We start from the raw sequence: 261,901 nt of genomic DNA, 5'->3' as shown, positions 1-261,901 counted from the left end.
AAAATTATTGTTTGTCTGCCACGTTGATCAGTTTATAATATTCTAATGAAGAACCATGGGAGATTTGCTGAATAACCTGCTAAAGAAGTACTGTAAGAGCTATTTCGCTAAACTAGAATAACTTTTAAGAAACAAATCTCCCCTAATGTTTTCACATTCAAGTCATATATTGTTCTGTATAATTGTTGAACTGTACAAAGCTGTGAAATCCTGTTAACTCTTAATAAAGTATTTTTGTATATATGAAATAAACATTTAATACTGGAAAAATTGCCTCTCACAAGTTGCCCTAAGTACTTGTGAATGTTGCTTACTCGATGATGGCAAATACATTTTTTCTGACAGATTGGGACAGAAGGGTGTGAAGGGGCCAGATGGAAAAGTATTATAAAGATCTACAGCAAGTATGTGAAACTTGTGGCCCTCAAGCTGTTTTGGCCTGCAACACTCCTCAGCCCTAGCCAGCATAGGCAATGGTGAGGGGTTGTAGGCCAAAGCATCTGGAAGGCCAAACATTGCTCACCTCTGATGCAGAGGAAGAAGAAGTGAACATGCAAATGAACTTTGGAGGGATGAAGGCATTTTTACCGAGGAAGAGCTGCTGGTTTTGACTGTTAACCATTCTATTTTCATCCTTTATTTAAAATACTTAATATCACATTCCACTTTAAAACCTCCAGGGCAGCTTACATACTATATTTAAAGTTAAAAAAACAGAACACAAATTGGTGTAGCATAGAGATGCAAAGGCCTGGAAATATTTTTAGAATTTAAAGCAAGGTGTTTATATATTGTTACCAAGCCTTTACTCCTGCCCAGATGATTTCTAAAAACTATGTAATAAGAATTTCATAGAAAGACTAGAGATGTAAAATGTCTGGAAATAATGAAGCCATAGGGGAAAATGTTATTTAATCCTCTCTAAGATTCCCAGCATTGTTGTTTCTTGTTAAAATTATTGATCCAATGTATCTTTTACTGATAGACATTTGGGATGCACCAAGGCATGCTCAGTTTCCTAACGTGTGAATATAGTCACCATATCACAACATGGAAGAAAATGTACATTCTTAACAGTTTGCGTTTTCTTCTACGGGGTCCTGTGTTTCTGGACCTGTCTTCCTGTGCCTGCGGTTCTTCCTGCTTCTTCTTGTTTCTAGGATGATTCAGTTGTTTCAGGGGCTACTTGCTGAAGTTCCCTCCCGTCAGACATAAATTAGGAATGTAAAATATGTTACATATAACTTGGTTTGCTCATAAAATTAATCATGTTTGATATATTAAATTCTAAAAGTATAGTTCATTCAGACAATAATTACAAATTTACTAAAAGTTATTTTTAAAGTTTTTAAAAATAATGATAATTTTATGAGCAAACCATGTTATACATAATATAACTTTAGGAACATAAAGGTTCCTTTACATTTCTAAAGCAGCCTTCCTCAACCTGGTGCCCTACAGATGTTTCGGATTACAATAGCCAACATTCCTGACCATTGGCCATCCTGCCTGAGGCTGATAGGAGCTGAAGTCCAAAATATCTGGAGGGCACCAGGTTGGGGAAGGCTGTCATAAAGCAACAGATGTGTAAAGACTGCTTAAAAAATAAGTATTGCTTATTTTTCAATTTTCCCCCAAATTCCCATTTTTTTCTGAAACAGGAAAAAATGGCTTCAAAATTTCTGGAAATTTTACATCTCTAGTGTGGCATAATACAACTTTAATAAGGTAGGGCATGTAAAACGACCTTTACCTAGCACCAGAAAGATACAAAACTTGACACCAGCTATGTCATTCTGGGCAGATGCTTTATAAGTAGGATGCCACAACTGCCAGGGCTCTTTTCCGTGTTTCTCTCACTTTGGAAGGTGGAGCACTTGGGAAACAGGTTCAGATTAGTTTAATGTTTGGGCAGGTTCAGTGGACCTTACAAGGACTGTAAAGATAAGCACCATCATTTTGAATTGTGCTCAAAAATGGACCAGGAAAGTTGTTTCATGAGCTGGTGAGATCTTCATACACCCTCTCCTCAGCAGCCTAGCTTAGGGAAGGGGGTAGGGACCCTGTGGCCTTCCAGCTATTGTCTAACATCAGCTATTATCCCTGACCAATAGCTATGCTGGTTGGGGCTGATGGGAGTTTGAGTCTAACAATACCAAGGTCCATAGGTTCTTCCCCCTCCCCTCCCCCCAGCTCAGGATGGTTGCAATGGGATGAATACTACCTCTCAGGGTAGATGAACTACTGACCAACAGTTTTGTCTAGAGTGAGCTTCAGGTTGTTGGCCCTCATCTAGTATGCTACTGATACAGCATGTATGCAGCCTCACACATGACTGATGAAAAAGAAATAGCTGTTCGGTGTTAGTATACTGATGGCACCTCAGTGGTTTTGTAAGGGTGTTTAAAAAGCATGGGGACCTGGGCTATGTCCATGACACAAGAGCCATAGCTCAGATCAGTGGTCTCCTAGTACTATGACCTGGAACCCTCCACCCAGAGATCACAGTTGTCGACAGCTCAAGAACTAGCAGACTGATCTGCACAACTAATGACAAGTCAAGGCAGCTGTAAAAGGTTTTACTCTAAAATGTGCTTAGTAAATAAGTCAGTAGGCTGCCAGAGCATCATTAGAATCATTTTATGGTCCAAGTCAGAAGAGGTCTCCTTGAACCACTTAGAAAAACTACATGTGCTGGTAGCATGTAGGTGTGAGATTGGCAGAAAAGTACTGCTGCTTTCACTGCTATTACTGCTGCATCTTATGGTCTAAAATGGGCACTCGCATTCAGTTGGAATTAGTTTGAGTCTTGCACCACTTGCATTATTCTCTCATGCCATCTGCTCCATTGCATCCAGCTCCCTCCTAAACCAAGGACCTGTGTGAACTCTGTTTGTGGGGGGAGGGGGGTGTTTTTAAGAACAATCATGTCATACAGGGCAAAGCTTCACCCTATTCCATAAGGTAACTATGGCTTCAGCAGGAAATCCTCTAAAAGGTCTTGGGAATGTTCCATCTGGCTGTGGTGACAGGCCAGTCTAATAGGCTCTCAGTGCAGTGGAATGGCCACTGCAAGCTTACACTTGGCTTTAGGTCTCTATTCGACAAATTTTGGTTCCTATTATGGGGCACAGGTTCATATTCAGCTCACAGTGCCTATGCAGACCATTCTGGTAGCAATTCATTCAGCGATATAGGAGGCCAGGGTTAAATATTGAGGGTAGATTGCTGCCCATAAATCTGTCCAGATTATGTTTGGCTACCCTGCTGACGATTAGTTTTATTGCCAATTTTATATTCCTAAGAGTCTATAACTCTTTTAGGCAACACTTAAGATAGAAAGCTGGGTTTCCCATAATCAAGAACGGAAGAGAGGTTGGCATATAAAATAGTCTCAGAAAGTAACAAAGCAAAGGTATTCTACAGAATGTCTTTATTCAAAAGGATGTCTCAAGTAATAAGAATGAACCAAGTTCTGAAGCATCAGAAACATTCTTGTAATTCAATACCAGAAGAATGGTAGCAAAGATGTAAGTAGTTTGCAGAATTTGTGTACTATCAACAGTTGATGAATTTGCTCAGTTTATTGCAGAATGTTTGAAAAGCTTATTGCTGCTAACAGCTAACAGTGACTAAAGGCGAGACAGGGACGTCATTAAAGTGGTAAGGATGCAACCCTAAAAAAGACAAGGTTAATGACAAACAGCGTAAACATGTTACATGCTGCTTAGACAGGCTGCAATGGAGGGGATATATTTTGGCCTGACTATGAGGCATGTCATATGGTAGGCTGAATCCAGACTTAGCCCTCCACAAATGGAAAGGCTCCTGTATCTAGCAGAAATCTAGCAGAAATCCCCCTCACCCTCTGGAATAGCATGGGGAGTGGTGCCAGGGACTGCAGCATGAGCTGGAGAAAATTACCATCCTGCTGCCTCCTCCTGGTGCCTGTGAATTGAGTGCATCAGCTTACTCAACTTGAGCTTTAGTGATTGCCAATTTTTGCCCACTATAAACCAATACAAATGGAAAGAATTAGAAGCTATCCCAATTTAGTTACCTAGATTACAAATGTGTACTAACAGCACTGCAGCCTCCAGCATGTATTTGCTCAGATGACTGTCGTGGAATGTCTGCTTAGGAACGCCATTCATGGAATGGTTACAATGGTCCAGCTTTGCGAATTTGGAAGGAAAGGGTGCTTTTGCTAAGAAAAAACCTTAAGGCAAGAAGGTCCAGTGCTGATAAGGGGAACTTGGGAAGGGGAGACGATATGAGCTCTAGTCCACCACAGCTGGAGAGCACCAGGCTGGGAAGGCTGCTCTAGTACATACAAATACTAGTGAACAGTGCAAGCAAAATAAGGGCTGCTTACAGCAGGAGTGAATGTTTTGGGCTCACAGAGACCAGTAATGTTTGAGGACAGTAAAAGGATATGTATGTATGTATGCATGTTGTTATATACTGCTGATAAAGTATCCTTCCGCAGCTTTTTTAGATTTGTTCATTTATGCAGTCAGTTTTAACTCTTGCCATGCTCCAATGACACAGCCTATTTGCTGATGTTCCAGTTTCACTGATGCTAATCAGCCAGATTCAATTCTATTCTAAAGACAGGTATTAAATAATGTGGCTGGTTCTGCTATTAAACCATTCAAGCCGTTACTTCAAACCTGAGCTGTTTTACACCCTAACAGCCAAAGTCCATACAATGCTATATAGAGAATGATTGGAAAAAATCTGGATTTCTTCATGGTTACAGCTCTTACAGAAGACTCCGTCATTTCAAGGTTAATGTTTGATAAAGCAAACAGTCTTTGCACTATCCAAAATCTTCCTGTGTCAGCAAGCGGAGCAAGCATTGGATCAGCAAGTGTCAACGTGCCATCCGTTGAGGTCGCATTAGGCTGTTCAGAGAGAGAAAGGAAAGAGGCTTTGACATAGCAACACAGCTCCTCCAGTAGTGAAGGCAAATGCAGTTACAGAGCCAGTGTAGTGTGTAATCGTTAGACCCATGTTCAAATCCCCACTCAGCCATGAAGCTCACTGGGTGACCTTGTAAGTCACCATCTCTCCACCTAAACCTACTTCACAAGGTTGTTGCGAGGATAAAATTGGGGGGAGTGGAAGCAGACCCTTATATGCCGAGTTCCTCAGAGGAAGGATAGCATACAAATGAAATAAATAAAGATATTTAAACTGCCTTTCCATGAAGTGCTCTGCAAGGCAGCATTTTCAGTGGTAGAACTCTCTTCCATAATATGCATGTTTCGCCCCTCCTTTAAGGCACAGTCCTATGCATGTGGCTGGCTGGGGCATTCTGGGAGTTGTAGGCCTTTTTTCTGTCTAAAACTACATAAAATTGTGCCGTAAGTTTTTAAATGGGGCCTTTCAATTCTAGTCTGCTTTTAATTGCTGATGCTGAAACCTTTTATCTTTGCTGGTCTGGACTGAGATGCTTTAAATGCTGTCTTAAGTTTAATGTATTTCAAATCAGCTTTTCACACCTGTTGTTGTTGTTCAGTCGTTCAATCGTGTCCGACTCTTCGTGACCCCATGGACCATAGCACGCCAGGCCTTCCTGTCCTGCGCTCTCTCCCGGAGCGTGCTCAAGTTCATATTCATTGCATCCGTGCTATCTACCCCACTACTTTTTGTAACATTTTGCCAGATGAGATGTGGAGATCTCAAAAGCTTGCACATTTTTGTGACCTTTGAGATGGCCTAATAAAGGTATTGGCCTAATATGGATTTTGAAACGTTTGAAATAGTTTTCAGTGATGGTTGTTTATGACATTGTTTTAAAATGTATCTATGAAAAGTAGAATATACCTACTTAAATAAATCCATCAACATAAAAAATAGGCTAAGTGCAAACCAGCACAAGAACATAATTACAACACAGAACTAACTATCAAATATTAGAACTAATACAAAATCCCCCAGGAACAGCAGTTACCTATTTACTTCCCCAAAGGCCCCTACTAAAAAGCATCTGCACAGAGATGGTGTGGAATAAATTCATGCCAATCTTCATCATACAAAGTTTTTTCAGTGCCAAGGAAAGGCCTTTTTATTCTCTTGGGTTTCTCAATCTGCTGCATTTTATTGATGGTTTTTTATTGTCTCGTTTTTAATCTGATTTCGTGTTTTTTTAAGTTGAAGTGCCTTGGAAATGAACTGGTTGAAAGGTTGCATATCAATGCATTACTAAAAAAAGGCCTTCCTTGACACTGCATAGTTTCCAAAGCTGAATGGAATGCATATCCCACCGTAAGTCGGAGCAGGCTAAAACGGGCATGTGGTGCTCACAACCAGCTGCCGCAGCCTGTGGGGCCTTGCTGCTCACGACTGCACTTTCAGGACTTACCAAGCAACATAGAGTGGGGACAACCTGGAGGTCACAGCAGGCACGCAGCAGGACGAGTGCATAATCTGACAATTCTGTGGAAAGGAAATAAGAGGGATCAAAAGCGTTCGGAAGTATGAAATGGATCATTCCTACTTATTAGTGGAGCAAACATGTTTGGAAACCTTAATGAAGTAAACTCATGGAATGTAGAACTGTGCATGCATGGAGGGAGTCCCTCAAGGCAGTTTAAAAGCAATCACAAACACACAACGAAAGAACGTAAGAAGAGCCATGCGGGATCAAACCAAGAGCCCATCTCGTCCTGCTTTCTGCTCACAGTGGCCAACCAGCTGCCCATGGGGAAACCCACAAGTAGGACACGAGTGCTATACCACCCTCCCGTTCATGTTCCTAAGCAACTGGTGCCTCTGATACAGGAAGTACCATATAACTACCAGGACTAGTAGCCATTGATAGCCTTTTCCTCCATGAATTTGTGCAATCCCCTTTTAAAGCCATCCAAATTGGTGGCCATCACTACATCTTGTGGAAGGGAATTCCATAGTTTTAACTATGTGCTGTGTGAAGAAGCACTTTTATCTGTCCTGAATCTCCCACTAATCAGCTTCATGGGATGACCCCGGTTTCTAGTATTATGAAAGAGGGAGAAAAATGTCTCCCTACCCACATTCTCCACACCATGCACAATTTTGTACACCTCTATCATGTCTCCACTTGCCTCTTTTCTTCACTTCCCTCTTTTTCTGAGCTAAACAGTCCCAGGTGTTGTAGCCTTTCCGCATAGGGGAGTTGCTCCAGCCCCTTGATCATTTTCATTGCCCTTTTCCGCACTTTTTCCAACTCTATGCAGAACAGACTTTGCTATTCCAAAGGAACCAGCCACAGTTTAAGAAGATTTCCATGGGAAGAGAACATCTCCCGAGAACCTTTCTACTGTCAACTTATGACAGCAAACTCTAGCACTGTGAAACACAACTGGGTCTTGGCCTCAAATTGCTATCATTCACATCTACTGGGAGAAAGCAATTTTGATGTATTTGAAAACAGTCCCCAAATCTCTGTACCTGGGGCAACAGTACAGTTTGGCTGCACCCAAACTTTATTCCCAGCTATACAGGGGTGATGAGGGACAGGAATTCTTGGGGGATGGTTCTGGACAGTAATGAACTGAGATGTGACAGCAGAAAGTCATAGTGAGAAAGTGCAGTAGTCAAGTCAGGAAATGACTAGGATATGAGACAGTTTTCACTCAGGAAGCAGGAGATATGCTGTATTTTCACAATGTTGTACAAGGAGAAGCAGCATGAGTTGGAGACTTGGACAGAGTGAATTTGGGAAGGTAATCCAAGCAGAAATATCAGACAAATACGTTGGATTGGAGGAAGAGGGAAGATGGTTTGGCTAAAGGGAGAGAGTTAAGTGTCATCATGTACAGATCAGCCTTCCCCAACCTGGTGCCCTCCAGATGTGTCAAACTACAGATCTCATAACTGGCTGGGAGTGATGTGTCCAACACATTTGGAGGGCACCAGGTTAGTGAGGAAGGCTGGTATAGGCGATATGGGAAAGCACAGAATTTGACATGAACAGCATAGAGCAAAAGTAGCAGAGGGCCAAAAACAGAGCTGAGGGACCCCAGTGGGGAAACCAGAGGAAGTTTCCCTCCGTGGGAATGAGCAATAAGACAGGCAGGAAGAGAACTAGCTCAGCACAGAAACCTACAGCAGGAAAGGAGTCAACAGCGTTACCAACTGTATCAAAGGCAAAGGGGGTGAAGACAGAAGAGAGAATTCTGAATTTGGCAAGGAAGATCAGTGATCATAGCAAAGGCCGTTTTAGTGGTGAGCAGAGGGCAAAAGCCAGATTCTAAGAAGTCAAGAGACGAAAGCAAGTTAAGGCAGCAGGAGCTGGTAGCATGCTCCAGGTCCAAAGGCAAACTAGTGAGAGTGGAGGGTGGGTCAAGACTTTCTGAGAATGGACGACACAGTGGCATGCTTGAATGCAGCAGGGAAAGAGCCAAAGGATAAAGGTAACTTGATGATGTTGTGGAAGGGAAGAGATGGCAACAAGGATGGATATGAGTCTAGGAAGCCATCTTATACCAAGTTAAACCATTGGTCCCATCTAGCCCACTAAGGTCTACAAGTGGGTGACTCTCCAAGGCCTTGGGGGGGGGGAGAGAGAAGGGTCTTTCCCAGCCTACTGCCCAAGGGCCCTTTAAAATGGTGGTGTCGGGGACTGACTCTATGCCCTTCTGCATGCAAAATATGTGCTCTAGCATGGAACTATGGCTCCCTACTCAAGTACGGGTGGATAGAAGCATGACAAGTGGGGTTACACAAGGACAACAATATAATCTCATCAATTGAAATTGGGGGTGGGTGGGAGAGGAAGAGCTTGAGGGAGGTGTTGGAAGATGGGCAGCTGGAGAAGACAGAGAGATCCAAGCACGCAGTTTCTATTTAATCACAGAAGCAGGAGGCAAAGTCCTGAGAGAGAGAGAGAGAGAGAGAGAGAGAGAGAGAGAGAGAGAAGGTGATGAGACAGATCTTAGTATGATATCAAAAGGTAGAGAAGGAGCGCTGAGGTTTTGTAAAGTTGTTGTGGATCGGGGGGCGCAAGAGCTGCTTAGCTAGGAAGATGTGGTAGGGAAAGAAAGGTCATTTTGCCCAGTGAAAGCTTTTTTGCTTCCTACAGTGAGAGACCTGGGTTTCTAGGTAGCATTTAATTAATGCTTTGGGGACAACTTCACAAGGAGATAGTGTGTACTTGACATTTCTAACCTACAGCCTTTTCCTTTGGTGGTTCAGTGACCTTCCAACTTCAATGCTGTCATGTCACACTTATTTTTGAAGACACATTTTGCACTCAAAAATAATATGTCACACCACCAGCATGATATGAAAGCTGGAAACTTTCACATGCCATTTTAGGATCTGTGAATGAGCTTGGCATACAATGAGAATAGTAATCACCTTGTAAAGCTGAATGAATAAGCCTGCATTCAGTGCTAGTTGGGTCGAGTGATTTGTAGCACAATGCCCGGTTCTATGCTTAAACTACGCAATGCCTTGTGCGTGCACTGAAATCTCAGCCAGATTCATAAATTGCTCCATAGCCTACCCATCTCTGCACCATGAAAGTGAGGCATTCTGCTTCTGCCCTTCTAGAACAGAACAAGCTGTGTGCAAAACTGATCTTAGTAAGAAAGCTGCTAATTTCTCTTTTCTGTACCTGCCACAGCACTGAGGAGGATGTGAGCAGCTAAGAGGAGCTCCTTATTGTGAACTGGATCCTTCTGTACCAACTGCTTATTTTGTAAATGGACTCCTAAAAGATGTAAGAACTCCTCTATATTTTGCTCCTCTGGTGGCTTTAAATCCTTCATTACTTGGAATCCTGGATTGTCTTTGTTACATATATTGTCCAGCTGTAAAACAAAAAGAAATAGATGCTAAATACTGAACCAGAAGCACACCAGCACCTGGAACAATCAAAAGCAGTCTTCCTTGCTTATAAAGAGCCAGATTTAAATGCCTGGTTCACACATAACGCTAAACCATGGTTTATATAACCCATGGCTAGCTCATGGTTTGTTGCCCTACTTAGGATTTGTCTGGCAACCAATTGAACAAACCACAGTTTGTTTTCTAAGTCCCTAGGTTGTTTCTCCTCCTCCTTTGCCCGCTCCCTCCCTGAATCCCCAAAGTAGTAGGTGCGGGTTTCTCATGAGACCTGGGTGAGTTCTCATGAGAGCCGGCCAGCCAAGCTTTATCAAGAACCCCACATCCAGAAGAGCCAACGTGGTGGCAAAGGGGAAGGGGCATGCAGGATGTGGTGGTGGCAAGGGGGGGGGCATGCAGCAGACAGTGACAGAACTTGGGCTGCGGCTGCCTCAGAGATGTATCCTGTAGAGGGGTTTCTCTCTCTCCAGTTCTACCCAGTTGCTATAGCCTGAATTAGGAAGGCATTTGCCAGAGACACGTTGGCCTGGTTCACACATAAGGCTAACTCATGGTTTATTAAACTCATGGTTTGTTGCCTTAGGATTTGTCTGGCAAACAAACAAACAAACGATGGTTTGTTTTCTCAACCCCTGGTTTGTTTGCTTCCCTCCTCCTTCACCCCCTCCCTCCCTGTATCCCAAATGCCTTTGTGGCCCTGTAATAATGGCACATAGAGTTAAAAAATTTGTAGATCTCTCTTGCCCATTGCCACTGTAGCCTGGCAAAACAACCCATGGTTCTGGGTTCACATGCAATGACAACCCATGGTTTAGACAACCCAGATTTCATAACCTAATTACAAACTATGGGTTCTCTTTCTGGTTTGTTTGTGGTTACCAAATCATGGTTTGCTAGCACAGCTGCTTTCACACATCATGACAACCTAGAATTCAACAACCCATGGGTTAAATAAACCACGGGTTAGCATTATGTGCAAACCAGGTCACTGCGTGACCCAGTTTGCATGTCATGGTGGCAAATTGTGGGTTAGTTAACCCATGATTTGCAGTGATGCATGCCACTTGCAAGCTGCTTCTGGGTACTGTAAACAAAATCCAACTGATGGACTGTCTAGAGGCTAAACAACCTAGCCTTTTACCCATGATTTGTTGTTCACACATCATGCTCCACAACCTACGAAGGAGCTAATCAGAGGTTGTTTCCAGTATGTGGAAGCAGGTCGCCATGATGTGTGAACAGGCCACATTTGTGTTTCAGAAACAAAGATTACCACATCCTCCAGTTGAGCCACAATTTCTTCATGAGGCAGAAGTTCGCAAAGTATTTTGTATAATGCTCCCCGCTTTCCATCCGATAGCCTCACAAACGGCTGGAACTGGGTCTTGAGTTGTAGGACATCTTTCAAAGTCAAGGACATATTAAACATGCATTATTACTTGATAGAAACTATACAAAGAGATATTGGGGGTGGGGGACTTTCAAGAAGTGTAATAAGTCATATTATTCAGCTTTGACTATTGGGCGTTATAGAAATGTAATTAATAAATTGCTTCATAAATATATTTATTTTATTTAGACTATTAATAAATAAACTTTCAAGCCACAGTGACACAGGTGTAACATTTGCTAGAAAGCAAATCTTGGTGCAGTGCAAAGTTCTCATAGCAATCCATAATTCGTTACTATTTAGCACCCCACTCCTGTGAGCTTTCTTGCAGGAAAGCTTCCATTGCATTCAAGAGGTACAATTCTTTTTGCCAATGGCTTAGGCAGATGTCTCGGGGTGTCTCTGTTCCCTGTTATCATCCTGCTTCATTAATGAAACCATTTTTTAAAAAATCGTGTATATGCACTATTTCACCCATGTACAACTGGCTGATTTCTTCTAGCAGATGCTAAACCTAGCTATTTTTGGTATATTGCAAATTGAATGGGGTGTATTGGGTGGTGGGGGGGAGGATTTAACAAATTCAGCATCTATTCTGAAAGCAAATTTAAAAAGCAAACCGCAACAACAACCCTAAAATTCCAGGGAGGAGGAAAGTAGCATGTACAGAAAACTCATGAACAGTACTAGCATAGTGAATGCCAAAATTCAAATGTAGAGCATTTGATGGAAAGGCAGGTTAAATATTTGTATTTATCATTGGATGGATCTAGGATCTGCCCTGCGCAAGAGGTTGGGACAGTCTGCAAGAGAAAGGGTTCCGTTCACGGAACATCCTTCCACCCAATTTGGGGGGATTCCTGCCCCCTCTCACTCCATTCAGCAGGGCCTCCTGACTTCACTGGAGTATTTTCAGGGGGCTGGAGGGGCTGCCATGGGAAGGAGGGGGTGGGGAAGTTCAGCTCCACCAGTGCAGTTGGTCCAGCAAAAAATCTGGATCCAACCCAGTATAAGCCATTTTAAAAATCCATGCAAAATTTGTGTACTATTCATGTACAGGGCAAAACACTACTGCATGAGGTTGAACAGCAAAAACGAACCTCCAGTTTGGTTCAATTGCAAATAATTTGAAGCACTGCTTGAATGGGTAGAGTAGGCAAACTGCAATAAGGCAAGCTGCTTCCCTGCCCCCCCGGTTCTTCAAACTGTCATTTTTCCTTGTCCCAACTTTTTTTCATCTAGAGTCTTTAATAGTGCAGGATACAGGTAGCTAGCTAGCTGCCTGCTATACTAGCACCCAGTTTTCACCACCCTGGATTATGGCCTCTACCCTTGGATATGGGCTCCAAGATTTAGGCGTGTGCAGCTGGGTTGGCGGAAGTGGACTTCTCCCCACAGAAGCCCCTCCAGCCCACTGAAAATATTACACAGAATGTCCAGAGACTCTGCTGAATGGAATGAGCTGTGGTGTGTGGGGGGGGGGGGAGGGATCCTTGACAATTGGGCAAAAGCACCTTTTGTGAGCACACCCCTTCTGTCAACGGAAGGCAAATCCTGGATCCAGCCCTCTGTACAGTTTCTCAGAAGAAAGTGGTGCTCACTGAGTAAAATAAAATTCTGTAGGTCAAGATGCTAAGTAAGCCTCTGCTGAAGAATTTAATTAAGAAAATGTATCCATGCTGTGTAACAAATGCTCTCAAGAATTGCTATGCCATGCATGCATCCTCAAAACATTATTAATTTGGTGCAGTTTGGAAGGGACACGGTATATCCAAAATAGTTCATAATTAAGTTCACGGCAACGGACAACGTACTGTCCAAGGAGAACAAAAGGTATGTATTCCAAAAGCACCACATTTTGCCATTAGGTACTTTCACAGGTTTTTTACTGTTTTCCAAGAAGGGTCTCCAGGACAGTAGCATTCCATGTAAAAACAGTCACTGCTTGAGCAAACATGCACACAGGCAAACACCCCAGAAACTTGGAGGTGGATAACAAAGAGGGGAAAGAGAACTAGCTCCACCTTCCAAGTTTTGGGGAGTCCAAAGCCAACACATATTCACATGTATGACATAACTGGAAAGCTAGGGAAGAAGAAAATGGAGCGGTGTACATAGAAAGATGGTGGATTTTTCTTTAATGGACTAGCAGGTGACGCCAGTGTTTGGCCCCCCGCCCCTCAAACACCATTTTATAGTAAGCTACATGGCACTGTTCCAACAAGTCAGAAGTTATCACCTTTGCCCAACTGTAGTTGCCCCCCATTTTTTTTCATCAACTGCTATCTCGCGTAACAAAAACAGCTCTCCTTGGGCCAACTGAAACAGTATTATTCTCTCCAGTAGCACGCTTGGGGCCCTGCACCAGCCAGTAGGGCCATGAAGCAGGGCCATCAACAGACAGTGGAGGGCTTCTCTGAAAACTTGAGGGGCTCCCAGGACAGGGAGGAAAAACTAAATATAGAGTGTGTGTTTTTAAAAAATGGAGGCAAAATATCCTCCTGATGAGGACTGCATATGCGCAAAGCCCTCCTGTAAGAACAGAACATTGGTAATAATTAAAGGAATCCAGCTTCCTCCTCCTGTAAATGCCATCACAGGTCTACATAAGAACCATCTGGTCAGGAAGGGAGCAGAGAAAAGAGCCCATCAGATAACCTGACTGAAAAGAACAGCATGAAAAGAGCAGGTGGGAGCCTTTCCTTAAGCCGCCAATTTGAAATGTCAGTGTTTTTATCACACATCAGCTTGGGCACTTTGAAGAAGTGGACAGGCGAGATAGATACATTCAGTAAGGGGAACAGGAGAAAAAAGCAGACTTCCAGACAGCACAGAGAAGCGGGAGAAGAAGCTGCCCTTTGATTGGACTATTCAGGTTGCGGACTGGGCGTGACGTTCGCTGCTCAGGCAGTACCAAACCCTCCCCATCTCTACAGTGCTGCAGCTCTCAGGTTTAGGGCTGGTTGTACAGCCTGGGTGGGGAGCTTTACACCCCACTCTCCATGTTGCACCACTCAGGTCGGGAGCTGTTCGGGAGTAATGGTACTCCCATTACTTCAGCCCCCCCCCCCCCTTGTGCACCCTCATCTCTAAGGGCTTTTCAAAATTCACATTAAACCGAGAACAGGTTCATTCCTAACCTGGTTATTATCAGGAACAAATCTTTGTTCAGTTTTCCTTACCACTTTTCCAGCCCTACCTTTGCTCAAAATGCTTAATGGAGCACCACTGGGGATCGGGCTTTCAGGGCCAGGTTGCTTCTCATTATCCACAGCATCCAGAATATGGGGGAAGAGAGAATCTCTGAAGGCTAAAGAGTGGTAAGATGGCCTCTCTGTGCTCTCTCTTTCAAAACCACCTTGTTGCTCATGAAGCAGGCAGAATTCTGTCAATGAGAATGGTTTTGATTAAGCTATCCAGAAAGACTCTGAAACCAAGAATACTGATCAACTGAGTTACTGGTCCACACAAATTGCTGCCCAATATACATTTATATTTACAATACATACGCTACTTTGAACATTTTTACCAGCTGGAGAGGAAGGCTATAAATTGTAGACAGAATTATATCTTCTTAGCCTACACTTTCCCAAAGATACAAGTGAGAACTGGGCCCAAGTATCAGTTAATTGTTTTCCTTGATAAACTTTGTCATGACAGAATTTTCCCTGTCATGTTGTGGTAAACACCCAGTCTCATCACAAGACCCACAGATGTGAGAAAGGACCACAGCTATACCTATCTATTTATTTTGCTATGCATTCATGGAATCATACTATCAGTCCCAAGCTACAATCTAAGATATTCTGCTGCCTCCAGGGAAATCACAGCTAGTATCTGTTCAGGATTCACAGCCCTTTTTGTTTCATCTCTATGGAAAGATAATGGAATGAGATCCTGAATACTGTGTTGCTCAGTACAAGTACCATTTCTACAGGATGGGTTACTTGACTACACACCTTCAGGATGGATGGGTTATTTGACTAACACCTTCAGGTTAGACTTGCTCTGCATGGCACCCTCTGCCTGCCCACCAAGAAATATGTGACTTCATTTTTATGAAGGATCAAGCTAGTTGGATTTGGGCCTGGCTCCACTACCACCCCTTGTGTATGGCAGGCAATGCATACAACCTAGCTTGGAAAAGACTTTGCATCAAGGGTTTTTTTCCCCTTGACTTTCAGAGAACTGTGGAATCTTGAAGAGGCAGACACTAAATGATCCATCCTCTCAGTAAAGGGTGTTATCTTGAGGAACCACAGAGACATTTCAAAAGAGAGAGAAGGACTGTTCAGCATCATCATTAATTCAGTGTGTGGTTGACAAGCTTTTAGAAATCACTAACAGCAGCCAGGCTGTAGCACTCTCATTTTGCAGAAGGAAATACTGAAACAACGATTAGATGCTTTGTCTTTATCACAGGACCGGAAGGGTTGTTGTAAACCATCTAGTCCAACCCCTTGCTCGACGCTGGCAATCCAGGGCGCCAATGCCCTGCCTCATTCACGAAACGTTACAGTGGTCCAGACAATATCATCTCCCATTTGTGTTTCCCCCCCACGTCTACCTTTCTTCATTCCACAAAAAATCAACTAAAGGATGAAAGGATGGAATAGCAGCACACAATGTATTTTGTTTTGCAGCACTTGGAGCCCTCCATCTGGAAGCATCCTAGGCAGAGCCAGAACATATCAGACAGATGGCTGTCCAGCCTCTGTTTGAAGTCCTCCAAGTGAGGGAGAGCTCACCAGCCCTCCAGGCAATGGGTTCCAGTAAAACTTGTAAGAAAACAGACAAATTGCTAGAGCCAGCTTGACAATGCTGGTGTTTGCAACTCCTAAAATGTTCGAACTATGAGGAGAAAGATTTCAGTCCCTTTTTATACACTGTCCACAGGACTCTTGCCACACTGTGATGAAGTCCACATGAAGAGGAGAGAAAACAGAGAACAGCAGATTATTTAAGGATAAGTGTGAGAGGGAAAGAGAAATCTTTATGACCAAGTGTACTGTTCACAACTCATGTTCAGAATTTAAATATAACTGCTCCACATTCATATCAATTCTCACTGAATTGAGGGCATCTATAAAAGGGAAGGGGAAGCACAAACAGCAACAGGAAAGAAGCATTTCAAGAAGAGAAAAAGGCTGCAAACACACACACATTTCTCGGTGCTACAGAATGCAAATGAAGAAAGCAATTGTTTATGAAGCTGTTAGCATATTAATACCCCTTAGAGACCAAGGCAAGCTACACAGAAAGAGAAAAAGAGTTATACAAATTAAAGCTTTCTCCCCCAAGAGAAATGAGACTGTGCCGGAGTGCTTCTTCTGCCTCTGCGTTCAAGCTAATAAGAGCTGTGTGTGAACACTGGAAAGAAAATATATTGGTGACACTAATAAATTAACTCCTGTTCCCAGGGCAATCTGATCTAATCATGTTCTGAGTTAGTAAGTCTGCCTGCATGCCTGCATTCTCCTTCTGAACTCCTGTGTCAGTCTAAGCAGGAGAGGTATCTTCAGGAGGCAGAGAGGAAAGGATGAGTAATAAACTGCAACATTTCATTTAGGGCTTTTCTACACTGAGGCTTTTTGTCCCACAATTTTACCAGGGCTTTGGCTTCTGGATTTTTTCCAGGATTAAAATTGCCTTTCACGTACGCTTCCCTCCCCCACTTCTCCCCACTTTATCCATGGGTTTTATATGTTTCATTTATACAGCCACTAGATGGCACTGTGCTCTAGTTCCTCTTATTGAGCAATTTCCTCTTCTCACGGAGAAATGTAAAATGGATGTTTTTGTTATTACATTATTTTTGTTTAAAATCATGCTGCAAAAATGCATGGAAAGTACAAGAGAGGTGCTGGAGGTTGCTGACGTCATGTACAGGCCCCACAAACTTCCATGAGTGACCAATCTCAATCACAGGATAAAAGCCCCATGTGGAGAAGCCCTTACAACTGTGACTTTCATCTGGGAGAAAGCTCCGCCCCCCACAAGCACCCCTCCCACTGGAAAAGTCAATGGAGGTAAACCACAGCATGGCTGGCCAAGTATGCCTTTGTGACATCAGCCACCAATTGACCATTCCCCTCACTTTCCCTGTATCTATTTGCATGTTTACAATTCCCTGGTTCTAACTGGCAGAAAGGCACCGTGCATTCCACGCTGTTAAGTTAATAGGTCGTATGGACTGTGGTTTTCAAAGAATTATAAAGCATTCAGGGAGCCACACGTCCTGTGCCTCCAATACAGAAGGGGAGGCATAATCAGAAAGCACACAGGAAACTGATTAAACAAAGCCCATGCCAAGCATAGGCATGCCCCCTCCCCCCACTAGCAAACATGCTACCAAGAGATTAGAAGTACACTGTGAATGCAAGATATGTAAGATGTGAGCAGACAACTGAAAGTGAGCATCAGAGACACTTTCCATATGCGTTACGACCATTTGGAGGATGCCTTACAAGGGAGACTATAGCAAGCAAGCTACTACGAAATTTAAAATAGTGAATTCACAGCAGTAGCAAGGAGATGATACATCATGCTACAGACAGCCTAAATCCAGAATTTAGGTTTGGATTTATTTTTTTTTATCCAATAAGAAAATAAAACAGCTGAATAAGGGAAAAACTTGATCAAGCATCATAAACAAATTAAGCCCTTGTGATTTGCTGTCATAAAACATTACTGCACAAGACAATAAAACTTTTATGAGCACAATGTAGGGGCAGTTATTTTAGACGCAAGATCTTGGGCACTGAGCAAAGGCCCTTCCGCTACAGCCAATTCTCTCTGAATGGAGGAAACAGCCAGGCTTCCAACATGCGTATTTCCATGCTGACCTTATGTTTATTCTGCTAGCTGCTGTGGGAGGGCTGGCCACCTGAAGAATGGGGAAAATATGGTTTGTTTGGAGTTGCGCTCCGTCCGTCAACCATTTGCAAGAGATGGGTTATACATCACAGGCCCCAACAGATGGCTGCCACCACCACATTATAGCAACAAAGAGGGGCAAACTGAGCTAGCTGAGACATTCATCTTCTATGAGGTTTGCAATTTAAGATAACCAAATATTACACAGGGCAGGGCAAAAAAAGCAAAAACATCCCCTTCCTGTGCAAGGTACTTGAGTGGCTGGTTGTGGGACAACTCCAGGCACTCTTGAATGAAACGGATTATCTAGATCCTTTTCAATCGGGCTTCAGGCTTATCAGGTTATGGAACGGAAACTGCCTTGGTCACTCTTGGGGATGACCTTTGCCAGGAGAAGGCCAAGGGGCGTGTGGCCCTGTTGATTATCTTGGACCTCTCAATGGCTTTTGATACCATTCGCCATGGTATCCTTCAAAATAGTTGTCTGGGCTAGGAGTTGGAGGTCCTGCGCTGCAGTGGTTCCACTCCTACTTGGACGGCCGATTCCAGAGGGTGTTGCTCGGGGGTTACTGCTCTGTACCTTGGCAATTATGCTATGGGGTTCCACAGGGCTCTATTTTATCCCCTATGCTGTTCAACATTTACATGAAACCGCTGAGGGAGATTATCTGGAGGGGTGGGCTGAGGTGTCATCAATACATGGTTGACACCCAGCTCTACCTCTCTTTCTCATCAAATCCAGGTGAGGCAGTGGCTGTTCTGAATCAGTGCTTGGGCACGGTAATGGACTGGATGAGGGCAAATAAACTGAAACTTGGGCCCCATCTACATGAGCCATTTACTCCAGGGCTGCTGCGATCCAAGGACCTTCAGGACATATGATGCAGTCATAACTCTGCTGCCAAACCCTGGTTTTCACAGGGAAAATGCGGATTTCCACAGAGGCGTTTTGCTGCGATTTTTTTTAGCTTGCTGCAGGTTTACCGCAGTTGCTGAGCTGTCTGTCCCTTCCTCGAACTGACTTCGCAGTTTGCAGTGGGTGTGGGGTAGGCATGCTTAGTGATTGTGTCACTCTGTGACGCCTTTTGACTCCTCTCTGTTCCTCCCTGTTCCTTTGCAGCTGCACAGTAACAGAGAGGTACACCCGAAGCTCAGAGGGATCCATTTTGGAATGATGGGTAGGAACGTTACTCTCACGTGGGCATGCTCCTTCACATGTGCAAACCATCGCGAGAGTGTGGGGTTGGAGGACAGCCGCTGCGCCTGCGTACAAATAGTTGGCATGGTAATGAAGGAGCAGAATACCCATGCCTTACCAAAGAGGAACGGACAGACACAAAAGATCCTCTAAAATACAAAACAGCCACCCAAATCCCGAAGTGTCGCACCCCCATCCTCGTATGGATGCACAGCTACACATTTAAATATAATGGTAAAAAAAAAGAGCAGTGCAACTGCCGCAGTTTACTTTGCTTTAATGGCCATGTGTCAGGGTACAGCAGAGTTTTCCGTTGCAGAAGTCCGCAGTAAATCGCGTGTGAACCGCAGCGGAAGCTAATTCACAGCTGCAATGCTGCACAGTTACAACAGAGTGAACGATGAAAGCTGTGCCGTGTAGATGGCCCCTTAATCCAGACAAGATGGAAGTACCGTTAGTGGGTGGTTCATCTGCCCGGCTAGGTGATGTTCAACCTGTTCTGGAAGGAGTTGCACTCCCTCTAAAGGATCACATAAGTAGTTTGGGGGTGCTCTTGGACCCTGAACAGTCACTTGAGGCACAGGTGGATTCAGTGGCATGGAGAACCTTTTATCAGCTTTGGCTGATATACCAACTATGCCCTTATCTGGGAAGAGGTAGCCTAGCTACAGTTATTCATGCTCTGATAACCTCTCATCTGGATTACTGCAATGCGTTATATGTGGGGCTGCCTTTGAAAATGGTCCAGAAACTTCAGCTGGTCCAAAACAGGGCAGTGAGACTGTTAATGGGCACTGGCCAACATGATCATATCATGCCAGTACTTTTCCAGCTGCACTGGCTGTCAGTCCATGTCCAGGCACAGTTCAAAGTGCTGGTATTAACATTCAAAGCCCTGAACGGCTTGAAGCCAAGTTACCTGAAGGATCATCTCTTCTCATATGTACCTGCCCAGACCCTAAGATCATCTTCAGGAGTTCTTCTCTGGGAGCCCCTGTCAAAGGAAGTGAGGCGGGTGGCTACCAGGAAGAGGGCCTTTTCTGTTGTGGCACCCCAGCTGTGGAATAAGCTCCCTAGAGCGGTTCACCTGGCGCCTACAGTGTGCTCGTTCCAGTGCCAGGTGAAGGCTTTTTAATTTTTCCCAGTATTTTAGTGTTATAGTCCTTTAGCTCTGCTATTTTGAATCTGTTACTGTATTTTAAATCTCTGCATTGCTGCTAGGTTTTGGGGGGTTGTATTTTTATACTGTCATTTTTAAGCTTTTATATTTTAAATCATTTTTATGCTGTACTCTGTGGTTTTAATTTTTGTGAACTGCCCTGGCAGCTTTGGCTATTTGGCAGTATAGAAATATAATTAATTAATTAATTAATTAATGACAGAAGTTGATGAACTCAGGCATGCTGCAGTCATTATCTAGTTCAAACAAAACATTCCAATAGCGAGAAGCCATAAGATGGGAAAACTTATCAACTAATGTGAATGCACAGAATACATACTTTTAATGCATAATTTTAGAGCTATGCATATGGACAAGCCTTCAATAGTATCACATTATATCCAAGTTTTTAAAAAATGATGTGTGGGAGGTAATACATCAGCCTTCCCCTATCTGATCCCCTTCAGATGTGTTGGACTACAGGTCCCATCATCCCCAGTCAGCCAATACTGTAGTCCAACACATCTGGAGAATTCCAAGTTGGGGAAGGCCATTATACATGATATTTTGGCAACTACAGGCAACAATATCTCCTCTCCTCTTTCTCATCAGCCAAATAAAACTCCTATAGAGTTTTTCATGAGACAAGCCAAGGCGACTCCTCCAGGTATGCTGCCATCCATCACTTGTAACTGAAACGGATGCTTGAAGGCTTTGTATTTAACTTGCACCTCACCCATACCTTTTCGTGAGTTACACTTGGCTTGGGCCTATGTCATTTTGAATTACTGACTCTGAACATCGGTATGCTTTTTCTTCAAATGAGTTCCAAGAAAACCAATGTGATGCTGCTGTGTTCCCGAGGATAACATCCAAGCAGAAAAGAATCACAAACCGTGGGAAAAGCAATGACAAGTTTTATCTGTAATCAGTGCATACTGGATCCCTGACAGCCAAAGGCCAGTTCAGGTATCATATCCTCCAAAAACTAATGTCCATATCTACACAGACAAGTAAGAGTTGTGCGTGCAATCCAGAGGCACTGCAGGCTACTAGCTCTGAAGGTTGCTATGATGAAGCAACCTTTACTCTTTGTCATGAGCCATTTCCTCCTCTGCCTTTATAGATCAAGTCAGGTAACCTTCACAGGCAGATGCACACACCACAGGTCTACGGTAGACAGGATCTTTCCCCCCATCTGCAAATTTCCCTTTCTAATTTTCCTTCCATTGAACTCCCAAACTCTGTTTAAGCTCTCTGGAGCCTGAAACAACTCAATAGGGTTTTTTTGTGGGGAGGCTGTAGAGAGCTAAAAAAAATCTATGTGAGGAGTGAACGCAGAAGAGAAAACTTTCCTTTCTGCAGCTTTTGTGCTGAGCTTCCAAACTGCTAAAACTGTTTTTACAGAAACACATTACACAACTTGCAGGGTGTTCAAAAAGTACTTTAGAGGTTCAGCAGGAGGGGAACTACTGAAAAGATAACTCTAGTGTGCAAGCAGATGGTGTATGAGCAAGAATGGATTACAGCCACTGAATGAATGAGTAAAGAACTAGACTGACTCTGACAGATGGATCTGTTGGGGAGTAAGACTCTTGTGTCACTAATATGTTTGCTCATTTACAATGATACAGAGATGCTTTTGTAACACACAAGCAATGTGAGCACAAAACAGACAACAGAGCTGATAGAATCACCTTTAAATGCAAAAGTACATTTTCAAACTCTGTCAAAGGATAGCTTTAAGTAGTCATGCACACCTGCCATGCCCTTTATTTATCCTTCCCCCCCCCCCCACACACACACTAACTTTATTTAAAAGTTAGCAGACAGTGTACTGGATGGAATTGATGGAATATATCACATTCAAATCCTAGTAAAAAAAAGCATTGCTCAGTGGGTAACAGTGCTTTGGAATGCTGCTTGGGAAAATGGGGGAAAATGGGCATATTACTTACCAAACTGACCATCACGCTTTATATACAGTTCTATTACACCATAAGCAATAGCTGTGGGAGCAGGGATCTCTAGGATCACATTTGAATCCTTTATCACATTCCCATCTTCACTCACTGATACCTAAGGGAGATATTCATCTGCTCTTTAGTTTATGGTAGCTTAATCCAATACTGCAAAGTAACTTACACACAAAATGAATGTCAAGGTAAAAAAAATAAATTTAATTCTCTAGAGGGGCAGTCATGTTAGTCTGTTGCAACAAAGAACAAAGAGTCTTGTGGTACTTAAAGAACATTTATTCTGGCATAAGCTTTTGTGGACACTGTCCACAAAAGCTTATGCCAGAATAAATGTGTTAGTCTTTAAAGTGCCACAAAACTCTTTGTTATATTTAAGTCTGTAGTGCAAAAATAATAATAATTTGAAATGATTTTTAAGCCAACTATTGCAAGTTGATGAAACAGGAATAGAAACTGTCCAATGCTTAGGACTACAGAACTCAGCAAAGTTTCCCATATTATATTTCCCTAGTCCAATACTTAAAAAGCATGTAGGGAAGCAGCCAAAAACGAGTATCTCTGTAATGTGTGCACACAGCTTTGGGCCAGAGAAAACAAAGCATTTTCCTCAAAGAGTGTAGATAACAGATTTGTTTCCACAAGGTTGGCTAAGGCCAACAGCTTAGGCGGCTTTCAAAAAAGAATTAGGGAAATTCATGAATGACAAGTCTACCACTAGAAACCATCCTCAACAGCTACAAACGGACCCTCTGTCTACAAAGGCATGAATTACCAGTTCCAAGAGACACAGCAGCAGGGAGTGGTTGCCTTCATAACACACTGCTAGGGAGCTTCTTGATTACTGACAGGACTGGTGGACTCAATGGGCTGGTTTGCACGATCAAAATAAGCCACCGAGGCAGAGGGTCCATTTAAGCCACAGTGGCTTATTTAACTTGTGGTGTGTGCCGGCTGCAATTTCCCTAAGTGCCCAGGCAAAACTTGTCGTGTTGTCCCAAACTGGGCAGAATAGCTTGTTGGAGGGGGAAATAACCCTCCAATAAACCACAGGCTGTTGTAGGATTATTGGAGGGTTGTTTCCCCCTGCAACAAGCCAAGCCGTCCAGGTTCGGAGGACATGACAAAATGCGCCCAGGCAGTGATTATGGAAATTGCATCCCTAACATGCCTGGCATGCGCCATGATTTAAATAAGCCACTGTGGCTTAAATAATTTAAATAAGCCACGGTGGCTGATTTTGATCATGCAAACTAGGTCAATGGCTCTTCACCCAGATCCAGCAAAGTTCTTACATCCATGTTCACATCATGAATCTGGCTAAGGCCCTCTAAGCTGATTTGAGCGGTAAGAGGCTTCTCGCATAGATCTGAATATTTTCACATTTGAAGATGCTGCCCTTTTTCTGCTGTTTTAAGATTACAATTAGGAAAAGCATCACGACAACAGCCCTCAAATTGCACAGAACATGTATTTACCAGGAGCAATCTTAACACCCTAGAGCAGGGTCGGTGCCAGAGGTCAGCATGAACAGGCACCTGCCAAGGACCACAAGCCTGCAGAGGGCCCGCGGCTGACCTCCAGAGCCTCTGGGCCCTGCTGCTCCTCTTCGCTGCCTGTTCACTTGCCCTCTCCAAAAATGCAAGCAGTGACATGAAAGAGGAGATGGAGCAGTATCCCTCTGGGTGACTGCATGGATTGGACCCAGGCCAGAGCCACACCTTGTGTCCTATCCTTAAGATCCTATCATGGTAATGCTATATCCCTCTTGAGCATTTATACCTTGTAGGACACACAGTGACAGTTGTGGTATTTTGGATAATGTGAAATAAAAAGCAGGAAATAACACTACAAAAGCGGTATATCAAATGTGTAATGTGGCCCAACAGTTATCAGTGCACTTCAATACCACTATAAAGCGGTAGTGCAGATCTAGCCCTGGAGCGGCCTTCCCCAACTTGATGCCCCCCAGATGTTTTGGACCACAAGTCCCAGCATTGCCTGCCATTGGCCAGGCTAGCTAGGGCTGATATGAGCTGAAGTCCAAAATATCTGGACAGCATGAAGTTGGATAAGGCTGGCCTACAGGGAAAGGGCAAGCAGATGGGGAGCAGTGAGGCGGAAGAAGCCCCACTCCCCACCCCCAGAGCCAACATGGTATAGTGGTTAAAGTGTTGGACTGGGGCTCAGGAGATCCAGGTCCTAGTCCCCACTCAGCCATGAAGCTCACTGGGTGACTTCGTGCCAGTCATTGACTCTCGGCCTAACCTACCTCTCAGGGTTGTTGTGAGGAAAAAATGGAGAGGAGGAGGACCATGTGAGCCACCTTGGGTTCCTTGCAAGAAGATAAAGTCAGGATATAAATGCAGGATTTCTCCTGTGCCTTGCTCAAATTAAACAAAGTTGCACGTTATCAGGGGTTTGTATTCTTGCTCAGCTTTCAGTTATTTCACTGGGGATTGCATAGGAGAATGTCCCAGAGAAGTTGCACCTCAGTATGCAATGTGGCTCAGACAGGAATCACTGCATACTTGCAGAGGACTGTTCAGCAGCAGGGAAGCTAGAGGGGGCTATAGCAACAAGTTACGTTAATCTTAAAACATTAATGGAACATTCCACAGTTACTTTTGGAAGTTGGATATCTACAAAGAACAGTATTCTTCCTTTTATATTCTTACCTTTATAATTTTTGTATGGATTCCCACTATACTAGCCACTTTCTCCTCCGTCTGAATATGTTCAGATATTAAACATTTCTGAGTTGTGACTATTCTTTCGGTCAGGATACAAAGAACTTCATGCTTTCTTTCAAGCATTTGTTGCAGCAACACATCATGTAGATTTATTGTCCTGAAGAAGAAAGGAGGACAAAACACATTAAGGGCACAATCCTATGCATGTTTAGGCAGAAAAAAGTCCCACAACACCCAGCATCCTTCAGGCAGCATGGCTGGCTGGAGCATGCTTGGAGTTGTAGGGACTTTTTCCTGTCTTAATATGCATAGGATTGCACTTTAAACTTGCTACTATGAAAAATACATCTTTTACTAATGACACGCAGAGTACTGTTCTATATGAAGTTTATTTATTTATTTAAAACATCTGTATCCCGCCCTATATCATTAGGATCTCAGGGTGGCATACAGATAAAATCAATTTAAACAGTGTAAAACAATAAATAATTTAAATAGCTAAAAACATATGAAATCATTAAGCTAGCTAATACCAATTTAAAATCTTAAATAATAAAACGGTTAGAACAGTGTACAAACTCAGGGAATCTAAGTAGGCCTCAAAGCTTTGGTAAAAAAAACACCATGTTCTAACGTGGTGCTGAAATGAAACCAGTGTCTGAAGTTGATAAACTATCGATTCTTCAGTGGCAAATTCCAAGAGGTCAGACTCCAGTCAAAAACAAACAGAACCAACCTTCCCTAAACTGGTGTCCCCTCAGATGTGTTGAACTGCAACTTCCATAATCTCTAGCCAGCACGCCCAATGGTCCAACACATCTGAGGAGCATCCAGTTGGGAGAGACTGTGTTAGGTCACTGCATTGGGATACTTACATCGTATTAAAAAACATGATGCCAGCCTAGTCTTGCAAGCAGATACCCTTTGCTAGCATCAGCTGCTTCAGACACATTAACGTGAGATCCACACCTTAAATAAAGATGGAAATCAGACCTTTCAGCACTCCCTGAGCATCCCTCCCAAATGCCCAGTATTTATGTCTCCATCACAAACCTGCGTGCCCTTCAAAATTCAAATCACAGTTTAACCGATATGTTAAATGCTAAAATAGGCAACTGAACCACTGAGCAGGCTGCAGGGGTCAGCTAAAAGCGACTCCAATTTCCCCAACGGGTAGGTGGCTTTATTTTGACTATTCAATAAAGTACTCGCACCGCAGCATGATGTTATTTTAGTAAGATGTCATTTTTTAAACTTAAAATATTTCTGTTCTGCATTGCAATAATATAATCTCCAAGGTCTTGCAAATCTACCAGTTGGGCAGGTCTGCTTGGGAGCAGGCAGTCCTATCTGTTATATATAATAGTGGTGTTATCATGTCCCACAGTATCAAAAGAATGAAAAAAAAATCTTTCTAAAAGAAGACTGTGGACTTAATTGTTGATCTCCAGAGAGAAGGATTCATTATAGTCAAAGAAACCTATTAATGGCACTGTGTTAGATAATCATGGCAATTACAGCAGACTTTTTGAACTTAACTAATACTGTGTCTAGAAAATGCAACATATCTTCAATTTACAGGCAAATCTAAAAAGGTGGCTAGACAACTAAAAAGAAATCCTTTAACAGTTCAGTAATTCGGTCCTTGTTCCTTCCATTGTTTAAAGGAATCTCATGTCTGAACTATACGCTATACTCAAAGGTTCAAAGGAAAACCCAGATGGCCTTTTCTTCCAAGGAAAGGCAGCTTCAGGAGGTGGCATTTGAAGCAGAGGAGCAGCAGGGTGGCGGTGTGTGTGCGTGAGTGTATGCATTACCCTTTCCCTACTCACTTTTCTGCTGCTATCTACTTCCTTCTCTGTGAGGTTTCAACTATGCATTCGCTAAACAGGAATTCACATGCATTGATGTTCTCTCTTTTAAAAGATATGTACATGGCCCTACCTGGCCTCTTTCTACTTCATCCTTTAACATATCTGTATCTATATCTGTATATCAGCAAACATATATACTCTTAAGAACATACACAGTATATGCTAATACTTCGTATTTTATGTATGTATGTATTTATTACAGCATTTTTATCCTGCTCCTCAATCAAAAAGGCTCCTGGAGTGGCTTATGTGTAATCAGTCCCTGTCTGACTGTAAGCAGGGCTTGTCTGACATGCAATCTAAAAGAAAAACCAACAGGAGAAGGTTCCAGGAGACGAAGGGAAAGCAAACAAGTGCATAAAGCACAAGGAACTGTAAAAGATATTGTTGAAGTGTTTCACCAAAATATTGATAAGGATGAATTTTTTTTATATTTAAACAAGTATACCGGTTAATAACTTGTTTCTAAACTTCTTCAGAAGAACATTCCTCAAACACTTCTTCAAATTTGAATGTTTTTCTGAAGAAGTTTTGAAACAAGTTAGTAACCAGTATACTTGTTTAAATATAAAAAAATATATTCATCCTTATCAATATTTTGGTGAAACTCTTCAATAATATCTTTTAAGGTTCCTTGTGCTTTATGCACTTGTTTGCTTTCCCTTACAATCTAAACAGATACAACATACAAGGAAAATGGATGGGAAGGGAAGGAAAAAGGGGGGAAAATCAAGCAGTCTTTCAGCAGGGCTGATGGAATGGCCTCGCTCCCCCTCTCATTTCCCTCTGTACAGCCTAGTGGAATGGCTATTGGTGGTACCAGCTGAGGGAGGAGGAGCTGATATACAATATACCATACAATTAATTCACACCAAAACTACCCCTAATCCATTGCATAGGATAGGGTAGGTTGCTAGAAGTGCTGGATCAGAGGTAGCACAAATATACAAGAAGTGGAAACAGGAGAGCTCCTATGTTGGTGTCCAAATCCCCCGGGGCTGATGTTCATAGTAATGAAATTGTAAAGCGGGTTTGAGCCCCAAATCTTGTCTTTTGGCTTCCTCCCAGGGTACTGGAGCAACAAACAACCGCCCAGTTTCTTCTATCCCAAAGGCTGGCTGCAATTCTGTAATGCCAGGCTTTATTTCCCCAGAAAGAAGCTAGCTAGACTGGAGAGCACAAGTCTAATCCTCTGTCACATTCCACCAAACAGAACCCCATGTTAGTTCACCTATTAATCCTATTCAAAATACAGTTTTCCAGTGGATTAATTTCAGACACTCTCTCTCTCTCTCTCTCGCGCGCACACATGCTATAAAGCTAGTAACTTTCCAGGCTGTGACAGTACTTCATTCTGCATCTACCTCAAATAAAAAGCCTTACAAATCCACACACCTAAGGTGGATTCACACAACCTCTTCATCACAACTATACTGTTTGATGGTGACTTACCTCATGGCAGAGATTCACAGGTATCACGATACAGTTCAAGTATTTGACAAACTTTAAAGTTTAACTCTTAAGTGAGCACCCAGTACATGCATTCACATGAGTCACAAAAGAGCAAGCACATCTATCCCCACCATGATGCTGAAGCAGTAATCCAAGTTCCAATGTATGCCTGCATTATAACCTTCCCTTGTCCCAACATATCCCCCCGCCACACTTACTCCTGAGGGAGTCAGGCACAAGTGTCAGCCATAGAGATTCAGGTGGCCAATGGCCACTTCCTATTAGCAAAAAGTGCAGCTTTGCTTTAAAGGCTGTGGCATCAACTTAACGGCAGCGTTTTTGACAGTGTCAATGAGACAGAGGCTATGTAAAAATGATGAACAACTATTTTACTTTGAACCTGTCACAATTAACAAAACATTGTAATCTCTGGTGTGAAAACAACTGGGTTGGATCCAGATTTAAGCATGTAAAATTGGGCTTCACTGCCCCCTCTTCCCCACAGCAGCTCCTCCAGCCCTGTGAAAATGCTCCACAGAGGGTCAAGGGATCCTGCTGAATGGTGTGAGCTGTGGAGCAGAAGAGATATCTCCAAAAATCAGGCAGAGGCACTTTCTGTGAGTGGAGCCCTTCCGTCCACTGAAGGCGGATTCTGGATCCAATCCAAATTCCAATAAGAGTATCCCAGCATATATAAACACGCACACAAATATTTGTAGAGCTGGAGCCTACATCCCATTATGTGGATGCCATGTTGAGATTTAAACCATTGTTGTAGCTCTGACTTGGAGGAGGAGGTGCAGGGAATGCTGATCAAATTTGCAGATGACACAAAATTGGGTGGGATAGCTAATACTTTGGAAGACAGAAACAAAATTCAAAGTGATCTGGATAGACTGGAGTGCTGGGCAGAAAACAACAGAATGACATTGAATAGGGATAAATGCCAAGTTCTGCACCTAGGAAAAAGAAACCAAATGCACAGTTACAAGATGGGGGATACGTGGCTCAACCACACTACAAGCGAGAAGGATCTTGGAATTGTTGTCGATCACAAGCTGAAGATGAGCCAACAATGTGATGTGGCTGCAAAAAAGGCAAATGCTATTTTGGGCTGCATTAATAGAAGCATAGCTTCCAAATCCAGGGAAGTACTAGTTCCCCTCTACTCAGCACTGGTTAGGGCTCATCTGGAGTACTGTGTCCATTTCTGGGCACCACACTTTAAGAAGGATGCAGACAAACTGGAGAGGATTCAGAGGAGGGCAACAAAGATGATCAGGGGACTGGAAACAAAGCCCTATGAAGAGAGACTGAAAAAACTGGGCATGTTTAGCCTTGAGAAGACAAGACTGAGGGGAGAGATGATAGCGCTCTTCAAGTACTTGAAAGGTTGTCACAAAGAGGAAGGCCAGGATCTCTTCTTGATCATCCCAGAGTGCAGGACACGGAATAATGGGCTCAAGTTACAGGAAGCCAGATTCCGGCTGAACATCAGGAAAAACTTCCTGATTGTTAGAGCAATACAACAATGGAACCAATTACCTAAGGAGGTGGTGGGCTCTCCCACACTGGAGGCGTTCAAAACGAGGCTGGGCAACCATCTGTCAGGGATGCTCTGACTTGGATTCCTGCATTGAGCAGGGGGTTGGACTCGATGGCCTTGTAGGCCCCTTCCAACCCTACTATTCTATGATTCTTCAGTGCTTGGGAAGAGGAGGCTTGTCTGCACCCATGATTGGCTGGCAACTACTGCATTAGCGCCATTAAAAACAACAACTAAGGTATTTCTGGCCATTGCAATATCTGCACATAGCCAAGTCTGACTATTTCCTGAGGCCAAACAACGCCAATTCAGAGTGAGAGCAATGCCTCCATTACTTTGCCCTCACTTTGGGCTTCCCCACAGGGGGCTTTTATTTTGCTAATGAATCTGGTTACTCATGGAAGTTTTCAGGTCCTTTACATGATGTCATCAACCTCCAGGGTACCTCCAACACTAAACGACCTTTATCCCTTTTTTTACAGACTGGAGATAATGAGCTATTAAATTTCAGCACACTGAGTTCCCCCATGAGAAGAGGAAATCTTACAATAAGAGAAGCTAGACCACAGTGCCATCTAGTGGCTGTATAATGAAACATATTGAATGCAGATAAGGGAGGAAAGGGGGAGAAGGGAAGCACATGTAAAGGGACCCCATCATGATCCTGCATTTAAAATGGAAGCAGGAAGCCCCAGTAAAGTTGCGGGATTTTAGCCTGGTGCAGAAATGCTCTCTGAACAGGCAAACATTTCTACATCCTTTTTAACCACACTCTTTTCTAAAAGAAAAAAAATTGCCAAGGAGGATACCAATTCTAAAGCTGAAAACCTACCTTCCCTTGACATCTTTCATAAGCTTCTGCAAGTCAGCTTCTTGCTTTTTTAGATTTCCAAAAGATGACTGGCTTTCTACGACACCTCTTCCTCCAGCTCCTAGATTAATCTTCCCAAACGAAGTTTCAATGCTTCCCCCGACATAGTCTTCAAACTTCCCCTCATACTTCACAAAATCAGATTCTACCACAACTTGAAAAATAAGCAAAAATAAAAAACTAGCTCAGGTCTTAGAATATCAGATCTGAAGCACAGTTTATGAAATCAAATAAAAGAAGAGGAATGGCCAAATAAATTCAGATTGAAGCACCTACAAATCTACAACAGCCTGCTTAAGTTGTTCCATCCTGTCTCTGTGCTTGTGAACTCTTCAGATCCAGTGAACAAAGGAACAGATGACCTATGCTACAAAGTCTTATAGGTACATTGGAAATGTTTGTGTACAGTGTGTGTGTGTATTATTTTTGTCATAATGGAAGCTTCTTTAGATGCGCAGTTTTCTGAATTGGAGCAGAGGGTGAAGATCATCCACCGACTCAGAACTGCTTTAGAGAAATCACTCTCTCCATTGCACACACGGAGCAGTTACCGGCATAAAAAAGAAAGCAGTTGACTGGGTTCGCCCAACATGCTAACCCACACTCGGTGGTTGGTTGGGTTTACACGTCACTTTAAGCCATGGTGGTTTATAAGCTACTCATGGTCATTTATATGCTCCTGTATCCCCACACATGATGGGACAAATAAGCTACTGTGCTTAGCTTATTCTCCCCGCCCTCTCCCCTCCTCCCTCTACAGTCCTCCCACTTGGCCAGGATGGTATCCCAGCTTCCATTGCACTGGATACCACTCCTACCCTCACACCACAGTTCCTCTCTGAGCCACCCAACGGAGCGAAAACCCAATTTCCACCAAGAAGGGGGTGGCGTCTATAAACCCTTGGAAGTTTGCAGGATTGGGACAACACTTCATACACAGCTTCCCCTAGTTGGGAGGCGCCCAATGCGCCATCAAAACCCTGCTCTTCCCCCACCCCCAACATTCCTTTTGTTTCTCCCACTGGCAGCAGTGCACTTTTGACAGCTCCTTATTTTTGCTTTGCGGTATGTTGCTAGGTAGTGCTATTTCGCTGTTTCACACTTGGGAGGTAGGGCGATTGGAGCTATAGAGAACAGCTGTCTTTTTAATTCCCACTATGTTGTTGTGGTAGCATTATTTCGTTGTTTCAAGGGTGGCTTAGAGCTTTTGTCAGTGGCTATCTGTACCTGGCTGCTAGGCCGTTCTCAGAAACAGTGATCTGCCAGCTGGAGCAGAGTAGCAGCAGATGTTTTGATTGCTCGTGTCCAGTGACTCTGTAGGCAATATTTAAACCACTCTTTAAGCCACAGTGGAGCGCCAGATGACACGATAAGGAATGATGGTTTAAATAAACCTCACTGCAGACCATGACTTATCAGAGTGGCTTATTTTGGCTTAATAAGCCACCCCGGCAGGGGAAAACCCCTTGCAGATGACACGATAAGCCACGGTGGCTTATAAGCGACTATGAGTAGCTTATAAACCCCCATGGCTTATCGTGACGTGCAGACCAAGTCATTGAGTGTGGACTGTTCTTGAACCTTGGGTTTTTGCTGAACTATGGGTTAGCATGTTGTCTGAACCCAGGACATTTTCTGCAGGGTGGATTGTTAACCATGCAGTGTGGCTTAATTTTCTCAAATAAGCCACCTTGAGAACCCATGGTTTGTTGTTGAGTTGTCCAGGGTGGTTAACAGCCATGCTGCATGGTTAACAAGCCATCCTGGAGAAAATGTCACACTAATTCACACTAATCCACAATTCAACAAACAACCCATGGTTCAACAACAACCCACACTCAATCACTAAGTGTGGGTTAGCATGTTGTGTGAACAGCCCCAAAGTGTTGTGGTGTTTTGGTTCCTCTGTAAGCCAGTAGATCAAAGCTCTAGATAGAATTACTATCTAGAGGGGACAGTACACAACCCAGTCTCTGATATTTTGAAGGATGGATGGATGTGGCTTCTGGGCATCAGTTTGCCAACCCTGTGCTTTACAATGCATCCATTCTGAAGCCAATCTTTAGTTCTTTGAGGCTGCCATATACATTCAATATTAATTTTGCCTAGAAGTTAAATGAACCATACCTAAAACGAATCACACAATCAAATAAATGCTTGGGAGGGGATCAACCCAACACCAAAAATCATTACGTTAGACTAGCATTGCAGGGGTATTTCACATATGTTGAAAGCAAAAAGACTGGTGAGAAGTATAGGATCAATACATGAAACATAAAGCTTGGTTTGTTTACCTGGGGTGGGGCAAGAGAAGAGGATTTATCCACAGAAAGGTTCCTCTCCTCTTCGGTCCAAGGACAATGATTGGAAACCAGAGACCATTCTGGGGCCAACCCCTCACACTTCATGGAGAAACACTCTGAAGAGTCCTCCAGCCTTTGAAAGTGACTTTCAGGAGTCCGTGGAGATAGAAAGTCCCTATTTGCACATGTCAGTGACATGGTGCCCTCAGGAACCTCCAAGGGTGCCCACAAATCTCTCCACTTCTTGCCCCCTTCAAAAACATTTTTTTAAATAAAACCTTGGAAAATGTTAGGGCAGTCTTCTTTCTCTCCCTTTCTAGCCTCGCTTTTTCTATCTCAACATGTCTTTAGCTCACTGTTTCTCCCCATTCCCAGCCTTGCTCTTTCTCTCCCCTCTACTCCTTTGCCTTTCTATTTCTTCCACCCACCCAGCCTCTAGCCTCACTATTTCTCTCCCCACACCATTTATTTAGCTCATTTTTGACTAGCCAGGACCCCATAAGAGCTATTATGTGACCAGCCACTTTCTCCATGGGAGCCATTTTGTGGTGATACCCTCAGCAGTTTTTCAAATTCTCAAATGTGCCCATGGATTCAAAAAGGCTGGGGACCCCATTGTAGAGCATGCATGGAGCTTTTGGATCTTAGCCTATGATATGCTTTTTAGGGTACTTGAAGGGGCAACATGGAGTGCCAACTATATTCCACTGAATGGAGCACACTATCAGCTCAGGAAAAAAAAAAAGGGTCATGTGACACCTTAAAGATTAACAAATGATGGACAGAATCAATTTTCTTGATAGAATCAACTTTCCTGTCTTTCTAACTGATCAAGACATTTGATTCTATCCATTATTTGTTAACCTTTAAGGTGCCACAAGACTCTTTGTTTTATCAACACTGCTTGATAGAATCTAATTTTGAATCTAATCTGTTTGGTCATGAATAAAGACAGTAGTGTTCAATATCCTACTTCAGGTGTTAATTAACTTAGCAATGCTAGGATGATTATGTTATCACAGATTACTGCTGTTGTGAATAGTCAAAGTGCTTATTTTGCAAACATTTATACATTAATTGAATTGTCACAGACTGCACCTCTTGCAGTTCAAGGCCATTCAACTGCACTGTTTACTACTTTTTCTCTATATATGTGTGCATGCATACACACACAACAGATGGGTGGGAAATTTGTTGCTTTCACATTTTAATGTAAACTTATCAAATTTGCATTTCCATGAGCCAGAAGACAGTTTGCTGTCAAAATCTGTACATTTCTGAAGTTTGTAATGCAGCTCACAATTTTTTTTAAAAAAAATCTGCCCACAAAATGCATACATTTGAAAAAATACACACACAAAATGTGTACATTTGAAAAAACGCGCACAAAATGTATACATTTGAAAAAATGCACCCCCAAATCTTTATTCATTGTGAAATTGCTTAACAGTGCATATGTTTGCAAAAGTGCATACAAAATTATGTGTATTTTTCAAAAAGGCAGACAAAAATCCATACAAATTTTTAATGTGGATGAAAAAAATCACAATCCTATGCAGAAACAAGACAGAATGAACTTAAAAGTGAAAAAGTAAGAACCTGAGTGAAACCAAGCTCGATGGATTCGCTGATCCCTCGTGTGTTCACTCACACACACACCTGCCAGATGAGGATAACACTTCATAAACTAATGAAATGGATTCTAGTCCACCAAAGTTTATGCCACATAGAATCTGTTAGGGCACAATCCTATGCATGCATAGACAGAAAAAGGCCTACAACTCCCAGCATGCCCCAGCTAGCCATACTGGCTGGGACATGCTGGGAGTTGTAGGCCTTGTTTCTGTCTATGCATGCATAGGATTGTGCCCTTAGTCTTTAAAGATGCCACAAGACTCTTCCTTTCCCCCCTGAAACATATTATCGTGGCCCTCTGAAAGTTATCCGTCTGAGCATCTGAAATTCAAAAAAACCTGACAGCCACTCCAAGTAAGCACTTCAGAACATCAAACCTATAAAACAGTACCATTTAAGTCAGCAGCATCATTCAGGTTCACCAGCATTCTTTTCACTGCTTTCTTTGGAGAAACAATTTCACCATTTAAATGAATGTCTTGTATATGCTTTAAAATGAAAAGAAAGGCAAGATGACACAATACATGTAATTACATGGCAGCATCTGACTTTTTGAAAAGTGTTGAATATTCAAAGATTTTTTAAAAAAACAAAGCTGACAAATCCGCAGCAGTCTGATTAGGAATACTTTTTATTAACAGTTGCACTTTGCACTTTTTCTTATCTCCTCTAACATGGTGTAGCTGTAATTATACCTGGTTTTATGGGTTCACCTTTAGCAAGCACATCATTCAGCGAGACTGACAAGAGATGGTACTTTGGCTTCTGCCAGCACCAGGTTTTCTTCTTCTTTGTCACTAAACTCAGAAACTGTAATTTATCCAAGTTATTCAGGCGAGATACAGGGATCAAGTCTCCTCCGCAGTCAACCTCTCTCACAAAGTTCTTTGTTGCCTTTGCAAACATCCTGGGGGCGTGGGGAATTCTTTTTTTTAAAAAACCTAGGGAAATAAAATCAAGATATGACAAATACAAATGTTGTGAACAAGGCATACATTTGCACTTTTAATTAGGATACTGGTTTAGACAGTTGTCTCCAGTGGGTTGGAGCAATGCTTTTCCAAACCCAAATCAGAGAGGTCTATGTTTCCAATGATGTTATTGGCCATTCTGACTGGGAATTCTGGGAGTTGCATTCCAACAGATCTGGAGGGCAACAGGTTGAGGAAGGCTGATTTAGAACCTGTAGTTAGACTGGGTCTACTTGGGAGTTGGGGTGAGAGCAGGTTTTTGAGAAAGCTCCTTCAAACATTACACAGAAGCAAATGCTGATTTCCCACTAAGCAGATCTCAATAAGGAGATGCAACCAAACCCAGCTCACTGACACAATGTAGCCGCACAATATCCATTTTTGCAAATAAGTTGTTGCATTCACATTTTAGATACACACTTAGAACATCTTGGCAAGATTTAACACGCTAATGCATGCACATGCACGCATGTGCCACGTGTGAGTAGAAAGCCTTTCTGCTCATGCTCACAGTGGATGGGGAAATGATCCTTCCGGTAGCAGCTCGTCATGCCTCATGGGCTAATGCTCCGAGGGCTTCCCTGATGTTGGCCAGAGCTGCTTGAACCAGAGAGCTGAGCTCCCACACACGAATGGAGCACCTTTAACATGTACACCTAAAAGTAATGTGTGAAACTCCACATACTGTCAGGCAACACTGCAGTAATGTCTAGAGTTCTCCATATACGTAGCTCACAGTAACTTTGCCACTGCCAATGAGTTAGGCCAAGTCAGACATTTTCCTATACTTTATCAAACTCACAACTCTGAGAACTGTACAGTGAATAATAATTATTCATAATATTTAGAATAATGTTTCCCCCAAATATTGGAAGGAATGTTTTTCCTTGGAAACATATTGCCACATGTGGGGGGCATGTAATGTTATTGACAGGTTCTGGAGGCAAGTCTATGGTGAAATTAATAAAGGTACATCCTCTAGCACTGAACCTACACCTAAACCAGTGTGATTAAGTATTTGTTCACAGGAACTTCAGGACACTTCACGCAAAACTCTTGTCTCTCCCTTGCTCGTAGCAAGACTGGAAATACACACCAGTGAAACACTCAGAAATCCCCTAGATATAACTAGCTGGGTAGTATCCTCAGTTAATGCAGTTTGATTGATAGGATATACGGACTCTGTACCCTTTCCAATGTGCTTCACTTGTTATTTTGTGTTGTTTCTTTTCTTACAAATATTTTAAGATTTTCTTTTCAATAAAAACATAATTTTCATTTTTAATACATGAGCACAGTGAGTGGGAAAGTATTGGACCCCTGCGTTCATGTATTTTAAAGAAAAAACAACAATTTTACACTTTTGCACTCTTCATATCTGATGGGATATGAATCCATTTATGTCAGCAACTTCAGGAGGTCTGGGGGACATTTTTACCCCCTGGAACTCCCCCCCTCTGATGGGCTGGAACCCAAAATTAAATTATCTATCTATCTAAAAAACAATGGCACCCAGAGCACTATAGAGCATCAAAAAGGTCAAATTTAGCTTGTTGGCAAGCTTAATTTAACCTCTGTGGGCACTCTGTAGCACTCCAGACACCATTTTTTCATACAAATCTTGTTTTTCTAGGAGGCAGGGAGCAGTGGAGGCTGCATGCAGCTCAAGAGCCGCATGCTGCCCACCCTTAATTTATGTACTTGGTATAGGCACCCAAGTATCAACCTTCACATAAGATGCAGCCTTTAGATCAGTCTTCCCCAATCTAGTCCCCTCCAGATGTGTTGGACTGCAAATTCCAGGATCCCTCAGCCAGCATGGGGGATGCTGGGAGTTATAATCCAACAGGAGGACACCAAGTTGGGAAAGGCTGCCTTAACCTTAGTATGTAGGAAGGCGAACAAATGCACAAAGGACAACATGAGTGAGAAGCCAGGCCATATGGAAAAGATTTTGCAAAATTCCATGGAAAGAACAGAGGGACACCAAACCACCAACATCTGCAAAGCATTTGCAAATACAGTTCTGAAGGCTACAGCTGAGATAATATTACATTATGTAGTAGTTAGAATTTTGTGGGACATGTAATATTTTTCAGATATAGAAACAAGAAATGTCTACAAACAAGCAACTTGCAACTGCCTAGTATGTAAACATTTATTAACTTTTCTGCTGAAAATTTATGTGCAAAACTCTGAGTTTAATTGACGAATTTAGTTTTTGTACAAACAGGGTTTGAACTGAACATGTAACTAAATACTGAACTAACAGAGCCACAGCAATGTGGTATGTATTGGCAGAACAGTTATCAAAATAAGCCATGTTCAAGCATCACGTTGGAATGAATTAGTCTTTCTCAGTGTGGTAAGAACCAGGTGGAAAACTGTTCCGGTAAACACCCTGCCAAAGACAAGATGCAATAACTTCTTGCAACAACTGTCAGATGCACGTGGCAGATCTCTTGAGACTAGCAGTCCAGCTTCAATTCTGTTGCTACGGCCTCACCTGGGCAGGAATAGCTTGGCCATAGTGGTACAGGCACTAGTAACCTCAAGACTGGATTACTGCAATGTGCTCTATGTGGGGCTGCCCTTAAGGCTGCTCCAGAGCTGGAGCTAGTGCAGAAGGCAGCAGCTTGGCAGTTGCTGGGAGCTGCCCCTTTTCAGCATGCAACGCCTTTGCTGAGGGAACTGCACTGGCTGCCTATTTGCTGCTGGGCTTAAGGTTTAAGGTTTTGTACTAGCCTACAAAGCCCTAAACAACTTGGGATCAAGATACCTGAGTGCCTCCTCCCTTACCAACCTCATGGAGGTCATCAGAGGGCATGATCCTGATGGTTCCACATGGACCTATGGCCTGACTGGAGTCCACCAGGAAAAGAGCCTTCAGTGTGGTGGCCCCCTTCCTATGGAACTCCCTGCCTCTGGAGGTCAGGTAGGCACCAACACTGGGTTGTTTTTGGCACCTCCTGAAAACAGCTCTTTTCCAGGAAGCCTTCCTTGGTTGTTGACCAACCTCGTTTTTATTTGCACTCTGTTTTTTAAAGAATAATTTGAATATCATGTTTCATTCTTCTTTTTATCTTTTGTTAATTTTATCTCTTCTTGTTCACTGATCCAGAATCTGTCTAGATGTGGAGCAGTACAAATGTTGTAAATAAATATTATAAGCCTGCAGGGCTGGGGGAGGCTAAAAAGAGTTTTCTAAGTTTACTCAAGGCATCAGAACTGGAAATGTGATCCAACTATCACTCATTCTTTGTTATACTAGAAGTGATATCAGAGTTGACTCATACATAAATTGCTTGGGAGTTCCCCCTCCAGATACTGGCAAAGGATAAGGAGTTCAAATTACAGATCATTAGAATTGCCATGAACATGTTGCTGGTTGCCGCTGGCTAGAAAGAATTGCCCCCAGGCGGCTTGGATAACTGCCAGTTATCTTTCCTAGATATCTTTTCTCCCCTGCACCCCTCTGTGTCCCCCCAAATCTGCTCCATAGGGTCCCCCAACCCACTGAAGCAGATTTGGGGCACTTGGGGGGGGGGGGCTGCAGGGTAGAGGGGAAGTACATTCTGGCAGCGGTTTCCCTTCCATTGGTAGAAGGGATCTTTAAAAATCCTTTATATCATCTTTACAAATAGACACACACACTTAACACACTCAGCACAGTGCTGACTGAACTCTCACTAGCCATCCTCTCAGCAGAAACCTCCTCAGCAGAAAGCACCTTGGATAGCCGCTTTAGAGTTTTGATTGTTTCTGACTGAACCACAGAGTGGATTAACTGCCCCACTGACATCGGAGCCACCAGTCTCCACTGTTCCTTTTCTACTGCTGTTTGTAGCCTTCTTGTACCGCAGACCTAGTAAATCAACTAAACAACTTCCACATGGAGGTGGTAAAACTGTATCTGGATTGGTTACTAAATATTGCCCCCAGGTGACCTGTATCCACTTCAGATGCTAGAGCTCATCCAAGCACCTCTCAAGGTTAAAGACACACACACACCCCGACCCACCCAGCCTGATTTATACATGAACAGGACAGACACACGATCCCATAAATGTGACTACTACCATCACATCTTGTTTAGCCCGAGGACAGAGTCAGCCAACGGTCTGTGTTCTGATCCCCCTTCTATTTACCCTTTTCTTGCCCCCAAGTCATAGAGAAACATTTGGAGTGAAGTCTAATTAGTTGAGCTGATAAAAGATTTAAAGAAATCTTATTTGATTCTATGAATTTTAATTACACTAATCAATCACATTTTGTTATGCACAGTTTCGTGCATAAGAAAAAAACACATTTGTAGATGATACCCACATACGTCATGGCAGGCACCCTCAGAGGACGCATTCCTTCCTGGGCATGAGAGAAGGAAGAGGAAAAGCGTCTTCTAAGGCAGTACCTGCTACTTGTGGGTTTGTAATAGGGGTAGACAACATGGGGCCCTCCACATTTTTAGGACTACAACTCCCAGCACCTTCAACCAGCATGGTCAATGGTCAGGGATTATGGCAGTTGTAGTCCAAAACAGCAGAAGGGTGCCAGGTTGCCTACTCCTGGTTTGTAATTACTTACATTTTTTAAATCAAAGAATTGACTAAACTGGGCCTCCCCTCTAATTAGCTGGGTCCCTTTGCTGCAGAGGCTGTCCTTTCCTTAAGAACAGGGCCAGCATCAAGGATAAGCATGATCCTTGATACCGCCAAGCAGAGCTACGAAGAGATCACGTCAGACTTTGAAGCTTTGGGAAGGAAACTCAAGAACTTTGGGGCCCAGATAGTTTTCTCATCCATCCTTCCAGTAGTTAGAAGAGGGATAGAAAGAGAACGAAAAATACTCCGGGTGAATGACTGGCTACGAAGGTGGTGCCGACGAGAGAGATTTGGATTCTGGGACCACGGGCTATACTTCCTGGAAGATGGGCTGTTGGCTGGGGATGGGTTGCACCTCACAAAGGCTGGGAAGACTGTGTTTGGCCACAGCATGAAGAACTTCATCAGGAGGGCTCTAAACTGAATCCTACGGGGAAGGGAGATGTAATGTTGGGGGTAACAATGGACATAGGCGCATGCACTGCAATGGAGAGAACAGCTCTGATAGCGCCCAATAATAGTCTTCAGACACATGTAGGAAGAAAGCCAGACTATGAACCACATGGTCTTCGATGTCTATATACTAATGCCCAGAGTATGGGAAACAAACAGAACGAACTTGAACTCTTAATACAAGAGGGAAATTATGACCTGATAGGTATAACTGAGACTTGGTGGGATGACTCTCATGACTGGAATACAGCAATTGAAGGATATAACTTGTTCAAAAAGAACAGGAGGAACAGAAAGGGAGGTGGGGTTGCACTGTATGTGAAAAATACATATCTCTGCACAGAAATACAGGAGGAGGAGCTTGGTAGCCCCATCGAGAGCATCTGGGTTGAAATAAATGGAGCAAAGAATAAAAGGAACCTGGTGGTCGGAGTCTACTACCGGCCACCCAATCAAGGAGAAGACAAGGATGAAACTTTTGAAAAGCAAATAGCCAATGTTTTAAGGAAGCATGATGTAGTAGTAATGGAGGACTTCAATTTCCCCGATATTTGTTGGGAGACAAATTCAGCAAAACATGGCCCCTCCAGGAAATTCCTGACTTGTGTGGCGGATAACTTCCTCCTACAGAAAGTAGAGGAAGGAACTAGAGGATCGGCTATCCTTGACTTGATCCGAACCAACAGAGATGACTTAGTGGATAAAGTAGCAGTTACAGGAACTCTGGGGGAAAGCGACCATGTTGTACTTGAGTTCTTGGTTCTAAGGGAAGCAAAAGCCGAGTGTAGTCAAACGCGTACCCTGGATTTTAGGAAAGCTGATTTTCATAAACTCAGAATAATGATCAGTAAGGTCCCATGGCAAGCGATGCTAGCGAGAAAAGGAGTCCAAGATGGGTGGGAGCTTTTAAAAAAGGAAATTCTCAAGGAACAATCACAAGCAATTCCAACAAGAAGAAAAGGTGGAAGACAACAGAAGAAGCCAATGTGGCTTCACAAAAAGCTTAGGGATGACCTGAAAACAAAAAAGGACACATATAGGAAGTGGAAAGAAGGCCAAGTAACAAAGGAAGAGTACAGGCAGGTAGCACAGAATTGCAGGGATGGCGTCAGGAAGGCTAAAGCTGAGAATGAGCTGAGGTTAGCAAGGGATATTAAAAACAACAAAAAGGCTTTCTTCAGCTACGTGCATAGTAAAAGGCAGAGGAAAGAAATGGTGGTTCAGCTATTAAATAAGGATGGCAAAACGATAACAGATGACAAAGAAAAGGCAGAGGTGCTCAATTCCTACTTTGGCTCAGTCTTCTCCCCAAAGAGGGTCTATGACCCCCCTGGCAAAAGCGAAGTACAGGCTGAAGGGGCAGGATTGCAGCTTGAGATCGACAGGCATATGGTCAAGGAACACCTCATTACTTTGAATGAGTTCAAATCTCCAGGGCCAGATGAACTGCATCCTACAGTCATAAAGGAACTGGCAGAAGAACTCTCAGAACCGCTGTCTATTCTCTTTGAGAAATCATGGAGGACAGGGGAAGTGCCAGATGACTGGAGGAGGGCTAACGTTGTCCCTATCTTCAAAAAGGGTAAAAAGGAGGAACCTGGGAACTACAGACCAGTCAGTCTGACATCAATCCCTGGGAAAATTCTGGAGCAGATCATAAAGCAATCCATCTGGAAGCACCTTGACAACAATGCCGTGATTACTCGAAGCCAACATGGATTTGTCAAAAACAAGTCCTGCCAGACAAATCTGATCTCATTTTTGATCAAGTAACCTCCCTTGTAGACCGTGGGAATGCTGCAGACATCATATACCTCGACTTCAGCAGAGCTTTCGACGAAGTGCCCCATGATATCCTGATGAGCAAACTAGCTCAAAGTGGGCTAGATGAAACAACGATCCAGTGGATCCACAGTTGGCTACAGAATCGGACTCAAAGAGTGCTTATCAATGGGACCTTCTCAAACTGGGGAGAGGTAACGAGTGGGGTACCGCAGGGCTCAGTCCTGGGCCCAGTGCTCTTCAACATTTTTATTAATGACTTGGAGGAGGAGGTGCAGGGAATGCTGATCAAATTTGCAGATGACACAAAATTGGGCGGGATAGCTAATACTTTGGAAGACAGAAACAAAATTCAAAGTGATCTGGATAGACTGGAGCGCTGGGCAGAAAACAACAGAATGACATTGAATAGGGACAAATGCCAAGTTCTGCACCTAGGAAAAAGAAACCAAATGCACAGTTACAAGATGGGGGATACGTGGCTCAACCACACTACAAGCGAGAAGGATCTTGGAATTGTTGTCGATCACAAGCTGAAGATGAGCCAACAATGTGATGTGGCTGCAAAAAAGGCAAATGCTATTTTGGGCTGCATTAATAGAAGCATCACTTCCAAATCCCGGGAAGTACTAGTTCCCCTCTACTCAGCACTGGTTAGGCCTCATCTGGAGTACTGTGTCCAGTGCTGGGCACCGCACTTTCAGAAGAATGCAGACAAGCTGGAGAGGGTTCAGAGGAGGGCAACAAAGATGATCAGGGGACTGGAAACAAAGCCCTATGAAGAGAGACTGAAAAAACTGGGCATGTTTAGCCTTGAGAAGAGAAGACTGAGGGGAGATATGATAGCACTCTTCAAGTATTTGAAAGGTTGTCACAGAGAAGAAGGCCAGGATCTCTTCTTGATCATCCTAGAGTGCAGGACACGTAATAATGGGCTCAAGTTACAGGAAGCCAGATTCCGGCTGAACATCAGGAAAAACTTCCTGACTGTAAGAGCAATACGACAATGGAACCGATTACCTGGGGAGGTGGTGGGCTCTCCCACACTGGAGGCCTTCAAGACGAGGCTGGACAGCCATTTGTCAGGGATGCTCTGACTTGGATTCCTGCATTGAGCAGGGGGTTGGACTCGATGGCCTTGTAGGCCCCTTCCAACCCTACTATTCTATGATTCTATGATCAGGCACCTGCTGAGGGCCCACATCCCAATGGGGGCCCACTGAGACGAGCCTCCTGGAGCCCCCTCCTCTTCAGCACTGCAACCTGCTTGTTCACCTGCCTCTCAGCCTGGCTCAGGCAACAGTGGTGGAGAGAAGGAGGAGCAGACGATGCACTGCCTGCTTGCTCCCTGGCTCTCTGCCTGTCAAGCAAGCAAGTGGTAGCGACGGTGAGAAAGAGGAGAAGCAACAGCAGCTGGTGACAATGGTGGCAAGAAGGTACACTCACTGAGGGAGGGGGCCCATTGTGGAAGGTTTGCCCAACAGCCCTCAAAAACCTGGAGCAGGCACAGCTGAAAAGAATACAACCTAGAATCTGTTTTTATATGGAGCATAGTTGAGGGCTCTGCCAGACTGCGGATTAATTACAGAAACATTTATATGCCACCTTTTGGTGCACATAAAGGCCTCACAACAATAAAAACACAGTATTAAAAACAAAATAAAAACATTAACTTAAAATCCATAAAAGCCTGGGAAATAAGAATATCTTAACTATCCCTTTAAAAATAAAGGGGCTAGCTGAGCCTCTCTTGGGAGAGAGTTCCACAAGGGGTGCTGCCAATGAGAAGACCCTATCTCATGTTACTGCTGACAGCACCTCCCTTGGTGGCAGAATACAGAGCAGGACCCGATAGTGACTCTAACTGGTTCATGTGGGAGTAGGCGGTTCTTTAGATATCCTGGTCCCGAGCCATTCTTACTTAGGGAGTTAAGAAGGCACTTTACCAGTGCTTAGAGATCACCTGCTCCTTCAGATGTTCTTGGGATGAGTCCCCTGGCAATGAAGGAACACATCCTAGCCCAAACTGTCTCAAATTAAAGTGTGGGCAGGGGGTGGGAGGGGCAGGAAGGAGACACAGGGGCTGTTCAGACAACACACTATGCCACACTCACTAGCTAAGCGTGGGTTGCTGTTGAACCATGGGTTATTTGTTGAACTGTGGGTTAGCATGTTGTCTGAACCCAGGACATTTTCCACAGGGTGGCTTGTTACCATGCAGTACGGCTTATTTTTCTCGAACAAGCCACCTTGAGAATGCATGGTTTGTTGTTGGGCTGTTCAGGGTGGTTAACAAGCCACCCTGCATAGTTAACAAGCCACCCTGCAGACATTCAGACAACATGTTAACCCACAGTTCAACAACCAATCCACACTCAGCCACTGAGTGTGGCTTAGCATGTTGTCTGAACATAGATGTTTACAGAAAAAGTATGTAGGGCTGCGGGCAAAGCTGCCTTACACGAAGTCAGATCATTTGTCCATTTAGCTCAGTATATTCTGTGCTGACTGGCAGCAGTCTCAGACAGGAGTCCTTCCCAGCCTTACCTGGAGATGGCAGGGACTGAACCTAGAACCTTTTGCATGCAAAACAGGTGCTTTACCACCGAGCTACAAAACATTCCACACTGACAGTCTGGGCAAAAAGATTGTTTTGCATCGCTCAGTTAGAATCCCCAAAGAGCAGGGATGGGCAACTTGTGGCCCTCCAGATGCTGTTGGATTGCAACTCCCCTTCATTGGCTATATTAGCTAGAGTTGATAGGACTTGCAGTCCAACAACATCTGAAGAGAATGAAGTTGCTCTCCCTTGATGGAAGAGGTATGAGCAATGAAAGGCTCCCTCTCAAACAGCAGACATTACTTTTCTATCTGTTCCTTTGAAGAGATGTCAAAGTTGGTTTGGTTGTTTCAATTTCCCAAGTATTCGCCACCCCTTTGGGTCCCCCCCCCTTCTTCTTAAACATTTTGTAATCCAGAACAGCTGGCTTTTTAACCAGTGTTTCTAAAGTTTGAGATTATAGATTCCCATCACCACCAGCCAAAGCATGCAGACATCAGTGGGCAGGCTTTTAGTTTTTGTTATTGTAGGCTAGTAACTTTTGTGAAGTTAACTGAAAGAATGGAGCATATTGACTGAGAACTAAAACAAGGCTCCTACCTGAAGTAGGGCTTTGACAGGTGAGATTTATTAAAACATATGACATATTATGGGCAGAACATTTATAGCATGGTTGTTAATTAAATCGTAATAAACCAAACCAAAATAGGACACAACTCCTCTGAATTTCAATGAGGTGTGAACCAGCTATTCTTTAGGAGCCAGTGTGGTGTAGTGGCAAGAGTGTTGGACTAGGAGCTGGGAGATCCGGGTTCTAGTCCCCACTCAGCCATGGAAGCTCACTGGGTGACTTTGGGTCAGTCACAGACTCTCAGCCCAACCCACCTCACAGGGTTGTTGTTGTGAGGATAAAATGGAGAGGAGGAGGATAATGTAAGCCGCCTTGGGTTCCTTGCAAGAGGAAAAAAGGCGGGGTATAAATGCAATAAATAAATAAATAAATAAATAAATAGGGAAGAATGTGAGATTGATTGTCTGTCTAAGCCACATTTTGAAACCAATTCAATCATTTCTCAAACAAAACCTTCAAATAAGATGGAAGTAAATATCATCAACCTCATTCAGGCACAGGAACAGACCAGTAGACGGATCACCTTTCTAGAACATGCCCTGTGTGTACAAGACAGTCTTAGGAAGGGGCGGGGCGTGGGGATAAAAAAATCCTACATTTAGACTACAGCCGTCAGCATAGCACCTCTTGTGGAGTGAGGACACTTTTGCACCAGATGGCTGGCAGTCTCTGCTCCAATCATCTGTTTTGGGTGGGAGACCAATTCCAAATACGCCCTCGCCCAAATGTCTGATCAGGGCTGCCAAAGCCAGCCGTGCCAACCATCCGTTTGGCAGAGTAAACTCTTGTGAGCAGGAAGGAAAATGCAAGCTGCTAATCTAGAATGCCTCTGGATCAGAACCATACTGGGAGGGAAAATACAATGAAAGTTGTGAAACTCTATCCCTCCCTCAACAAGCATTTGGCTTTTTATATCATTCCAATATGCGCTTGACAAACTAGCAAAACAACAACAGCAATGGGCTGGATATCCAATTTTCATTTAAAAAATGTTTTTCTCTCCCCATTTACACATATTGAGTTGGATCCAGATCTAGGTGTGTGTAACTGGGCTGGTGGAAGTGGACTTCCCCACTCTCTTCTCCCATGCTACACAGAGGCTACACAGAGGCCCAGATGAATGGTGTAAGCTGTGGTGCCGGGGGCGAGGGGGAGCTGAAAATTGGGCAGAGGAACCTTCTGCGAACAGAGCCCTTCTGTCAGTGGAAGGCAGATCCTGATTCCAACTCATAATAATTTAAAATAGATTCTGCCTAAAATGAACTATTTGTTCATCTTGCTAAGACTAGTTTACTCCGATTGGAAGTGGGTCCCCAGGGTCTCAGGCAGAGAGTCTTTCACACCATCTGCTACCTGGAGGTACTTGGAGGGACCACAGCTCACCAGCAGAGCATGTGTTTTGCATGCAGAAGCTCCCAGGTTCAAACCCTGGCATCTCCAAGTAGGGAAGGAAGAACTCTTGCCTGAAACTCTGGAGAGCCACTGCACATCAGCATCAACAATACTGGATGGACCAATGGTCTGACTCAGTATAAGGCAGCTTCCTATGTACTTGCTCCTTTCTTTAACCAGAGATGTGGAGCATTTCTCCACAAGGCTTTTATTGCAAGCTTGTGATTGGTCACTCACAGAAGTTTATGGGTCCTTTACATAGAATCATAGAATAGTAGGGTTGGAAGGGGCCTATAAGACCATTGAGTCCAACATGACGTCATCAACCTCCAAGTCATCTCCTGCACTTTCTGACCTTTATCACGGTTTTTAAAAGATTGGGGATAATGCACTAATAAATGTTAATCTGCTTTAATGGCCATGTGAAATTGCACAGTTCTGCTATAACACAGCTCCATCTAGTGACTGTATAATGAAACATGTAGAACTTGCAGACAAAGACATTTCCCAGAAAAAAAGCACATGTCAGCCCATGTAAGGAGCTGATCTTAATCTCACAAAGAATCTGGAAGCAGAACCTTGGTAAGTTGTGAGATAAAAAGCCTGGTGTAGAAAAGCCCGTGGGATCTTTGTGCTCTTATCACTGAGGTATTGTCATTGCAGTTCACACATTTTGAAGTTGCACTGTCTTTATGGGATGACAATCTCACAGCCTCATTTTCATATGGGTACCATTTGTGTATAATTCCTTCCAGTTTTTCCATCAGGTTTTTGTTTTGTTTTTAAAAGAACCTGTCAAAAGCAGGGGCTCTTTGTAGAGTAGCTGTTTTTATTGATACGGTAGCTTTTCAGTTTCGCACCCTGGGGCTCTTTTACAGAAACTGCTCCTTATTTTCAGCATAAAAATAAAGCAGGCAAGACATCACACAAACTTTATCACTTCAAAAAGAAAGATATGAAGAACTGGTTCCAAAATTTGCAGACCTGCAATTCAAATAATTTGCATAGCTTAGGCAGGGATACAACAGATTTAAATGATGGGGCCTGACCTAACGGAGCTGAGGAAGAGATGATAATATGCACTTACACAGGCCTGGTAATGCCAATCAAACTGCCCCACATAACTGCCATGTGATAATGAGAGCTTGAAACATGTTTGAAAGATTCAGTGTGGTTAAAACAAAACCATAAAAAGTATATACACAAATGGGAGGGGATAGGGTGGCAGAAGAAGGGGATTAACAGAATGGGGGAGGGGGAGAGACAAGTGTATTGTGCAATTGTTATGAAAAATGGTGTACTCTAATGGTTAGAGTACTGGGCTCTTAGGACTGGGGAGATCCATGTCCAAATCTCCACTCAGCCATGAGCTGAGACAGTCACCAGTTCTCAGCCCTAACCTACCTCAAAGGGTTATTGTGAAGAAAAAATGGTGGTGTGGGGGAGAGTAATCATGTACTTTCTATTTCTTGGAAGAAAGATAGGATAATATATACAGAACTGCTATGTCATTGGAAGAGAGTGGGAAGGAAGAGAAAGAGGAAGCAACCTCTTTCATATTCATATATGGAATAATATATGAAATACTGCGAGGGCACAGGCAACAACCACAAAACAACAGGCTAAAGCATTTAATTTTTAAAGGTTAGCTTAAACCAAGATTTATAACCAAACAAAATGCTTTTTAGTTTAATTTTAAGTGACATGACATAGCTCTAGAATTATGTATGGTGCAGAGAAAGTGGAGATCCCCCCCCCCGCCTCCATTTCTCAGTATTGAGGGCCAAACAATAAAACTGATCAGCAAAAGATTCAGAAAGGAAAGCAGTTCTTCAGTTCATTCATAATTCACATTTGGAATTCGCTTCCACACGATGTGGCAGTGGGCACTGGCTTTGATGTCTTTAGACAAGGATGGGACAAATTCATGGTCTCTCAATAGTATTAGCCATTAGCGTTCAGCAGAACCCCCAATTGTTGGGGAGCAGCAACAGAGGAGGGCTTTGGCCTTCATGTCCTGCTTGCAGCCTTCCCAAAGAGGAGACATTTGACTGGCCACTCTGGGATAGGGAACGCTGAACTGATTCACCAGAGCCGGTACGTTCTGGGCCTGGGGAAGGGCCCAGGCGTGGGTGAAACTGATTTTTGTGCGCGTTATAAACCAATGGGAAGGGTCACGGCCCTGTGAGAATCTGTCTTTATCTGAAATGTATGCCGAATGCGAGGCGTTGGGATACAACTCCCAGCATCCTTGACCACTGACTTTGTTGGCTGGGGCTGATGGGAGCTGGAGTCCCAAACGTCTGCAGAGGAACCAGGCTAGGGAAGGCCGCTAACGTCTCACAGCCCTTCGGCATACGAGATCTTCGAAAGCAGCCTCCCCCAACGCGGTGCCTGCCAGATGTGCTGGGCTACAGCTCCCAGCATCCCCAGCCGGCCTGACCGGGGCGTGTGCTGGGACGGGGGCGCAGTCCAAGACATCTGGCAGGCACCAGGCTGGGGTGGGCCGCTCCAGAGCCCGAAACGTCGACAAAGACAGGTTCCCACAGGAGGATCTAGCCACGGAAGGAGGACCCGTTAGAGAGCGCAGGACACGCGCGGCACGCCATGAGCCAAGGGAGGACCAGACGAAAGCGCGCCCCCCGGGCAGGAAGGGGGCGCCCCGGAACGACCTTCGCCCTCCCTCAGGCTTGGCTCCCGTTACTCACAACTCCTCACGGGGGGCTGAGCGGCGCCGCCGCCGCTCGCGAGCCCGACGTCCTCGCCGCCTCTCCCGCCCAGCCGCGCGGGGGCCCATTGTTCGCGCCGGCCTATCACCGCCGGCCGTAAGGCTCGCCAGCGCTGCGGCCCCGCCTTCCCTGGGTCCCCTCTCCTCTCCTCTCCTCTCCTCCCCCCTCCCCTTCCTCGTCCCCCTCGCCTTCTCCCTCCTCCGCTCCTTTGCGGCCGGCGCGGGAGGGGCGCGCTCCAGGCCGTGGGCGTGGCTCGCTGCGGCCCCGCCTGCCGCGCTAGGGACGGGAAGCGCGTGGCGTCCCCGCTCGCCGCCCGAGCTGGGGCCCGCCGGCGACAGCGCTGAGGCGGCAAGCGCGGCGCGTGGCCCCGAGCGAGGCCCGCAGCCCCGTTTTCCGGGTGCGCCCGCAGGCAGCGGGGCCCTGGCTGCTCTGGGCTGCCGCCTGTGTGATCTTGGGGGCCGGCTGTTGCCGCCCTTGCGAGGCGGTCTTGGCGCGCACAGAGAAGGTTCGCCGGAAACAGCTGGACCCCGCGTAATGGTTTCCATCTTGGTCATACCTGCGCGGTGTATGGCGACGCAGGGCAGGGCTGTGTCTCTGCGTGCGATGTGCTGCATTTCGCCAGTAAAGATGGCAGTTCTCCTTAAAAGTTCGCGTTATTGAAAGGCGCTATCGAACTCGCCCCCCTTTTGAAGCAGCATCGTAGAGCAGCGGTGGGCAACTTGCAGCCCTTGGCAAGCCATCCGTTCAGACCTCTGGCAAGAGCAATCTGCCCCTCCCCACCAACAGCCTGCTGGAGGGGAGGAGGAGGCACACACAGAGAGGGAGAAAAGGGGGCAGGCGGCTATGGGTTTTTGCTCTGGTCCCAGCCACCATCAGCATGCAGCCTCTAACAAGTTACCCCTCCTCATGGAATGCAGCCCTCTACAGGAGAACAAAAGCTCCCCCCACCTTCACAGACTGCACTTATGCCTATTACAACCTACAATATGGAGGCTAATAATACTGCATTTCAGTGCACTGTTGTAAATCACACTCGGTCTGCAATCCTAAACATACTTACCTGGGAGTATGTTATAGTGCAGTTGCATTCAGTGGCCTATTTTGAGTACACACGAATAGGATTGCACTGTCGACCTCTTACACATCCCAACCTGTGATGTGGGAATAACAGTGCTGGGCTACATTGCTGGGTTGCTGCAATCCATTATCTTTCAGCCTCAAAATCTCTTCCTCCCGCCCTGCAATATGAGAATAATAACTCTAGACTTTGGCCAACGTGCAACATAAGCAGGTTGGCCACATCTCTCAGCCTTCCTGCTCCACTACCCCTGCCCCTCACTAGCTGTTGGGGGAAAATATTGTACAGTTTATTTCCTCCCTTCTTGTGCTGGAAACAGATGCCTTTATGTTGTGCTTATTTTGCATGCATTTAAAATTAATTGTCACAGACAATACATCTTGCATTGCATGCTTTCAGTGTAGCTTTCAGGCACGCTGCTGAAAAGTTGCCATGCACATGTGGCAGATCACACATGGCTCTTTTGGGTCATAGTCTATGAGATGCTACTTAGGATATTCCACAGTGAATGGAGTGCATTATCAGTGTAGAAAAGAACCAAGTGTCTTGTAGCACAAAGATTCTATCCATTATTTGTTAATCTTGAAGGTGCCATAAAGGTCTTTTTTTCTAAGCTGATAGAATTTATCAAGAAATTTGACTGTCAGGGTCTAAAGACAATGGTTTTCTGTCCCATTACAGGTGTTGATTAACTTAGGAATGCTAGGTTGATTGTGTGATCACCAATGACTGCAGTTGTGAATGATAACTGTGCTTGTTTTGCATACATTTAAGCATTAACGTAATCGTCACAGACTGTACTTTTCTCCATTTCATTGCCATTCAACCATACTTTTTACCAGTTTTTCCTCTACAACCATGTCTCTATATACCTCCCAACTGAGGATAACACTTCATGCATCTGATAAAGTTGATTCTAGTCCACAAAGGCTTATGACATAATACATTTGTTAGTCTTTTAAGGTGCCACCAGGCTCGATATTGTTTTTCCTAGTACAGATTAACATGGCAACCCCATTTGAAATTGGATTACGTTACCCCCCCCCCCACTATGTTAGCTGCAGCTGCTCTAGTTTTACCATATGGTTTTTAAGACCTCTGAGGTGGCAGGAAAATGTAAAGAGACTAAATGTAGGAGATAACTTCATTTGCAATGTCCACATTTGCATGGGAGTTGAATAGATGAGTGAACAATTAGAAGAGGTGATGTGCATGAGGAGAGGTGGATGGTAATGCCTGTTACCAAAGTAATATGTGCTAGATGCCCAGATATGCTGGGATAGTGCCCAACTGTTTATCCTGGGAGGGAGAGCAAGGAGGGTAGCAAGGACCAGCCTCACCTAGAAGAGAACAAGAACAAACCAAGAGCCACAAGCACAGAGTTAAATTGTTGTTCAAACAAGAGCTGGAAGGTATTTGAAGTAGCCAAGGTGAATAGGAACGCGTAGAGAGGGGAGGGGAACTCAATGGAAGGAAGAAGAGAGGATGTGGTACAGTGGCAAGGAAAATAGTCTCCCGTGACAGGATAGCCAGTTCATGTTCTAATGTTCTGTTGGCATATATATATATATATATGGTATAGCACTACTGAATTTATTCACTATTACCTCTAGCTGTGGTGCAGACACTGGGTTGCACTTTATCAGGAAGACCTCAAAAGAAAATTGGAGCACAGCTGGGCTGACGGAGATGCCACTCACTCCAAAACATCTCCAGGACATCTCCCTGCTTTGGACTGTTTCTAACCAGGCAGCTCTGAGTTTCTGAGTACCAGTGACCACTGGGAGAAAGGCGCTGGAAAGGGAACCGGAAGACTGTTGCAATGGGAGGTTAAAGTTTTGATATAGTCTGCTCTGTGGTCTGCAAGTTAAGGACTTAATTATATTTCATCTCTAAAGGACATCCTCTACAAAGGTGTTGCCCATCTTACAGCTCAGATCAGACACAAGACCAGATGTGATACACTGGAATGGATTGAGTGCCACACATTATCCACCCTTGGGCCTAAAGGCATGTTGCTTAGCACAGGTATTTACCACTCTGTGATTACAGATACCACAGCATTGCACAGGATGCTTTGCCTAATGCTCTGTGTAAGAGAGAGAGAATATTGGTCCTATTAGCACAGCTAGTGATGAATGGGATGTCAGATGGATTTGTTAGTGGCCAAAACTCCAACTGGGAAGAGTGCAAGGAGAAGATGAGGCAAGGCCTTTTGTTGAGGCTGGCGTGGTGGTTGTCCGTGCCTCATGTAGGGACAATTTATGCCTCAACATTTCAGGATAAAAATAAAGGGGGTTGGCGTAGAATGTCCATTCAGCTAACCTCATATGGCTAAAGGTCCACAATACTGGGTCTCATTTTTGGAGGCACCTCTGAAGAGTGATTTTGTAATATGTCAGGATTCTTGGCCAAAGGCTGTTCATGGAGGAAGAGACCATTTCCTTGTCTTAAAACACAGTGGAACGCAGAAACAGAATGCGGAGAGGCTGATTCTGAATAGAGAAATATATCCGGCTTCCAAACTGAATTGGCTGAAATGCAATACTGGCCAAGGGGATACAGTTACCTTTGATAGTTGCGTGCTTTTCAAATATCAACAGTATCAATAATAAATGTACTCATTCTTACTGTGGCAGCATTAAAATATCTTTATTTGTCGTACACATATAAATATTTCAATAAGTTCAAAAAAATTTAAATGTCAAATATAAAAGCTCTCCAGCACTCAGGTTATTATTATATCTTCTGCTATTCAAACTCATCCTGTAAAGAGAACATTAGATAGATAAGCTTTTAAAAAACATTCTAAGTATCTCCACAAATGTTTCTCTGTACTACTCTAAAAAGAACTTTGAGCAAATGTTCACTCAGATTTAAAAACAGATTGATGTGTTGTGGTTTTAACAAAAACTGTATTTGTCTTTAGTACCAGATTTTAATACTCAGATGAACAGCTATTCAGCGTGGAATAAAGAAATGAAATAATGCATCAGCATGACTGTAGGATGTTGGATGCAGGTAGAGCTCAGTAGCTGCAGTAGCTGCATAGCAGCTGCTTGTTGTACAGAGCCACACACTTGCTTACCTGTGATAATGACTCTTCAACAACAAAGCTAAATTGGAAAGAAGAAAAAGAAGAACAGATCAGGTTAATGAACTAAGATATAATCCACTACTTTATCTAAACTTTAGGTGCAATTCAATGAATACCTACTGGAAAGGAAATCCCATTGAATTCAGTGTGACTACTTTTGAGTAAATGTGTTTAGGATTGCGTTGCATGGCGCTTGCATCTGTGAGCTACAGTCCACTAATCCCTGCAAGGGTGTCAGGGTTCCCCTTATTACCTGGGCCCCCTGAGCAACTCCTTAAGGATCTCTTGCCTGCATAAGAGTCCCACCTTCCTTCTTTTAAAATCCCCTTTCCAATAATGTGGGGTTTAAGCTGTAGGCGTGGGGTGGTTGGCACTCCAGACACCTGGGTGCTAACCACAACAGTTTACTGATAAATTAAAGCAAGCAAATTACAACTAAAAGGTATTTACAGAATAGAGCTGAGCGATACAAAAAGCATTAAGAGAAAATAAAGGTTGTGAAAATGTGAGTTCCTCCAGCTTAGCTGCACTTAAGACTTCTCCAGGCTGCTTCTCCCTGCTCCCTGCTCTGGTCTCTCTTGACTGTAGTCTGACTGGTTCTCTCTCTGTTTTTTATCCCCTTCTTCCCCAAGCCCAAAAGTACTGTTTCAAACCTGAAGAAAGGAAACTTAACTTAGGAAAATGAAACTTAACCAAGGAAACAAAACTACTCTCAGGATGACCCCCTCCCAAGAAAACCCCCCAGGCCTCTAGGTCTGAACTTTTTACCTTGCCTCTGTAGGCCTCAAACCTTTACAAAGGGTATAGAGGTTTTCAAGACAGTGGGGTAAACAAGGATGGCAGAAGAAATGGGAGATGCCCCATATTCCCATTTAGGTCAGGACAAATCCCAAACAGAGTAAGGCCTCAACATTTAGATAATTTTGGATGCCCCCCCCCTCAATATCTACACCATATTTTCATTAGTGTTGCCTGTCTTCTGCCAACCTGGATCAATGGTTAACAACTTGCCCTTAAGTGCACAAAGGAGAATCCTTTTCATCCTACTGGAAAATCCTAAGTGAGGGCAGTTACTTGTCCCAGAGCTTGGGCTTTCTTTAGTGCCCCTCTCACTTCATTAATTATATGTACACAGAGAGTCAAATTATTTTTGTAAAGTGCCCAGAAGCTTTACAGTGTGTTGTTTTAAATAATGGGTGCTTTTTTTTTTTCACTGTATGATACCTCGAGCCATCTTCTCCAGTCTGAGTTTCAACTGTTCTGTGTGGGGTGGAAAAATACCAACATTAATTATGAGTAGCGACAGGGGAATGATTTTCATCATGATTTGGATCCCCCTGCCTGCGCCCCTACCAGCCGAATGTATCTGGTATTCAGTAATGAGAAGGGAAAAAAGGCACGCATGTGCCCATCACACAATTAATGTGATGTCTAGTTTGGTCCTAAGTATGTTCCTGTGGAGTCTTACTGCAGATTCCACACAAACACCAAATAAAAGAGGCAGTTCTCTGAGCTCTTACTGTCACCACCCTCACATTTGCACTCTAAAGAATCAGAGTACCAGATAGGAATATTTTAGGTCAGTGTGGGAAACCTTTTGTGGCCTAACATTAAAATGTATGTGCTTTAAGGACCTGGCATCAGGACCTGTAATGTTGTTTATACAGCAGCTGAGTAATTTCAAAGTTCCTCAGCCATTCCTTCTTATTTAATAAAAAATTCAGTCGAAGTAAATTAGGTATCACAGTAGGTTGGTTGAAGTATATAATGTACACTTTGTGCTACATGCGAGTGGCAAAGGTAGAGCTTGCTAATAAATGGGGTTCATTCCATAGTAGACTGCCTGATGCTTCTTGGTTGTAATAGCCTTAATTCCTTGTGGAAATGCCACCAGGAATATAAATTGAGTTTCTCTCTTAAAAGCAATTTCAGAACAAATTACACAGTTGCCCTTACCTCTTCTCCAGTCCAAAAGAGCCTTCTGTCTGAGTACTGTGGATATTCAAATGATTTTAAAAGTTAGGACTATTGATTTATATATCTATCTATCATCTATCAATGGCAGCTAGTTTATCCAGTTATATAGCCCAAAGGGGAAAGGTTAGTTCTTCCTCCGGAACCTTAGTGTTCTAATAAGACACACAGGAAAACAATGCCCATGAACAAACGCAAAGCCACTGAAGTCTTTTTTGTGAGTTGAACAATGATTCTGTCCATTGGTGAATGGGACAAGGTCTAGCCCTCACCTGACATGTTTTCTTTGTTCAGTTGGTGTTCTTTTATCTGTAAAATTAAAAATGACATTGTACCCATTTGGGAATCTTTCTGTTATCTGCTTGATCTAAGCCTGATCTTAAAATTTGCTGTATACTCACCAAATAAGCAAAGTGTGGAGAACCAGCTTCCTGTGGGAAACCCACAACAGGACATGAGTGGAATTGCACCCTCCTGCTCATGTTCCCCAGCAACTGGTATACAAAGGCATACTGTCTCTGTTATTGGAGGTAGCATATACCAATGACTAGTAGCCATTGATAGCCTTATCCTCCATGAATTCTCCAAGTGTCTAAGATAGACATCAAAACTGAAGGACATAGAATTGCAGGAATATTATCTGGATCACAGACTTAATATTGACAATCATGTTCCCAATCAAGATGTTAGTCTTCATGCTACACAAATGTTAAGTTTGAACAGCACCATTTGTTGCTGTTTAGGATAGTAGGGGTGCAATTTATTTATTACATTTCTATACCGCCCAATAGCCAAAGCTCTCTTGCTCTCAAATATCTGAAGCAATCCCATTGAGATAGTCAGTCTCCGAAGTCGGAGGCTGACAACTAGCCAGTGCAGGGCGACTGTCCTGCATTCTTGGCTAGATGGGCGATTTTGCCTGTCTAGCTGCAGCTTGGGGGAGGGGGAGGAGGCCACGTGGTGCATAGGAAACTGCATAACATAGCTTCCACAGTCTCCTCCCCTCCCTGCCCCAGGATCACCCCCTTTCCCCTGTCTGTGCTCTGTTTCTGAGAGAACTGCGCAGGCTATGAGGGAGCAGGGGAGGGGAGTGCGGTTTCTAGGATCTGGCTCTGTCCTCAGTTCCCAGAAAATGAAAAATCCTATGGCCCTCTAGACAATGACTAGTGGCCATGGGATTGCTTCCTTCTTCAATTTTTAGTACAGTAATATGAAACTGTGACACTGTACACAGTAGGATAACCATGACATAAATGCAAGTGCAATGATGATGATGACAATTTCTTTGCAGTCACTTAAACAACATACCTTGGCCATTGAGAAGCTCGGACTCTTCATACTAAAAGAAAAGAAACAATCTTAACTTGCATTTAGCCAGACAAACCAAATATCTCTATAAGACCAAAAGGTATTTGGGGTGTAACTGGAAGGGATATATGACAATGTCTCTCTCCCCATCCCCATCTTGACCCTAGGTTTATTTATTTAGAAGATGTTTAGGCCATCCTTCAGTAAAACAATTAGGATGGCATACAAGAAAATAAAAAACACCATCAATATAAAATTGCAAGGAAATATACACAAAGTAGAACAACAGCATAGAAAAATTCAGCAGACATGACAAAATAAGCTATTTTGGGAGTTCCACAAGTGGGCCGCTACCGAGAAGGCTCTATCCCTTGTGTCTGCCATCCTATTTCGTCTTACAAGTGAGTACACCAATATGGCCTCTGATGCTGATCTTGGAGTGTGAGCAGTTTGGTATGGGTGAAGGTAGTCCTTCAAGTAACCCGGACTCAAACTGTTCAGGGCTTTAAAGGCTAATACCAGCACTTGAAACTGGGCCCATAAATGCACTGGCAATCAGTGCACCTGGTATAATATAGGTGTCACATGATCTGACTACCCAGCACCTGCCAGTACTTGAATAGCTGCATTTTGTATCAGCTGAAGTTTCCAAACCATCTTCAATGTCAGCCCTAGATACAGCACATTACAGTAATCCAGCCCAGATGTCACTGGAGTACAGATAACTAAAGCAAGGTCTGTCTTCTCCAGGTAAGGTTGCAGTTGGTGTACCAGCATAAGCTGGTAAAGAGCACTCCTGGCTGCCACATTCTGAGCTTCCCAAGTTAGTGCTGAGTCCAGGAGGACTCCCAGATTGCATACTTGATCCCTCAGGGGGTATGCAACCCCATCTAGGACCAGTTGCAATTCCAGAGTAGCCTGTTTCCCTACTCACAGTATGTTCATCTTGTCTGGATTAAGCTTCAGCTTGTTCACCCTCATCCAGGCCTAGCCCAAGGCATTTTGCTGCTTGAGGCAAAGGATTAAATGGTCCTCTCTCCCACATACAGAAGCCAATTAGAGTGATAGTTGAGTCTTGCTTCAACACTGCCAATGGGACACTTCCCTACAACACCTGAGGACACCCAGTTAGCTTACAGGGTGCAGGACACACTGCAAAGCACCCATGACTCTATTCTCCAATATCTCATTGCTCTCTCTCTCCCCGCCCCCCACCCCCAGCATTTGCCATCTGAAGCAGCCACCTCACTTTATCTAACAGTAGTGCTATCCCTCCCCCCTTCCTCCCCAAAAGACCTGTAGCCACCAGTGGAAGAGTTCCACAACCTTCCTGGGATGAGTAAATGGCAATTAGAGGTGCAGTGTTATTCGGGTGCTGATGACACCTTGGCCCAAACCTCAGAATGACTACGGTATTATTTCATTGTAATTTATTGATTGATTTAATTTGATCTGTGCCCTGCCTTTCTACCAAGAAAAATGGCACTCAAAGCGGTTTACAATCATAAATAAAATTTGATTAAAACAATAAAGCAAATGCACTAAAACACAATTAAAAATACAACAATAACAGAATTAAAACAGCATCCAACCCAACAGACCCACTTACATGCCAAAGGTCTGCTTGAATAAAAAGGTATTTCCTGCTGGCAGGAAGGTAACACAGAAGGAGCAAACCTTGCCTCCTTCAGCAGGGAGTTTCACAGCCTGGGAGTGACCACAGAGAAGGCCCTCCTGTGCGTTGCCACCAAATGCGCCTCCGAAGGCAGCAGTCTCGAAAGAAGGGCCTCTCCTAAATATCTTAAGACCCAGGCAGGCTCATATGGGAGAAGGTGGCCCTTTCAGATATTTTATATATACCTTAGCTTATTATATAAGCTAAGGTAATAGCAGCTTCCTTAAAGTAACAGTGCTATTCTAAGCAAGAAACATAACATATTTTGAATATCTAACTCACTATGTAATTGAACATATTAAAGTGTAAATAAACTTTAAATAAATATTTGTTTTAACTTTAAAATAACTCTCCTTGTCTATCTTATGCCTCTAATCCTATTACTGGTTGTGAGATGAAGGAAATAAGTGTCATTAAGAAGGTAATCGTGGTGGAAATTAGGGGATAATGAAAGCAGGTACATTTATTACATAGTACTATTGGAGGGATCAAAAAGATCCCTATTTCTTCATCATTCCTCCTTAAGGAACCCAAAGTGGCGTACATAATCCTCCTCCTCCATTTTATCCTCACAACAACCCTGTGAAGTGGGTTGAGCTGAGAGTCAGTGACTGGCCCAAAGTCACCCAGTGAGCTTCCATGGCCGAGTGGGGACTAGAACCCGGATCTCCCGACTCCCAGTCCAACACTAGCTACTACACCACACTGGTTCTCAAAAGGATTGCAGCTTTTGGAGTAAGGGATCCATATGGCTTAATTCTTAGTAGACATGTATAGGATCATGCTGCTCAACACAGGTAACTTTAGCCGGGTTGGGCCGATAATGTTTCTTCAGTCATAATGTACCAGATAGCACATGTCTTTAGAAAGCCTATGTTCCACCCCTAAAATAATTAAATTATACTCACCCAGAAATTGGTGACATTCAAGTAATTTGATATTTCACCCGAAAGTCTCTCAATCTCACTTTGAAAATAACAGAATACAAGTCCATATTCATAAGTTTAAATTTAAAAACTATTGTTTATCATGTTGAAAATGCTGATAAAAATGGTTAATAACTATAAAAAAGATTGTGACAAGCCTAACAGTGTCCAATTTATTTCATTCTATCATGTGTAACAGGTTCCATTCCTTTTTATTCCTAAGAAGATAAAAGGAAAGCAGGGGGTGGGGTGGGGTGGGGGGCATTTAAAGAGCATATGGAACATAACTGACTAAAAAGCATATGCAACTGAACCAGTATACACAATGTCATTAAACATCAGTAACCTGTGAGCAAGGCAAAAAGTATGCAGAATCAATACAATTGCACCTGGAAAACATGAAGGCACTTGCATTGGTGTAGCAACTCAGAAGGGTGAAACTGCATTGCACAAGGCCTTTCAGAAATGTATTTATTTTATTTACTTTATTTCAGTTCTATACCGTCCAATAGCCCAAGTTAGATGTAGATGAAGAATGAGCATAGTAGAGGGAGGACATGGGAGTGTGACATTGTGCGCAGCCCTCTCCATGCTGTTGTGCTCAGAGACACCACTCCTCCTGTGCAACATTGTGACCATAAAATGGTATTAACCCAAATTCAGCAGTATCAAGTAGGAACAGTGGAAACATCTGCAACAGATTCAAATAAGTTCAAGTTTCTATGAATACAACCTGTGGATTCTGCAATGAACTGGCTTTTTCTGTGCCATGCGGACTGGTTTTCACTTTTGAGGGGGATTAGTACTAATGTGCATTAGCGCAAGAATAAAATCTGGTTTAAAAAAATCTGATTCTGTCAATGACTGGATGACGGAACGAAAGACTCCTGACAATCCATGAAACACAGATGGAACAGATTTAACAACATCCTTGCATCCCTAGTATCATGTGCTAATGCATATAACTCAAGCAGGACCCTCACAGCACAGACAGATCCACAAGTGACAGCGCTAAGCCACACACTGACATGACCAGGCATTACCCAACACCCTCTTTTACTGTTACTGCGTATCAACAGACCTGAGAGGAAAAGCACTGAGAAAGCACTGCTTGTGGAGTACACTAAACAAAGCATCTACACCATGGGTTCCAGGCCTGTCTGGCCCCACCTGTTCAGCATAGGGTGCTAATTAGCATTCTCCAGGTACAGCCTTCTGCAGGCACCCCAAGGTTTGGCCTGTTGGAAATTTCCCAACACATGTTTCTAAAATGTCACTGTAACATCGTGTCTTACTTTTCATATTCTTCTTTCTTTAGGGCCCAGTCTAAGAAGAAAGAAAATGATTGTTTTGCCCCTTGAAAGTGGAACATCAGTTCTTATTTAAGATACATATAAAGATTTTTCTCCCCCTTTACACAGTATTACAACAATCACTACAAATGCTACCTGTACTACACACACCCCATCTACACTTTAAAAACCAATGTCTTGAGAATGGTCTGAAGACATCGTTTGATGTAGTTTCTTAGCTAAGCAAGTCTAACTGGATAGAAAGCCTCCTGGGAACCTCACATGACCATAGATCTATGCAGGCTATGCAAGATAGACGGCATGCTTTGGGACTGGGGCAGTGGGCTCACTACTTTTGGCCTCCCCATCAGCCTCTGTATATTCTGCACAGAACCTACATACATCCAAGCTGTACACACACAGACGCTACAAAAATGATTCAGCCTGCACAGTCATCTACATAGGGCTACTGAGCTCTTGGAAAGAATGACAGTGCAGGATAGAACATCATAAAATATAATAAATTGCTTCCGCAGTCAATACAACCTCCTCCATTGTTTTGTTTTGTTAATACATACCTTTTGTTTTATAACGCAGCCTTGAGTTCTAATTGTAAAAAGAATGAGAATGGCATTAGGCCCTATGAATGAATGAATCCTATATTCTGAAAAGAGTAACAGTGCCCCCTAGAGGAACTGCAATCAGACCACTTCTCTGGAAGTCTGTGACATGTACAGTCAGGGCCAGAAATATTGGAGCAAGGATAACTATTTTGGCAGTTGGCCTCTGTACACCACCACATTGAAGTTGAAAGGAAACACACCCAGATGGGAGCGACGTCAGGACTTTCAGCTGTAATTCAAAGGGTTTGACAAAAGTGGGGCACCGTCTTCAGTCCCAGCTTCTGCCAACCTAGCAGTTCGAAAGCAAGAAATTGCAAGTAGATAAATAGGCACCACCTCGGCGGGAAAGGTAACAGCGTTCCGTGCACCTCGGTGTTCAGTCATCCCGGCCACATGACCACGGAAGCATCTTTGGACAGCGCTGGCTCTTCGGCTTAGAAACGGGGATGAGCACCGCACCCTAGAGTCGGACACGACTGGTTGGGGACACTTTTACCTTTTTAACCATTCAGGAAGGACAGCCAGTGGCATACACCCCCCCCCATCGTTGGTGGCTCATAGGTAATGGAATGAATGGCTGACAAGCAGCTGCATGGCCAGGTGTGGCCTGTTTCCTGGGTACCCCATGACCAATCAAGAAGACAAAAGGCCTGGGGTGGTTCTGAGTGTTACATTTGCATTTGGAAGCTGTTCACTGGAACCCCCAACATGAGGTCCAAAGAGGTGTCTATGTGAGTGAAGGAGGCCATCGTTAGACTGAGGAAACAAAATAAACCCATCAGAGAGAAAGCAATAACATTGGGAGTGGCCAACACAACAGTTTGGAACATCCTGAAAAAGAAGGAATTAACTGGCAAGCTCAGCAACAGCAAAAGGCCTGGAAGACCACGGAAGACAACTAAAGTGGATGACCGCAGAATTCTGCTCATGGTGAAGAGGAACCCTTTCACAACATCTAGCCAGGTCAAGAATGCTCTTGAGGAGGTAGGCATGTCACTGTCAACATCTACTGTCAAGAGACGGCTTTATGAATGTAAATACACAGGCTTCACAACAGGCCAGATTAGCAAACACCTAAAAAAAGCTTGCCTAGTTCTGGAATAAGATTCTTTGGACTGATGAAAGCAAGATTAACTTGTACCAGAATGATGGGAAAAGAAAAGTATGGAGAAGGAAAGGAACAGCTCATGATCCAAAGCATACCACATCATCTGTCAGACATGGTGGAGGCAGTGTCATGGCATGGGCATGTATGGCTGCCAATGGAACCGGGTCACTGGTGTTTCTTGATGACCTGACTGCTGATAAACGCAGCAGGATGAATTCTGAAGTATATAGGGCTATACTTTCTGCTCAGATTCAGCCGAATGCTGCCAAACTGATAGGACGCCGCTTCATATTGCAGATGGATAATGACCCAAAACATACAGCAAAAGCTAGCCAAGAGTTTCTCCAGGCAAAAAAGTGGGATGTTCTTCAATGGCCAAGTCAGTCACCTGATCTCAACCCAACAGAGCATGCTTTTCACTTACTGAAGACAAGACTGAAGGCAGAAAGACCCACAAACAAGCAGCAGCTGAAGGCAGCTGCAGTAAAGGCCTGGCAAAGCATCTCGAGGGAGGAAACTCCGCATTTGGTCATGTCCATGGGTTCCAGACTTCAGGCAGTCATTGACTGCAAAGGATTTTCATCCAGGTATTAAAGGCGATCCTTAAGTTTGAAATGATGTTGGTTTGTTCCATTACTTACGAGCCACCAACAATGGGTGTGTGTGTATGCCACTGGCTGCACTTCCTGAATGGTTAGTGCCCCGCTTTTGTCAAACCCCTTGAATTACAGCTAAAAGTGCTGACTTCGCTCCCATCTGGGTGTGTTCCCTTTCAACTTCAATGTGGTGGTGTGCAGAGGCCAACTGCCAAAATAGTTATCCTTGCTCCAATATTTCTGGTCCTGACTGTATTCTCAAATATATGTCCTGTAAATTAATCCCTCCACTTTTTTTTTTTTTTTACAGTGACCCATCTGGTTGAACATGGGTAAGTCTTTTGCATATCTGAGTATAAAGTAAGTCAAGAATTTGTAAGGAGGCGGAAACAAACTTTTAAGTAAATCTCTGAGTAGCAAGCTAGCTGACTTACATGAGAGATGCAGGTGCTCTCATCACTGGACAAAACAGTCTGTCTCTGCCAAGAGGCTGGCTTGTCCTTGTCTAAAATTCTTATAAATAGATGAATATCACCTCACTATTTTGTCTTCCTAGAAAAATCTAATCAGAAGACTAAAGATGCTTTCCCTCAGCCTGTACTCTGCAAGGAACTCTTCACATGTTCTGAAACCAAGACTCTTCTCAAGCAGGTAAAATATATCTAAGTTAGATTGACTTTACTGTTTGTATTTGTGTGTGCGTGTGTGTTTTGTTGACTTCCCCTTTTCCAAATAAATTCCTTTATACACATGGACATTTGGCTTCCTTGTTTTTCTAAGGTATTTCTCAGTAAGATCTTCCTTGCTTGCTAAGGCTGCAAGGCTGTTATCTTGTGTTCCATAGTTTTTAAGTTTCTGTAAGATATGGGAAATTAAATCCAAATAATGTTTTTATTTATTCTAGAGCTGGGCTGAAGGGAGGAGTCCTTGGAAATAAAGTTTAGAAACTCCTTAAGCAGCTGGACAGCCTACAGGGTTCAGGGTAGGATCAGCCTGTCACAATTATTTTGGGGAAAACCTTACAAAAATGGGGGTCTGCTAGTAAGGAAAGTCATTTCCTCCTCCCAGTTCGGAAAGTGTTTTCCTTCTCCCAGTTCTGTCACAGGTCCGAATATAGATCCATATCTATCGGTTCATAGCATGCACATACCTTTTGGATCCTATGAATCAGCATAAGGTGCCTCTTTAGCTAACTTTGGATTCAGAACTCAGGCTTACGTAGGGCCAGCAAACCAATACTATCAGTTGGGGTGATGTTCTGATTGAAAGAGCAGCCCTTAAGCTCAATCCTATGCACTCAAGCATTCAACTGATTGTAAGCCAGCCACAAAGATATATAAAACATCAAACTCATACCGCATTTTTTAGCTTCCTGTTTTCTGTTCTGAGAGCATCAATCTCCTGGACCTAAACAAAACACACACACACACGAAACTGATTATTGTTGCTGTCCAAGTTGTATATCTTAAAGCTAAGCTGAGGTGTTATCAGATTTCTAAAGGCTTTAATGATCGCTCTTTTTAAAAGTATGCATTAGGCACTTTTGCACTCAGTTCCAGCGTGTCACAGTTCTTAGAGATCTGCTGCTAGGCTTTTGTGTGATATACAGACGCATATGGCCAAGCAGGCAGGCTGGACTTCTCTTCCTCTCTCTCTCTCTCTCTCTCTCTTTGCAGGCTGGTGAATCTTTTATTTTCTTTTTGTATTTATCAGTTATGTCATGTAATTTGGCTAGTGCTAGCATTTGCCACAGCACCCTAGAAAGTCCCTACTTATTTTTCCTAAGGCCTGATTTTATAATGTCCTTAAAATGTAGGCAATATTCACTCTGAATCTACCACGTTCTCGACTTCAAGGATATCTCGGCAGCACCACCAAGGGGTCATGAAGACACATCCCTGGAACACATGCAGCAACAATAGCATCTCAGAGCATATGCAGAATGCATTTCCCCCATCATGGAGTAATTACAACCAAATAGTACACCTCCAGTTAAGTAATGACACTGGCCCAGAGGGTAAAAGTGCATAGCAGAACCTAAATTATGAAAACAGAAGTAAGTGGGCTTAAGAAGCTGTTCTCCAGTTGTTTGGAAGATCCCCCCTGTCACCTTCTGCACACACACATACACACAAAGAAAATGAAGAGAAACCCATGGAATTAAGCATGATCCTCCCTCACCAGCATACAAAACATCCATTTGCATATACAGTACACTTAGGATGCAATCCTATGCATGTTTAGACAGAGAAAAGGCCTATAACTCCCAGCATTCCCCAGCCAGCCATGCTGTAGGCCTTTTCTCTGTCTAAACATGCATAGGATTGCGCCCTTACAAGGTTTGTTTCATCAGTTACTTACAGACTGACTACTGTCCAAAAAGGTGCAGATCTCATGTACAAGCCTCTTTCGCTGATCTTTATTTTTCCTTAAATAAAAAAAATCCCAATTTTTACAACCAATGTTTTAAAAATAAGTAGTATGTAAACTAAAAGGTCACATCTGTCTTTCAAGAAGTAATGATAAAGGAGTACTTACAAAATCTGCAGATAGCTTTCATTTTTCACCAGCACCTGCTCACCATTTTCTGTGGTGAAACATGTACAGATGGTGAGTGATACTTGCACAAATAGGTAGGTTGGAACAAAGATTCTTGCGTCTTTACTGCTTGCTTACACAGGTTTGCATCGCTTGTGAGTTCATCACTGCATCTGTGTTGAATTTATTGAATATATCTATGTCCACCCTGATCTATGGAATGGAGCAGACTTTTAAAACAAAAGATTTAAGGATATCGAAGAGGACAATGTGCTAGAAAGGAATTATATTTTGTGGAGATAGTTGCAAAATATAGCAAAAGAAGGCCTGAATGTTGAAAAATACTGCTGACAGAAACAGAAATTACCAACATGCCTGGTCCATTTAGTGCCAAATAAAGTTAAAATCCAGAAACTATGATTGCATAAAATTGCAAAGGGAAACTGTCATCTTGATATGCAATACTGTAGGGGAAATATGCTACGTACTTGCTTATATCTGTTCTGCCATGTACTTCAGTTTATTACCTTGCATGTTGTTTTATTGGTTGCCAGCTGCTTTAACTTTTTCCAAAGATAAAGTCGGATATAAAACTTTAAAATGAGTAAGTCAAATCAGGGGTTTTACAAAGTGCAGTGCCAGCTACATCAGATTGCACCGAACACTGGTGCAGTTCCTTTGGAATTTGGTGATAATGTTGTACTCTACCGGTTTCATCTTTCAGTGTCACATATATTTATTTGAACAATTTATAGACTGCTCTTCAGCAGAGCTTCCAGGGCAGGTTATGGATAGAGGATCCCTTTCTCAAAATTACAACCTCTGGCAGAATTAACACTTGGAAGTCATTGGCACTTTGGATATTGTGACCATCTGGATCAATAGATTTTTAAATGGGAAAGACGGATTAGATGACTATGAGCTGCAATACTGAAAAAATCAGCCTGTGCCTGAGATGATCACATCTAATTATAATTTGCAGAAGTAGAATGTAGCACAGATGTTTTTTGACAGTACCACTTCAAAGTGCATGAGGAGGACAGGGATGTCCGTCGCTGGAAAATCAGGTCCTTTCTTGGCCCAACAGAATTCTGCAGCATGCATGACTTGCTTGGTGTCTGCGAGCCGAGCCACAGGTTGTTCCCTGAACTCCAGGAACATTTTTTGGTGCATTTTTAAGGTTTCACAATTTATGCAAATGTCTGAGAGATTTGTGCAAATGATGGCAAAATTTGTGCAAGTCACACAGATTTGCAACTTACGCAAATTGTGTAATCTATTTGTGCAAAGGGCTCAGAAATTTGCACAAATTGTGGAACTTTAAAAAAATGCACAAAGATTTACCAGAAAATCTGCAAACTGACCCGACTCACCGTGGATCAAGTTGGGCACTGCAGCGGGAACCAAAATGAAGTCCAGGGGGATGAGCCTAGAAAAACCTGTCCAACTCCACCCCCCAAACAGATTTCTCTGACATCCTTAGAGGAGGAGGATCACATGTTTGAGTTTTCCCCCACGTAAAGCACTCTCTGTACAATGGGGCAGCCAGGGCTGGCTCTTGGGGCCAAAATCCAGGGCCCCACAGCCAATGGGCCCCCAAATGACCACCCACAGAGTAGCAGGTGTTGGGGGGAACAGCAAACAGGCCCAGCATCTGGGCTAGCATGTTGTGGCCCACCAGGGCTAATACTAGTCACCACAGCATCCTTTCTTCTTATTTTTAAAAATATCTAATAGTGAGGGGGCAGCTGGACGGGCATATACATGGTTACATATGCACATTTTATTTTACTTTTAAAATATATTACCCTTTTCTACAACAAAATGGTGCTTATTCCTAAGTCAATGCATTTAGCATCACAGCAGCAGAAGCAAACTCCAGTTTATTCCTGTAGGCATGATGGTGCTATGTTATGTGAAATGTGAAATGCAAAACTGCACATGCTCAGAGTATTCTTTTATTAGAGTTGGGAAATGGTTTTGGTTCTTTAATATATCATGAATGTAGAAGCAGTCATAAAGAATGGCGGTGCAGAGGAGAAAAATGTTAATTGTGTGCTTTTGCAGCTGAAGTAATATACGTGGCTGTCTAATGGGGGAGCGGGAGGCCTGTAAGGCCATTAAGTCCAAGGTCTAAAATTACCTAGCCGCACTACTGTCTCTGTAAGTGGAGAGTTAGCACGTCAGGGAGAAAGCTGGGCTAAACCTTTTGTGCCTAACACACTGGGTTTCCATATGCAATGAGCTGTTAATACAGGGGCCCATTCAGAAAATGCACTATGGAATGGTCCCATTCAGGAAGGGCTGTATCAGCTGCAGTTTCTGCATATTTGCTTTGTTTCAGGTGATGCGAGTGGCTTGAGGAGTTAGATATTACTATCAAGCTCCCATTGTAAATAATCTTGAAGCACCACAAGCCAGCGTGTTCTTTGAGCTAAGCAGATCATTGGCAATACCATTCACTTGATGTACGATCTCTTATCAAAAGGGCAGCATGCAGTGGGCCTTTCAAAACTACTCCCTTCAACTGATGCCCCTCACAGTGCATGGCAAACAGGGTTAAGAGCTCCACACTGTTGGGAATACTGCAACCTCATCTGCAAGTTACAGGAAGGGGGTAGTGTTTCAGTTAAGAGAGCTTCGGCTATTGGGCTATATAGAAATGAAATAAATAAATAAGTAAATAAATAAATGCATGGGAGTTTAGACCACAGTTAGCCCTAGGATCTCTATAGCCTACGGTGTGGTTTCCTCCCCCTGCCCCTGCTGGGAGCATGTGGTGTGCTGTCTCCTGCTGGTGTTATCAAACACAAAGAAATGGCTTGATCAAACTCTGTTTGAAACTATATGCTGTACCTGCATTTTTATGCAAGAATATTGTGAGTAAACCATTTTACCATTTCTTCACCAACGAAGGGTGTGGTCTCTTTATTTAGTCTTGTGTGCATGTGTAACACTCATTCTGTTCTGCCTTTTGTTTTTCCTCTGCTAACTGCCTTCCTAACAGGCAGCAGAAGTACCAAATAATTCCCATCACACACAGGATGTTTATAAAGTGGCCTCCAAAGAAGAGGGCTAGATTCACACATGCAGCCCTTCCAACATGAATTAAGTAGCAGTCTGGAGTGCGGCCACAGTTTTTAATCAACCAGCAAAACATACACATGCACGCCCACACACCACAGTACAATTCTGTATCTATAAACAAAATTTGATTGTATCAGAGTGACTCTGTGTATACTGAAGCATGTATCTGCATGTAACAACAGATATCTTCTTGTAGGATCACATTTTGCCTGTAATAAATCCCATTTAATTCCAGCAGGACAGAGCTAGATTGGGGAGGTCAACCAGTTTAACAGATTCACAGTTCATACTGCAGGTCAGATCACTTTGGTATACATCATACCTAAAAAGGCAATATTAAATATATTTGAATAAGTCTTTCTTACCTTGTTTCTCAAGTAAGGGCATTTCTAAAGCAAAACCTGGAACCAGGAATGAACATGGATTTAGCAGTGACTTATCCTTTATGTTAATATTTTCTCCCATTAGGTCAAATCTAAGAAAACACAATCCACAGATAAAGACCACTATCTTTTACAAATATACAATCTTTAAGATGCTTGCAAAAGGTATGGGAGCAGCAATAGCCTAATTTATCATAAGTGATTAATTGGACATTGGGAGAGGGAGGAATGCCACCTCTGTAATTAATCTGAGCAATTGGTGGTGGGCAGCAACAGAGACATTGTCTCCATGTCCAGATGAGATACCGGATACATTGCATCTATAGATGGTGATACAATTACACATGGTCACACCCTAATACGCTCTGCTAATTCATCTGGAATAATTGCCTCCTCCCCGTGCCTATATTTACAATCACTAATGTGGTTCGAATGCTAATTTCACCCATTAACCATGCATCAAAGGTTTTGGTGGAAGAATAATGCAGTGAGAGTGTGTATGCGTGTGCGTGTGGGAAATTGCTAGTAATAACTCCCTCCAGCACACCTATGCCACCGTTTCATCATGTCTGTAAACATAAATCTCTCCCTCTACACACACACACACACACACACACTAAAGGGGTACATAGTGGCGGAAGAAAGTTTTTAACAGTAACTTTCTCCCACCCTCCATACATCTCATCATCTGTCTTCGTGGTCACTGAGTCTAATACCCTTATGAGGCCAACTCAAAAGGTCACAAAAACTGTGCAAGCTTTGTAATCTTTGGGTAGCATCCAACGTTAGTCCTACACGGAGTTGACCTAGAGAAATGAATGAGATCTAAGTGAGTCACAACTAAAGCCCCATTCATTTCAATGGGTCTACTCTATGTAGGATTCAAATTGGAAACTACCCTCAGAGTTGGCCTTATAAACACATAACACCATATGTATCTTGTGTATATATATTCTCCTTACGGCCAGCATACATACTCCCCTACCCCCGCACGCGCGTGCGCACAGATCCATATCTAGAAAGGGGTATGTGGGGGGTGAATAGAAATTGCTCTTCGCACGCGCGCACACGACCCCCCCCCCCTCACTCTCTCGGGCCTTTTCCTGCTTTTCAAGCCCGAAGGTGGGCAGCAGAGACGGGGAACCGGCGACTCTGCAATGGCCGTTTCAGGCCGGCGGGCGGAGAACGAGCGAAGGGCTCCAACCGCCGCCTGGCGGAGCGGGCGCTGGAATGCAGCTCCGAGGAGACCGCGCCCTCCCTCCCTCCCTGCCTGCTCATCGCGTTCCGCAGTCCTGCCTGTCACTGAATCAATATCCGATTGGTTTTTTGGGTAGTTTCACTCTATGTCTTTTTTACTGCTGCTGCTGCTGCTGCTGCTGCTGCTGATTATTATTATTATTAATTATAGCAGAGCATGTTTGCAATCAGAAGAAGCCGCTGAACCGCTGGTAAACGAACACATCCCACTGCTGCTGGCCCTTTTTGGCCTCCAAGCCAGCTCCACGGAGCGACCCGGTGCACGTTTGCTCGGGAAGTCAGCTCGGTCTAGTGAGTTCAAATGCGGGTTTCTCCCAAGGAAGTGCATGTAATACTTTAGCCTTTTTTTATTATTATTTTTTAAACGGGGGAGAGCAGAATTTCTGCGTGTTCTATCTGCCACTATGTCCTTGTTTATTGTTATAAACACAGCACCTCCCATTTATATATTGGTTTTACTTACAATATACCCCGCACCCCGCCGGTGGCCTACACAGGATGAAACAACGTTCAGTAAAAGACAGTAATATAGCGGCGCTGTTCAGGCTGCAATCCTTAAACACCCTTAGGAGGGAATAGGTCCTATTGAGCACTGTGGGACTTACTTCTGAGTAAATATGTATGGGATTGCATTGCAGGAGAGTTACTCGCAGGCAGGCAGAGAGTGCTCTACAAATCTTCCTGAAGTGGACGCCTAATTTTCACATTGCAGGCTGAAAGATAGTAGATTACCACAACCCTCTAATGAAGTCCGTTATTGGTATTGGAGGTGGAGCTGAGACTTGAGGGTGCATTCAGATGAGGCTTTTATTGTGCAATTTCTCAGACTCATTCATGGAATTTTACAGAGGGTCCAGATGATTTCAATTTATGACTCCCAAGTTTTCCCACTTCCTCTTCTATTTTTTTCCTTAGCAGAAAAAAAAAACCTGTAAAGGAAGAAAAGACAGAATAGCTGCACAATGCCTTTTGACTGGTAGTGCTAATCTGGAAACACCCTGAAAGTAGTTTACAACGGCCCTGCAGTATAGTCCAGTGTTATTATTCCCAAATTGCAGGGGTGGGGGCTGCAGCTGAGAGGGAGGATAGCTTATGAAAACCTTACAGCATAATACATTTTTTAAAAATGCAGAGCATGTGGTTTGGAATAGTTATAAACACTGTCTGTCATACAACAGAGTCAGTCTGGTACAATAATCAAAGCAGTTAAATCGTGCTTTAAAGTGCTGTCGTGGAAATTAGACTCCCCCCCCAAAACCCTAGATTTCTAGTGTGCACACATACATGTTCACACATATCTCCTCTACAAACCAATCCTTGATTTGCAGCAACGTTCCAAGTTAAATTTCCTCCTCTCAGTCAAAAGCCAGAGATCCACTAACATCAGAAGCAGCTTGTGCTTAATTCACATGCTTACAGAGCTGCCATATCTCTTAGCAAATATCTTGGAAGGTGATAAGGGTTGAGTCAGAAGGGTTATTACAGCAAATCATTTGATATACCTTGAACTCATCCTTGTAACAAACTGGGAAAATCAAAAGTGGGCTTCATATTTAATTGAAAGTAAGCCCTGTTGAAATCAAAGAGATGGAAGGAGCAATCCTATGGCTGCTGGTCAGCTATGGCTAGATGACCATAGGATATCTTGTTTTCTGGGAACCGACCTCGGAGCCCGAGCTCCTAGGTTGGTTCCCAGGGAACCAACCTTCCCTCCGTTCTGCACTGCCTCACAAGCAGTGCGGAGAAGGCCTGTCCTCCGCAATCGCAAGAGGAGCATGGAGCGGCCAAAACGAGGTGTGCCAGGGGGTGTTCCGGGGTGGGGAAGGTGGGAATGCTGGTATGACACATCCAGTGTGTCATCTGGCAGCCTCATCCCCCGCTCGGCCCTCCCGTGGCTAGACAGCTGAAATTGGCTGTCTAGCTGAAAATGCCAGGCAGGAGGAGCGTGGAAGGAATGATCCCCTCCGTGCTTCTCCTGCCCTGCATTGGATAGGGAGTTGCCTCCGAGTTCGGAGGCGGCTGTCTATCTGCATAGGATTGTGCCCTTAAGGCGTAATCTAATGCATATGTTTAGATAGAAAAAAGTCCTACAATTCCCAGCATCCCCAGCCAGCATGGCAGGCTGGGGAATGCTGAGAGTTGTAGGACTTTTGTCTGTCTAAACATATGTAGGACTGTGACTTTACTTCCAATTACACTTCGTTGGGCTCTGTCTGTTCATGATGTGTAGACAACATGTACCCTCTTACCACTTTTATTATCCTGTTATTTCTGAATGTTTGAAAAGTGCCTATGTGGAAATGTTCTCAATCATTTATAAATGCATAATCACAAATGAGTTCCTTTGACTTGTTCTGTGCATTGCATCTCAGAGATACAACCCAATTGGCTCTATTATTGCAGCATTCAGTACAACCCACAAAAAAGATTCACTCCAAGAAATAACATAAATGGAATACAATGTAATGATAATTTGAAATTTGGCAGAAGGGTGGCTACAAGATACCCTCACAGAGTCTTTGTACAATGAATTCAGAATTTTTTCTAAAGGTCCTCTTATCTCAGTTAATAATTTCAGCCACCAGGTGTCATAGTCCAAAAGGGAGTATAATGGTTTACTGAGGCAATAGGAATGTATTAGAATTTAGTTTCAGTTAATAAATAATCTGAACAGGCCCCAATTGCGAACCCCACATGTGAACACAAGTGCATTTTTTAAAAAAATGTTCACACATTCCTGAACTTGTGATTGCAGTTGAAAAGTGCACACTTTTGAAAAATGCACACAGAAATGCACACTTTTCCCATTCAAAATGCAAACACTTCGAACAAACCAAAAAAGGTTGCAAACAAAAGCGGGAGCGAGCCCACCTGAGCTTCCAAGTGATGTTCAAAAATTTTTGACGAGCTCAAACATCCCTACAAGGCAACATTTTCCAGCTATCAATAGAAAGGCTTTTGTTCGCATATACAAGAAGTGTGAATCTTGATCAACTAGCGCACATTAGGCTGTAGAGAACCCTCATCCCCAAGAACTCCAAAGATCTGTTTGGTTTATATAATAAAGTACATAGTTCAAAAATAAATGAATGCAGTTTTCTGTAGAAAAGTGTCCAGACGCATCCTTCCCTATAACCAAAGGATTGTTACTGGACAGGCGGCCTGAGGGGGCGAGACGGATTTCTTGCACACCAGGGTGATCCCTCAGCTATGCAGGGAAATGCTAGAGGGGGATCTCCTCTCAAAGCCAACTCAAACTGCTGGGTGGTGTGCGCTGTACTACCCTCATGCTGCCAGTGGAATTTATATACAAGTAGTATAAAAGTAGCTTGAAGGCACAAGCCTTCATTTGTTCTGTCATATGGAACCAGAGAAGATTGGTAGTGTAATTTTCTTAAGTAGTCCCTGAGTGTGTGTAGAAAGCACATGGGAAGCTAGGGCTTGCTGGAAAAATACTAAGGAAAGATTCAAGGAGATATCTGTGGTCTCTCAAAACAACATTCTTGACAGAACTACTGGGGCTTTGGATTAGATAAGATTGTGGGATAATCCAGTTTAAAGTCAGAAGACCTTTCTAACTCAGATTCAGGGAGATTATAGCTTGTCATTTCTAGGGGTTAGGTAAAATCAGTTCACTGATTTACAAGATTCACAACTGCCTAATTAAATGCACCACAGTATATGCCAGAAATTATACTGAAATGGCTTCCCTTTGGCCTGGGGCCAAAAGAGAGTGGTGACATTAGACAGGAAGATGAAAGGGTACTTGGCAAAGGAAGGTTGGCTGTGCTCACCTCTTCTTGTCCCAGTGACTTTCTGACCGAGCAAGGGGGAGATTTTTCACCTACCTCTTGCAGCATTATGCCACATCCCAGGAGTAAGGGCAGTGGAGGCTTGTGGCTCCGATCCCCAAAATGGGTTCAGCACCGTGGATAGCTCTGTTAGAGTTCTGGATAGTTCTGACTGAAACCCAGAATGGAATCACTGCCCCACCGAAATCAGAGCCACCATCCTCCACTGAGTGAGGGTGTACTCTACTACCCTTTGTTTGGAAATGTAAGTATCAGTGTAAAGGTCACCGGAAGCATTACTGTGAAATACGACCTTGTCTGCTGACCGAGATCATTAATAAAGGAGCAGAATGCAATGCCATCCATCATATAACTCTTTCTAAGTGGCATACATAGGTTGTGGTAGCATGTTCCAAAGTGTATGTCAACCCTGGTAAGACAAGAGGCATGGTTAGCACAACCCCTTGAGGATAGGCCTAATCTTCTAGAGCAGGGGTGGGCAACAGATGACCCTCGGAGGGTGTTCTGGCTTCCCAGTTTCCCCCTGGCAGAATCATTTCTACTGGGAAACAGAGTGGGGAGAGCGATCACCACATGCCCTGGTTCCCCGCTCTCAACAGCGATCTAGAGGAGCTCTGCTGGGCAGGAGAGAGAAAAATGGGGGACTGTAGGAAAAAGGATCTGAATTAAATTTGATATCTGATGCTTGTAGCACCTCTCCACCTCGCTCTTTAACCCCCCCTTCCCCCTTTGACCGTCCTCAGCTGCAAATGTCTAGTTTGCCGAAAGGCTTACAGGATGCCGAAATTTTCAGCCAAAGTCTAATGCCTTCAGCAAAGTTGGAGTTTGCATCACACAGACAAGCTTTTCCTGTCTGCCAAAGAGAGATTGTTTGAGGTGTTCTAAGTTACTGCTGATAAGATTAACCACGGTCGGAGATAAGTAGTTTTTGTTTTTTAACTTTGGAACTGTGATTGAATTGAAAGTTTGGCCAACACTGTGTACGTTCCTTGCTTACGAAAACACTCCCCAAAGGTGCAAATAAATTGTGAAAGAGATCGTGAAAGAGTATAGAAGGAATTCAGCAGGTAGGCAGATTGAGTTGATTTGCCCAGGATTGGCCCAAGACATTTTACTGCCTGAGGTGGAGCAACAAATCCCACTCCCACCTATGAAAGTGCGTAGTAACCAAGGCCAGCTAGTTATTTTGTCACCTGAGGCAGAAACTCCCACATGCGCCTCTTCCCTTCCCTGGTAGTAAAAATGCAATAAAAATAAATTAAGCAGCTAACAATTTGCTGCCCTTTCATAACGCTCCAAATCATCTGCTTGAGTTGGCCCCTTCACTCTGCCTAATGGCACAACATTTCCTGGAGCATGACATTTCATCCCAGATACAATGACCAGTCATTGTGAACTCATCCCTGAACTGGCTCCCCTCAACTGCTTGAGCTTGCTTAACTACCTCAAGAAACCTAAAGCTGATTTTATCTGTGGAAAATTGCCTGAACATACCTGTTCTCCTTCATAAGCTACTCAGTTGCATCACAAAAACGCAGTTCTTGAACTTCCCCCATGTTGGATTAGGGACAGCAGCTTGGGAGTGCTAGTGCAGTTAGGGAAGCCATGCTACCCCTCTATTCCTGATACCCTTGGGATTCAGCGAGGGATAGGTTTTTCTCCCTCCCTCCCAATGCAACAGGGACTGTAGGCTTTCCCTGGCTAGATTATGGGAAAATCATCATGAGAATTGGGATGTGGGGTGTGCCAGTGTTGGCACATACTGGAAACCCAGGCAGCAATTGCCTCCCCAGGAGTGTAGTTGCCCCTGCAAGCATAAAGGATCATATAAGGCAAAGGTGCCAAACCACTTTTGGCCCAAGGGCCAAACTGAATTTCAGAGAAACTCTCGGGGGCCGACTTCCAGTGATGGGCAGGGCCAAAGGCAAGAGGAATGGGTCCCCAAGATAGTTTAGCGTAAATCTCTTACTGCCAGAAACTAAGCCTTGGGAGAGGAATGGTCACTTTGAGCGCCATTATTTTGGTGGAAAGATGGCGCATCCGGCAAATAAAGAAATACGTTTCAGCCTTTTAGAATGGGGGAGGGCAGAATGCACTAAAACCAGAAAGCCACCAAGTGATAAGTGGTCAGGGGAAGGAGGTGTGGCTATCTAGGGAACCCTGGCAGCCCAGATCGGGGCCCCAGATGGGCCGGGTTCAGTCCATGGGCCTGAAGTTCAGTGCCCCTACTATAGGGTGGAATGGGCTAGGGGGACGCACACTTAACAGGGTACAAGGGGGCAGTAGCCCTCACAGCTTAAAAGGAATGCTTTGTGATGGTGGCAGTGGTGGTGTGGAATTGGGCTTTGGGAACGTGACTAAGTTGTCCCATAGATTTCAATGGGACAAAAATATAACTGAATTTTCAGTGCAACCCTGTACATGTTTACTCAGAAGTAAGCTGCACTGAGTTCAGTGAGACTTACTCCCAGGTAAGTATGTACAGTCTGGCTCCAACCCCATTACTTTGGTTCCATGGGACCATAGGTGGAATGGGTTGGCTGGTCAGCCAAAGTGAAAACGTAGTGCGTGATTCACTGGCTGTGTTAATGAGTGTAACTTTGTAATCAGAGTAAGTGATCAATGAATGACAGAAAACTCTCTGTCCTATTGGTATATGTAGCGGTTACAATTCTGGCTGGCACTGACATAGGCACAGCCTGTGTAAATGGGTAAAGTCCATCTTGTTATGAGCTATGCAGTTTGCAAGGTCCTTTTAGAAGGTCACGACAACCAGGTACAGCCATTGCACTGAAGTAATCATAATGCCTTCAGGATGGTGTGATCTATTGCACAACTACAATTGGTGATTTGAACATTAAGTGAACCTGGGAGAAAAGTTTAAGAATTTGAAATCTTTGCTCCACATGTCAGGGCAGTATTGCTTTTCAGTTGTTGCACACAGTGTGGTGATGTTTAGATACCACTAAATGAACAGGAACGCATTGAAACAGATCCATATTTTTGGACAATTCACATTTCTGTAAAAGATGACACATGGCCACCTCAGATTTGTAGGGTGGCCACGTGTCATCTTTTGCAGTCCCCTACTTGAAGGGCTGCCAGAGGACCATCCTCTATTGTGAAGGCGTCTTCTGTTCAAAGGGCTGCCCAGTCCAAGTCTGATATTAAGATAAAGAACCGTCATCAGAAGAGAGAGCAGGGCCCTGAAGTTGCCCATCAGCATTTAGCATCTGGAGTGCAGCTTGAGCTCACAGGTCAGCTGGTCATCGTCTTCCACACTATGGTGAGATGTACTGTATTTCAATTTCAGTTATAACATTTCTAAGTTTGCATCTATGCATATAAATTAGTGCATGCAAATGTTATGCAAATTGGTGTCACCTTTTGTGGGTGATGTGTGTCATCCTTTTTGTCGATTCACAAGTGGCCACCATAGCAGATCAGCATAAGAAGATCTCTTCTTTCTTGGGCATTCACTTTTATTATGTGAATTTAGGTAAGATGTGAATAATATTTCTGATATGCCTTAAAAGATTTGCCTCAGCAGCACTTTGTTAAGGGCCATCTGGCCTCATTCATGTTTTATTAAGGACCAGCTGGCTTTTGTATTGTTCAAGTGCTTCAACCCTTAGGGTTTAGTCATAAATAAGATTAAAAAACCATCAGATAAAGCATCGCTTATACATGAATAAACGTCATATCATGTGACTTTACTTTCAGTTTAAATATTTGGTTTGGATGACAGCGAATGTCAAACACACCGGTGCTTTTCCCCCTTTTTCTTTTCCCAAGTTTTCTTCCCTTAAAAACCAAAACCAAAATAATTCAGCACTATTTTCTCGCAAAGTTAGGGTCCTTCAGTGGGTTGTGCTCTCTAGACCAGGGGTGTTCAACCTCCTTCAGCATGCGGAGAAGCTCTCAGGGGCCACATTCCTGTGGTGGGTGGGGCCGGAGGCAAAAGTGAGTGAGCCAAAGGCAAAAGAGGCAGGGCCAAACTAGCAAAAATACCAGCATATTGTAGCTGAAAGCTCTCACTGCCAGTCACTAAGCCTCAGGAGAGGCAGTTCAATCTTTTAGACTGGGGGAGAAATGTGCAAAGGCTGGGAAACCACCAAATGATGGTTGGAGGAAAGGGGGTGGAGCCAGGAGAATCCCAAAGGCAGTGGAGGCTGGTGGCCCTGATGTCAGTGGGGCGGTGAATCCGCTCTGGGTTTCAGTCAGAACCAGTCAGAACTCTAAACTGCTTCACACCTTAGAATTCTGACTGGTTCTGACTGAAACGTGGAGTGGATTTACTGCCCCACTAACGTGAGGACCACCAGCCTTCACTGCAGAAAAGGCTGGATTGGAACCCCAAGCAGACCAGATTCTGCCCTCCTGCTGTAGACAGAGAATCCATTTGTTGTTAATTAAGCTTTCACTGACTTCAGTTCCCTCTTAGTTCCTCCCTGCTGTATTAACTCCATGCGACTCTGCAGCTGCAATCCTATGCATAATTGTGAGGTACCAAGCTCCATTAACTTGACAGGGACTTCTGAGTACCCATGTTAATATGTACGATCCAGGTGTGTGGCTTACTCGAGCGTAAGCAGTTTTTCTGAGGGGGACATGTATGACAGTGGATTCTCACTTTAGAAGCTCTGGGGTCGGTTGGGAAACCGTAGAAGTGCGAGCAATGGATAACGCTACTCTTTACGTGTGGTCTGGTGACATCTAGTGGCCACATATGGACATAAAAAAGTAATGTTTCAGTACTTTATGGTTCTATATTATGTTTTACTGTGTTATTGAATTTTATGCTTTCAAGCTTTGTCTTGTAAACTGCCCAGAAAGCTTTGGCTAATGGTGCGGTATAGAAGTGAAATTTTTTTTTAAAAAAATTGTGTCACAGGCTGGGAATAGGCCATTGAATCTGGAAGTAACCTGCAAACGTCTAATCTTTGTTGCCTTTCATAACGGCCTGGCTCTGCAGTATCCCAGTACCTTTCTCCTGCACATATGCCATAATTTATTCTTTCAGCATTCACTGGAGCTGCATTATTCAGTACCTTGATGTTCACCGGTGAGGTATACCCCTGTTGGATATGATGGCCGTCTACTGTAATACAGGGTTACACCGTTGTTATAAAGGTTGCAAGAAAAGAATGTGTATGAAACACTTTACACATTGTAAAGGGCTAAATAGATGCCAAGTGTTTTCCCCCCAACAGTGATGAATGAATAAGGAGAACTGCAGTAGCATGATGTCTTGACTTTGTTCCAACTTCAGCTTGGCAGCAGCTCTGACATGCTGCCAGAATCCAAAGTAAGCAAAAATAATAAATCCTCTTTCAGCTTTTAGACAAGACTTTGAAGAGAAGCTTTGCAAAAACAAAACAAAAAAAGAAAGGAGGTTTCAGGCAACACTTTAATCACTGTTTTTCAAACCATGTTCCAGTTCATGTCGCTTGTACTAGGGCTGTGCAGGGACCCCCCGATCCGATTTGGAAGCCGCTTTGCGGCTCCGGAGGTGGGCCTGATTCGGCCCAGGCAGATTCAGGGCCCCCCGATCCAATTTGGCCCCGAACCCAAAGCAGGACTCGGATACCAAACTCTGCTTCGGGTCCCCCCCTGATGCCCCCGTGCAACCCCCCAGCTCCTTACCTGTGCCACCTTCTCCGCTGCTGCCTTCTCCGTTGCCGCCACCTTCTCTGTTGCTGCCACCGCTGCCTTCTCCGTTGCTGCCCGCTGCTGCAGCCACCATCTCCTGAGGCCTGGATATGCGGTGACTCTTCTTGCAGGTAAGGATGTCGGAGAAATCCTCCATGGACCCCAATGAGGCCGGATTCTATTGAATCCAGCCCCCCAAAGTCCATGGAGGATTGGATCTCCTACCTCTGCCTCCCCGGCGAAGTCCTCTCCAGCGGATTCTGCCTGCCGCCAGCTCCGAAGCCCCAGCGATACGACCGCCATTGCCATATCACTGGCTGGACTGACAAACTGCGGATGCAAATGGCATCTGGCGTAGCAGACGCCATTTGCGTCCGCAGTTTATCAGTCCAGCCAGCGATATGGCAGTGGCAGCAGTATCGCTGGGGCTTTGGAGCTGGCTAATGGCTCTGTGGAATCGCCGCGGCTCGGAGCTGGCCGGTGAGGATTCCGGGGGGAGGGGTGGATTGCCTCCCCCCCCTGCAGAACCCCCCACTGCGGGAACGGAAGGCAAGTAATTCGTACATCCCTACTTGCAGGGAGTCGCCATTTTTAAAATGGCGACTCCCTGCAAGAAGAGTTGCCGCGCATCCAGGCCTCAGGAGAAGGTGGCAGCGGTGATGGAGAAGGTGCCAGCGACGCAGAAGGCAGCAGTGGCAAAAGTGGGAGTGATGTGCCGTCACTGTCCACCACCAGCTCCTGAGGCCTGGACATGCGGCGACTCTTCTTGCAGGGAGTTGCCATTTTAAAAATGGCAACTCCCTGCAAGAAGATGAGTTGCTGCATGTCCAGGCCTCAGGAGATGGCAGCAGAGGTGGGCAGCAACAGAGAAGGCAGCAGCGGCAGAGAAGGCAGCTCAGGTAAGGACCTGGAAGCACCGGGGGGGGGGGGCTGGGCCCGGGGGCCGAAGCTCCAAAGCGCACAGAGTGCTTTGGAGAGCCCCCGACCGGCTCTGGGTCACTTCGCGCCCCCTCCGCTTTGCCTTGAAAGGGGTCAAAGTGACCCGAAGCAGCCCGCTTCTACTTGGGGTTCAGGCCTCAGGCTGAAGCGGTACACAGCCCTAGTTTTTACATCACACAAATAACATTTTTACAGTGCAGTAAACTCTGTTGACACACAAATGGCCATCACTTAATGGATGCAGTGGATGACGTCGCTCTGTAAAACAGGCAACCCACTCCAGTATTCTTGCCAAGAAAACCCCATGGAACGTATCACAAGGCTAAAAGAGATGACGCCGGAAGATGAGCCCCTCAGGTCGGAAGGTGGCCAATATACTACTGGGGAAGAGCAGAGGGTATTTCCAAGTAGTGCCAGAAAGAGTGAAGTGGCTGGGCCAAAGCCGAAAGGACACTCAGCTGTGGATGTGTCTGGTGGTGAAAAGAAAATCTGATGCTGTAAAGAACAATATTGTTTAGGAACCTGGAATGTAAGATCAATGAATCAAGGTAAGCTGGAGGTGGTCAAACATGAGATGGCAAGATTGAACATCGACATCTTGGGAATCAGCGAACTAAAATGGACAAGCATGGGCGAATTTAATTCAGGTGACCATCATATCTACTACTGTGGGCAAGAAATGGAGTGGCACTCATAGTCAACAAAAGGGTGGGAAAAGCAGTACTGGGGTACAATCTCAAAAACAATAGAATGATTTCAGTACGAATCCAAGGCAAACCATTCAACATCACAGTAATTCAAGTCTGTGCCCCAACCACTGATGCCGAAGAAGCTGAGGTTGATCGGTTCTATGAAGACCTACAACATCTTCTAGAACTAACACCAAAAAAAGATGTCCTCTTCATCATAGGGGATTGGAATGCTAAAGTAGGAAGTCAAGAAATCACTGGGATAACAGGCAAGCATGGCCTTGGTGTACAAAATGAAGCAGGACAAAGGCTAATAGAGTTTTGCCAAGAGAACACGCTGATCATAGCAAACACTCTTTTCCAACAGCACAGGAGGCGACTCTACACATGGACATCACCAGGTGGTCAGTATCGAAATCAGATTGATTATGTCCTTTGCAGCCAAAGATGGAGAAGCTCTGTACAGTCAGTCAAAACAAGACCTGGAGCTGACTGTGGCTCAGATCATGAGCTGCTTCTTGCAAAATTTCGGCTTAAATTGAAGAACGTAGGGAAAACCACTAAACCATTCAGGTATGACCTAAATAATATCCCTTATGAATACACAGTGGAGGTGAGGAATAGATTTCAGGGATTAGACCTGATAGACAGAGTGCCTGAGGAACTATGGACGGAGGTCCGTAACATTGTTCAGGAGGCAGCAACTCAATCCATCCCAAAGAAAAAGAAATGCAAGAAAGCCAAGTGGCTGTCTGATGTGGCTTTACAAGTAGCTGAGGAAAGAAGGGAAGCGAAAAGCAAGGGAGAAAGGGGAAGATATACCCAACTGAATGCAGAGTTCCAGAGAATAGCAAGGAGAGACAAGAAGGCCTTCTTAAATGAACAATGCAAAGAAATCGAGGAAAACAACAGAATGGGAAAGACTAGAGATCTCTTCAAGAAAATCGGAGATCTCCAGGGAACGTTTTGTGCAAAGACGGGCATGATAAAGGACAAAGAAGGCAGGGACCTAACAGAAGCAGATGAGATTAAGAAGAGGTGGCAAGAATACACAGAAGAGCTATACAGGAAAGATCTGAATGTCCCTGATAGCCATGATAGTGCGGTCACTGAACTTGAGCCGGACATCCTAGAGAGTGAAGTCAAGTGGGCCTTAGGAAGCATTAGTAACAACAAAGCTAGTGGAGATGACAGTATTCCAGCTGAGCTATTTAAAATCCTAAAAGATGATGCTGTTAAAGTGCTGCACTCAATAGGCCAACAAATTTGGAACACTCAACAGTAGACACAAGACTGGAAAAGGTCAGTTTACATTCCAATTCCAAAGAAGGGCAACGCCAAAGAGTATTCAAACTACCGTACAATTGCACTCATTTCACATGCCAGCAAGATTATAGGCTTCAGCAGTATGCGAACCAAGAACTACTGGAAGTACAAGCTGGGTTTCGAAGAGGCAGAGGAACTAGAGATCAAATCAGCAACATTCGCTGGATCATGGAGAAAGCAAGAGAATTCCAGAAAAACGTCTATTTCTGCTTCATTGACTACACTAAAGCCTTTGATTGTGTGGATCACAACAAACTGTGGCAAATTCTTAGAGATGGGAGTACCAGACCACCTTACCTGTCTCCTGAGAAACCTGTACGAGGGTCAAGAAGCAAAAGTAAAAACCAGACATGGAACAACCAATTGGTTCAAAATTGGGAAAGGAGTACGACAAGGCTGCATATTGTTGCCCTGCTTATTTAACTTATATGCAAAGTACATCATGCGAAACGCCGGGTTGGATGAATCACAGGTCGGAATTAAGATTGCCGGGAGAATTAGCAACAACCTCAGATACGCAGATGATACCACCCTAATGGCAGAAAGCGAAGAGGATCTCAAGAGCCTCCTGTTGAGGGTGAAAGAGGAGAGTGCAAAAGCTGGTTTGAAACTCAACATTAAAAAAACAAAGATCATGGCATCTGGCCCCATCACTTCCTGGCATATAGAAGGGGAAGAAATGGAAGCAGTGACAGATTTTATTTTCTTGGGCTCCAAGATCACCGCAGACGGTGACTGTAGCCATGAAATTAAAAGACGCTTGCTCCTTGGGAGGAAAGCTATGGCAAACCTAGACAGCATAGTAAGAAGCAGAGACATCACCTTGCCAACAAAGGTCCGTATAATCAAAGATATGGTTTTCCCAGTAGTAATGTATGGCTGTGAGAGCTGGACTATAAGGAAGGCTGAGTGCCGAAGAATTGATGCTTTCGAACTGTGGTGCTGGAGAAGACTCTTACGAGTCCCCTGGACTGCAAGAAGGTCCAATCATTCAATCCTAAAGGAAATCAACCCTGAGTGCTCATTGGAAGGACAGATACTGAAGCTGAAGCTCAAATATTTTGGCCACCTGATGCAAAGAGAAAACTCTCTAGAAAAGACCCTGATGCTGGGAAAGACTGAAGGCAAAAGGAGAAGGGGACGGCAGAGGATGAGATGGCTAGATAGCATCACTGATGCAATGAATATGGAATTGAGTATGCTCCGGGAGAGAGCGGAGGACAGGAAGACCTGGCGTGCTATGGTCCATGGGGTCACGAAGAGTCGGACATGACTGAACAACTGAACAACAACAACAGACCAAAGGTCCCAGACAGCTTCCATGTTGCCCCAAACAATATTTTTCAGTGATGGCATTTCATCAATTCCACTGAAAGTCAAATGAGGAGACTTCGGTGTGATGTCTATGCCAGTGCTTCAAATTGCCCTCTTTCAGTTTGTGGGTTGGGATAGGGTACAACTGCTGTAATACAGGATGCGATAGCAACATTGTGGGCAGCAGCATGAAACAACATTGCAAAATTAAAGAAAAATAACTCCACCCAAATTCCTTCCCATCTGGTGAGGTTGGCTCTTGATGGAATACTAGCGTGGTTGCATACTAAAGAACAGGCAACGGGGGATTTGAGGGCAGGGGCATGATTCAGAATAAGCTAAGTGGGCTCCCAAAGACGTGTTGGAAACTAAGCCAGCCGTGTTGGTGTGGCCCTAATGCTTTGTCCAACAAGAGCAGTACTGTCTGAGCTTTGGCTCAATGCTGTGAAACTGAAGGGTGCATCTTGACCAGCCTTGCCCAACCTAGTGCCCTCCAGATGTGTTGGACTAAAATGCCCATAACCCCCAACCAGGAATGCCCTGCTGACTGGGGATGATAGATGTTGTAGTCTGACACATCCAGAGGGCACCAGGTTGGGAAAGGCTAATCAAGCCCACCATAGCATACAATGGGAAGCACAGAAAATGCCCTGGGAATGAGACAGGACACATCTTTGCACTCACTGTTATGAGCTGGATGTGTAGACTGTGCAATTCATGCTGGTCCCTGTCAGTCATGCTGCCTGGCTGGTATCAGGTTAGTTCATTCCATCCGTTTCACTCACAAACTACATTTGGGGGCTCTTGTGAGGGCCATAAAGTGGTATAAAAATGTGTAATAAAATAAAATAAAAAATACTGTTTCTATACCACCCAATAGCTGGAGCTGCCTTGGCACGTCATAAAGTGGAGTTAAACCATAAAATACAAGAACAATAAAACAAAACACCTGGGATGATAGGCAGTGAAGCATTGTTTGAGCCATTTGGAAGTTCTATTTCTAGAAATCAGTCTGTTACCCTGGAGTAATTTAACCCTTAGACAATTTAGGAATAAAACCAGTAGGAGTGTCTTACTTGAAGGGTTTATCTTGGCCCGCAGATCCCTCTACTGCAGTTCATTGTCAGGGCTACTTTCCAACTTAATTAAGCCCGTCTGCAAGCTTACAAGGCTGGGTGCAATCATACACCATGTGAAATCTGTGGAGTTTTATTATCTGTGTTGTGGCATGGGATTTCTACTGCATGTTCTCTCATTTGCTTCATTAATCTGGAGATTGGGCAGATGTTACAGCAAACAGTTCAGCATTTTCTACTGGCAGGATATAAAATTATCATAGCCTCAGGCGCATGAAAATACAATGCATCAGACTTCCAACTATCCTGCTCACTTGGAAGGCATACTTGGAAGGCATACCAAGAATGGAATACTAAAAAAAAAACCCAGACTGCAGCATATTTGAGATATACTATTTATTAACATCTAGCTAAATTGGTTACAAGGATAACACACATTGTATTTGACACAATAAGATGATCCAGAATGTTTACAGCCAGTACCTTATATAAAAAGAAAAAAACAAGACAAAAACTGGAAGACAAGAATATTGCAACTATAAAAACAATAGCCCCATAATACGACAGTAACGTGAGGCTAACCGTAATGGTAAGAGACAGTCCTTCAGCAGGTTCAAATCAATATCTTCCCATTATTTTTTTAAAATGTATTGTGTGTTGTGAGATTTTCATCTGAACAATCAAATCTTTGCAGCAGATCAAGCATGCATATGTAAGAGTCTCTTTTGAAATGTAAAATGTAAAAGGATCAGTCTGATTCTGAAAGAGTAACAATTACAGACAATTCCTACTGGATCACTGGAAATTGAGGGAGGTCAGGAGCTTCTCAAAAGCACATGACAGCAGCCTTTCTCAATTTGGCACCCTCCAGATGTGCTGGACTACAACCCCCATCATCCATAGCCAGCAAGGCCAATGATGAGGCTGGCTGGGGGTGGTGGAAGTTGTAGTCCACCACATTTGGAGGGCACCAGGTTGTGGAAAGCTGCTCCACAGTAAGTGCAAGGTAAAATGAAAAAAGACTGTGGGCACAATCCTATTCATTTTTAGACAGAAAAAAAGTTCTACAACTCCCAGCACGCCCTAGCCAGCCTTGCTGGCTAAGGAATGCTGGGAGTTGTAGAACTTTTTTCTGTCTAAGCATGCATAGGATTGCACCCTATGTGACATTTCTCAAAAGACAATTTAGAAATGTGCAGAAGATAATATGCCAATTACATAGGGATAGGGAGAACAACAGTAGATATATTGCTCTTGGAATTAGGAGGTGAAAAATGCTTGCTCTAAGTAACAACAACAACAAAAAGTACTGTAGTACAGATTGTGATCTATTGACAAACAGAAAGCTAGTGTGCACTTGCCTTCCTTCTTAATGTTAAAAAAGGTCTTTAAAAAGCAGGGAGACATTCCCTCCCATCTTCTTCACACTTGCTGGGTGTTTTTTTTTTTTTTTTTTGCACTATAACAGAAAATACAAGTAAAACAACCTCCCATAAAAGTTTACTCAAATTGAAACAACTTCTGTCTTTCTGTGTTTTTCTGTAATATAGGCTAACAGTGAACTTAAAGAGTATTAGACAAAGAGGAAAGGCAGGGGAGTTCTACACATCCAATATATCAAATCTGTACCAGCCCCAAACTGGAGAGGTTCATATTATAAAGCATACAACAAGCATGCCATAAGGATGTCATGTGCACAGGCAATTTCTCTAATTAAAAAAGACTTGGGATAGCTGGATGCATGATTCTGTGTCACCTGATTTTAGAATGGTCAATGGATACACCCAGGACCAATTTAGCAAAGGTATGGCCATGTCTTAGAGCAAGCTAGCAGCAATTCTGGCACTGGAGAATTATTCCAAGTCGTCCTGCCCAGCAAATTTCTTACACCAGCATTAATGCTAATGCTCTGTCAGCCTTACTTGTATGAAAAGCAGTACCTTAAGTACCTTAACTCAGTATAGATGTTATATATATATATATATATATATATATATATATATACACACACACACACACACACACACACACATATATACATACACACACACACACACACACACACATATATATATATATATATATATGGACATAGGGACAAAAGATTAGGTTATCAAACAGGCTGCTTAGATAATCAAAAATGGTGGTACAGAAAACAACTTCTAGACAGCATTGGGATCTTGTATGACTTCACCAGCAGCAGATGATTTGTCTGAATACAGAAAGGGCAAAATTCACCCACGTTGTGCCAAAAAAACCCCTAGCATTCAAAATTCTTTGAAAAGGAAATGGAGAGTCTGCATCAAGGAAGACTACCAGAAGTGCTGCAAAACAGGCACTTTTGAATTCTTCAAAAGGTAGTGAAAAAGGAAAGGCAGTGCAGGATTGGAGAACAAAGGTTCTGGGGTGGGAGAAAGAGGTAACAGGAGGTGCACTTTTGGGGTTCTACCCCCCCGCCCTACTATTGGGTCTAAACTCTCAGGAAATACTCCCTTACCCAGCCTCTCCTCACACCCATGAGGACATTTGTTTTAAAATAATAAACTGACCTGAGGATTTCAGGTATCCCATTCTTGTGCCTGATTCCAGATGTGTAGAACAGAAATAGTTCAGAATACTAATTTCAGAAAAACAAGCACACTTTGCAAAATCACAATGAGCTTGCTCTGCATTTGGCCAAACAATTCCCATCTTCAAGGGAAAGACAAAAAAGGGAAGTTTTAAAATGGAAGCCATCCCTTTACACAACAGAGTTAATTTCAGAATATTCTTTCAAAGAATAATACAGTTATGCTAGAATTCCACATTTGCACCACACTAAAGAAGAATTTTGTTCTGGGACATTGTGTGTGTGTGTGTGTGTGTGTGTGTGTGTGTGTGTAAACTTTTAAAAAGAAGATCCTTGTTATTAAGGCTACTGGCAGATCATTTCTATACACGTCTACTCAGAAATAAGTCTCATTGAGTTCATTGGGCTTTACTCCCAGGTAAGTGGGTATAGGATTTTAGCTGAAGATAGGTTTGAAAGTACCTAGGGAAAGCCTGATGAAATTTTAGAAGGCACAGGAGGGGCAGAGTACAATTTCCAGTGGTGGATGTTCTGTCCCCTGCATAGTTCTTTGACCAGCAGAAACAAAAATGAAGCATTAAAAATAAGCAAATATATGCAAATATACTTAATGCGCATTGTTTACATCATGGTCTTGCACTAGTGGGTTGGTTGGGACTCACAACTGGGTTATGCAACAACAGTATCCTTGGTATTATTCTTCCCCAGACTGCAGTCATTTGAGGAAAAAGAAGAGGGAAATCAGAAAGAGTGGGAGGTGTGGGGAGATGGACGTCTGGTAAAACAAATTAGATCTGGGTCTCTCATATTGGGCGGTTTGAAAAAAAAAGTGGAGACTGACATAAAACAGGCCTTTCAGCTTTCCTTGGTGCAGCATCTGGGTTACCTCGACACAGAATCATGTTTTGTTACTTCAGAGTTGTATTACACTGTTTGATGTAGCTGTTTTATGTACGTAAAGGTGCAATCCTATGCATGTTTTGACAGAACAAAGTCCTATAATGCCCAGCAACTCCCAGTACAGTTGGCTGGGAATGCTGGAAGCTGTAGGACTTTCTTCTGCCTAAACATGTATAGGATTGCACTGTAACTCAGGTAAACTCATCCTAAATACCTTAAGGTGGGGATATAATTTCTTAATATTCCTTTGAGGGGATGGTTTGAATAGTCATTAAAAGGTATTTGCACAATATTAACAGCCAGAGGGCAAGATCACTAACTCTAGCAGTCATGGCTAGTGTAAATGAAGTGAAGCTAACTAATGCCACAACAATGCCCATCTGCACAAGTGTGCATTAGCACTAATTTATTTATTTATTTATTTATTTATTATTAAATTTATTAATCGCCCATCTGGCTGGTCACCCAGCCACTCTGGGCGATGTACAACATACAATAAAACAGTTTAAAACAATAAAATTCTAGAATAAAAACATTTTCTAAAATACCCTAACCCACCCCAAATGCCTGCCTGAACAACGTTTTTAATGCATGACGGAAGCTCATTAAAGAGGGGGCATGACGGAGTTCCCTAGGGAGGGAGTTCCACAGAGTGGGGGCCACCACAGAAAAGGCCCTCTCCCTCATCCCCACCAGTCTAGCTGTCCTGGCTGATGTGTGGTAATGCACACTTGTGTTAATGCACAACTCTCCCCAAACCCCAAAAGGGAAAAACCAGTCAGCAAGTCTCAGAAAAAATGGTCCGCTGTGGACTCCACAGGTCATATTCATAGAAATATGAACTCATTTGAATCCATTGCAGATTTCTATGATATCTTTATCTTTTTTTATATGGGTTGTTTTTAGTTGCATTTTTAAATTGTTGTAAACCACCTCAAGACACATTTAAAAAAAAAAATCCATTTAAGGATTATCATCCCACAAATGTTTAACAATAATAGTAGTGTAATAACTTGATATTTTCCTTCAGATTCAAAATCTCTTTGTGGCTTATATATTCAAATTTTTAAAGTGCACTGTACTTAGATACCCCAGTCCAGTGATCTGTTTCAGGTTAGGGGGTGTGTGCGTGAGAGACTCTGGTGTGCACCATCTCCCCGACAATAAGGGCTTTCCCATTTGTTTCATTTCCAAGTTAGGGGGCTGTTGTGTACGTTAGTATACTGTGATGTCCCCATGGGGATCTGTATTTGGCTAATAAAGTATTTATCTTGCAATAAGAGTACTGGAACGAAAAGTCCAGTTTCTTTTAATTTTAAATTATCCCAATGAAATGCATACTTTGTCATCAGCTTTCTGACTTCAAGATCTAATATCTTCTGAACTTCAGAAAGGCTGAGAACCCATCAGATATCCAAATTCACACTTTACAATTTCACTGTTTTAAAATCTAATTAGAAACTGTCAATTCAAATTCACATGTATTTTGGATCTAGTTTTTTTCCCCTATTTTTCCCTTGGGGAATTTTTCCCCTAAATTCCCCAAGTATTTGCTGAACACCTTTAAAGCGCTTGTAGCTCCTGGTTTTGTGGAATAATAATGGAATGCATTTCATTTCCATGCTTTTATAAATGACACAATACAATAGGGTGTTCAGCTATCTAGATATGTAGCATATGTGGTAAAAAGTCAGCCATGACCTGAATCCAGAGAACTCCATCTGTTCTTTTCATAAAAATTAACTTGCCCTAGATCTGTACTCTGTAGTTTGAGGGATTGACATGAATTGATAAATAGATCCTCAGTTCAGTTACACCTGCCAATTAAAACTAGTCTGTCCACAAAACATTGTTCTAATATACCAAATACAGATGTGAACATGACTGGAAAGATATATGTACAATATAGAAGGTTTATTCCTTCCCTGACACCAAGATTTGGATGTATGTTTAACTTACAGACACTAAGGATGCTTCTAGATGGCAGGTTGTGGGTTCAGAACAGGAACTACCTCAGAAAAAAAAGTTACACACTTGAATGGACTGGAGTATGGCACCTTCATCACTGAGTTTGTGTATGACTTGTTGCTGTTCCTCCTGTACCATATAAGTCCATGTGGACTAGCTGTAATCAGCAAGGGAAGTGGCAGCCCGCCCAGTGCTGAATTGCAGTAGTCGGGTATATGACTTAAACCTTCCACTTGTAAGTGCTCTAAAACAATATCAGATATATTGTAAGTGAGATGACTTGGTGCTAGGGGTATACAGATTTTGCTAAATCCGTTCCATCTGTGTTTCATGAATTGTCAGGTGTCTTTTGTTCCATTCTCTGCTCATTGACAGAATCCATTTTTTTTACCAGAATTTCTTCCACTTGCACTAATTCACATTAGCACTAATGTGAATTAGCACAAATCTCCCCCTAATACTAATGCATGTATTGTGGGAAGCTCCTGGCTCATGAATGTACTCTTTTTAAAAGCTACATTAAATTTTTAAAAACTGCATTTGGAGTGCAGACTGTACAACGCAGCAAAAGACAGGAAACTAGCGCTTCCATAGAGAGCAGCAGCCAAGCATCCAAATCAGAGAAGTTTCTGAAGGTACAAGGCAAAATTAAACAATCATTCTTACCTGATTGTAAGCATGGGAATGGACTTATGCAACAGAGGATATATAAACAAATTGATTGTATATGTATGTGATGAACCTGTCCAAATACTGAAGGATTTTAGAAAGACTTCTGTGTGGAAAATCAAAATAAATAATATAAATAAATCTACAAAAAAAACCAAATGATAATTATATCAAATTATTCAGAAGGACCAGTTCTAAAGGAAGCTACAAGAAAGCACAGGAAATATTAATTAGTGCAACAACAAAAAAAGCATCATTGTGACATATTGCCAAATAGAGAAGGGCTGATTAAAATTAGGATTTTGGTGAGACACTGGAAGTAACTTGTTACGCAAATACAAGGTGATAGGAGCAAAAAGAAAATTTAGAATTGTGTGTCAGTTAGGGCAATCATTAATGCAGGTAGATGGCCATCCAATGGGGTTAGGATGCAACGGAAGCACCCCTCCACTAGTGGAGAGGGAGGTGGCCACTCTGGAGGAAAGCTCCGTGGGCATAACTCTATCACCTGTAATTTTCTCACCAGTGATAGGCAGTGTTAGATGCCCAAATGGAGCATTCTGGGAGTGGGGCAGGAGCAACTTTGGATCAGATGGATCCAAAGCTACTCTGTTCCCCCGTTGGGCTGTCCTGCTATCAGAACCCTTGCCTACGCCAGACACAGGGAGGGCAATTTTTTTTTAAAAAAGAGGCAAGTCCACCTCCTATCGTTCACCCTGGCAGGCAGATGCTTTCCTCCTTTGCCGCCAACTTGAATTGCTTTGTTATTTAATAATAGGAATGAAGGGGTATGGTTTTCTCTAAACGCTTTAATAAGACAGCATATGGCTCTTGTTCTGAATGAGACATGATATTATTATGATGTATGATCTTATAAAAAATAAACTAAAGAGTTAGTAACTGATGTCAGAGATTTTTCAGATTGAATGTTTAGAGTTTTGCGAGAATTTCTATATTTAGTCCAGTATTTAAAGGGAGGGGGGGAACTGCATAGGCATATGTAAATTGGAGATTATGCAAAGTTGTTATTTGCTTTTTATATTTCAACATTGCCTTGAATTGCATCTGTAAATAAACAGATTAACTATGCCATCTTTAGGTTTATCGGGCTGGTGGGTTTTGTACTGTGATTTGTGCATGTTATCAACGATGTGAGATCTTTCCTCACACACCTTGAATTGAGCCATATTAGTTATGAACTGGATGTCTCTTGCTGCTATAATACACACAAGAATCCCACCTGCACAGGCACCCCAATTCACTTATTCGAAAGAACAGCTCCAAGCATGTGGCAGAAATACTTGTGCAGAGGCACAGAAGTGATTTGGGGAGCCCTCCCATGGAGGAGCTCCATATGCATCCTGAAATCAATGGATTTTATGTCCTCATATAGTGCTGGGATGCAAGACATGTACTATGTACCAAGAAGACATGTTTTACCAATTTACAGAAGAAAGCATCCAACACTGTAAACCAGTAACTTTCCCTCTTCTAACTGTAAGCAACAGATCTGACAGCTTATGGAACAAGTCTGTGTTTTAGAATGTAATGTTTTTGAGTACGTGCTTCCTGTTAATCATGATTCTGTAGTAAAACTGTGATTGAACAAAGAAACAAACCAAACGACTTCTACCTCCATTCTGGAATGCAGTTTGTCTACTTCAGATTCCTGCTTCAACATGCTGAAGTATGCACATGAAGATATTAGAATGCATACAAAGGATATAGGAAAAACATATAACCATTTTAGTGCAAGACAAATATTTACCTGGACATAAAACAGTTAAAGGAAGATCATATATTCCATACATTTATCTAAGGCAGATGGTCAGCTTTTTTTTTTAAATACAAGATATTAAATATGCTGCTCAGAAGAGGTAGAAAATACCAAAATCTTATTTCAGAAAACATCTGTCTCATAACACAATTAGCTACTTTGCAAAAAGTTAAAAAGAAGGGTTTTTCTATTGTCCAGCAGGATCTTCGATTTAGAAACAAGCCAGGGGAGTAAAATAAAGAATAGCTCACGCTCTGTAAAGATTTTGCTCAAGCTAAAAACAGAACCATATTTCTTTTCATTTGGTCATTTTTATCCACATTCTTGGTTTAGAAGAACGGTGTTATACTTCACCAAATAGTACAATCCAGCAAAACATAGTTGCTTGCAACTAACTCCCATCCTGTCGATTCTAATGAGATTTAAATCACAATTAAACTTCTGTTGGATTGTGCCCTAAAAGTTTGGTCTACACAGCATTATCCATATACATAATATGGTACAAATTTAGGACACAGTCTACTTGGAACATCCACTGTGCAAGCGTTGCTGAAGTCTGCAATGGTTCGACTTCCATTCCTTTCAACGAGGCATAAGCGAAGTTCCCAAGCATCTGTGCCCATTTTGTAAGGCAGTAGATCCATCACACTACTACCGCTTAATACTATTTCTTAGAATAGGTCATCTGAGTACAAATATTAAGTTACTAAATCTCTTTTTATTTCTTACTTTAAAAAAAAAACCCTCAGGAGGACTCCAGCAGCGAGATGGAATCATAGGCAAGAGACATAATAAATAAACTCACTTCAGCTTTGGTAGCTTACTGACATATTGGGGAATCAGTGGCATCCATTCAGTTTCTGTAGCGCAGCTGAAGTCTGCTGGCCAGTACTGTCTACCACGCAACTTGATAAGGCATTTAATCTGAACTTGCATTATCCTTTGGAAAAATAGTGTTAAAGCGTCTGTCTCTTCTCCCCCCGCCCAAAGATAACATTCATCAGTTGTTTATTAAATAGCGTATGTAAAGAAAATTAGAGTTCTTGTACATTCGAACAAATCATGGCTACTATCAAAATAGCAAAAGAGACACAGAACAAAGTAACAAAAATCTAAATCAAGCAGGAGTCCAGAAGATCAACGTGATATGCAGCATTTCCTTCCTTATAAATTATAATCAGAGAAACAATAGCTAAATGTCCTCTTGTCTTGTCCTTTTTCACCACAGAACAGGATTATCCAGCTTGGAAAAACCAGGGTTTTTCCTAAGTTCCAGGTAGGTTCCATTGCTGACCCAGGATTCATCTGCAGATTTCCTGTCAAACAGTGAACAGAGCATCTTTGTTCTCTTGCTAACATGGGTGTCTTAAGTCTGCTATCTCTTTGGTTCTAAAGATTTCCAGTTTTGTGGTGGAGGAAAGGGCTACAATACCTGGAATTCCCTTTTAACAAGGATCGCCCCCAAGCCACACTTAGCAGAAGTTACTTTGGATAAAACCCAGGAGACACTACCCTCAAGGCAGCCCCTACTTCTGCCAATAGGATTGCAGGGGGACAGCACTTCCTCAGTGTGCTGATTCTGGATCTCTCTGTGGGGTACCTCACATGCTATGTTCTCCCCAAATAGATTTATTTATTTATTTATTTATCTATCCATCCATCCCCTGCTTTATTCCGGCAAACTGGAAGTGGCATAGAGGGAATTCACTGTCAGTCTCCCATCCAGGCACAAACCAGACCCAAACCTGATTAGCTTCAGCAAAGTCATGTATCGTGTGCCTCCCCACTTATTTCTTGGCTCATTGCTTCTTCCAACACATTTCCAAATTAGCTTTCAGCCACCCCACCATAAGAAAACAAAGATTTCTGGGGGGTCTTTTCTCCCCATCATCCTTCTAACCATAAGACACAAATAAAGACAATGTATTTAGCGATTAGCCAAGTGATGTGAGAGATAAACTACGAAGTTGGATCTCATGGATAGCTTTCTTTCTTTTTTTTGCATCATGTATCTAGCATGTTAATAGACAAAATGTTGCAGCATACTAATCTGTCATGTCTTAAAAATTACCTGAAAAATCTAGGTTGATGTTCCATATTGTTTTCTTCTAGAACTTTCCGCCTCTCTCTCTGTAGTTGCTCAATCCTCTGTTTTTGTATTTCTGCTCCTTCAATATTCCCTTCTTCTAGGAGCCTGCCATTCAGCAATGATGCAAGAGCACAGCATTATCAACATATTTCATCTTGTGGCTCTCTCAGTTTAGTATCCACAAGCCTTGCTGAAGCAGCTAGTTTTTACCAACCACCAGACTTGGTCCAACCCCTGCTACAGGCTGTGGACTGGGGTTTCTCCTCACAGAGGCCTTTTGTCTCACAATTTTATTGGGCCTTTGGCTTCTGGATTCTTTCCGGGATTAAGATTGCCCTTTACATGCACTTCCCTTCTCCCCCTGCCCCCCCCCCCCGGTTTTCCCCTTTGTCCACTAGTTCTATATGTTTCATTTATACAGCCACTAGATGGTGCTGTGGTCTAGCTCCTCCTATTGCAGGATTTCTTCTTTTCATGGAGAAATGGAAAATAGATCTTTTTGTTACCACATTATTTTCATTTCAAATTAAGCCATGGAAATGCTTGGAAAGTAGAAGAGGTTGACAACGTCATGCAAAGAAGCTGCAAACTTTCGTGAGTGACCAATCTCAGTCGCAGAATAAAAGCCCCATGTGGAGAAGCCCTGGGTAGGACTGCCAATTTGTGAGGCAACTCCATTGGTGGAGAGTCTCCAGAAGTGAACAGAAATTGAGGGAGGGGATCTGAACAGCTGCTGACCTTTTCAGAGGCAAGTAAATATCATTGCTTCCCCGTCTTTCTCCTTCCTGAACAAGTGACCAATAGAATTGATTATGTTACTTTGATGGCTGACACAACACATGCAGATTTGCTTCCTACTTTTAAAGCAGAGTTAGGCAGCCATTTTGGGCTGTGGGCACATTTGGCAGTTTGAGAAACTGTCCTGGGCACCACCACACAATGGCTGCCATGGGAAGTATGCCAAAGGACAAGTAACTTCTCCAAAAGTCTGAGTACAAGGCAGAGGTGGAGTCTGAACCCCAACACACTAAAGAACTCCTTTGCACCCATAGTTTTCAGCACCAACAGAAAGCTATTTCACAACAAAATATTTTTACTTTTATTTTTAAGTGTCCAGGGACACATTCGTGCCTGTAGGCATTATGTTGTCTTTTTGTTGTTCAGTCGTTAAGTCGTGTACCCCTGCTCTAAAGAATGAAAGGTAATGAGCTTTGCCACTGTGTGAATTCAGCTGTATGACATTTTAAAAATTAAAAATTACCTTTGGTCTGGTCTAAATCGCGTGTCACTAGATGGTAGCAGTGGTCTAGTGAGTGGGTCCAATTCATTTAACTCTAATGCAAACTGTGTGAAACTATACCACTGTTCATAATCTTTAGGCATTGCATCTGCAGATAAAAAAGAATTAATTTCCCCCTAGATAAAATCTATACCTTTGTTCATTTTCATGACAGTGTAATTACTGCATGGTTATTTTAAAGGCTATAGCTAAAACAATGCAAAGAGGCCTTTCCTGTGGTGGCTACTCCAACTCCCTCCCAATAGGTTAACTTGTAAAGCTATGTCCTTTGAGATCTGCTTTTCACCTTGCAAGCAGGCAAGCTGGATAGACTAGAAAACTGCCTTATTAATGGCACCATTCACACACAACGGTGCCAAAATTAATTAACCCACAATTTGATGTGGTACAGGCTGCCACCATTTTGAATATGCAGCTTCAGGGGTTGCTCCATGACACCTGAACCTGGACACTATGGTTTAATTGTGGGTTAAGCAACCCACAGTTAACCTAATAACTAATCATAAGGTGACTGTGGGTTGTGTAACCCACGATTAATCTATAGTGTCTGGGTTTGGATGTCACAGAGCAACCTCCAATTGGGTTGATCAAAGGTTGCATATTTAAAATGGTTGCAGCACATACCCAGCATACACTGTAGCAAATTGTGGGTTAATTAACCCACGATTTGCTGCCATTACATGTGAACCAGGTCTATGGTTTGTTTGGTAATGATGCAAGACTTGAGCACTATTCATGTAAACCATGGTTTGCTCAATCCATATAGTTTATATCTCAAATTTGCGTTTAATCCTCAGCTATGGTTTGGATATTCAGATGAAACTATTTACCCTGATTAAACTGTATGTCTGCATGTGGCCAATAGCAGCATTCTTCCCATGACAGAAACAACATTTTAAAAAGGACATATTTTTTTAAAAAAAGAAGCACCCAGGCTTAACCTTGACCTATCTAGACAGTCGTTTATGGGAAATAATTACCAAGTTCTCCAATACAAGACTCCATCCACAGTACATAATATTGTAAAGTACTATAGAGGAATGTGATAAAATTAAATACGCCTAGGTTAGGGGAAAATTAATAGAAGAACATTGTCAGTGAGTGTAAAGGCTTCAAACATGTATAAAACTAATGGTGATTGGTCACTAACTTGCTCTCCAGATGCACTTTGCCGAAGACGATGTTCCAGAGTACATATTCTCATGCCATTTTCCAAAAAGACGATGTACTACTTTTCCATTTTTGTCCAAAACACTGCCTTCAATCTCGTGAATATTGTGATTCCAGTATTTTGTCTGGAGATGAAGTTAGCAAAACCAAAACCACTTTAAATAATCAGAAAAAGCAGCTTGCTACTTTAGGTTATCAAAAAATCACTATGCCAGCGTACAATCTTAGGATTCTATTTAACATCCAGATCACCCAGAAAATTCTTAGTAATCCTGCTGACTTTTTTATTACATATCTTAGAGTAGCCAAGACAATTTGAATATTTACAAAAGCAAGTTTGTAAAGTACCTTTACAAAAGTAAGTTTGCAGTGACAGCTGTGGTCATTCAGATTCTTGATTATGATCTCTCCATAGTGTTCTATCCATCGCTGTCCACTTAAGATATTATGAATGCAAGATGTTACCTTATTCCACTCATAATGTTCCCTAAAACTGGAATAAAATGGAAAACTGAGTGTATGCTGAAATATGTTGGTAATGTCAAAGAGTCTTCCAAAAATGTTCAGCTCCGACACTCCGAACATCCCATTTTGACTCCCTTCAAGCAAGCACAAAGTGAAAAAGTGTCTCACTCAGAAAGAGCTCTGGCACATCTGGGCAATCAAAAAGAGCTGAGTTAACATTCCTCAGAAATACCGGTATTTCACGAGCCTGTCATAAAGGAGCGAGGCCAGATTAGTGGTCAAGCACAGACTTTGCATGCAGAAATATCCCAGATACTTCCAGTTAAAAGGAACTCAGGGAACAGCATAAGGCAGAGACGTCTGCCCAAGACCTTGGAGATGCACTGCCAATCGGAGCAGAACACAGTACTGGGCTAGACTGACCAACAGTCTGATTCAGCATAATGCAGTTTATGTAATCACAATTAGCTCAAAAATATCAACACCATATGTTAAGTGAGCATATAAGGTAGCCTTCCTTAACCTAGTGCCCTCCAGATGTCTTGGAGTACAACTCCCACATAGCTGGCTTATGGAAGTTGTACTCCAAGTCTCCAACACATCTAGGGGCCATCCGGTTGGGGAAGGCTGATACAGATATTCCATCAAACTTCCAGTGGAAGATCAACACTTAGGTAACTTCTAGGCATCACAAAATCATCTCATCCCACCACCTACTAACTCACCCTGAAGCTGATCCCTAGTTTAAGGTATGGCATAAAAGTGCTTTCATCAAGGAGCAACCAGAGTTGACAGGTTTGACACAGCCTCTCCAGAAAGATAAAGGCAATTCACTACTGACATGATGGTCCAATTTCACCATGCATGCTATTACAGAACTTACGCTGGCAAAATTACATGTGTTGTACCAACTGGCACAATTTCCATGGATTTCCCCCAGAATTTGTTTTTCCATCTGATATCTGAAATAAAACAAATTTAAAAATCAACAAAAAACCTAAGCACGTTCTTAACATCAAACACAGGTATCCTGCTATTGTTAAGCTCAACTGCTTACAAACTTTTGTGATACTATAAGCCCAGAGGCCTTCATCAATAAATATGGTAAACTAACAAAGGTATCAAACAATATGTGCTTGCATGCTCATGTATAGTTTGCAATCCCATTTTAGATTATGAGTCTCATATAACGTCACAACTCCTATGTGATGGTGTTTTGAAACCATGATGGAACTCAGCCTGGTGACAGTTATACTGACTGGGGCTCTAATCCAGGAGTGGTCACTTGCGGTCCTCCAGATGTTTTGGCCCACAACTCCCATTAGCCCTAACAAGCATAGCTAATGGTGAGGGATGATGGGAGTTGTAGGTCAAAACACCTGGAGGGCCGCACGTTGTCTACCTCTGCTCTAATGCTATACCCACTTATCTGGAAGAAAGCCCAGCTGAATGGAAATGAACAGGATTGCAGCTTAAGAGGCTTAAAGCATGCAGATCATGCTACCTAAATCATGACAGTTCATATAACCGCAACGTACATGGCTATGGGCTTTATTTTTTTCCCTTTTGAGACCAGCACCTGACTCTGCTTTGAGTAACCTAGTCATCTGAACAAATGGAATATCACAGCAGAAAGAACAGCAGTTCTCTCTACAAATCTCTTTTATATAGGTTGAGAGAAGGCATGCCAAATTACAGTCTGTGTTCACGATGAATAATTCAGGCACCAGTCAGTTCTATCTAGGTTAGCCATGCATGGAGATTATGTGATTTGGCCTTATATTGCTGAATCTTTAGAAACACCAGCCATCAATCAAAACATTTCATCATCTCATTATTTCTTTCTATTTTGTCAATTTAAAAACTGCCCTTCAGTAATACGACTTTCCAGGCAGCATTCAATTTTAAAACAAATGCAATCAAATTATGAAAATAAAAATAGAATCAAAGAAATGGCAGCAGCACCCAACAAAGCTATAAACACACACTGGAATGCTCTGGCAAATAAAAAAAGTCTTCACCTGGTGCTGAAAAGACATCAAAGCTAGCACCAGGTAAGCTTCTCTGGGGTGGGCATTCTGTATCCAAGGTGCCAGGGCCAAGAAGGCCCTTGGACCAGCTGCCACCCACACAATTTCAAGTGGTGGTGGGATCCTGAGGAGCACATCAGATGAAGAACAAAGGTTTCAGTAAGGGTTATGTGGAAGATGTCAATAGGGCTTATAGGCATGTAGCCGTTGAACTCCTTTTAGTTCAAATGTTTGGAAACAAGGACAGAAGTTTGTTCTTCTATTGGTATATTCAAAAAAGCTTGGTAAAAGTTAACCTATTTGGGTTATTACGGTTTTCTTTTTCTTAAAAAGGAAAACACAGAGACAATTATAGATGCCGATCTTGCTAATTGAATTAATATCACTTACTACTTCTAGTTTGTTTCTAGTATGCAGTAGCAAGATGCAATCAATTAAATTCTAAAATAACCTCCTGCCGCCCCCAAGTGGATAATCAAAGTTCCACAATGACAGAAAGCACGCTAAATTTGAAGGCCTGGAATTGTTCTACAACTATCTAGGAAAGGTGGTGGCACATGCTTCTTATGTCAATGATTGTCTTTCCACATAATACTATTAAAGGCATAACTTTGGCAAGTTGAGCACAATGGCCAGTGCCCCATTCAACACTACTGCTAACACAAATCACATTGCGCTAGTGTAAATGACCTCAAGTGCAACACTAATCATGTTTGGTGGCGTGACGGGTTTTCCAGGGATCATATCAGCAAATGCTATTGGCATTGTGCTAGTGGTCACCTATGCTAGCACAGGGGTGCAAAAAGTGTGACGTCTGGGTGTCCCCCCAAGCCCTGTCTGGTAGTCCCCAGATGCCCAGCATCTGCCACCGCCGAAAAAATGGAATGGGGGGGGGAAGGAAAAATGCTCTAGGAACTTCTCTATAGTTCCTGCCATGGAGCAGGAACCTCATTCCTAGAGCATACCAGGAAGCAGTGGTTGAAGGTTCCAGCCTACTTCCTAAAATACTCTGAATGAAGTTCCTGCTCTATGGCAGGGACCATAGAGCCTATTCCTAGAGTTTTTTCTCTCCCTTTTTTGTGATTGTGTTGGGGTGGTTGGGGCAGGAAGGGAGATGTAATACCTTGCTACAAGACCAATATCTATTGCTGGTGGGGTGAGTGTAAGAAGGTGTGAGAGTGAGTTGTATGTGAGTGCATATTCCTGTAAATGCATGCATGTGCCCCTCCCCCAGACCCGATGTAGCCCTTGAGACAGAAAAGGTTGTGCACGCCTGCACTAGGATAACTTAATTTATGTTATCAGTAGTGTCTAATAGGTTACTACCCAGAGTCTGAAGCCTTCCTAATATCTGCCTCTGTAGAGCTTGTAGCTTTATTTCATATTCTAAAACTGGTGGTACTAAATGGTAAGTTAAAGAGTTACCTTGCCAAAACACAAAGTTATCCGATTCAGCATGACATGCAGATATAGGTGGGTGATGACTGACCTAACAGGAAGAGGAAGGGAAGGTTACAATTATATTTACAGGTTTGTTTTCAATTGCTCCTATTTCCCTCTCATATGCATTTTTCGAATTGTTTCATTTTCCTTTTGACCACAAGAGGGAGCTTGCAGAATTAAAACCAGCAATGAATGAAATGATGCATAAAGACAGCTCTAAAAAAGACACAGGGGGAGTTGTGAGGTTCACTCATGTTTGTAAAGCTAGTTATTAATATTAATTTATATTTTGTTTGGAATGTAGAAGTTAAACACAGGCTATGGATGCTGTGAACTTATTTATTTTTTTAAAAAGATGGAGGGGAAAAGGCCTCTAGAATCAAAAGACCAAAAATAACATCTACAAAAAAGCCATGTAATAGAGGAAACTTGACTTGCTGAACACTCACACAGTCCATTAACCTTAAGGGATCTGAATTTGGAACAGGGAGTAGCGGACTACACAAGGGCTCTAACTCATCTTGGTCAAAATATTTTCTCAGTAGCTGCTTTGTATCTTGACATAAACCATATTGATTCACTTGTGAATGGGAAAAAATCCAAATTCAATCAAATTCAAGCTGCAGTGAAACACATGCAGATGGGAAAAATACCAGAAAGAGTACCACTAAGCGTCATTTTGATTTCTATTAGATTCAAACGGAGCCATGCTAGAGAATGTTATTTAGTGCAAGATAAGCCACAGGACTGAGAAAAAGTGATTCATTTCCTTACAAGAATAAGGAATAAAAGAATAAGCTTACAAGAATAAGCAGCATGTCCTACTTATTTCTGTTACCCTTTACTGTTTTCAGCAATCAGATTTTTCTGATTCCTGTCTAGGCAACTCTCTCTTGGATGGCCATTAACTTTAGTACAGTTCTTTGGACGACGAGGTTAGATACCATCTGTATCTACCCCATACCACCAGTAGAAATGTATGCCTCTGTATGTTTCCAAGCTGTATCCCCATGCAGCACCCTCTTTAGCTTAGAGAAAAGGCAAGTGAGGGGAGACATGACAGAGGTGTACAGAATTATGTACGGTGTGGAGAAAGTGGATAAGGAGACATTTTTCTGCCTCTCATAATATTAGAACACTGGATCATCCCATAAAGCTGAATGGTGAGAGATTCAGGATAGATAAAAGGAAGAACTTCTTTACACAGCACATGGTTAAACTGTGGAATTCACTACCACAAGATGTAGTGATGGCCACCAATTTGGATGGCTTTAAAGGGGGATTGGACAATTCATGGAGGATAAGGCTATCAATGGCTACTAGTCCTTATGGCTATATGATACCTCCAGTATCAGAGGCAGTATGCTTCTGTATACCAGTTGCTGGAGAACATGAGCGGAAAGGTGCTATTGCTCTCATGTCCTGCTTGTGGGTTTCCCACAGGCATCTCGTTGGCCACTGTGTGAACAGAATGCTGGACTAGATGGACCCTTAGTTTGATCCAGCATGGTTCTTCCTACGTTCTTACGTTCCTCTCTCTCTTTCTTCCCCTTTTCCTGGTGGTGAACCAGTAAGTCTGCTAGCCACTTTTTTAAACACCGAAACAGTACTCACATAGGGGCATAAACAAGGAGGAGCTATTTTGAGAAAGTTGTCACAACACCACCCATATGCCCATCAAAGATAAAAAAATAATGCAAGTCATAATAATGTAACTTGGTGTTACCCAGCAAGTCTATCAAAAATTATGAGTTCAATGTTATTTATACCAGCATAAATCTGGCAAGCTTTGCCAATATTAAAATGGACATTTTATAGTAGCCCCCTTCATGCATTACTCATGCAAAGGCAGGCATCACTACACTTCTGCTCCCATTGTTGAATACACTGCCTGGCCCCGCCTCACTAGATGGAGCATGCCTGACACCAGGGGAGGGGCCAAGAGTATGGCCCTGCTCAGCGGTTCTCCCATGATGCCCCATGCAAGTAACATGTGAAGGGGGCAAATTATTGGTTTTACACATTTCACTGAATGCCACCCAGTACCTTCAATGAATTTTTAAGCAAATTAATTACCTGGTCCTTGCAGCTTTCAGCTCCCCAACCCATCTGCCAAGTTCCATATCGCTTGTATCTTAAGCTTGTTCCAGCATGAAGACACCAGTTACAGCTTTGTGCTGAAGCTTTGGCTGCTAAAGACTTGGTTGTTTGTGCCCAACAGGATTGGGCCTCAATAGCATTTTTAAAACCCCAGGGTGTTATTTTACAAAGCAGTTCAGAAGATTTATAATCTGGCCCTAGCACCTGAGTTTTTAGATTGCTGTCAATGGAAAGTGGGCTTAGGACCTCAATTTAGCACCACAGCATTTCAAAGAAATAGGAAAAAGGCAAAGCCATTTAAAAATAATATCAAAGCCAATTTCTGTTCTGATGATCTGCAACCTTTTTTAAAAAAATATTCAGGCTTGTTTGGGAGTTGATACATGGCCAGCAAAATAGAACTTATTTTGTTGGTGACAGAAGTTAACTAAAAATAATGAGCTAGATTCAATAGCACCCTCCCATTGGCAGAAGAGTCTTTGATCTAGCACAGGTCTCTGCTAATGGAAAAGGAGGGAAAGGGATTTCCGCCAATCCCTCCTCCTGTGACCTCCTGAAAATCTGCTTCAGAGGCTTGGGGGACCTTCCGAAACAACGTGCAGAGTGATGCAGAGGGCTGTAGGGGGAAAGGGAGGGGGAACAGAAAAAATTGCCCCATCCTCTTCCACTACACCAATGGATACAAACCAGTGTCTAAATATTTATAGGATAAACGTCCAATAAAATATGATGTTTTTAAGATTGTCGCAGCCATTGTGTGACTATGCAGTGACTCTGAAGTGCAAAAATAAAGCAGTCCGATACAGATTGCTCAAGAGAGACTCCTACCAAGTAATCAGAATTAGCATGTTTTTCAAACTGAGTAACAACTGGATTATAGTACCTGTTCAGAAAAAAACTGGAAACCCTTATCTTCACGGACACATTCATAGGTTTCTCCAAGAACAGGATTAAATGGCTTACTTCCAGCTCTGTAGTAACTGGATGCATAGGCAGATACAGCAAAAGCAGCCACATAGACCTAAAAACAGAATACACAGAATTATGTTGGTAATTAATAAAGGTGTGAGTGTGTTGGATTTTTTTTTTAAGGGTTTTGATCTCACACTGATGTCAGGCACCATCTCTCTCCACTTTGCAATTTTCACATTTGTATCAATGCCTCTTGCAAACTGGAATATTATCTTGAGCACTGGAACGTGACTCAGTGTTTACAGAGTTTCTCTACACCTTTCCTAAAATTCAAGATCCTGAAGAGGGGCACAATAGACTGTTTAAAAAACGAGGCACTTTGAACAAAAATCCAATGCAAAGAACAAATTTGCGATAGAATTTTAATCTGATTTCATTCTCATTACAAAAATGACATGCACAGGTCACCCAGACTAATTAACAGAAATACCAAAGAACACCACAGCTCTATCGAGCTCAGATGGCGCTTCCAGCGTGAACGTTTCTGGATTGCAGTCAGTATGTTTGCTTCATGCACAGAACGAAGTGGTGCTAAAAATGTTTATTGGGCTGTTTATGGGGATCAGAGTACACTGCAGTCATAACACCACCATCAATACCTTAGAGAGGGCAAATATGGAGGTGCAGAATGAAGCCTTTTCTTTTCTCAAAGACTGCAGGAGAACTGGAGCCAGTTTACATGTTACTATATCCAACACATAGATTAATACTGGAATGGAGATAACCTAGAACCAATATCATTTGAGGGCCAACTCGGAAGATACTTGAAATGTGCGAATGCATTTCCTGTAGCACTGTGCCAAATTTTTCGACCTATTTATTTTCAACTGTTCTTTGGCCAGGGGGCGGGTGTGTGTGAAAAGAAATTGCACCAGAAAAGGGTGAGAATTTTGGAGAAATTTCTCTGGGTGCAGGGCTTCAGTGGTTACCTTACTGGAAGGAGGTGGCAGAGGGTGTGTGCATGCTGTTTCTTTTACCATTTCCCCCACATTCTGTCCTTGCCGCCTCTCTGGCTGCTTGAGCTTCTTGGAAAGCCCCCTAGAGGACTTAGCTAGGACTCCCTCCCTTGACAGAGAAATTTTGGTTTTGCTTTGTTGTTATTAAAAGACCTTTTAACAACAACAACAACTCCTCTCTCAGCTCTGCGGGCAGCAGCACAGGGAAGCCCCAAGGGGGGGGGGAGTCCTGGCTAAGTCCACCAGAGGGCTTTCCAAGAAGCTCAAGCACAGAATGGGGGGGGGGGGAGTCCTGCACTGAGATAAATTTATCCAAAATTCTCAACATCCTAACAAAAGAGGCAGAAAAACAAAAGAGGCCTCTTTCCCAGGGAAACTAAGAGGTTGCAAAAGGGCAAGGGGGGGGGGTTGGCACAGCACTAATATCCTGTATCTGTTTTGTTAAAGACCAGCAGTGATTGGGACTGCAGCACACAGCGTAGGTTGGAGGAGCAGTGTGTGGCTGGGGTGGGAGCGAAACCTCTTCCTCTGCTATGCAGTCCCAGTGAAATTCCCCCGCCCACTGCTGTTTAGCCTAGGAGGGAAGTGCCTTTGCTATCAATGGCAACTGCCCTCACAGGATGAACAGCCGCTTCTCAGCCTGGCGGGGACTGGGAGTGGGGACTGGGACAACAACATGGGGGGGAAAGGGTCAACCTGCTTGGACAGGGCCAAAGCCACGTCCCCACCCCATTCACTGCATGCCATGGTCCTGACTGAGCCCCTGCAACTGCTGCTTTTGCAGTGAAAGTGATGCTCCTGCTGCCCTTCACAACCGATATGCATTTTCTGAGAAGGAGATTAATCTTGGCATCAGAAGAAGTTACTCATAAAAACATATCTCACAATCGAGGAAGGCTGCCAGTTATTCATGCTCAAAGTCAGTTATGCTCAGGAAGGGGTCATTTGTGGTGTTTCCTTTGCAAAAACTTCTTCCTGAACTGAAAAAGTGTCTTTCAGCTGGCATGCTCTCTCTCTCTCTGTTTCTCTCTCTCTGTTGCATTTATGAGCACTGTCAGATGGCAGACATCCCCTGGCCTGCATAAAATTACTGCTGAAACCTTTGGGAATGCACCACTGCCCTTTTTTCTTTTTTGAAATTCTGTGGGACCTATAGGCAGGCTGTGCATGAACCAGCTGCTATGAGAAGGACCAAACAGACATCTCTTCCCTTCAGCTGGCTCTTCCAGTGGAGTGAGGAGCGGGAAAGGGGATGAATGGGCCACATGCACACACACATAAATACCCCCCACTTCAAACATGGGGAAGGCTCCCGTGCTTAAGGAACAGGAAGCCCAATGTAATGGGCTTCTGCACATGGGTTTCCCTCCATACGACAGACCAACCATCACATGCCTGACTGTATGCGAAAGAGAAAAGGAATCACTCTTACTTGACCTGCCCCAGGATACAATTTCTTCTTACCATCCTTTCAAACAGATTAGGTGTATGTGCTGCCTTGTCCAATAAGTCACTGTATTCCAGTTCCTCACAGAGTCGCTGCAAAGTGTTTAGCGGTTCATTCAACTCCACTGGCATAGCCACCTTGGAGAGATCTTTGCCGATATTGTTCCGCAGAATGTTCCAGAGGCTGATGTTGCTAGTGTTGGGGCATGGAGCTGGCAGACATGTCCTCCGCTTGGAATGGCACTCCATGCTCCCATCAGGAACACAGTCTAGGAGACAGATTCCAGGATTAAGTACAGCAACTTAGTACTTTCACAGAATTCTCTCTTTTTGGTTAATATTTCTTTTATGTGTTGCATTGGTTCCATCATGTCCTCCAAAGAGCTTGGACTGGTAGTTTAGCTGAGACACAGCCAACCAAAGTTTCATAGCTGTGTAGGAATTCGAAAGCCTGAGCTTCCTGGCTTCCAAACCCAACTTCTTAGCCCAGAGATGGGGAACCTTCTGGGAAAGCCATGTGAGTGGTGGACAGGGCCAAAGCCACATCCCCACCCCATTCACACACATACGTACACCCCACCCCATTCACACAAATCCATCCATTCACACATGCATTTCCCTCTCTCCCCCACTCTTTCTCTATCTCCCCTTCTCTCTCCCTCGCATTCCATGCAGCAATTAGGCTTAGAAAAAAGGTCCCATTCATGCAAATGGGGCTTTTTTTCCTGAGCCTAATTGCTGTGCTGAGGAGAGGGGAGATTTTTAGGGGGTGGAAGCTTGCAGAGAGGTGAGGGATAAACTTTCTCTCTTCAGCAGCTTCCCCATTCCTGCGTAGCAATTGGCCATAGGAAAAAAGGCCCCATTTGCACAAGTGGAACCATTTTTCCAAGCCTAATTTCCACAGGGGAAGGGGGGCAAAGAGGGGAAACTGCAGGCTAGATCCAGGTTCTAGTCCCCACTTGGCCATGGAAGCTCACTGGGTGACTTTGGGCCAGTCACAGACTCTCAGCCCAACCCACCTCACAGGGTTGTTGTTGTGAGGATAAAATGGAGAGGAAGAGGATAATGTAAGCTGCCTTGGGTTCCTTGCAAGAGGAAAAAAGGCGGGGTATAAATGCAATCAATCAATCAATCAATCAATCAACCTTGCCTTAGCTACTGCACCGCATTGGCTCTCCGTTTTCTTTCTTTCAATTTGCTTTCGCAAAAACAAATAGTTCCCCTTTTGATGCAAGTATTTAATTTTACTTCAGTTGGACATTCATCTTTGTTTATATAGTTGGAAATTGGATTTCAAAATTCCAGCACTGGAGATGCACAGTGTGGGACTACAATCAATCAAGGACATTGCCACTAATCATCTGCCCAAAACAGCAGAGAAGAATCTCAAAGGTGCCAAGTACAGAATGTTTTATGTAAGAATATATAATTGTTTAAAAGCCTGCTGCATTTTAAAGCAGTGTTTTTATTCCAGGGAAAGCATATACTTTTGATAGCTCTGGACAATTTCCTTTGCTCTGCCATATATAAAATATAGCACATCTGGCAGAGGGAAAATGACAGATCCCCTCAACACAAACACAGCCTGGAGGGAAGATCTCTGGATAGAGTAGCTGCTGCACATTTATTGTGTTAGGGGAATGATCCATTCCCACAGAAGTGCTGCATCCCACATGTTGAGAGAATGGCATAGGACTCAGCAGAGCCATGTTCCTCTCCTTTTCTCCCACTTTGTCTTGTGTGTATTTCAGCGCATTGGGCCATTACTGGGAATGGAGAGTCTGTGTACACAATCCCCCTTCTCCCAATGGCACAAATTATACAAGGTCCAAGGGGGCGGGGGTGAAGGGGGAGAAAGGTGGAATTCTCCATTCTCTCTGTGCACAGGTGGTTTCTCCCACATGAGGACAGATCACAGCATGCAATTTCAATGCTGCAAAATAATCCTTTAAAAGAAATGGAACCCTGAACTTTCATTCCCGCTTTACCAATTCCTAGTAAAAGTCGGGTGGGAGGAAACAGTCTCAGAGTCAGAACAGAACACACACACACACACACACACACACACACACACATACAGTCAGGGCCAGAAATATTGGAACAAGGATAACTGTCTTGGCAGTTGGCCTCTGTACACCACCACACTGAAGTTGAAAGGAAACACACCCAGATGGGAATGAAGTCAGGACTTTCAACTGTAATTCAAGGGGTTTGACAAAAGTGGGTTTGACAAAAAACCATTCAGGAAGTACAGCCGGTGGCATACACCCCCCCCCCCCGCATCATTGGTGGCTCATAAATAATGGAACAAATGGCTGACAAGCAGCTGCATGGCCAGGTGTGGCCTGTTTCCTGGTTACCCCATGACCAATCAAGCAGAGAAAAGGCCTGGAGGTGGTCCTGAGTGTTACATTTGCATTTGGTAGCTGTTCACTGGAACTCCCAACATGAGGTCCAAAGAGGTGTCCATGCGAGTGAAGGAGGCCATCATTAGGCTGAGGAAACAACATAAACCCATCAGAGAGATAGCCAAAACAGTGGGAGTGGCCAACACAACAGTTTGGAACATCCTGAAAAAGAAGGAATTAACTGGCAAGCTCAGCAACAGCAAAAGGCCTGGCAGACCACAGAAGACATCTAAAGTGGATGACCTCAGAATTCTGCTCATGGTGAAGAGGATCCCTTTCACAACATCTAGCCAGGTCAACATCGCTCTTGCAGAGGTAGGCATGTCATTGTCAACATCTACAGTCAAGAGACGGCTTTATGAATGTAAATACTGAGGCTTCACAACAAGGTGCAAACAACTGGTAATGCTCAAGAACCGAAAGGCCAGATTAGCCTTTGCCAGCAAACACCTAAAAAAGCCTGCCCAGTTCTGGAATAAGATTCTTTGGACTGATGAAACCAAGATTAACTTGTACCAGAATGATAGGAAAAGTATGGAGAAGGAAAGGAACAGCTCATGATCCAAAGCATACCACATCATCTGTCAAACATGGTGGAGGCAGTGTTATGGCATGGGCATGTATGGCTGCCAATGGAACTGGATCACTGGTGTTTCTTGATGACCTGACTGCTAATAAAAGCAGCAGGATGAATTCTGAAGTGTATAGGGCTATACTTTCTGCTCAGATTCAGCTGAATGCTGCCAAACTGATAGGACGCCGCTTCATATTGCAGATGGATAATGACCCAAAACATACAGCAAAAGCTACCCCAGAGTTTCTCAAGGCAAAGAAGTGGGATGTTCTTCAATGGCGAAGTCAGTCACCTGATCTCAACCCAATACAGCATGCTTTTCACTTACTGAAGACAAGACTGAAGGCAGAAAGACCCACAAACAAGCAGCAGCTGAAGGCAGCTGCAGTGAAGGCCTGGCAAAGCATCTCGAGGGAGGAAACTCTGCATTTGGTCATGTCCATGGGTTCCAGACTTCAGGCAGTCATTGACTGCAAAGGATTTTCATCCAGGTATTAAAGGCGATCCTTAAGTTTGAAATGATGTTGGTTTGTTCCATTACTTATGAGCCACCAACGATGGGTGTGTGTGTATGCCACTGGCTGTCTTTCCTGAATGGTTAGTGTCCCACTTTTGTCAAACCCCTTGAATTACAGCTGCAAGTCCTGACTTCGCTCCCATCTGGGTGTGTTTCCTTTCAACTTCAATGTGGTGATGTACAGAGGCCAACTGCCAAAACAGTTATCCTTGTTCCAATATTTCTGGCCCTGACTGTATTTATAAAAGCATCACTCCTACCAAGGGTCTGCCTTTCATTCTCTATGTCGTTACTCAGGTTGTCTTCAGAGATGTTATCACTGATATCGCTGGCATATGAATCATCATCAGATACCTGAGGAGAAAGAAAATATGCTTTCATTTTGATTGAAAGAGGGGGGGAAACCCCTTTTGCATGCATAACGCCACGGCGTTCGGGAAACAAAAAAAGTGGATTAAAATAGGTCATCAAGTTTGAAGCAGATATTGCAACAACAGAATGCCATTATAGTGTCTACTACAGACTTGGCCTAGATGGGCCTAAAGCAAAAAGAAAAAAAGCCTGAATATACATTCCTTCATCTACAAAAAATAATCCTTGCAACATTTGTCAGAATGATACAAGGCAAATAATATTTAAACATATGTTGCTTAAGGGTTTTTTTTCTTTTAAAAAATCTGGTAATATCTACATTTAAGCAGCATTTCCTGTATTCAACCCCCGGACTCCTGTTCCGCTCTTAAAAGTATTTTAAAGACCAGCAGCAACAAATGATTGTGTATGCTGAAATGGCACATAACATGACACTTGCTGCACCCGGACAGCAATTAGTGTGAAAAGACAGTAAAGGTCAAGTGACTTTGAGACAAGCAACATGAGACCAAGGCTTCCTATACTAGTGCCCAGACCTCGTTTTCTGAAGAGCTAGCAGACAGCAGGACTTCCTGTGCATCAAAAAACTCTGTGAGAGAATCTGTTATAGACAGTCGACTTTCATTGGAGAGCTGGTGAACTAGCCCCCTGTTTTCATCTTCTGAATTTTCCTGCAAAAGAGAGATGGAAAAGGGCCTTGAGCAAAAGTGTATTGTTAAGTATAAAGTGCCTGTGGCTATAAAGAAAGATACAAAAAGCCTTTAAGAGTTGTATGGAATGTTTGTTCAAACTGCTGGGTGGGGGGTGGGGAGAGAAGACAACCATAGGAATCATAGGATTCCATGTTCTTTGTGAAAAACTACATCTGTTACTCATGGGGTCTAATACTGCAGACCACATTTCTTTATATGCACAAATTATATGCAGTATTACAACAAATATGAAGAATGGGAATAGAACAGGGGTAGGGAACGTGTTGATCGCAGGCACCAATGTGCCCCCAAACACCTTGGAGGATGCCAAGGTGATTGGGGGCACATTGGTGCCTGCGATCAACACATTGCCTACCCCTGTTCTATTCCTATTTAAAAAACAAGGCATTTTCTTACTGGCAGCTGGGATCACTTCTGAGCAGAGTGATGGCCTCCAGCTGCTGCCATCTTCATTTCCCATTAAGGCCTCTGGGCTACATGATGGGTGTTCAAAGACGTTGTTTAGCATGTTGTGGCTCAGACCCCACCTCTGCCTTGTACACAGCTGTTTGGGCAGGTTACTTGTCCTTTGTGACTAGCTAAGCCTCCCACTGTGGCCATTTTGTGATGGTGCCCATGACAGTTGATCAAATTGCCAGATGTGCCCCCAGGCCCAAAAATGTCGCCTGCCCCTGAAATACAGTATCTGCTGTCAGGGCAAGCAGCTGAGAAAAGTACGGAGGCAATGGGAAAGAAAGAGGCAAAGATTCCATGGGTGTCAGAATAGGCTTGGTTGGGCAAAGTAACGACAAACAGGGACTTACTTTTTTTTTTTTACAGAAAAACATCATGTTTGCAGTAAAGTGCACTGTGGGCAGCATGTGTTTTAGAAGCAGCAAAGCACAGAGGAACTGGACAAAAGTTCAGTTAAGGCAAGCACAATGTGTATCATATAGTTCTCCGTCCTCACAACTTGATCTAAAAAGATAGTGATCCAGTTTGCACTCCTAAATAACCCAGAGTTCCAGGTTTGGATGTCACAATAATGAGCCGTTCTGTGTTGTTGATTGAAAGCAGAAGTGACAAGCGTATGGGAGGCAGCGCGCTCAATCCCTTGCTTGCGGCCCCAACAACCTATGGTTTAAACAACCCCTGGGTCACCATTATGTGCAAACCAGGCCAACAGCTAGAATATTACACGTCTTATCTGCTTGTTTGAGAGATCAATGGGCTTAAGCATAACTATCTCTTCATCAGCTCAGGCTGTGAGTTTGGTTTTTATAAAAAAATAATAATGATAATAGTACGGTTGTTTTGCTCAGTTTTCTCTTTTTTCATTTTCCTGCTTGGTGTTTTCCACCACACACAACACACACAACACACACAGTGGTGGTGGGGGGAGGGGTGCATGAGAAGTTGGCAACCATATGATTTCCCCAAAGCACTTAAGCCCACAGTGCTAATGGAAGAAGCCTTGTGACCATTTTTAATTGGCTCCATCAGCCTAAGCATGCTAGACCATATCCAGCAAAGGCAGTCATCAAATGGGTGAAAGAACAGGTCCGATTCGTATGGACTACCAATGAAAAGGGAGAGCAGGGGAAGAAAGGAAAGATGCAACTGGGCTCCCTCATCATGGAACCTTCTGCAGTTTCATTTTGTACATACTTGTGAGGGGCAAAGCCTGGAGAATCCCTTTAATTGTCTTTCCAGTTAAAAGGTTCTTTAACACCACAGGCATTTGTCAAAGAAGAAATTTGGCACAAAGCATTTCACTGACGTTTTGTCAAAGAGTAAGCAGCACAAATAGCTAACTTAAATTGACATCCCTAGGTTATCCGCCAGCTTATCTGTAATGTTTTTTCTATTAAAAGGCAATTACAAGCACATTTTCCAATTGACAGCTTTGCTGTTTTGTCCTGATAATTCGGTCACTTAACTATCGAGAGCTATTCAGTCTGCTGGTGCTTTACACTAAACATATCAAAATAAATCAAGTCAGCTGCATTAGGAACACTTATCCCCATGAGCCTTGGCTATGCCACTTTGATTGCCAAACTAGTACATTTCCATAGGCTTTCAAGCCAGTCACTATGATTATTAGATTTTGCCATATGCAAAAAAAATTCACCATCAACAAATATACTATGTTGGATCAAAGCATTTCTCAAAGTAGAACAGAGATCATTACCACAGTAGGATGTGTAAAAATGTGGATTTTACTGTTTCTAAAGCTCTATATAGTTCTCTTGATGAAAAAAGCACTCAATAGACCTTGGCACATTGCAGTGTGAAGCAGTCAGAGTCATGTACAGGGCCTGACTTAGTCATAGAACGCAATTATGCAATTGCTCATTTCCCCCGCTCTCTTCTTTTTCTCCACTGTTTATTCACTATTCCATATATATGTAACCCAAAGGTTCTGTGATGGTATCAATGGGGTAATAAATATTATGGGATGGGGGCAAGTTAGACTGTATGACCAAGATTGGGGCTTGGACAGGAAAGGGTGAATGAAACCAGTAGGACTGCTAGAGATTACCCTAATGGCTTTGGGAAATAATTATTTCAGTATGGAAATGGCAGGTAAATAGCCCACAATTCCTACGAAATGGTGAGAAACCCTTCTGGAAGGAGAGACCAATTTTGGAGAATGGGGTTTGTCTTTCTTCTCCCACTTTTTCCCCTCCCCAGGCTGGGAATGATATCAAGCTGTGTATGCAGGCTATGTGTTGTACTTTTCAGAGGAAACTCCTCTATATGAAGGCATCCTTTATTTTCAGGGCTGTTCAGCTGACGTCCGGATGCCCATTCATTTATTTATTTTATTTATTACATTTCTATACTGCCCAATAGCTGAACCTATCTAGGCGGTTCACAAACTTAGCACCTGATCAACAGACTGTGCAGGCACACAGGTCACCTGCTTCAAGTCTTTCCCACTACGGTGAGGTGTAATGCATTTCTATAAAATACAGTAATTCTGAATTTGCATCTATACATATAAATTAGCATATGCACATTTTATGCAAATCTGTGCCTTCTTTCCTCCTCTTTTTTGGTGATGGGTAAATGCCCCTCCCCTTCATTGATCACTGCCTTGTTGTGGCGAAGGGGCTTGCGTAACTCAGTGAAGCCATAAGCTATGCCGTGCAGGGCCACCCAAGACAGACAGGTCATGGCAGAGAGTTCTGACAAAATGTGGTCCACTGGAGAAGGAAATGGCACTCCACTCCAGTATTCTTGCCAAGAAAACACCATGGAATGTATCACAAGGCTAAAAGATATGATGCTGGAAGATGAGCCCCTCAGGTCGGAAGGTGTCCAATATACTACTGGGGAAGAGCAGAGGGTATTTCCAAGTAGTGCCAGAAAGAGTGAAGCGGCTGTACCAAAGCCAGAAGGACACTCAGGTCTGGTGGTGAAAAGAAAATCCGATGCTGTAAAGAACAATATTGTTTAGGAACCTGGAATGTAAGGTCAATGAATCAAGATAAGCTGGAGGAGGTCAAACATGAGATGGCAAGATTGAACATTGACATCTTGGGAATCAGCGAACTAAAATGGACAGGCATGGGTGAATTTAATTCAGGTGACCATTATATCTACTACTGTGGGCAAGAATCCCTTAGAAGAAATGGAGTAGCACCCATAGTCAAGAAAAGGGTGGGAAAAGCAGTACTGGGGTACAATCTCAAAAACAACAGAATGATCTCAGTACGAATCCAAGGCAAACCATTCAACATCACAGTAATTCAAGTCTATGCCCCAACCACTGGTGCCGAAGAAGCTGAGGTTGATCGGTTCTATGAAGACCTACAACACCTTCTAGAACTAACACCAAAAAAAGATGTCCTCTTCATCATAGGGGATTGGAATGCTAAAGTAGGAAGTCCAGAAATCACTGGGATAACAGGCAGGCATGGCCTTGGTGTACAAAATGAAGAAGGACAAAGGCTAATAGAGTTTTGCCAAGAGAACACGCTGATCATAGCAAACACGCTTTTCCAACAGCACAAGAGGTGATTATGTCCTTTGCAGCCAAAGATGGAGAAGCTCTATACAGTTAGTAAAAACAAGACCTGGAGCTGACTGTCGCTCAGATCATGAGCTGCTTCTTGCAAAATTTCGGCTTACATTGAAGAACATCGGGAAAACCACTAAACCATACCGGTATGACCTAAATCATATCCCTTATGAATATACAGTGGAGGTGAGGAGTAGATTTAATGGATTAGACCTGATAGACAGTGTGCCTGAGGAACTATGGACGGAGGTCCGTAACATTGTTCAGGAGGCAGCAACGAAATCCATCCCAAAGAAAAAGCCAAGTGGCTGTCTGATGAGGCTTTACAAGTAGCTGAGGAAAGAAGGGAAGCGAAAAGCAAGGGAGAAAGGGGAAAATATACCCAACTGAATGCAGAGTTCCAGAGAATAGCAAGGAGAGACAAGAAGGCCTTCTTAAATGAACAATGCAAAGAAATCGAGGAAAACAACAGAATGGGAAAGACTAGAGATCTCTTCAAGAAAATCGGAGATATCAAGGGAAAGTTTTGTGCAAAGACGGGCATGATAAAGGACAAGAAATGGAGGGACCTAACAGATGCAGATGAGATTAAGAAGAGGGGGAAACAATACACAGAAGAACTATACAGGAAAGATCTTAATGTCCCCGATAGCCATGATAGTGCGGTCACTGAACTTGAGCTGGACATCCTAGAGCAGATCTTTCCAAACTTTTCATGTTGGTGACACACTTTTTAGACATGCATCATTTCGTGACACGGTAATTCAGTTTTACTAGCAAACCGGAGGTTAAACTAACCCGTTATAAGAGATACGGACACATACATAAATTGTAATAACAAAATGTATGGGGATACAACATATCTCATGAAAACCTTTCATTTATATTTTTAAAAATATATGATTTGTAAGATAATAACATACATTGTTGTCATTTATGAGTAACAGTATGTAAATATGTGCAAGAATTTTAAAAAGTTGAATAACACCAATAACTACTTACCATTTTAATGGGATGTATGAGGTTGATGGGATGAACACAGCTTTTCAATATTTGGTGGAATATTAGATAAGTCATATTCCATCTAATATGATATTCCATCATAGCTTTTTTAGCTATGTTTGGATGCATTTTTGAAATGCGAATCCAAAAGCTGTCTAAGTCACCCTGTTCATTCATCATTAACAGATTTCGATCATTTTTTATGTCAGCTAATTCTTCTTCTTCAGTAAGTGAAAAGTTCCTCATTGCAGTTGAAAGAAGTGAATTTCTGATCCAATCATAGTCTTGGATTTCAACATTTGGGAAGTAATGATGAACTTTTTCTCCAAGCAATGTTAAATGGTCCACAATTAGCGAGCTGATATCACATTTTAGCTGGCACTCCGCAGTTTTGGAAAACATTTCAAAATTTCCTTCTTTCACTTTCCTTTTCCAAATTGCTATTTTGTCTCTCATAGCACAAATTTTATCAACAACTGTTAAGATATTTTCTCCTTTTCCTTGCATACTGGTGTTTATTTTATTCAAATGTTCAAATATGTCAGCAAGATATGCCAATTTTGTGCACCAAGATTTGCTTTGAATTAGATCGCAGAATTCATTTTGCTGATTTTCCTCAAAACGTTTAAGCATCATTTCCCTCAATTCATATACATGACAGAGCACTCAACCTCTTGAGAGCCAACGAACTTCTGTGTGTAGTAGATGCTTTTAAACCTTGCCCCCATGTCTTCACAAATATGAGCAAATAATCTTGATTGAAGAGGTCTACTTTTAATGTAATTGACCATTTGAACCACTTTGTCCAAAACTTTTCTTAATTAATTTCCAATGGTTTGCGAGACTAGTGCTTCGTGATGTAAAAAGCAATGAGTAATTATAATATTTTCATTCTTTTTCTTTGCTAAAGCTATAAAACCTTTTGATGAACCAACCATTGAGGGGCGCCATCTGTGCATATTCCTACACAATTTAACCATTGCAAATTATTTTCCTTCATGAAGCAATCTAAAGTTTTAAATAGATCTTCACCTCTAGTTCTCATTGGAAGTTCTAGACAACACAAGAACTGCTCAATAATTGTCAGTATGAATGAAACGTATAAAAACCAATAATTGTGCTAACCCACTGACATCTGTTGCTTCATCTAATTGCAATGTAAAGATCATATTATCGTCTTTAAAAATATCCTTCATTTGCTGCTTAATGTCATCAGACATGTCTTGAATACGTCTTCCGATCATGTTATCTGCCAAAGGGATTTTATTAACTTCTATCTCAAATTAGGGCCCAAACATTGTTCGAACAATAGCACAGCAAGATTCCTTTATGGTGGTTTCGGCAATAGCATGTGGGTCCTTGTTTGGGGCAATTATTTGAGCAACCAAATAACTTGCCTTTTGAGCTTTCTCTGATGTCTTCATTCTCTTTCTGAATGATGCAGACTGCTTCTTTATAGATTTTGAAAGCTCAGTAAAGTATTCTACTGGTTTTTCTGACAACTGACAGTGTTTTGAGGTAAAATGACGCTTTAATTTATTTGGTACCATACTTTCATTTGCAAGTATATCCCCACAAACTAAACACTGGGGACAAGGATTGTTTTCATTACCAGAAAATGTGAACCCCAGTTTCACCTAATCTTTACTGTATAAACGAGGCTTGGAAATTTTTCCTTTACACTTCTTACATAATAATACAGACCGTTCAGCAGTTGATTCTTGCATAGTTTCCTCTATAGCGGCTACATTTTGTTCATTGCAAACGTCATCTTCACCAGCTTTCCTTTTCTTAATTAGAAACGTATCCATTTACGGGTAATTCTACTGCAATTTAATGAATAAATCTATGCAAATTTATTTCTAGGTTTTAGCATTAACTAAATATGAAAATAACAGGACTGTTTTTAGTGCTTATCTTTCTCTGTTTTTTCTTATGAAAATAACAGTACCTGCGCTCCACTCCCACAGTGATAAAGTGAGATAAAGATAGGAATCAGGACCAGGAGAAAATGTGAAAAATAAACAAAATTAACTAAAGTATTTACAATACATATTAGGACACATAGGTCCAGGTAGGAGCTGAGCTGCAAAAACACATGAAGTAGAGAAGCAAAAGTCCAACAAAAATGGTGTAAATACATATGTCTCACTACAAGGCTATACTGCTGTAAGTATTTGCAATGCCTATGTCCAGAGTCCAGTTCCAGCACTCTCCGGTGGTACACTGCCGGTGGGTGGTTAATCCACGATTACAGCAGAGTAAAAATAAAAATAAATGGCAGAAATCAAATCATAAGTGCCACATGGTGGGTGGCTTGCTGTTTGCCACATTGGGTTTGGGAGGGTGGCCTCCCTTCAGCCAGCAGCAGGTGGGTTGACTGGGTGACAGCCTGCAGCTGTGCTCGCCCGGGTGATTGGAAGCACACTGATTCCGAGGCTTCTGGCCTCCACTGAGCTCTGTTCCGACTGGCCAAGATGGCGGACGGCCCGCTCGGTGCAGTCCCAGTCCCAGGCAGCATTTCCACCCATGTGTTACTTTGGCCTGGCAGCGCAGTGCAGAAGTCTGCGAAGGGCACGCCCGAAACCACACAGGGCTGGTGGCCGCTGCCACTTCTCCGCGCCAGCATCAGCCGAGCTCTGCTCCCAGGGCAGCGCCTCCCTTCCCCTCTCTTCGCCCTGCGCCTCTACCTTTCCGGAGAACGCAGGCTCAAAGCTCCTCGCCTGCCTGGCGCAGCCCTCCCTGCTCCAGGGGCGTCCAGCGGGCCATTGTTCTCCCCCGCCGCCCTGCAGCCGCATCGAGGACATGGGGAAGCCTCTCACCCGAGCTGATTGCAAATTGCTCAACTAATTGCTCCACTAACTTCGAATTCTCCACACTCCTCGTGCAGCCAGCGTTACCACACTCCTCGCCGTACTGCTCCAACACCGCCAATCACGTGTGTCCTACGTCAAGACGCCACATGATCCTAAAGCAGCTAATGTTAAAGCACCTAAGCCTTAGTTGCTAAGCCTTAGCAGCTAAGGCTTAGCTACTTTAACATTAGCTGCTTTAGGAAGTTCCGGGGGAGGGGCCAAGGGAAGCAAACGTGAGTAAGGGAGCTCCGCGGTGCCCTTCCGCACAATTTTCTGCATTTCACATGACACTCCTACACACTGCTGCCGACACACTAATGTGTCGCGGCACACAGTTTGGAAAACTCTGGTCCTAGAGAGTGAAGTAAAGTGGGCCTTAGGAAGCATTACTAACAACAAAGCTAGCGGAGATGACAGTATTCCAGCTGAGCTATTTAAAATCCTAAAAGATGGTGCTGTTAAAGTGCTGCACTCAATATGCCAACAAATTTGGAACACTCAACAGTGGCCACAAGACTGCAAAAGGTCAGTTTACATTCCAATTCCAAAGGGCAACGCCAAAGAGTGCTCAAACTACAGTACAATTGCGCTCATTTCACATGCCAGCAAGGTTATGCTCAAAATCCTACAAGCTAGGCTTCAGCAGTATGTGAATGGAGAACTACCAGAAGTACAAGCTGGGTTTCAAAGAGGCAGAAGAACTAAAGATCAAATTGCCAACATTTGCTGGATCATGGAGAAAGCAAGAGAATTCCAGAAAAACGTCTCTTTCTGCTTCATTGTCTACGCTAAAGCCTTTGATTGTGTGGATCACAACAAACTGTGGCAAATTCTGAAAGAGATGGGAGTACCAGACCACCTTACCTGTCTCCTGAGAAACCTCTACGAGGGTCAAGAAGCAACAGTAAGAACCAGACATGGAACAACCAATTGGTTCAAAATTGGGAAAGGAGTATGACAAGGCTGCATATTGTCGCCCTGCTTATTTAACTTATATGCAGAGTACATCATGAGAAACGCTGGGTTGGATGAATCACAGGTCAGAATTAAGATTACCGGGAGAATTATCAACAACCTCAGATACGCAGATGATACCACCCTAATGGCAGAAAGCGAAGAGGATCTCAAGAGCCTCCTGTTGAGGGTGAAAGAGGAGAGTGCAAAAGCTGGTTTGAAACTCAACATTAAAAAAACAAAGATCATGGCATCTGGCCCCATCACTTCTTGGCATATAGAAGGGGAAGAAATGGAAGCAGTGACAGATTTTACTTTCTTGGGCTCCAAGATCACCGCAGACGGTGACTGTAGCCATGAAATTAAAAGACGCTTGCTCCTTGGGAGGAAAGCTATGGCAAACCTAGACAGCATAGTCAGAAGCAGAGACATCACCTTGCTGACAAAGGTCCACATAATCAAAGCTATGGTTTTCCCAGTAGTAATGTATGGCCGTGAGAGCTGGACTATAAGGAAGGCTGAGCGCCGAAGAATTGATGCTTTCGAACTGTGGTGCTGGAGAAGACTCTTACGAGTTCCCTGGACTGCAAGGAGGTCCAATCAGTCAATCCTAAAGGAAATCAACCCTGACTGCTCATTGGAAGGACAGATATTGAAGCTGAAGCTCAAATATTTTGGCCACCTAATGCGAAGAGAAAACTCTCTGGAAAAGACCCTGATGCTAGGAAAGATTGAAGGCAAAAGGAGAAGGGGACGGCAGAGGATGAGATAGCTAGATAGCATCACCGATGCAATGAATATGAACCTGAGCACACTCCGGGAGGAAGCAGAGGACAGGAGGGCCTGGCGTGCTATGGTCCATGGGGTCATGAAGAGTCGGACATGACTTAACGACTGAACAACAACAACAACAACAAGTGCCCCTCTATGTGTTGTATGTAAAAGCACAGACTAATTGGACAAAGAATCATATTTTGCTTCAGTGCCAGGAAAATGCAACTTCACCAAAAGAGAAGCGATTACTGAGATCAGAAGTAGGCAACTAGTGGCCCTCCTGGTTTTTTGGCCTGTGACTCCCATCATTCCTCTCCATTGGGTATGCTGGCTAGAGCTGATGGGAATTGCAGTCCAACAACACCTAGAGAGTCATAAGTTGCCCACCCCTGCCTTCGACAAGGATATCTGGCTCTCCTATAACTGAATATTAATTGCAATTGTGCTTGCAAATGGGTCCATGTGACACATGGGTTAGAGATGGATAGGGGCTACTGGCCCTGAATAAGATGCTCCGGTGTCCTTTAATCCTGCCCTAGGTATAGTTAATCCTGATAGATTTAATTTTCACAGAAAACATTAAACATAATAAGTCATTAGGTGTAGTACACATTCACTCAGTTGCTTCACTGAACTAAAGCGATGCAGCAATGCCTGGATTAATACTTTTTACCCAGTTTACAGGAAAACTATCAAAGGCAGTCTCTGACAATATTATGCAATGAGAACAAAAAACAGCAATGAATTATATTCCAGTATGAAAGCTTGTTTTGAGTACAGGCTGTAAGTACAGAGGCCAAAGAAGAAAGGTGGCTAGTTTTTGGCAATTAGAAATGTAAGTGACAGATAACTCTCTAATAACCTTCAGTACAAACAGATCAGTTGCATCTCTCCAAGCAGTAAGATCAATTCATCCTCAAAAATAATTTTGAAAATCTTGATTCAATAATAATTTGCTAGAAGAATCTAATATACAGGGGCATATGTGTTCAGCTGCGGAATGAAATAAATCCAAGCCAAGAGTGGCCAAGGTTTTACTGGCTTCTTCTCCTTAGATGTCTTTTGTAGACATACCTTATGACAAAACTGTGCCAAAAAACCATCCCTTGTTTGTAAGGTCTTTTATTTGTAAATTTAAAAGTTAAGAACTCCTACTCCCCTCCTGTCAAGCCTTATCTTTCAGAGTCAGCGAAGTCCATGGCCATCAAGCCGACCAGCTCTCTAGGAACTTCCACATCAGGTCTTTGCTCTGGAATTGCCACTTTGATGACAATATGATATAGATGGCTTGTTAAAAAATCAACAAACTGTTGCTCTCCTGCCCTTTCCCTGTGCTATTTTTTTTGAGCATTCACAAATTCCAACTTTTATTTTTGGAAGCAATGGGACAGCAGCGCAATCTCTGAAGGTGACTTTGTGCTATCCGTCTGCCTTTTTAAAAAAGGAGGTATGGTTTTGAGGTGTACAGTGATGTTGCACAAGGTTTAGCCCTATTGTCACACCTCTTCACTTCAGCACACCTTTCTGGCCGGCACCCTTTTAGCAACATGTTTTTAACCGATTTAAAATTTGGTGCTAAATCAAAACAAAAAAGTGCTTTAGTGCAAGTAACAACAACAAAAAACAGATTAAAAAAATTAAACACATGGTAACATGGTGTGCTCAGGTGTATTTCTTACTTCCCCACCCATACAGCTATACTATGTCCACTAGCACGGACAGAACACAATGGAATGTACACACACTAAAAGCACTATATCTAATGTGTCACCTGAAATTCTGTAGGAAGCTTAGAGCAGAAGAGCAGTAATTGAATGACACTAAAATGCAGTCTAGAAGGATCCCCTCGGCCCCATGAGGCCTGCAGAGAAGTTACATTACAACATAACGATTGGCCCCAATTGCAGTACAAGTAAGGACCCATGAACTTCCAATCTTTCCTGCCTTCTAAGTCACAGCACAGTATACTCCCAAAAATGATCACTGGGGCCATGTTTCCATGACAATGAAAGGAAAAGCTAATGGAGGAGTACTAGATTTTAAAAAAGGAATCAGCTTTGCTGTGAGTGGGGTTCCATGAGCAGATTCTCTGGACCAGTAAAAATCACTTCACAGAACATACTTCCTGGTGGGGTGGGAGAGACCATCATCTGACTGGCAGGGGCTACTCAACCAATAAGAGAGGCTTCCCCCCCTCTCCCTCCCTTTCTCTTTTCCCCTGAAAGCCCACATGCACCTGCATTTCAGGAGCAAGCCTCATTGAGCACAACGGGAGTTACTTCCAAGCAGACATACAAACGCTTGTGCTGGGAAAGGGCGGGGGGAAAACACAAAGACGGAAACCAGCCCCCATTTTAACCCACAGGACCTCATTAACCACAATCGGAGTTACTTCCGAGGAGACAGTAATGGGTTTGTTGTGGGAAAGACAGCAGTAAACACAAAGACAGAAACTAGCCCCCATTGTAACCCGCAGGATATCTATAACCAAGCTGTGAAGAACTTACTTCCTAAGGCAACGTATCAGAGCCTCGAGATTGCTTAATTGCACTTATGGAATTGGGCTTTAACATGTGCCATTTCAATTGGGGGGAATCTCTATAAATTCTGATGTGGACATTCAAAGGCAAGCCTCATTGACCGCAATGGGAGTTACTTCTGAGGAGACACTAATGGGTTTGTTGTGGGAAACAGACTGAAACCAGCCCCCAAGGAAGCTGTGAAGTAGTTACTTCCTAAGGCAATGGATCAGAGCCTCAAGATCGTGCTTAACTGCATTTATGGAATTGGGCTTTGATATGTGCTGTGACAATTGAGGGGCTTCTCTGTTATTGAGGGGCTTCTCTGTCTCAATGTGGTCATTGAGATGGCAAGCCTCATTCAGCACAATGGGAGGAAACACCCCTTGACTGGAGTCATGAAAGGCACATCCCTGGGCAGGGCTGGCATACCCGAGCTAAATGCGGGGGTTGGGGCATAGAACTATACTGGGGAGAACCCGACTTAAGGAAAAGAATCGGACTTTAAGCAGTCTCAGGAAATCTGGGTTTTCCCTGATAATCTCTAGGGTGGCTGCTGGATGGCTACGACGTCATGTATCCCTAACGACCTCAACATGCAGCCGGCTCGGAGTAAATTGCTGGTGGAAACAACCCCAGGGATTCACTGGTATCACCTGCTTACACAAAATGTCGATCAATGGGTTAAATCAGTTGTCAATGTCTATTTGGCTTCTAAAAACAATAGTATATATGCTCTGAATAAATTCCTGTACTATTTAACTTTTTTAAAGTCCAACACCTGCTTCCTTCTTTTAAAATTTCTATAGCCTGCCTACTATGAACTGTAAATATATCTCCCATTCATCTTCACTCAGCTTCCAGGCAATCTCAGTTGCTAGTGAGAGAAACACATTCAAGCAAAAAGGGAAACTCGGCAACTGACAGGGAAATGCTACGGCTCAAGCTATTTTGTGTCTTTATGTCTTCATTCTTTCAGAAAACAACAATTCATGGAGGGCTGTGTGTGGATTGGCCTATTATACTGCTTATCTTGTAGCTTTTGTGAAATGTAATTTTCAGGCTGCACTGAAAGATTCTGGTTTGAATGACTATTTACAAATAATGCCATTTGTCTCTCATGACATTATTTGGGATTTTTGTGTGCAAAAGATGTAACCAAGGGAACCGCAGTACATTAGCAAAGTGCTGAGGTCACAAAGTTTGGCAACATCAAACAAAAAATGGTATGACAGCTTTGGTTAATGAAACTACAGAAGAGATGGAAGGACAGAAAGAAGCCTGTCAGCAAAAAGCAATGGAAACATGCTCGGAAATAAAATTAATCTGCGGGAAACATTCACAATTAATGTTGCACTACAACATCAGATGAGTCATAATTATGAGGAAAGGAACAGCTGAATGGGGTGAAGACAGAAACAGGGCATTGGTGGGGCCAGGATGTGGAGAGAGATGCAGAAAGACAGGAAATCTATACCCACCTTTGCCAAATCAGGGATGGATTTTGCATTAGCTGCTGAATCAAGGAGCATAGATTCGGCATGTATTCTGCATAACCGGTCTTTAAGATCTGTGTTTTGTGCTATGGCCTGGAGTATTTAAGACAAAAAAAGTACATTTGGGCTATCAAGGTGCTTTGGCTAATCTCATATGTTTGCCTCTTTGATACAAAACACAGACAGAGTAGAGCTCTAAGGGTATCTGAAAGAAGATATATACTTGATTCTTTATTGGTCTTTCTGCATGCTAAATAATGCAAACAGATCCTCTTTTCCACTAAAGAAAATGATGGATTTAAGACAATAGGGAGCTGAATAGTAGAATCGTTTACAGAGTACCATCTAGAGAAGCAGAGGTGTGACTAACACTGGGCTTTAACCAGAGGCCAAAACTATTGCTTTGCCATGTATAGAAGCTTTAAAGCGGCTATTGTAGCCTTCCCCAACCCGGCACCCCCTAGATGTGTTGGACTACAACTCCCACCATCCCCAGCCAAGTTGTGGGTGATGCTGGCTGGGGATGATGGGAGTTGTAGTCCAACACATCTGGGGGTGCCAGGTTGGGGAAGTCTGGGTCATTGTGTCCCCCTAGTCATTGGAGCCTACTTAAGGGCCTAACTACACATGACCTTAAATGCGTTGCTTACAGAAATGTTAATTTTTAAAAAGTAAAAAAAAATAAAACTGAGCATTGGGGAGGGAGAGGATGATATGGACTGGGAAAACAGTAAGCGGGGAGGGGAGGTTTCACCTCTCTCTCCCCCACCTCAATCTTGAACCCCTCCAATGAGATCTTTTTTTGCTATTGCTGTTCACAGTGCCAATGGTGGGGTATTTTTCATGGTTTGGGGGGAAGGAAAAGGTTAAACACCAATGGGTTTGTTGTAGGAAGGAACCCTGTGCACTGTGGCCCTGATCTACACTGCCCCTGCACCTGGTTCTAATGAAAAAACAAAAACAACACACCCTGACATCGTGCATTTAACGTCATGTGTAGTTAGGCCCTAGAAGGTCCTAGGAATCCACAATGGGGGGAGATGTAGCAACGAGTTCAGATCAGGCCCTTCAGTAGGTGCTTAGTATACAGGTGTCATTTCAGGGGTTATAGCTCTCTGAACATTTCTACAACCAATAGTTTTGTCCCAACCAGTGCTACATCTATTTCCTCACATTCTTTACAGGGTCTTGGTTTCCTTAAATGAGATAGGTTTTTTTTAGTACAAGTACAACTAATCCCTGTGGTGTGTACATCTGCCGATTATCTTCTAGAATGCCACCACCAAACAGGTGTCGACTCTCTCTTTCTTCCTAACGCAACAAACACTTCCCTTACTTTGCGTTAGAAGATTGTCATGGGTACCATCCCTAGGTGAGATCATCACCATGAGGTGACTTGTCTCCTCTCAGTTTTCAACTTAGGTCAAGCAAAGGAGAGCATAGAAGAGAACTGGCTGAGAACATAAAGCCCAGCACATCTAACCAGCTCTGTTTCAGCAGGAGAGGTCTAGCTGCAGAGTAACATACAGCTAATTCCAGTACAACACAAGTAAAAGGCAAGAAAGTCAGTCTCATATGGTAATAACCGGCATTATATTGTATATGAGTAATCAGGGCAAGATCAAACAAGCCTCTTCCGCAAGTGGGAGTAATGTGCTTCCTCAAACAGAATATGATTTTCAGAACAAGTACGACTAATCACTTGGGAATGTACATTTGTTAATTATCTTCCTAAGCCATTAAAAGGAATGAGGCTGCAATCCTATACCCGTTTACCTGGATGTAATCTCCATTTAACTCAATGGCTCACTTATGAGTAGACATATATAGGATTGTGCTGTAAGACAATTCTTTCGGTGAAGCTTAGGGTGCAATCCTATGGGGATAGGCAGCCACCTTCAAACTCGGAGGCAACCACCTATCCAATGCAGGGCAGGAGAAGCACGGAGGGGATCATTCCCTCCACGCTTATCCTGCCCTGCATCTGCAGCTAGACAGCCAATTTCAGCTGTCTAGCTGTGGGAAGGAGGAGCGGGGCAGGAGGCTGCCGGATGACACATAGGATGTGTCGTATTGGCACTTCCGCCTTCCTCGCCCTGGAATGCCCTGTTTTGGCTGCTCTGCGCTTGAGCACGGAGCATGGGGCTGTTCCACGCTGCCTGCAAGGCAGTGTGGAAGGTCAGTTCTCTGGGAGCTGACCTTGGAGCATGGGCTCCAAGGTCGGTTCCCAGAAAACCACAAATCTTATGGCCGTCTAGCCACTAACTAGCGGCCATAGGACTGCTCCATAAGAGATGATTAAAAAAATAATTACACAGGGATATCAGAAAAGGGATGTCTATATATAACACAGAAGTAGAAGTGTCTAAAAAGAGATTTCCATATTTGTATTTAAACATGACATGGTGTGATATGTACAGATATGAAAACAGCAGAAGCACATTTCTGAATAGGTGAAGCAGATGCCAAAGACTCCCAAATGCACTCACAAATTTCATGAATTCTACAGAGGTACTTTGCTTCCAGAACAATAAAGACTGTAAAATCTTCAGAACTGGGGAAGGCAAATCTCAACTTGATGGCAGGCAATTTGAAAATATTTACATTTCCAGTATCTAGACATAGCTGCCCATACATTAGTGAAGGTAGAATCCTATGCATGTTTGGACAGAAAAAAGTTCCACCACTCCCAGCACGCCCCAGCCAGCCATGACTTTTTTTCTGCCTAAACATGCTCTGAGATGTTTTTCTCCCTCTCTCATAATACTAGAGCTAGAGGTCACCCATGAAGCTGAATGGTGGGAAATTCAGGACAGCACATTGTTAAACTATGGAATTCACTACGACATAATGCAGTGATGGTCACTAACTATGACAGCTTTAAAAGGGGATTAGACAAGTTCATGGAGGATATAGGCTATCAATGGCTACAATTCATGATAGCTATATTTGACCTCCAGGATCAGAGGCAGCATGCTTCTGGATTCTGATTAGGAACATAGGAAGCAGCCTTATACTGAGTCAGACCATTGGCTGATCTGGCTCAGTATTGCCTACACCAGCCTTTCCCAAGCTGGTGTCCTCCAGATGTGTTGGACTACAACTCTCAGCATGACTGGCCAGGGGGTGCTGGGAGTTGTAGTCCAACACATCTGGAGGACACCAGGTTGGGAAAGGCTGACGAACACGGACTGGTAGCAGCTCTCCAGGGTTTCAGGCAGTTTTTTCTAGCCCTGTCTGGAGATGTCGGAGACTGAACTTGAGATGTTTTGCATATGCAAAGCGTGGGTTCCATCACTGAGCTACAGCCTTTCCAGCTGCTGGGGGGGAAAACAGCAGGAGGGGGTTACTGGCCTTCTGCTATGCTTGTGTGCTTCCCATAGGCCACTGTGGAAAATGGAAGGCACTCCCTCCAGAATTATGATTGGCCCCCACTCTCCTGGCTTTCAGAAAAGGTGTTTAGACAAATCTTCTCAACCTAGGATGTTAACTTTTTTTTAAGTGTGTGATCATCTTAATCTTTTTAATGGTTTATTATCAGTTTCCTGCTTTTCTGGTTATGGTGTCATTGTTTTATTTTAAATTGGTTGTGCACAACCTTAGCAAAAAAGAGCAGTATATTAATATTAATAATAAATACAAAAGACATAGATGCAATAGACCTTTGGTCTAATCTTCTGTTCTTTTGTTAGATGAGGGAAAAACAGCTTAATGAAAAATCTTTGACAGTCATTTCTAGCATGGCAACTCCTCGAGATCCCAAACATGGATATAGAACTAGTTGAAAGGGTACTAAGTCCCTTTGGCACTTGACTGGATGAATCTTCAAAATCCCTTAGTTGGTCAGTTTAGGGACTGCCTCCAGATAAAGACTAACTCAGAAACCACCCTATCCATCAATGGGGAAGGGATGTAAAACAGATTGGCAGATGTGAGGTCATAATTTTTCTGTGCCATCACATGGGCCAGCAGTTATCTGTAACCTTCAACTGATCACACCAACATTTTGCAGAGCAGTTGCATGACGGGTGCAGGAGAAGGTTCACTTTTGAGGTTAGCGTGTTTGCAATCTTCCACATCCTATTTGATGTCTGTGCTGATAGGACTTTACTGTCTTCCATATTTATTTTGTACCTGTGGCACTTGGTACTCTGCTGGCTCCTTTCATGATCTTCTGAAGAGATTTCGCTGGTCATGGCAATGGCTCAGGCATGGGAGGGGAAGGAGGGAGAACTTGGCAGATAAGGCTTGACAAATAGCCATCAACGTACTTTCACAAATTATATGTGCTAGCAGGCTAGATGGGGTGCTTTATACTGACACAGATCTAATGTTTGTGATATGGTTCAGTACACACACAAAATGTGTATCTGCCAGATCACCTCATTCCATATTTGAATTTCTTGAAGGTTTGAGACACAGAGTCCAGTTTTGCCTCTTCTGCCTCCCCCTGCCATTCTTAAGACGATTAAATTGTACCAACACAACACGATGCATGTTGTTTACACAGTTTCTCTTTCCCCAACTCAGGAGGATGGGTCGCATCTTTTGACATTTTCAAATAACCAGAATACCATTTCACTCAAGTCAATAATGCTATTAAGGTGAAGCACAGAGGAAATACCACAATATTAATAACCTAAGGTGACACAGGTGGCAAATCAAACTAGGATGTCATGAATGTGGAAGCAATACGGGAGCTTTTCTTCAACATTTGTAAATAAAGATGCTAATATTCTTAAATCAATACCCCAAAACAAACAAACAAAACTTTTAAAAAATCTATTGGTGTGTTACTCCAGCATTAAAGAGGGTCTTTGGACCCTTGTTTGGTGTAACTTCTACTTTCTGTAACAGATCCTTTGAGAGAAACAGTTTGGAGTATGCCTAACAATGCTCACAGTGATCAATTTATGGGATCCCCACAAAGAAATCCATGCACCCCAGTCCCTGACTCCTATCAAGGGGTTCATCATATGAGGCTGAAATCCCACATCCTTACCAGGGCTTTTTGCTTCAGAAACTTTGTGGGATTAAGTTCAGCTCCTTTGCACGGGTGGGCACGTGCTTTATACGGGTGGACACGTGCTTTGAATCGAGGACTTCCTTTCTCAGCGAGTTCTATATGTTTCTATATGTTTCACTTTATAGCCACTAGATGGTGCTGTGATTATAAAGCAACACCCTCATCACACACAGCCGATAGATCAGATTAACATCCCTTATCGCGTTATGTCTGATCTTTTGAAAAGTGGGATAAAAGTCATAAACTGCCGGAGGGGCCTTGGAGGTTAACGATGTCGTGTAAAGGAACTGCAAACTTCCATGAGCAACCAATCTTGATCACATGATATAAGCCCCGTGTGAAGAAGCTCCAAATTTACTGAAATAATTCCTCCCTCCTGTAGCCTTCTCCTTTGCCCCCCTCCCCCAAACAAATAATTTAAGCACCTCTTTCTCTTCAGGCATCAAATCTCTCTTAAAGAGAATATATGCTGGGAATAAAGCCAGAAGGCCACTTTCTGTAACTGTCTGAATTGCATCCTCTCATTCCCAGGAGAATCTGGCAGGGTCATTTGTGTTTATACCTTCTCTGCCAACCCTTCTTCTCTAGGATTTCCTGGAGATGTTTAGCTATAGTCAATATTTCTTCCAGGAATACATCAAGATGTCAGCTCAGTTCTTGGCAATGACTGTGAAATTATCATCTGTAGATGTACATGATCAAATAAAACGATGGAATATTGTGCATTCAGCTGCATCTCAGGCCACTCTATGCAAAACTATACATTTTTCACATGCATGCAGAAATGGCTATCCTTCATGAAACAGTATACTAAGGCTTCTTCTAGACATCCAAACCAGAATTGGAAACCTGTTCAAACTGTGGTTTCAATTTCTGCTTTGGAGGTAAACTAGGGCTTGTTGTAACATATTTGGATGCAACAACAAACTATAGTTACTATAGAACCAGGAAGGAAGGAGTGAACTGGAGAACGCCAAAGGGTGGGGTGGGAGGGAATGGGTGCAGAGTCACCATCAGGGCTCAGCATTGACAGGCACCTCAGCAGGGGGGACACTACCAATCCAGCCTTGATTACAACACCCCTAGTGCGATTTTACAAGGAAAAAAGGTCTAAGAAAAAATATACTTACTCTGATCCTACCAGTCAGAGATGAAAGGGACTACATCAAGAGGTTGAGCATTTCCACCTGCCTCACCCCATGCACTACTTTGGAGCCTAATAAAGCCTGCTGCCTGACAACCAGCACTGGAAGGAGTGCTTGGTGGAGAGAGATGGGGCAAGGTCAGGACTTTGTGGGTATGTGGGGCTTGAAGGAGGGCTGGCAATCTTTACCTTCCCTGTGAGAGATGGGGAAGGGGCTATGAGAGGAGACTCAGATGACAGCTGGGAGGAAGGCTGCTCTAAGCGAGAGGCATGGATGCTAACCAGTGTTTGCAGGCTAATGGTGGAATGGAGATCTATTTATCTTCATAGGGATTGCTGCTTATATTGCTGTTAAGCTTTGTTTTCTCTCCTGTTTAGTGCTCAGTTGTTGGATTAGGTTTGTTTATTTGTACAGTTGTTTGGATAGTATACGTATTGATAGTTGTATTATGTATTTATTTGCCAACATTATTGCTATTTGTAATTGTTTCTATTGTACTTTTGGAATATTGTTATATTTACTGCTGTTTCATATGTTGTAAATTATATTTACTACTCTTCATTTGTTATGTTGTGAGCCACTTCAGGCACAATTTTGTGGGAAAGTGGCACAAAATAGACAGGGTGAAGAGCAATTCAGAGCATGGCATACCATGGAGCAGCAAATGTTGGGTCAAAGGAGTGGTAACTGGTTGGGTGTGGACTCCTCCTGTGCGCCTTGTCATTTTGGGATCTTGGGCCATCAGTCTCCACCTAGTCCAGCATTCACTGTTGTTTACCTCTAGGGGTATACTGACCGTGAATATGGAGGCTTAATTTAGAGCAGTAGAGCCAGTCAGAAGATGGAACAGAGAGAAGATTGTGCAGGAATTGTGGCACCCCAACTTTGGGGGAGGCATGACCTGTCACTGACCACCCCTTTGCATCTTGCTGGCTCATGGACAAATGCCAGCTGGCTGAGGCTAGGCAGAATTGAAAGGACCAAAGTGCAGCTGAAAGGAATGCCTCTAACAGAGTTCCATAAGACACGCCTGAATAGCTTGGCACCCAGCCCACCTTCCTACCTTAGGCAGAAACCCTGTTTAAAGCTGTTAACAGAAGTCAAGATATTGTTTCAGGAACAAGAGTGCACAGCATCCAAGAGCTGCACGATGTAGAATATTTAACTCTCAAATGAATACAATTCAGCAATAGGACATACCTCCGTCACCATAGGATTTAGGGGGACCCCATTTAAAATGATTTTTATAATTTCATTTTGTAGATTATTAGGGATATTATGTATTATTTATCTGTTACATTTATATCCACCTTTCCTCCAAGGAGCCCAAAGTGGCATACATGGTCCTTCTCCTCTCCATTTTATCCTCACAACCACCCTGTGAGGGAGGTTAGGCTGAGTCAGTGACTGGCCTCAAAGCTTTATGGCTGAGTGGGCAATAGAACCCGGGTCTCCCAGGTCCCAGTCCAACAATCTAAAGGTCTTGGTGTATTCTAGGGCTGTTTGCATTCTAGGGGCATTGTTGCTGATGTAGAATTTGAATGTTTCTTGGTGTCATTTTTCACCTATATGTGCAAAAGACATTGGGTCAAATTGCTAATAAATGGGATTTGAACTAATATTAGGTGGTAGGTGCAGAGTCAGGCCTAGTGTACACATCCAGAAGAATGAAGGATTTTTTTTAAAAGAGTCCTGAGGCAATGGAAAGCACAGCACTACCTCAAACTGCAGATAGGGAATGCCATTTTTAAAATATTCTTCTATGTTACTAAAATTTCCAGGCCAGTAGAAAACTCACATAGCAGTGAGTACTGGCCTACAGCCTTCCTCCCTGATGTTCTAGTTTTTGGTTTGCAGGCAATGAGGGGAGCATTTAAAAAGGCACCACCACCCTGCAACCTGAAGTGTGTTGGTTCATTCTACAGCAGGGATATAGAACCTCAGGCCTAGGAGGTTCTATATCCATGCCCTCTGGGGTCCCAATCCAGCCCTCTGGGGTTCCTCAGAAGGCCATGCCCCCTTCCCCTGGCCCCACCAACTTTCCTCCAACCACCGATCGTATGGTGGTTTCCCAGCTTTTGTGAGGTTTTGCCTTTAGTCCCGCTTACCACTGGAATGTGGCCCCCAAGAGCTTCCCTGAAATGGAAATCGGCCCGTGGGCTGAAAAAGGTTCTGCACCCCTGTTCTACAGGATTCTATGACCTTATTCTGCCCAATCCTTGCAACCTTGAAAAGGACTTCAGAAAGTGAATCACACATCAACTGAGCAATAGCTGTCACTCTGTATTTACTCCACTTAACCAGCCCGATTCCCTTCTGCTTCCAACCACAAGTCTGTACCATATGTTCTAACCTAGGAGAGCAGCAGACAAACTTATTTTCCCTGTCAAAGCTAACTGCTGTTAGCCTGATGACTGTGAACACCGACAGCCTAAGCAGCAGGTATTCCAAAGCCAATCTCCTATTCCCTTGGACACAGGCTGATAACAACACAGGAGCTGCACTGTAAGCCGACCTCTTAGTGTCGTCATCATTTAGTCAGAGAAGAGAGTGAGAATAGCAGGTTGATGCTAAAATGTCATCAAGCATCACAGAAAGCAGAGTTAGTAAGCTGGCTAAAATTTCAGCTTCTTTAGCAGCAGCATCTGTTATGAGAACCTCAGATGAGTTATCATAAAGGAAAAAAGGAAACGTGAAATGCATCCTACCCAAACACATAGCTCTGCAGTCAGGGCACATGCTAGATTGCCCAGTTGCTATTAATATAAAAAAAGCTTCATGATAAAAGTCAAAATTCCCTTTAAAAATAGCGATATACACTTGACTCAGACATTTTACTTAGTTACACAACACACCGTTTATTGCGTAACCTTGCAATTCCTTTGTTGCTGGCTAGTTCCTCACAGCTTCCAAAAACAATTTTATGAGGATTGTAGAATACCTATTTTATAGATATTATATCATACCCGAATTTTGCTTGCATCTCCTGGGCAAGAGAGTAACTCTGAAATATCCATGATTGATACAACCAGTTCAATCTATCTATGCACTGAAAAGTCAGTTTCTGCATTTTGTTGCACCCCTAACATGACTAAAAAACCCAGGACTATGCACATAGAGGCATGTTCAGTTCTCAATGTCTCCCATTAAGTTGCATGGGACAAAGCACATGGACTGCAATCTGAGCCACAATTAACTGGGGGAGGGGACATAGATGTTATCCTGGGCACAGACAGACTCACCCTTCAAGAACATCATTTTGGTGGTATCAAATGCATCCCTTTATATCCCATATAACTGAATGGCGACCATTCACTCCTATGAGGAAAAAGGAAGCACTTGGGAGGCAAAACCTGAGTGTCCTGCTTCCCTTAACGGGGACAACACATATGGGGTGCAATGCATGCCTGCATGCACAGCACAGAGACACGCTGTGCCTCTCCCCAAGGGTCCCTGCTACATACAGGGCCACCTTTTCTTATCTAAGCCAGCCGTTACAATGGTTTGCAACTTGCTAGTGAAACAAATGAATATGCACACATTAGAAGGTTCTGGACATGAAGGCTATTTGGCTTCTCAACAACATTCTTTTGCTCTCATTTCAGTGAACTGTAAACACAGGCAAAGATCAAACCAAGAAGAGATAACAAGTGATTTATAAGGCATATCTCTGAGTATCAGTGCAGTCAATGAGGGTAACTTACAGATGATAAGGCATTCTTCAGTCCAACTATTTGTGCCGATGGAGATGAGGCTGACTCATGTTCAAAGATCTGCTTCAGCTTCTCTCTTTCTGTCGAGATCGTACTAAAAGCTGACTTTAAGGTAAAGTACACTATAAAAATAGTTTAGAAATTGTCTAAGTTACACAAATGACAGTCTGTAGGGCAAAATGTAGAACAATTCAGTGCAATGCAGTGGAGACAAACCCAGCATGACAAAGAGCAAGAGTGTAAACTTTATTTATTTTTATTTTTTTAATAGAGGGTTGTTTTCATTGTTTTGTGAGGGATTTTTTTTAAACCCAAGAAGTGGAATATAAATACTTCAAAAAAAAAAACCAAAAAAACCCTTGGTCTGGCTACAGCCACTTCATTAAAGAGGAATAGCCCGTTCTATAACCACCCCTCTGGTTCTGGTGCTGTTATGCTTATTTTGAATAAAGTCTTAGCTGACACTGTCTGGATAACATGACTTTATGAGTTTTGGCTCATAAAGTCAAAACGACCCATCTGCCATGACAGTGCCTACAGTCCATTTCACAAATACACACAAGGGGTTGGATCAAGATGTAGTCATACTTAGAGTAGACCCATTTAAATCAGTGGGGCTTGAGCTAGCCATGACTAACTCAAGTCCCATGGATTTTACTGGATCTACTATCTAAATCTGGATCCAACCAAAGAGTATTGAGATTATTGTGTGAGGTTAGATTAAGTGGGTAAATGATGCACATAATCAAGCTAATAATTTCTCCTCAGTAAGTCTCGTTTCCAAACATAAAATATTCCACCTCTTAGATTCAAGTTGCAAAATGCATAGTAAAGCTAACAGACAGTCTGCAGTAAGAACTGCATAAGGCATGCAGTGCAACTCTGGGAGCAAGATGACTATATTTTCATAATCAGTGAAACTTTATTTCAGCCTTGTTACTAGGGGTGTACAAAACCCCACTTACCTGGCTCCACTGGGGTCTGTGGTGGGGGGAGGCGACCCGGTCCTCCCCCCAAAATCCTCGATGGGGGGGAAGGTGATCTGGTCCTCCCCCCTGGAATCCTGCCCAGCCAGCTCCGCGGCCAGTCCGTGGAGCTGCCGGCTGAGCCGATCCACAGGGGGGCCTCCATTCACTGCTGGGCTGCTGCGGACGCAAATGGCGTCCTGCGTAGGAGATGCCATTTGCGTCCCTACGCTAGGCCGTGATAGGCTACGTATATATTTACGTAACCTATCACAGCTAAAGCAGGGACGCAAATGGTGGCCGCTACGCCATTTGAATCCCTGTCTTGCTGTGATAGGCTGCGTAGATACTTACGTAGCCTATCACGGCAAAAGACAGGGATGCAAATGGCGTAGCGGCTGCCATTTGCGTCCCCACTTTAGCCATGATAGGCTATGTAAATATTTACGTAGCCTATCATGGCTAAACCAGGGACGCAAATGGTGGCCGCAGCAGCCTGGAAGACAACCCAGAGCCGTCGTCAGAGCTGCCAGAGCCGCCGCCGCCAGTTAGGTACATTCTGGGAATTTCGGAGGATGGCGGGGGGGTAGTCTGCTCCGCCACGGACTCTGGGGGGCCGGTTTCTAAAGAATTCCACATTAGCTAAGCTGGCTTGGGCTGATGGGAGCTGCAGTCAAACAACATTCGGAGGGCCACACTTCCCCCAACCCTGCATTAGGTGGTAACATTAAGTATCAGGGCTGTTTCACATGTTGTGATAAGCCACGCTGGAGTCCGTGGCGGAATTCTCCAACATCCCTACTTGTTACAAGGAATTACATGCAGGCGGGCTGGCACAGGAGAGGCAGAACACCCCATCCCACCGACCTGCTTTGTTTCCATGCTGGCTGTGGAAGAAGGGAAGCTGCTTCCACCATGACCAGCATGGAAATGCAGCAGATCGCTCCAATCTTGTGCTGCCAGCCCACTTGGTAGAAGCATTTTTTCTTTTTTTTACTAGCCTGCTGAAGGGCTAACAGATTGTGTTTGCAGGATGGTTGCAGAGAGGATGGTTTTCCCTCCTCCAAAGTCAGCGTGGAAATGCAGCCTACTAGTCTCTTAGCAGGGCGATTAAAAAACAATATATCACAGGCGAGTAACTGCTGGGAGCGTATTTAAGGCTTCTGATTTTTTTAACCACATTTGTATCCTGGATTAGGATGGTATCCATGGACTACCCCATTTTATCCTCTGTAGAGTAGGTTAAATCTAGGGATCATGATGTGCTCAAGACCACACAGTGAGCTTCTTAGCCAAGAGGGGATCTGAACCCAGGTCCAACAGTATCCGCGATACCAGCTGTCCCCAACCTGATGCCCTTCTGATATTCTGAACTGCAACTCCCATCATTCCCAGCCAGCGTGGGGAATGCTGCACTTGTGACAGTGAGCACCCAACCCAAAATTCGTTTTAAAGCGTTGATTTTAGTGCATTTCTTTCATAAACAACGAAATAGAGGTCAACAGGAAGTCAGGAAAGCAAAGCTGATAATTAGGCTAATTAGTTTGATCTCATGTACATATACAGCAGTGGTGGGCAACATGTGGCCCTCCAGATTTTGTTGGACTACAACTGCTCCTCCCTCACCATTAGCTAAGCTGGCTTGGGCTGATGGGAGCTGCAGTCAAACAACATTCGGAGGGCCACACTTTCCCCAACCATGCATTAGGTGGTAACATTAAGTATCAGGGCTGTTTCACATGTTGTGATAAGCCATGCTGAGAATGAGCCACCATGGGCTGGTGGTTCATTCGCCAACCCACATTACTCCTGACAGATAGTTGGGTGCTCTGTGGCTTATTTATTTATTTATTTATTTATTTCATTTCTATACCGCCCAATAGCCGAAGCTCTCTGGGCGGTTCACAAAAATTAAAATGAAACAGCACACAATAAAACAATTAAAAATATATAGAACATTAAAACCATAATATACAACCACAATAAAACCTAGCAGCAGTGCAGGAGTTTAAAATACAGATTTAAAACAGCAAAGCTAAAAGTTTAGAAAGCTAAAATGCTAAAATGCCTGCAAAAATAAAAAGGTCTTCACCTGGCACTGAAAGGAATACAATGTAGGTGCCAGGCGAACCTCCCTAGGGAGCTCATTCCAGAGCCAGGGTGCCACAGCAGAAAAAGCCCTTCTTCTAGTAGCCGCCCGCCTCACTTCCTTTGGCAGGGGCTCACGGAGAAGGGCCGCTGACAATGATCTTAAGGTCCGGGCAGGCACATATGGGAGGAGGCGATCCTTCAGGTAACCTGGCCCCAAGCCGTTAAGGGCTTTGAATGTTAACACCAGCACTTTGAATCGGGCCCGGAAATGTACTGGCAGCAGTGCAGCTGAAAAAGTACTAGCGTAATATGAGCTGGCAGGCTAGTCCCTGTTAACAATCTTGCTGCCCTATTTTGGACCAGCTGAAGTTTCCAGACTGTTTTCAAAGGTAGCCCCACGTATAATGCATTGCAGTAATCCAGACGAGAAGTTATCAGAGCATGGATAACTGCAGCTAGGCTATCTCTGTCCAGATAAGGGCGTAGTTGGTATACCAGCCTAAGCTGATAAAAAGTGCTCCGTGCCACTGAGTTCACCTGTGCCTCAAGTGACAGTTCTGGATCCAAGAGCACCCCCAAACTACAAACCTGATCCTTTAGGGGGAGTGCAACCCCCTCCAGAACAGGTTGACTATCACCTAGCTGGGCGGATGAACCACCCACTAACAGTACCTCCGTCTTGTCTTGATTGAGTTTCAGTTTATTGGCCCTCATCCAGTCCATTACCGTGCCCAGGCACTGATTCAGAACAGCCACTGCCTCACCTGGTGTTGATGAGAAAAAGAGGCAGAGCTGGGTGTCATCCGCATATTGATGGCACCTCAGCCCACACCTCCGGATAACCTCCCCCAGTGGTTTCATGTAGATGTTAAACAGCATAGGGGATAAAACAGAGCCCTGTGGAACCCAATGGCACAATTGCCATGGCACAGAGCAATAATCCCCCAGCACCACCTTCTGGAATCAGCCATCCAAGTAGGAGTGGAACCACTGTAGTGTAGTGCCTCCAACTCCCAACCCAGACAACCTATCCAGAAGGATACCATGGTCGATGGTATCGAAAGCCTCTGAGAGGTCCAGGAGAATCAACAGGGTCGCACTCCCCCTGTCCCTCTCCCAGCAGAGGTCATCCCACAGGGCGACCAAGGCAGTTTCCATTCCAAAACCAGGCCTGAAGCCTGATTGAAATGGATCTAGATAATCCGTTTCATTTAACAGTGCCTGGAGCTGTCCTACAACCACCCGCTCAAGCACCTTGCCCAGGAAGGGGATGTTGGCCACTGGCCTATAATTGTTAACATCCTCTGGGTCCAGGTTAGGCTTTTTCAGGAGTGGTCTAATTACCGCCTCTTTTAAAGCAGCAGGCACCACTCCCTCTCTCAAGGAGGAATTTACAGCCTCCTGGACCCAGCCAGACATCCCCTCCTTGTTTGATTTAATAAGCCATGAAGGCCAAGAGTCAAGCACACAAGTGGTCGATCGGACTTGGCCAAGCACCTTGTCCGCATCCTCAGGCCTCAGTAACTGAAACTCATCCAATAAAACTGGACCAGACGGTGCTCTGAACGCCTCTACCAATGGAACTGCATTAATCGTGGTGTCTAATTCATAACGAATCTGAGCAACTTTATCCTCAAAGTGCCTTGCAAACTTATCACAGCATGCCACCGAGGGTTCCACTGTCTCTCTCCCTGGACCAGAATGTAACAGGCTGTGAACCACTCGGAAAATCTCCGCTGGACGACAGTGAGAAGATGCAATGCTGGTGGAAAAGAACTGGCTCTTTGCCACCCTCACCGCCACAGAGTAGGCTTGATAGTGGGCTCTTACCTGTGTTCGGTCAGACTCAGTAGGAGTTTTCCTCCACCTGCGTTCTAGCCATCTCCCCTCTTGCTTAATTGCCCTCAGCTCAGGTGTATACCAAGGAGCTGGCTGGGCTCTGCTCAGAGGGAGTGGGCGCTTGGTCGTGATTGTGTCAACCAGCCGAGTCATCTCTGCATTCCACAGAGTGACCTGAGCTTCGACAGGAGCACCAGCCATACCGGCAGGAAAATCCCCCAGAGCCCTCTGGAATCCATTCAAATCCATTAATCTCCGGGGGCAGACCATTTTAATAGGTCCCCCACCCTTGCAGAGGGGGAAGGCTGCCAGGAGTCTAAACCTCAGCAGGAAGTGATCTGACCATGACAAAGGGACAGATGTTAATTCCTCCACTTTCAGATCACCATCCTCCTGCCCAGTCGAGAAAATCAGATCAAGCGTGTGTCCTTTTATATGTGTTGAGCCGATGACATGTTGGGACAGCCCCATGGTTGTCATGGCGGCCATGAAGTCCTGAGCCGCCCCGGATACAATGGCCTCGGCATGGAAGTTGAGATCCCCCAGGACCATCATCCTAGGGGTCCTCAACACCAAGTCCGAGACCACCTCCATCAGCTCAGGCAGGGAGTCTGATGGGCAGCGGAGTGGGTGGTACACCAACAGAATCCCTAATCTGTCCTGGTTACCCAACACAGAAGATCTGCACTCGAATGAGCAGGAAGCCTGGAGAGGGAGATTACAGAGACCACGGCAACCCCCCCTCCCCGACCCTCAAGTCGGTGTTGGTGCTGCACCAAGTACCCAGAAGGGCACAGCTGGGAGAGAGTGACCCCTCCCAGTTCCTCCACTCAGGTCTCAGTAATACATACCAGGTCAGCCCCCTCATCCACAATCAAATCATGGATGACGGAGATTTTATTTTGGGCCGACCTGGCATTCAGCAGCAGCACCACCAGACCCGAGGGCAGACTGGTAAGGCTGCCAGAAACCATCAGGTTGGGGGAAGAACCAGAACAGGGGACAGCTGTAAGGTGTCTAGCCCCTCTTCTCCTCAGCTGGCCTGTTAATCCCCCAATGCCATACCTCCCCCTGCCTGTGACCACAGTTATAGTGGCACCTCCCCGACCACCTGAGTTGCTCAATAGTCCTCCCAGGCATATATTAAAATACTTAAAAATAAAATATTTCTGGCACATATCCAATGGGCCATTGCAGCACAACCACTCTTGTATCCTTGTCCCTATGGTGGGAAACTTTTCCAGCTTCCCACCCTGCTCTGATCAATACCCCTTTTCAGTGCAACTTTTCCATTCACAACCTTTAAAAAAAAATTGCTGGCTCAGAAGTATGCAAATGATTTAGTGGTTTTTTAAACTTTTATTTTTATTTCTCTTTTGTTCACAAGGGTGTCATTGCACAAATGTGCCTGTCCACTATTTACTATTTTCAGCAGTAAAGATCAATATCCCCAATGTATATGTTGAAATCCCACTAGTCAGTTTCATCCTCTCAGTGTATTATGTCTTGAACTGCCAAGTTTCCTTTTCAGTTTCCTTCCTCGCTTCAATGCTTCCCTTGACTCCAAACTCTGAAAGCGGTGGCTTAACGTGATGGAGCTATTGGGCAGGCGGGTGTAATTACTGCAGGAGTATGGGTGTACTTGAAGCAAAACTGGGTTCTTTTTCCCCGCCCTTCACAAGTGAAGTGCCGAAGTGGGCAGGGGGGATGGGACTGACAAGTGTCAGTTCAGGATGTAATGCGAGATGATGCAATTGATATTTCCTTCGCAAGCGGGCAGATTCGACTGTCCGCTATGTACAGTCTGCAGTACTACATTCGCCTGGGCAATTTCCTTGTAAATTACCTACTCCACTTCAGGGCTTCCATTGACAGTGAACTCCAAAAACTGTCAATGGAAGCCCTGAAGTGGAGTAGGTAATTTACAAGGAAATTGCCCAGGCGACTGTAGTACTGCAGACTGTACACAGCGGACAGGCGAATCTGCACGCGTGCGAAGGACAGCAGTGGGTGGGCGGGGATTAGAAACACATTTGTGTACTTTTGAAGCAGTGACAAAAATGATTTCCATTCATGACATTCCCAAGTGTCATTTCTGTATCAGTGGAAGGGCAGACATCACCGATGAGGGAGGCTGTAGGCGGCATTAGCAAGATCATGAGGAGCAGCTGGGCTTTTCGCTGCACTTGCCAGGTGGCTCTGCAGACGCTTGGGACAAGCCATCCTGCTGGGTTCGGATGTCATGACAAGCCACCCTCAACAACCCAGCAACAAGGCATGGGATCTCAGGTTGGCTTGTGCATGGTTGACAAACCTCACTGAAGTGTCTGTGCCAGGTTGGACATCGCGATAAGCCACACTGACACAAACAAGGCTCACAACCCACCATGGCTTATTGTGCCAAGCGAACCCAGTCATAGTCTTCCATGGATGAAAATGCCGATATAATTAGATTGTCATGAAGTGAATGGGTTGGTAGGTCATCCAGATCCACCATTAGCTGGTGTAACTTATTTCCTGGTATCTTGTAGCAACAGCAGGCCAAGTGTTTTTTTTCTTCAACACCTGACATGCTATCACTGCATGATACCAGGAAATAAGTAACACCAGCTAATGGTGGATCTGGATGACCTAACAACACAATCGTTTAATGCAGCCTTCCCCAGCCTGGTGCCCTCCACATGCATTGGATAGCTGGCTGTAGGATTATGGGAGTTGTAGTCTTCACACATCTGGTAGGCCCGGTTGGGGAAGGCTGACTTAATGATAATCTAATCATATGGGCACTTTCTTCCCTGGAAGACTGATGCTTAGAGTCACCACCTAAGCCAGCGATGGGGACTGTCTGGTCCTCCAGATGTTGTTGGACTGCAGCTCCTATCATCCTTCACCATTGGCTATGCTGGCTAAGGCTCATGAGAGTTGCGGTCCAACAGTATCTGGTGGGACACACATTCCTCATCCCTGACCTGAAGAGTCCTGGGCTAACATGTAATAACTTCAGGTCTTTAAGTGAATGTGATAATCTTAATCCTTTCCAAGAGGGACAGACTACAAATGTGAACTAACCACGCCCTGGGGGGTGCTGGGGAATCAAGACACCTCTAAGGCAGGACTCATATGGCTATTTCTCAGTAGCAAGATTTGGGCTGAACAAATGCCTTCTCCTCTGGATGTATAATGAAGTGGTAATTATGCTTGGATAAAAGCTACATCAACACCGTTTCACCACCTAAAATTGTCATGTGCATCAAGTCTGAGAAAAGCTTGACCTCATAATGGGGTTAATCATACTGAGCAATATGGAGATTTAAAGGAGCTGTAAAAAGTTGGTGTTTTGTCTACAGAAGACAAAAAAGAGCTAATTTGAGATGGGGGAAAATTAATCACTGAATATTATCTGTGTTTATTGAAACGTTTTTAAAAATATCTCTCGTTTATAGGAGTTATGTATAAATGATTTGAACAAGTATCTGTCTCATTTCCAAAGTTTGCTTTTCCCAGTGCAACTATGGGCAAAAGATTTATACTTTGCTGGCATGAATGTTAAACTACTGGTGTATTTATTTATTTTGCAAAAGGCTGGCTAGTGCCAGCTTGAGCTGGCCTTCTAGCTTCTTAAAATGAATTTTGTCTCTTCTGCATTCACTAAAAATAGGTTACTACCATAGCAACCCCTTACATCACAAATGCCAACTCTGAAATTCAGCAAGCTACTTGGAGCATGTGTACATATAGCCCAGATGTAATCTGCTGCTGCATTTTTAGATAAAGGTTTAAACAAATGCCTTTCAAGGTTAGAAGATCTCAGAGGCTTGCATTCAGAGTAATGGTCTAGATGGAATTGGCTTGCTACAAAAACACAGTCTTTTTGTTAATGAAAAGAAAAAAGAAGGCCAGATACAGTGAAATATGATAAAATATACATCGATATTCTTTTCTAGGTGGATAGCTGAATTTGTCCACATACATAAAATTATGCATAATTCAGATTAGGCCATAACAGTAAGAAAAAGTACGTAATCTGGCTCCAGTTGCTTAAAAACAGTCCAGGAATCAAATCACCATTTCATACTTTGATAACTCTTCCATTTTGGGGAGAGTGAGACAGACATATTAAAGTCAACTTTAAAAAACACACACACAGTGGCTTGGATCCAGACTTAGTTCTCCTTAGAGTAGACCCACTGAAATCAGTGGGACTCGAATCCTGACTAACTTAAGACCTACGCACATCAATGGGGCTATTCTATGTATAACTTGCATGTATAAATATGTATAAATGCATTTTAGCATTCTAAATTTTTATCTTTGCTGTTTTAAATCTGTATTTTAAACTCCTGTACTGCTGCTAGGTTTTATTGTGGTTGTATTGTTATATTGTGGTTTTAATGTTCTATATATTTTAAATTGTTTTATTGTGTGTTGTTTGGTTTTAATTTTTGTGAACCGCCCAGAGAGCTTTGGCTATTGGGCGGTATAGAAATAAATAAATAAATAAATAAATAAATAAAACTTAGTTTAAATCTAACCCAATACCTGTACACCAACATTTCACTTTATTTTTCACGAACCCCCAAATAGCTTTAATTATCTTTATTTCTATCACAGTGAAACAAAACCCCATTTACCTTTGTGTGCTATGTGACACAAGTCTTCTTGCATTTTAGAAAATTCTGATGTTGTTTCAGAACCATTAGAGTAAATTTTCTCTTCAGCAAAATCTAATGTAGATAAATTAGGATTGGAAGCATGCAGTCTCAGTGGCGCAGAAAGAACAGTTGGTACCTACAAAGGAAACACACCAGCTTCTGAGATTAATACAAAAGGTTCCAAGTTTTCAGATTCAAGATTTAGCAAGGAAGGAAAAAGATGTCGATCCAAAACAGACTATCATCTAATCAAAAGATAAGAATTCATACAGATTTGCCATATAGCGCACAGATTTGCCTTAGCCTGAAGCATTAGCTAAGGGTCTGGAAGTCTAGCAGTTTACAACTAAAACATTAAACACAACCAAACTCTGTTCTTCCTGTGGGCCTAACACATTCACTTCTGTGTCCTGTACCGTACGTCGGAAACTGTTAGCATAAAATTAATTTGTATAAGGGCGCAATCCTATGCAGATAGGCAGCCGCCTCCTCCGAACTCGGAGGCGACTGCCTAGCCAATGCAGGGCAGGAGAAGCACGGAGGGGATCATTCCCTCCGTGCTTCTCCTGCTCTGCATTTTCGGCTAGACACCTGGTTGTGGCTGTCTAGCCGCAGGAGGTCTGAGCGGGGGAGGAGGCTGCCAGATGACACATTGGATGTGCCGTACAGGCATTTCCACCCTCCCCACCCCAGAACGCCCCATTTTGGCCGTTCCGTGCTCCTCTTGCAAGCGCAGAACACAGGGCTTTTCCGTGCTGCCTGTGAGGTAGTGCAGAAGTGCGGGGAGGTCAGTTCTCTGGGAACCAACCTCGGAGCACGGGCTCCAAGGTCGGTTGCTGGAAAACCAGATATCCTATGGCCACCTAGCCACTGATTAGCAGCCATAGGATTGCTCCCTCCATGTAAGTGCTGTTGGGTTTGCATTGGAATTGCTAGTGCATGGCCAAAGTAATGGGGAATGGTTTGAGGCCCAACTGCTTTACAACTGTAATCATTAGTGTCAATTAACTCGTGTTTAACACTTTTCTGGTCCAAGACAGTGTCCCCTTATGCTATCACCCTCTTGCTCTGCTCAGCTTTCCTCTTTCCTACTCCCACTCAGGCTTCCTGCCCAAGCTCAGAAACTCCCCCATAATCTGGGGAGGCAGTTACCGATCAGTCACTCACCTGAAAGGTTGTGCTCCAACTCCTCATTAAATGTTTTGCTGAATCCAGGGGATGGGAGGTATGGGGAAAGAGAAGGTAAGGGGTGGGATTGCTACGCTGGAGCACAGAAGTAGTGAAAGCACATTGGACAGTATAGGAGGTGTTGGCATTTGACCGGTCAAAAACAAAAACAAAACAAAAACCATGGTCAATTGACTGGTCAAATCACAGGCAAGCATTTAAAGTGTTTGTTTTTTTTAAGAACAGTAACAAAGAACAAAGAGAATTATGCTAATTCCAGGGACAACTACTAGAGGACTCTTAAGTCCCTCCCAGAAGCATTACAGAGCACCATGCTAGATCATACAGCCTTCCTCCCAACAGCAAATGTGACCGACACAGCGGTGGCCTTAAATCTGGAGCAATTGTGAACTTTGTTCACTTTTTGTTTGCACATGCCTGGGATGTAGCTTGGAGCAAGTTGGCAGTCAGTCATTTGACTTCAGAGAAGAGCTTTGGGCTCTATTCCGCACCAGCTGGTACACCTTCACTCATCCAGGAGATTCCTCCACGCACACTCATCACCAAGTGCACTTTGGAAAACAGTACCAAGTCACCTCCATTTTTGACTTTTATTATGGGATGAAGCAGCTCAAATACTTCAGAGCACATGCATGTGTAACACTACAAATGAGCCACATGATGCATTAGTACATACTGTGTGCTCTGTGACAGTACATACCTATGCACATTAACAGCAAACACAGCTGGCTGGGCATTTTTCCTGTCTTTGCATCCTCTGGCAGTCATTCTAGAGCAGGGATGCTGAACATTTTTTGGGTGGGGAGCCTACTGGGCCTTCCGCAGGCCAGATGATGTCCATGGGTGTACCTATGCCCATTGATATTTGTCCCCACCCGCCCCCACCTCTATTTTGCCTTTTTCCATGTGGAGAATGGCCTCTCTTAGCATGGAGAAAGGCACTTGGACTCCTCCAGTGCCAGCCAAGTCCCTTGCCACTTGCATCCCTGCTGTTATCTATGATGTTTGATTGGAGATAACAGTGGGGTTTCCTTGAGGTTTTGGGGCTTGGAGGCCAAACTCTGTCCTGCCGAGGATCCCAAGGATGGTTTGCAGACCATACGTGGAATCTCTGCAGTCCAGATTAGGGAGGTTCCGCATCCCTGTCCTACAGGGTAGAAGTTTTGCTAGTGAGTATTCCTAGACCAGCGTCTCTCCAGTGACTAGTTGTGTATGGGTTTGCTTGATGCTTTCTGCCTGCAGCATGTGTCCCTGTTCAGAGATGGCCGTGGCTACAGCACAGTAAGGGAAGGTGGTCCATGTTGGTTATATTAAAGGAGAAGGGAAAACACTTCAAAGATGAGGCGGACAGGGAGTGCTTGCTCCCCAGATGAGGGGTGGGCTTACATATGCAACACTGACTCCTGCAGGGCTGCAGAGGAAGGGTCTCCCACTTCTGCCATCATTATCAGATGACACCATGAAGCAATACAACAGGTAAAGTTGCTAGTTACTCAAGGATGCTCTTGACCCTATGGAATGTTTGACTGCCATCAAATAATAGTATTTGACCAGTCAATCGACCAGTATTCCAGCCATATAGCATGTGTAGAACTCTGCCTAAATCCAGTCAGACTAATGCTAGTCTAGTACCATTTCTCCCAAATGGCAGCTGCTTTCTATGGCTTAATAGATAGGTCTTTCCCAGCCCCACTCCCAAACTTCCTTGACATTGACTTGAGATGTTATGCATACATCTCCAGCTTGTTGTGTGCTCTACCAAATGGTGTGCTCTACCACTGTGTTGCTCCCCCTGCTTACGCTTCTGGTGCCCTATAAACTCAGCAACCCAATGTGCTCTCTCCAAATGGATGAAACCAAGCGAAGATAAATGTTGATTATGTCATTAGAGGTTCAATGGAAGAAAGGCTCAATAGACTAACACAGCACCCTCTGCTCATACTCCACACTGCTCACACCAGCAGAATGAAATCACCATCTGTCACAGATAGCAATTATCAGGACTATCAATTATACTGGAGAAAATTGAGTTTTCATCAGTGCATCCATACTGTATTTTAGGCTAAGGAACGGGAAAAGGAAAGAGATCGGTTACCTGCAACATTCCTTTAGCATCTTTACCAAGAGCTCGGGAACGCCACCTTCTCTGTGTTCTTTTTTCCTTTTTAGGACTTTCAAAAGGGATGCCCTTTAGAACAGCATACAGAAAAGAGGAAATTGTCATTTATCACAAATCTAAAAAGAAAACTAATGTGAGCTAGTAGCATGAACCACCAGAAGTAGCAATTTCCACAACTAACCTGCATGGCATTTATGGCAGGTGCTGAGCACGTCCTATGGAGAACCTCCATGCTTTGCAAAAGCTGGCTCATCTCCAAGAGATAGTTATGACAGTGGGAGAGGTCTGTTTGACATAAAGGAACATTTTTCAGTGGCTTTGTAAAAATGAAAAAAGAGAAAGGGAGAGAAAGCAAGATTGACAGGCAGACACAGACAACAAATCTATCCACACAAGTTTTTATTATAACTGATTACTGGATCATTCGGTTATAAGATCTTGGAAGAATAACAAGTATTAAAAGTGACCCTTATGAAAAGGGATCCAATTTGGTATTAAAAAAAGTACCCAAAAGGTATTAAAAGTGACCATTATGATAAGGTATCCAATGTGCTAGAATTTTAGCAGACTCAAAACAGCAATGCAAAACATACTACCTGTGGAAAAAATGGCTTTCTAAAATATGATCTGTATTTTTAAAAAAAATAGTTATATTGAGTTTTGAGGGAGAGAAAAAAAGGTTTACCAACATAATCGGTAAACGTAATATAATCCTTTGAACATAATCCTTTTATTTCTTATGGTAAATTTCAACTTGACATAGATGGCAGAAAAGAAGATAATGTCTTATCTTCAGAATAATAATGCCATCTAGTTATGTTGTTGTCACTGTAATTATTAGTTTCCTCAAGGGGACTGATGGTATTATCCAACGCTTCACCAGCATCTGAGGTAGTGCTCTCTTACAAGAACTGGGGATGAAAACTAATAAAAATTGAAGTAGTAAAACTGAGCTATACATGAACAAGCCTGGAGAAGGTGTTTCATCTAAACTAGGCTGTGGGGGGTGAGCCCTTTTCTCAGTGTTTCCTGAATACTTAAATCTTCCCACATGCACTCCCCGTTAGAAAGTAGCTTTCTCCAAAGGGAGTTGGAGGGAAGAGAGTTCAGAAGGTAGCTCACATGTGTAACCTATTTGTATCCACTGCTTTCTCAAAAAGATAATCTGAGAGCTTTGGGTACAAAAGGGGAAGAGAACATCTACAATAATAAAGGAGGATGTATGTGTGTCTGTCTGTCAGTCCGTCTGTGCTGTAGCTCCAAGGCTGTGAAACCTAGATACCTGAAACTTGGCATGGATCCTAAAGGGACCATAGGGGTGTGCACTTTGGGGTTATTTGGTTTTTAAAATGCATTAATTAGTTTTAAGTAATATAAATATCTCCATGTGTTTGAAGCCTGCAGTGCCACTGTCAGTCACTAGATGGCAAACTTCCCTAACTAGCACATAGCTTTGCAGTCAATACAGATTGAAGCCTGAAGAGACTATGTTGAGAGACAGATTATATGGATGCCCCTCCCTTGCTATGGGGCAGCCCCCCTCAGGGGAATGGAGTGGGAAGACCCTTCCCTCAGGAGTGCACCATGGCAGAGACTGTGTAACTGAACTTTAGTCATCTACATTTAGCATTCAGCCTTTTTAAGGATGAAACTATTGATAAGGCAGGTGATTGGTCCTTGAAGTAGGGAAGAAGGTGAGCATATTCACCTCAATGGCACATGCTGTGTCTAGCTATAAACATTTGCTTTAAAATTTGATTTATGAGATTACCTGGTGGACATTGCACAAGGACAGCTCTGCCACAGGGAATTGTGCAAAAAAAAAAAAATGGGGAAGCAAACTAACTTAAACATTTGGAGTCCTTCTAGAAAAAATATACCTTTGGAGCATCTTTCCATATCCTCAGATGACTGCAGCCAAGATGGAATCCTTGATTCATTGTTTGAACAGGAGAATGATAAACTATTTCCAGTCTGCACTGAATTTTGTTGCGTCATGCTGCCTCTCTGTTCCATAGAGACAAGACTTCATTATCAACAAAAGTATTGCAATGAGGAAAAATATTACCCTGCATGGCTTGTTATGATAAATGGGCACTTCAAAGACTACGTTCAGAAGGTCTGCATAAGCAATTTCCCCAAATTATAAAGGTTGTATACATTAAAAGCTTTATTTGCATCTGTGTTAGTCTGGAGAAGGGCTGAACAATAATATACACCCAGCAGCTCTACTGCAGTGATCAAATTCAACTCTGAATTCTTATAGGCCACTGAAGAACAATTTATTCTACCATTTCCACAAGCCAAAAATGCAAAAGCTACCCAACTGCTTCACCATGCATCAACACCACCGGGTTAGTCTACGATCAGTTGCCAGCCCGCCATGAGAGTCTGGGCAAGGAAGTCCCAATTTCAAGTTCATGCTGTACCAAGAAGACTACGGAATGGCCCTGGGGAAGACACTTTCTGAGCCTAAACTACCCCAGCTATTATGAGAACAGTGGGAACTGAGGAAATGGATAACGAGAATGAGCACAGTAAGGACTGTAGTACACGCTGTACCTTACAAAATTCCATACAAATACTTCCCAGTCCACAATTGGCACATTAAAGGATCACAAGAAGTGCGCCTCTCTTCTTCTAATTAGAGTAAACTAAAACCACACCACGTAGCATCCATTCATTTGGGTGAAGTTGCGACTTGATGTTTTATGTTCTGTTTTGGACCCAACAGAATTTCATGCAGTTTCTGCTGTGCTGCCATGCCAGAAAAGGCACAACTTTTGTTGACATTCTTTACATCTACTTGTACAGAACAAAAAGAATGCCTGTTGCAATGTTTTTGATAATGGTTGCTGTGCTGCATATTTTAGATGTTCTTTAAATGTTTTCCGTCAACTCTGTTCTCCGTCGTAGTCTATACACCAAGGATGGGCAACATGTGGCTGAGGGCTGCATGCGGCCCCTGTAACCCTCCCCATAGTGTGGCCCCTGCCATCCCCTAAAATCAGGGAGCCCCCCCATCTAAATAAATAAATAAAAATTTACCCCCCCCAAAAAAAAAGGCCACTGGAGCCTCTATGGAGTCCAAAAAGGGTAAAAATTAGCTTGCAAATGAGCCAGTTTTAACTTTCTTGGCATTCCATAGTAGTTCCAGTAGCCATTTTGTTTTTGCAAGAGGGGGGGCTGCGGGGGAGTAAAATGGCCCCCAGACCTCCCAAAGTTGCCTTTTTGTACTATACACAGCGATCAGATCAAATTAATCCCCGAGGAAAGCCCATCATCAGTCATCCATATAGTTTCTACCTTTCTGCTTGCTGTGGATTCCAAAAGGCCAGTGATGGATTCTGTAACAGATGACGATGCTGGGAAGAAATGGTTGCTGATATCATGTGGAAACATGGAAATTTCATTTTGACGATACATTCTATGATGGCGCAGCTTCGCTACCCATTCATCAAAGACTTCCTGAGTTTTTGCCTACAAGAAAATGGAGCTTATAAAAAAGGTAGTTATATTCTTCCAAATTACTGGTACTTGACACAAATGGGCTACAAGGTCTTAAGGCTTAATAAAGGAATACATCTACCCAAGTGTTCCTTTATAGCCCTAACCCAGAGGACAGAGGTTTTGCTGCAGGGGATGGAAGGACATGGACCTAGGGATGCCTTGGCAACTTGTTTCTGCTTTTCAGCATAGGTGACAGGTGATGTGGGCCCAAGGGAAGGCAGTAAGACAGGGCATACAACTGTGAGTGGTGGAAAATTAGGGCTAAACTGCAGCACAAGGGGAAAGAGACAGGCTAGATATAAGGCATGGAGAGCAGGGAGCAACTCAGAGACCACAGTCTGCTCCCTGCCTTGTAGAAGGGTTTTCAGAAGGTTCCAAGTAGGCAATCAGGCCAGCAAAGCAAGGACAGAGTAGTGGCAGGGTCAACACTCTAATTCCCAGCAACTCCATTTGCATCACTTTTTGAGTTCTGTTATACAGAAGCAGAAGTCTAATTGACACTGGCCTGGAGTTCTTATTTGGAGACTCGGATCCCCAGCTCCATCTTTTCTCAGATGCAGCCCCTGAGGCACTACATCATTCTCACTCTCTGGCTTCATCTTGAGCCCAAGACCGACATGACAACCACAGTCCTAAGACACGGTTCATTAAAGGAAAAGCTAGAGCTAAAGGAGTAGCTTACATTTTAACCTGAAGAGCTACTCTGATCAGAAGGCTTAAAAGAGTCTGTGCGGAAGGAGTGGCCAGAGTCTGCTGTGCCTGGATAGCCCGGGCCTGTGTTTGTCTCTGTTTCTGCCCACCAGGTATTTGGACCTCCCAAAGGTGTCCGTTCGTACTATACACAGCGATCAGATCAAATTAATCCCTGAGGAAAGCCCATTATCAGCCATCCACATAGTTTCTTTAACCTGAAGAGCTACTTGGATCAGAAGGCTTAAAAGAAAACCTCACAAACCCTAGTAGTGAGCACATTCAGTCAAAGTAAAACCTCACCAAGGGTTGTATTGAGCACTTAAAGTCAAACTTTGATTGTGTCTTAGAAACCAGTCTTTTGAAAACCATGACGGAACAGCAGTACTAGTAGTGGATGTTTGATTTATCTTACCTACACACAGTCTACTGAGAGGCCAAAGGGTTTCTAGTTCACTGTACTATCATTGCTCTGAAGATTAAACACAGATCTTCCATAGCTCCGATTTTCTGATGCACTGTGCTGTATTACACTACATTTTACTACACACATATCTTTTCAACTATAGCAGGAGACAATGGTGCAAAATTATACTGCACACAAAAATGTGTATTAAGAATCATTAGTCAATTGACAACAAATCGATGACACAGTTCAATCCTTGCTTTACGTACACTGAACTTTGTGTGGCACACTGTGTCCATGCAGCAGATGAAAGGAACAAATCAGAGACACCAACTTAAATGCGTTATTAAATTGGTCACAACTTTATTAATCTTTTTAATAGGATTGGCGGAGACATGGGGCACGTCCATCGGGCAGCCCGCCTGCTCTCCAATTTTCCTTCCTGACCTGCCTGCCAGGAACGTTGGTGGTGGGTGGAGGGGCCAGAAGCCCACCATGGCGCAGACCACTAATGTGAACCCTTCCCCTCCACCCTGGATGTGGCACAGTTGCAGCCACCGTGCTGGCCTGGTCTTGGTGCCACACCCACCCAGATCCCTTAAGGGGGTCCCACCACAGGGAAGTGGGGAGCTCAATCCCACTCTCCCTCCCAAATTGATCCAGCCCAATGCCTATCACGCCCCACAAAGTTGTGATGTAAATGATACAATTCCACCAAGACAGCACACAAACAGATAGTTCAACTTATTTACACATAGATGAATCTTGTGACAAGGATAGCAAAAACCCAGACCCCCTTTCCTGCCAATTAGAAGGCAGGTAAAATTCCTTCCCAGCCCCATTAACTGGTGTCTGACTTCTCTCCACTGCAAGATCAACTATGAGCAGGTGTGGGTGGGTGGGGAAGCCAGCAATGGCTACGGCCAACACATGAGGCCCCACCCTATTGAGCCAGGTGGACCAGAGAGGGAACTGCCCGCCACTGCTCCCATTTAGCTTGTCTCCTCACCGCCACACCCCAACTGAGCCAATCAGCCTTTCGATTGGCTCAGCTCTATCAGGCTGCAGAGAGGCACTGCTGCACAAGCTCCTGCCAGCTCCCTTCCTTTCCCACCACAGGACCCATGTTTGCCACAATGGCAGCTTCCTGGTAAGCGTGGAACTCCATTTAAAGTAGTTCAGTGCTAAGTAGTTAAGCTATGCTCATCTATTTTCTCCCAAATTGTATCCCCATGCAAGAGAACTCAAATTATTACATTTATAACCAAATCTGACACCTTGAGTCCAAATTTAGAGTAAGATTTATTTTATTTTAAACTTTTTATTTTATTTGTTTCACTCCATCAAAAAGAATCTCAACAATATAAATAATTAACTTCAAATTTTCTTTTAATGAATACAAGTCATATCTGATTGCAATGTCCTTTGTTAAACAAGAAGATCAATGCAGAACAGAAAGAGCCAATAAAATAGAAGGTAAAATTGCATTTTAAGCAAAATTACTAAATCAGGCATATATTGTAAAGTCAACAGGATTCTGAGCATATAGAGAGAGCTGCTTAGGTGAAATGAATGATTTTGCAGCTTAACAAATACACTCCATAATTACTTAAATAGGATTACCTTTAAATGATAAATGTGTTCTTCTGTATCCAAATCTATACATTTTGTCGATTTCTTCACAGACATCACTGAAAGCCCAACGTCTATACACCCATGCAGCTTCCCTCTCTCTATCTGCCAAGAGACATTTAAAACTAATTATTTCAGTTCAGGGAGAAGACACCAGAAGATGCCAGTTTCCAGAATTTCCTCTTTGTGCCTATTGATGTCTGGCTTGGAAACAATAACTTATTTCTGTCATCAAAACGTAACTTGTCATCACATTAATCTGTACAACATTTGCACAATATGCGTTTGAGGTACTTACATCAGCCGGACTTTTTGCATACTTCAGAATTCCTTTGTCCAGAAAGAAGCATCTCTGTAATACAAAGGCAACTCTTTTACGTAAGACAGCACAAAATGCTGCAACATGTTTTTTGTTTTTTTTAAGGGCTGCAATATTCTCTCCCACATCCTTTTAACAAGGACACCAGGCTGAGTGACTTAAATGTTAATGGCAACAAATGTTGGTAACAAATGTTTATTCCTCACCTTGTGCCAACCTTTCAGAGGCCATTTCCTCTTCTTCAGCAGGTAGCCGTCCTGTTTCGGTGGTTCCTGCGTATAATTCATGGCTCCCCGTAACCCTTCTACAATTTCCCAGCTGTCCTGTTCGGAAACAAGGTCCAAAATGTGTGATAGGTTTTCCTTTGTGAAGTGAGAGAATGGATCCACAAGGAACATTTTTAAAAAACAAACATATTAACAACAGGGCCAATTCCCAACCCAGGTGACGTGAAGTACTTGGATGTAGTGATGACAGCCCCACCAGGCTCCTGGCTTCAATGGATCTATTTAGTCTAACTGGGTTGAGTCAGGCTGTTATCATGGGAAGAAGACAGAAGAGCACATATAAATGAACTCATTGTAGAATTGAAAAGAGTGTGTTCAAAGCAAAGTACTTAAATAAAAGTTAGAGAAAATTGGTCTGACTCTCAGATTGAAACAACTCCAAAAAATGAAATGTGTTTGGACATAATGGCAAACTATGGTTTTACCATTAGAGGAATGAGTCTAGGTGAGCCTCAGGATTACACACTCCCCTTCCTTTCTCCTCTTCCGGCACCAATAAGAGTCATAGTTGAGAAGTATTCACTTCTGTTTTCAATTAACCACAGTTTAGTGTTACATCCATAATTAAGCTTATTGTTAACATTATTTTTTATTGAAAACAAGTCAGCTTGATAAACCAAGGTTTGAGATTGGCTTGTTTAGTAAACCATAGTTAAGACAAACTAAAGTTTGTCTGGATTCAGACATGATGCTAAACTGCAGTTAGTCAAAAACAGAACCAAAAAAGTTGAATCTCCTCCACACAGTCACACCAGTGGAGGAGAGGGGATGTGGGAGCATGAAGTTCTTGTTCCCATAACGAGAAGCATCTGAATGCAGTCCATGACCTGGTTCGCATGTAACGTCGATTCATGGATTAATTAACCTATGGTTAATTGGGAATGAGAAAGTAGACTGTCTTGCGACCACTAGCCACTGCTACTTTGCTTCCTGCTTACAAAACATCCCATACCTGGGTTGTTCGTTGCAACATCCTAGGGATGTACGAAAGTCACTTACCTGGTCTCGCAGCTTGCTTCGCGGTGGGGGGGAGGCGCTTCACTTCTCCCCCCGAAGTTCAGGCTGGGGGGGGGAGGCTTCCCGCCTCGCCTGGCCGAAATTCAGGCCGGGGAGAAGCGCCCCGTCTCCCCGGCTGCGAACTTAAAAAGTAAAAAAAAAAAAAAGAAGCCCCGTGATAGGCTACGTAACGATTTATGTAGCCTATCAAGGCTAGATCTGCAAAGTCAGCCGTGATAGGCTACGTTAATCGTCACGTAGCCTATCACGGGTGACTTTGAAAAGAAAAGAAAAAAAAGCGCGTTCGCAAATGGCGGCCCCCATAGGGAGCTGGCATTCGCGTTCCGTATTTGGTCCCTGTAGTCTACGTAAAGATTTACGTAGACTACGGTGAAAATAAGGGCAACGCTATTTGCGTTGCCCTTATTTTCGCCGTAGTCTACGTAAATCTTTACGTAGACTACAGGGACCAAATAAGAAACGCGAATGGCGGCTCCCTATGGGGGCTGTCATTAGCCGTACGTGCTTTTTTTTTTAAGTCACCCGTGATAGGCTACGTGACAATTAACGTAGCCTATCACAGCTGACTTTGCAAATCTAGCCGTGATAGGCTACGTTAATCGTTACGTAGCCTATCACAGGGGCGTGTTGTTTTTTTTTACTTTTCTTGTAATGGCGGCGGCGGCAGCCAGTCGAAAGACCGGCTGCCGCCCCCGCCCCTGATGAAGACCTGCCGAACCGCCGCCAGGACCCGCCGCCGGGAGGGACATTCGTGAAAGGTAAGTCCCATCCCGGGGGGGGGGGGCGGGGGTGGAGAATTTCTCCCCGAACAACCTTCGGAGGACCGAATGTGTTGGCGCTTGGCCCCCCGAAGTTTCGGGGAGAAATTCTCCCCCATCCCTACAACATCGAAGCTTGGAACTCTGGGTTGTTGATGGTGGATTGGCTCCAGGCCTGTAACCAAGTTACCTGTAGCGTTAGAGGGGCCTAGAGATCCATAATGCTTTGCTTAGGTTCATTATTAGTGCATTTCCCTTGCTAGTGGGCCTCTGAGCATGTGAGATGAGTCAAAGGTCAATAGCAGCCTCAGCACATTCCATACTAACGAGTTAGAGTGTCTTATCAATATGTGCCTGGGAAATGAAGCTATATTTATGCTGAGCTGCAGGTGTCTGTGCTTGGAAAGTTTCCTTCTGACCAAGCACTGCTAGTCTGTGCTGGGAATGAACACTAATTAACGCTTGCTGCTGTCATGCTGCCTCACTGCTAATATGTATGGTATAAAACCCATTTTACCCCATGGCTCTGGGTTCATAAAAGCTGTCTGATCCAACCATTGGGTACGCCTGTGTGCTGATCGTACTCAATAAAGTATCTCCTTGAAGTAAACCTGGATCTGATTTATCACTGTCTTGGCACCTCTAAATTAAGAGTTCGAAGCCTACTGCAGGGGCAATACACATGGGTAAACAACCCAGAGTTTGAACCCATGGTTTGTTCTTGGGTTAAAACACTATTCACACATAATGACAACCTAGAGTATGAGTTGTAATTGAATCGTGTGTTGTCGCTGAATCATGGATTGTTGTTATATGCTAACCCTGCACTGTGGTTTAACTGTGGGTTCTTAACCATGAACAACCCAGGAAAAGAACCCAGCTCGTTGTTGGGTCGTGAGCTCTGGGCTGTTCATGGTTAAAACCTATAGTTAAATCATAGTACAGGGTTCACACATAACGACAACCCATAATTCAAGGACAAGCCACAATTCAACAACCCATACTCAGGGTTGTTATTACATGCGAACCAGGTCTCTAGGTTGTTTTGTCCCTCAACAACCCACAGTTCCAGGTATAGGCATCACATCAAACCCAGGAACAGGGCATTTTGAGTTGATAAACAGGATCCAAAGTGGAAGTGGCAAGCACACTGTGTGGCTGTAACTATTAGTCATTTAGTCATTATGTGCAAACCAGGTCATCGTTTCATGAAGTACATCAATTACTGCCACAGCAGGCCCCTTGAGATATTTTTTTAATGCTTGTGAAAGCCAGTAGTTGTGATCCTTACCCATACCATGCCTACCTTCCAGCCAGTCAGCTCAAACCCTTAACACTCCCCAGAATCTGACAAATACCATACAAGGCTCTGTAAGGAATGGAACAAGTCCACAACAATCTGGCAGAAACTCACCCCATGACCCAACTCTTATAAACATTTTGACAAAAAAGTAAACTAGAAGTCTTCTAGCATGGGGCTTGGACCCCTAGGTAGATGAAGTCTATGGCCAGACAGACCACTACACTGGTTCCAACAGTCTTAAGGCCGTTGTGAAAAGTGTTTGGGAGCAAAATATCAAAATATAGTAAATTAGGACTCCTGCCAAAATATAGTTGATCACAGAATTCTGCTCAGAATATTGTTCCAAAATTTAAGCAACCTTACTAAAATCTGCAATGCTATTGTCATATCTACTACATCTTTACCCAACAAAATGTTACTGTTTTCAATAATACAACGATGACCATTATATATTCTCATGATATTGTAAGACTTTCATAATAAACTATCACTTGTAATCTTATCCACTCCTACAGTATGAGTATTTGGTATTTTGTCCTCAGAAGATCCTTTTCAATTTTGTGAACATTTGCTACCTATATTTCTTAGGAACAGAAATGTTAACACCAAAGTCTAAGGTGCAGTGTTGCCTCAAATGAAGTGGTCCTGCACAAGAACGACATTTAGGGATGTCACATCTAGGTAGGGAAGTCAGAGAAATCCGCTGCGGATTCAAATGAGGCCAGATTCTTTGGAATCCGGCCTCAGGAATCCACAGCGGATCGGGACCACTTACCTCCGCTCCAGGAGGACTGGAGGCAGAACGGCACTCGGCTGCTTCTTGCCAGCCAGAGCCGTTCGCCTCCTCCCTGTCCCTGCCGATTGCCATGTCTTTTCTTAAAAAAAAAAAAAAAAAGCGATTGGGAGGATGTGCCCATAGACTTATGTGCAAAATAGAGCCATGAATCTTGCGTATAAGCCTGTGGACAAATAGACTTAGACACAAGATTCATGACTCTATTTGCATCTAAGTCTGGGAGAGAGCGGAGGACAGGAAGGCCTGGCGTGCTATGGTCCATGGGGTCACGAAGAGTCGGACACGACTGAACGACTGAACAACAACAACAACTAAAGGCACATCCTCCCAATCGCCTTTTTTTTAAAAAAAGGAAAAGACATAGCAATCGGCAGGGACAGGGAGGAGGCGAACGGCTCTGGCTGGCAGGAGGGAAGGTAAGTGGCCCCCAAGCCGGTTTCCCCACCCCCGGAATCCTTGTGGAGTGGAGCCGCTCCAGAGGATTCCGGGGGGGAAGGAACGGATCACCTCCCCCCCAACCACGGATTCCCTACCGAAACAGACGATGGGGAATCCGTACACCCCTACATTTGGGATTACAAAACCTATAACATGGTGTGAATATGAAAATGTGGGGCTTGGTGGCGGTGAGGCGTGGAGGAAGCTCCATCATTCCTCAGTAGCAGCAGTAGCAGTGGTTTTCCCCTCCATGTTTCTGGCAAGGGGTTCTCCCCTGTGCCTCTTTGCAGCCCCTTTAGGTCGCGGATTTTGGCAGCTGACTCCGCCGAGCTCTTGCCGCTTGATCAGGGGGAGGGGGAGTTTTCCACGCCCCGGGACCTGCCCCTAGAGCCTCCGGTTGCAGCAGCTGACTGCCATTGGCCCCCGCCACCCGACTAAGGGAAGGGGGAGTTTCCTGCACCCCGGACCTGCCCCTAGGGCCGTGGATTGCGGTGGCCACTTGCGGTGGGCCCTCGCCGCTTGTTCTGAGGAAGGGGGAATTTTCCCATGCCTGGAACCTGCCCTCAGGGCCGCGGATTGTGGCAGCTGGCAGCGGCATGGCCTTGCCGCCCAAACAGGAGGAGGGGGACTTCTTCCGGTGCCCCTGAGTGGCCCATTCGGCCACGGACTGCGGCGGTCGGCGGCTCCTTGCCTTGCTGCCCCAGCAGAGAGTGGGAGGAATTTTCCACAATGGCCTCAATTACCAGGTGTTCAATCGCGGAGCAGCCCCCTCCCACTGCCAGCTCCAGCAGTCCATGAATGAAGCCAGACTCTTGATGCAATTCCGATTCTAGCCCAGGTAAGGTTTTGGTATCTGGGGGGGCGGCACTGCCAACCAAATGGACCCCGTTTCCTCCATGTGGGTGGTTCCCCTTTATGTCGGGGATAGGCTGGTCATTCCACAACCCCATGGGTGGTATTCCAGGATTTCCGCCACTGGATGTACCACCCTATGGTTCAGGCCTCGAACCCACACACTCAGCCCAAAGCTACGCTGCATTGTCTGGGGTGGCACAAGTGGCTTGCATACCGGGGGCAGCCCAACCTCCCGGTGCCCTGGGTCCTGTTCCAGACCCCGCGGGTGGGTGGAGGTGGTGGAAACACCCACAGCCCCTCTGGCTTCTGCATCTCGCAATGTGGTGGCTCCTCAACAGGCCTCACCCACCATAGCCGCTTGTGCCACAGGGTGGCGCAGCCCCGTATGCGAAGGCTCTGCTGAGCTCGGGGCAAGTGATTGCAATCCCTACACCCATGTTGATAAAGGGGCAATCCCGACTGGGGGAACATTTACACTCCTGGGTTATCACCTATTACTGGCCACGAAGGAAAAAATTTTTAAAGGAGAATTTGTGGACATCTTTTCCCTGTCATTCCACGAGTTGGAAACGAAGGACAGGGAGAAATCTGGTGACCAGGATCAGAAGAGGGTCAGGCATAGGAAGGTGTTCTGCACTTGGGCCAATTGGCCGCCCGGTTTCTTAATTTACATGGGTGCCATACAGCAGAAGCACCCGGAGTGAGGTTGGGTCCTCACTAAGTATTTAGACATTATATACAGGGCAGGGACACCAAATACGAGGGCAGTGCTTGCTGGCCTATGATGAATCTTTCAGCATGTGGGCCTCCTCTGATCCTACATTGCGCTGGGATGCCAAGGACCAGGACCTATGGCTCCAGTTTATGACACCAGCCAGGCCAGGCTTTGGAGATCGGTCTGACAGCGGACACATTATAGCAAAGCAGACGCCTACCCCACCTCCTAAGGCTGGGGCGGGGCAGGGGGTTCAATACTGCGCACTCAGTTGGGAGTTCAGCTCCAGGGATGTCTTCTCCAAAAACCCGTGCAGATTTAGTTAAGCGTGCTCTATTTTGGGGGGTCAACATACCTTCATTGGCTGCCCAAAGGCCAAAGGTCCTCGGGGCCCAAATCGGAAATGGCTGGGTGGCAGAAAGTCTGGCTGTGGCCCACAACCTCCGCCAAAAGGGGCCCACTCCAATTAAGTTGGGGCCATTGGGGTGCCTCTTGAGGCGGTACTCACCCCAGGATGATGCCCGTTATTTGGAGGAAGGATTTCCCCAGGGTTTTAGGATTCCGTTCCAGGGCCAGGGCCAGGCCCAAATTTCCCAGAATCAGAAATCTATTGCTGGTTTTGAACATTTAGTCAAGGAAAAGACTGACAAGGAGGTCGCAACGGGGAGGGTCATTGGCCCGTTTGACTTCCCCCCTTCCCTGACCACAGGGTCTCTCCTTTGGGCATAGTACCAAAGAAGGCAGCGGGTGAATACAGGCTGATCCACAACCTGCCTTTCCCCAGGGGGGGATCAGTGAACGACGCTACCCCTGAGCTGCTGTGCTCAGTTCACTACATGTCCTTTGACACAGCAGTTTCCACGGTAAAGGCTTTGGGCCCCAGGGCCCTCATGGGGAAACGCAGTATTAAATCTGCATTTCGCCTGCTGCCTATCTGCCCCAATGACTTCGACCTTTTGGGATTCTGTGTTCTAGGCCAATTTTATGTCGACAGGGCCCTACCCATGGGATGTTCGGTGTCCTGTGCTATGTTCGAGAAGTTCAGTTCTTTCTTGGAATGGGCCCTGATTGTCAGAGTTGGGTCTCATAGTGTCGTACATTACCTGGACAATTTCCCATTTGCGGGCCCACGCGGCCCCTCCCAGTGTGCACAGCTGATACGGGAGTTTTCCACCCTAGCCGATGAGCTGGGCGTTCCTTTGGCGAAGGAAAAGACTGAGGGGCCTTCCCCCACCATGAATTTTTTGGGCATTTAATTGGACTTGGTACAGCAGCTTTGTAGGCTCCCGGCCGACAAACTCCAGGCCCTAAAAGCAAGGATCCTGTGTATGTTACGTTCTAAAAAGGTCACGCTGCTTGCACTGCAGGAAGTAGTTGGACACCTTAATTTTGCCTGTCAGGTAATAGCGCCTGGCAGGGCCTTTCTTAGATGCTTTTGTAATGCTATGTGGGGCCTGTGTTTGCCACACCACCGGATTCAGGTATCATCTGCCATGAAGGACGATCTATTGGTTTGGCTGCATTTCCTCGACACTTTTAATGGCATTTCCTTCTGGAGGCATGAGTTATTACTGGAAGCGGAGCTGCAGATACACTCCGATGCATCTCTGGCCCTAGGTTTTGGTGTTGTGTTTCGGGATCTCTGGTGCTCTGAACGGTGGCCAGTGGATTGGTTAGCCAGGGGAGTGGGCAAGGACCTTACCTTTTTGGAACTCTTCCCAATATACTGTATGTTGCCGCACATCTGTGGGCAGCTCAGCTCTCTAATTCCATCTTGCATTTTTGGTGCGATAATCAGGCCACCAGGTCATTAATTCTCTGTCATCTCACAACAATAGAGTCATGGCCTTGGTCCAGGCATTCACACTGCAGTGCCTACGGTTTAGCATTCTATTCTGCACATGACACATTCTGGGCCTGGACAATGCCATGGCTGAAGCACCGTCGCGTAACCAGGTGCAGCATTTCCGAGAACTGGAGCCTTGGGCACGGGAACTGCTGGACACCATGCCAGCCGGTCTATGGGAGGTTGGCTGGAAGAGGCAGAACAGGCTATCCAGCAGTCCTTAGCCCCTAGCACAAGAGCTTCTTACGCCAGAGCAGGTAGGGAGTTCTTCACCTTCAGGGTGGCATCACATCTGCTGCAGCCATGGCCTATCCTGGTTGATCACTTACTCCAGTTTTGTGTCAATGCCTATAGGAGGGGTCTCTCTGCCCAGACCATTGGAAGCAGGCTTGCTGTGCTGGCCTTCTGGTCTAAGATGAAGGGTGTGGCAGACAACACAGCTGACTTCTGGGTCAGGCGGGTGCTCCAAGGATGATCCAAGGGGCCCCTGGCACCCCCCGACTCCAGACACCCTCTGTCGCCAGACATATTGCTGGGTTTGCGGGGACAGTGGCCCTCTGTTTGTAACTCACCGCACAAGGCCACTTTGTCCCATGCCACGGCGCTTACAGCATTCTTTGGAGCATTTAGGATTTCCGAATTGGTGGTGTTGGCTAAGGGCGATCTGTCTGGATGGGCTTTGCAGTTTAGTGATGTGCAATTTTCTAAGCAGGTGGTCTTTATTCAGCTTAGGAAGTCCAAGACTGACCAGGCCAGGAGGGGGGTTAGGGTGTCGCTGTTCCCAGCCCCAGTGCAGGACCTTTGCCCAGTCACCACCTTGGGGGCTCTTCTCAAGGTCCGGGGGAGTCTCCCCGGCCCCTTGTTCTGCCATAGCGACTCCTCTCACCTGACCAAATATCAATTCTGGGTAGTCACACAGCGGGCCTTGAAGGTGTTGGGTTTGGGTGTGCTTTGTTTTGATACACATTTGTTCCAGATCGGGGCCACTTCCATGGCCGCGTCTTTGGGGTTCACAACAGACAAAGTGCAATCCGTCGGCAGGTGGAGCTCCAAGGTGTATCAGGCCTACGTAAGGCCGCTGCCAGGACTCTAATGGTGTGAGGGCGCTAGTGTTCACATGCGGGTCTCTTGTTCTTTTAGATGCCCGGAGTGTGAGTGAACCGGTGCAGGTGCTCATCTGTGGGCACAGCATGGTTTTCTGGGCTGTTCGGAGGGCCTCCTCAAGCTGAGGATCCCAGCTGGGGCTCAGCTGGTATGCCACCATTCAGTGGTTCGGCAGATGTGGCATGCGTTGGGAGCACCTCCTGCCCATGTTACTCCAGCAAGGGCTGGTGAAGGTTCCTCTGTAGGTTCTGGTTCTACACCTAGGGGGGAATGATTTAGGCCTGCTGAAGGGCAAGGCCCTGATTCTTCAAGCCTGGGAGGATTTAGGGCTGATCCGGTGTTGCTGGCCCGGAATTGCTATCATTTAGTCCAACCTGCTGCCGAGAGTGGCATGGAAGGATGGTTTGGATCCTTGCGCTATGGATGGGGCATAGGTGAACAGGGAAATCGGGAATTATCTAACCGAACATGGTGATCGGGCTATCGTCCACCCCGACATTTCTCATACCCAGAGGGAGCTCTATAGGGAAGACAGTGTTCATCTCACTGACCTAGGCAATTATTTCTTTTTGGCGGATCTGCGAAGGGGCATCCTGGAGTTTTTACTGCGTGGTGGGGGGGAGGGCGACTAAGCAGAGGCTTGTCACCCTCCTGTGACAGTTCTAGGCGGGCACTCCGCTGGGGGCAGGTGAGCATTTGTAGGCACTGTTTCAGGTGACTGGTAAGGCCCGAGGCTTTTGGCTCAGGGTTTTGTGGCCCGAGTCGGGAGATACGGCTTACCTCTGAGACCGACCCTCCTCACCCACTCGAGTTCCATGGCTTGAGTGGGGGGTGACAGAGGAAGGTCTCCCAGCCCAGAATTGGGCAGATCTGTGGGGTGGCGACGGTAGATGCCACGTCCCAGACAACGAAAGTCTCACTCAGTACCTGTCGGGATTGGCTTGTTTTGCGATGTGCCCACTGGTGCTTCCTTCGCAGATTGTAATATGACAATAAATGTGGTCCAGTTTTATTCCAAATCTATTGTGTCGTCTCTTCATTCCCCCCTACCTTTCACCCACAAATACATTGCTTGGGACCAGGAAAGTGGAAATGACAATGGAATATCACTTATCACTAATTTTAAAAAGTAGTAACAAAAATGTTAATTCAAAATAATCTTCTGTAATGGTCTAAAAGTGCTACATAGGGGAATGGATTATTAAACAATTGGACCATGGGGGTGGGTCAGCTTCTAGTGAAGATTGCATAAGGCTCAGTTATATGTACAACACTCACAGGAGATTGCATCCTTATAATGCACTCCTGTGGCACAAAGAGCACACTCCTCTTCTTTCCAGAACCAATTAGGGTGCAATCCGATGCATGTTTAAACAGAGAAAAGGCCTACAACCCCCAGCATTCCCCAGCCAGCCATGCTGGCTGGGTAATGCTGGGAGTTGTAGGGCTTTTCTCTGTCTAAATGTGTATAGATTGTGCCCTTAATCTTCTGCCAAACAAACATTTCCATCTAGATGCAAGGACATATTTGTTTCAATAATTTTGGAAATGACAGGAGATATGAAGAAATTGTATTTATTTATTTATTTATTTATTTATTGCATTTATACCCCGCCTTTTTTCCTCTTGCAAGGAACCCAAGGCGGCTTACATTATCCTCCTCCTCTCCATTTTATCCTCACAACAACAACCCTGTGAGGTGGGTTGGGCTGAGAGTGTGTGACTGGCCCAAAGTCACCCAGTGAGCTTCCATGGCCGAGTGGGGACTAGAACCCGGATCTTCCAGCTCCTAGTCCAACACTCTTGCCACTACACCACACTGGCTCAGGGATACCAGCTTTGACAAGTCATAATCGAGAATGATTTGGAAACGGCAAGGCCAAAGATAATTCTCCTCAGCCACCTGTCCCTTCCTTTTAAAAATTGTAATTTAGGTTTGTGAAGGAGTTGACGAAATGAAATATCACACAACTGTTTTCTTCAGACTACATGCACATCAGGGTATCTCAGGCCTGCAGGCCTGATCAGGTCCCCTCTCCTTTTGTGGATCACATCAGCCATAAGCAAGGATTCCATGACAGATGGGCCTTTCTGAAGGGGGTTTACTATAGTGGATTGAAGGACCAAGGGAAACATTTTCATCCCAGGACCAAATGTGTGTGGGTAAGCAAAAGAAGTGTTTGTGAGTGTGAGTGTGTGTGTATGGGGGTGCATGCATAAATGAGTGTGCACTCTTCACCTATGCTCCTTTACTGTGACAGAATTGGCAATTTAATTATTACAAAAAAAGGATTTTAATCTCTAAAAATAGGCCATTTTAGTTTTTGCTATATAACTCAGAAAGAAGACAGGTGTTCTTTTGTTTTGTTTTTTACTGAAGATGGGACCTCACATTCCAGTATTCTATGTATTGACTAAACTCCATTAAAGGGCTTCTCTCCCTCTAGAAAGCCCTATAATAGAGTTGGGCCAAATGTTCAAACCTTTGGCCCATCGAGGGGGGGGGGGCAAAACCACCTTTTACTTCCACTGGTTCTGGAGTGACAGAGTGGCTGGCAGTCACCATTCCACCCTCCACCCTATAAGACCCATGTGAGTAACACTAAGTCATCGCACTGTACTGTTCAAAAGAGCATTCTGAGGAGAAAATGGCAGTTGCCAGCTTGCAGGTGTCCATAGGAGTAACTGCTGCTATGGGGTAAGTCACTGCCCCCCTGTGAAATGCTCCCCTGTGAAATTCCCCCCATCTTCCAAAATGTCTCCCTCCATTTTGCAATCTGCAAGTGGGATAACAATAACAAAAAAGTAGCAAGTCATCTTGTCACACCCTTGCATCTATGCTTGTGATCACTGTCTTCCAACCTTCCCCAGCTTGGTGCTCTCCAGATGTTTTGGACTACAACTACCATAAGTCCCAGCCAACATGACCAAATGGGCAGGGATGATGGGGATTGTAGTCCAAAACATCTGGGCACACCGGATTGGGGGAGGCTGTTCTGTTCATTCCCTCCCCCACCCAATTGCTATTCCTTGCATTTCACATTGCATTTGACATCTGTATCGCCTGCTTTTCTTTTGAGTTGCTCAGAGAGATGTACATATGGTTTCCAGGCAGTGTCCTATCCAGGTACTGGCCAGATCTCAACTTGCCTAACTTCAGAGACAGAACTACATTAGGTAGGAAGTTGTAATAATAGGTTAGCTTCATTGTCATGCAGTCAGGCTAATGATGTCAGAATAAGGGTCAGGAAGATGCTTTTAGTATATTCATTTATGGCATGAGACTTGTGAAGGAAAATCCTTCCTACTCATATTGAGTTTGTAATAAAAGTCACATTAAAAAGCTAGGAAAAAACACCTACAACATTTTCAGTAACGTGGAAGGCTGAAACTATTATACCCCATAGTCTAATTTCTAATCTTTCAATTTGGGGGAGAATGTTAGCTTCCAATCCTTAGGTAAGCCTTGTTACCTAAGTTACCTAGACTAGAAGACCAGGCTCTGAACAACAAATTACAAACAAAACACACCAGCTGTGACTAGGATAGTCTCCATCATAAATACCTGGCAAGAGGGCACTATTGTGTCATTGGAATCCTAGGTGGATTCGGGGAATCTCCCCCCACCCAAATTAGATCGCTGAAAAATAACACCTGGGGGAAACGAGGAGTGAATTTTGCTTGAATGGATTTGTGAACTTGATTCTGGTACTGATCTCAAATTCCTGGGCTGAGCATGTGCTCTGAGGCACCCTGTTCCTTCATTCTTAGCATATGTCCACCTGGATGAGCCACTGTTTTGCACCTGACTCTGCTTGTTGGACTTCTAAATTATACAAAGTAGGTGCTGGAGAAGACTCTTATGAGTCCCCTGGACTGCAAGGAGGTCAAATCAGTCCATCCTAAAGGAAATCAACCCTGACTGCTCATTGGAAGGACAGATAATGAAGCTGAAGCTCCAATATTTTGGCCACCTAATGCGAAGAGAAAACTCCCTGGAAAAGACCCTGATGCTGGGAAAGACTGAAGGCAAAAGGAGAAGGGGACGGCAGAGGATGAGATGGCTAGATAGCATCACGGATGCAATGAATATGAACTTGAGCACACTCCGGGAGAGAGCGCAGGACAGGAAGGCCAGGCGTGCTATGGTCCATGGGGTCACGAAGAGTCGGACACGACTGAACGACTGAACAACAACAAAGATCCCTTAAGCCTGAAGTCTGCCCACCCCTGACTTAAAGAGCTGTTGTGAATGCTGAAGGTTCACATTTCATCACATTTCCTACCAAGGAGACTTTGAATTAAAACTGATAACGCCTAATTAAAGTGGGAATGAGGTGGCACATTACCAACTCTCTGCAGAAGAAGGTATCATGACTGTCACATGGAGCCAACATTATCAGTCATCACAGAGGCAAAAGAGAATAGTTATCTAAAGGCATGTATAATATAGTGCAGGTGTATCTATCCTTTTATCAGACAAAAGCCACAAAACTAGTCTCCTCTTTGCTTTCACCATTCTAATATGGTGCTCAGTTACCATTTGAACCCACGTGCCTATTCAAAAGCAGTAACACCATGCAGTGGAGAAGAATCAACAAACTGAAACATTGTATCTCTAATATAACTATAGCATCTAGACTAAGACTGGTGTATGAAACCTGTGATTAGCTGAGCAACAACAGAATCCATGAAAAAGAGCACAGTTATGCTAAATTGTTTGTTTGTTGTTGGGATAAAAATGCTTCTCTATTTAGAAGGAATTTTCCATTAAAATGAGCCAATATAATGTATTACAAACTGCTTCTTTAGATTTTGAGCTCAGCTGAGTGCCCTATAGAACTCACTTAATCCCACAATGAATGTAAGAATCCACCTGCTGTTACTAAACAGCAAGACTAGAGGAATATCCTGCATGTCAGCCTTGCTCTCCCCTTACTTCCTTTACTGAGAGCGTGAGAATGAGAGAATGTATTTGTATTACATAGTGTATTTGTACTGAGTAATAGTGTTATTTCTATAGTTAAAGAGGTATAATGTTAAACCTTTCACAGTATAGGAAGTGTTTGACACTCCAGATCAGCCGTGGGCAACTTGTGGCCCTCCTGATGTTTCAGCCTGCAACTCTCAAAATCCTTCATTATTGGCTATGCTGGAAAGGGCTGATGGAAGTTGTAGGCCAGAACATCTGGAGGGCCACAAGTTGCCCACTCCTGCTCCAGATGGTTCTTTGGGATCCTTTTCTAGACCTATTCTAATTACAGATGAGGGTGATCAGAAGTGAATTGTACCCAGAACACAAGCTGTGGATTTAGATAAGGGCATCATACCATGCAAGAGGAGGTGATCCACTACTTATTTATTTGCAAGCTACCCCACTGGATCTCATCCAGAAATGACTTTTCTAGCATTAACTTTTTCAGCACGGTTGAATCAGATTGGTTTATCTTTTATCTGTTCAGATTTGACTAAACAGGGATTTTATTAAAGGGGAGAGCAAACAGAGTTTGCTAACATACTCCCTTGCTAAAGCATCACCTAAATAGAAATTGGGGGGGGGGGGTAGAGAATGTGAGTTCCCCCCATAAACAAGTGCCTTTTCTTTCTTCCAAAATTCATAGCAATAAATAGTCAGACTTAAAGGGGATACCAGATGGGATGAAAATGTTGTCACTGAAGCGTCAATCCTATATCCACTTCCCTGGGAGTAAGTCCCATTGAACTCACTCGGACCTGCTTCTGACTTTTGGGTAGCTATGTGTCCTACTTTACAGAGGAGAGTCCTCTGTTGGAAGGACTGTCACAGGTCAGTCCTCTGCTTGAAGGGCTGTCCAGTCCAAGTCCCATTTAAAGAAAAAGAACCATCCGAACGGAGACCTGGGCCCTGAAGTTGCCCATCAGCACTTAGCACTGGAACAGCAGACTGAGCAGGCACACCATTCTCATATTCACAGCCTTTCTCGCTACAGTGAGATGTATTGTATGTCTATTTAAATTACAGTAATTATTTCTAAATGTGCCTCTACAGATATGCACATTTTATGCAAATAGATCCCTTCTTTTTTTGCTGAAGCAATGCCCAGCTTAGACATGTATAGGATTGTGCTTTGAGAATCTCAGAAACAACCCAGTTGAAGTGGTCATGAAGTCAAAATATTGCCATTAAATATATCTATTTAGCAGAAACTAGAATATGGTATTCTAGGACAATGCTGCCAAAGCAACTGAGGTAGATACTAGTCCTTAATTATGGGGGTCCTCGGTACAACTCTGAAACGTACTGCGGTGGTTATTCATGTCATTACATTTCCACCTGAAGAATTCTTGCCTTCCAATATGCAATTTGTGGACAGGCGTACTGCAGTTTATGTTTCAGAAACATATCAAAACTCGAGTGCCATCCCCGAAGGGCACTAGAAGGTAGCAGGCAGTGTTCAGAGGTTTCATAGATTAAAAAAAACCTCTGTATTTTTTTTTCTTTAAACCAAAATGATATGCCAACATTATAAAACCCCTGGAAACATCAGGCTGAGGAAGGAAAAGCATGGCTTCAAGCATTTCCTCTCAATATCATAACCTCATCTTTTTAACCCTAAAATCACCACTGGCCTTCTTCTCAACTCACCATGCATATATAAGAACAGATCGCATGTGGATAACCTGATGACAGCAGCACCTGATCAGTCCAATGCAAGCCCAGCCTGAGCAAGTGGTATTGACGCTGTTACGAGGACATAAACTGTTGGAATTCCCAGTGCACAAGATGAAGGAGATAAGAGGGGAAGCAGGGCTATTCCACCAACGCTGCTGAAAAACTATTTAATTTTTCCCCTCTTCCATTGTGTCTTTTTAGATTGTAAGTCTGCAATAATGAGATAGTCTTCTGAATTTAGGGGTTTGAGACTTTGCTAAACTCCAGAACAAAGTATAGCAGTCAAAGCCTGTCTTGTTTTACTGATTGGATGTAAGCCACTAAGGGAGCTTTTTTTGGCTGATAAAAATACTTTAATAAATAAATAAAATGAGGTGATGGTCAAAAGCTCAGATGGCTTTAATAAAGATTAGTCAAATTAATGGAGAACAGGTCTATCCATGCCTATTAGCCATTATACTTAAAGTGGAAATTTCATGTACTGACACAGCATCCCTCTGAACACCAGATGTTGGGAGCCTGTTCCCTGTGGCATCTCCTAACACACAAGGTAAGATCCTCGCTAGGGCATCTAGCCAGTTACTGCTTGAGACAGAGTGCTGGGCTAGATGGACATTGAGGGTAATCCGGCAAGGCAATTATGGTCTTATGATCTACTGCTGAAAACCTTGGCGGTTAACTTGACATTACATACAATAAACTAGAAGCCACTCATTTCCTACTACATAATGTACTTGAAACTCCTGAAAGCCATATTTTATTTTAGGTAGAAAGAATAAAGGAGTGAGCTAGAATAGCTCTCAGACTGATGCTTGTTCTTACAGCTCTTTGAATATACCAGATGACTGTGCCAGAAGTTTGTCTAGAATAAAATGCAGTCAGTTGTAGTGAATATTTGCAAGTGCCAAAAACAGAAAGCTGCTTTGTGGAGAAGGGTAGGATTTTGCATCGGCAGCATCAACTAAAGCATTTGTTACGGTCCATAAAATTGGCACAAGCCATTTTACACTGCCACTCTCTTTTTACTCCCGTCACAGCTGTTATTGCATCATCCCTCTTGTATCACACTCAGTTTTAAGAGATTTTCGATAATGTGCTCTTCAGTAGGGATACTGGAGAAATTCGACACAGATTAAAATGAGCTCGGATTTCTAAGAATCCAGCCTGTGGAATCCACTGTGGAGCAACCCCCTCAGGCCCTGCGGTGTCTGTGGACTTTCGGATGATTTTTTTACTTTCCCGAAATTTACGCATATAAATCCGTAGAAAAATATGTAAGTTTCTGCTGAGGAAATGTAGAATGGAATAGGAACAATACACTAAATGTTACGTACTGGGGTAAATTATGTAAGCACGTAATTACTTACGTAAATATTTACGTAATTATTTCCGTATTTTTCTGCATGATGGAAAAAAAAATTTGCATTCGTCTGTGAGCGGATGACGGAATGAAAGGCACTTGACAATCTGCAAAACACAGATGGAGCGAATTTTACACAGTCCGTGCATCTCTACTCTTCTGTCATTAGTATATAGTCTTGGGCTGCAATCTTATACCCACTAACTTAGGAGTAAGTTAAGGAGAGAGTTCAATGGGTCTTACTTCTGAGTAGACAGGTATAGGATTGCACTGTTAAGCAACTATGACTGCAGTCCATTGAACTCAGTGGGACATTTGAGTAAACATGCATAGGCTTTGAATGCTACACTTTGTTCTGGAGCTTAGCAAAGTCTCAGACCCCTAAATTCAGAGTATTGTCTCACTATCAAATGCTGCCTTGCATTATTAAAGAAGAGGGAAAACATGACTTAATGATACAAGGAGACAGAAATAGGATGAATCAGTAGAGTCTTCCCAATGTGTAAGAAGAAAAAGAATAAACATAGAGCCAAAGACTATTTCTTTGATAGTTGTCCTTTGAACACTACTTGCTCCCTACTGAAATGGCTGACACTACTAACTCATTTTGGCAATTTCTCCTGGTTACATTTGACATGCTCCTGGACTATGAAAATTTCAATATACCGAGCTACAATTTACACATTGCAAGAAAGGACTTCTTTCCAGGCAGAAACAAAGCAACCTCAAAGTTACAGAGGCTCAGCTAAAATGATCTGTATGTTTGAGCTGAAATAAATCTCAGTGTAACCAAATGCACATTCTTTGGTTTTCATATTTAAAATCCAGAGAGAGCACTATAGCAAATTTAGCAACAAGGCACAAAGAAACCCTGTAGCTATGATATGTCTCCCGTACCTACAGCAACACAAAAGCTATGTATTATAATCAAGAATCTTATTTCCTGCATCAACAAATGAAGAAATTTCTCCAGTGGCTCAAATGATCATGGCGACAATCTAAAGTCATCAGTTCTGCACAGGTAAAAGAACAGCACAAATCATTCAAACCTGAAAGCTTGCCTCTTTAAAAGCAGGAGCTGCAGCAGAAAAAAAAAACTGAACGAAGTCTTTACCTATACTGGAATCCCTTCCTTGTACATAAATAATGTCATGGGAACAGAACTTTAAGCTTTAAAAAACCCATCATGGGAGAACCAGGGGCTTTAGTTTGGCTTGCTAGAAGAAATGAAAATTGCCCTGCTGAATTGCAATTCTTAACAGAGCTTTTAAAAAGTAAATGTCTCCCCCCTTCTTTATACAACGCAGTATCAACATGTATGTTTCATGCTGCTTCCATATTATTCTGCACCCAATAGAAATAAATCCCCACCAGCTTCATTAGATACAATTTTGTTTGCAGTTTTCCTTTTGTTGTCTGTGAAGGCATACATAGATATGCCTTCTTATTCTCTCCCTGTAACCAAGAAAGATGTTTTGTTTTGTCTTTGGTGCTAAGAATTCAGAACTGGTGAATTCTGAATGCTGGTGCTGTTGCCTCCATCTGCCCCATAACAGAGAACCTCTGCTCCATTCCCATGCCAGTTAATGCACAACTGACATTCCTACTGTCACATTAACTGGCATGGGAATGGGGCAGAGGACTTTTCAGAGGTACTCTGTTATGGGGCAGACGGCGGTAACAGCACACTCAGTGCGGCCTGCCCATTCCCAAAGATGCACAGGTGCGCTCTTTTGAAAAGAACAGCATGGCTAGTGTGTGAAGCACTTCCCCTGGGAAACATTTGCTCTGCTTACCTCCCAGCATGCAATGTGAACAAGTCAACAGCACTGAAAATTATGTTGCACTGAAGACTAGGAGGTAAGCAGGGCAAATGTTTCACAGGAGGAGTGCTTCACAGACCAGCCATGCCTGCTCTTTTCAAAAGATCACACCAATGTAAAGCGACGGCTAGTAGTCTTACTTAAATGTGTTTTAAAGACAGCAATGTATTTTGAAGTGCAAGCACTCATCATGACAGTCCCCACAGCCACGCCCCCATGGAGAGTCCAAAAACGCAAGCCCCTGTGTTGATCCATATAAACAAAACAGTTCTAGCAGTTTTCATCTCCACCAGGAGCAGGTCTTCTGTAATGCCAATGGGACGTACTTAGGGATGGCGGAGAATTTCTCCACGAATCTCGGGGAGGCCAAATGCCAACGCATTCAGCCCCCCGAAATTGGCGGTGAAATTCTCCGCCCCCCGCCCCCCCCCGGGATGGGACCTGCTTCCTGCGAATGTCCCTCTCGGCGGCGGGTCCCGGCGACGGTTCGGCGGCGCAGGGGCGGCGGCCGGTCTTCCGACCGGCCGCCGCCGCCGCCATTACAAGTAAAAAAAAACAAACCCCACGTGATAGGCTACGTAACGATTTACGTAGCCTATCACGGCTAGATTTCCAAAGTCAGCCGTGATAGGCTATGTAAATCGTTACGTAGCCTATCACGAGTGACTATGAAAAAAAAAGCGCGTACGCAAATCGCGGCGCCCATGAGCGCCGCCATTTGCATTCCTTATTTGGTCCCGGGTAGTCTACGTAAAGATTTACGTAGACTATGGAGAAAATAAGGGCAACGCTATTTGCGTTGCCCTTATTTTCGCCGTAGTCTACGTAAATCTTTACGTAGACTACCCGGGCCCAAATAAGGAACGCAAATGGCGGCGCTCATGGGCGCCACCATTTGCGTACACGCTTTTTTTTTTTCAAAGTCACCCGTGATAGGCTACGTAACGATTTACGTAGCCTATCATGGCTGACTTTGGAAATCTAGCTGTGATAGGCTATGTAAATTGTTACATAGCCTATCACGGGTGTGTGTGGTTGTTGTTTTTTTCACTTTTGTATTTCACAGCTGGGGAGATGGGGCGCTTCTCCCCGGCCTGAATTTCGGCTGGGCGAGGCGAGGCGCCTCCCCCCCGGTCTGAACTTCGGGGGGAGAACCGAAGCGCCTCCCCCCACCGCGAAGCAAGCTGCGGGACCAGGTAAGTGCCTTTCATACATCCCTAGACGTACTTGCCTCTGCAAGACGAAGACACCCCCAAATACTTCGTATTACAACAGGGAACAATATATTGTTTGCTGGGAAAATTCCTCCCCTCACCCCACCCCCAGCTACTGTGAAGATTGCAGCTAGCTCAGAGGAAACAGGGAAGCCTGAGGGGGAGGGCAGGTAACATCATTGTCCCTGCAAATAAAAAACTGCTGGTGCTGCACCCCTGTGAGCCCTGCTTCCACTAGACCGCTGTTTAAAGAACCGTTGTAAACCACCCAGAGAGCTTTGCCTATGGGGCAGTATAGAAATGTAAAATAATAATAATAACAACAATAACAATAATAATACCAAACACGATACTTTTTGCTTCACTGCTTGAAGCATATTCATTAGCATTTCAGACTTTTGTTGGAGGTGTCACTCACTATCTGGAAATTTGCCACACATGTTCTGGATCTTTCCAATAGTAGTTAAGTGTTTGAAAAAATGTCTTGGAAAAGATTAAAGATAAGCAGGAATGGGCAAATCTGTCGCTTTCTCCTGCATTCGATTTTTTTTTTTAAATCTCAAGTTCCTTCCATCCCAGGAATGAACTTTGCACATAGCTGCTAAAGATGAAGAGTCTATCAGAAAAAAGAGGTGGTAACGCTAATTATGTACCTACGTGGTTGAATACACAGGGATTCAAATCTGGACTTTTACGGGCAAAGCACTCAAAGCTCTGGGCCTGGATGGACGTACCTGTCAGTTTCGGGTTCTACCATATTTAATTTTTTAAAAAAATCCAAGTTCTTTTTGTCCTGAATATGGAGAACTTTGTGAGTTTAGGGAAATTCTTATCAAAACTGAACTGACATGAACTTCTCACCCATACCTAGCAACTGAGCATACTTTGCCCTGTAGTCCAAAGATGGTCTTGGCTACTTTAAAGAAAGTCTGTGTCCTGAACATGTGGATGACCATGTTAACGTCAGCTGGGGGATGTTGACCTGGTGTTGAATGGGGTATGGCTACCCTTGAAAGACCAGGTCTGCAGCCTGGGGGTCATTTTGGACTCCCAGCTGTCCATGGAGGCTCAGGTGTCACCTGTGAGCCGGACAGCACTGTATCAACTCCATCTGATATGGCAGCTGTGCCCCTTCCTTCCCGACCATCTGCTCCCATCGGTAGTACATGCCCTGGTCTCCTCTCATTTAGACTACTGTAATGCGCTCTACGTGGGGTTACCCTTGAAGATGGTTCGGAAGCTGCAGCTGGTACAGAACGCGGTGGCTCGCCTGATTAACGGCAGCTGCCAGCGAGATCACATCACTCCAGTGCTGAAGGAGTTGCACTGGTTACCAGTTGTTTTCCGGGCCAAATTCATGGTGTTGGTTTTGACCTTTAAAACCCTATATGGTTCCGGCCCAGCCTATCTTAAGGAGCGCCTCCAGCAACACCAGACAGGCCGCTTAACAAGATCAGCCTCGGATGGCCTTCTCTCTGTCCCATCAGCCAGGACAGCTAGACTGGTGGGGACGAGGGAGAGGGCCTTTTCTGTGGTGGCCCCCACTCTGTGGAACTCCCTCCCTAGGGAACTCCGCCATGCCCCCTCTTTAATGAGCTTCCACCGTGCATTAAAAACATGGTTGTTCAGGCAGGCATTTGGGGTGGGTTAGGGTATTTTAGAAAACATTTTTATTGTGGAATTTTATTGTTTTAAACTGTTTCATTATACACTGTACATCGCCCAGAGTGGCTGGGTGACCAGACAGATGGGCAATTAATAAATTTAATAATAATAATAATAATATAATAATAATTAACGTGCGGACATCTGGAAGTGAAGCCAGGCAATATGCTCGACACTGTGGGTAGGGCCAGTCACAGCCCAATAATCATGTGATGCCCCCTTCACGCAAGCAATGCATGAAAGGGACTAGTAAATTGAACAGATCCAACCACAGTGATCATATAGCCCACATTCCAGTTGTCCTGCCAACGTGGACAGCAAAGCGACATTCTTGCCCGAGTGTTGGAAACCGATGCCTCTGAACATATCCAAGATGTCTGCTCACTCACTACCTGCTGTCCCCTGAAGCTGTTTAAAGCCTCTTTGTTCTCAATCTTCCTTCTCATAATCTGATTTACATAGTCTGATCAGCAGCACATACAGTGTGAAAAGTGAAGTGTTCCTGACAACTCTGCCAGATAAAGGGAAAGCAAAAAGGTCTAGCTAGGAGCAAAACTGATATGTATGGGAAATCAATGTTGTGGGGGGTAGGGGGAGAATCGCTCTCATAAACGGAGAAGAACTGGAAAGGAATCACTTTTACTTATCACATTCAACTGATCTTAGATTAGGAGTGGCAGGTTTGGGCGGACTCTTGTAGCAGTTTGACTGAAAATAATATACATTTGATACTAAATTTGATTTTCTTTTACTTTAATGTTTTACTCTAATGTTTAGCTAGAGATGTATCTACGAGAATCTCACTTTTCACGTTAAAATGTTCAGAGGTTTCTTCTCTGTTGAATAACATGTGCTAGGGACACACAAATGAGTTTGTTTTTCCCCTCTTCATGACTGCTAATAAGCTTCCCAGAAGCATTTGGGTGGCCACCATTGAAAACACATTGTTAGATGATATGGATCTTTGTTTGATACACCAGGCCTTGGCCCAATCTACATGGCTGATTTAGTACAGAGCGAGAGCACATCAGGGTCGTTCGTGACAGATAACACTAACGCCAATCTGCAGCAACCCTGCAGCTTCCCTCTGGAAAAGGCTCATTTTTGGAAAGTCCTTTTAGTGCATCTTTTTTCCTTAAATGTGGCTCCTGCTTGGTTCCACTGCAGTGTGCGCTGTCCCCCTGCATTAGATCCTGGACGTGCCTCTTGACCTGGCCAAGGGGTGGGGCCCCTTTTGCCCCCCCCATTCTTCCCTCATTTCCCCCATTTGCAGTAGGGTACTTTTCGACATAGGCTTTCTTTCCCACTTAGCACTACTTTGCACTGTTTCATCCTTTCACTATATCACGGTAGTGCTGTTTTCCCATTTACAATATGTATTCTAGTATAGAAGCCGCTTTACCCATTCACAGCATGCAGCTTGTTTTCCCCATTCATAATAGCACATTAGCACTGTTTCAATCATTCAGAATAGCACAGTAACAGCTTTACCCATTCATAGTTTGTAGCCTGCTTTTCCCATTGACAATAGCGTTGTTTCAATCATTCACAATAGCACAGTAGCTGCTTCACTCCTTCAGATTACATAGCCTGTTTTTTCCATTCACAATAACGCAGTATCTTTCACAATATCCCAATTGTGGATGAGAGGGGAGAGATGTGGGGTGAACTACAGGGGCTTAATGCAGTGCTTCCAGTAAACTTTCCTGAGTAGGGGAGCATGGACAGGGGCGAGGAACAAGCCTCTCTCATTTGCTGAGCAGCACCTACAAAGTTAATGATGTTCATTTCTACTCCACTCACTCAACCCCGAAGTATGGGGGGTTCATGTTCTGTGTGACCCACGAAAGCAGGTTTTTAGGTAGTGAATACTCCACTTTTCTTGTTTCGTGTGCCCCTGATGGACCAAAGCGATTTCATGAAAATCCGGATATAACCAGAAAGTGCTTCTTCTGTTTCCATGTAGATTGGGCCGTTTCTCTGAAGCCCTTTTTGTTACAAGGAGTTTCTAGTCCTTATAATACCAGAGAGCCTGAAGGTGTGTGACCAAGTTCTGAACTTCCACACAAGTGTGTGTATGTGAGTGAGCGAGAGACATATAGGTTTTGGTGGAGTTTTACATCAAGACCATGCTAAGCGTTACTGGGTTTTTGTTTAAATATTAAAATAATTTGCAAGATATACAGATACATGAGTACTATGGCGATGGCAATGTGAAATCATTCTCTTATAAGGGTAAGTTAAATCACTATGCAGTGATTGTACGATACAGATGGACACTATTTTGAATTAGTAAATACCTTGAAGATTGTAGCAGTGCAATGCAGCTATTTAGGAGCCTAGACAACTTGCTGTGTTTACAAGAATTCTGACATCCAATCTACATGCCAAAGAAAGAAAGGGAGAAAGATTCACGGAATTTTGAAACAAGAAGACTACTTGGGGAGAAGGAGTCCTGACCTCATGTTTACATCTGATGTTCTCTAGGAGTTACACAGTAATCAAGTCTGCAGTGTTAGTGCGTTTGCCAAAGAGACGGATTGGGGACGGAGGTTGGGGGGAGAGAAGTCGATGCTGATACTAAAACTCCTGGCAGCAAGGCATTATTTATATTTCCAAGTGGTTAACCCAGGAACATCTTTGAAGGTATACATGTCTATGTCAGTTTTGAGGATCAGTCTGAGCATGCAAAAGCGCTAACAGACAATGGACCAGACCATGCAATGTTCTTTTCTTTTTTTTTAAAGTAAATTTGAGAGCCATCTTTCTGAAAAATCAGGTGGTGCTACCAGTTGCAGGTTTTTGGCCAAATTTTTGATCCATAAACAAAATTTTCCTGCAATATGCTTAATCTTAAAAAGAATAAAATTAAAAATAATTTAAAAAATCAAGAGACTTTCCACTGAAACTACTGTCAGCAGGGTCACTAATATTAAATCGGTGCAGTAACTTCTACACCAGTGGTTCCCACATGATGTTGGCCTACAACTTTCATAATCTCCAGCCAGCATGAACAATGGTGGGGATTAATAGTCTAACATCATCTGGGGACCGGACGTTGAGAACTATTGGTCTAAACAAAATGATGGACTTTGGAAGATTCTCATGAAATCTACTTTTCCCATTAACTCCAAAATGTTCAAATACTGAAAAAATCATTTCAAGAGAGGAAGGTGATTTTTTATTTCCAAATTAAATCGGCTTGCAGTTATATATGAATCTCATATGAGAAATAAAAGACCCAACAAATGAGCTGCTGGGGTCTTGCTGGTGGAATGCAAAGCTGCTGACAGAGGGACCTGGAAACCATCACACAAGGGGCTGAATAATGTCTAAGGATGAGATCAAACTGGTTAGTTTTTAATGTAAAATGCTGTAGAACCATTCATTCAGGCAACTTTTCTTTCACTGAACAGAAACCACCATAATGGTGAATGTTTAATGACAGCCAGGCTGGACACTGCAGTTTATATGAAGATGTTCATCTTATGGATTCCAACGTTTGTGACCATGAGTCTTCTTTTAATAATAAATCTAGTGTCCTGATCTGGCCTGCCCAAGGGCAAGCATAAAATATTAAAAGGTTTGATCTAAAAACTCTATAATGGCCAAACTTTTGGCAAGCTAAACATTTTTCCTACGAACATGGCAGCATGCTGTCTTTCACACAGACGAATTTTCCAGCAGAAATCTAACTAAGAAAGAAATGCTACAACTATAATTCACAGGGCAACGCTAGCAGTGCCACTGAAATGCCACTAAAAGGAAGGGTGCAAACTTGGCATGTGATATGAAGCGAACACAGAGCCAACTCACCACATCCCGTCTGCTCAACTCCAGATACTCAGCACACCCATTTGGCCATGTGAATTAGTCCAGAGAACCAGAAACAATGAAAAGGGCAAACAGGCAGAAAGTGAGATATCTTTGGCTCCTATTCTTCACAAATTAGCATGGTTTTAAACAAAGAAGAAGACTAAACAAAACCTTATATTTACCTGTCTACTTCCCTGCTTAGAGGAGCAGCTGCTGGTACTTCTTGAAGGAGACAAGCCTTTCTGAGACACACAAAGACTCTTTTCTTCAGTCATGATCCTGGAAGCGTTTCTTCTGAACCAATTCAATTATAAAACCATCAAAAGGACAGGAAGACATGGAAGAGAAAGGCCAGAGTCATCGTTTCCCCAAATGCATTCCAGTGGCATTCCTGGTGCTCAAAGGAAATTCCTAAGGGAGGGGGAAAAACCGAACAGCATGCAGATCAGATTTAGTCCATAGTAATTCTTAAAAAACAGTTCAGCTCTGATGTTTTCAGTAATGCAATCTGACAGCCTTGCTATACAATTAGCAAATCAATCTGAGGTGAAGGATGACATCCAAGGTTTGATGAGCAGAGATGAAATGGGTTTCAAAATTATGGGAAGGCAGATTTACATGAAATGTTATGTAGTGAAATGGCTTTTTGGGGAGGCATTCAAAGGGACGCTGAATAGGAACCAGATAGTACTAGGGAAAGGGCCTTATCAGCACTGGCTACACAGCTCTTCCCAGTGAACTCTATAAAGTCATCTCTTTATCAGCTTTTAGATGTGGTCTAAAGACTGTTTTATTAGGCTCTGATGTTTATTACTTGCTCCATTTTAACTATTGTGCATTTTTATTAAAACTCATTGTTGTTTTATCTTTTATTTGTGTGAACCGCCTTGGGAGAGCTTGTTTTGAAAGGTGAGATATATCATATAAATAATGTTAAAATGAAAGAACAAAAGAATTTACATCATGCTTTAGCACATTTTATACTGCTTTACATACATTACGTTGGATCCAGATGCAGTCATACTTAGAGTAGATCCGTTGAAAATGGGATGTAAGTTGGTCATGACTAACTTAAGTCCCACTGATTTTGATGGTTTTGCTCTACATATGACTAAAGTCTGGATCCAACCCATTATCTCAGCAATTACAGCAAACCTGTAAGATAGCCTTAAAACCACCTAATGCATAAATGGACAAGGTTAGATTTAACCAGGAATTTCTGGGCTCATCTGCTTAGCCGTTACATTACATCAAATCAGCTCACAATTTTGCTTTAGGCATAGGATATCCTCAGGCCCTCTGGCAGGAGCAACTGACAAAGGGACTTGCACTTGGAGGGGCCACATCAATAATAGCAAGCAGAACAGAAATGTAGCCATGTTGGCCATAAGACAAATATTCCAAAATAAAGTCTTGCCCTAATACTGAATTAGCAAAAAGGACATTCTAACAGAGAAGAGAAGGAAGGGGGAACCCAAATGAACATTCAGCCCCGAGGCTGCTCAAAGATTTAAGATAGTCCTGGATAGCCTTTTTTCTGGTATCAGTATGGGTGGGATGAAGTGTGAGGCTGCTTCCCAACTCTGTATCTGCATGGATTCCATTTGTTAGGTCAAAATCTCATCCAACCACCTCTAGATATAATAGTTTATTTATTTCCACCCAGTTCTTCCAGCACTACTTATAAGCTGTGGCTATTTAAAACCTGCCAAATCATTTTATTTAGTCCACAGATAAACATATACAACATCCACAGGAAACTAGGAGGGAGCATTCTAAAATCCATTAGTGTAATACTTTTATTGGGACAGTCAAAAGATCACAAAAAATGTGAAAGCTTCTGAGATCTCTAGATCAACATTTTTTCCCCTTTCTGGCTCCAAACGGCCTTAGGGGCAGCTTCGGGTACAACCTTGTAACTGTCACATGACCTGCAGAGCCTAATTTGAATGTCTGCAAACCCCTCCCTCCCACGTCATCTTGGGACTCTGAACATGCAGACACTGATCTGGTTTGCATGACACAACAGCCCACTGTGGCTTCATTTACCATGGGGGCTGTTGATTCATGTCAGGCGGCCACGGGCACCACTTTTGCATGGTGCCTGTGGGCGCTCGGCTCGCTGTGGCTTGCTGTGGCGTGTGAACTAGGGCAGCAGGGTTTGTTTGAAGGTTAGACAACCCTCAAATAATCCTAAAACAAGCCATGGGTTATTTGAGGGTTGCCTAACCCTCAAACACCCCCTTCTGCCTGGGTTCTCATGACATGACAAGCCATGGCAAGCTGGGTGCCCATAGGCGCCATGCAAAAATGGCACCCGTGGGTGCCCAGCACAAAGCATGACCAGGTCACTGTGACTTCACCATCAGGTCATGGATTTTTTCTCTCCCCATTCTCCCCCACCCCAAGCTGCCACCAAACCTCCTTTTGTAACATCTTGCCCCATGAAGACATCTGGAGCTCTCTAAAACTTGCACATTTTTTTGTGATATTTTGATTGGTTCATAAATCTATTACACTAATATGGATTTTGAATTTTTCTTATGGTCAACATCAGTACCTCTGTTTTTTTTGCTTTTAAAAAAAAATAGAGAGCAGTAACTAACCCAGATAACTTGAATTATGAGGTGAAAGTATTTAAAAATACCAACATAAATGGAGAAAAATACATTTAGGGAAATTACAGCCCCCCCACCCCCCATGTAACTGTCATAAGACAGTAATTCTGGTGCATGATGAGGGAAGACAGAGATTTAAGTAGCTACCTGTTGTTGAGTCTGGCAGAAGAAAATATTAATAGCAGTCAAGGTTGTAGCCTTCATCAAAAGCCTTGTTGGAAGCTTCCCCAGCACCAATGTATAGTGTGAGCTATAGTAACCATGGTAACAGATTCTTCTCACTTCATAAAAGCTAGACTAAGGAATAACACCTTTCACAAACTCAAGGGGAAAAGAACCTCTTGTGTTACTAATACATACAATATGATATTCAATTGCATTATCCAAGAGTGATCAAAGTTATACATAGTAACTTTTACATAATAGGGGGATAGGGTGGTCACTTACATTTTGCTAAAAATACAGGAAATGCATCACCAAAAAAGAGGACAAAAGAGTGCACCAATTTGCATAACATTTGCAAATTCTAATTTATATGTATGGATGCCAATTTAGAAGTTATTGCTATAATTTAAATAGAAACGCAATACATCTCCCCATAGTGGGGAAGACTGTGACTAGGTAAGCTCTGTGCCTGCTCAGTCTGCTGTCCAGGTGCTAACCATGGATGGGCAATTTCAAGGCCCCGGTTTCCCTTATGATTCTTTGATTTCAAACCAGACTTGGACTGGGCAGCCCATCCAACAGAGGACACCTTCAAATAGGGGACTCTCCTCTGATAGCTCTCCAAAATAGAAGACTGTCCTCTGTAAAGTAGGACACTTGGCCACCATATATGGGAAAGGACCTTGAATGCTGTTCAAGAATGCCTCACATGCCAGGCACACTAATGACACTACATTAATAACCTAGTATGGCAATTCTTATATCTTGGTATCAACTTGTCATATATTGACGTCTAATTCACGGATTAGAGTTTGTTTTTAAATGCTAGAGTTTTTCATGTGCTTTGTCTTTGCACAGTGGCCAAGGTGAGTGTTGCATTGTTGAAGTCAATTTTATGGGTTTATATAGCGCGTGTTACTAATTCATTAGTAATTTAGTAATTTTTAGTTAGTAATTAGTAATTCATTAGTAATTAGTAATTCATCTGGCCCCATCACTTCCTGGCGTATAGAAGAGGAAGAAATGGAAGCTGTGACAGATTTTATTTTCTTGGGCTCCAAGATCACCGCAGACGGTGACTGTAGTCATGAAATTAAAAGACGCTTGCTCCTTGGGAGGAAAGCTATGGCAAACCTAGGCAGCATAGTAAGAAGCAGAGACATCACCTTGCCGACAAAGGTCCGTCTAATCAAAGCTATGGTTTTCCCAGTAGTAATGTATGGCTGTGAGAGCTGGACTATAAGGAAGGCTGAGCGCTGAAGAATTGATGCTTTCGAACTGTGGTGCTGGAGAAGACTCTTACGAGTCCCCTGGACTGCAAGGAGGTCAAATCAGTCCATCCTAAAGGAAATCAACCCTGAGTGCTCATTGGAAGGACAGATACTGAAGCTGAAGCTCAAATATTTTGGCCACCTAATGCGAAGAGAAAACTCTCTGGAAAAGACCCTGATGCTGGGAAAGACTGAAGGCAAAAGGAGAAGGGGACGGCAGAGGATGAGATGGCTAGATAGCATCACCGATGCAATGAATATGAACTTGAGCATGCTCCGGGTGTTATAGAAATTTCAGTTGTAGTATAGTATGTCTGTTATCCCATGATTTTATAAGCTAGGCTATGTCTGTTTTACCTCAGTGTGAGACTGCCATGCTAAACAAAGACACAGCGCCTTATCAGAGACTCAGGAATGCCAAGAATGTGTTTACTAGAGTACAAGGCTACCTCTCTGCGCATGCCTAGATATGTCAAAGGTGCTGCCTGTCTTCTGTTTCCCTCTCAGCTAGACAAAGAGATTAGTACAGCGCCAGCGTAAGACAGCCCCAAAGGTCTTGCCTATATAAACTTTTGAATCACATCACTTGATTGTAACCTTTGTTGGAGCGTTAGCCCCAAGGGTTGCCTTATTCTGCAGAATAAAATCGTGTTGGACCAGATCTCTGCCTCCTCTCGTTCTTGGTAAACAAATTGGAAAGTCTACCAGGGAAAAGAACACAATTTTTGTAACACGGGAGACAGCGCAGGACAGGAAGGCCTGGCGTGCTATGGTCCACGGGGTCACGAAGAGTCAGATACGACTGAACGACTGAACAACAACAACAACTTATTCATTCCTTGTTCTCAGGAGAGTTCAGTTTACCTTACACGTGCGTGGTTTTTGTCTGTGGCAAATGACAGCATTGTGTTGTAGCTACTTGCTTGTTTACCTGCGCTAAGTAAGAACTGCTGCTACATTTATTCGCACAATCTGTTTGAGTGGCATCTTAAGCCAGATCTATCATCCTTCCCTTTAATAGTGAACTTGGTTGAGCGTCAACAGGACTGGAGCCAAAATGGGACCACTGAGAAACAAGAGGGGAGGACTCAGGAGACTCAAATTAACCCCAATTAAACCCTTAAAAAAACCCCAAAAGCAAAGGGTACTTCCACCCAAAGGCTAATGAGAACTGAGCATACTCAGTGGCTTCCAGAAGGCATGGAATGTTGAACTGGAAAAGAAAAATAGAAAACTGGGGGCAGGGGGAAGAGGGAAGGAGGGTGGATTGGCCTGCTTGCCCCTACTCCCACCCCCGCCCCCGCCCAACAGAATCATGAAGGAGGGCCTGGCTGGCTGGCTGGCTGGCTCCCTGAACAGGAACACTCCTGTTAGGGAGTAAGGATACACTGCAACAGATCCCACTTGTCTCTTCCAGATGCAACAGGATATGGCAAAATGAAGGCATCCCTTGATAAATGACTGGATCTAAACCAGGGGTGGGCAACTTTTGGCCCCCCAGATGTTTTTGGCCTACAACTCCCCTCACCCCTCACCATTGGCTAAAACATCTGGAAGGCCACAAGTTGCCCACCCTTGATCAAAACACTACATCTCTCATGAGTTCTTGTATTCAAAATCAATATACAAAAGAATCTTCATGAGGCAGCTGACAAGGCCTGTATGCTGCCATTATCTGGTGACAACAAATACCACCACACACAACATGATGGCCTTTTGACTTATAAGCACCTCTGGATATTTTAGAACTGTGCTGTTATAAATTGCTTGATGTGCTTGCAATACAACACTAAATTTAGAATAGCTCAGAACCACAGACAAGCTGTACATTCACAGCATGGCATGTCTCCAGCAAGACTGATCCATGGGTATGCCACGCTTTTCTCCCATGGCCAGCAATGGATCCCTGGGCTCATGCTCTTTGCCCAAGATCCTGACATTATGACTCCAGGTGTATAAACAACTCTTGCATTCCACACTGTTAACTGCTGCTGGAAAAAGGGTGGAGAGAATACCAAGGAATGGATGTAGCCCCCCAATACACATCAGGGCCTTACCTTTGGTTCATAGGTTCTCTTCCATTATGCTCCAAGGTGTACTTTTAAAGTACCTATTCCTCCCTTTTTGTACTTCTAAAAAAGAACCATTTGTTCCCAAGGGGTCTTTTAGAACAGCAGCACTGATTTTCTAACTCCATATTTCAATTGTCAAAGCCCGATGGAACACATTTCACTTTCTGCTTCCTTGAGACGTGAATACAGCATGTGTCAACACAATTCACCAGTATCTTTAGCTGCTCGGGTCCCGTCTAGGGAGTGAGGTACAAATCACTCTCTGCTGTCAAAACTCTGAACATCTGATCGCTTAGGCATCATTTCATACAAGACCCTGCATAAATGCCTCAAAAAGCTTGATAGGAAGGGAAAGAATTATCTCTGCCTTTCTGTATTCAAACCGTTCTAAACTCCTCTGGAAATAGGAAAGCACTGTATACGGGAGTTTTACACAGTAAAAGCGTCCCCCAGCATAAAGAAAATGAACATATATCTGTAAAGGTGCTTCAGGGAATTGTTTTGTAAGAGCCAAGACAGAAGTCACCCAACCTTTTGGGTCGGTGGGCAAATCTGGAATTTTGAGAGTGTCATGGGTACTCTCACAAAATGGCTCCTATGTTGGGCACAGCTGGTCACAAAACACTTATTTCCCAGAAGGCAAACTGTTGAGACTAAAGTAAAAGTAACTTGCCCAAGAACAGTAATGGGGCCTGAGCTCCAAAACACAAACCCACTTTTGAACCCAAATAAAGATGGCACTGGAGGGTGGCATTTTGCTTTGCAGCCTCCCTGATTTTTTTTTAATCATTAAAAAATCTTAAGTAAATAAAATAAAAAACAGGAGGAGCAGGTAGCCTGTCGGGCACCAAGAGAGGTGTTCATGGGCACATTGGCCACTTTCAGAGACCCCAGAGCTAAGCAGTAGCAACATTATAGGATCAGATCTGGAGATTTCAGCAGCTTGTAGGATTTGTCCTCCAAGCAGTTTTCATCCGCAGGTAACCAGACAGTCTTTGCAGATGCAGCTCATGTTACAGGTAGGAGACCGACTTCATCTATAAGTGTACTGTGTGTCTGTATTGCGTTTTGCTTGGAGGTGGGCCCAAGAAACATTTCAGTAACTGAAGTGAGATGCAGTTGTGAAAGAACAGGAAAAATCTGAGGTCCTGAGATACATATATATCTAGAAGTTTCAGTAATTTTAACAAGATACTAGAACTATTTTAGAATTCCCTTACATTCATTGTAACGATGAATCACTTCTACACTCTGTTGTACTATTATTACATGGTGAAGTGTGACTTCTCTTCCAGCTCCACCTTCAGCCTCTCTGAAAGAAATATTAGAAGAAAGCTGGCAGCAGAGTTGCCATGGCACATTTATAATGTTTTATTGTTGTTGCTTAGTGCTTTCTATGGCTCTTTAGAAATTATGGCTCATCACTAACCCAGTAGTTATCCATCGTATTTTTAGAATATACAGAACTGCGTCTATAAATACAACCTACTTTACCACTCATGCAATTCGCCCCTAAATACCATAAAGAAAGAAAACAAGCTCATTTTCTGTCATTGTCTATGCAAGTGTGTGAAATAGACAGAAGAAGGTTTTTAGGAACTTTCCCACAATGCATTTCTAATGTGGTCTGCTCAAGGGCAACCACAAAATCTACTTGTTTACAGTCCAGCAAGTTGTTCATTTCAAGAGATTTTGACATAAGACCTGACAGGAACCAAAAACAAAAGGAATTCATTTACAAAAATGCAAGAGGAACAGGTTATGAAGCTAAAGAAAATATTGGAAAATGTGGGACCTTCTAGATGATTTAAAGAACAGCAACAAAAAAGGTTTTCATGCTGGCCCTGATCCAGTGTAAATACAACATCTCATTCCCACACAGTGAAGCTCCCCCCACTACTTTGTTATCTATCTTTTGTGAGCAGTGGTGGGGAGGAGACAGCTTCTACCCAGGCAAGCGGTTCCCATCTTGTACCAGATGGAAACGCACACCCCCTATGAAGGAACAGGTTCACAGCTTGGCAGTGCTCCTGGATCCATCTTTGTTGCAAGAGGCACAGGTTGCTTCTTTGCCACGGAGTACCTTTTGCCTGGATAGACTACCGTAATGTGCTCTGCACGGCCTTTGAAGACAGTTCAGAAACTGCAGTAAGTTGTCAGGGTGGAAACTGAGCCGATAGAACCCCAGAGCAGTTCTGATTCTGAGGAGGAACAGCAATCCGTGGGAGAGGAGCTCGCTCATCTCTCACAAGCACAGCAACTGGCAGAGGTTCCTCCTGCCAGCATTCCTGGGACAGATAGTGACCCTGGCAGTGAGAGAGCACTGGAGGGGGGCTTGCTGGACACTCAACGCCAACGTCGGGAGTGACGACAGCTGGAGGGCGCGGAAAGGAGGTGTAGCGCTCGTTTGGCACGCAAGCAACGGTCGCGTCCCGAGGACCCAAAGGAAAGAGGGAGGATCTCTCCCTAGCCCATAAGTTCAGGGTCTTCCCGTGATTCTCCTTCAAACGGGGACCAACTGCCTAACCTGGAGCTTAGGCTACTCTGCTATCTTTTCCCCAGTGCTCTTCCTTGCTTAGTCGCTGGTGATTAGCATCTGAAAGAGTCATTAAGTTGTAAAAGGATTAAAGCCTTGAAAAGAATCCTTTTGTCTGTGTCTTGAGTTAGTTATTGGAGTAGACTGAAAGAGGCCGCTCGGCCGCTCCTGACATTAGTTCAGAATGTGGCAGCTAGATTACTAACTGGGACTGGAATTTAAGATTGTATTATGCCAGTTGCACTGGTTCCCAGTCTATTCCTGGGCCCAATTCAAAGTGCTGGTCTTGACCTTTAAAGCCCTTCATGGCTTAGGACTATGTTTCCATAGGTGCCTACCTGTATGTTAAAGATTTTCAGTAGATCTGTGGGTGCCTCTGCCATGTGAAGCAGGTACCAGGAAGGGGGGGGGTCTCAATTGTGGAGCCCCAGGTATGGAATGCCCTCCCCAGAAAAGTCCGCCTGACTCTACTTCATTACGTTTCAGCACCAGGCAAAGACCAGGCCTTTTAATCATAGAATCATAGAATAGTAGGGTTGGAAGGGGCCTACAAGGCCATTGAGTCCAACCCCCTGCTCAATGCAATATATCTTTTGTCCTGCTGAGTGTTTTATCTGGCATTTAAGATCTTGCTTCTTTCTGGTTGCTCTGTTTTTATGACTATTTGGATAGGTTTTATTTGCCTTTTAATTGTCTTTGTATTTTTTAATATATAATGGAAACAACTCTGGGAGTGTTTATTGAAGGGCAGTATATAAAGGCATCTTAAATAAATTGTGATGTTTCTACTTCCTGCAAGCCAAGACAGGTATGTTAGCTATGAAGGGAGCACTGCCACATCCATCCAACAACCCATCCATCCATTCATCTAGTCACACCCACACATTTGGCTTGCCTTAGGGCGCAATCCTATAGGGATAGGCGGCTGCCTCCGAAATTGTAGGCGACTTCCTATGCAATGCAGGGCAGAAGCATGGAGGGGATCGTTACCTCCGTGCTTCTCCTGCCCTGCATTTGCGGCTAGACAGCTGATTTTGGCGGTCTAGCCACGGGAAGGCAGAGCAGGGGAGGCGGCTACCGGACGACACATAGGATGTGTCATACCGGCATTTCCACCTTCCCCGCCTCGGAACACCCCCCGGAATGCCCCGTTTTGGCCGCTCCGCACTCCTCTTCCAAGTGCGGAATGCAGGCCGTTCCGCGCTGTCTGTGAGGGAATTTGGAAGGGGGGGAAGGTTGGTTCCTGGAAAACCACATATCCTATGGCCGTCTAGCCGCTGACGAGCAGCCATAGGATTGCTCCCATAAGCATAAATAAGTTCCTCCTGCTTCTGCCAATGCCCCCTCAAGCATGTGAACAAGAGCTTCCTTCCCCATGCTTGCACGCCAACTACATACAGATTGGCTTGATGTGTGCTGGAAAATGACCATGCTTTTGCAATATTGACCATGCTTTTGAGGTACAGTTTGAATCATGGGTTCAGACAGACATAATACTCATACAGTTTATTGCTTTTTAGCCAATCAGGCCATCCGCACACAAAACAAATAGAATTCTCACATCAACCCAAAAGGGAGACCGAAGTACAAATTATTAATAAAATAACTAACAAGAGCAAGTTAAAAATATTTTAAAATCCTAAAACAATATCTGCCAGAATGTTATTACCATGTTTACGGATTTAGTTTTTTTATAACAGTCAGTGACTTTCGCCTCTCCAGGGCTCGACTGACAAACTTAGCAGGACAGACATAATATTCATTTCAGATGCCCTAATTATTTGACTATGAATATGGTCCAGACAAAGTAATTTGTCACAGAATCAGGATGGGCCACGGAATCAGGATGGAGTGGCAGGTGCTGACCTGTTACAGCATATGTGAAACAGCTATAAGAATTGCTTTTACAAAACCATATTCTGAAACGGACAACGGGAAGGAAGAAGAGTATATCGCCAGTTCATCAACCATGGCCAAAAGGATGTTTGTCAAGGAAACTGCCATTTCTACAGGCGATTTCTAACAGAAACTTTTTTTTTTTATAGTAGCATGACAGCAAAAGTGATACAACATGCCTTTTCTGCACAGTGGAGAGACACAAACACATCTGTCATTTGGCAAAAAGGGAAGGCCAGAAGTCTTACAACTGCAGATTAAGTAGGCCTGCATATCCAGAGTCTTACATGCATGTATAGTGTAAAATCTTGCATGGGGAGTGAAAAGGAAAGTGATTTTGCTTAAGTCTGTAACATGCAGGTTCTGAAGGTTTGGGGGAGGCAGAAAGGACCGAATCTGTAGAGCACAAGCAGAAGCCTCCACAAAGGCACTTGACGGTCCTTTCACAGAGCTTCACTTAGACATGTGGAATTTCCCACTCTGGCTTAAAATTCAGTGTTCTAATGTTATGTTGTGTCTAGGCCTGTGTATCATTATACAGCACCATAAGGCCATAGGATACAATAGACTCTAAAACCCAAGCTGCAACATCACCCAGTGTGCACACTAACAAATATTAAATTCCAATATTACAATAAAGGGTCACACATTTCTGCAAAATACTGAAGATAAAGCATCAGGACCCAGCACCTTCGGACAGCTACCAGACGTCCAGTGCTTGGCAATGCCCATTGGCACTGACACCTGCCCTGGCCCCCCCAGTCACCATTTCAGAATGTCCCACAATGCCTCACAAGCTCTCCAGAGCATCGTGAAAATTTTAAAATGCTGCTGCCACCAGATAAGCCTACAGCCAGATGAACCCACCCATGTAGGAGCAGGTCCATGGGCCACTTTACTAAGGCACCTTTGAACCTGGAGCGGTTCAGCTGATAGATGTAGAGCGGTAGTGTTAATGTTTGTTTTATGAGAAATTAGGATATATGATCAACCAGAAACAAGGTTGGTGGAAGAAAGAATGAGAAAGGTACAAAGCACCCGAATTCCCCTAGATACTTCAGTGGGAGCTTTTTTCCCCTTGCACAAATTGCAAGCCTCCCCCTGCCCCGATCCATACTACATACAAGGGCAAAGCATTAAAGCCCCCCTACCTCCATGATAGGCTCCTCATCTGGATTAGGTTCCCTGTGCTTACATTTAAGGAAGAAAAAAGAAAAAAAACAGCTGCATGCTACATGTAGTTTGGCTCATGAGCCCATTCCAGTGGGGGCTTTACGTGCATGCTGTACAACCAGTTCCCACAACCTACAGATGCCTTGGGAGATTACATCTCATCTTCAAGAAATAAATAATCGATCAGTTTATTCCCATAATTGCTCTACTCTGCAGGGAAGGCGCATGGGCCAGTAGGAACTCAGGGTAGATTACAACAAGGCCACATTTGCACCAAAGGGTAAGCCAGAATTGCTGAGAATTCTGACATATCAGTAATAAGCAAGCCTGCTAGTGCACACCGCCCGATCACTCCCATTTGGCTCTTCCTGTTTAGGTCCAAACTTCAGCTTGTCGCTCCTCTAACAAGCCAGGATCTGGAAGCCAACTACAAAGCATGGCTTCAAACTCTGGCCTGTTAGAGGTGAGACAAGCCAGGAGTTCAGATTTGGATGCAACACTATGTTTTCTATGGCTGGTAAATTGCTCATTACCACAGCAGCTCTGGTTCGTAGGACAAGCCATGCTGGACCAATGGGGCAGGGTGCGCCGGCACACTGGCTCATTATCAATGTGCCAGAATTCTCAGCCATTCCAGCTTGCTTTGCGTGAACATGGTCACGTTTATGAAATGTTTTGAATACTTTCATTTTAGAGAGGGGCTGTAGCTCAGTAGTATAGCACATGCCTTGCATGCACAGCATCCCAGGTTTAATCCTCAGTAGTTTTTTTAAAAATTATTTAAATGATCAGGTATAGAAAGACTTGTGCCTCAGACCTTGGAGAAGTGCTGTCAGGCAGATCAGACAATACGAGACTAGATTAACAAATAGTCTAACCTGATACAAGGGAGCGTTCTATGTAAGGCACTACATAAAATGATTTTATTAGGCTACAGTCCTATATACACATACTTGGGAGTATGTCCCATTGAACCCGGCAGGATTACTTTTGAGCAGACATGCACTGGATGGCATCAATACCCATTAAATAGACAAAGCAATGCAGTGGAATGTCACATCCCATTTTTAAAATTTCACTACGTTTATGTCTGTGCTTCTACCTCTGTGCCATAAGAAAAGGGCAAAAAGTAGCTCGCCATCCAGATGGCAGTGGGCAGTTCTTTTTTGTTGTTGTTCAATATTCATAACCCTGCATGCCTATTTCAAAACGCAGATTAGTAGGGTTCCTGTCTTTCCTTCAGTTGAAAACATTTCACAGAACAAGAACTGACTTTCCACCTGCGTATCTGAAACCACCCAGCACAACAGGATCCCTCTTAATAAGGTTCTATAAGCTTAGTTATGCCCTAGATTGAAAATAGTAATAGGAATACAAGAGGGATCAATAGACTATTTGCTAAGCCAGAACAGAGATCTCACCTGCAGAGAGGCCTAGATTCCATTGTATATCAGAAAGTACAAGATCCCAGCCACCCAAGCAGCACACAGGAGAAGTGCCTTTGCTCAGAATTAATATTTTAAACAACAGGATGGTTAGTCACACACACACACATGGCTATCAATAGTGTGCTGCAATAGACTTGACAAAGTTCACAAGGACTCTATTATAAAGAATTGAGCAGCATCTCCAGAATGTGTTTAGCCCAGCTGAACAGAAAAATGTATCACAGAAGTCAAACTGCTAGAGCAGGTAAGAAACTAAAAATAGACATTCAAGTACAGTTTGGCTGTGATTGATGTGTTCCGTTAGCATCTGTTCTTCTCCCTTTCCTTCTAGTCAAGAGACAAAACTGGGACAGACAGATTTTTTTTAACAACACTGAATAAAACCTTGAAGATCTACCAATGTGTGTTTTAGATTTAAGGTTCTTTGTTCTGGTTTTACAGGGCCTAAAACATGTGTGACATGTTAAAAGGAGACCATATAAACATAGGCACAAACTGAAAGCCTTTGTGCAGATGAGATGCTAGGGAATGGGGCAGGAGGGGGGGCTAATTAGGCAGGTGATCTGAGTGACATTCTTAAAAATGTGTGCAGTCTGTAAATTTAGGGCCCCACTGCTCTTACATGACTTCACTGGGCGGCCCTTCCATTAGGGAAAGTGAGATCGCTGCCTCAGGCAGCAGATTTGGGGTGTTATGGAAGGGAAGCAATTTATTATTTAATTTATTATTGTATTTTTTTTTACTGCCAGGGAAGGGAAGAGGCGTTTGTGGGGCTTCCTGTCTCAGATGCCAAAATAACTTGGCGGGCCTTGAGTACTATGCACTTTGATTTGGGTACTGGGGGGCGGGGAGGATTTGATGCTCTTAGCAGCAAAATGTGTTGGGCCAGCCCTGCAGCTACAGGTGGTCATTACAACTTGCTCACAGCGCTGAGCACAATGACAGCATCTCACCAATTCAGTGTTGCAGCCTCAGAGAGAAGGTATTTTGATTTTTGGAAATGGCTTTTAAAAGGGCAGTCCATGCTGCTTACATCCCGCAGTAGTTGTCTTTGTTACCAGTTCAGATTTTACTTATTCTTACACTGCTGAATGTATATGGGTGTGAGGGAACAAAAATCTAGTGCAACTGTCAGAAAGCACTTTCATAGGGTTTGGTTTTTTTACATTGAGGAAGAACTTCTTGTAGAGAGGGCTGCTTGCACATTACAGACACAGCCATCAGTCCTCCATCAACCTCTGATATATCCTGCATTCATTAGATCTTTTTAATTTTTCTAAATATGGTTTGCCCATTTGTGATTCATACCCTGAGTAAACTTCCTGCAACTTCCCGTCAATCCGAAAGCAACAAGAAATCCTAAACCTACCACTTTCTAATCTTCTAAAAAATGAAGAATGCAAAGATTTGATGGCTTTGCATTTCCAGTATTAAAACTGGCACATTCTCTGGTCTGAGAGTGTGTACGGGGCATCCCACACAGAGGGCCATGTGCTCAAACCTGCTGTTTGCCGGTAAAAGGAGCATCCCCATTGTATTTGCAATGCCATTCATACATCACGATACTTTAAGCAAGCATGTTCCTCAAAACACACAAATATTGCCTCTCTCTCAGGCTTAAAGAGCTTCCATTTGAAAGCACTTTGTAGCCTTTACCACTCTTGAACAAAGTCATCAGCTCTTTCTTTTATTTAGTAGTGGCTTTTGGTCCTTTTGCTGGAGCTTTTGAATATTTTATAGCCTGCTGTCCTCTCTCCTTAGTCTGAAAGGCATAAAAGCTCAGGTACCATCACTTCTCAAAACTAATTAGATTTTGGAATCCTGACAGCGACAATAGGGTAGACTGACTTACAAATAAATTATCTTCCGATTATTAGAGGCAAGCTACACCTTGCACTCAAATGTATGTTTGTTTGTTTAATGAAAAGCAGCATTGGGAGGGGCAATTCTGAGCAGAGGAGAGTCATTTGGAACACAATGGGGAGGAAGCAACTTGGGAGAAGAAAATAGCTGGCAGGCAAAGGGTTAAGGACTACCTCCCCATGCCAATCAATTGCTCAAAATGGTTCCCTCTCAAAAGCTGCTTTGAGTGAAGATACAACAAACAACCCCACAAGAGCGGCCCTGGAGCTTCTGTGTGTACATGCAGTTTGCCCCTAAGGGAACAGCAAGAGACCATCTTCAAGTGTGTGTGTGTGTGTGTGTGTGTGTGTGTGCGCGCGCGCGCGCGCGCAATAAACACATCTTTTGTACTAGTTCAGAAGGAGGCAATGGTACTGAGGGCAGCCTGCAATTGCATCAAAGCTGGAGACCACAGCCTTTGTGTCTCTGGAGGTTCTGTACAACAGCGATGAGAAGACTGAACTGTTAAGTCCGTACTTCATGTTGTCCTTTTGCAAGGAAGCCGTGCTCCATTTGAACAATAATATCTCGGTTTAATAAGCCAATATATGCATAATACGACTTGTGTTCATGCTCTCCATTGTTACAGCTCCACTTCCCTCCTCCCTTTTTGGTGTGCAGCAATTAACCCCAGAAGTCTTCACTTACCTGTAGGTTATCAAGGTTTGGAACAAGCCAGGATCTCAAACCACAGTTTAGAGTTGGTTTAAGATCCTGGCTTGTCCTGAACTTGGCAACCACAGTTTTGCAGTTTGGGTGAAATGGAAAACTATGGTTAGCTGAAGACTTCCAGGGTTAATTTAGTCAGCTAAGAAGGGACTGGGGGAAGGGGCTGCATATACATGCACAAGCTTTGTTGATAGGGTTATCTGGATGCAGCTAGTCTCTTTCAGCGTCAACTAGCCAGAGAGCCAGTGTGACATAGTATCGGACTAGAACTCAGGAGATCCGGGTTCTAGTCCCCACTTGGCCATGAAGCTCACTGGGTAACTTTGGTCCAGCCACTGACTCTCCCCCTCACCTACCTCACAGGGTTGTTGTGAGGATAAAATGGAGAGGAGGAAGACTATGTAAGCCGCCATGGGTTCCTTGCAAGAGGAAAAAAGGCAGGATATAATGTAATAAGAGATCAATAATAAATAAAAACTATCTCCGCCATAATATATGGATAACATAGGTACTGATCTACCTTACAGGATGGTTGCAAGGATTACCAAGATAAATGTACTTAGACTACTCAAAAGTATAATTTAATTACATAGACAGAGCTGTGTATATGACACTTTACAAAGAATGAAAGGGCAGGTCCCTATGCCAAAGAACTTAACATCTAGAAATTGAGAAACAACAGAGGAGAGGGGGGGAAATGAAAGCAGAAATAAACAGGGGAGGAAAAGGCCATTATTTCAGTTACACGTACTTAGACTTAGTTACAGTAGGAGCAGGGGTGCAGAGCTTCAACTGGGCAGAGGGCCAAACTGCCCTCTGGGAGAAACAGCTGAGTCCCTGGTTTACGTGCCACTTGTGGTCTGATGGCAAGTGCCTTGCTAACAGACTTGGCCAGCGCTGGGAGGAGCAGCTCCTCCCAGTGCTGCAAAATCCCCAGGTTCGTGCGCCACTTGTCATCCCGAAGGGAACTGCAAGCAGTGTGTGAACAGAATCCAAGGAGGCTCTGCTGACCAGATTGGAGAGCCCAGCAGACCAGATAAGGCCTGCGGGCCGGGAGTTCTGCATCCATGGCCTAGAGGGTTGTACCAAATGCTTCATGGAATGGGAATGTACCCATCAAAAATGTTGTTGTTGTTCAGTCGTTAAGTCGTGTCCGACTCTTCGTGACCCCATGGACCATAGCATGCCAGGCCTTCCTGTCCTCCGCTCTCTCCTGGAGCGTGCTCAAGTCCATATTCATTGCATCGGTGATGCTATCTAGTCATCTCATCCTCTGCCGTCCCCTTCTCCTTTTGCCTTCAGTCTTTCCCAGCATCAGGGTCTTTTCCAGAGATTTTTCTCTTCGCATTAGGTGGCCAAAACATTTGAGCTTCAGCTTCAGTATCTGTCCTTCCAATGAGCAATGACCCATCAAACATAGGTCAGGAGTAAAAAGATGGCATGATCCAGCCAAACTTAGTGCTTAAGCCCCGCTGATTTTAACGGGAAAACTGAGCATGTGCTGAGTTCTGCTTCATTCTTTCAGTTTCTTTTGCTACTTTCTTATTATGTCAACCATACAGGTAAGTTAGAAGGATTTTACCAGCTCAAAAAGCTTTTGTCTGCCTCTGTGCCCCTCGTGGTACACTGGGGGATGGAGCTGGCCAGCTATTTATCCAGAAGGAGCTTCATATGCCTCAGCTGAAGAACTAATTACATGTCCAAATTATCTCATATTTCTGCATGCCAATAACCCAATTTGTAACACAGTCCCTTTAGAAAATGCAATAGCATATGGCTAATTCTATAGATGCTGGAAATCACAACTACTGAACACTCTGGTATCAGTTTGCAAATACATTTGTCTGTCTTTTGTACAGCACTGATCCGATTTAGTTCTTTCCCACATGGATGCTTCAACAAAAAGGCCTAATACGGAAAAAGAAAACTGTCAGCAATGTAGCACAGAGATTTCATGCTCAAATTCCAATGAATTATGCTTATATAACAAGGCATAACATTACTCATCCCTACAGCAGACTAAATAGGGATTCATTTTAGTGTAATTTATTAACACGATACTGTGCTAACGTAAGAGTTAAGCAGGACTACTTCTCAAAACATTACAAAGTGAACTCAGCCAACACCAATTCAGTATTAAATAGGGGAATCCTGTAGATTGCTATTGGCAATTTTCTTTCATAACTATTTTTTTTGCTGCAGAGATCAGTTTCATCAGAAAAATCTTACACTGTCTAAGAAAAATAATTTTCTACACGATGTTCATCAGGTGAGTATTATCTAGGCAGAGAAGAGCATTTTTATTCAGATCTGAGTGGCTCTTAAGCATGAGCATGCAAATGGAGATAAATTACCCTTTCATAGTTGCATGGCAGATTTTTCTCAACTTTTACTCTCTCCATAATAATTCATGTGTAAGAAAGCATGGTTGGCAACTGGAGACCACACTCTGGAGAAGCACTCAGGTACTTCACAGGCAAGACCAGCCTGCAACACTTCTTCCTACTGTTCCCACTACATCTCAGTTCACCCTAGCTCCTGACCAAGAACAACACCAAGAGCATTTCTACACGAGGCTTTCATTGCATGCTCGTGACTAGTCATTCACAGAAGTTTGTGGGTCCTTTACACAATGTTGTCAACCTCCAGGGCATCTCCCGTGCTTTTTACCTTCATCCCACTTTTTAAAAGATTGGAGATAACCCAATAAGGAATGTTAATCCAATATATCATTAGTGTGCCACTGCACACTGCACTATACTATAGTGCCACCTAGTGGCTGTATAATGGAACATATAGAACTTGCCAAGAAAGGAAGTCCTCGATTCAAAGCACGTGTCTGCTGTGTAAAGGAGCTGGTCTTAATCCCTCAAGGAACATGGAAGCAGAAGCCCTGGTAAGGATGCGGGATTTTAGCCTTGTGTGGTGAAACCCCAAGAGTTGCACATTAATGTTCTACCCGGGCGAGGGCAACTATCACCTAATTCCCCAGTCACCGTTGAGAGAATACAACCTGTTTTCTCCTTACCACCCCTTGGTCAAGGTATGTTTCATCAGAGGTGTCAGGTGCGCAAGAGGAAGGTTCTTGGGGGTCAGAGACATACAGGTTCCAAATTAAGAAGCTTTACTGGGAAAAATCAGATAGGTAACATTAAAAATAAATAAAACAGGTTATTCTCCAAACAGCCCACACGAGGTAATCTTAAAGAAAATTCTAAAACTTACTTGTGAGGAGCAAGAATCATCTATGATGTTTAGCAGAGGACAAAGGGACGATGAGTTTTCATAACGAGTAAGTCCCCTGTAGAATCTATCCCTGTAGAATCAGGGGAGGGTTTGATGGGGGAAAGAGGATCCCCCAATGTGAGCCCTTTTGAGCTTGGTAAATTTGAGGGTTTTTTCCCCTCCACTTGGCCATGGCATGTCTTAACACATACACAAAGGGAGATGGCCACACTGTGACCAAGCTGTAATGATGACTGCCTGTTAACACTTTTCAACAACCCAGGTAGGGAGAATTAAGAGGTATTAAATGGGAGTTATTTCCTATTTATTCCTGGTAGACAGGATCTGTTATATGTGTTTGTGGGGAAGAGGGGTACTACGTAATGTGGAAGAAAAGCTATTGTGGAAGGAAAGCAAAGAGACAGGCATTTTATTCCAAGCTTTTTTCCATTCCCATGGCCCAAACGTGTCTCATGCAGGGTCTTTACTTCTCCTTTTGCATGATAGGAATGGCAGAAACCATCTGAAACACTTTACTACTCAACCATGCGTTATTTATAACAAAAACTTAACAACAACAAAATATCCAAAGCAAAAAGATGTACTAGTGCAATCAAAATTACCGAAGACCAAGCTTGTGTGTAAGCTGACTCACTGTGTCCTTGAGACACTGAAGCAACTCATTACTGCCTGGAAGAAGTGCATATAAACTGAATCCAAGTACTGGGAAACTGCCCAAATTTAGCAGTGCTGGAGGGAACCACTCTGCCTTAAGGAACCACAGCTGAAAATGTAGCAAGAGACATCTGAAGTTGCTGTTCTAGAGATAAGAGATCTGTTAAAAAGGCTATGCTTTTTAGATCTTGCACTGATGCCGATTTTTACTTTGGTTTTATTCTGTTTTAAACTTTTTAAGGTTTTTACATTATGTTTTATCATGTTCTTATATAGTATGGTTTTACGTTTCATTTTGTGAACCATCCAGAGAGCTTCAGCTGTTGGGTGACATATACATGTAATAAATACATAAATAAAATAAGAGGAAGCTCCCTCATCTTGTCTTTCACATACTCTCTCCTGCTAACCTTTCTCTCCCTCTGCACCCACCGCCTGCAATAATTGTTGGGTAAATTATTATTATTATTATTATTATTATTATTATTATTATTAAATTTATTAATCGCCCATCTGGCTGGTCACCCAGCCACTCTGGGCGATGTACAACATACAATAAAACAGTTTAAAACAATAAAATTCTACAATAAAAACATTTTCTAAAATACCCTAACCCACCCCAAATGCCTGCCTGAACAACCATGTTTTTAATGCACGGTGGAAGCTCATTAAAGAGGGGGCATGGCGGAGTTCCCTAGGGAGGGAGTTCCACAGAGTGGGGGCCACCACAGAAAAGGTCCTCTCCCTCGTCCCCACCAGTCTAGCTGTCCTGGCTGATGGGACAGAGAGAAGGCCATCCGAGGCTGATCTTGTTAAGCGGCCTGTCTGGTGCTGCTGGAGGCGCTCCTTAAGATAGGCTGGGCCGGAACCATATAGGGTTTTAAAGGTCAAAACCAACACCTTGAATTTGGCCCGGAAAACAACTGGTAACCAGTGCAACTCCTTCAGCACTGGAGTGATGTGATCTCGCCGGCGGCTGCCTTTAATCAGGCGAGCCGCTGCGTTCTGTACCAGCTGCAGTTTCCGAACCGTCTTCAAAGGTAACCCCACGTAGAGCGCATTACAGTAGTCTAAACGAGAGGAGACCAGGGCATGTACTACCGATGGGAGCAGATGGTCTGGAAGGAAGGGGCGCAGCCGCTGTATCAGATGGAGTTGATACAGCGCTGTCCGGCTCACAGCTGACACCTGAGCCTCCATGGACAGCTGGGAGTCCAAAATGACCCCCAGGCTGCGGACCTGGTCTTTCAAGGGTAGCCGTACCCCATTCAACACCAGGTCAACATCCCCCAGCCTCCTCTTGTCTCCCACCAAAAGTACCTCGGTCTTGTCAGGGTTCAGCTTCAGCCTATTCCTCCCCATCCAGCCACTCACCATCTCCAGACATTTGGACAGGGATTCTACGGCCAACCTTGGTGAAGATTTAAACGAGAGGTAGAGCTGCGTGTCATCCGCATTTTGATGACACTGCACCCCAAACCTCCTGATGATAGCCCCCAGCGGCTTCACATAAATGTTAAATAGCATTGGGGAGAGGATGGAACCCTGTGGCACCCCACAAGTAAGTGGCCACGGGTCCGAAACCTCCTCTCCCAGTGCTACCCTCTGGTACCTGCCGGACAGGAAGGACCGGAACCACCACAATACGGTGTCCCCAATGCCCAACCCCTCCAGGCGGTCCAGGAGGATACCGTGGTCAATGGTATCAAAAGCTGCTGAGAGGTCGAGGAGAACAAGGAAGGAGCATTCACCCCTATCCAGAGCCCTCCTCATATCATCTACCAAAGCGACCAAGGCCGTTTCTGTCCCATGCCCAGGCCTGAAGCCCGACTGAAATGGGTCTAGATAATCAGTTTCTTCCAAGTGTGCCTTCAACTGCACCGCCACCACCCGCTCAATCACCTTGCCCAAAAATGGCAGATTTGAGACTGGGCGAAAGTTGTTCAAAACTTGAGGATCCAAGGAGGGCTTCTTTAAGAGCGGTCTTATCACTGCCTCCTTGAGGGCTGATGGCATCACTCCCTCCTCAAGGGAGGCGTTCACCACCGCCTTGATCCCCTCACCCAGTCTCTCTCTGCAGCTCATAATGAGCCAAGATGGGCAAGGATCAAGTAAGCAGGTGGTCGGCCGTACAGATGAAAGCACCTTGTCCACTTCATCAGGAGGAAGAAGCTGGAACCGATCCCACAAAACCGGTTTGCCACAGGCCGCCTCTTGCTCACTAACTGTATCCACAGCGTGCAGAGTAACACACCTAATCTGATCAATTTTATCTGCAAAGTGCCTTGCCAAGGCCTCACAGGAGGCCTTAGAATGCTCCAGTGGTTCCGGAGCCACAGGACCGACCAGGCTCCGGACCACTTGGAACAGCCTCCTGGGACAGCACTCTGCAGACGCGATGGAGGCAGCATAATATTCCTTTTTTGCTGCCTTCACCGCCACGTGATAGGCTGAAGATACAGCTCTAGCCCGTGTCTGATCGTCTTTGGAGCGAGACGTCCGCCACCGGCGCTCTAGCCGTCTCACCTCCTGTTTCAGAGCTCGTAACCGCGGATTGAACCATGGTGCAGTCCGAGCCCTGTTCAGGGGGAGAGGGCGTTTAGGAGCCACCTGATCTAATGCCCCAGTGATTGCGGCATTCCAGCCACCCACCAGGGTCTTCACCGAGTGGCCGTTGGCATGCCCCAGAGAATCCCCAAGCGCATTCAGGAATCCATTTGGATCCATAAGACGCCTGGGGCGGACCATTTTAATGGGTCCTCCACCCGTTAAAGACAGAAGACATTCCACCATTTCAGTTGGCTCTTCTACTTTCAGTTGAGGGTACTAGGGCTGTGCACCTCTTCGGTCTGAAGCCCAAATAACAAGTCAAAGCAGGCTGCTTCGGCGGTGCCTCCGCGTGATATGAGGCAGTGCAGATTAGCAGCGAAGCACTCCGATGCGAAACGGCTTGTATGCAAAGTGCCTCATCCAACTCGGGTGATTCATTCTGAGCAACCCAGACAGCCTGGTGCCAAAATTATCAACTTGAGAAAGTTCACTGAGGGGTTGAGGAAGAGGGAGGGGGGAGGGGAGGAGGAGGAGGGAAGGAGCTTTGGCGAATAGAAACTCCAGTTGCCAAATCAGGGCTGAACGTAATCCAGCAATCTCCAATCAGTGACAGTGGTGGAGGAAGGGGGAAGACTGAATAACTGGAGAAAAACGGCTGCGTTTCAGAGACAGAGATTATTCTGGTAGTGTTACTTAGGGCTGTGAGAACCCACCCCTGTCTGGGTTCTCCGGAGCCCCCCCCCAGCCCCTGCTCCGCTCACCAGTTCCTACGCCTCCACTGAGATCACCATATTTTTAAAAAACATGGCAATTGAAAGTCTATGTGCGCATAGATTTATACACAAAAAACGCCATGAAACTTAACTATATGGGCGACTCACAGCACTTTTTCTAATAAGTTTATGCATGCATGTAGACTTATAAGCAAAAAGGACCGTGAATCACCCAGGCAGGGGGAGGAGGAGGAGCGGCGCACACCCCAACCACTCGCTAGCTGTCTCCTCCTTGAGAGCAGGAGATGGCTAGTGGCAGGGTGCATGCGCCGCACCTCCTCCTCCTCCTCCTCCTCCCTCGTCAGCTGTCAAGGACAGCCGACCAGCACTGCGGCACATGAGCCCACCACTCGCTAGCTGTCTCCTCCTTGTGAGCAGGAGACAGCTAGCAGTCCTTGACAGCCGAGCAGGCAGGAGGAGGCGGCAGTGTGGGGCTGAGAGGTGCAGCTCTTTGCTTTGCGAGTTTTTGTGGAAAAAATCCAATTTCAGCTGCACCTAGTGTCTGAAATTTGGCAGGTGGGATCCCCTCCATGTCGGCAGAGAGGCCCCCAAGTTTCATGTATTTATCATGAAAACTGAAAAGTTATGGCCATTTGTGTTTTCCCGTGCAAGTCAATGGGAAAACACCCAAACCGAGTGATCCAGATATCCGAATCTCACTTTGGAACTGGAACCGAGTCAAAGCAGAAGGGGTCCAAATTTGTCTGAGTCGAAGCAGGGCTGATTAGGAGGGTCCGAAGCAGCATCCAAAGCGAAGCGGGGGATCCGTGCACAGCCCTAGAGGGTACTCATTTTGTAATTTCAATCTACATAACACAAGGATTTGAAACGGAGTATCGATAAACTCTGTTATCACTTCAGTTACCCTCACATAGACTGGTTAAATTCATGTTTCAATCACAACAAAGAAGTAAAATTTCTCAGTACGCTACATGACAGTTGGTCATGGAACTAACCAGAGTTGAGGTGACCCTGGACTTAATCCTAAATTGTGTTGCCAGGACCTAGTGTGAGATGTGAATGTTGTTGAACCAACTGGAAACAATGACCATTTAATTTCTGTGTAAACGGAAAATTGCCAAAGAAATCCAACATACTCACAGTTGACTTCAAAAGAGGCAACTTCTCTAAAATGAGGGAACTGATAAAAAAAAAAGAAGTTGAAAAGATGGTCAAATCTCTCCAGGGGGGTGTTACTCAAAGCTCCAATAAAACAGAAGCTCAGCTAGAGTGTATCGGTCAGGAAGTTCAACAAGCATGGTCACCAAGTAGTATCAAGAGGTAAGAAGTCTTCCTTCAGAAAACAGAAGTCTTGCCCAAATGCGAATAAAAAGAAATATAAACTTGCATGAAGGAAATGCAAGGAGACATTAAGAAATACAAAAAAGCATATCACTAACAAAATTAAGACCAAGAATAAATTCTTTAAATACATCAGAAACTGGATACCTGCTAGTGAGGAACAGATACCTGTGGGTAGGTTAGATACCCTGCTGATATTTTCAGGAAGGGAGTCTAAGGAACTGAGGCAAATAGTGGTGACAAAAGATGAAGTCCTCAATGACAAATTGAAAATGAACAATCACTGGGTCTAGATGGTATGCATCCTAGAGTTCTTAAAGAACTCAAATATGAAACTGCTGAGCTTCTAACAAAAATATGTAACATGTTCCTAAGATCAGCTTCTGTACCAGAGGACTGGAGAGTGAGCAGACAGCATAATGCCATTTTTTAAAGGGGATTCCGGGAGAATCCAGGAAATTACAGGCTGGTTAGCTTAACATCTGTTCTGGTAAATTGGTAGAAAGCCTTACTAAAGATAAAATTGACCATAAAAACGGACCAATCCTGCTGAAAAAGAATTGACATGGCTTCCGCAAAGATACAGTCTGTCTCACTAACCCTTTAGAGTCCTTTTATAGTGTCAATAAATGTGGACAGGGGTGATGTGGTAGACATAGTTTACTTGGACTTCCAAATGGCTTTCAACGAAGTCCTTCCTCATCAAGGACTCCTAAGCAAACTTAGCGTTCATGGAATAAGAAGAGAGGTACTCTTATGGATTGGTAACTGGTTAAAGAACAGAAAGCAAAGAGTAGAAATAGCAAGGGACAGATGTAAACAATGGGGTCTCCCGAGGATCTGTATTCGGACTGGTACTTTTTAACTTGTTCATAAGAGATCTGGAGATAGGGCTGAGCAACAAGGTGTTCAAGTTTGCTGATGACACCAAATTTTTTTAGGGTGGCTAAAACAAACAGAATCGGGACCGACTCTGGCCCACTTGCACTGGCTGCCTGTATGTTTCCGAGCCCGATTCAAGGTGCTGGTTTTAACATATAAAGCCTTACACGGCTTGGGACCACAATTCCTGACGGAGCACCTCTCCCAACACGAACCTACCCATATACTGGTATATGTGTGTGCGTGTGAGGGGGAGGTTGGCCCCAACTCCTTGTAAAATGGCTACCAGCAAGCCATCCTTCCCTGCTTGTTTCTTCTCAGAGAGGATGAATTGCCTTCGTTGCCCCCCATGATTTCCTATTAATTTTCAGATATTACTTCCAGCCTAAGGACCACAGAAGGTCATTCATACCCAATAATATTCAGCTTTGACCATTTTCCCTCCTTCGTTTTGCAAAGAATTAAGAGAAACACCCAGGAAGTCCCTTCTCTTCTTGCCTCGCTTACTCCTTTGCTCACATGTGCATCGCTCCCACCTTGCCTGAAGCTTGAATCAGCAGGTGCGATGAGGGGAGCAGGGAAGGTAACATTGCATGTCTCCCTCTCTCCTTTTCTTGCACACTTTCAGGCAACAGGGAGAGGAGAGGAGAGAGCTTTTCCACACCAGGCTTTTTATCCCACAATTTATCAGGGCGTTTGCTTCCGGATTGTTTGTGGGAGTAAGATCGGCTCCTTACATGGGCTGGTGCAGGCCTTTTTTTTCTAGGACTTCCTTTGTCTGCAAGTTCTACATGTTTCATTATACAGCCACTAGATGGAGCTATGTTATAGTGCAACTGCACAATTTCACACAGCCATTAAAACAGATTAACATTTATTACTGCATTATCTCCAATCTTCTAAAAATCGGGATAAAGGTCAGAAAGCACTGAAGACACCCTGGAGGTTGATGATTTCATGTAAAGGACCAACAAACTTCTGTGAGTGACCAGTCACAAGTGTGTAATAAAAGCCTCATGTAGACATGCAGAGAGTGAGCGAGAGAGGAGGGGGGCATGCAAGTGAACTTTATTCACAGGCAAAATATAGAGCCATTACCACTGAGAATGGCAAACCAGGGTGCCTCCTGACAAGTAGATTTACTTGCAGATAAAATGCTCCAGCCCAGTTTTTGACACAGTACACTAAAAAGCCTTCTCCCAAATAAATCTACTCACACGGAGGCATACCTTCATGCTAATTCCAGTGGCATCCTAATAGGGGAAATGTTCCTTGAAGTATCTGCCTAGATAGAAATCATGAGCAATGTTGTGGTAAAGTGAATAGCGCCACAACAAAAAAACTAACTCTGGATCCAACCCATTATAATTGCAAGGCTGCAATGTTGCTCAAGATTGCACATATTTTTATCCCCAAATCCAATACAAAATATGGCATGTGCACACACATATACTCCCCTCCACAGATTTGGTATAACATCCCTATCCATAAATATGTAGTTGTAGCAAATCCCAGTGACTTGCCCAACACCGCTTAACGCTTTTGCCAAACACTTTCTGCTGTTTCACACCATCAGCTTGCCGATTTGACAGTTTTCGTAACACTAGTACTGCCGGCATTCATAGGTGAGTAAACAAGAGCGTTCCTTTTTTAATCCTGCAGTCACGAATAGGCAGATGGGAGAGAGGAATGAATGTAATCTAGAGATAACATCGTAGGAGACAGGGCTGTGCTATGAAGCAAGAATCCGTGGGTAGCAAGAGAACAATATTAATGTGATTTGAAAAAAGAGAACTCCTCCCTTGAAATCTGTATCAGCTATAATTACACTCTGTGGGAGATTTTTTTTTATCCTTTTCCAATAGCTTTTATTTCAACACTCACAATCATGGATGTGCCTGATCTCGGCAGCTAAGCAGAGTCACTGGGAGACTGCCTGGGTATCAGGCTTCCTACATTGAGCAGGGGGTTGGACTCGATGGTCTTGTAGGCCCCTTCCAACCCAATGATTTTATTATTTTCTCTCTGTTACTGCTGCAGACAGTAGGTCAGCCTTCCCCAACTTGGTGCCCTCCAGAGGTATTTGCCTACAATTTTCATAATCTCCAGTCAGCCTGGCTGGCTGGAGATAGTGGGTGTTGTAGTCAAACACCTCTGGAGGGCGCCAGGTTGGGGAAGCTTGCAGTAAGATATCAGCCAGCGTGGTGTAGTGGTTAGAGGGTTGGACTGGCAGACTCAGGTTGAAGTCCCTACTTAGAACAAATCACTGACTCTCAGCCTAACCTACGTCACAGGGTTGTTATGTGGTTAAAATGGAGAGGAGAAGGACCATATAAGCCTCCTTGGGTTTCTTGCAAGAGGAAAAAAGCAGTAATATAAACGTAATAATAAATGTAAAAAGAAAACTTTAAGGTTCCATAGCGCTGGATTCTGCTGCTTCCAATTTTCACTTTGAGGAAGTGTGGGAGAGTAATTTGTTTTTATATAAAACTCTATAAATTAAAGACATCGCTTGTATTTTAAACATTGGAATTTAGTTGTTGTTTTTACAGGGAGTTAAGGCAACCCAGTGGGTAACTTTGAGACCTGTGAATGCAGTTCCTAGCTTCACTAACAGTGAGTTTGGCTGTTCAATTACCAGAGAAAAGACGGCCATCCAAACAGGGAGAACCTGTACATAGGAAGAGGAACACTGTTTCTGCCATGGTGATTTGAACTGAAATGCTTCAGGTGAGGCATGCTCACAAAGTCTCCTTATTTTAGACCCTTCTATTTGGAATCTAAAAGAAAAGGGAAAGCCTGACGAGTTCGAAGAACAAGGTGGTTTTATATTCTTCAACTTCAGAATGCTGGAGGTTTCACACCTCTTGCCCAAAGCTTAAATTTGCTATAGTGTACAAAGAGGAACTGTATTTTTAGAAAAAATATTGAAGGGAAAGGGGTCCCACTAATAAGCCATCGACATCAAGAGGTAGCGCAGTCTAGTGGGTAGTGTGTCGGATTAGGACAGGGAACACTCAGGTTCAAATCCCTACTCAGCCATGAAACTCACTGAGTGATCTTGGCCCGGTCACACTTTCTCTCTCCTCCATCTAGCTTATCATCAGGTTGCTGAAAGGATAAAAATTTTGGGGAAACTATCACTACCCATGCTACCCCCCCAGAGGAAAGGTGGGATAGAAATGCAATGTTTACACTTTTACAAAGCAACTGAGCAGAGAGACAGCATGCCCAGGGGGCAGTGCTAGCTTTCAATCTGGGTCCAAATTCGAGTTTCTCCTAGCCCCCTTTATATAACATTGAGAAAGTCATTTCTCAATCTCTGCATCTGTAAAGCAGGAATGAATAATAACCTCTGTTACAAGCTTTATGTAACTTAGGATAAAACAGCACCAGGCCATAAAGCAGTGCAAGTTTTCATTCTCTGCCACCATGATCAGAAGGGATGATGGGAAAGGTCTATGCATAGACCAAATGCTGGTGGGCAGGGGGAGGGAAGGGAAGAAGAGGAAATGGCGGTGGGCTTAATCCATGGCTCTAGTGACCAGTGGCACCAAGTGCCATCATCTCAGGTTGCCAGTGGTGCTAAGAATAGTGGTGGCCATCTTTGATTTGGCCACTGCTAAGGTAAGTAAAATAAGACTAAAGTAATTAAAATATTTATTGAATTTGTTTATTATTTATTCTGTATTATTCTGTAAATAATAATATTTATTATTTATTCTGTTCTGTAATAAATTTATTATTTATTCTGAATTTATTTATTATTTATTCTGTACCCTGTAATTTATTACTTCTGTACCCTGCTTTTTTCTTTCGTGCTGTTGCTTGATATCATGAGGTTTTAGTCTGTACGTATTCTTGTTTTATTGTTGTCAAGTGTTCTAAAATACTGATGAATAGCAGAAATACTTTTAACAAATAAGGAACTTCAACAAACTACTTGCCGTGTGTGTGTGTGTGTGTGTGTGTGTGTGTATATTTTAAAGGAAGTTTAGTCTGGTATTTTTATTAGTCTTTTATTTCCAACTTCTGGAAACCATAAAAACTGAGCACAGCAAACAAAGAAACTCTTGAAGAATTTCCCAAATATGTTGCAACCCCACCGACACACCCAGCCGCAGGCATTTGAAATACTTGTGTTTTTAGGCACATTTCTATCCTATTCAAGACAGAATGTTAAAGGAGGCCTGCACCCTGCAATAATAGGTCCTTGGCATAAAATTGGCCCCTTATGTTTTGACTTTCTGAACTTGACAAAAACTGGTTAATACCTGTGGGACACCCCAGGGCCAAGCAAGGGATTATAACCATCTCACCTTATACTTCATACTGTTCCCAGTAACATGGTAGTAATGGACACTACCACTACTCCAAATGGCAAAATATGATTCTATCTTGGAAACCACAATTCATGAGTTAAAATAACTCATATTTAAACTTCCTTACTACCCTTTAGACATCTGGAGTTGCATCTTTCATTTGAAAACCCAAAACTATCTATCTATTTCAAGATGGAGCAAAACAGAGTGGTTTACATGATCACAGGTAAACTCAAAGGGTTTGAAGTAGTAGGAACAGTAAAGAGGCTAAATACAAAACAGATTTAATGGCTGGAAATCAGAACATGGCATTCAAACAGAAAAAGATGCGTTTCAAATTCTGACAGGTGATTTGCAATAGAGCACCAAGAATTTCTGACTCCCGAAATCAACAACAATATGATGTTCCCCATTTAAACTAGGGTGCTGAAACTGGACTAACCAAGAGTGGACTTTGGCGAAAGGACCACAAGCTCGATTTAGTTCTGGCACTGAAAACAAATTCCTAGGCTCAGAATGTGATCAGAGGCATCCTGTGTTTAATTCCAACTGGCTCTGGTTGGAGGATCTTGGGGCTCTACAAAGTAGATCTGACAAGCCTGAAGTCTGCCTGCCCCTAAATTACAGGATCCTAGGAATTAAAAATCCATTTTCCAAAGTTATATCAGATGGCCAGCCTCTGGTTTTCCCACGCATATTTCCTTTGAAAGAAAACAAGGGCAAAACAATAGTGTTTATCTCAAACTCCATCTACATCTGAAACAGAGGCTGCAATCCCATTCATACTTGCATTGAAGTAAATTCCATTGAACGCAGTGGGACTTACTTACAAGTAAACATGCATAGGAAGGATTGCACTGTGAGCTTGCTTCCAAATGGAAATTCCTAGCCCTAGCAATCAGAAGGCATTGTGCAGCTGTTTCATCTTTTTCTCCTTAATGGATTTTCTGCATTAAGGAAGAAGAGGAGCGGTAAGAAAACACGGGAGGGTCATGAGCAGAAGGCAAAGAGACAGCGAGAGGCCAGAGGTTTGCTTTGAAGCAATTCCAGCTGCCCCGGGGGTAATTCTTTTTAAAGTTTACATCTGGAGGGGTTGGGTGTTTTGGCAGGCGCTGACAGAAGTATGCAGGAGCCCACTGGCACGTGTGGGCACTCTGTTGCTGGCCCTAGGTAGAATAACCGGGTGAGACACTGCAATAGGTGAAAGGGTGTCAACTACCATCCCTTCCAATGCCATGAACCCATTATTATTCTATGTGATGTAGGAACTTGTGAAGAACCTGCCAACATGTATAAATTATGTCATACTTCTTGGTCTAGGTCAGGAGAGGGCAGAAAGTAGACCTCCAGATGTGCTGGACTTCAACTTCCAGAACTCCTTCTGACCACTGACTGTGCTGGCAGGGCCTTCTGGAAGTTGAGGTGCCAAACATCTGGAGATATATATTCTGCACATCCCTGTTCTAGGCAACTGCATCTTTACAGGTCCCTGAGTCAACACAGAGGAGAAGTGCTGAGAAACGTGACACTCCTTATATTAGCAAAGCCAGAGATTAATTTTAGGTGGCAGAGAGGCAGATCAAGGCAAGAGGCAAACCAGAGTTTAAGCCGCCCTTCGCATTTTCAGAAATGGACACCAAATATTGCTCCTTCTCTCTCCCAAAATGCCTTGTTAAGTGTAATCTGATACCTGCAAGGCCTACTACTGACTAATTCATTCAGTCTGCAATCTCCATTTTGAGACTGGGTCTATCTAAACTAAGAGCCTCGTGTGGCGCAGAGTGGTAGGTGGCAGTATTGCAACTGAAACTCTCCCCAGGACCTGAGTTCGATCCCAGCAGAAGCTGGGTCCCAGGTAGCCGGCTCAGGTTGACTCAGCCTTCCAGCCTTCCGAGGTCGGTAAAATGAGTACCCAGCTTGCTGGGGGAAAGGTAGTCACGACTGGGGAAGGCAATGGCAAACCACCCCACTACAGTCTGCCATGAAAATGCCAGCGAAAGCAGCGTCCCTCTAGGAGTCAGCAGTGACTCGGTGCTTGCACAGGAGGAACCTTTCCTTTCCTATCTAAACTGCAAACCTCATAGCCACCACAGCTGGCTACATTTGGGGACATTTCTGGCTCTTCCTCACCTCCTACATTTTGCACCATCTAGCCTGATGAAGAGTTCTGGAGAACTTGAATGCTTGTACATTTTTGTGGAATCTTGGCTAGTCCTAATAAAGGTATTCAGTTAACCAAGTATTCATAAATCTACTAAGTTTTTTCCCAACACACACATACACACACACACACACACACACACTAAACTATCCAGAGGCAAATAGGAAGAAATCTGGTCTCTTTTTTGGATGGCGAGGTGAGAAGGTTAATTGCCTTTGCCTACACGCCCACAAAGTTGTCAGACAAGTTCTCGAGTGCTAGTTTCACTGAAACTATTATGGTAGCTGAACATGAGAGCCAGAGTTGTCGTGCTTTGGATGTTCCAAATAAGAGAAAGAGGAAAAACAGGTGACCATCTCTTCCATTTTCTATACTCACTTAAAATGTCCAAAGGTGTGCCCCAGTATCACCAACCAGTGGGAAATGCATGTGCTCCAGTTGCATAACCCACACATTTTCCTTCAGGTAGTTATGCAATGGGCTCACCTTTGGGCCTTCTAAACAAGTGTGGGAAGGAGAACAGGAAGCTCATTTGCCCGTCCTCTTCCCGTGCTTTTGAGAATGCCCAAATATCTATGTGGCTTATAAAGCACCAATATAGTGATGTGGCTAGTGTGTTGAGTTTGGCTATGCAAAAACAAATTTCAAACTGCCTGCCATGAAACTCTCTCAGTGCCTTGAGCAAGTCACTAGATTTCAGTTGAACACCTCACAAGGTTGGTGTATGGTTACTAGAAGGGAAACAAAATATTTAAGAGGGAAGAGCTCAATACATTGACAATGGAAACATGAAATACCGGGGCACTGTTGGTTTGGTAGTCAAAAACGCCTCAAAACACATGACCACTAGCCCAGGACAATTTAAAAAAGTTATAACACATCAATGTCATTAAAAAAAACATAACAGCAATAATAGCTACATGGTCATTACACATGTACCAATAAATTGTGTAAATAAATGAAAGTTCAGTGTATATTTCTTATTCCCTGAAAACAGGTGCGCATTTCTATTGATTCAATAAAAATGTACCAAGCTTGTATTTTATAGACTTTGTCTGCATTCGCACAAAATGCTACGCAAGATTTCTTGCTTAGTAACAAGATTTCAGAACTGCTGAGTAACAATTAAGTATATTGGTGCCATCTGCCTGATCATCTGGCTCCTCCTGCAAGCAGGAACGGCTAAACTAACCAGGAACTTACCAGAGCAGAAAAGTTTAACATTATGTCCAAACACAGAATCCTGGCTTGCTTCTCCTCTTACAAGCCAAAGTTTGAATCCAAGGTTTGTAGTTGGTGTCAGGCGCAACTACCCAGGGTCTGGGTTCAGAGGCAAAGCTAAGCTATTCCACCCTCGTAAATTTCTGGTTCATTTAGCTGGTCCCGCTCATAGGAGCAGCCAGCTGGCACCATGCCCAAACTCTGGTTTAACATTTTGCGCTAACGTAGCCACTGCGTCATTACAACCAAGAAAAAAAACACAGTCTGCCCGTAACAGAAACTTTTCCAAAATAACTTAAAAAATGCTATTTGATTTATGCCTAGCAGATAGCAGTCATACAAAATGGATAATAGGTTGGTAGGAGTTCCACTGCGGAAAGCCAAAATTCAGTTTTAAAGCAAATAAAACCATGGCTGCTTTCAAATGAAGCACTCCATCTGATAACAAAGAAAGAATACACTGACCTGTTAATCTTATTTATCTTACTGGTAGATAAATATTTTCAGGTTAGTTGGAAGATTTGTGTTCTAACCTGAAAATATTTATCTTCCATCATCATAATAAACCACAGTCATGAGTGTTGCTAGGATTGTAGTCAAAACAGAGCTGCTGAGAAAAAAGATGGAAGTATCAGTATGCTTGGTGAAATCCCAAGGTTTGCAGAAGTACAAAAAAGAATGAAAATCTTTAGGGAAGTGGGGAAGGGAAACTAAATGAGGCCAACTGCCCCCCCCCAGCCTCATGAGGACTGAGCATGCTCAGTAGCCACAGAATGTCAAGTCACCACTGGGAAATAAAAACTGAACAGGTCAGCAGAGGGAGGGTAGAGAAGGAGTTGAATGCCTTCTTGGGGATGGAATGGTTGCCTGAAACCCCGAACAGGAGCATTCCCTTTAGGAAAAAAGATTACACTGCAAACTTTTGTTGCGGGTCCCACGTGTCTTGTATTATTTTCCACTCAACAATGTAGAGAAACAAGTCACCAAAGAAGTTTTAGAGATCTTCTCAGATGAGCTCTCTCCCATAAAGGGGAAAAAAAGGCACCTTAGAGGCTCCTGACACACAACAAACCTTCTATATAAAAAGGAACATACAGCTGGAAATATTTATTTATTTGTTTCAAATCACACTGTGTCAGGGTGGAAACTGAGCCGATAGAACCCCAGAGCAGTTCTGATTCTGAGGAGGAACAGCAATCCGTGGGAGAGGAGCACGCTCATCTCTCACAGGCACAGCAGCTGACAGAGATTCCTCCTGCCAGCATTCCTGGGATAGATAGTGACTCTGGCAGTGAGCCCCTTCATGGATCACTGCCTTGTTGTGGCGAAGGGGCTTGCGTAACTCAGTGAAGCCATAAGCTATGCCGTGCAGGGCCACCCAAGACGGACAGGTCATGGCAGAGAGTTCTGACAAAATGTGGTCCACTGGAGAAGGAAATGGCAACCCACTCCAGTATTCTTGCCAAGAAAACCCCATGGAACGTATCACAAGGCTAAAAGATATGATGCCGGAAGATGAGCCCCTCAGGTCGGAAGGTGTCCAATATACTACTGGGGAAGAGTAGAGGGTATTTCCAAGGAGCGCCAGAAAGAGTGAAGCGGCTGGGCCAAAGCCGAAAGGACACTCAGCTGTGGATGTGTCTGGTGGTGAAAAGAAAATCCGATGCTGTAAAGAACAATATTGTTTAGGAACCTGGAATGTCAGAACAATGAATCAAGGTAAGCTGGAGGTGGTCAAACATGAGATGGCAAGATTGAACATCGACATCTTGGGAATCAGCAAACTCAAATGGACAGGCATGGGCGAATTTAATTCAGGTGACCAACATATCTACTATTGTGGGCAAGAATCCCTTAGAAGAAATGGAGTAGCACTCATAGTCAACAAAAGGGTGGGAAAAGCAGTACTGGGGTACAATCTTAAAAATGATAGAATGATCTCAGTACGAATCCAAGGCAAACCATTCAACATCACAGTAATTCAAGTCTATGCCCCAACCACTGATGCCAAAGAAGCTGAGGTTGATCGGTTCTATGAAGACCTACAACACCTTCTAGAACTAACACCAAAAAAAGATGTCCTCTTCATCATAGGAGATTGCAATGCTAAAGTAGGAAGTCAAGAAATCACTGGGATAACAGGCAAGCATGGCCTTGGTGTACAAAATGAAGCAGGACAAAAGCTAATAGAGTTTTGCCAAGAGAACACGCTGATCATAGCAAACACTCTTTTCCAACAGCACAAGAGACGACTCTACACATGGACATCACCAGATGGTCAATATCGAAATCAGATTGATTATGTCCTTTGCAGCCAAAGATGGAGAAGCTCTATACAGGAGTACGACAAGGCTGCATATTGTCACCCTGCTTATTTAACTTATATGCAGAGTACATCATGAGAAATGCCGGGTTGGATGAATCAGAGGTCGGAATTAAGATTGCCGGGAGAATTATCAACAACCTCCGATATGCAGACGATACCACCCTAATGGCAGAAAGCGAATAGGATCTCAAGAGCCTCTTGTTGAGGGTGAAAGAGGAGAGTGCAAAAGCTGGTTTGAAACTCAACATTAAAAAAACGAAGATCATGTCATCTGGCCCTATCACTTCCTGGCATATAGAAGGGGAAGAAATGGAAGCAGTGACAGATTTTACTTTCTTGGGCTCCAAGATCACCGCAGACGGTGACTGTAGCCATGAAATTAAAAGACGCTTGCTCCTTGGGAGGAAAGCTATGGAACCTAGCTAGGGTTCCTAGGGAACATAATAAGAAGCAGAGACATCACCTTGCCGACAAAGGTCCGTCTAATCAAAGCTATGGTTTTCCCAGTAGTAATGTATGGCTGTGAGAGCTGGACTATAAGGAAGGCTGAGCGCCGAAGAATTGATGCTTTCGAACTGTGGTGCTGGAGAAGACTCTTACGAGTCCCTGGACTGCAAGGAGGTCAAATCAGTCCATCCTAAAGGAAATCAACCCTGAGTGCTCATTGGAAGGACAGATACTGAAGCTGAAGCTCAAATATTTTGGCCACCTAATGCGAAGAGAAAACTCTGGAAAAGACCCTGATGCTGGGAAAGTCTGAAGGCAAAAGGAGAAGGGGATGGCAGAGGATGAGATGGCTAGATAGAATCACCGATGCAATGAATATGAACTTGAGCACGCTGCGGGAGAGAGCGCAGGACAGGAAGGCCTGGCGTGCTATGGTCCATGGGGTCACGAAGAGTCGGACACGACTGAACGACTGAACAACTGGCAGTGAGAGAGCACTGGAGGGGGGCTTGCTGGATGCTCGACACTGACGCAGGGAGCAACGACAGCTGGAGGGTGCAGAAAGGAAGCATAGTGCTCATTTGGTGCGCAAGCAATGGTCGCGTCCCAAGGACCCAAGGGAAAGAGGGAGGAACTCTCCCTAGCCCATAAGTTCAGGGTCTTCCCGGAACCAACTGCCTAAATTGAAGCATAGACTACTCTGCTGTTCCTTGCTTAGTCGCTGGTGATTAGCATCTGAAAGAGTCATTAAGTTGTAAAAGGAGTAAAGCCTTGAAAAGAATCCTTTTGTCTGTGTCTTGAGTTAGCTATTGGAGTAGACTGAAAGAGGCCGCCAGGGCGCTCCTGACACACTGTTCCTCCAAGAAGTTCAGGACAGGATACATGATTTCTCCTTCCCCCACCCCAAAACTGTACTCACATTTTATCCTGAGGTGTAAATTAGTTGGAAAGCATGTATGTGTGACCCCAGTTCATCGAGTGAGATTCAGAGCTAAGCAGGGTTTTGAACCCGGGTTTCCCTGCTCCAAGGCCAGCATTTTAACCACTACATCATAACTGGCTTTGTTGACAATCCAGTGGCCAAAGGTCCCAGCCAAATCAAGGTGCTGAGAAAGGAAGAAGTGCTGTTGTTGGAGACTTCCATGTGCTTGCATTTTAACATCAACATGTTACTGTAAACCTATAGTAACTTCACAGTTATGATGGAATGCTTTTTAAGAAGTGCACAAACATCTGAAAAAAAGGAAATTCATTTCTACGGCTGAGGTCCATCAATGTAAAAAGCCCTGCTCTGGCATCTCAATTCTTTCACATAGCAATCAAGTAATCAGTTATCTACTTCTAAATTATTCCTATCCCTCACATCCACATTTGTAGAAGCCGATTAGAACAATACTGAAGAATTAGGTCTGTGCCCTGTCCCCCCCCCCCCCGCATATATACACATGCACACCCCGTGGCCGGGGGCGGGGGATTATTGATGTAATCAAGGGATGTACATTTTGTTTTTGAGTAAGACACTGAGACTACATAATCTGTTTAAACCAAGGTGAAATACCATGACTAAGGGGCAATCTACATTACAACTTTAAACTGGTTTCAAACCTGTTTTTAGTGATTACAGCTCCAAATACAGGAATTCTGGAAATTGTAGCTCTAGGAAGAGGGGCTGCTTGGGCAGGGGACAGGGGTCTCTAGCAAAGAATTCTTAGTACCCTCATGAAACTGCAGGATCCCTTTAGATAAAGCAGTTTGAAACCAGTTTAAAGTTGTAATGTAGATTGGCTCTTATATAAATACATTTCCTGAAAATGAAGAAAGAGGTTTCTCAAACCAGACTGAGATCCTGGTAGACTTTGTTACTCATATCTACACACTGCATAAGCAGTGGAGGCCGGTGGCTTTGATTTTGGTGGGGCTGTGGTTCTATTCTGGGTTTCAGTCAGAACCAGACAGAACTCTAAAGGAGCTATCCAAGAGTTCTGTCTGGGTTCTGACTGAAACCAAGAATGGAATCACAGTCCCACCGAAATAGGAACCACCAGCCTCCACTGTGCATAAGAAAGTTATTTAAAGTAACTTGACTAATGAATAACTTACCAGGCTGTGTAAAAGCTCTAAGAAATTGCATAAACAGCAACTTGCATAAGAAGCCGACATGGTGAGGCTTTGGAGCCTCCTTTGATTGTATCCCTTTTTATGCCCTATTGTCAGGGTGGAAACTGAGCCGATAGAACCCCAGAGCAGTTCTGATTCTGATCAGCAACCCGTGGGAGAGGAGTCACCTCATCCCTCATAGGCACAGCAGCTGGCAGAGATTCCTCCTGCCGGCATTCCTGAGATAGATAGTGATCCTAGCAGTGAGAAAGTGTGGGAGGGGGGCTTGCTAGACGCTTGACGCAGACGCAGGGAGCGATGAGCGATGGAGGGCACGGAAAGGAGGCGCAGTGCCCGTTTGGCGCACAAGCAATGGCCGCGTCCCATGGACCCAAGGGAAAGAGGGAGGAACTCTCCCTAGCCCATAAATTCAGGGTCTTCAAGTGATTCTCCTTCAAATGGGGATCAACTGCCTACCCGGAGCATGGGCTACTCTGCTGTTCATTGCTTAGTCGCTGGTGATTAGCATCTGAAAGAGTCATTAAGTTGTAAAAGGATTAAAGCCTTGAAAAGAATCCTTTCATCTGTGTCTTGAGTTGGCTATTGGAGTAGACTGAAAGAGGCCACTAGGGCGCTCCGGACACCTATATTGGTTTGATGATCCAATAATCTCCAGCTCCTCTCAGTGCCAAACATTCCTGTTGTAACTCTTGTATTTCCTTTTTCTTACCTGCATTCCAAAAGCATATTTTCTGATTGAGTGATTTCTTTTGTAGCCAACACTATAGTCCAGTGGCTGGAGAACACCCCCCCCCCATCTGTCTTGGGTTTTCATATTCGCACAAAGTTAAAAACAGTATGAATTTGAGATGTTCTCATATAATTTACAATGCAGAACACTATCAGTGTGAACACTGACAATTTCTTTCTATTCCAGAGTGTAGCTACTGATTTTATGCAAAATAAACTCCAGTCACTGGGCATGTCACATCTGGAAGAAGCAGAGCTTCTTCATGCTTGGGCTTGCCTGTTTCGGAGAGAGATGGGAAATCTTTTTCTGATGAGGGCCACATTCCCTCATGGATAATTTGTCACGGGCTGCATGTCAGCAGTTGGGATCCATAAGCCAGCAGTGGGCAGAACCAGAGCCAAAAGTGGGTGGGTGGCACCTTGTCTCTTTCTGCCACCCACCTTTTCTCCCTCTCCTGTTCCTTCCCATGCAGCCAGCTGCCAGGGAAGAGACAGATCACTCTTGCCAGAAATGTAACAAATCATCATCATCGTACGCAAAGGGTTTTTGAAATTAGGCCAAGGGCCATATGTGGCCCTAAGGCCTCAGGTTGCCCACCCCTGCTTTAGGATGTGACACATTGGCTGGATTCAGATGTAATGCTAAATCATTGCTTAGCATTATGAGAATGAGCCTAGGTGAGTTTTGGGTTTGCACACTCCCCCTCACCTCTCCTCTCACGAGAAGAATGGAAGCTTCCACTTGTGTTTTAGCTTAACTGCAATTTAGTGTGTCATTTGTACCCTGAATTGTGGCTAATCTTAATGGTTCACTAATCACAATGGTTAGTGAAAACAAAACAGCTTCATAAATTATGGTTTGAAGTTAGCTTGTTTCCACTAGCACTAATCTAGGTTAAGATTAACCACAGCTTGTCCAGATTCAGACAATGCTGCAAATTCTGGTCAAACTAACAAGGGAGCAAGAGCTTCCAAACTCCTCTCCACAGGAGAAGGAAAGTTAAGGGGAGAGCGCACAAGCCCAAGGCTCAATGCAGCTCATCCTCATAACACTAAGCTGTAGTTTAGCACTACATCCGAACCAGCCCATTCTAGGCTTAGTAGAGAGTTTGCAATTGTCTGAAATTTAAATTAGTTCTCCAGTGTAGTTCTTTTAAATTCCTCATCCCAACTTCTTAAGTTGGAAGCTGATACAGAAGATCTTGCATAAGAAACAGATATTCATAGCGAAATGACAGAGGTTTTGTCATGGCTAGGCTGCAATAGAATGACACAGAGAAAACAATCTGCAGAGAGGTTCAGTGTGATTAGGAAGAAAAGCTTGTGGGGTGGGAGTGGGGATACAGTACTAAAATAATTTCTGCAAAGACTGTAGCATGTATGCAAACAATTGCAGAAATCAACTACCAGTTAGCACTGCACTGGGTCATCACAAAAGGCATTTACAACACACCAGAATGGGTCATATATATCAAATAAGCTTCTGTAGCAGTTTTCAGTGTATCAAATGCTTTAGAGCAGGGGTGAGTAGAAGTAGATCTCCAGATGTTTTGGACTTCAACTCCCTGGATTCCTGACCAATGGCCATGCTGGCAGGAGCTTCTGAGAGTTGACATGCTAAACATCTGGACAGCTGCTTTCTGCCCACCCCTGCTTTAGAGTTCTCATCTACAGAGATACCAACTTTTGGCTATAAGCAGTTTCACTTTTAGCTAATGAAGTTTCTTTCACACAACCTACCAAAGGCCATCCCACTCAACGTTATGAGCCTGTCAGAATTTGAACCTGGACACTCAGCATATGCAAATGGAACACTCTTATTCACCATCCTAACAGCAGAAAGAAGAAAAACATGAGCAAACAAGAAGTTTTATTTCTTGAGGGCAAGGACTTTGTTTCTAAAATTGCAGAGGAGGGCTGCAAGCCCAACTCTGTTGCCAGAATACACCCAACATTAACCAAGGCTGTTGCTCATATATGCCCAGTGTTCTCTGCTGAAATCTAGCATGCGACTCCACACAAGCCTGCAGATACAAATCAACTGCTGTCAAAGTTGGAGGAAGACGGTCAAAGTTGGAGGAAGACGGTCAAAGTTGGAGGAAGACGGCCATGTTAAATTAATATTGCATCCATGTAATAGTCACACAGATGGAGGTCCCACCCAAAACCTCAACACCCATTCCCCAAGAAAATTTTACAACAACAAGCCTCTAAGATTAAGCTCAAACAAATCAACAATAAGCTACTGTCTTCCCAACCTACACCACTCATCTAATCCTGTTCAAGTAAATGAGGCAAGTTTGTGTAGCAATCAGCATTTGGCAATTCAAGTTATCATATCAATAATGATGCTAAGTAAAATTATATCAAACTGCAAGTAGAATCAGTTAAATGTGGTAGCATCTAAAACTGTAGACACCATTTATTATTTTTCTTTTCCTTTAAAAAATTTACTTGCACTAGATGGTTGTACTCTCAGGTAAAGTTTTCCAGTAAGTACAGGAATGTTTCCAACAGGTTAAAAGACAAAGGTGGAAAAAAGTAGATGCAGCCACTGACCAGAGAGAGATTTTAACAATACCTTGCTGACAAAAGACAAAATGAAGCTATTTTATTGAAACTGCGTGTGCATACATACCACATAATTACATATGCATGCACAAACACTGCATATCTGAAAAAAAGAAAATATAGATGGATAAAAGTATAGCTAAATTGTACAAATGTGCTATTGCCTCCCTGCTCAAGCTTATCAACTTAAAATCTGCTTACTTAAATCCTGGTTAATAAAATAATAAGCATTCTTAGTTGTGCAAAATCCAAGCTAAAATGATCCTCCATTAACTGGAACTTAATCTTTGCACTCAATGTTCTCATCCCACCATGACAGAAGCTACAACTGCCAGCATTAAGCACATTAGAGAATACAACTATCACAGCACTAATAACCTTCACTTTTCTTAACACACCCTCACCACTCACCATTTGATTGCTAGCACACTCATATTCCGAAGAAAAGACAGCTGCTGGCAAACTGTTTTTTTTGTTTCTGTAAAGTAGCCTTCCCTTGCCTGGAGCCTATGAGATGTGACGGATGTAGGGATGTCAGAGAAATCCACAACAGATTCAAATGAGTTCAGATTTCTATGAATCCGATTTGTGGATTCTGCAGCAGACTGGCTTTTTCCAAGTCACACGTGTTCTACAGACTTGCAGTCCAGTTTTTCACTGGGGGGGGGGATTAGCAGTCATTACTTAATATGCATTAGCATGAATGCGAATTAGTGCAAGTAGAATGAAATTCTGGTAAAAAAATCCAACAAGCAGACAAGAGAATGAAAGATTCCTGACAATCCGTGAAACATAGACGGAACGGATTCAACTACATCCATACATCCCTAGATGGACGACAACTTCCATCATTACTCACCAGTATGCTATGCTGGCTGCAAATAATGGGAACTGTAGGCCAACCCATCTGTAGGGCACCAGGCTGGGGAAGGGTGCTCTCAAGTGAAATGTTTAAAAGAAGACGCTTAGCAAGACTGTCACAATATTTAACTAAGTCATCTGTGATGTTCAGCATAAACTAAGGGCCCAGATAAGGGATGAAAACACATTCATGCATCTTAAAATTAATCTGATGAAGTGCATGCACACATCCATTTGACATGTCTCCAAATCTACAGAATATAAATACAGACATACTACCAGCTAATTATTCCCTTCACCTTTATGCCTTCTCTCTCTGCCAAGTATCCAGTCACACTTCAGGACATGACCTTTGAATAGATAAATGGAGGTGCACTGCTCACCATCTCAATAAATGGTAGCCATACGTTTTTTTAAAAAAACTATTCGTTTGTGGGACTGAGCAGTTCATCAATGTCTCCTCCCCATTAGATGTCCACACTGTTCTTTTTCTGGTGACTGAGGTCCCATGGGAGAATATTAACTTCAGAAAAAAGTTACACTGACTTGGGGCAAAAACAAACATGGAAACAAACCAACACACCTTGCTGCAATTTGTCTGTTATCTTTTCTATGAAGGGATGATGACTGCAATCCTTGGCATACTTACCTGAGAGCTCACCTCACATACCACGCCCAGTTCTGGACACCACACTTTACGAATGTTTCAGATAAATTGGAACACGTTCAAAGAAGGGCAACAAAGATGATCAGGGGACTAGAAACTAAGTTATATGAGGAATGATTGAAGGAACTGGCTATGTTGAAAAGAGAAGACTGAGGTGGGATTTGATAGCACTTTTGAAGTACCTAAAGGGCTGTCACACAGAAGAGGGCCACAACCTGTTCTCTATCTTCCAAGACCATAGGTCGTGAAATAATGGGCTTAAGGAAGGTAGATTTTGGTTGAATGTCAGGAAAAACTTCCTGTCAAGAGAGTCAGACAATGTAACCAACTGCCGGGGGGGGGGGGGGGCTCTCTGTCGCTGGAAGTATTTAAGCACTGGACAGCCATCTGTCTGGGATACTTTAAGGTGGATTCCTGCACTGAGCAGGGGCTTTGGACCCAATGGCCTAAATGGCCCCTTCCAACTCTATGATTCTATGACTACTATAGGCTGTTGGATTTACTTCCAGCTGGGCTGTTTGCTATTTTACTGCTTATTTTTTGTTACATGAAACCTTTTTACAAAAATCAATAGGATTTTCCCTATTATAGCCTCCTGTTTTCCTCTCCCCTTCTCATGCCACAGATATAACAATGGCACTTATATCTGCAGACAGCGCTAGCCAGGCTTAGGATAGTAATTGGTTAATACCACCAACTGTTGTTCCTATTAACTTTTATGCAAGTGTGAGGAAGCTCTGTAGGTCAAAATAATTCGACTATGGAAGGACAGGACTTGTTGCAAGAAAAACATGAGATGGTAAAAACAATCCTGTTTCACTGAATCAGAGCTACCTACTGAAAAGCAGAGATGTTATGAGCTACCCTCTTCTTTGCATTTATACATTCCCCCACTTGTATCATAGTGGATTTAATCTGCAGACACATGTTTTCTGTATAATCCTTTGGAAGCAAGGTAGGTTGGTCTGAGTAATCCATCTTTCAGGCTGTGGCTAGGAAAGACAGTTGTTCACAAGCTACCAATATCTCAATTATTAGGCCAGGATTATACCCCAGGAACTTTATATATATCATATCATATCATATCATATACATCTTATCTTATATCATACAATACAATACTATAAGCACAGAGAGAGAGTCGCATGCATTTCACCAACTTAAACCCTTTTTTCAGTGAAAGGGGCTGCTTCTGGAGCTTATTAGACATGCAGAATTCCTTAGAGATAGTTCCTTCCTACTCAAATACAATTGTTAAGTTATTGTATGAGAAACTCAGCTCTTGATGTCTCTAAGCAGATTGAAAATCCTGATGCAAAGAATCTCCAGTTTCCCCTCTATCCTTAAACAAACTTTCCAAGACTTCACAATTTGAGATAGTTCAGGCTTCAGCCTTGGTACAATAGTGATACTGCACCATGTCAGTTGGCTGACAGATGATTCATGTGTCAGTTTCTGAGGAATTTAAGGATTCACATGTCAGCTTCTATGCACGTTTAGAGAGAGAAAAGTCATACAACTCCCAGCATTCCCCAGCTAGCATGTAGTTGCAGGACTTTTCCCTGTCTGAACATGCATAGGATTGTGCCCTAAATCTTTTATGTCATCTTTCTAGAGACATTCTTGACCAACCTGCTGGGGATTGCAGCAACAGATGACACTGCACCTCTTTTGATCTTGACCAACTTCCCATAAACAGCATCCACCTTTCCCAATCCTTCTCCCAGTTCTTACATACGCAAGCTCATGCCACAAGAAATGTTTTAGCCTCTAAGGCAGGAGAGGGCAAACTTGAGGCTTATGGGATCTACTTTGTTGTTTATTAGACTCTCAAGATCCACCAATTGGAGATGGATGCAAAACAGCGGCTCAGGGAGCTGAACCAATTACACACTGCATCCCATGAGCCTTATGCTGAGATGACCCAGGATGCAAATAATCTGCATCAGAGTTACTACAGATCAGTGACTCCAATTCAGACCTGAAACTTGTTATTGTTAAACATTGCTATTGTTGGGAGATCCTTGCTGATCCACTACAAATCACCCAGTGATCTACCGGTAGATCCTAATCTACCTTCTGCATACCCCTGCTGTAAGATGCAGCTACAGGACTCAGTTAAACTTGCTCCAATGGGGGTATGCTTGGTCCTAGTTCAGCATATGGTTCAAAACTGTTCTTTCCCTGGGTTATCCTTCCAGGGTTTCTATTTTAGGTGACCTGGGACATTAACTTAAGGATAGGAGGCACCATCAGCACCAACCATGAATGTGAGCTGATGCAGTACTAATACATCTGCTTTGCAAAGCTTGCACTACCCAAGACTGCAGCTCAAACTGTAGCGTGGGTAGTGCATTCTTCAACCCAGATTGCCTTTGCAACCTGATTTCTGCTGCCCATAACAATATCTGACAAACCAACGAAAAGGAGCAGGGGGAGGAACTGCCACGCTGCAAACCCTTTACTCCTAGCATGTACCATCTTCTGATGTGCATGTTTTGGGGGAGAAACAGTGGACTAGTTTTACAAGTCTACCTGCATTCTGCAAAATGAGCTAACCCTTTTTCTGGGGGGATTGCTTATTCATGCAGCCCTTTTTATCAGTGGGCTGCAAAGTGAAGGCAACATGACTGTTCTCCAACAAAATGGGTTGGCTGATGGTGCACATGTAGAGATGTGAAGGCCCGGGAAAAACTGGGGAAAAAATGGGGGGGGATTTCCCCCCAATTTTTTCTCCAAGGATCATTTTTGTTTTTTTCCAAAAAAGGGAAAAATTGAACATTTGGGGATTATGAAATATTTTATTTTAGAATTTAATACAAAGTATTTATATATTGTTACCCAGCATTTACTCCTCCCAAAATGATTTCTAAAAACTATGTAATAAGAACACTTTATAGAAATGTAAAATGTCTGGAAATAATGAAGCCATTGAGGAAAATAATTTTTTTAATCCTCTCTGTAAGATTCCCAGCATAATTAGTTAATTCATTCCTTATTAAAATTATTGATCTGAAGTATATTTTACTAATAGACATTTATACTAATTTCCCAGTATGTGAGTAAAGTCACCATTGTGCGTTCTTGACAGTAAATGTGCATTCTTGACAGCCTGGGTTTTGTTCTATAGAGTCCTGTGTTTCTGATGCTGTAGCAGTCATTTAGTGTAGTTCTAATCTATTCAGACATGAATACAACTGTTCCTAAAGCAGCCCTTCCCAACTTGGCGCTGTCCAGACATTTTGGACTATAGTACCCAGCATTCCTGACAATTGGCCATGCTACCTGAGGCTGATCTGAGCTGAAGCCCAAAATATCAGGAGGGCACCAGGTTGAGGAAGGCTGTCTTAAAGCAACAAAGTGACTTTAGATCTGTAAAGAGCGCTAAAAAATAAGTATTGCTTATTTTTCTATTTTTCCAAAAATTCCCATTTTTCTGGAAAAAAACCGTTTTTTCTCATGGCCTCAAAATTTCCGGAAATGTTACATCTCTGTGCATAAGTACTTGCTCCAAGCCCAACTCAGCCAAGCTAAAACATACATGGGGCAATGGTGAGCTGTGGTAACAGCATGGACAACAAAGGTCAATGACCTAAAGCACTGATGTTCCAGTAATTCCCTTGTGCCTGAAATATTAGGGGCCCCTGATACCAGGGATAGACAACCTGGTGCCCTCCAGAAGTTTTGGACTACAACTTCTATAAGCTCCAGCTGCATGGCCAATGGTCAGGGCTTATGGAAGTTGTAGTTCAAAACATCTGGAGGGCACCAGGTTGTCTACTCCTGATATAGCTTTACTGGGAATACTACAGACTGGAGCTCCATCGCCATCCTCAGTCCCCTTGAGCTGGAGCTACATACTGAACTCATTCTTTCTTAAGACGCTACTCTTGGGAGGTTTTTGCTACAGCCACCCATCCAATCAAGAAAGCTATTTACTACAAGAGAACAGCCCCAAATGCTGCACACTGGTGTAGTTCTGCATCCAGGATTTCCTGTAATAAAGAAGATTGTGGCATGTTTCAGTGTCTGCCTACCAGGGGATGTTGGCTTCACTGCAGTAACACAAACAGCTCTTGCTGCCACAACAGACGAAGTGGACCCAGAGGTCTGGCCTGCAATTCACAACCCATTTTCTCCAGATCAATCCAATTAAAGTCACTGGGCCCACACTAGAGTAAGTGGCCTTAGGCATATGTCATATTGGGAATATATCTATTGCACTGTACATCTCTACTCCAATCAAGTTTGCATTGATTCACTGGTTTTAGGTGCTTTTAAAGGTATAGCCACAAATTGAACGGAATACCACAAATTAAGGAAACACACACTAGCTGTTGTTTGCCTATTTCCAATGATTTAGCTAATCGCCACTATTCTCATTTATTAAACATATCCCATTCAACAGGCACCTGCCTGGAAAGATAAAAGACGAATAGCAAAGACCAAGTAACATTTGTTGTTGTTGTTGTTGTTGTTGTTCAGTCGTTAAGTCGTGTCCAACTCTTCGTGACCCCATGGACCATAGCACGCCAGGCCTTCTTCAAGTAACATTGAAGAAGAACAAATACATTAACAGGGAGAAAACAATTGCTTAAATATCAGGTCTGTGCATTGCAGAGAGGTGCCCTTCAGCTGCCACCCTCAGCCGTGTGAGAGCTGCTTTTGTTGCAACGTGGGCAGGACCAATCCCATGGAAGCACATCATGGAAAAGAGGGTCTGGGGCAGCCAAGGACTGCTGAAGAAGGGCAGTGGAGACATGGTACTCCTTGGCAGTTTAATTACCGGAATCATAAAGCTGAAAGATCAGATAGTCAGCTAGTTCTACTAGCCAAGTTCTCTGAACCAACACACACACAAAAACACCATACTCCGCACATCTCTCTTCTCCATTAACCTATCAACATGATTAAAAATATTAATATAATGACAGACATTGTGCTGCACTGGATACAACTTTGGACTTGGAGCATCGGACTTGGTTTCAAATCACTGCTTGGTCATACAGTTCACCATGTAATGTCACTATCTTTCACCCTAATTTAAGTCAGTTCACAGGGGTCTTGGAAGAATACAATGGGATAATCACTTGTATGACTAAGCTCCTTAAGAGGAAGGGTGGAATACAAACGTTTGGTTGAAGGAAAATCATCCTGACCCTCAGCAGGATCTGAATCCAGCTATAGACTGAATACATAGCAAAATGTCCATCATTCCAGCGGCTAATTCACACAAGTCAGGGGTGGGTAACTTGTAGTCCTCCAGATGTTTTGGCCTATAACTCCCATCCCCCCTAGCTGGCATAGCCAATGGTGGGGGATCATGAGAATTATAGGCCAAAACATCTGGAGGGCCACAAGTTGCCCACCCATGTCATAAGCCATTTTCCATTATACCACCCTGAAACCTGACCTTAAGAAGTGAAGAAAAGCCATCCTAGTTAAAAGCCATTAATGCTTATAACAGTATGGTGCCCTCCAGATCTGTTGGCTGGAGGATGCTGAGAATTATAGTCCAATTCATCTGGGGGGCACCAGGCTGAGGAACACCATCTTATAATATCTGAATACCACTCTTCTTCCTTTTGGAAAGCAGGGATGTTATGGTGACTCTAAATATCTGTGCTTGATAGACTAATGCTACATTTCCATCCGACTCGTAAACAGCATGCATCCAAATTTAGAAAATGCATGTTACTAAATTAAATCTCTTCTATTTTTACATGTATACTTGCAGCTCCACTGAGGTGACAAAACTGAAAAAAGCCAACCACAAGTTCTTACAAATAGTATTCTAATTCACACGAGTCTTAATTCACAAGAATCTTAAGCAGAAGATGTTAAGCGTTTTCTAAAAAGGCAGCTTCATTTCAAACGTCATTCATATTTCCTGTGCTTTATGAGTAGTCTGCAAATTCCTGGGCTGACCACAGTAGCAAGGGGCCCCATTTGCTCTACCTCTGATTAATTCATACTGAAACTAACACTTTTTTCACTGAGCAATTTCTACATGGAAGAATGCTAAGTAACCATACAGGAAGCTGAAGCTGCTGTTATGAGAAACGCAGTATAGCCAATAAAGTAATATATAAAGGATGGACAGCATCTTAGGCAGATTCATACACTCTAGGACAAGGACAACCTGACATTTTTTTCAGATCTAAGAAGATTCACTGCACCCTTTAAAGAGTATGACAATGGCAATAAAGTGTATCTTCATTTACCTTGGCCACAGATCCCGCAAGGCTGGCCCTTCCGTTAGGCAGAGTGAGGAGACTGGCTCAGAGAGGCACTTGTTGGAATTTCTGTATCAGTTGCCAAAATAACTTGAGTACTATGCACCTTGAGTGTGGGCTAAGGGGCAGAGGAAGTGCCATTTGCTGTTCCATCTCAGGCAACAAAATGCCTCAGGATGGTCCTGCAGAGTGGGGTCCCTGAACCTTGGGGTGGGTTACCACATTAAGAGCTCAGTGAAGAAGACTGGGATTGGTTAGAGCGGAAATCCCCATGGCCTACAACTCCTAGCATCCCCTGGCCAGCATGGCTGGCTGAGGAATGCTGGGAGTTGTAGGCCAACACATCTGGAGGGCACCAGGACAGAGAAGGCTGAGTTCGAACAAACGTCACAGCAATAACTAACTTTTTAGAAAGTGTACAAACATAACAGACCCAGAGGATGTTAACAATAGGCCAGTGGCCAACATCCCCTTCCTGGGCAAGGTGCTTGAGTGGGTGGTTGTAGGACAGCTCCAGGTACTGTGGAATGAAACGGATTATCTAGATCCCTTTCAATCGGGCTTCAGGCCTGGTTTTGGAATGGAAACTGCCTTGGTCGCCCTGTGGGATGACCTCTGCCGGGAGAGGGACAGGGGGAGTGTGACCCTGTTGATTCTCCTGGACCTCTCAGCGGCTTTCGATACCATCGACCATGGTATCCTTCTGGATAGGTTGTCTGGGTTGGGAGTTGGAGGCACTGCACTACAGTGGTTCCGCTCCTACCTGGATGGCCGATTCCAGAAGGTGGTGCTGGGGGATTATTGCTCTGTGCCATGGCAATTGTGCCATGGGGTTCCACAGGGCTCTATTTTATCCCCCATGCTGTTTAACATCTACATGAAACCACTGGGGGAGGTTATCCGGAGGTGTGGGCTGAGGTGCCATCAATATGCGGATGACACCCAGTTCTACCTCTCTTTCTCATCAAAACCAGGTGAGGCAGTGGCTGTTCTGAATCAGTGCCTGGGCACGGTAATGGACTGGATGAGGGCTAATAAACTGAAACTCAATCCAGACAAGACGGAGGTACTGTTAGTGGGTGGTTCATCCGCCCAGCTAGGTGATAGTCAACCTGTTCTGGAGGGGGTTGCACTCCCCCTAAAGGATCAGGTTCGTAGTTTGGGGGTGCTCTTGGATCCAGAACTGTCACTTGAGGCACAGGTGAACTCAGTGGCACGGAGCACTTTTTATCAGCTTAGGCTGGTATACCAACTACGCTCTTATCTGGACAGAGATAGCCTAGCTGCAGTTATCCATGCTCTGATAACTTCTTGTCTGGATTACTGCAATGCGTTATACGTGGGGCTACCTTTGAAAACAGTCTGGAAACTTCAGCTGGTCCAAAATAGGGCAGCAAAATTGTTAACAGGGACTGGCCAGCGAGCTCATATTATGCCAGTACTTTTCCAGCTGCACTGGCTGCTAGTCCATTTCCGGGCCCGATTCAAAGTGCTGGTGTTAACATTCAAAGCCCTTAACGGCTTGGGGCCAGGTTACCTGAAGGATCGCCTCCTCCCATATGTGCCTGCCCGGACCTTAAGATCATCATCAGCGGCCCTTCTCCGTGAGCCCCTGCCAAAGGAAGTGAGGCGGGTGGCTACTAGGAGGAGGGCTTTTTCTGCTGTGGCACCCCGGCTCTGGAATGAGCTCCCTAGTGAGGTTCGCCTGGCACCTACATTGTATTCCTTTCGGCGCCAGGTGAAGACCTTTTTATTTTCCCAGGCATTTTAGCATTTTAGCTTTCTAAATTTTTAGCTTTGCTGTTTTAAATTTGTATTTTAAACTCCTGCACTGCTGCTAGGTTTTATTGTGGTTGTATTGTTATATTGCGGTTTTAATGTTCTATATATTTAAATTGTTTTATTGTGTGCTGTTTGGTTTTAATTTTTGTGAACCGCCCAGAGAGCTTTGGCTATTGGGCGGTATAGAAATGAAATAAATAAACAAACAAACAAACAAACAGGAAAGGACAAGTGAAGCATGACAAGGCAAAAAGAACCAGGCTATGTGAGCCAGGCATATTGAAGGTTTTTATACCTTGAGGTAGACATGCGGCTGGGGCTTACTTCAGAGAGAGTGCTTTAGAAGACAGCCTAAAATCAGTAAGTGAGGTTCTTTGGCCAGTTATATTGTGTAGTTTTCATTGAGCTATATAGAGAAACAGAAAGATTAAACCTGTTAATACGGAGATTAGTATAATTGGGCTGCTACTGCATTTCATTTCGACAGTAAATAGTTTCAAGCACTACTAGAAATAGACTCCAGATCACCGAAGGCACTACAATCGTCACTCATGCATTAAATAAAAAACTGATTTACAAGCTCTGGTGAAATGAAGTGCAGTCAGAAACTTCATTTTAGACGTGGGCTATCAATGGAAGTCAAAAGACTAGGCGGACACAAACACATTTCCACCCACTGCTCTATTCCTCAAGAAGGCAGAGACTTAACAGCATTTTACAAAAAGCAAAGGTAGCGGTGTCAACCATAAATAAGATCCCACAATCCATATTAGTGTAATACCTTTATAAGGCCAACCAATAGATCACCAAAACATGTGCAAGCTTTCAAGACCTCTAGATCTCTTCATCAGGCAAGATGTATAAAAAGCAGGCAGGGTAGGGGGGATAGGGCATGCAGGGGGGTGGGGACACCTAACTTGATGTGTCTGCATGTTCAGAGTCCCAAGATGGAATGGGGAAGAAGGGGTCGGCAGACATTCATTTTAGATTCTCCAGGTCATGTGATGGTTTCAGGAAGGACCTGCAGCTGCCCCCGAGGCTGCTGGGAGCCAGAAAGGGGGGAAATGTTGGATCCTCCATTTTTAAAAATATAAAATCCAGCTCTTCTCTGAAGCATTTTTATGGTACTCAATAAATTAGGAGATTTCAAACATTATCACTTGAGGTAAAGTTGAATGCATTGACTTCTTGAAGACAGAGAGGTTTGGGATACACATGTTGGATTTATTTGTTTGTTTACTTTTAAAACTTTAAGCTGGACCGAATCTAGTTGTTAATATTTTGCAAACGTTTATGCCAGATGGATATACACAGAGCAGGATTACCTGTCCAATGAGAGATATCTCAACCTGTACCCTAATCACTGAAGGCTGGTGGCTCCGATGTCAGTGGGCCAGTGGATCTGCTCCAAGCACCTTCGATAGCTCTTTTAGAGTTCTGACTGAAACCCAGAGTGGATTCACCACCCCACTGGCATCAGAGCCACCAGCCTCAACTGAACCTAAACCAGCCTTCCCCAACCTGGTGTCCTCCAGGTGTGCAGTCCAATTCGTCTGGAGAGCACCAGGTTGGGGAAGGCAGTCCTAATCTGAAAAGGAATTATTTCACAGAGCAAAAATATTGTTATCCACCCCCAAGTCTCTAAATGCTGAAAGTTTCCAGTGGTGCAGTCCTTACCCCACATTTGGTTCTTTTGGAATGATGCCACAGGAAGCTTACTGTTATTTTGTAGTATTTGTGTTTATTTACAGATATACACACATATATATGGAGGTACAGCATTAAAACACTGCAACAGATGTCCCAAAGTTCACTGCTGTCCCACTAGATTTCTTGGGGGGCTGCCAGTACCCTCAGAGCTCCAAAAATCCCAGCCCTATCCTGACCCAAGCTGTCAATCTCTTGTTCTTTACTCCTTGCTTACATCATCTTCAGCTTGGAGCAGGGAGAAGAGGCACCCCCGTTTCCAGAAGATTCTCTGGCCATTTCTTTGTCATTCAAAGGAAGATGGTCAAACATGTCTCCATGGCAAATTATCACCTGAGTTTACTTAACAACAATACAATGTGCCTGGGCGGAACCCACCTAGCAGGTTGCAAACCCACTAGCCTGCTCTCATCAAGCACCACAGAGTTGGAAGGGTCCGGAGAAGTCATCCAGACCAGCCCACTCTCCCCCAAACCCCAACAATATCCATGTTCAGCGTCACTGCACTCATACGATGAATCACTGCACAAGGCCTTACTGGCTATAGCATCACAGTAACACAAGGTTGCCAGAACCCAATACACATTTTATTATTTCTAATGAAGCATACAGAACCGAGAGCAAACAAACCTCATTGTCTGGAATTGCAGGTATGCGGTCCCATGACATAGGAACATTGGAAGCTGCCATACACAGACTCAGACCCTTGGTCCATGTAGCTCAGTTTTGTCTACACTGACTGGCACAGGGGTCTTTCTCAGCCCCTACCTGGAGTTGCCAGGGCTTGAACCTGGGGTTTTTAACAGGCAAATCAGGTGCTCTACCACTGAACTCCGCTCCTTCCCCTTTTTCCTTTCCACTGTGGTTAGTGTCACATTTTTTTATATTTCTACATTGCTGTAATTTCTGTCCTGGTCTTAAGCTCTTTACTGACTATACAACATCACTGCAAGCGGAGATGCAGCAGCGGTCATCAGGGCCAGACCATGGGATCAGGCTGTCATCTCTGAATTTAAAGGAACAGACAATTTATTTTGCACTAGCTTGCGTCCAAGTAATTGAATTTAATCACCCCCTTTCTCCCTGTCCTAAGAAGGTATCAAACAATAACAGCAATTTCCTATTTACACTACAAAAAAGAAGAAAAAAGGGGGGGGGGAACAAGGACAGCCCCCAGCTATTTCTGCAAGCAGGAAATATGCAGATATTCTCAAGGTCTCTGTCTGAAGTTACATTCAATGACTGTCAATTGTCATTTCCAAGGCACACAGCAAGGGCAGTCAGTCCCTGCTGAATGCCTCCCAGGGAATTCACCCCTCCACCCCCAGTTTTAGCAAGCTCTTGGAAACACATGCTAAAAGTATCAGTTAGTCTACAATTGGCTGTATTTTAATTCACAGAAGTAAACTCTATGGTGTTTTAAAAACAACCCATAAAAATCCTCAACATGCAATGCATTCCAAGTTGCTGAAGATGTGTTCATGAAGGGAGCAAACCAGATACAGCAACATCAAATAGTGCTAACAACAGCACCACTTTGGGTAGCACGAGATTTTATAAGAGATGACTGGATATTCAAAATCTGAATCTTTTTAGGGAACACAAGTAAGCTAGGACTCATGCCTTTGCAAGCTAATGAGTTTTTGTTCCATTTAACAGCTAGCAATCCAAGTATGCTAGGGGAACAGCTGTACCCTTACATTTAATAATTCAACTCATCTAGGCTTGCTGCAACAGGGTTACAAATAAAGGTACGAAAGAAAGGGTTAGGCTGCATCAAAAGGGCAGTTTGAACCATACTTGGATGTGGTTTACTGCTACTCCTCCAGAAAAATATCAGCGGGAATGAATGGGGATTCCATGTTACAATGCCCAACTTGAAGACTGCCACGCATACTCTGATCCTGCTAGCCCCAGTCTGCTGTTTGGGATAGCAGCAATCAGCACGGGTATTGCCACAACTCCTGTGTATCTTGCAGGCACAAGGCACATTGAAATGTCAGCTGGATGCCTTACAATCCTCTCTACATTAGTGCTCTTATTTAGATCATCCAAATCCCCTCCTGAAACTAGCACAAATTCCCAGTTGCTCCAGTGTAAACCAATTGTTTCCCCAAACTCTTTATAGGAAGAAGTCTCTCTTTTCCATTTTGTAGCAACTGCTTGATGTAAAGTGGTGTTGCAGTATTGGTATGAGAAATACAGAAATAAATAAGACTGTCTCTTTTGATGGATCACCTTCCATTGGTGAAACAGGATGCAAGCTTTAACAATCCACAGAACTCTTAGGCAAAGTGAAAAAACAGCCAACTCTATAAACAGGTTTATACAGATCCAATGCACAGATTTCTAGCAATATATAATATAGTTCAGAATTGGAAGAAACAACACACACATTACTGCATGCATGAATTGTCAAGTTCTTTAAAATTCTCCTTCAAAACACACAAACCTCAAACCTTCTGACTTTCCAGCAACCTAGTGAGGAATCAAGTACACAGAAGACCGAACAGCCTTCCCCAACCTGGTCCCCGCCAGAACTTTTGGACATAACCTCCCATCATCCCCCAATCACTGCCCATGTTGTCTGGAGTTGATGGGAATTGTAGTCTAAAACATCTGGATGGCAACAGGTTGGGGAGGGCAACACTAGAGTTTCAGAAGGACCAGTTCAGCTCCCCAAACCCGGTAGGATACAATTAATGGGAAAAGATGGAAAAAACAAGTGCAGCCTCCCCCAGATGTTTTGAACTACAACCAGCAGAGTTTGATGGCTCTGATGTCAGCGGAGCAGCAAATCCGCTCCGGGTTTCAGTCAGAACCAGACGGAACACTAAAGGAGCTATCCAAAACACCTTGGATAGCTCCTTTAGAGTTCTGACTGGCTCTGACTGAAACCCAGAGCAGATTCTCCACCCCACTCTCACCAGAGCCACCAGCCTCCACTAACTACAACTTCCAAGATTCCTGACCATTGGCTATGCTGGCTAGGGCTGATGGGAACTGAAGTTCAAAACATCTAGCGGGTACCAGGTTGGTGAAGGCTGCCTTACTGGATCAAACCAAGCGTCCATCTAGGCCAGTATTCTGCCTCCAACAGCAGGCAGCCAGAAACCTTAGGAAGTTCACATAAATAAGAACCATATTTTCGGTTTGCCCCTGACATTCAAAAGTACACTGCCACTAATCTTAGGGAACCCCCTAGGTTCTCTCACCTCCCCAGCCAGACCTTTATGAGTAGAATTATCTACATATGTAGCTGTAAAAGAAAACTACATTATAGGCAAAAGAGTTTATATAAGACAAATGGAACAAGACAAACACCAGGGGGAAAGCAGAGGGGCAAAATGGGCAGAAGGGGGGAAAGGGGGGCACATTTGGAACGTTAAAAGTTCCTTACTCCCCCCTCCCCAAATAAAATACATCTGAAAAGAAAATTATCATCAGAAGTAGGAAGCTTTCTGGAAGCGAAGCCTACCTGAGAGCTGGCACTGGCAGCAGTTACAAACATCAGCCGTCGGGCTAACTGTAAGCTCCTCCAAGCCGCTGTGCCCCTATCGCAGGCAGGGTGCGGAGCGGATGAGACCCAAGCGGCTTTTCATCACCTCCGAGCCACCTGCCAAAGCCAGCCAAAAGGCAAAGAAGCACTGACAGGCAGACACCCGCCAACAACGAGGCGGGCGGGAGCGACAAACAGAAAGATGCGCTCTTTAATCGGCTCTACCTGTGTGCTCTCGACTCCGTTCGCCAGCAAAGAAAGGGGCGGTGCTTCTGGGCTCGCCCCGTTTTGGTTTCAAGGGAGGCTCCAGCGAGGGCAAAGACTCGCCTGGCTTGATTGGCAGTCGTGTTGACCAAGCGCAAGCTCCAGCGTGAAGAGCGCAACACCGGGGGGAGGGAGCGTTCGCTCGCGTTTTCCCGGCCGGCCGGGTGTTTCCATGATGTCAGCGAGCGGTGCTTCTCGGACAGGTGGGAAGAGGTGATGTGAGGCAGGCGGGCGGGCGGGCAGCGTTGCGAGCAAGTCAAGGGATCTGTCACTCTGCCCAGGGCAAGAGTTTCGCTTGCAGCTGAGGTTCACTCCAAAGCGCCGCCGCCGCCGCGTCATTTCCAGTGACAAGAAGCAAAAGGTACTTAACGCAATGGGTAGGTTTAAACTTAAGCCCAAGGCAGAGCAAGAGAATTTAGACTCAGGAGGGGAACGGCTACTGCCTTCCACGAAGTCAGGATTTCAATGCCACAAATTAATCCCAAACCAGCTTTACTGCACCTCTTCCTGAGCGTAGCGATTTACAGTTTCCATAATTACTTCGGATTTGTCTCGCAAACGCAATGCTTAAGGTACGATCCTGCCTATGCTTTAAGGTACAAACATCGGGCAGGTTTAAGCAGCACCAAATTCTAGAATCGCGCTTCGACGGGGCGCTTCATCCCACCCACCCCCCGGTGCTCGTTTCGCAAACCAGGAACACTTTGCACCAGCCGTCTGTGGCCAGAGGCAGCGTTCAAAAGGAGGAAGAAGCGTTTAAAGGAAAGAACATTTGCAAAAAGCAAAACAAAACCACAAACCCAACCCCCCCAAACCCCATAAACCGTGAAAGGCTCATAACTCGACTGAAAATCTAGCAGGAGGCTGAAAGAAAATATCACCACCCAACTTCACTTCACTTCCACGACCCAAAGAACTCGCAACCAGTACATATAAAAGCCGCTCCAATTAACCAAAAATAGACCTCACTATTTTAAAACCATCCTAGTGAGGAATAAAACTCTACATATATTGGGGAGGGGAAGGAAAATGCAGGGAGGATTTCAAGTTGTATATTATTATTAATCATAATAAATATAATTATTATGAACCAGGAACTATCCCCAGACATGCTCAAAGTGCCCAAGCCTATTTCAAAGTTCTGGACACTTGCCTCTGAGTAGACTCCTTGCTTTCCCATTCTGTTGGATTCACTCAATGCAGCAACAAAGACTCCGCCGGGCCCTCCCAGATTCCGCCAAGACGGCGGATGTTACTGGCTGTTCTCAAAGGGGCGGAGTTTCGCCTTGCATTCTTCAAGTAATCGCATCAGCGCCTTGGCACCATTCACGGCTGTCTTTGGCTGATCTGAACTGTTAATCTCTCCCCCGCCCCCCCCGCCCCGGCAAGAAGTGACAGCTCTTCAGGGCGGCTCCCCCCCCCCCCCCCGCATGTAACATCCCGTTCTGGGGGGTGATTGGATTCCATATTCCACTGCCTCATACGAGGAATTCCATTGGTTTTGATTAAAATCCCCCCCCACAAACCACGCAAAATAGAAATCAATCAAAATCTTAGCAATTAAAACGAAGTTTGGGGTGTGTGTGTTTCCATTTGTTTTTGTTTTTCCAGGAAAAGGAACAAAGGAGAGGATGACATATTTTTCCTACTAAAGATTCCCCTGTCTTAAGTAAATATCTAAATGAATGCTCCTCAACCTTTAATGTGGATAATGTGGAAAATATTAATTGGCTGTTCGTGTGGGTTCAGGCAAAGATCTGGCTGCGTCCTGGTTCAGAATAAACCTATAGATCAGCCTTCTCCAACCTGGTGGCCTCTGGAAGTTTGGGACTTTGACTCCCATCAACCCCAGCCAACATGGCCAATGGACAGGAATCTTGGGAGTTGTAGTCCAAAACATCTGGAGGGCATCAGGTTTGGGAAGGTTGAGCTAAGGTGATTCCCTTTAAAATTCAAACATGCATATATTGTTCAATCCATTTCAGCATCTGACAACAAAAGCTCTACAAAAGCTCATGTTCTTAAAATACATTGTAGCCCACTTCTATGTATGCCTACTCCACAGGGCTGGCATGAAGGGTAGGCACCTGCCTAGGGCCTATACCCCAGCAGGGGCCCACTGGCAAGTTACCCTGAAGTTGCTCCTCTTCTCCACTGCAACTGCTTCTTCACCTGTCTCTGGCTCTGACCCAGACAATGGTGGTGGTGTGAAAGAGGAGCGGTAGATGTAGTTTGCTCACTGACTCTCTGCCTGGCAAGCAAGTGGTAGCAAGGATGAGAGAGAGAGAGACAGAGAGAGAGAGGATGTGGTGCAATAGCAGCTGGTGACAATGGTGCTTGAGAAGGCAGATTCACTGAGGGAGGGGGCTGATTGAGCGTGTCTAGCACAAGGGCTATTGGTTGCTTCACAGCAGAGCACCTGCTTTGCATGCAGAGGCCCAGCCAGGTATCATCTCCAGCATTTCTAGGTAGAACTGGGATAAAGCTGGGAAAGATTCCTGTCCCGGAGAGCTCCTACCCATCAGGGTAGTGGACATTATAACTAAGCTAGATGGAGCAATTGTCTGACTTGGTCTAAGGCAGTTTCTGAGTCCTTCCAAGTTCAGTGGGGCTTACTCCAGTGGAGGCTGGTGGCTCCGATGTCAGTGGGGTGGTGAACCCATTCCAGGTTTTAGTCAGAACTCTAAAGGAGCGATCCAAGGTGGCTGAAAGGCAGACTGGATTCACGGCCTCCACTTGTTTACTCCCAGGCACATGTGCATAAGATTGCCGCCTTACAGCATAGTTCTATACATGTCTACTCAGAAGTAAGATCCATTGAGTTCAGTGGGGTAACTCCCAGGTAACTGGAGGATTGCAGCCTAAGTCTTTAGGTTTCTATAAAGGCCAAGTCTTTTCTTTTAAATAAACAACATAGACTATGAACCTAAAGATATATAATGTTGTATGGTTTATGATCTATCACTGTCAGAAATACTGTTGCCTTCAGAATAAACTCTTCATCATTCTTATTTTCTAGCATCTGTCTGTACTATAATGATGGTTACCTTAGCCCAGGCTCTAAGTGGCTGCAAACTTCTCAATAAAACTTCCCGGAGGGCCCACCTGATTCATGCAGTAGCAACACTCACTCATCTCAGTCTGGATCCAGTTTTATCATTTATCTCCCACCATATTCCTTGTACCACAATCTGTTATTATTATTTTTTTAGTCCTATCAAATCAGAATTGGGTGCATATTTTGCTTGACAGATCAGTTTAAATCTGCAAACCATAATTGCAAAGAAAGTAATAGGTAACTTATGGGGCAGCCTTCTTCAACCTTGTGCCTGCCAGATGTTTTGGACTTCAGCTGAGCTTCAGCTAGCATGGCCAATGGTGAAGAATGCTGGGAGTTGTAGTCCAAAAATCTGGAGGGCACCAGGTTGGGGAAGGCAGTTGTGCACATAGAGCTGCTTTACACCAAGCTTTCTATCCTGCAACTTTACCAGGGCTTCTGCTTCCAGATTCTTTGAGAGTTTAAGATTGGCCCTTTTACATGCACTTCCCCTTTTATTTCCAGGGGATTTCCTTTATCTGCAAGTCCTGTATGTTTCATCATACAGCCACTAGATGGCATTGTGGTATAGAAGCCGTTGTAGCGCAACTCTCTAAGTACATGCAGAGATTCAAATCCCCATTTTAAAATAGCTCATTATCCCTATCACAGATAACGCCCCGGAAATGGTCATAAAACATGAGCGAGGCCCTGGAGGTAGATGACGTCATGTAAAGGAACCACAAACTTCCCTGACTAACCAATCCCGATCGCAGGATAAAAGCCTTGTGTAGAGAAGCCCCTAGTCTTCATTTCAGCCTTGTACTTCTTGTAATAATTTTGATTGATAGAGCCTGCTTTTGCTGTAACTCAGCTATAGCCATTAAGGAGAGAAGCTCTTTTCTATATACTCAATTTGATTTCATTTCTCTTTGATTTGCTGTAATTCTAAATGAAATGACATGGCCCAAATTAAGTCCTTGAATCAGGATCTCTTGCTTTTGCCCATTAAAAACTGCACACTTAAAGTGAAATTCCGATTTATCAAAAGATTGCCATCATGTTTCCAGTTAGACCAATCAACAGGGTGAGCATTTCATTTTCAGCATCATTTTCAGAGACTTAAAAAAAAAAAAGACTTGGATCCTACTGAGAGAAATGTACTGTTGTTTCTTTTTAATTATCTATGACCCACACCGGTCAAAATGGCAAAGTTTCTTCATGCCACTCAGGCCTCAGGCCTCAGAACAATTTCTCTGAAGTTGCCAAAGGCTCTGCTTTTGGTCTGTAAACCTCTTAGAGTTGCCTCTGACAGGTTGCTGTGTAAGCCACCTTGTGCAGTGCGAGAGCTGCTGACTACGGTAGGATCAAAGTGCTAGAAATGGGAACCGCTTGCGAAAGCGCAGAACTGTCAGACATTTAAGAAATAAACCTGTCTCTTTTGTGCAAACTATGGGATGACTTATCACACGTAAAAAGCCATCTACATGTTGCTTTATCCCCATTGTCATGCAGCAGGTGACAAGTCTTGTTCTTCCGTAATGTCTAGCAAGGCCTGCAACATAAACCCTCCTGATTGCATGGGGTTTCCCCATGGCAGAGGTGGCCTTACTATGGTGGTGCAAAATACCGCAGCCAGGTTGTTGACAGGGGCTACGTGTTCAGAATATATTACATTTATTTTGTTAGATTTGGATTGGTTGCCAGCTTGTTTCCATGCTCAATTTAACATGCTGAATGGTTGCAACCTGGATACCTTAGGGACTGCCGTGTTCCATATATTCCTTCTCTGCTCAACACCATAGTCCTCGTTCCACATTCCTTGGCCTTGTCAAGTAAGACGCAACTACTAGGGGCAAAAGCTTTTCTACAGTGGCTTCAACCTTGTGGAATGTTCTTCCCAGTGAGAGCTATCATGCCCTGACACTTTCTTTTGCTTGGCATTTGGTTAAAACGTAGCTGTTCAGAAAGGCTCTTGGCTCAATATTTTCCTAATTTATTATTTCAAGGTTGTTTCCAGATAGATTGTTTGTAATTTGATTTTATTATACAGTTGTGGTTTGTAAGCTGCTTTGAGTTTATATGGTGAAAAAGGCAGGGTAGAAGTCTTTTAAATAAACAAATAAATACATACATAAATATCCTTTGGCACAACTCCATAGTCCCTGTGCCCTCCTGGAGCTACACCTGTGTAACTGAAATAATGCATATTCTTTCTGTTTCTCCTCCTGCCTCCACTTCTCTCCTTTGTCATGTGTCAAATAATCAATTAATAAACCACCAATGGCACAAACAAGGCTCTGGCATCTAGTAGATCCCAAATGCTGGGAGGTGGGGGGAAGACTGAAGTGCCATTTGTTTCAGTGGGACCTAGTTTTATGTAACATTCTTAGGATTTGGTTGCAATGCATAGGATGAATAATATTTATTTATTTAAAGTATTTTTATCTTGCTCCTCAGCTGGAGTGGCTTACTCCAGATCAGTAAAAGAAGACAGTCCCTGCCCTCAGGCCTACAATCTAAAAAGTCACGACACACAAGGAAAAAGGAATGGGGAGGGAAGAGGAAAACTAAGCTTTCAGTAAGGCTAGTGGAATGGCCCCACTTCCCTGTCATGTCCCTAAGTACAGCCTGCTGGAATGGGTGCTAGTGGAATTTTACTTGGAATTTATACTCGCAAGCGTATTTCAAATGTTAGGGAGGCATGATCTACATGCAGAGAAAGTGAAGATCGCTTGTGTGGAGCATGACAATTGTCTTTTCTCCAAAGTCCTGATGACGAGTGGGATGGCTGACTAAGAACAGCGATGCGTGAGCAGTGAAGTGGGCTGGTTTAATTACTGCTAATTTCAAGGCATTTGCACAATGTCTTTTTATAGCCCTACTCAAGGACAAGGAGATCAGAATTTCACTGTAGCAACCAGACTCTGACCCAAACAATGAAAGAAAGCTAAAGTGACAGGTAAAGAATAGTAACTTATTATTACGACACATTAACCATGTAGAACTCTCAAAAAATCAAAGAGTAACACACACAGGTTAAACATTCTTACAAATAATTTGATCAGAACAATAATACACAACCTGATCCCATGGGAGGACATTGATTCTTGCTTGCCCGCTTGCACCAATGTTGCATGTTGATTGTGGAGACCAATGCAGAGGGAACACCTGACCAAATACAAACATTGATCCTCTAGATCACAAATCCAGTATGCATCAACTTCCTGGGAGCAACAAATCCCCGCAAAGAAACTAGTGTTTTGTTTTGCTTTTCAGTCTTTCTTTCAAGGAAATGGTAAGTGGGATGGTGTGAAAGGCTGGTTCTTCACTGGCTCCTTTTGATATACCTCATAATGTACACATTCATCTCATACTGAACTTAATTTCATTAGCCCAGGAGCAGATCACAGTTGCTCTCAATGATAGGAGCCCTTTTCACTCAGCAAACAGAGCCATGCTGCGTCGGAAGACTTTCAGCCAGTCTGTCCCTGCAGCATGGGAAGTTGTATCTGTTATTTTTCAGAACCTGGCTCATGCAGTGTTGAGGAACCAGGATTCTTGCCAGGTGGCTGGAAGCAATGAAATACTGGAAAACAGGCATTCTAGAGTAAAGCTGAACTCAATTGTCTTGCCTGTTTGTTTTTTTGTTTGTTTATTATATTTCTATACTTCATAAGAGCCAAAGCTCTCTGGGCAGTTCACAGAAATTAAAAACCATAAAATATAACATTATAGAACATAATATAAAATCTTTTAAACATTTAAAACAGAATAAAACCAAAGTAAAGGGGGGGAAACAAAGTAAAAGCCAGCAGCAGTATAAAGATCTAAAAACACAATAGCACATTTAAGGCACAATCCTATCTGTGTTTAGACAGAAAAAAAGTCATGCTGGCTGGGAAATGCTGAGAGTTGTAGGACTTTTTTTCTGTCTAAACACACACAGGATTGCACCCTTAAAAAACGGAAAGCCTAAAGACTACAAAGTAGTGCCAGGCAAGCCTCTCTGGGAAGGGCATTCCACAACTGGTTTTTTCTTTTTCTTTTTCAGATCCAGAGCAACTACATGAACCAGGCTAAATTAGTGGGATGAGAGAAACTATCACAATTATGCAGCTTGATGGCAAGAACGGAGCAAAGCATGTTGGAGGCTTCTGGGGAGGGTGGTCAAAATGCCGTTGGTCAAACAGGATGATTCATGAGAGACTGCCAGGCTCAGGAACTACTGCAGTGGTTCACAACATGGTGCCCTCCAGAGTCCAGATGTGTTAGATTCCAACTCCTATCATCCCCAACCAGCATAGCCTCTGGCTATGTTGGCTGGGGATTATGGGGATCGGAGTCAACCACATCTGAAGGGCAGCAGATTGGGGAACGTTGAACTACTGTTTTGACATTTCACTTAGGATTACAGTAGTGACAGCTGGAATCCGAAACCAATGAGGAGAACCACCTAATAAGAATCAATGCAAGAATGTAGCTGACCTTTTGACTGTAGCCTCCAGCCTCTAATTTGAGTGAGAAGTTCCAATTATTCCTTGTTAGGCATTACCAAATTACTTTAACTACAACAGTAAATTGAAAGAACACAAAGCAAATAATTTTCTGGAATAAAAGCTAAGGTATCTCAGCGATCAGTGCACAGTTCGCCTTTCATAAATGGGCATGTCATTTAATAGTCATGGCCTGATGGTATCGGTTTACTGAGAGCATACGTTACTGTATGAGAAGCCCAAATCAAAGTGTTGGTTATGGATGGATGTATCTCCTATGACAAGGCCTGAAGGTGGACCAGTGCCTGAACAGGAGTCTGCCAGAAAGCCCACGCGTGCAGCCTTGAGTTCCACAGAAAGAAGAAAGGCGTTTCAAATAAAAAAATAAATAAAAAAATAAAAAAATGGGTGAACATGAAGGCAAACTTAGATGTTACTTGCAAGTGTCTTTAACAAGTGGCCATTTCTTATAAGAAAAGCAGCTTCAGGAAAGGGCGGTTTGGAGAAATGCTGGTGTGGTGGAAGGGGTGCTTAACCCTTCTCTCTCCCTCCCACCACTTTTTTTTTTGCTGCAATCTCTCTCTCTCTCTCTCTCTCTCACACACACACACACACCCCACAACACACACAACAACTTTTGTCAGGTTTCCAGATGCATGTTTACATTCTCAATCAATGTATCCAGAATGTCACAGAGGAAAAATGTGCAAGAGAAAAATAACAGACAAGGGAAGGGTCAAGAACTTGCTCCCTCACACCATTTCTCCATTCCAAATTGCCCCCTCCCAAAGCTGCTTTTCCTTGCGAGATTTGGCTACTGGGGTCTTGTTGCTTTCATTCATGTTTTATATGTCATTTTAGACATCCTAGATTAATATGGCATTTAGGGAAGGGCTGTAGCTTGGTGGCAGAGCACCTGCTTGGCATGCAGAAGGTCCCAGGTTCAATCCCAGCATCAGCAGGTGTGGCTAGGAAAGAATCCTGGCTGAAACCCTGCAGAGCCGCTGCCAGTCAGTGTTGACAATACTGACCTAGATGGACCAATGGTTCAACTCAGTATAAGGCAGCTTCCTATGTACCCTGTGACCTAGAAGTAGGGATGCACGAAAGTCACTTACCTGGTCTCGCAGCTTGCTTCGCGGTGGGGAGGAGGTGCTTTGCTGCTCCCCCCGAAGTTCAGGCCGGGGGGGGAGGCTTCCCTCCTCGCCCAGCCGAAATTCAGGCCGGGGGGGAGGCTTCCCGCCTCGCCCGGCCGAAATTCAGGCCGGGGAGAAGCGCCCTGTCTCCCCGGCTGCGAACTTCAAAAGAAAAGAAAAAAAATGCCCCTGTGATAGGCTACGTAATGATTAACGTAGCCTATCACGGCTGACTTTGCAAATCTAGTCGTGATAGGCTACGTTAATCGTTACGTAGCCTATCACAGGGGCGTTGTTTTTTTTTTAGTTTTCTTGTAATGGCGGCGGCGGCAGCCGGTCAAAAGACCGGCTGCTGCCCCCGCCCCTGACGAAGACCTGCCGAACCGCCGCCGGGACCCGCCGCCGGGAGGGACATTCGTGAAAGGTAAGTCCCATCCCGGGGGGGGGCGCGGGGGGGGCGGAGAATTTCTCCCGGAACAGCCTTCGGAGGACCGAATGCGTTGGCACTCGGTCCCCCAAAGTTTCGGGGAGAAATTCTCCCCCATCCCTACCTAGAAGTTAATAAACTCTCCCTCGCCTCGTAATATGAGGTTTGGTATTAAGCCATATAATCCTTTGAAGACTTAAATAAATCTGGCCAGTTTTCTTAGTCAACGTCCTCTCTAATTACGATTAAAGGCCGGTTCATTGAATCCTGTATGAAATAATGAACTGCTGCCCTTGCAATCATAAACAAATATTCAGTAATGAGGGTAACTGCTGGGCCATACAAGGTCTTTTGCTCTCATTTAAGTTACTTTTATCCTGCGGTATTTACCCCCACCCCCAGTCTGGTACACTAGGCATGCCAAATTCCCTTTCTGATGTGGATTGTAATAAAATATAGACATCTCAAAGTTAGGCCAGTTTAACCAGTCATGTACTACCCACAGAGCTGACCTGAGCTAATTTCATATCTGAAAGCAACGGCTGGAACAAGTGCTTTCTGAATGCAGAAAAGTGGACAGGAGGGGGCTCTGAACATCTCTGTGTTTACAGAAGAATGTTGCTGACTAGAAGCTTGATCTTATTCATCTTCAGTATAATGGAGCCATGGGCCATTGAATCAACCTTCACTCTAACTCTACCCCTGTAAAATAAGTGGTAAAAACCCATTCAAAGTGTGTTAAGTGTTAGGTGGTGTAGAAGTTGTGAGATTGTAAGTAAGCTATCGGGAATGTGCTATAGCATAGTTCAGATGATCCTGAGAGGGGGTCTGAAAGCAAATGAGTAAAAATGGGCTCGGATTTGGGTGCACAGTGAGGCAAGCAGTCACTTGAGCCTAATATCTGATCCCCCTTCCCCGCCCCCCGGTAGGGACTAACATTCTGTTGCACTACACCAGACATATGTTAAGTGCGGTAAAACATCAGTCCACATACTAAGTCAAACCTATTGCGCTGGAACTCCACTAAACTTCCCTCCTCAAAATGTAATCAATAGAAATGTAAGAGATGAAATGAAATGAAAAACCACTTCTTCCAAGTGGCCTTTGGCATAGCCCCTTAATCCTTATTCCCAACTGTAGCCAAGCTTTACTTTAAGTATGTGGAACTGCTGGGGTGAGGAGTTGTGGACTCCCAAAAAAGAGGACATGCATCACCAGAGAGAGAGAGAGAGAGAGAGAGAGAGGATGCTGATTTGCATAACATTTGCATATGCTAATTTATAGCTATAGATGCATCAGAAATAAGTATAATGATTTAAATAGAAATGCAGTGCATCTCACCATAGTGTGGAAGACTGTGAGCCGGTGATCTGTGTGCCTCGCTCAGTTTGCTGTGCAGGTGCTGGTGGGCAACTTCAAGGCTCCTGCTGTTTTTCCTTCTGATGGTTCTTTATACCAGACTTAGGGTGCAATCCTATGTATGTTTAGACAGAGAAAAGGCCTACAACTTCCAGCATTCCCCAGCCAGCTGGTTGGGGAATGCTGGGAGTTGTAAGCCGTTGGCTAAGAAACTTTGTCTAAACATGCATAAGATTGTGCCCTTAGACTGGACAGTAGGGGTGTACAAAACCCACTTACTGTTCTGGTCCGGGCACCCGCGGGGGGGGGGGGAGGCGATCCGTCCCTCCCCCCAGAATCCTCCCTGGCCAGCTCCGCTCCACAGGCTGCGGCTGCAAATGGCGTCCGGCGTAGGGGTCACCATTTGCATCCCTGCTCTTTTCGGTGATAGGCTACATAAATATTTATGTAGCCTATTACGGCAAAGAACAGGGACACAAATGGCATAGCGGATGCCATTTGCGTCCCCGCTCTTTTCGTGATAGGCTGCGTAAATATTTACGTAGCCTATCACAGCAAAGAGCAGGGACGCAAATGGCATCCACTACGCCGGACGCCATTTGCGTCCGCAGTCCGGGGCAGCAGACAGAAGGACAGCAGTGGATGGACCCAGACCGGCAGGCAGCAGGTAGGGTCCGTCCGGGGAGGATTTCGGGGGGTTGTAGGGGGGGAATAGTCCATTCCGCCATGGACTCTGGATTTTTTAGAATTGCAGTTCTGTTTTGTAGTTCTCATTGCAATCAGTGGCAGATTTCTCCGCCATCCCTACTGGACAGCCCTTCAGATTAGGGATGCGGGAGAAATTTGAGAGGGACTAAAATGAGCTCGAATTTCTAAGAATCTGACCTGCGGAATCCTCTGTGGACCAACCCCCTCAGGTCGTGCTGAGTCTGTGGACTTTCGGATTTTTTTTTTTTTTAACTTTCCTGAAATTTGTGCAAATGTATTTGTAGGAAAATATGCACATTTCTGCTGAGACTGGTAAAATATACGTGAGAAAAAGGTGAATGGAATGGGGGACAAGGTAAGGGGTACTAAGGTAAAGTATGTAAATTGTTGAGAACCCTGTTATGGAATTATTTGTGTATTTTTCCGCATAACGAAAAAAAATTCAAATCTGTCCGTGAATGGACGCAGGAATGAATGACACCACACAAGCCACGAAACACACACAGGACGAATTTCACAAAATCCGGACATCCCTACTTCAGATAGAGGACACCTTCAAAAGAGAAGACTGTCCTCTGGCAGCCCTTCCAGTAGAGGACATATGGTCACCCAGCGGAGGCTGGTGGCTCGGATGTCAGTGGGGCAGTGCATCAGCTCTGGGTTTCAGTCAGAACCCTAAAGGAGCTATCCAAGGTGCACCTTGGATAGCTCCTTTAGGGTTCTGACTGAAACCCAGAGCTGATGCACTGCCCCACTGACATCCGAGCCACCAGCTTTTGCTGTGGCCACCCCAGTAACTGCATTTGCCCACTTTCCCCCTCTAGTCTCCTCTGTTGCCTGATTTTGGCCAAGCGCCACATTTTTTGTCAGACACAAAACGAGGTGCTCGGACTATTCTAACCTACTTACTTGACTATCCACCTTCTTCCCAATTTGGCAACAAGTCTGTCGTCCCTGCTTCCCTCCAGTCCACCAACCCTAACAGGAACTGGCCTCTGGGAGGTAACTTTCAGTTCATAACAGGGGAGCTGGCTGAACGTCACTGCCTGCTTTCCTAATGCATACAATGCACCTAAATCCAAGCCAACACAGATGGGCCAGGCAGATTCCTTTAGCAGAAGTGTTGCTGACAGACTGATACATCCTTACGCAAACAAAGGCTTTGGCCATGGCAGTTACTTGCCTCGAAGCAACTGCCGGTTGAAACTTTGCCATTATTTACTCTTCAATCCCAGAACAACAACTGAGGACATGTTCATTGGGCTGAGAGTATATTCACTCAATGGAAGTCTATTCACTGGTGACATCATTGCATGGCCTTGGTGGTTTGAAGCAGTGCTGTGCCAAACATTTCTCCCACATGTTTTTCAACCATTCTCATTCAATTTGATAGAAAAGAAATGGCTTTCAAAAAGAAATGCAAAGGAGGAAAAATTTCAGAGAAATTCTCATGGGTTGGGTTTGGGGTTCTTGTGCTCACCTTACTTGTGAGGTGGCTAAGGACTGTGTATGAGTGTCCTGTCTGTCATTGTATAGTAATCTCTGTGGCAGCCTGTAGCCTCCTCGGTTTCCCACGTTTCAGTTAAAGCCACCATGAGGAAGACGTCATGAAGCAATTCCTCCCATGGGGCTTTTTCAGTTCAGGAAGTGCAGGTGGCCTGGGAGGCTGCAGAGCAATGGAAAGATGTGTAATAGAGAGAGAGAAAACACGCAGCACCCTCGGCCACCTTGCACTGGTTAGGTAAGCTCAAAAACACCACCAACAGAAATTCAGGATTCTGCCTCAAAAAAGTAGAAGCCTCAACACAGTTGATGCTGTTGCCCCCTACAGAAGCAGTGCAATAAACCAAAAACCCTTAGGAAAATAAGAAGCCATGCTACAAGCCCTGCCAATAGTGAGCTCTATCTGTGACAAACTGTTTGAGAATTTCTCCTCCCCTGGGAGAAATTCGGTGAAATTGTGCCCCCAATTTCTCTGCCCACAAATAGGGTGGATAATTTTGAGAGGCCATTTGAGCACAGCTCTAGTTAAAAGCTCTTCCTACTGGTACCTAAGCTCTAGGAGAGGCGTTTTAATCTTTTAGAATGGGGAGAAAACTGCAGGAAAGCCAGGAAACAGCTGAGCAGTAAGTCATTGGGGGAAAGGGGTGGGGCCATCCGGGAAACCACAAGGGGCCAGATGGGGATTCCAGATGGGCCAGATGTGGCCACTGGGCCTGAGCTCCCGCACCCCTGATCTCAAAGCCTGATTTTCCTTCTATGACAATGTGTACCAGGAGTGGGGAACATGTGGTCCTCCAGATGTTGTTGGGACTGCAACTCCCATCATCCCTCACCATTGGCTATGCTGGCTGGTGCTGATGGGAATTGCAGTCCAATGCCACCTGGAGAGGCACACATTCCCCACCCCTGATCTAAACCATTAAACCTTCCATGTGGGCATAGCAATATTTTTGAGTGGGAAGGAAAGCAGTAATATTGCAAGTGATCCCTGCCAGAATCCAAGAGGATCAAGCCGATATTGTGAACACAGATGCAAAAACTTCCCACGCATTTCCGCCACTAACGCAGTATGCAAACAAGAAAAACAAAGAAGAGGCTAGAGAAAGATGGAAAGCTCTTACTCGCAGTCGCAGTTGGAGTGAAGTAACATTCATTAACCTAGGACCCAGTTGTCCATCACTTCTCAGCACTAAGTAGCTGGTTTGGTACCGCTGTCACTCTGATCAGCCCCCTTGTCCCACACTCCAGCACATAAGCCAGGCTAATTAAGAGCAAAAACAGAACCATTTGATGCAGATGAGTTGCTTCACACAAAAGATCTCATACTCATATGCTCTTCCTGAGCATGAGACATGTGGATCAACGTATTCTTTGTTAGTTGTCAAACAGCTGATTGCCTAACAGGGAGACTGCTTCTTTCTTCACTTCACTTCCCCTACCAGCTTTTTTTAAACAAAACCTTGATTGTGTAGCTGCTAAGAAACTTAAGATCAGCTCCTTAGCAATGAGTGAACTTTTTGAAAGACCAACTGAAATATTTTTAATAAATCCCACACAGAGAAGTTAATATCTCATCATTCCTGCAGTGTAAGCCAAGGGTGAGGAATTTGTGGCCCTCCATATGTTGCTGGACTCCAAATTCCATCAGCCCTGGTCAGCATGGACAATGGTCAAGGATGATGAGAGGTGCAATCCAAGAACTTCTGGAGGGCCAGATGGTTACCACCCCTCCATCCCAAACTGCTATATCTCTTCCCCCTGCTGGGAAAAACATAACTGTACCTGAAAGATGTGGTGCACCCAACTAAATCAAGGCACAATAATTTCACAGAGTTCAACCAGTACTCAAAGGAGAATTAAAGGATTTCCTTGTTTAGACTTTGAAAAGGAACTTGATTAAAGCCTGCTCACAGGAAACTCGATAACTTGGGCTTGGAATGTCATGAATTAGAAACTAGTAAGGAGATAGGGGACAAGAAGTAGAAATAAATTACCTGTTTTCAGCCTGAGAGGAAGTTAATAGCGGAGTCGTGTCCCAAGGCTTGGAGGTGGAACCAGTGTTCCAAGCCAATATTCAATCTATTATTAATAATTGGGAATAAATTGATAGAATACAAGGTGATAAAGGTGTATTTGTCTGTTAGGTGGATTACAATGATCTGTCAAAGTTAGAGAAGAAGATGAGAAATAAGAAAGTCACTGTGAGTTGCTGGAGAACACATAGGGTGGGCAAGTCTTGAAATAAAAAATTCTGGTCCTGGGACAGAGGCCTGCAGTTTTTAGCAGATACCTTGGGGTCAGAGCCCAGGACAAAACTAGTCTATTCACCTAATGTGTGCAGCTTTCAATTTAAAAAGCTGAGATAAAAATTGGCTTTATCCAACTGCTTTTCTGACAACTGGCTGGCCCCAAACCAAAAGATGTGGGGAGGAAAGCCGGGAAATTTCTCCAGCCAGTTGGCAAACCAAGTAATATAGTGGTTTCAGATAAACTTTGCTTTTGTAGAAAGTGTTTATGGTTAATTTCCTCCCACTGTGGGCTTTTCTACAGGAGATGTTTATCGCATGCTCATCATTCCCTATTCACAGTGTTTATGGGTTCTTTTGACAACTTTGTGACCCTCCAATTTTGCTTCTGTGTCTAACCAGCACTTTCAGCAAGGTTTTTTACAGCAGGGGAAATGAGGCATTTAATTGTGAACATGAAAGAAAGCGTGATTGCCTCTTCTGTATTTGTGATATTCTGTTACACCATGGTGCCACCTAAAGGTTATGTAACAGAAAACCAGGAAAAGATCAGCTCTTCATGTAGTGTTCAGATCTCAATTCTACGATGAAACCAAAAGTACATACAGCGGATTAACAGCCTCATATAAAAAAGCCCCGTGATGACTTGCAACAAAATCCACTATGTGCAAGAGAACATCTTTCACGATCTTCGGTGCTACACGAGAAGGTCAGGGGAGGGGGTCCAGTCAGGTATGTGATGCTGAGGGCACAGCAGTGCTGGATCCAGGTTTGGGAGTCCCTTGGGAAAGACACCCTCACTGCTGTTGCCACCAGCTGCTTGCTTCCCAGCTGGTGAGTAAGCGGATGAGTAACTGCTGCTCCTCATCCTGACTGGTGTCAGACATTCTTTTCCCATCCCCCCTCTATGCCAGAGGGTGGTTGAGCAAGCAGGTGGCAACAGGGAAGAGGAGGAGGAGCAAATCCAACAGACTCTCAGCAGTAGGCGCCATGGCAGGGTGCTGGTAAGAAAGGATTAGGTCCTCCCTTCTTCACATGTTCAGTTGTATCCACAGAGACATCTGAAAGGACCTTACACTTGGCTCAGGGGCATAGTGGAGCCAGGGCTTGCAAGCCCTGGGACTCTGTGGCCTGATTTGCATGGAACAAGAAGCCACCTTGGGTGAATTTCCCCATGGGCCATCTTGTGGTGGCGGCGGCCATTTTGAATATTCGAGCCATGGTGGGGGCATGCCGTAGCTTGTCATTACATGTGAACCTGGCAAGGGTGCATTGTTGGAGTGGTTGACAAGCCACGTAGAACCCATGCGCTGTTTTAAGGTTGCAGGTGGCTTGTTAACCACCTCAACAACCCACTCTCACCAGGTTCGCACGTAATGTTAAGCTCCTGCCATGGCTAAAATATTCAAAATGGCCACCACCACAATGAGAAGCCCCGTGGGGAAATTCACCCACAATGGCTTCTCGATATGTGCAAACTAAGTCTCTGATAATGTCATCTGCCACCCCCTCTGACTTCCCTCTGAGTTTAACTGCAATCCTCACATCAGCAGGTGGGCAGGAACGAATTTTCCAAACAAGAATATATTATTCCCTGTTGCAATGCAAAGTATTTTGGGTTGGGTTGGTCTTAAATGGGCAATTAAGACATATTAACTATTAAAAAAAAAAAAAGACCTGCTCCTGGTGGAGATTAAAACTGCTGGAACTGGTTTGTGGATATGGATCAACATAGCTGCCTGCATTTTGGGGGCGTGACAATGGCGACTGTCATGATGATGGCCTCCACTTCAAGCGTTTATCACCACACCACTGGTTGGTCGCTTTTCACAATGTGTTTGCAGCCTGCTTTACACCTAGCTTTCATTTGAACCACTTTCATTTGAACTCCCTCCCAGTTTCTGAACTCCCTGCAAAATTAATCAGCTTGCGAGTGTTCATCGTCATCCCGAGCAGGCAATAATTTGTTTGCCACACGATCATGTTTTAACATTTGCTTTAACATCTACTGATTCTAAGAAGCTGTTTTGTTGCTTCCACTTCAGGTCCTTCACAAGAAAAAAAAGAAAAGAAAACTAACTGCAGCAGCTGTGGCAACAGGGGAGCACATAGAGTGTGATAGACCAAGTTCTGGGGTTTCCAGGTCTAGAAAGAAAAAGTGTTGGTACATGGCTAGGTCGAGAGCAAAGTTGGGTACAGGCTTGGGGCTGGGATGTGTCTGTGTGTGGGGAAACCCAGGATAAACGATGCTTATTCCGAGAAGGTGAAGAAAAAAAAAGGCACCATGTGGAAAAACAAGCCTTGCCCTTGTTTTACTGCCAAGTGGACCAAAAGAAAAACAAGAGGAGCAGCAACAGCACACCTCGCCCAGACCAGTTATTTTTCTGGCCATTTAGCAACCCTCCCCAGATCTATTTTGGCAAAAACAAATCTATATGCAGCACGAACAAATCTCTTTGTTTCTCAAACCAGTGAGCACATCTGATCTGACACCTCTTATAGGGGCCAGGGAGTATCACCTGACCCACTCTAGCCTGACCCACTCTAGCCTATCAGAAGGAAGGAAGCTTCCTTAGGTGGTGACTGAAGGTTGCCTCCTTTGGACTGAGTTGGGAGCTGTGGCAGCAACCGCAGATTTCTTGCTTGATATCTGTCAGAGTGAGCAGCTCTTCAAATCCTGCAGACTCAACTCCTGAAACCAGGACATTCTGGAATAGTGGGATTCTGGTAGCCATGTTGACGGGGGTGATAGGAATTGTTGTTTGACACCTCTGGTGGGCACCAGGTTGGGGAAGGTTGATCTATACTCAAGCTATTAACAGTTTTTAACATACTGAGTGTTCAATTAATGCTTTTACTGAGTTATTTTTGAAAATATGCTCCATTGACCCTCAGATTATATATAAAAAAGAAAAACAGGCAGCTGCTTTTGCAAATGGTACAGAAGACTTGGATATAATAAGAGCGATTGACTCACAAATTATGGCTAGACATTTTGGGTTTAAGCTGATTAGCAGCCAAACTCAGCTGTTTTGGAGGAGGGTGAGCTAGTTGTGTGTCATGTTTGAGAAGGGAAAGGGGTTTTGTGAACAATCCTGTACTGCTGTGGACATCTGCACATGCATGTAAAAAGCCATGCATGACAATATGAAAGATTTACTTTGGCAATGACCAGTAGTAGCCTCTCAATATTCTCCCTATTTTTCCTTAGGGCTTTTCTACATGATGCATATATTATTCCCTACTCATAATTATTTATGGGTCCTCTAGACATCGTTGGGACCCTGTAGTTTCACTTCTGTGTCTAACCAGCATTTTTGGCAAGTTTTTTTAGGGCAGGGAAAATGCAGCATTTAACTGTGAAAGGGACAGAAAGCGCCATTTCCTCTTGTGTATTTGTGCTATTGCATTATACACAGTGCCACCTAGAGGTTATGTAATGGAAAAGCAGGAAAGGAAACACTTCTCATGTAGTGCTTGGATCTCAGTTCTGCAACAAAACCAAAAGTAGATACAGCAGATTAACAGCTGATTAACAGCCTCACATAAAAAAGCTTTTAGTGCTCAGTGTAAAACACATTTTTTATCAGAGCTGGCCCATGACATTTTGCTGCCTAAAGTGAAGAATGAGATGGTGCCCCCTCCCATTCCATGTACAAAAGCTGATTGGACTGGCAAAAGAATCTGTCCTACACTGATGATGGGACAGCGTCCTCCACTGCACCTGAAGGGGGCAGGCTAACCTAAGGGGTGCAGAGCAGGCCACATGGCACACAGGTCTCTCCTCCAGTATCTTGCTACTACCTCCCAGCATCTGCAACCTGAGGTGACTGCTTCACTCTGCCTAATGGTAGGGCTGGCACTGATTTATACATACCTACATACATACATATATATCAATCACTGTTTTTGCATGGATCACTGAGGTTGCTCACTATACTGAATCAACACATTAGTCTCTTTGCTTTAATGTTATATTGGCTTTAGTCCAGTTTTAAATAAGCATTTTTGAACATCTCTTTGAAATTCCATTAAAATATGTATAATGGAATACATTCTTTATCAATCTAATTAAAATGCCTGCAAAAACTTGCAGAATATGTTATTAAGTAGGCTCTTTTAATATTTTTCAAAGGGGATTCTAGAAAAGGATTTAGCTTCTAGGGCACTGGCCAATCAGCCTGAATGAGTGAACCAATTTAGGATGCTAATAATTGTTCACAAGACACTCTTGGTCAGGTGCACTGAGAGTATTTCCTTTGAAGCTTGCCTTAATACGCTAAAAAAAGAAGAAGAAGAAGAAGAAAAAAAGATTCCCCAGCTGTGGTTCCTTATAAGGCTAAAGAATTTAGTCTTGCAGAGTTGATTTCCAGAACAAAGGAAAAGACAGAAATACTGGGAAATCCTCATTTTCCAGGACTGATACTTGGCATGCCTACAAACTTTTTATTTAGTCTGTCAGCCTGCCCTTATGGGGACAGTGGGTTTTCTTTTTTTTCTTTTATTTTGTATCAAACTGTAAATATAAACATGGATTTTCTGTCACACTTCCCTGGTACATATTCACAACAGCTCCAATGACGTTTCAAAATCTACTCAATTTGGGGGGGGGGGAGTATCATGATCCATCTCTCCAACCCCACTACAGTAGGGTATAATTATATCCTGCTGTTTCCAGTCTAACTAAAATTGTACTAGGTCACCTGTCAAGAGGCCTTAAGGAGAACCTCTAATATGTTCTCCCCCCACCCCACCCCAACAGGCCTCACAGGAAATATCTCTCCTGCCAAGGTTAGTTCCCAATTTATAGGTTTGGGGAAAGTTCCAAATTATCTCATCTTGGGTCTTTCATCAGAAGACTGCAACATTATATTACAAAACAGCAGGATATGGGCTCCCCATCCAACTGTTGTATTTCAGAGCAGCATCTGTGTTTCCCCTGCCCAGAATCCCATCCCAAAATACAAGGCTGTTGAGTAAAATGCAGGTCTTGGAATGGTATTATCCTAAATTGCCAAGAGGAAGCCTGTGTGTAGGAACAGGCAGGGGATGCTAGTAAACACAACAGTAGCCATAGAAACAGTCTCAGCATTGCTAATTTAATGGATCTGTTAATCCTGCTTTCAGAAATTTGAAATCAATTCAATCTAGATTCTCACTTCTGGTTGGAATATGTAGGAAACCACCTCAATGATTACATAGTTTTGTATGTCACTAACTTTACAAAAATGCGTTGAACTGCAAGCAATTCCCAAGGAACTATTTATACATATCTGTAAGATGTCAGGTTGATGTGGGCGTATACAAGTTTCTGAGCCACATAGAATATTTCATTGAGCGGAACACAGCTTTATATGCAACAATGAACATCTAAAAATCTACCTAAACATTTTTTGAAAGTTCATGATTCTGGTGACTCATGTGAGGATCCTTCTTGGTTGTGGTGCAGTGCTCCAACTCTGGAACATTCTGCCCCCGAAACATGCTTGATACTGAGTCTAATGGCTCTGTGGTGCTTAGAGAAGATCTCATTATTTGCCTAGGTGTTTTAGTTACTAGCTTATATTGTTTGACTTGGTTATTTTATCTCAGCTGCTGCTACTCATCTGGTTTGCACTTAACACTAAGTCATGGTATGGTTTGTTGAAACCTGGCTTGTCGTTGTGTTGCGTTGACTGTCTGAACAGTCCCTGGGCAGAATTAATGTGTCATAAAATGAAATGGTGATCACAGAGCTGCTTACTACCTTCCCTTCTTAGGTTCTGGATGATGCGATTCAAACCAACAATAGGAGCAATAAAGCCCTTCCTTTTCTCATTCTACCGCTCATGTGTGTTGTAGGTTTCTTGCATTTCAAGGGCATTTTATAGCCCTTCCTGTCCAGGAGGACCCCATGACTAGCCTGGGTGAGTGGGACAAGCCCAGAGCCTGAGAATCTGTGACTGCCAGGAATATGTTTCAAGCTGAGGTTCTGATATCATGATGGTACATGGCAGCTGCATATAGAACTCAGCTTTCTGGTTCTCATTGTGGTTTATTACAGCAGATGTTGAGGCTATGCTTAGAAAATGATTTGTCAGGATCTAGTGTGGGCACATTTTACATCGCTCCCAAGCCTTACTACACTGAAGAGTTTTAGCATGCATGACATTGCTGCATATCATTGGGTAATGCCCACTCCCTGCAATGGTCCTGCTGGCTGGGGATGATTGAACTTGCAGTCCCACACATCTGGAGTGCACTGGCTTGGGGAAGGCTGCCCTGGTTAAATTGCTTGGCCAGCGTTGCACAGATAAATCCAAGAAGGTCTTTGGAATAGTAATGGGGAAAATTAGTTGTAGGTGCTAGTCCTCCCGGAACTTGAAATGCCAGAAAGTTAAAGCACACATGAGTAGAATGAGAAAGGAAGGGCTTTATCGCTCCCTTTGTTGGTTTGAATCCCATCATCCAGAACCTAAGAAGGGAAGGTAGTAAGCAGCTCTGTGATCACCATTTCATTTTATGACACGTTATTTTTGCCCAGGGACTATTTTCTAACAGCAAATGTTTAAGGTATTCACCAAGAAGGCTTTGTGACTGTGAGCCATTCCAGCAAACAACAACACACAGATCAGCTTAAAAAGAAAAAGGAGAACAGCAATATTGGGGAAGTGCCATTAAGGAGGAAAACCCAAATTTTAAGGGACTTCTCAGTAATAAGAATAGGAGCACAATGCAGAAATCACCTTTGCAAGTTTAGCCTCATTGTGGGGAAAAATATGAAGGGAAGACTAAGCCAAGTAGTGAATAAACAAGTGGGACCTGCAACAAATTGTTGCAGCGTGGGGTTCTCCTGTAGTTTCCAGCCAGCCAACCGCACCAGGTTATTCCATTCCTCCTGGTTTTCTGCCATCCCAGAAGACACTCAGCGTTCTGTTGCCACTAAGCATGCTGAAAGCTCATTGAGCTCTTTTAGTCTTGTCACCCCTAGGAGGGGAAATCCAACATATCCTATGGTCCCTGGAAGCATACTCAGAAGCTCTCTGTTACTACATCATATTTTGCTTTCACTGAGAGCAGGCCATGAGTTCAAGCACTGGCTTAACTTAAGCCCTTGTAAGGTCATAATAACTCTAATAGGGTGACAATGCAAACATCTTTCCCAGTGTTTCCTTTTTCATTCACAGACACTTTTAGTATGCTTGAGTTAACTACTGCTTGAGCTATTTAAGGTATGATTGATCTCATACCGTGAGATTGGGTTTTCAGCCCCAAGGCCAAAATCACACTGTTTCAAGTTTCGATGATAATTCAGGACTTTTCTCTTGCTTCACTTGATGTGCACTACAGCCATTCACAAATGATGGTTTTCCTGCTCGAAATTTCACCAGATCCCCTTCTTTTCCAGCTGACTCCCAACATTCCATGGCTACTGAGCATGGGCTGTTTGAGGGGTAGGGTTGCTCCCTTAGTGTTTTTTTGAAAGATTTTTTTAGGGGGGTATTCTGCAAACCTTGGGGATCTCCCAAGCATGCCACACACACCCTCCTCTTTTTCAGCAGCCCCATTTTGCCTCCATTCCTGTCAGCACTCACCACCTGAGTTTGCAGTTAGAGGGAGTATTATTGTTTGTTGTAGCTCTGCAGTAATCACCTGATGGAAATGCAGGTTGTGCAGCGAGCCACAAAAGTTATGACAGCTGGCAGTAAGTCTCATGTCAAGTGGCCGGCACTAAGAAGAGTTAATTGAACTGCTTGGGAGAACTAATAAAACCAATTGAATCACCACTTGCCAAACATAGTCATGTATATGCAGACTCATACTCCAGCTGCTGCAATTACCTTAGTCATCAGTCAGTAATGAACAATAAATCTGATTATTAGAATCAACCAATCAAACATTCCTCTTTTCATTAAAAAGAAAAAAAGAACACACCATATACAGAATGTCAAGTCATGATCTTATAATCAATGATCTTATTTTCTAAATAAGGGGTAGGCAACCTTTTGGGGCCATGGACACATTTGTCAATTTGAGAAACCACCTGTCAGGTGCAAACCCTCCCAGCATGTAGTCACCAAGCAAAGACTCGATCGCCAGGTCAATATGCTTTATTCTGCAAACAGTCAGTCTTTCAGCAAGTCCAATTCTAATTCTCTGACTAAGCTGCCCCAGCCCTATCAGCTTACTTAAGGATCTCTTTGGATGCATTAAGGTAGAGTAGAAAGTTGTTGCAAATCTAACATTACACTTCAGCACAGAATCTGAAAGGCTTTCTCAGTCCCAATCTCAGGGAGGATCTTCCCCCAAAGACCTCCTGTGGTGGGCCAACCTGGTAGACCACCTCAATTCCCTCATTTGCTCCACCCTCTTAGTTCTACAGCTGATCCATGCATCTGCCATGCTCTCCCCCTTCCCTTCTGTAAGTTGCTGAGTTCCCACAGAAGGAGAAGTGGTGTTTGTGCTTTGTTCTAACTGATTAGCTTGCCCTTGAGAAGATTCCTCTCTGACTCCTGGAGCTCTTTGGGGAATTTCCTCCCCTGCCCCCTGGCCCATCTCATCTTCTGACTGACTCTGATTCCACCATCTCTGCAGGGAGTCTGGGCCTAATCCTGATTCCACTACACAATGGTTCCCATGGGAGGTCTAAGCCCCAACACACTAAACAACTCATTTGAGCACACAGTTTTCAGCACCTATAAAAAAGTGGGAGGGGTAGGCCACCTTGACGGGCACCAAGAAAGGTGCCTGGGAATGCATTGGTGCCCATGGGCATTATACTATGTACACCTGCTATAAATGCACGTATCCACTGCTGCATTAACTGAGCAGTTCCATCCATGCCATTACCAGGACAAAGCACGGCAACAAATGAAGCACATGGGAGGGGCTTAGAGTGCAGATTGGGCCTTGGCCACCAGGTGACTCAATTCTAGCAGCAGCTGGGTGAACTGGGGAGTCCAAACCATATGGTACCATGTAGGTTGCAGACTATGCAAAGTCCTCTAGACTGTCTTATGATGACATCATTAGTCTGTATTGGCAAACCATCACTGGGTTCAGACCTTAGGCTTTTGTCTTCTGATCCAAACTATGAATTTTGCATGGGTGGGTAGATTCTTCATGGGAATCCATCAAGTCCACCTTTCAAAGCAGTACCTTTCAAACCACCTTTCAAAAAATGTCCCTCTTCAGCATTTTGCAAAGAGTTTATCACAGTCTCCTCCTGATCTGACAGCTGTCACAGGGTTGTGTCAGGGTGGAAACTGAGCCGATAGAACCCCAGAGCAGTTCTGATTCTGAGGAGGAACAGCAATCCGTGGGAGAGGAGCCCGCTCATCCCTCACAGGTACAGCAGCTGGCAGAGATTCCTCCTGCCTGCATTCCTGAGATAGATAGCAACTTACAGTGAGAGAGTGCGGGAGGGGGGCTTGCTAGACGCTTGACGCAGATGCAGGGAGCAACGAGTGATGGAGGGCGTGGAAAGGAGGTATAGCACCTGTTTGGCGTGCAAGCAACAGTCGCGTCCCGTGGACCCAAGGGAAAGAGGGAGGAACTCTCCCTAGCCCATAAGTTCCGGGTCTGCAAGTGATTCTCCTTCAAACGGGGACCAACTGCCTACCCGGAGCATAGGCTACTCTGCTGTTCATTGCTTAGTCACTGGTGATTAGCATCTGAAAGAGTCATTAAGTTGTAAAAGGATTAAAGCCTTGAAAAGAATCCTTTTGTCTGTGTCTTGAGTTGGCTATTGGAGTAGACTGAAAGAGGCCGCTAGGGTGCTCCTGACAGGTTGCTTCCAATGCCATTTCAGCATCTTTCATCACTGAAAATCTATCCCTGCATCTACACCTGAATCTGACAACCCACCCACTGGCTTTGCATAACTAAAAATGATAACCAGTCTTTCCCTAGCAATTAATTTGCATTGAACGCTTTCACCTTTCTAAAATCCAGTGAGCAAATTAGTAAAATTAACTCATTTGTGTTTGAAACATGCTAACTATAGAATGCTGCCTTTTGTCTGAACAAGTGATCTGAACTGAATAGAGTACAAAGGAGAAGCCAGATGCTTGGCACATAACAGTTGCTTTGAAAAGTTACATAATGGGGATCATAAACTAGTATTCTTGAGCTATTATCTTTAGAAATGTCGAAGCATTTGACAATAACTTGATACTTAGCAGAAGTCAAGCCCTGTTGAACTCAGCAGGGCTGCCATGTTTAGGCCTGGCTGTCAGAAGAACCCTTCTTGTCTCTCATAGGTCTGATAAAGAG

The 261,901-nt window shown here is 43.9% G+C and overlaps 3 protein-coding genes across 12 annotated transcripts; all 3 read right to left on the bottom strand.

The window, feature by feature from the left end:
• Positions 1–3,416: 3,416 nt before the first annotated feature.
• On the bottom strand, positions 3,417–50,027 carry GSDME (gasdermin E). 4 transcript variants are annotated; one of them, XM_084858541.1, is made up of 11 exons: positions 49,909–50,027; positions 35,506–35,751; positions 35,202–35,298; positions 30,834–31,026; positions 25,115–25,286; positions 22,419–22,539; positions 14,427–14,612; positions 11,111–11,238; positions 9,608–9,803; positions 6,371–6,444; positions 3,417–4,907 (listed from the first exon to the last, which is right to left on the bottom strand). In XM_084858541.1, exons 3-11 carry the CDS (start codon positions 35,236–35,238, stop codon positions 4,668–4,670), a joined length of 1,347 nt encoding a protein of 448 aa, XP_084714667.1. In that variant the 5' UTR covers positions 35,239–35,298; positions 35,506–35,751; positions 49,909–50,027; the 3' UTR covers positions 3,417–4,667. The 4 variants fall into 4 exon arrangements, with proteins under 4 accessions (XP_084714667.1, XP_084714666.1, XP_084714665.1 ...); XM_084858540.1 differs by having other exon boundaries at positions 35,524–35,751; XM_084858539.1 differs by lacking the exon at positions 35,202–35,298.
• Positions 50,028–53,636: 3,609 nt separating this feature from the next.
• On the bottom strand, positions 53,637–70,879 carry LOC146344895 (uncharacterized). 4 transcript variants are annotated; one of them, XM_084858545.1, is made up of 15 exons: positions 70,702–70,879; positions 69,597–69,632; positions 66,145–66,193; positions 65,968–66,034; positions 64,963–65,013; positions 61,858–61,885; positions 61,283–61,313; positions 59,970–60,027; positions 57,387–57,417; positions 56,480–56,509; positions 56,351–56,387; positions 56,061–56,096; positions 55,329–55,364; positions 54,096–54,123; positions 53,637–53,773 (listed from the first exon to the last, which is right to left on the bottom strand). In XM_084858545.1, exons 2-15 carry the CDS (start codon positions 69,616–69,618, stop codon positions 53,759–53,761), a joined length of 519 nt encoding a protein of 172 aa, XP_084714671.1. In that variant the 5' UTR covers positions 69,619–69,632; positions 70,702–70,879; the 3' UTR covers positions 53,637–53,758. The 4 variants fall into 4 exon arrangements, with proteins under 4 accessions (XP_084714671.1, XP_084714668.1, XP_084714672.1 ...); XM_084858542.1 differs by having other exon boundaries at positions 69,597–69,706; positions 70,702–70,773; XM_084858546.1 differs by lacking the exon at positions 56,480–56,509 and having other exon boundaries at positions 70,702–70,849.
• Positions 70,880–90,037: 19,158 nt separating this feature from the next.
• Positions 90,038–250,611, bottom strand: OSBPL3 (oxysterol binding protein like 3). Of its 4 annotated transcripts, XM_084858548.1 has the most exons (24): positions 250,523–250,611; positions 249,379–249,564; positions 180,850–181,078; positions 155,225–155,341; positions 154,998–155,051; positions 154,691–154,804; positions 151,768–151,941; positions 150,342–150,468; positions 148,643–148,746; positions 148,438–148,530; positions 145,134–145,290; positions 135,599–135,729; positions 125,709–125,816; positions 111,941–112,075; positions 111,293–111,386; positions 107,552–107,802; positions 105,043–105,180; positions 102,042–102,105; positions 99,470–99,548; positions 98,470–98,614; positions 98,102–98,246; positions 96,913–97,039; positions 95,634–95,756; positions 90,042–94,878 (listed from the first exon to the last, which is right to left on the bottom strand). In XM_084858548.1, exons 3-24 carry the CDS (start codon positions 180,940–180,942, stop codon positions 94,782–94,784), a joined length of 2,670 nt encoding a protein of 889 aa, XP_084714674.1. In that variant the 5' UTR covers positions 180,943–181,078; positions 249,379–249,564; positions 250,523–250,611; the 3' UTR covers positions 90,042–94,781. The 4 variants fall into 4 exon arrangements, with proteins under 4 accessions (XP_084714673.1, XP_084714674.1, XP_084714675.1 ...); XM_084858547.1 differs by lacking the exons at positions 249,379–249,564; positions 250,523–250,611 and adding an exon at positions 236,451–236,734 and having other exon boundaries at positions 90,038–94,878; XM_084858549.1 differs by lacking the exons at positions 125,709–125,816; positions 249,379–249,564; positions 250,523–250,611 and adding an exon at positions 237,889–237,918.
• Positions 250,612–261,901: the final 11,290 nt, after the last annotated feature.

Source organism: Heloderma suspectum, chromosome 5 (genome assembly GCF_057233095.1).
Source record: "Heloderma suspectum isolate Gila_16-S chromosome 5, 16-S_ref, whole genome shotgun sequence".
Taxonomy (NCBI): domain Eukaryota; kingdom Metazoa; phylum Chordata; class Lepidosauria; order Squamata; family Helodermatidae; genus Heloderma; species Heloderma suspectum.
Note: the sequence above shows the minus strand (reverse complement) of the source record. Positions and strands in the feature narration are given on the sequence as shown.

Bases quoted from the DNA above. Each gene is read 5' to 3' on its own strand.
- LOC146344895 (XM_084858542.1), bottom strand. From the start codon at position 69,696: ATGGGAGAAAATATTAACATAAAGGATAAGTCACTGCTAAATCCATGT. The intron at 66,194-69,596 runs GTAAGAAAGACT...GTTTCACCACAG, and splicing joins GCCCTTACTTGAGAAACAAG to AAAATGGTGAGCAGGTGCTG. The intron at 61,314-61,857 runs GTATGTATTAAC...CTTTCTTCTTAG, and splicing joins GCTGCGTTATAAAACAAAAG to ACTGGGCCCTAAAGAAAGAA.
- OSBPL3 (XM_084858548.1), bottom strand. From the start codon at position 180,942: ATGACTGAAGAAAAGAGTCTTTGTGTGTCTCAGAAAGGCTTGTCTCCT. The intron at 155,052-155,224 runs GTGAGGAATAAA...TTTGTATTACAG, and splicing joins CTCTGAAAGGTTGGCACAAG to AGATGCTTCTTTCTGGACAA. The intron at 95,757-96,912 runs GTAATTTTTAAT...GCTGAATGGCAG, and splicing joins CGATTTAGACCAGACCAAAG to GCTCCTAGAAGAAGGGAATA.
- GSDME (XM_084858538.1), bottom strand. From the start codon at position 35,803: ATGCCTTGTTCACAACATTTGTATTTGTCATATCTTGATTTTATTTCC. The intron at 31,027-35,505 runs GTATAATTACAG...TTATTTTTCAAG, and splicing joins AGGTGAACCCATAAAACCAG to TTGTGGTAGAATCTGATTTT. The intron at 9,804-11,110 runs GTAATCTTTGTT...TTTGTTTTACAG, and splicing joins TGGCTCAACTGGAGGATGTG to CTGGACAATATATGTAACAA.